The 242,929-nt window shown below is 40.0% G+C and overlaps 3 protein-coding genes across 5 annotated transcripts; all 3 read left to right on the forward strand.

The window, feature by feature from the left end:
* The first annotated feature begins 8,403 nt into the window (after positions 1–8,403).
* On the forward strand, positions 8,404–27,796 carry myd88 (MYD88 innate immune signal transduction adaptor). The gene is made up of 6 exons (XM_072259851.1): positions 8,404–8,563; positions 8,893–9,253; positions 20,948–21,034; positions 23,063–23,243; positions 25,113–25,204; positions 25,975–27,796. The coding sequence occupies exons 2-6, from the start codon at positions 8,917–8,919 to the stop codon at positions 26,127–26,129; spliced, it is 852 nt and encodes a 283-aa protein (XP_072115952.1). The 5' UTR covers positions 8,404–8,563; positions 8,893–8,916; the 3' UTR covers positions 26,130–27,796.
* Positions 27,797–47,853: 20,057 nt separating this feature from the next.
* Positions 47,854–189,932, forward strand: LOC140198807 (serine/threonine-protein kinase OSR1-like). Of its 3 annotated transcripts, XM_072259866.1 has the most exons (18): positions 47,854–48,159; positions 95,603–95,715; positions 115,278–115,386; positions 116,472–116,613; positions 126,456–126,511; positions 151,906–152,015; positions 152,567–152,668; positions 153,429–153,562; positions 156,729–156,777; positions 162,195–162,260; positions 162,507–162,629; positions 170,896–170,931; positions 173,151–173,354; positions 176,786–176,850; positions 180,811–180,863; positions 182,599–182,667; positions 183,524–183,588; positions 183,704–189,932. In XM_072259866.1, the coding sequence occupies exons 1-18, from the start codon at positions 48,090–48,092 to the stop codon at positions 183,776–183,778; spliced, it is 1,641 nt and encodes a 546-aa protein (XP_072115967.1). In that variant the 5' UTR covers positions 47,854–48,089; the 3' UTR covers positions 183,779–189,932. The 3 variants fall into 3 exon arrangements, with proteins under 3 accessions (XP_072115967.1, XP_072115976.1, XP_072115985.1); XM_072259875.1 differs by lacking the exon at positions 95,603–95,715; XM_072259884.1 differs by lacking the exons at positions 47,854–48,159; positions 95,603–95,715 and adding an exon at positions 96,626–96,717.
* Positions 189,933–202,702: 12,770 nt separating this feature from the next.
* Positions 202,703–232,751, forward strand: slc22a13b (solute carrier family 22 member 13b). Its single transcript, XM_072246698.1, is given in 11 exon segments — positions 202,703–203,080; positions 211,508–211,528; positions 211,530–211,612; positions 215,564–215,785; positions 218,584–218,704; positions 222,911–223,002; positions 224,457–224,668; positions 226,334–226,442; positions 228,823–228,863; positions 228,866–229,031; positions 232,661–232,751. Coding segments are annotated over 11 exon segments (1,536 nt in total).
* Positions 232,752–242,929: the final 10,178 nt, after the last annotated feature.

Below are 242,929 nucleotides of genomic sequence, written 5' to 3' on the forward strand. Positions count from 1 at the left end.
CAACATCGCAGACACAAAAAAATACATAAATTATGACTTAGGAGCAGAATGAGGCCATTTGGCCCATCAAGTCTACTCCACCATTTCATCATGGCTCAACCCCATTTGCCTGCCTTCTCCCTGTAACTGTTCACACCCTGACTAATCAAGAAACTATCAATCTTTGCCTTAAGTACACCCAATGACCTGGCCTCCACGGTGGCCTGTGACAATGAATTCCACAGATTCACCAGCCTCTGGCTGAAGAAATTCCTCCTCATCTCCATTCTAAATGGACGATCCTCTATTCTGAGGCTATACCCTCTGGTCCTAGACTCCCTCACCATTGGAAACATCCTCACCACATCCTGCCTCATTTTTCTAAATTCCAGCAAGTAAAGACCTAGAGACATCAATCGCTTCTCATATGATAAGCCTTTCATTTCCAGAATCATTTTTGTGAACTTCCCAGGAACCTTTTCTAATGTCAGAACATTCTTTTAAAAAAAGAGACTCAAAACTGCCTACAATACTCCAAGTAAGTCTGATTTTATTCCTTCTACCAAAGTGTAACACCATACACTCCCGACACTGTATTCCATCTGCCACTTTCTTTGCCCATTCTCCTAAGCTGTCTAAGTCCTTTTGTAGCCTCCCTTCTTCCTCAACACTACCTCCCCCTCCACCTATCTTCGTATCGTCTTCAAACATAGCCACAAAACCATAATTTCTGCCATTTAAATCATTGAAATACAATGTAAAGAGAAGCAGACCCCCGCATTGACCTCTGCAGAACACACAAATCACTGGCAGTCAACCAGAAAAAGCTCCCTTTATTCTCACTCTTTCCTCCTGCCAACCAGCCAATGCTCTAGCTATGCTTGTATCTTTTCTGTAATACCATGGGCTCTTAACAGCCTCATGTGTGCAACTTATCAAAGGCTTTCTGAAAATCTAAGTGAATTAACATCCACCAATTCTCCTTCGTCTACCCTACTTGTGCTATTCTCAAAGAATTTCAACAAATTTGTCGGGCAAGGTTTTTCCCTTAAGGAAACCATGCTGACTTCAGCCTAGTCTATTGAGTGCCTCCAGGGTACTGGTGAGGCTGTACCTGGAGTATTGTGTGCAATTCTGGTCTCATTACTTGAGGAAGGATATACTGACTTTGGAGGCAGTGCAGACGAGGTTCACCAGGTTGATTCCAGAGATGAGGGGGTTAGACTATGAGGAGAGACTGAGTCGCCTGGGACTGTACTCACTGGAATTCAGAAGAATGAGAGGAGATCTTATAGAAACATATAAAATTATGAAGGGGATAGATACGATAGAGGCAGGAAAGTTGTTTCCACTGGTAGGTGAGACTAGAACTAGAGGACATAGCCTCAAGATTCAGGGGAGTAGATTTAAGACAGAGATGAGGAGAAACTGCTTTTCCCAGAGAGTGGTGAATCTGTGGAATTCTCTGCCCAATGAAGCAGTGGAGGCTACCTCAGTAAATACATTTAAGACAAGGTTAGATAGATTTTTGCATAGTAAGTTAGTTAAGGGTTATGGGGAAAAGGCAGGTAGGTGGATATGAGTCCATGGCCAGATCAGCCATGATCTTATTGAATGGCGAACACGCTCAGCCAGCCAGATGGCCTTCTCCTGCTCCTATCTCTTATGTTCTTATGTACCTCAAAACCTCTTCCTTGATACTGGATGCTAACATATTGCTAACCACTGATGTCAGGCTAACCGGCATATAATTTCCTGTCTTTTGCCTCCCTCCCTTCCTAAAGAGTAGAATATTCACGATTTTCCAATCCCCCCAGAACCATTACAGAATTCAGTGATTCATGAAAGATCATTACTAATTTCTCCATAGGCTTTTCAGCTACTTCCTTCAGAACTTCTGGGTGCAGTCCATCTTTCCAGGTAACTTAGACCTTCTGGCTTCCCAAGCACCTTCACTCACTTCTTTCCCCTGACACGCTTGAACTTCTGGCATTCTGCAGGTGTCTTCTCAGGTGAAGTAGGATGCTAAACACTTATTCATGTTGTCTGCTATTCCCTTGTCCCACATTACTACCTCTCCAACAGTTTGATAATTACCCTTGCCTCTCATTTATACTTCATGTACCTGAAAATTTTTGGTATTCTCTTTTATATCATTGCCTACCATGCCTTCATATCACATCTTTTCTCACCATATTGCTTTCTTTCAGTTGCCTTGTATTGGTTTTCAAGTGTTTCCCAGTCCTCTAATTTCCCACAATATTTTACCATATTGTATGCCCTCTCATTTGCTTTTACGTTTTCACTTCCCATACTAACTGACGCAAACAATTTCAGCTTCTCCCTCTCAAACTGCATGGTCAATTCTATCATATTAAGATCACTGTCTTCTAAAGGTTCCTTTACCTTAAGCTCCTTAATCAAGTCTTGTTCATTACATTCCCCTCCCATGCCAGAATTTCCTTTTCCCTAGTGGGCTTAACCACATGCTACTCTAAAAATCAATCTAAGCATTCTACAAATCCCTTCTCTTGGGATACAGCATCAATGTGATTTTCCCAATTTACCGACATACTGAAATACCTCATGAATACCCCGTAACAGGTCCTGACAAAGGGTCTCGGCCCGAAACGTCGACTGTACCTCTTCCTAGAGATGCTGTCTGGCCTGCTGCATTCACCAGCAACTTTTATGCATGTTGCTTGAAATTCCAGCATCTGCAGATTTCCTCGTGTTTACTGATCTTTTTACATGGCTTTTCATTCTCCCATTGTAATTTAAAGCATTTTTGCATGGCTTTTCTGTTTCCCTTTAAAACTTGAACCCCACATCCTGGCTGCTTTTTGGAGGCCTGCATATAACTCCCATCAGGGTCTTTTTACCTAGCCGTTTCTTAACTCTACCCACAAGGATTCTGTATCTTCTGATTCTATGAACTAAGAAAATTTAGAACTAAGAACATTGCAAGAAAAATCAGAAAGAGGCCATTTAGTCTTTAATAAGATGTGATTAACATACGAGGTGATGTACTCACTGGAGTTTAGAAGAATGAGGGGGGATCTCACTGAAACCTACTGAATATTGAAAGGTCTAGATGGAGTGATCATAGAGAGGGTGTTTCCTATAGTGGGAGAGTTCATAACCAAAGAGCACTGCCTCAGAGTGAAAGAACCTACCTTTAGAAATGAGATGAGGAGGAATATCTTTAGTCAAAGCGTAGTGAAACTGTGAAATTCATTGCCAGAGCTGATTGTGGTGACAAAGTCATTTGGGATATTTAAAGTGGAAGTTGATAAGGTCTTCATTAGTCAGTGTGTCAAAGGTTACTGGGAGAGAGCAAGAGAATGAGATTGAGAGGGAAAATAAATCAGCCACAATCAAATGGTGGAGTGGACTCAATAGGCTGAATGGCAGAATTCTGCTCCTATCTCTTATGGTCTTCTGATCCAAAATGCTCTCATACTACACCAGCTTTTCTCATTGCAGATACAGTTAAACTACTTAATATTCCCTGTATATTTCAATGTCATGGCTGAATACCAAATACTTATATCATAATACTCACAGACAAAATTAGAAAACAGATATAAGCAGAGAAATTCTATTACACAATATACAGTGGATTCCAGTTAATTAAGCAATCAGTTGATCAGGGCAGCCACATATGGGACAACTCTTAAAGAAGAAAAAGAATCAAGAAAATAGCCATGATTTCCTTCATTTATTTTGGACACTATGCCGTTTAATTGGAGCTGGAGACTATTGCCAAACATTTTTAACTAGTGTCAGTCACGGTGCTCATTGTGTGGCTGTTAGAAACTACACTGTGTTTAGTGCGAATAGTTCTTAAATATAGTCAGTTGCGTGTGTTTGTGTTCAGAGTGGTAATTTTTAGTACTGATAGTTGGCAAGTAATTAACAGTAAGACAATTCAGAAAATATTTTGCTCTCTGCAGTTTCAAACATTCAGGCTTGGAGGTGCCAGAAATGGCTGACAGTGCAAATTAAATGATTTCTGTACTTCAATAAATTAGAAACTATGAAGAAGTTGAAAATATCAACAATCATCTTAAATTTTACAGTGAAGATTTGGAGGATGCAATCCTTGAAAGCACTATTTGAAGGCAGTCCACCATCTGCACTATGTATCAGCATTAATTTTGTTCATTTATAGTCAATCAAAAGAACCTGTCAGTGTATACTGAATATATTCCTCTGTTGATAACTACTGGGAACTAATACAACACTTTTTAAATAATATTGTAGTAGCTTTGGCAGAGTTCTAAGTTATTCTAAATTTCTAATTTATTCAAATTACATAATTTGTTTCTCAGTTAAATGGTAGTTTGTCTTTTCATACCTTTTTAATTACGTCCATGAAACTTGGGGCAGGCGCTCAATTGGGCTAACGTGTACTAGTCCCGAAGTGTCCCAATTAATCGGAATCTACTGTGCTTTGATGTGGACCTGTAGTAAATACAAAATGCCTGATGATGATGCAATTGAGTAAATCAAACTTAAACTGGCTCTATAGCCCCACCATTGAAAACCTAGAGTGAGTGCACATAAGAAAAAGAAGTACAGGATATTTCAAAATAATTTTTTTTAATGAAAATACAGTGACAATTATATACTTATTCCTCTTTTAATTTTTTTCTCAACTTCTTTGAGCTGGTTAAACTGAAAGAAGGTGAAATGGCACAATCTCAGGCCAGTAATTTATGATCAAGGGGCCCTAGGGCAAGTTGTAGCACAGTCAGGTGCTGACTGTTCTGCTCCAACATCATGCCCAGATCCAGAAAACCATCCATTATCTTTGTATGAGAGTAAGCTCTGAACTACAAGCCCCTGCCCAGTAGGAAGGCTTTCCTTCTTCTTCCCTGTTCCATTGTGCAGAAGATACCAAGCTTAAAAACACGTACCACCTGGCTCAAGGATAGCTTCTATACTGCTGTTATAAGACTCTTGAACAGATCTTTTGTACAATAAAGATGAACTCTTGATTTCTCAATCAATCTCAGTATGTTAGTCTAACCACTATATTCTCTGTAACACTATATTCTATATTTTGTTATTATTTTGTCTTTTGTAGTACTTTGATATACTTATAATTGGAATAAATGGTCTGTCTGGATGGCGTACAAAACAATGCTTTACACTGTACTTTAGTACATGTGACAATAGTAAACAATTACCAATTGATTGTTATGGAAATGTGTAGTACTGTATTTAGAAACATAGAAAACCTACAGCACAGTATAGGCCCTTCGGCCCACAATGCTTTGCTGAACATGTACTTACTTTAGAAATTACCTAGGGTTACCCATCGCCCTCTATTTTTCTAAGCTCCATGTACCTGTCCAGGAGTCTCTTAAAAGACCCTATCGTATCCGCCTCCACCACCGTCAACAACAGCCCTTTCCACGCACTCATCACTCTCTGCATGAAAAACCTACCCCGACATGTCCTCTGTACCTACTTCCAAGCACCTTAAAACTGTGCCCTCTCGTGCTAGCCATTTCAGCCCTGGGCAAAAGCTTCTGACTATCCATGCCATCAATACCTCTCATCATCTTATACACCTCTATCAGGTCACCTCTCATCTTCCACCACTCCAAGGAGAAAAGGCCAAGTTCACTCAACCTGTTCTCATAAGGCATGCTCCCCAATCCAGGCAACATCCTTGTAAATTTCCTCTTTAATACCCATGTTTCCATATCTTGATATTGCTCCTCCATGCAATCCACCTGGGTGGTGGGGTGGAGATACGTTTCTACTACAGAAGGTGTAAGGCACTCCTTCCCTCCTCTAACTTGCAGGTCACCCTTGGGCAAGGTGTAGCACCTGCTTAGCCCCCCTCCCCCCACTGATCATGCTTACGTGAAGCCATGGGAGCAGATGGTGGATGGTCATATGAGCAGCTGGTGCATATCACAAGTCCTGGTTATGCGATCACTGAAGCCAGGAAGACAATCTTGGAAGAATATAGATAATGGCTGGGGTCACCAGTGTTGTAAAGTTACTGCCCAGAAGAAGGCACTGGCAAATCACTTCTGTAGAAAAAATTGCCATGAACTATCATGGTCTTGGAGACCAGGATTGCTCACGTTATACAACACGGCATATAATGATGCTGCTGATGAGATCCACATATTGAAATTTGTTTGTGATCCTTTCTAGTTCATGATCATCATACTTTCAACATCTTCATCCCTCATTTGGATGGTTGTAGTTTGCTTGCCATTCCAGAGACTCCAACACTAATTAAGGCTGACACTTTAATAGAAGCAAAGACACCATATTGCACAGTAAGAAACTATTCAGAACACCAAGAAAAAGCTTCATTGTCACAGGTACCATTGTTGGGAGATTGAACTGAGACGCTCTTTGCCCTTTAGACATAGGATATCCGATAATACTATTCAAAGTAGAGTGATTGATGTTACAGGACAGTATTTTTTTTTACCAAGATCATCAAAATAACCTCTTGTAGTTATCACATTGATTTTGGAAGTACTTTGCATTGTAATATTCCCCTTTACTAGAACAATAACCACTTAATTGGCCATGACATTCTTTGGGACCATCTGAGAACATACAAGTTATTGTTTTAAATGCAAACTCTTTATTTGTCCAAATGCAATTCAGGGAAGACCTTCAAATTATATTGTTAATCTATTGGAAACCTGTAATGAAAGCTGAAAATTTATAAAATTCACAGTTTCCAGCAGCTGTGTATTTCAAATTTACTGATGGAGTAGCTTCCCAACCTTTCATCAGCAGATCTCTATTTTCATTCCATTTATCAAGTAATGTTCTTAAATATAAAAGATGCAAGTGGTTGTGAAGAACATTTCTAATAGTGAATACCTCTGCATTTTGTTTGTTCCCAATTTGCCAAACTGAAGATTATCTGTTAACCACATATTTCCTGTCAGATTGTCAAAACATTTATACTACAACGTCTCTCACTACTTTCAAAAACTTTATCTCACAGAATCTTCCCTCTATTTGTTTTCTTTAGCATATCATCTGTGTATGTGAGACATAGTACATAAGCCACAATGTGGCTTTGAAATGTTCTGAAGCATGTAGGAAGAATAAACTGATATTCTGCCACACATTAATTCTAATCTTAATCCTTTGATTACACACCCCATTGTGTACCTCTGTGGGTTTTGAACTACAGGATGACAGCCCAATTGAAAATCAAAATACTGCAGATGCTGGAGATCTGAAATAAAAACGTGAAATACTAGATGGCCAGGTATTTGTGGGAGGAAAGAAAAAACGGAGATAGCATTTCAGGACTGAACTGACAAAAGGTTTTCAACTGGTAATATTAACTCTACTTCTCTTTCCACAGCAGATCTCTAAACTGATAATAATTTCCCATTTTTAAATGAAAGTGCAAGCCTCACTCAAAACTGACAGGGGATTAACTGATCAACTGTCAAGATAAATAGGCTGTGCTTGCATACAGTCAGATTCATATTGCAAGCAAAGGATGGGGATTCTCAATGTGGTTAGGTTGAACAATCTCCTGTTTACAATGCACTTCCATCCACATGTTGACCATTTTCAAATGACAACTGGCATCAAGCAGATGCATGGTTTTGGAAGTGGTTGATTTGAAAAGATTTGAAAAGAAAAGGAAGTGGCTGATTCTTAACTCCTAATTTTTACACCTTTCCACTCTTTACATTTTCCTCTTTCATCACTCCAAATTATTTTCCAGTGTCACTTGCAGAAACATCTGAAAGATTGATTAATTCTGTTTCCTCCATGAGTTACCCGACTGTCAACCACCTTCTCCATTTAAATGGATCACAGCTAATCTACAACTCAATTCCATGGCACAGTCTTGATTTGTCACCAAGAGTTCTAAACAAACTTATGACATTTCCAGCATTTGAAGTCAATCGGAGCATGAAAATATCATCATTTTCAGGGCTCCCTCTAGGTCCCATATCATTCTGACTTACACAAAAAAACATTTCTATCGATTGCAAAATTCTGGAACTCCGCCTACCTGCACATTGAAAGTTTTCTTTTACCACTTAGCTACAGCAATTCAAGGAGATAGATCAGAGCCCCACCCTTTAAGATTAGTTGAAGATGGGCAATAAACGTCAGCTTTTACAACCAATGTCAACATATTTCTTTGAAATCCCCGATATTCTTTTGTATTAATTTAATTGTGAGAAACGTTAACTGACTTTTGAAAAGAGTAATGAATTGAAACAAGAGATCCTGCAGATACTGGAAATCTTGAGCTACAGACACAAAGTGCGTGGGAAACTCAGCAAGTCAGGCAGTATCAAATGCACATACTTTTTTTTTATTTATCTTGCAGATAATCCCAACCTTTCTCTTCTCAACTGTTGGTTGGTTATTTGTGTACCACCCTAAAGAGTTGATTTCTCGTCAGTTCCAGCACGTCACTTCCCGGAGCTGAGTGGAGACCTAGGAAGTGTCATCGGAGATTGTTTCAACATTAAAGTTTTCGCTTCCTGAAATATAAACTGGAATTATTTGCTGTTTTGTTTCCGGAGAGAAGATTTCTGTAATGGTCTTTTTGTCGGTATGTTTTATTTTCAGCGTTGATGGTTTCGAAGTTAAAAAAGAATCTTTGGTTGTTCTCTGCAACATGTATTACACACTACAGTAGATTAATATGTTCCTCTTGTATTTGTCGAGTTAACACCTTGGCGGGTCTAGAGGCGGAGATAATTTTAATCTGTTTTTAATGAAGCAAATTATTGCTTTGCATTGACGGGATGATGTTAAATATCCTCTCTTTCCCGTGAGTTCAGTATGAAGTTGGGAAAATGTGTTATCGTTATACTTTGGAGAGGATAAATAAGCGGGGCCGATTATAGAAATTATATTTTTTCCCTCTCCCCACCCCAGTGCAGAGTCCTGTGAACTCACAGGATGTTAAGTTGCACGAAGAAAGGTGAGGAAAGTGCAGACTCATCCATGCCCATTGACTTCTACTCTGTCCCTCTGAGCGCCCTGAACGTCGCGGTGAGGAAGAAGCTGGCACTCTTCCTCAATCCCAAGAGTGTAGTGGCGGCAGACTGGACGGAGCTCGCTGAGGAGATGGGTTTTCATTACCTCGAGATTAGGAACTACGACCGGTTAGAGAATCCTACCGGTAAACTGTTGGACGAATGGGGATCTAGAGAGGGTTCTTCCGTGGGCAAATTGCTGGAGCTGCTGAGGAAGATAGAGCGAGAAGATATCCTTGAAGACCTCATGATACCCATTGGTAAGCTTCTTGATCTCAAGTTTCCCCTGCATTCTTGTATATGCAGTATTATTATTTTACACCTTGGGGAGCATTTTATACTTCTTTTGCATTTTGCCTTTCAATTGCCATCCTCAACTGACAGTGGGTCTACCCTTTCAGTACTTCAAATGAAACATTAAACCAGAGTCGAATCAGCAGTAGTAGGTGAACGTAAAAGATTCCCCAATACGATTTGGAAAAAGACCCAATGGTATCTAGCTGGTTGAAGTGCAAGATGGTGCTTTGGTGAAGCTCAGTTTTCAGTGAGGAGAGCAAACAGCTGAAAAGTAAGACATTTTTCTTGAGTTGTTAAATGACAGTGGAGTTGCACACTCATCTTGTGAGTTGTGAAATCAGAGAGAAATCTCGTGACCTGGTGATTTTGTCTGCAGGGAGAGTATCCAGCTGCAGCTCCTCTCAGACTGTGTGAATTGATTGGAGCAGCAGCTGGACTCACTCTGGCAGAGATTTATAAAGATAGGAAGGTGACTATGCCAAAGGTTCTGTCAAATAGATGGGTGACAGCTAAGAGGGTGGAGAAAAGTCATGCAGGAGTCTCCTTTAGCACTTTCTCTCAAACAAGTATAAACTACTGTTTTGGATGAAGTTGCGGGAATGTCCTCTTGGGAGAAAATGACAGCAGTGGCCAGATGAGTAGCACCATGACTGGCTCTTGTGTGGCAGTCTAGGTCAAGTACTAGACAAGCAATAGTGATAGTGGTCTCAGACACAGATAAGTGATTCTGTGGCTGCGAGTGAGACTGCCAGGGCCAATAATGTTTCTGAGAAGGGACAGGTCATTCTGAAAGAGGAGGGCAAGCAGTCAGAGATCATGATCCATGATGGTGCCTATGACAAGCAGAAAGCGAGATGTGGTCCTGCAAAGAGAGGCAATAAATTAGAAAGCAGAAGCTGTCTCTGAGTTTACTGGGGCTTTGATAGAGATCTTTGTATTTTCTTTAGTGTCAGGGAAGGTCCCGAGGAATGGGGAATAGCCAGTATTGTTCCTCTGTTTAAGAAGGGCAGTAGAGACAAAACAGGGATAGCATCTACTTTCATCTGGATGAGTATAGACTTGTTAGGGAGAGTCGATGTGGTTTTGCATGGACGAGTTCATGTCTGAGAAGCTGGAATATTTTGAGGAGATGACAAGGGTGATTGATGGTATGGCAGTGGAAGTACACGTCTACGTAAATGCCTGTTAATATAGTTTTAGACAAGATCGCTCATAGTAGACTGGTCCAATAGGCTAATAGTATTCATGAAAACTTGGTAGATTGAATTCAAAATTGGCGTGGCCATAGAGACAGAAGAGATGTTGGAATGGAGTTATTTTGACTACAGATCAATAATCAGTGGTGCTGGGACCACTGATCTGGACAAAAATATATGATTTAAAAAAAAATCTTGTTGGAGTTGTGCACAATGAAGAAGATTGTCAAATGATATAGCAGGATGTTGACCAATTGGCAATATGGGCAGAGGTATGGCAAATGAAGTTTAATTTGGACAAGTGTGGGGTGTTGCACTTTGAGAACTCAAATATGAGAGTTAAGTATACAGTAAATAACAAAATCCTTAAGAGAATTGACGTAGTGAGGGATCTTAGGGAGATAGTATATAAAATTATGAGGGGTCTTTTTCCTTGTGCATAGCTTTAAGGCAGGCAGGGAGTGTAAAGGAGACTTACATGGCAATATTTTACACAATGTGGTAGGTGCCTGGTACACAATGTCGGGGCAAGTGGTGGAAGGAGACAGGATATCAGTGCTTATGAGGCATTTAGGTAGATATGTGAACTGTCATTCCACAGATGCACAGTACAGAGCATCCTAACAAATTGCATTACTACATGGTATGGGAATTGCACTGTGGCAGACAGGAAGGCTGTACAACAGGTAGTCAAAACTGCCCAATGCATCACCTGCACCAGCCTGCCCACTATTAAGGACGTAAGTGCAGAAAAGTGCTGGAAAAGGGCCAGTGGCATCTTAAAGGATCCCACCTGCCCTGCTGATAGACTGTTTGTCCCACTCCTTCAGGGAGGAGGCTGTGTAATATCCACACCAGGACCATCAGACTCAAAAACAGTTACTTTCCCCAAGTTGTAAGGCTGACCAACACCTTCACCCACTAACTCACCCCACCTCACCCCCCCACACTACCATTACTTTATTATTTCTTGTCAGTCACCTTAATGTACAAACACTCATGTGTCTAGCATTATTTTATGGATGTGCAAATAATCTATGTATGTAAGCCATATGTATTGCATTTTTATTATTATGTTCTTTATTTAATTGATTTTTTTGTGCTTCATCGGATCTGGAGTAACAGTTATTTTGCTCTCCTTTACACTTAAGTACCGGAAATGACATTAAACAATCTTGAAAACTGTGAAGGACATGAGAGACATTGGAGATCAACGTACAAAATGCGGGAGGAGCTCAGCAGGTCAGGCAGCATCAATGAAGGGAAATAAGCAATGGACATCTTAGTCCAAGTCCTGATAAAGGGTCTTAGCCCAAACATCAACTGTTTATTTTCCTTCATAGATCTTGCATGACCTGCTGAGTTCTTCTAGTATTTTGTGTGTTGAACTATCAAGGAACTGTGAGAGAGATAGACCATATGTAGTTTAAATTGTAGGAATTGTTGGCATAGACATCGTTGGCCAAACAGCCTGATCCTGCAGTGTAATACTCTATGTTCATTGCTGTTTTTTCCCAAAGAAATTTCCGTTGCATAAACCATCTGCTGTTTTTGAGATATTTCCCTGCATAAATCAAATGTTGTGTCTTCTACACAATAGTGCTTGCAGATTAAATGTGCTTCATTGATTATAAAGTAGTTTGGGGAAGAACATCTATGAATAGAGAATTTCTACTTCCTGTGCAATGTGGAGACATTGGAAATTGTGCTGAATCTGGCCATCTGTCTCTGTAGTTTCACAAAGCATCTGGTTCTTTCGCCATTCTCAGTGCAGTGTCTCAGAAACTTACGTGAAAAATTCATAGAAGTCAAATCGAGGATCTGGTGAAAGATAAATTCCTTACCCAATTGAGACAGTCTTTGATGATGTTGTATTTCCTTGTGATTAAGTTTGCTGAAGTCTTAGAATTGGAAATAAATAAAATAAAGGTAAGTCTCTTTTTAGCTCATTCACATAGTGTGGTCACCAGTGGAAGGCCGGACATTGAGGGTCTATCCCAATTTCCCTTTGAAATGAATGGATTACACTGTCATTTTAGATGGAAGTTGAGAATGAACCACATAGTTAGATCTGCAGCTACGTTCAGGCAAACCAGAGGAAGAGTAGTAGGTTTGCTTATGAGGACATGGATTTTACAGCATTCCAGTGATCGTATGGTCACCTTTTGCAATTCCAAATTTTTATTTCCAAATTTGTTTAATTACATTTTCAGTGCATTCTCCAACTGCTGTGGAAGGACTTAAGCCCAATTTATACTTCTGCGTCAAATGTACGCCGTAGGTACCGCGTACCCTACGCCATAGGGTGATGTGCACCTCCCCAAAAATGTAACTCACACGTTGCGGCGACGCAGACCACAACAACTGTGATTGGTCCGTTTGGTAGCATCACATTTCCTCCTGCACATTTCCAGTTGCTTTTCTCCGCCATGTCTGTACACTGATGCAAAATAAATGTTTGGAGACAATGAACCAATTCGTCAAATCTACCTGCTGACATCCGAAAATATTTGTAATGCATTTCTTTGTCCATGTCTCTCACAAAGAAACTCAACGGAGTGGCATAGAAACCCCACTGCCAACTAGCATTTTGGCGGGGAATTGCAGAGCAATGCAGACACAACTACGCATGCTCGCTATGGCGTAGGGCTATGCAAAAGTATAAATCAGCCCTACTGCGTAGCCCGTACGCAGAAGTATAAATCAGCCTTTAGACTATAAGACCATAAGACATAGGAGCAGAATTAGGCCATTCAGCCAATCACGACTCCTTTTCCAATCCATTATGGCTGATTCATTATCTCTCTCAACCATCTTCTCTTGCCTCCTCCCGTAACCTTTGACACCTTGACTAACCAGTAACCTATCAATATCTGCTCTAAATACACTCAATGACTTGGCCTCTACAGCCATACATGGCAATGAACTCCACAGGTTCCCTACCCTCTGGCTAGAGAAATTCCTTCTCATCTCTGTTCTAAATTGATATCCCTCCATTCTGAGGATGTGCCTTCTGGTTCTAGACTCGCCCACTATAGGGAACATCCTCTCCACATTCATTCTATCTAGACCTTTCAATATCAGATAGGTTTCAGTAAGATTCCCCCTCACTCTTCTAAGTTCCAGTGAGTATAATCTCAGAACCATCAAATGCTCCTCAAACATTAACCCTTTCATTCCTGGAAACATTCTTGTGATCCTTCTCTGGACGCCCTCCAGTGCCAGCACATCTCTTTTGTAGATTAGAGGCCCAAAACTGCACATAATACACCAATGCATTCTGGCCAATCTGTTATAAAGCCTTAGCATCACATTCTTGCTCTTGGATTCTCATCATCTTGAAATTAATGCTAACATTGCATTTACCTTCCTCACCACAGACTCAATCTGCAAGTTAACCTTTAGGGAATGCTGCACAAGGATTCCAAAGTCCCTTTGCACCTTTTGAAATTTCTCCCAGTTTAGAAAATTGTACACACCTTTAACCTTTCTAACAAAGTGCATGACAACACTCTTCCCTAAACTATATTCCATCTGCCATTTCTTTGCCATTCTCCCAATCTGTCCAAGTCCTTCTGCAAACTCCTTGCTTCCTCAACACTACCCGTGCCTCCACCTATCCTTGTATTGTCTGCAAACTTGGCCACAAAGCTATCAATTCTGTCATCCAAATGGTTGGCATATAACGTGAAAAGAGGCAATCCAAATACAGACTCCTGCAGAGTACCACGAGTCACCGGCAGTAAACCAAAATAGGCCTCCTTTATTCTGACTCTTTGCCTCCTCCAGTCAGCCAATGCTCTATCCATGCTACTAGCTTTCCTGTAATTCCATGGGCTCTTATCTTCTTAAGCAGTCTCATGTGCAGCACCTTGATAAGGGCCTTCTGAAAATCCAAGTAAACAACATCCACTGACTCTTTGTCTATCCTGCTTGTTATTTCCTCAAAGAATTCCAACAGATTTGTTAGGCAAGATTTCCACTCAGGGAAACCATGCTGACTTTGGACTACTTGATCATGAGCCTCTTAGCCCAAAATCTCATCCTTAATAATTGACTCCAACATCTTCCCAACCACTGAAGTTAGGCTAAATGGCCTATAATTTCCTTTCTTCTGTCTCCCTCCCTTCTTAAATAGTGGAGAGACACTTGCAAAGTTCTAGTCCACCAGAATCTAGTGATTATTGACAGATCATTGCTAATGCCTCCATAATCTCTTCAGCTACCTCTTTCAGATCCCTGGGGTGTAGTCCATTTGGTCCGGGACATATTTACCTTCAAACCATTCTGCTTCCCAAATATCTTCTCCTTAGTAATAGCAACTACACTCACTTCTGCCCCGTGATATTCTTGAATTTCTGACATGTTGCTTGTGTCTTCCACAGTGAAGACTGGCACAAAGTATTTACTAAATTTGTCTGCCATTTCCTTGTTCCCCATTACTACCTCTCCAGCATCATTTTCCTGCAGTCCATCCACTCTCGCCTCTCTTTTATCATTTATATATCTGAAAAATCGTTTGGTTTTCTCTTTGATATTCTTGGCTAACTTACCTTCATATTTCATCTTTTCTATCCTCATGCTTTTTTAGTTACCTTCTACTGGCTTTTAACAGCTTCCTAATATTCTAACTTCTCATTTTTTGCTATATTATATGCCCTCTTTTTTTGCTTTTATGACTTGAATGTCACTAATCTAGATGCTGGTCCACTCATTTAACTTTGATGTTAACACGGGCTACAAGAGTATGTAACATGGAACTGTTAAATTTACTGGTGTGTGTGCTTTCCTGGGGTGTAAATTATACACATCAGTGTGCTTTTGTGGACAAGATCTACTTGCACTCAAATTTCTTGCCAGTTTCATTATGTGTTATTTTTAAGAATCAGCATAGATTATGGAACCAAACCTGTACCCTATATTCCTACTTTAATGATGAATTATTTCAATTTTCTAAACAATTTATCAATTTGTCCACATTAACAACAGCAAATTTTGGACTGGACAATTTTTAATATAGCTCGTATTAATGCTGTAGATATTTTAGAGTCCTAATGACCAGTGATATGCTAAAGAGTTTGAAAGATATTTAATTTATAACTCTGCCATCTGCATTGCTATAGTTTTTGAATTGTTTATGATCCCAGAATAACCTATAAAAATCATTGTTTGACAACATAAACGTTGGAGCAATCTTTGGAATGCCTTTATTCCCTATATGAATTGAATACCACTCTCTCCGATGCCTTCGTCAGGCTGCAAGGCACAGGAGTACCACCAACTGAAATGAGGGAATTGCTTATGCATACGTCACCATCACAAATTAAAGCATATAACGGTGTAAACTCGAAATTGTTGCTTCAGGAAGTTTATAACTGAAGACTTAGCAAAAATCCTTATCTCACAGCAAAAAAAAATAAGGTAAACCCTGTGACTTATTGTAAAGCTGGTAAAAGACAGTGATGTTTACTGTTGTTCAGCAGGAGCTTTACAACTTTAGTTTTGGTACCTATTATCAAGAAAAGGAAGTGAATCTTAAAGGTGCTATTTTTAGTTTGTAATTTTACTGCAAGGCCAGTTTCCCATGGTTTTTGCATTCGATCTAATTGCTGAGTAATAACGTGCATCCTTGCTTATTCATTTACGATATTTATAATGTATTTAAAGAGAGCAAAATTTCTACTACCTAGGTCATGCTTTGCAGGACATTTCCCTTATACATGTGTATAAAGATGTAAAATAGTGGCAAGCATGTATATCTCAATACAGCAGTATACAACCTGGTATCTCTTGTGAAACGTCACTTTCCTATTGTGTTTCTTTACAATTAGTTTTCTTCACCATTGCGGTAATTCTCTATAGTCCTACAATTCTCTGAGAACTCTTCCACTGACCCTAGCATCTTGTGCCCCTCTAATTCCCATTGCCTCAATGACTGATGTCTCCCTTTACATACCTTTGTTTACAGCGGACTAGTAATTGCATTTTTGCTGGCTATGCAGAAATCATAGCTGGTGACTTTTAATAAATGAATAAAAGTAAAGAATTCCTCATTTTATGTATATTTACTTATGATAACTTTGAATACATCAGCTGGTACTGATCACATTTTTGCACAAGCTGGACCCTGTACATTCTCATCATTGTCCTGGAGCTCAATCCTCCAACAATATGATTAGGCAAGATCAGAATACCTTACTAACTGAGAGGTCTCATCTTTAATGTAAAGCTGCACTTCCATCGCCAATAAAAAGTACAGATTACATTTCGAAGTAACAGTAAGTTTCACATTTCACTTCCCTAGTTTGAGCAAACAGGATTTCAACTATCTTCCTTTCTCATATTTTTATCTGTTACCTGTTTGATAACATTTTTAAGAATACAAAGTCATAATTCAGATACACATTCCAGGTGATTAAATACAAATTCAATAGTTCTGTAATGACTTGATCTCAGTCAATTTTTAAATGTGTAGGCGGAGCAAAACAATTTCACATCTGTTTTACTCATTTTAGCTTGGGGAAATAAAAACTAAAAAAATGATTTCTCTCAGTCGATTTAAAAACTAACTCAATGCCACTTGCAATGGACAATTCCTGGATATCAGTTTTTCTAAAAATGAAAAAAATCAGCCATAAAATTTAAAAGAATACTGCAGCTTTGTGGACATCTATCATTCTTTCTCTTTCTCCTTCTCATTCTCGTTAACTATTTCTCGCTCTTTCTACTCTCATTTACTCGTTTTCTCCTTTTCCTTCTCTCTTCCATCTTCCCCATTTGAAATTTGAAGTTGGTGTTTCAAAATTCAAGAACCCTGATCCAATAATATAGCCACTGATAGCCACTCTTTCTCTAGGCACTGCTACAGCATCATTGTCAATGAAAGTTTCCTTCTAAATCAAGGAATTTTTGAATTCTTGGAATATCCTCTTTTCACCTTACTCTCTTCCTCATTGCCCACTTCTTTGTGAAGGCTATTGATTACTTTGTCTAATCACATTTCTTTGGTTTGGCATCCATTTTACCTGATTTTTACTTTGTTGAATTTCCCTGAGTGATATTTCAATAGTAGAAAAGTTGTAGAAACATACTGAGTGAGAGAAGAGTGAATTAATCCTTGTATATTATGAGATGAAATATGTTAATATACATGTAGACGAGAGAACTTGATACAAACTTTTTAGAGGAATTGCACAGCATTATGAAGAATATTTTTGAAGTATGCATTATTTTACTTTTAAACACTAAAATTAGAGAATAATGAAAACAAAAGTAGAAACTAAATCAGCCGAAAGCAATCATACATTCCATACAGTCAGAAAACAAAGGTAAATTGAACTACAGTACTGGAGTAGGTAGTGAATAGCAAGAAGATAAGATTCATTACAACTTAAGGGTGGCCAGAAATAAATAGGAACTGCTAACATTTTGAGTCTGCAGAATTACAGATTCAATTGATACCAGATCCTGAGATGACAGATTAGTAGCTAAAATCTTAAGGTATATTCATTGCAGTACCAGTAAGAAGATCCTAGGTTTGATTTCTCCTTCATCATGGATTGGTTAACTTTGGTAGGGCAAGATGAATCACTCTTATTGACCCTGGATGGCAAAGGATAGCACAATTCAAGCAGGGTTCCATCTGGTAACCATATAAGTTGAAGGTTTCAAGTGAATAGTCATAGTCATAGTCATACTTTATTGATCCCGGGGGAAATTGGTTTTCGTTACAGTTGCACCATAAATAATTAGATAGTAATAAAACCATAAATAATTAAATAGTAATATTTAAATTATGCCAGGAAATAAGTCCAGGACCAGCCTATTGGCTCAGGGTGTCTGACCCTCCAAGGGAGGAGTTGTAAAGTTTGATGGCCACAGGCAGGAATGACTGCCTATGACGCTCAGTGTTGCATCTCGGTGGAATGAGTCTCTGGCTGAATGTACTCCTGTGCCCAACCAGTCCATTGTGTAGTGGATGGGAGACATTATCCAAGATGGCATGCAACTTGGACAGCATCCTCTTTTCAGACACCACCATCAGAGAGTCCAGTTCCATCCCCACATCATAACGGGCCTTCCGAATGAGTTTGTTGATTCTGTTGGTGTCTGCTACCCTCAGCCTGCTACCCCAGCACACAACAGCAAACATGATAGCACTGGCCACCACAGACTCGTAGAACATCTTCAGCATCGTCCGACAGATGTTAAAGGACCTCAGTCTCCTCAAGAAATAGAGACGACTCTGACCCTTCTTGTAGACAGCCTCAGTGTTCTTTGACCAGTCCAGTTTATTGTCAGTTCGTATCCCCAGGTATTTTGTAATCCTCCACCATGTCCACACTGACCCCCTGGATGGGAACAGGGGTCACCGGTGCCTTAACCCTCCTCAGGTCTACCACCAGCTCCTTAGTTTTTTTCACATTAAGCTGCAGATAATTCTGCTCACACCATGTGACAAAGTTTCCTACCGTAGCCCTGCACTCAGCCTCATCTCCCTTGCTGATGCATCCAACTATGGCAGAGTCATCTGCAAACTTCTGAAGATGACAAAATTCTGTGCAGTAGTTGACTTGGTGCTTTTAATATCTGAGCTATGCCATGCTCATTCTCATTTCTGGTTGATCACCATACTGACAGACATTACTTTGGGCAATAAGGAACAGATACCTGAATGCAGAAAAAGAATTGTTGAAGCTGCCGTAGACATTAGGCCAGGATTCCTGCACTTTGTAATAGAGGGTCTTAATGTGTAGATGATATAATGAAGGTGAGACCAAACTTGGTTTTAATATTTTCCCCTACAGAAAATATTAAAACCTAGTGGCTGATTTAGGTATCACGTTTAACTTTGTCTTTGAGGCAACAGCCTCACAGTGGAATGAATGTTTACAGATTGTATGATTCCTTTTGAAATAGAACTCAAACCTAGAAACACATGATTGACAATTGATAAAACTGCTGAATGAATTCGATGGCACTTAATACTGGAATGCAGAAATTACACAAAAACTTGTTTTTACCTGAGCATTTTAATATCTTATTGGGGAATCTAGTTTGATGCAGTGGATATCTGTTACTGCTTGTTTTGTTGCACCTCCTGACAACTGAGGATTGGATATGTTGAATAGTTCACAATGGTATCAAACCTCTGCTGACTGTAGGCATTATACTACCGTTACACGTGGAGGACCTTTCAAAGATTGGCAATAATCAAGGGTCACCTTGCCCTTGGAGCTGGAGAATATTGCCAAACAAATAATGACCCGGCAAAATATGAAGGGGAGTTAGAACCGCTGTACGGTCATAAAGACAGGAGTAACATTCTGATCCCAAGTATCCTTGTAAGACCCGTAAGTAATAAGGAACTGGGTTATCCATGCCTCTTTAAATATACATGACTTTAAGGAAACCCTATGGCAAGAGATAAGGTACTTAGCAAAAGTAAAGCTAGACCTGTACCACAGAGTTAAAATGTAGTGTGGTACCCATTATCCAAAATTAATGTTCTGGAGATGGTGAATTTGAATCCCAATATAGCAATGGAAAAGGAGGTAATAGTGATAATAGAGCTGTTGGGGTATTGCAAGAGTCCAAGTGATAAACTACAGTCCATAAGCAGATGAAACCAGGCAAACTTAGCCAATTAGAACATAGAACATAGAAACCTACAGCACATTTCTGGCCCACAATGTTGTGCCGACCATGTAACCTACTCTAGGAACTGCCTAGAGTTACCCTACCGCATAGCCCACTATTTTTCTAAGCTCTGTATACCTATCTCTTAAAAGACCCTGTTCTATCTGGCTCCACCACCATTGCTGGCAGTGCATTCCATGCACCCACCTCTCTCTGTGTGAAAAACTTATCTCTGGCATCTCCTCTGTACCTGCTTCCAAGCACGTTAAAACTATGCCCCCTCGTGTTAGCCATTTCAGCTCTGGGAAAAAGCCACAATCAATGCTGTCATCATCTTATACACCTCTCATCGTCCATTGCTCCCAGGATAAAAGGCCAAGTTCACTCAACCTATTCTCATAAGGCACACTGTCCAATCCAGGCAACATCCCTGTAAATCTCCTCTGCACCCTTGCTATAGTATCCACATCTTTCCTGTAGTGAGGTGACCAGAACTGAACACAGTACTCCAAGTGGGGTCTGACCAAGATCTTGTATAGCTGTAACAATTGTGACTTACTTGTTAACTCTTAAAATATTAAAGTGTTATTCTTAAGAAAAACCCTGAAGTGTCTGAGTTTAAAAATAATTACAAAACCCTCAAACAGCTATTTTCTTTTAACTTGGAAGGGTAAATCATTTTGATCAGAGTAATATGTGAAACAAATTTGGAAGAATAAGATCACTTGGCAGAAAATTGGGTTCAAAGATAAAAGGAATTTAAGTCTAAAAATTTGTATCAGTGTTTAAGTATCATAATCCATCTTTATTTGTGTTTTACAGAAAAGTACTGCAGAGAACACCTCAATAAACCAGTTCAGGTGCCATCAGTGGATAGTAGTGGCCCAAAGAGCACATGTGGTACTTCAGGTAAGATCATTTTTCTTACAGGAGAACAAAGTAACGCTGTTAATATTTGTCACAGCGAGGATTGTTCTTCCTTCCGTTTAAAGATCTAAGCATCCAAGGATGAGTTTTAAAAATAAATATTCTTGGCTATAACCCTAATGTATGACCTTGATTGCAGCTGAGGACAGTACTATGATGCACCTGAGATAATTTCATATCTCTGGTACTGTTTGAGTGAAGTTCGTACATTCTTCCTTTGGCTGTGTTTCAACCATAGGATTGAACCAAATATATGAATCACATAGCAACATTTCTAAGACATGCCAAGTGTAGATAAAATTAGCCACTATAAATTGCACCTTACATATAGATAGGTGGTTAAAAGCTGAAGGGACTTGATGAAAAATGGGAAGAATAAATCACAGGAAAACTGAGTGGGAGAATAATATTGCTCTCTGAACCAGCAAAGACAAAATGGACTGAAATGACCGCTTTTGATGTTATGTGGAAATATAGACCTGCTTCCTAACTAAAAGCTAAATAACTATTATGAGAAAAGGTTTTGGACAATGATTAGAGAAATTTCATAATAATTACTAACTCTGTTGGGTTTATGAGATAGTGAAGAATCATTTCAAAAAGTTAATTTGTTTTAGCTTGTTTAGACAAAATTAAATCAGACTGTAAGTTATGAAGTATATTGAGGATGAACGTGAAATGATAACCTTGCTATCATGTGTATTTTATGTAATAACATGCAACTATTGGTCCAAAGCAGAGAACTAAAGCAGTGTAAACATATTTACAGAGAAACATAATGGTCTAATGCTTCAAATTTAGGATTTTATTTTCTTGGCTATAGTGATGCACCTCTGAAAATATAATACAGCTAGCTCATTTCTGCTGTCTATGTCATACATAAAACCTAAAGGTAAATTCAGTATTTCCACCTGATCAATAGGAAGCCATCTGATGAAAGGGATTCAGCTTTTTCTTTGTTTACAAAGATAGTGAGAGGTAACATAGTGTAAAATCATCTAATCAAAATAATAGGTTTTGTGTGTGGTAAAATTTCAGCTGTCCTTCATTTTAATGGTCAGCACTTACTTGAAAAAAATGGAATCTATCTGGTTTCCCAACTACTTCTTGGTAGCTGGAAGGACCCAATATTGCTGGAATTGTTGACCATAGCTAGTAATTAATCAGTTGATCCACAGCAGATGCATTGACTACAAGGGTTAGTGCATCATTGGAATACTATGTGCAGTTTTGGTCACTATACTATAGGAAGGATATGATTAAGTTACACGATACAGAAAATAATCACAAAGATGTTTGCCAGGACTGAAGGGCTTGAATACTGGATAGACTGGGACCATTTCTCTTGAAGGATGCTGAGGGGTGACCTTGTAGAGATTTATAAAATTATGAGTACCATAGGTTATGTGGAAAGTTAGTTCCACTCCCCCTGGGGTAGAGTACTCTAAAGCTAAAGGGCATAGGTTAAAGGTGAGAGGGGTAAAATTTACAAGGGAGCTGAATAAAACATATTTCATAGAGAGGGTGGCGGGTAGCTGCTAGAAGAAGTGGTAGAGATGGGTAGAATTACAACATTTAAAACATTTAGGGAGGTTTCTGGATTGGAAAGGTTGAGAAGAAAATGGGCCTGATGAAGTCAAATGGAATGAGCTCAGGAAGGCACCTAAGTCGGCATGGACAAGTTGGGCTGAAGGACCTGTATGACTGAAATGTGAAGCACAATCTATTCTGTAAATACTGGAAACCCAGAGCAACACATACAAAAGTGCTGGGGGAACTCAACAGGACAGAGAGAAACAAACAGTTGACACATCGCCAAGACCCTGCATGGGAACTTGAAAGGAAGGGGGAAGAAGCCAGAATAAGCAAGTGGGGGAGGGGAAGGAGTACAAGCTGGCAAGTGATAGGTGATATCAGGTGAGGGAAAACTACTAGCGGAGGAATTCTTTCAGAGCTGTAGGGTATGCATGTACCAGGTGATGGATTAATAAGTGCTCTTTTACCCTACAGGCGATACACCTAGACTTTTTGATGCCTTTATCTGCTATTGTCAAGCTGACATTGAGTTTGTTCATGAAATGATCAAGCAACTCGAGCAGACTGCATACAAACTTAAGCTGTGTGTATTTGATCGTGATGTGCTGCCAGGGTCATGCATCTGGACCATCTCTAGTGAGCTCATTGAGAAAAGGTATGCAGAAACTGTCAAGCAGGATTTGGGAACACAACAGGTTTTGGGGCAATGACCACATTAGCAGAGAACTTAGTGTGTCAGTAGTTTGTCATGGGGAATAAGGAGAGTCGTTCACTATGTTTCTTGAGATTGAGGCATTCAGGCCCATCTTTCCCTTATCAGATGGTCCATCGCAAATGAAATTGTTAACCAATCATTAGCAATTAGTCCCCATTTACTAGACTACAACAGATCCAGACACAAGGTCTGGATCCCAGCCTCCCAACATTTAAAACCTTAGGAAGACACATGACACCACGTCTTCCCAAGCATGCAATACCTCCTGGATATTATGTCTTCTTAGGCTTCGTACAGCATTGTTCTGAAATTAAAATATGTTGGAATCTTTTCTGATACCCTACTCAGAATTCTTATTCATAAGTATATCTTAACAACATGGCTTGGCAGGAAGCTCAAAATCAAGGAAGGTCATCTGCTAACATAATTCAGGTTCCTCTGCACAGATCATTGAGTAGCAATGAGGAGCAGAACCCAGAGTTAATATGTCTTTTTCACCCTAGTCGAATATATTCTCCCTAGATATTTCATCTTGTAAGCAATAAATGCAACAGAGTTTCAAAGATTGAAATTGGAAGCACTCAGAGTGCCTCAGCCAGAAAAGTTTGCTGAGTCATTTGTGGGATGTGATTCAAGCACTAGGAAGTCAAACTGAAATATTTTTGAATGGTGGATTGAGATCTGAAAGTACATTTCCATAACCGTGATAAATATGTTCGTTCAATTAAGAAAATGTGTTAATAATCAATATTGAGAGCTTTTTTTAGCATGGATTGATGCCAAGGATGAATACTGAAAAGATGAATTAGAATGGTCACTTACTTCCTCATTTTTGCATGTTGAAATGTTTTGATTGAATTGACTTTATTTCTTACATCCTTCACATACATGAGGAGTAAAAATCTTTATGTTACGTCTATGTCTGAATGTGCACTGTGCAAATTATAGTAATTTGTAATAAATAGTATGTATAGTAAGATGTACAACAGAAAAGTCAGTATAGCTGAGAGATACAATTGTCAGTCTGATGGCCTGTTTATGGTTGGGATGACTTGGGTCCCCAATGATCCTCCGGGTCCTTTTTATGCACCTGTCACTGCAAATGTCCTGAACTGTGGGAAGTTCACATCCACAGATGTGCTGGGCTGTCCGCACCACTCTCTGCAGAGTCCTGCGATTGAGGGAAGTACATTTCCCATATTAGGCAGTGGTACAGGCAGTCAGGATGCTCTAAATTGTGCACCTGTAGAAAGTCCTTAAGATTTGGGCACTCATGCTGAACATCTTCAACCATCTGAGGTGAAAGAGGCGCTGTTTCACCACACAGCTGGTATGTACAGACCAGTTGAGGTCCTCGGTAATATGTATGCCAAGGAACTTAAAGCCGTCACCCTCTCAACCCCAGATCCATTGACGTCAACAGGGGTTAACCTTGTCTCCATCCTACCTGTAGTCCACAACCAGCTCCTTTGTTTTGGAGACATTGAGGGAGAGGTATTTTTTTTTTTCTGACACCACTGTGTTCGGATGATGACTTCAGGGTGAGGATTGCCCTCACTTCTATTCCAGGCCATCTCATCACATTTTGCCAGTAATTATATTTTATCTGTGGACTCCAGTGATCTATAACAAATAATCTTTTTATAATTGATTACACTTGTGGGGAACTTTTCCTACTTGAAATTGACGTCAGACAGGGAAGGAAGTTAGTGGTAGTGACTAAAGTACTAAAATTAAATACTAGAGTGATATGAATTGCAGGCGTTCCACTGGAAACTTATGGGTGATCTTTTTCTTATTAATTGACAGGTGTAAAAGAATGGTGGCTGTAATTTCTGATGACTATTTGGTTAGCGACGATTGTGATTTTCAAACAAAGTTTGCTTTGAGTCTTAGTCCAGGTAAACTAACTATAAATTATATATTATCATCAACTCATTTCTTTTGTGTGCTGTGTTATTAACTTTTCCATCTTCTCTTTACGAATTTCACACCAATTCATCTTTTTCACTGGTTTGTTCAACATTTGATCTCTTGCTTCAACCTTTGAGCTTCTCAATTTTTCTCTAATTGAATACTGTTTTATTTTTTAAGAAGTGATATTTACCACAAAGTTTTTCTGTTTTTCACTTGTGAGTGCATAGGCACTCTCCTCCATTCCGTCATTGAATGATGCCTTGGGAAGCCTTTCCGATTTCCGTAGCAGTTATGGCAAAAATGCATCTTCGTGGAAGCAGTAGAGCCATGCAAACAACAAGGTGTAGCAGGGAGTAAAGCAGCTTACTAGCTACCTCCTTGGTACTCTACAGGGTATATCACTGAACCAAACCATACAGAGCTGATTCTGGATATGTGTGCTCAGCATTGAACCAATTTCAGGCAGAGATTCTGAGTGTGCTGGGACCGCTTCGTGAAGCTCCTTTGCTCTGTCTGCCCAAAAGGCGGGATTTCCCAAATTGCTACCCATTTCAATTGCTTGAGTTCCTCCGGCATTTTCAGTGTGGTGCTGGATAAAAGCTGGTTTCTGATTTGTATTTTCTGCAGACTTGCTGTAATTCAAATTCTATCCAAGGTATAGTCTTAAGTGAAGATAAGTGGAGAAGTAAGATAGTCGACTGGATGTAGCAGAGTAATTTCAAATGTAATGCATTGTTTTTCTTTGGTTCTACAGGTGCACGAGACAAACGGCTGATCCCTGTCAAATGCAAACCGATCAAGAGAGAGTTTCCCAGTATTCTCCGCCATATTACTTGCTGTGATTACACAAACCCAAATACTAAATCATGGTTCTGGAAGAGGCTTGCAGAGGCAATCGCACAGCCTTGAGAGTGCCTAGACAAGGAATGAAACCACTCAAGTTGATTGGAGTAAAAATTGTATGGGGATTCTACAATAAGATCACTCAGTGAACTATACTCAAGGACTGGCTCTGTTATATTAACTACTTTATGCTTTCTTCAGTGTTAAAATAACTGAATACCTTTCATCCAGGGGCCAGATTTAATTTAAATGAAAGGAAGTTTTGGAGCAAGTATAATAATGGTTTAGAACATGTTGCACAGGAAATGCAAACTATGAACTGCCACATGGAAACATCAAACACCATATCTATGCCTTTAAATCAAGCAACCGAAAAGCCTGTAATTAGATTAGATATTCTATTTGACCAATTGTGTTTTCACGGGCTCAAAATAGAGCACCTGCTTCTTTCTTTTACCTCTTCCAACCCATGAGAAGATAGTGGCTAGTTATTTTGTGATAACTTACATTATAAATTACTTCACAATCTAAAATGTTGGCTTTATTGGAGGTAGCCATATAGTCCCCATGGTTACTGAAAATTCAAGCAATACAGTTGCAGACAAGGTAGTACAATTGTTATTTGTTGCAAGTTCTTCAGACTTCAGGTTAAAAATTGACCTGATGTCAAATGATGATCTTCTTTCAAAGTGGCACATGTACTCCTAACTGATATTACAAATTGCATAAAGTGGCAAATAATATCCATTTAGTTTGGAATAAATACATACATTCTCTAATGATTGTATTAATAGGCTATTCTAGAGTAACAATCCAGGGAGTGAGAGTTCAAAATTTGTTTATTTTCTACAAATGCAACCAAGGGAAGACTGATAAAGCACTTAAAATTGGTTAAAAAAAAGACTTAATTAAAGTAGACATTAAACCATTTCCACTTTTCACAAGAATTCCAAGATGGGAGGCCATAAACAAAAGATATTCACTAATAATTTCAACAGTTGAATCTGTGAAATATTTTTCCACATTGCGTAATGTGTATCGTTGAGGTGTGCACTTCATTGAAGTGGAAATTACATGAACACAGGAGCTGCGAAGAGGAGGAGAAAATGTTGAATTAGTAAACGAAGAAGGGAAAGAAGAGGCTTATGTGGAAAATTTGCTGATTGGCTTGAAAATTCATTAAAAGTTAGCTTTAAGGCATTATGGAAAACCATAATGTTTTGTGGAGTATAAAATCTACCATCCTTGTTCAATGGCCTATTTGTTATACCAGTTCCAAACCATTATTGTTGATTCCAAACTGCTTTCTGAAGTGATTTATTTAACTATTCAGTTGTATCAAGCTCCTGTCAATACTTCCGAGGGCAACTAGAAATGGGGTGAAAACTACCTTCACTAATGGTGTCCATATCAGTGAATGAGAGCTTGCTATCTGACAGAGAATTTGTAGTCAATAGTTGGAACATTAATAATTTCATCTGCATTTTAGAAAATGCAATAGAAAGTAGGCTTTTTCCTTTCGACACTGTGGGTATAACTTTTAACCTGCACATTTATTTGTTCACAAGCAAGAGAAAATCTGCAGGTGCTGGAAATCCAAGCAACACACACAAAATGCTGGAGGCACTCAGCAGGCCAGGCAGCATCTATGGAAAAGAATACGGTTGATGTTATTTGTTCAATTTTTTTGCTATGGTTTTATGCATTATTAATAAAATCACTTTTTTACACAATTTTTGTTTTCCTTTTTTCGAAACACCAATAAACACTTTGCGGAAGTTTGTTTATCAATTTCTAATGATTGTTATCATAACACTGCCTTGTATAGTAAATCAAATTCACATGGAAGACATTTAAAAAAAAATTTACATATGGTTTTGTCAAAGGGAAGTTGTGTTTGTGAGGATGAATGAAAGGGGGCCAATGAAAGTACAAAACTGAATTAACAAAAGACATTCCACGAAGTGTCAGGGAGAAAAAAATATTGCACAAAGAGTTTGTGGCTTTGTGTTATAGATCATGGAACCAGGCCTTTCAGTCCAATTTCGTCCATATCAGCAATCAGCTTGTACCTTCTGCCTGCATTTGGCTTGCAGTCCTCTAAAAGTCTCCCACTTGTTACTTGTCTAAATGGCTTTAAAATTTTGTTAATTTAACTTTGTAGGTTAAGGTGGCGCTGATAAGTGGCAACTCTGCGTGCGGCTTTAATAGGAATCATCAAACATTCGAATCAGAACGACTACAGCTGAAATTCACAGTCACAAGCATGGGTATTTAAAACATCTGAAAAAACTATTGATACTTAATTGCAGTGATATCAGCGGACCCTGGAAAGGAGACTTGTGTCACGAGAGCAGTTCCCCTTTAAGAAAACAGAAGGGGGATGGCGCGCTGGTTTACAGGTACAACTGGAAATACCAAGTTCCTATACCACCACTCTTGACTCCTGCTAGTGAATGTACAGTCTCTTAAAATAAAATTGAGGACCCAAGAGCGAGATTGGTTTACCAGAGGGACATGAGGGATTGCTGTGTACTTTGCTTCATGGAATCATGGCTGTCCCCTGCCATTTCAGACACAGTGTTGTAGCCCAATGGCTTCATCATTCTGCATGAAAACAGGACCGCTCAGTCTTCCATAGGCGGAGTAGGTTTTATGATTGATGGTGCCAATGAACAACACAGCTAACGGTGACGTACTGCAGACTGTTCACAAAACTAATTCTTTAGCTACTTTCAGATATGATTCTAGTACTAAGCTGTATGCAACTAGAACCTGTGATTTACATTTTGATGGTGTGGTGTTGCACTGATTAAGCATTCTGGCACCGTACTGTCTCTGAGAGAGTTTGGTGAGGTTGAAAGCGGAGTGGGTGGCCTGGAGAAGGGGCATGAGCTAATGCTTGGTTCCATTATTTCTCTCCAAAAGAGGCGTCGAGCAAGGTTGAAGTTGACAAAGATAAGAGCAGAGGATGGGTGTGTGTTGGGTGCCGCCTGCCTGCACTTGACAGGTCTTCTTCTCCCTCTTGCTAGCTGCTGTCAGAGGGAAGTGCAGGAGTCTTGGGATCCATGCCGCAAGGACTAATTGGTGAGGCTTGTGGCTGTGGTTTGTTTTGGGGGACTTTGAGGTTCACCTTGCATGTGTTTCTGGATTCTGGTTCCTCCTTGCTTTGCTGTTTTTGATCCGAGCATTCAATGTGGACTGGGGTGCTCAGGTGAAGAATGGCTCTCTGGCCTGCAATTGGCCAGCAGCACTGTGCTGAACTGAACGAGACGGTATTATTGGACTCCTGGTTTGATAGTGTATGTGTTTTTCACCCACTTTTTGCCATTGGCACAATTTGTTCATTTTTCACGCGTTGGATGGTTGATATTTTCTTGAACGGGTACCATGGTGCTTCTTTGTTTTGTGACTGCCTGTGGGAGGATGAATCTCAAGAGTAGTATTCTGTATAATGTACTTTAAATCTTGGAAACTTTGAACCCCTTGTAGTGCACTGACATGGCAGTTCTGCTCACCCAACCTGGAACATCTGGTGGTCAAACATCCTCCTTTTTATCTGCCACAGAGTTCTCCGCCATCATCCTGGTGGCGGTATACAGTCCACCTCAGGCAAACATCAAGGAGGCACTGGAGGAACTGAGCTCCATAATCAACAGGCATGAAACAGTACACCTTGATGCCTTCCCATTCATTCCCACTTCTTGCCAGGCTAGCTTGAAGAAGTCACCGAACATCCACTAACATATCGCCTATGGACCCAGAGGAGCCAATACACTTGATCAGTGTTATATCATCATCAAAAATGCTTACCATGACATCCCATGCTAACTCTTTGGAAAGTCCAACCACCTGGCTGTACTTCTACTCCTAGCAGAGACTAAAGAACACAGCACTACTGGTGAAGACCAAGAAGGTATGGTCAAGTAAGGTGGAGGAGTGCTTACAGGACTGCTTTGAGTCAGTGAACACAAAATAATCTGCAGATACTGGGATCAAAGCAACACTCACAACACACTGGAGGAACTCAGCAGGTCAGGCAGCATCCGTGGAAACGATGAGTTGATGTTTCGGGCCGGAACCCTTTGTCAGGACTGAAGACGGAAGGGGCAGAGGCCCTATAAAGAAGGCGGGGGAGGGTTGGAAGGAGAAGTCTGGTAGGTTCAGTTGAAAAACCAGTAATTTGAAAGACAAAGGGGTGGAGGAGGGGAAGCAGCGAGGTGATAGGCAGGAAAACAATGGGTAGTAGAAGGAGACGGAACCATGAGGGAGGTGGTAGGCAGCTGGGGGAGGGGGCAGAGTGACATAGGGATAGAGGAAAGAAGGGGGAGGAAATTACCGGAAGTTGGGGAATTCTATGTTCATACCAAAGGGCTGGAGACTACCTCGATGGTATATGAGGTGTTGCTCCTCCAACCTGAGTTTAGCCTCATCATGGCAGTAGAGGAGGTCATGTATGGACATATCTGAATGGGAATGGGAAGCAGAGCTGAAGTGGGTGGCTACCGGGAGATCCTGTCTGTTTTGGCGGACGGAGCGGAGGTGCTCGACTAAGTGGTCCCCCAATCTGCATCGGGTTTCACCAATGTAGGGGAGGCTGCACCGGGAGCACCGGATGCAATAGATGACCCCAACAGACTCACAAGTGAAGTGTTGTCTCACCTGGAAGGACTGTTTGGGGCCCTGAATGGCGGCAAGAGAGGAGGTGTAGGGACAGGTGTAGCACTTACGCTTACAGGGATAAGTGCCAGGTGGGAGATCTGTGGGGAGGGACAGATGGCTGCGGAAAGCGGAGAGGGGTGGAGAAGGAACGATGTGCTTAGTGGTGGGGTCCTGTTGAAGGTGGCGGAAGTTGCAGAGGATAATGTACTGGATCCGGAGGCTGGTGCCATTCCCTATCTCAGTTCCTCCGTCTCCACGGCATCTGCTCCAAGGATGAGACTTTCTGTTCTAGGACATCTCAAATGTCCTCTTTCTTTAAGGATCGTGGTTTCCCTTCTACCGTCATCAATGATGCCCTCACCCGCATCTCCTCCATTTCCCGCACTTCAGCCCTCACCCCATCCTCCCGCCACCACAACAGGGACAGAGTACCCCTTGTCCTCACCTACCACCCCACCAGCCTCCGGATCTAGCACATTATCCTCCGCTACTTCCGGCACCTTCAACAAGACCCCACCAACTGAGGATAAGTAAGTAGCCAGAATTATTGGAAGGATATGGGAATTGATAAAGTTTACAATGTACAAATACACCATAGAGGAACATAAAACCAAGGCTGACATGAATAATAGTTCTCTTGTGTTGGACTTGTTTAGATGGTCTTTAAATGGTTTTGTGGATGAACTATTTTAATAAGTAGGTTTGACCATTGAACTGCCACATTTAATGATGCAGGCTCCACTTCATCCTCCTTTGGAATGTCTGTGGCACAGTCAAGAAGCCACAACTTTTAACTGACCAATGATAGCACTACAATGTACTCACAAGAAATTCTGCAAATACTGGAAATCCAGAGCAGCACACACAAAATGCTGGAGGAATTCAATAGATCAGGTAGCATCTATGGAACGGAGTAAAGAGTCGGCATTTCAGGCTGATGAAACATTACAACATCCCAAAGGAACCAAACTAAAAAGCTGATTATTGACTACTGGGAGAGGAAACAGGAGGCCCATGAGCCAAACCTCACCAGAGGATCAGAGGTGGAGAGGGTCAGTAACTTTAAATTCCTCGACGAAGATCTGTCCTGGAAACAGAACGTTAGTGCCATTACAATGAAGACACAGCATGCCTCTACTTTTTTAGAAGTCTGCAAAGCTTTGGCATGCCATATAAAACTTTGGTAAACTTCTATAGTTGCAGAGTGGAGAGTTTCCTGACTGGTTGCATGACAGCCTGGTATGGAAACACCAATGCCCTTTAAAAGAAAACCCTACAAAAAGTAGTGGATACAGCCTAGTCCATCACAGGCAAAACCCTCCCCACCATTGAGTACATCTATAAAGAGCGCTGTCACAAAAAAGCAGCACTGATCATCAAGGACCCCCACCTTCCAGGCCATGATCTCTTCTCGCTGCTACCACTGGGAAGGAGGTACAGGAGACACCACCACCAGCTTCAGTAACAATTTCCACCTCCAACCACCAAGTTCCTGAACCAGAGTGGATAACTTCACTCACTTCAACACTGAACTGATTCCACAAACAAGAGAAAATCTGCAGATGCTGGAAATCTGAGCAACACACACGAGTCACGCCGAAGGGTTTCGGCCTGAAATGTCGATTGTACTCTTTTCCATTTGTTCTGCTGAAGGGTTTCAGCCCGAAGTGTTGACTGTACACTTTTCCATAGATGCTGCCTGGCCTGCTGAGTTCCTCCAGCATTCTGTATGTGCTGTCCACAAACTATGGACTCACTTTTAAGGATTCTACAACTTAAGTTCTCAATATAATTTATTAATCATTTAGTTACTATTACAATTGTTTTTTTTCTTTTTGTATTTGCACAATTTGTTGCCTTCTGCACATTATTTGTTTGTCTGTCTTGGTGTGTAGTCTTTCATTGATTATTTTGTGTTTCTTTGTATCTACTGTAAAAAATTAATCTCAGGGTAGTATATGGTGACTTATATGTACTTTGATAATAAATGTATCTTGAACTTTGAACTTCAGTCTTGTATTTGGCATCCTTTCCTCAGAATTTGACACTGTGCCTCCAATAATGTTTTTGAGAAAGCTATATGGTACCTTTCAGGACACCCAAAGGATCATTAAAGTTTTTGAACATTACACTCTAATAAAGTAGAAAGAAAGGCTATTTTAGTGAAGCTCACAAGCAATGCAAAACAAACAGATAATGTAATGTTCTTGGTCTTCTTTGGAATGGTATGATGGGATAATTTACAATCTGTAGTCAGGTAATACCTTATCCAAAAGGTGGCATCTCTGCCTGTGTTCCATTACCTTGTTATTTCGGTGTTCTGGTGTCTGTCCTCAGGTCCCGGCTGTAACAACTAAATCTACAACCCTGTGACTCTCAGTACATTCCAACAACTGAGCCCTGAAAAAAAAGCAGTGGTACAACCTGAACTATTGACTTTCTTAACTCTGCATTTCTTAATTCTACTTTTCACCACCTGTCTATTTTATCCTACAGAGTCCTATAAATAAAGCTAAAAATATTGCTGAAAGTAAGTTCTCTCTGGACAGTAAAGAAATGAAACAGAGAATGCTGTGAACTCTATCGGCTCCACCAGTTGATGTGTGAGAAATAAGCATGTTAAATTTTCAAACGGACAGCCTTTGTTAAAACTGCTTTCTTTATTTTTGCTTTATTTCAAACAGCTGCCTTGATTTCTAAAAATAGCCCAAAGCCTAACTCAATACCCTAACCAATCAATATATGTTCTGAGATAACATATTAAAAGTGAAGTGATAATAACCGCAAGGTATTTGTGTGTCGTATTTCCTATGTAACTTCATAAACAATCCAGAATCTTTGAATTGTTTTTGAAATTCTAAGATCATGACAAGAGCTAGAATAAATGCACCATTTCTTAAATACGCTGCTGATTTGAAAGGTAACAACACAATTGTTTTTATTAAAGGCCTTTTAGATCAAAACCAGGAATTTGAACTACATGTTGCTTTCCCAAACTAACTCATAACTTGCACTACCAAACTGCCTACATATGACAATGAAATATATTGATGATAAAATTAGTTATTGAACATGCAAAGAACAAAGGCCTTATGGCATCAAGAAGACAGCCACAATACACAATAAAAATGTGGCACGGGGCATGGCACTGCATAGAATATATAATACACAAAGTGCATAGAACTGGCAATTGGTTCTCAAAATCTGGGCAGCAAAATTTTGATCAATAGTGGAGGTTCCTTGGAAACTATGAAAATGAAGTAGTACCAAAATGGACCCTGTTTTGCATGAGATATTACTAACGCATGAGTTTTACGGCCTGGATGTCGGGGTAGAAGGGTGGGTTGGCAAATTTGCAGATGACACAAGGGTTGGTGGTGTTGTAGATAGTGTAGAGGATTGTCAAAGATTGCAGAGAGACATTGATAGGATGCAGAAGTGGGCTGAGAAGTGGCAGATGGAGTTCAACCCGGAGAAGTGTGAGGTGGTACACTTTGGAAGGACAAATTCCAAAGTAAATGGCAGGATACTTGGTAGTGTGGAGGAGCAGAGGGATCTGGGGGTACATGTCCACAGAACCCTGTAAGTTGCCTCACAGGTGGATGGGGTAGTTAAGAAAGCTTATGGGGTGTTAGCTTTCATAAGTCGAGGGATAGAGTTTAAGAGTCGCGATGTAATGATGCAGCTCTATAAAACTCTGGTTAGGCCACACTTGGGGTATTGTGTCCAGTTCTGGTCGCCTCACTATAGGAAGGATGTGGAAGCATTGGAAAAGGTACAGAGGAGATTTACCAGGATGCTGCCTGGTTTAGAGAGTATGCATTATGACCAGAGATTAAGGGGGCTAGGGCTTTACTCTTTGAAGAGAAGGAGGTTGAGAAGAGAGATGATAGAGGTATACAAGATAATAAGAGGAATAGATAGAGTGGATAGCCAGCGCCTCTTCTCCAGGGCACCACTGCTCAATACAAGAGGAATGGCTTTAAGGTAAGGGGTGGGAAGTTCAAGGGGGATATTAGAGGAAGGTTTTTTACTCAGAGAGTGGTTGGTGCGTGGAATGCACTGCCTGAGTCGGTGGTGGAGGCAGATACACTAGTGAAACTTAAGAGACTACTGGACAGGAATATGGAGGAATTTATTTTGGGGGCTTATATGGGAGGCAGGGTTTTAGGGTCGGCACAACATTGTGGGCCAAAGGGCCTGTAATGTGCTGTACTATTCTATGTTCTATGTTCTATGAGTTAAAGTTGTTAAAGATGTTAAAGTCGCATCTGACACTGTTTTGGTGAGAATGTTAGTACTTATGACACTAAGGTAATGCGCCAAATAAATAGTTTCAGACATTACTGTGGACAAAACAGATTTTAAACCAATATTACTATTTAGCATATCAAAGTTCAAAGTAAATTTATTATCAAAGTATGTATACGTCACCTTGACGTTCATTTTCTTGCAGGCATTCACAGTAAGACAAAGAAATACAATACAATAGAATCAATGAAAATCTACACACTAACAAGCAATGTGTAAAAGAAGGCAAACTTTGCAAATTTAAAAAAAGTAAATAAATAATACTGAGAATGTGAGTTGTAGAGTCCGTAAAAGTGAGTGCATTGGTTGTGGAATCAGTTCATAGTTGAGATGAGAACCACATTGGTTCAGGAGCCTGATGGTTGAAAGGTAGTAACTATTCCTGAACTTGGTGGTGTGAGACCCAAGGTTCTTGTATGTCCTTCTCAATGGTAGCAGTGCGAAGAGAGCATGTCCTGGGTGGTGGGGGACCTTAATAATGGATGCTGTTTTCCTGTGACAGCACTCCTTGAAGACCTGCCCAATGGTATAATATTTTGGCTCATATACTGTTTTAACCTCACTGCCAAGTATGAATGCAGTAGCAGAAAAAAACTCCCACAAACATTACTGAAAGGGATCATCAATCCTTTTCAGGATAGTAGCTGATAAATTCCTTGGCGGTGTTATTATTACACAAATATTTTGTGGTTTCTAAAGTTTAGTGTGCATCCACTGAATAATGTTCCCTCTAATTTTTTTTAGAGCTGTGCAGACCAACAGCAGGAAATTTTTACAGGACCTGAAAACGGTGTGGCACATTAAATGTTTTTTTTTCATAATATGCATATGTTACTTTATACTTTATTGTCACCAAACAATTGATACTACAGCGTACAATCACCACAGCGATATTTGATTCTGCTCTTCGTGCTCCCTGGAGTGCAAATCGATAGTAAATATTAAAAATTTAAATTATAAATCATAAATAGAAAATAGAAAAGGGAAAGTAAGGTAGTGCAAAATAACCAAGAGGCAGGTCCGGATATTTGGAGGGTATGGCCCAGATCCGGGTCAGGATCCATTCAGCAATCTTATCACAGTTGGAAAGAAGCTGTTCCCAAATCTGGCCATACAAGTCTTCAAGCACCTGAGCCTTCTCCCGGAGGGAAGAGGGACAAAAAATGTGTTGGCTGGGTGGGCCATGTCCTTGATTATCCTTGATTATCCTGGCAGCACTGCTCCGACAGCATGCAGTGTAAGGTGAGTCCAAGGATGGAAGATTGGTTTGTGTGATGTGCTGTGCTGTGTTCACGATCTTCTGCAGCTTCTTCCGGTCTTGGACAGGACAACTTCCATACCAGGTTGTGATGCACCACAGAAGAATGCTTTCTACGGTGCACCTATAAAAATTAGTGAGTGTTTTAGGGGACAGGCCAAATTTCCTTAGCTTCCTCAGGAAGTAAATGTGCTGGTGGGCCTTCTTGGCAGTGGACTCTGCTTGATTGGACCAAGTCAGGTCATTTGTGATATTGACCCTGAGGAATTTAAAGCTTTTGACCTGTTCCGCTTGCGCACCACCGATGTAAATGGGGTGGTGCGGTCCGCTACTCCTTCTGAAGTCAACAAGCAATTCCTTCCTCTTGCTGACATTAAGGGATAGGTTATTGTTGTGTCATCAGCAAACTTATATATTGAGTTTGATGGAAACTTGGCTACACAATCATGAGTGTACAGTGAGTACAGCAGGGGGCTGAGTACACAGCCCCGTGGGACACCGGTGCTCAGAGTGATTGTAGAGGAGAGCTTGTCCCCTATTTTTACAGCCTGGGTCCTATCTGTGAGGAAGTTGAAGATCCAGCTGCAGATCTGGGTGCTAAGGCCCAGGTTCCTTATCTATGAATATACAGAATGAAAACTGAAAAATCACAAACTTTTGATTTGATTTATTCATTGAAGGGTAGAATTAAATACAGTACAAAGAAATTCTTTCATGTTTTGTAAACTTTTTCTTGTCTCTCTTTATTCCAGCTATGTGGCAACAAAGGTTAGGTGTGCGAGAGCATTTTATTTATTGCATGTCCACGCACCCATGCAGCTTAGAGGTAACAGTGCCACTGAAGGATATACTCCTAATTTTTAGACATGCAGAAACAAGCAACTTCTGGACTAGTGCACAGGTCAAAATTTCCCTTCAATTATGGTACAATGGGGAGACCAGGCAAAAGGCACACTGTTCAACCTGAGAGAAGGGTGGGAAGATGTCTGAGAAGGACTAACATACACCAAGATTTTATGGAACAATTTTCCTGCTAATGAGGAACAACATGTGAGTCGTTGGTGAATCTATCACCTCCTGAAGACATAATTTCCAATCAGAGAAAGGATCTTATTATCAGTGTGAGTCAAAGTGTCCATGCCTCTGAAATTTTAGTGAACTCAGGATGAAGTTGATGATACCTGTAGCATTTCATTTTGTTGTCAAATGTTTCAATGAAAACACAGCAAAGTTTTATTTTCAAAGATAGCCAGCTACATTTCATTCTTGCTTTCAAAGAGCAACAGGAGAGTGAGTATATGGTTAGGTGAGTTTTGCAGATTACAATTTTATACAGAATATCATTCATATATTTTGTGAGTTCCCTTATCAACTTTGGGATATAGAGCAACATAAAGGGGTTCAACTACCTCAATATAATCAGAATCAGGTTTAATATCAAAAACAAGAGAAAATCTGCAGATGCTGGAAATCTGAGCAACACACACAAAATATGGAGGAACTCAGCACATCAGGAAGTATTTACGGAAAAAAATACAGTCGACATTTCGGGCTGAAACCCTTCAGCAGGACTGTTTTAATATCACGGGCATATGTCAAGAAACTTGTTGTTTTGCAACAGCGGTACTTTGCAATACATAATCATAATAAATATAAATTACAATAAGAGATATATATAAAAAATAAAATTAAATATGTAGCGAAAACGTAGGAAAACATAGTGATGTAGCATTCGTACATTCATTGTTCATTCAGAAATCTGATGGCGGAGGGGAAAAAGCTGTTCCTGTAATGTTTAGTATGTGCCTTCAGGCTTCTATACCTCTTCCTTGATGGTAGCAACGAGAAGGGGGCACGTCCTGGGTGATGGGAGTCCTCAATGATGAATGCCGCCTTTTTGAGGCTCCGCCTTTTAAAGATGTCCTTGAGGTTGGAGAGGCTAGTGCCCATAATGGAGCTGGCAGAGTTTATAACTTACTGCAGCTTTCTCTGATCTTGTACAATGGCCCCTCCATACTAGACAGTGATGCAACCAGATAGAATGCTCTCCATGGTACAACTGTTGAATTGTTCAAGTGATTTTGGTGAGATACCAAACTTCCTCAAACTTCTAATGAAATATAGCCATCATCATGCCTTCTTTGTAACTGCATCAATATGTTGGACCCAGGATAAATTTTCGGAGATGTCAACACCCAGGAACTTGAAACTGCTCACCCTTTCCACTGCTGATCCCTTGATGAGGGCTGCTGTGTGTTCCCTTGACTTCACCTGCTTGAAGTCCACAATCAATTTGTTGATCTTACCGATGTTGTGTGCAAGGTGTTTGTTGTGACACCACTCAACCTGCTCATCTACTTCACTCCTGTATGCTTCCACATCACCACCTGAAATTCTGCCAACAAAAGTTGTATTATCAGCAAATTTATAGACGGTGTTTGATCTGTGACGAGCCACATAATCGTTAGTATAGACCGAGTAGGACAGGGGGGTAAGCACACATCTTTGAGGTGTGCCAGTGCTGAATGTCTGCGAGGAGGTACAGTGGACCAGGCTTTGGAGCATCTTGATTATAACTGATGGCATGATAACGTTGAATGCTCAGCAGTAATCAATAAAAGCAGCTTTGTAACCAATCATGTTGGCTTCATCCAAATGTTCCCTCCATCAGAGTTTGCAATGTGTCACACAGCAATGTACCAGACTGAACTCCAATGAATTAGATTTGCTGTGAGTCCGCCCATGGAACTGACATTGATTTGATAAAGATCAAACAAAACCTGCATTCCTCTCTGAGGTTTATGATCTCACCTCTCATATTCCCACGTTGCCTATTAGAAAGCTAGCCTTCCCTGATTACGGCTGGACCGAAAAGTTGTGGTCTGAAAAGGGCCTCCTTGATTCTCATTATGGGTCGTCCAAGGCCATCCTTCTTCTCAGAAAATGAACAGTCTGTCATTTGTCATCCTACAGCATTGACTAGGAGCATCAGAATATGCAAAAGAACGTGAGCGGCAGGCTCAGAAAAGATGCACAAGTGTGATTATTTGATATCTCTTATGCAATATGGAATACTTTAGTTTTCATTTTTTTGTTGGTTTTGGCTGCAATTCTTCCATAGTGTCCAAGTAGACAGCAATCATAAGCAACAAGAAACAAAATGTAAGTTGTGGGAAGGATAATATTACATTTAAAGGTAATGCAGTGAAAACCATTTAGTGCATTAAACATGATAGAGCAGACCATTGGTCTGTCAATAACATAACTGAACTATCTGAATCACTCAGGGAGAAGTCTGACATATTCAGCAGAGCCATAGTAATCATAATACACTATTGGACTATCAGGTCTCATGGTCTTTCCCTCCAAAGAGAAAAGCCCTAGCTCACTCAACTTTTCCTCATAAGATATGTTCTCAAATCCAGGTAGCATCCTGATACATCTCCTCTGCATCCTCTCTAAAGTTTTCACATCCTTCCTATAATGAGGCAACCAGAATTAAATACAATATTCCAAGTGTGGTCTCACCTGTCTTGTATAGAGCTGCAATATTACCTCACTGCTCTTGAACTCAATCCCACGAGTAATGAAGACCAACACACCATACACCTTCTTAACAACTCTACCAAACTGCATGGCAACTTTGAGAGATCTTGATGTGAATCCCTCAAGATCTCTCTTTTTCTACACACTGCAGAGAGTCCTGCTGTTAACCCTTCAAAGTGAATACTATAACCACTTCACAATTTCTGCCACATCCCAGCCTAGCTCTGCATCCTATCAATATCCTACTGTAACATACAACACCCTTCTACACTATCCACAACACTGCCAACCTCCACATCATTGGCAAATTTACTAACTCACCCTTCCACTTCCTTATCCCAAATCACTTACAAAAATCATAAAGAGCAGAGGTCCCAGAACAGATTCCCGTCACATAATCGTTAGTCTCAGTCATCCTTTTTTTTCCACTCATCTCCATATCTATAGACTTCCTTGGAGACCAGAAAATGTATTAATTTCGTATTCTGAATTTACTTAACAAATGGGCTTCAGTAGGCCTCGCTCAATAACTCCTCCTCTATAGTGAATCTAATTGTTAATTTATCTCTTATTGTCACCTATTGTTTGCCTTAGCTTCTTCACATAGAAACTCTTCTACCCATACAAATTGTAATCCTGTTAATTAGACCATTACTTCTTTTACTATGTTACACAGGTTATATGGAGAGACAATACTTTTCTCATAATTATTTTATTTTTCTACACTGGCATTACCTTTTTATTATTAGTATTGTAATTATTTTCTGAAGATGGCCCTAGCGAACAACGCAACCAAAAGCGACATCCTTCAGACAGTTCACGAAACTGCTTCTTTTACTTCTTCTTTCAAATATGATTCTGCTACTATTGGAACCTGTGACTTACATTTCGATGGTGTGTTTTCATGCCGATTGAGCAATCTGGCTCTTTGTTGTTTCTGAGTGTGTGGCCTAGATGACAAGAAGCCTGGATACAGGGTGCATGCTCATGATCAACTCCATTTCTTGCTGATCTCGCTGATTAAAGCGTCCAGCAAGATTGAAATCGATGAGGGTGATAGTGGAAGGTGAGTGAGTGTTCAGCGGCGTTTGCCTGAATTTGACTGAACGCTCTCACTCACTGCTGCCAGAGGAAGGTGGTTGTGTTTGACCATTCTCTCTCTCTCTCTCTCCCCCCCTTTTGCTTGATGCTATCAGAGGACAGTGCCAGAGCATTGGGTCTTGGACAGGTTTAATTGATGCAGTTTGTGGATTGGACTCTGCAGTTCATGTTACACTGTGTTTCTGGTTTCTGATTACTCCTTTTTATTGCTATTTTGTGTGATTTTGATTGGGATGGAATGGCTCTGAGGCCTGTAGTCAACGAACAACACAGCACTGAATTGAGCTGAACTAAACAGAACCATCCTAGACTGCTTCAATGGTTTGATGTTTTATATTCTGTTTTTCACTCATTTTTTTTGCCACTTGCGCAATTTGTTCTCTTTTTTCTGCATTGGGTGTTAGATGATTTCTTTGAGCAGGTTCCATGGTGGTTCTTTATTTTATGCCTGTCCGTTGGAAGATGAATCTCAGGGCTGGAAACGGCATACATACTTTGATAATAAATGTACTTTGAATCTTTGGTTTTGGAATGTCACCAGTGTAGTTAAATAGGCAATGCACACACTTTCAAGACTTCTATTATCAAAGAGATTTTATGGCTAAGCTTGGGATTAATCACATATTACTTCCTGACTAAGTTCATCATTCCTACTACTCCTTATAAACTTTGGCCCTTAAGTTTAGAGAAAATAAGAAGTCGGACATTTGACAGATCTTTTAAATTTGAGCAAATCTGGCAACCTTTTATCCAATATTTTCATTTAATTTGATTTATTTCTTTTTTTTCGAAGTTTTAGATTTGATCAGAAAGTCTTTTTTTTGGTCATATCCTCAAAATGGACTGCCCAGCCCTTTTATTTTGTTTTTTTTATATAGTGTAGTGGGATTTTTTTTCCTCATCATTTAAAACTCAATGTTTTTTTTCTTTTCTCTTCATAAACTGATAAGAGGAGAATTGCTATTTTCATTTTTTTATTATATATTTATACTAGTTTAATAACATCAATGATTTTGACAATGTCTATCTTAATCCCGGTTTATATTGTCACTGATATACATATTTGAGATAATTCTCCTCTTGATTGTATTTATGCTCCTTTTAAATCAATGAAAAGAATAAGAAAGAAACAAAGAAAGCTTTGGCCCTTCCATTTTTGGCTACAGGCTTTAAGCTAACCTACCATTTGAAGACACAATATAGTATATTATTATTTTTGAGTTATATATTATTTTTTGGTCAAAAATTTTCATGTCTTATAATCTGCCCCACAATGACCTATCATTTCTTCACATTTATTCTCTTGTACTCAGTACACTTGCTCTTAACTTGCCAAATCCCATTTGCAAACCTGTACTTGCACTAAACCGTGTAAACAGAAGATGGCACTGTAAACATTGCTTTACCTCTTATCAACCAGTATCTAACCACAATAGCACTTTGCATTACTTGACACTGTTAATGTGGGAAAATGTCCCAAAATAAAATATTTAAAATTCCGGTTGAGTTGAGTTGTTCTCTGATATTGGCAATCCATTTACAAATGTTTCATCATTATATGACGAGACATCATCAGAGCACTGTTCACTTGTGGTATGCCCTCCGAATGCTTGGCTTTTGTATACTTATCAATCAGTTGTGATGTAGGGAGGGGTTCTCATTGCTGATTAGCTGCGTGGTGAACTCTGTGCATTGTCTGGAATTGTGTCTGCATTGACTTATAAATGGGATTGCGGTCTACATGTCAGTTTATAGAATTGTTTGTGGAAAACCATGCTTCTAGGAACTCTCTTGCATGCCGCGTGCTTGCTTGCACCAGGACTCTCAATGATGCTTAATCGAATTTGTGCCCCTCTCAATCTTCATGGGTAGAGACTAAGGAGAGTTGGTCATGGCACTTTATAGCCAGTTGATGTTCCATGTGGATAGTTTTCTCCCAGTTTGGCCGATGTAATATTTACTGCAGTCCCTGCACTGGATTTTGTAGACCACATTGGTCTTGTCCAATTGCTTGGTTTGTTCTTTAGGTCTGCAGAGTACTCTCCTCAATGCTGCAGATGGTTTATGTGAGACCAAAACTTATGTTCTTGGAGCAGTCAGGCTGTCTTTTCTGAGATATTTCGAATCTATGGGACAACCCATTTGGTCGCTTCTTGGTTGGTACATTGTCTACATCGTAGGCATCTTCGTATGAAGCTATGTGGGTATTGGTTTCATGTGAATACTCCGAAGAGATGTTTCTCCTCTTCATCCTTTAGCTCCAAAGATCGAGAGTGGCACAAATTCCACTGGGCGTCAGTGAAAGGCATGGTGCAGACAAACACACGACATGCAAGAGAGTTCCTAGAAGTGTGGTTTTCCATAAACAATTCTATAAACAGACATGTAGACTGCAATCCCATTAATAAGCCAATGCGGGCAAAATTCCAGACAACACACAGGGTTTACCACACAACCAATCAGTGACAAGACCCCCTCTCTACATCATAATTGAGTTTCCATAATGATGACCAATCAACTGATTGATAAATATATAAAAGCAAAGCATTCATCTATATGAGGGGTGATTGATAAGTTTATGGCCTAAGGTAGAAGGAGTCAATTCTAGAAAACCTAGCACATTTATTTTTCAACTTAGTCCCCTCCTACATTTACACACTTAGTCCAGTGCTCGTGGAGCATACAGATCTTGGACCTCCAGAAAGTGCCCACAAAAGGGGTGATTGATAAGTTTGTGTCCTAAACTGATGATGTTTTCTGGTATGGTGATGAAACATTTACAAATGGAGAACAACTCAACCCAGCCATCAACCATCTGAGCTACACATTTTCTGAATTATTTCCATTTAAATTCATAATGTGTTTGTGGATGTCGAACCAGAGAAGAAAATGTTCTGTGGAATGACCATTAACAACTGTGAGTGGGAGAAAGAATTTAATGAGAAGTACAATAGCCAAAGGGTCAGCTGGTCATTAAGGAGAAAGAATTTAATGTAAAGTGGAATGAAGGAATGAATGGCTCATTCCACTTACAGAAATATGAACCAGCTGTGCTAGAAGGACAGTCAGCTCACATTTGTTATCCAGCATTCCAGAATCTGTAGATATTTGTAAGATGATAATCCATGTATCTACAGTGTAGATAATTGGGCTTTTTTTTGCGGAGGGGGAGGTTTAGTCTCATACTTATCTAGTTTTATTTTTATTAATGCTAATTTTCTTCTGTTTCTTATTCTCAGTGAACTCTTACAGGTCTAGTAATACTAGCAAGCTTTATACGTCTTTTCCGTGAAGGGACCATATATTCTCATTCTAAGTACCAGTCTTGTGGCAAAGTACTGTAAGTCAGCTCTAGGTCATGACAAAAAGCTGTTGAAAGCCTACCACTTTATAAGGGACAGATTTCTAAAATTATAGGTGTCGAAACGTTTAAAATTTTGCTGTATAATTTTATGTACTTTTCTCTTTTAACAACATAAAACAAAACAATAAAAATACCTTGATAATGATAAAATAATAAATTCAGGAAAATTAATGGCTGTGTAGTGTTCTCGTGCAGTGTGTTGAAACTCTGACTAAACACCAAGTTAAACCGGAGCCAATGAAGACAAAGTCATAGTAAGGTTAACCATTTACTGTTCACTCTTCCACATTAACATCGTATGGTGAAAACTGTTGATAAAAAAATACAAACATATACAGCGTCTGTTTCATTCTGGAGACCACGCACACTCTCTCCTTTTAGTGAGTGTCTCCAGCTGCCCCGATTTGCGGGCGAGGAGGTCACGTCAAACCGCCGCCGGGCCCGAGCCCACCCTGCGTTTGAAATTGAAAAGCCGACACGTGCGCCACCCGAACTGCCACTCCCTTAACAGAAACTACGTTAATATTTTTACTTCAAATACTTTCATAGGAACTTACGACGTTGCTTCTATAATGTTTCCTTATGGGTAGACACGGAGCTCTTCACGATCATGCTGCACGCATGGCACCCACCTTTACACTTTCTCCGAACCGGAGGTGATGTCATCACATGCCATGATATACCATAGACAATGAATTTACCTTTGTTAAACTGTAACTTAATTATCAACCTTCAACGTTAATTAGATAATAGTTACAAATCATTTAAAGCGTAGACCCAACAAAGTCAAATAAATGCCTTAAGGGTAACACAGGCTGCATACTTCATTTTTGAACAACATCCATATAAGTTTAGTTCTAATTTGCTGTTTCAAGTTGTGCAATTTTCTAAAACAAAACTGTCCTGTGAGGATTGTACATTTTTTTTGGAGGCTTTCTAAAACTTTGCTAAGTATGATTTTGTCATTCCATTCCATAACTGTAAACAAATTAACCTACAAAATAGGGGCTTTGGGAGAAACAGGTGGCAATCATTGGGCATTTCAGGCCACATCAGAGGTGGAAAGGTGGGTGTTGAGTGAGATGTGACCCACGGACCATATGTTATGCACCATAGATCCAGCATTACAACACTCCCTCAATGCTGCACTACCTGAAGTGTCAAACTATTTTTAAGCTTTAAATAATAATTGCAGAAAATAAGGACAGAGCCTATTTAAAATATATCCTTTCTTGAGAATTATTTGAAAATGAGTTGTTTATATATTTCTCCTCTATAAATGGACATAAGTAAACAAGTGACAGTAAGAAAAGAATCACAAGTAACAGAAGACCACAGGACATGAAAGAATATTGAGGGATCAAGAAAGAAGAGTAAAAAGAAAATTACAAAGGTAAAGATGCACTATGAACTTAAATTATTAAGGAATAATAAATACCTTAAGACCTAATCTATCAAAAAAGGAGAAGTTTAATACCTTTATTGAATAAGGACCATGCCAAGGGTAAATATCGGGAGATAGCAGACAGGTGGCGCCAGATCGTGGTGGCTTGCTGCAAGTTGGTCTTTGCAGATCCATGTTCATTACTTAGTTCTGTATTCATTACTACTATTATAATCAGGCTACTTTTTTAAAATCTAAATTATAAGCTGTAGTTGCTTCCCCTTGTACTACCTTGATGGACTGCTGTGAGGAAATGATTTGTACTTGATGTCAAGCAAACAACGTTTTCACTGTACCTCAGAACATGGAGAATAATACACCAACTCCAATTCATTATTGTACTTCATATTTCAGAATCAGATTTAGGTTTAATATCACTGGCATACATCAGGAAAGTTATTGTTTTGTGGCAGCAGTACACTGAAATACATAATAATAAAAACTATCAATGCCAACAAGAATAGTAGAGGGAGGTACAGAGGCCCAGGTTTTGGAGTTTGCTGATTAGAACTGAGGGAATGATTGTGTTGAACACTGATCAATACTCAATAAACAGTAGCCTGTCATAGGTCCTGAAGAAAGATCTCAGACTGAAATGTCGACAGTTTGTTCATTTCCATGGGTGCTGCCTGACCTGCTGAGTTCCTCCAGCATTTTGTATGGGTTGCTTTAGATTTCCAGCATCTGCAGAATTTCTTGTGTCTGCATATTACAATTGTCCATGTGATCCATGTGGAGAGCCAGTGAGATTGCATCCAATGTAGACATGTTGTGGCGATAGGCAAATTGCAGAAGGTCCAGGTCCTCGCTTAGGCAGGCGTTGATTCTGGCCACGGCCAATCTCTCAAAGCACTTCATCGCCACTGGACAATAGTCATTGAGGCAGCTCACCTTGCTCTCCTCGGGCACTGATATGATTGTTGCCCTTTTGAAGTAGGCGGGGATCTCAGACTGCAGCAATGAAAAATTAAAGATGTCCTTGAACACTCCTGCTAGTTGATTGGCACAAGTTTTCAGAGCCCTAACAGGTACACCGTCATTACCTGACACCTTGCGAGGGTTCATCCTCTTGAAAGATGTTCTGACATCAGCCTCTGAGACAAGAGCTCACAGGGTCACCAGATGTTGCAAAGATTTACACAGGTGTCCAAAGATGAGAAAATCTGCAGATGCCGGATATCCAAGCAACACACACAAAATGCTGGAGGAACTCAGCAGGCCAAGGAAAAGAGTTAACAATTGATGTTTCAGGCTGAGACGGTTTACTCTTTTCCATAGATGCTGCCTGCATTTTGTATGTGTTGTTTACACAGGTGTAGTTTTACTTCCCCTTTCAAAGTGTGTATAAAAGGTGTTGAACTCATCTGGGAAGAGGGAAAATACATCAGATGGATGACATCTGATTGAAGATGATAAATAACAGAGGATGACTTGGAAAACAGATACAGGATAAGTATTAGGCTATTCAACCCATTGAGTTTGCTTTGCCATTCAAACATCGCTTTTTTTTGACAACCACATTCTCCCAACTTCGTCCCATAACCCTCAACCACTGGCTCATGGGATGGAGGGACAAGATAAAGAAAGGCTCTGAGTAGGATAGTAATTGGGAGCAGAAGTACAGGAAATTGAACAGACACAGCTGAAAGCTCTCTCTGTTATGTATGGTGGGGGAAACCACAATTAAGGAAGGAAGGCATCGCAGGAACACTGCTGTAGAAAGTGTCATTTGAATAGAAATGATGCAGCCCAAGAAACTGGAGGAATGGATTGGAGCCCTCATAGGAAGCGGGATGGTAGGGGGAGTAGCCAAGATATCTCTGGGAGTTGTTGCTTTACAAATGGTTATTGCGTCTAGGTGGACAAATCCACGACAAAGTGGGCGAGAAAGGTTCAATTCACAATTCCGTCGCATTCACGCTCGCTAGTGCCTCCACGTGACCAGACGAAGGCAAAGCGAAAACTGCCGACGCTCCCTGACGCCACGCACGCTCTCAGCTCCGCAGTCACGACATTGATGGGCATCGTTTTATCCAATGGAGGCCGGGCAAGGGAGAGGGGCGGGAGCCCAGGGCGTCCAATGAAAGCCGGAAAAAGGAGGCGGAACCTATGCTTGTGGCCGGGAGGCATGGTAACTCGGCTGCTGGTAAAGTTTGGGGATTGGGAGTACTTGTATCTCTGAGCGAAAGAGGGAAGTGGGGGTGATCTATTAGCGCTAGGCCCGTGGCCCTTCCTTCAGCACGGAGACGAAGAGAAATAAAGGCTGGGCCACGTATTATAATAGACATAGTACACAGTGTGGTGGGAAACCCAGACGGTGTAGCTCCATTCACTGCGACAATGTCCGATGACCCTAGCTCCCTGCCCTGGTCAATCCAGAGGGAGGATTATGAGCTCAAGGAGGTCATTGGTAAGTTGTTTAATAAGCGATTTTCCTTTATGTTTGTTCATTAAAAAATGACTGACCGGTTGGGCTGTCTGAATGGGATGTAGTTGCAGACACCCGGAGCAGGCCTGCGGGCACCCTGCAGAAGTAATGTAATAAATTATTGGAAGAGGGGTTTGAAGTTGTAGCGTGTTTTTGCATTTTTATTTATACATTTTACGTGTTGTTTGAAACATTTTAATTTCTATGGGGAAATAAATCTCCAAAGAATGAAAAGAATGGCTGTGAAGAAAGGTAAAGGCCTACTGTGACTGGCCTTTTTTTGTTGTTTAATAATTTATTCGCTTGTTAAATGGAAGGGGACTATTGTAACGTGATGGGTTTGAGAATGGTTTAATAAAACCGATATTTTACTTTCATATTAAGTGTACGGTTCATACACACTGGAATAAGTGTTAAGTATCAAGCACAATAATGGTATAATGTAGTTCATCGCATTAAAATATATAAATCGCCTTTAACGAGGCGGTTGATATGCCACGTTTTTAAATCAGCTGATTAACTCTTGAAGCAGCAAATGTCTGCAAGTCAATGATCAGGCCATTTTGTGAAACGATGATGTACATATTCTGTTATATCCTGTAGGAATTAAGATGACATGCGTGCAGCATTCTTAAACTTAATTGGTTGCATTGTATTTTTAACAAGATTATTTCCTAGTGATTGCAAAGATTGCAGCGTTTATAAAAATCTGAACTACGAGTTAATTGAAGCAGTCACTTCCTTCGATTCAAACTGTATTTGTTAATGAAAAATACTTTACAACAGTACTGTTAAGGAGGTGGGGTGTTCATTCTTAAATAACTTGGCCGTCATTCCTCAGTGTTAACTTGAAAAGAATGAGGGATGTGGTGGCCTTAACTAATTGGGGTCATACTTGGCACACTGTGTTGATCTTGTCCCTGGTCATTGGGGAAATAAGCTTAATTTCATTGTTCCCAAAGATTTTTGACTGGGCTGAATTCTTATCTATATTGAAGTCATGCCAGGGGAGCATGACAAGAAATAACATTTTTGTTTCTAACATTCAGATCTTTGATTATATTGCTCAGTTATGATATGCCAGTTTATGAACTTGCTCAGCTATATTTTTATAAATTGAAATAACCAAGGTGACTAGTACTACCAAGGAGAGCAAGACTGTATGGAGGTCTAGAATTACTGTTTATACAGTAACTTACACAAATGGTCATACTGCTTCATACTCTACTGGTTCTAACATTTTCCTGTGGAGGACAATCCTGCAAATTGCCATTCTTTCACTAATAATCTTTTACCTGTGTTATTTAGCTTTTAGGTAATAGATTAGCTTTACTTCAGATATTTGAATGATGAATATACATTTTGTAATTGGTATTTAGGTTGTGTGCTGATTTTTTTTTTAGCTGTATACATGTGAAGACTAACTGCTAGCAAATGACTGTACAATGTAACATATCAAATTATAGAACTGTTAATTAAAATTCACCACTGCTTTTTATAAATACAGAATAATGGGCACCAAAATGAGTAAGTGCAAGCCAATTCACTTGGTACTTTAGCATTAATTTTCTCAGTAACAATATAAACTAATGTATGGCTATAATTTAAAGCAAGACCAACTTGCATTTGAAGTACTTTAACAGGTCTTTTAAACATCAAAGCTGTTCACATAATAATAAATTGTTTTTGAGTGTAGTGATTGTTACCTGATTCAATGCAATGATATCTTCAGCTGATGTGTTGTACAGAGACTCCTTTTATCTATTTTAGCCCTTGTATTGTTGATCTTCAATGGCGATAAGGTCTGCAGATGAAATAGCCATCATTCTCATATTCTCAGAAGAGACTGTTTTTTTGCTTTTTGACTGAGACTTATTGCTGATTATCCTTTGACCTGACTGCAATCTTTGACATAATTGACCACATTTCACCTTTTAATCTCTAAATAGTGGTTCAATTGGCTGACATTGCATTTGCCTGCTTCAGTACTTATCCATCTAGTCATTGCCAAACAAACACCAGAAAGTCAGAAGGCATGGGATCCAAGGAAGTTTGGCCAGGTGGATTCAGAATTGGCTTGCCTGCAGAAGGCAGAGGGTCGAGGTGGAGAGAGTACATTCAGATTGGAGGATTGTGACTAGTGGTGTCCCTCAAGGATCTGTTCTGGGTCCTCTACTTTTTGTGATTTTTATTAACGACCTGGATGTGGGGGTAGAAGGGTGGGTTGGCAAGTTTGCAGACGACACAAAGGTTGGTGGTGTTGTAGATAGTGTAGAGGATTGTTGAAGTTTGCAGAGAGACATTGATAGGATGCAGAAGTGGGCTGAGAAGTGGCAGATGGAGTTCAACCTGGAGAAGTGTGAGGTGGTACACTTTGGAAGGACAAACTCCAAGGCAGAGTACAAAGTAAATGGCAGGATACTTGGTGGTGTGGAGGAGCAGAGGGATCTGGGGGTACATGTCCACAGATCCCTGAAAGTTGCCTCACAGGTGGATAGGGTAGTTAAGAAAGCTTATGGGGTGTTAGCTTTCATAAGTCGAGGGATAGAGTTTAAGAGTCACGATGTAATGATGCAGCTCTATAAAACTCTGGTTAGGCCACACTTGGAGCACTGTGTACAGTTCTGGTCACCTCACTATAGGAAGGATGTGGAAGCATTGGAAAGGGTACAGAGGAGATTTACCAGGATGCTGCCTGGTTTAGAGAGTATGCATTATGATCAGAGATTAAGGGAGCTAGGGCTTTACTCTTTGGAGAGAAGAGGATGAGAGGAGACATGACAGAGGTGTACAAGATAATAAGAGGAATAGATAGAGTGGATAGCCAGTGCCTCTTCCCCAGGGCACCACTGCTCCATACAAGAGGACATGGCTTTAAGGTAAGGGGTGGGAAGTTCAAGGGGGATATTAGAGGAAGGTTTTTTACTCAGAGTGGTTGGTGTGTGGAATGCACTGCCTGAGTCGGTGGTGGAGGCAGATACACTAGTGAAGTTTAAGAGACTACTAGACAGGTATAGGAGGAATTTAACGTTGGGGGGTTGTATGGGAGGTGGGATTTGAGGATCAGCACAACATTGTGGGCTGAAGGGCCTGTACTGTGCTGTCCTATTCTATGTTCTATGTATAAGCTTCTCTTCCTGCTCCTGTATTATAACTTTTAAGGAGTCTTTTTGTATTAACCTAATTTTCCTCCCCATCCTCAAACCTGTTCTTTCCTATCTAACAATTGTCTCAAAGCTTGCCTGTGGGGATCAAGGGAACTGCAATTTATTCTAAAATTACCTGACTTCTTGAGCACCATGTAGATCAGACGAACACAACTTTTCTATTGAATAATGGGAAGGCAGCTGTTAATTTTGGTCCCTGCCAAAAAAAAACCTCTCATTAATTAAAGAGGCATCTCTCCATAGATGAAATAGTCACACTACACTGTTCACACCTTGTCATATTTGACCCCCCCCCCCCATGGGCTTAAGGCCATATATTCATGCAGCTGGCATCTGAATCTCATTCTGCTTCTTTCTATTCCTGAAACATCTCAATACTCTGCTTCTGTATTAGATAATTGGCTGCTATTCTCAACAATATTTGTTACCTCCTAGAGTTGTTAGTCTTTGCCTGAGTGCCTTTTTTATTCTATCCTGGAATAAGCTTGACAAATCAAAATAAATTAAAGGTATCCTGCCTTGGACCAGATTTTGTTCACTTTTAATATAGAGTCCTGGTTCGACAAAGTGTTTTTAATTTTGTATTTGTTTATGAATGTCTCAATGGGCTGGTTTCCTCCTGTCTCAGTAATCTCCTTCAGCCTCAATTCTGAGGAATCTAAATTCACCCTCCCCATTCTGATTTTGAGTAATCTTAATTTTATTGTTCCGTCATTGACTGCAGAGCCTTCAGCTTGCTCTGTCTTAACTTCTAGAACTCTGCTTCTCTACTTCTGCTTACTCGTATCCAAAGCCTTAATCAAAAGGATATTTATTCCTGTATTTAACACAGCTTGTTTTTCACTATATTTTTTGTTTGTGCTCTATTGTTGGTGCAGAATTGCTGCCCTGTTTACTGACTGACACCTGCCATGTTTCAAAAGCAGTGCATAGAGTAAAAAGCACTTAATAGGCCTATAATCTCTTTGGCTCACATTTGCTATAAAAACAATAATTTATTGTTACCAATGTTTGCTTATGCTAGTTTTTAACCATTCTCAACATTTATAGCATTTTTATGTGTAAAAATTTCTATTATGCAACAAAGTTCATTTAAATATTCTGACTCAGTTGGGAAATTGAGAGCAATTCTTGTGGGCAAGAATATTCTACAGAAACTTGGAGCCACCATGTTGTTTATTAAAACTCAAGTGTGCACTTATTCAAAAAAAAATGTTTTGCCACATTGAGCAGAAACCACTGCACCTGAAAGCAACAATTAAAGTAGTGGAGGATGAGGCCTTAGAGAGTGGATGAATTTGGGATTGTTGCAACAATAAACTAGCATAAATGGGCCAGGCAGAGTCATCAAAACCTCACTGGTTTCCATCTAGTAAAAACAGTCATCAGATTTGCACTAACCAATCCAATTGTATATGTTATGCAGTGCTTTCTCTTTTCTGAATTATTGAATCATTTCACTTCTGGAAGTATTTATAATTCTCTGTGGCTGAAGTATGTTGTTTATTTAAGTAAGATATACATGGCCTGATGCTGTGCCTGCCTTGGGTTTCACTGCGTAATATTGGTCTTATGATTGCATTCCTTGTCGATACTGAATGCCCTTTTGAAGCTCTTGATGTAGGCCTGCATTTCCTGAATACTATTTCCTAACAACTTACAATGCTGGACATTTATATGGCGTTAGAGTGATGTATGCAGCTATTGTCCAGCTTGTAAACTACAGGTCCTGCTTCTGAGTTTTGGATTTTTTTGGTATTAGATTAAAAAAGATCAAATGAGAGAAGAGTTTAAAATTTGGTGCAGTGTTATTCCATGATGCATTTGCCTCTGCCTGTTTCTCCAGCCCAAAGACCTTAGTAGTAGATTATTTATAATTGTCAACTGAATGACATAGGATGTCCATTTAGACTTTTCTGTTTTAATTCTATTGCAAAATCTGTTAAGTGGGACAGTTCTACAGTATGGCTTTTTTCTTAACTTATTAAGGTGCTGGAGTTGGAAAAAAATTTTATATGCTAGTACTATTCAGTAACATGATACTGTGTCAAGCTCAACTTTCTAGTAAAGATCTGCACAGGCCAATGATAATCTGAAGGGCTAGCTAATAAATGGTGACCTTGCAGGACAAACCCAAACCTGGAAAACAAATCGAAACACCTCCAATTTCATAACTGAACTCCAATCCGCTCTGCTGTAATATCTTAATGTCCCTATTTCCTAAAAAGCATGATGCTGAGAACACTGGGAAAGAAACTGAACCAGTGGCTTATAAATGTTTACAGTGAATTTCTTGTTTATTTAGTCAATAATCTAGTTTGCAAACTAAGTGCAATGCAAGAATACTGGAGGAACTCAGAACGTCAGACAATGGGTGTAGGAGTAGGCCATTCAGCCAGTACAAAAAGGTGATCTGAAAGGGTAAAGAAAAAACTGGCAGGTGGTAGATGGGTCTAGGTGATGGGGAAATGTTAGAAGCTGGAAGGTAATGGGTAGAAGTGACAAAAAGCTGAAGAAGGAGGAATCTGATAGGAGAGGACAGTGGAACATAAAGGGTGTGTGGAGCGGAACCTGTGGGAATAATGTAATGGGCGATGGATACACTGAGAGGGTGAGGAGGGGAGGGAGATGGAGTGATAGCCATTGGTGTAAGGAAGTAAAGGGGGGACAAAGAGGATTGTTTACTGGGAGTTAGAGAAGTCGATATTTGTGCTTTGATGTTGGAGATGACCAAAGTGGGATGTAAGATGCTGTTCCTGTGTCCAACATCCTCCCCTCACACTGGCGCCACTGTCAGACATGTCGGGAATGGCAGGTGGAATTAATATGGTAGACCACCGGGACATCCCAGCTGGTGTGGACAGATCAAATGTACTCGATGAAATTATCTCTCTCCCCCCCCCCCCCCCAATCTGTATTGCATCTCACTGATGTAAATCCTTGGGTGAATCTAAAATTATGTATTCATATGCTTACTTGCCCTTTTAAGTTAGTTTGTCACTTTAAATGTCTTTGAGCTGCATCCACAAAACTTCTTTGCTCTTGTAGCCACTGCAAATTATTTCCAATTATGCTACTTGTTTATTCTGTTCCTCCTAAAATATGATCAGTTCACATTGTCAGTTTTTTGTCCATTGTATGTTAGTATTCTCTTAATATGCTGCTATGCTCGTTATTACCATGTTGTCAAATTTCATATAGTTGTATATTTTAAAATTGGGCTATCAATATCCAAATGAAAGTTAACTTTTTATATAAGCAGCCCAATAATTGTACTTGGAGATCCCACAGCATACACATCGCCATGAGAGAGAGAGAAATATTATCTACAGTTGTCTCAAATGTATGTTTTATTATTAACTTTTTATTCTCATAAATCCATTATTCTGTGTTATTTGAAACCCTTTGTATCTACTTGCAGAACCTTGATTGGCAGTTTTCGTTATATCAAGTAATTCAGACAGTTGATGGGTAAATAAGTCGGTGCTGGTTTATCCTTAATAACATTTGCTTGGCCATGTAAGGATTAAGTTTGATTTTGACAGACATAAGTCATAGTTCTGCATTACAACATAGACTGACCTCTCTTTACTTGATTTCTACCATTTTTTTTCTGAACAGAACATTTGTAGTAGTGCTTCCCAAGGGTCTGTATGGACCACTTCTGTACACACCATATGGCAGTTATTTGGTTGGCTTTGTTGCCAAGTTTACAGATAATATGAAGATAAGTGGAGGGGCAGGTAGCGTTGGAAGCCAAGAGACTGCAGAGGGACTTAGCCATAGGAAAATGGGCAAAGAAATGGCAGAAGTGTAGACTATTTTCTAAACGGGGAGCGAAAATCAGAAACCAGAGCTGTAAAAGGACTTGGGAGTCCCCATGCAGGATTCCCTAAAGGTTAACTAGCAGGTTTAGTCAGTGGTAAGGAAGGCAAGTGCAATGTTTGTGTTCATTTCCAGGACCAGAATATAAAAGCAAGGATGTAATGCTGGGGCAGACCACACTTAGAATATAGAGAGCAGTTTGAGGCCCCTTATCTAAGAAAGGATGTGCTGGCATTGGAGGGTGGTCCAGAGAAAGTTCATAGGAATGATCTCAGGAAAGGTTGACATTTGAGGAGTATTTAATGGGTTTCGGCCTGTACTTGCTGAAGTTTAGAAGAATGTGGGGGGGGGGGATCTCATTGAAACCTATTGAATATTAAAAACCTAGAGTGTTGGACTTGGAATGTTTCCCTTTAGTGGGGAACGTAGGACCAGAGTGCACAGCCTCAGAATAGAAGGACGGACATCCCTTTAGGACAGAGATGAGGAGGAAGAACTTTAGCCAGAGGGTGGTGAATCTGTGGAATTCATTGCTGCAGACAGCTGTGGAGGTCAAGTCATTGTGTATACTTGAAGCAGAGATGGGTAGGTTGTTGATTAGTAAGGGTGTCAAAGGTTATGGAGTGAAGGCAGGAGATTTGGATTAAGAGGGATAATAAATCAGTCATGATCAAAAGGAAGAGCAGACTCAATGGGCCAAATGGCCTAATTCTGCTCCTGTGTTATTGTATAATTCTTCCAGTAGAACATTGAACTGTATTTTTAAAGAAAATGAATTCATTGTGCAGAAATGTAATAAGAATATCTAAATTTATTAATTTTATCTTTTGATAAAGATTATTGTGATTGGTTTAGTCGTAAATTATGAACTGGTATTTAAGTGGACAATTTGCGTTCTCTTATAAAATGAACTGACTTTTGGATTATGAGCATGATGACTATTCAGTAAAAAAAAAGATGCTGCATCATTGCAGTATAATTTTGATTGATCTTCATTAGGTTTCCTTACCTGGCTAACTGAGTCGCTCACAAGCCACTTCTGATGTACTTTTCTAAAGAAAAGCCTTAAATATACAGAATTTTTAGAAAAAGATATTCAAAGTTAATGCAGTTTTGTCCTGTTAATAGGGAAGTAGGCCCTATATGTAATCCTGGGAATATAATGTTTTGGCTAATTTTAGCAGGGTCATTCTGGGGTCTTGCAGTGGTTTTGGGAAAGGTACCCAAGTCCTCTGTTAGAAGTGGGAAGGTAAGTTGTAAAGTAGGGGATGATAATGTAAGAAATATCCCCTTGCCTAGAATGTAATTTGCATGATTTACTTGCAGAAGCAATGAAAGCAAACTATGAAGTTGCCTTTAGATAAGCCTTGTTCTGTTAGGGCATCATTTTCATTTTTTTCCAACAGCAATGGACTTCTGGCTAAATTATTCTCACTAATTTTAACAATGCAGTAGATTCTTGGGTGCAAATTCTTCAAGTTTACTAAGAAAGACACATGTTTTTGCATAATTTCCTAATTTGCTTTTTTTTGTGTAGACAATGGCTCAATGCATTTTCCAGTCATTAAGGTTACTGCAGTAAGAAAAGGCTTGATGCCAGCTTTAGGTTGAACATAATAGCATATTAATATGTTAACAAATGAGTCATGCAGAACTAGAGATTTAGAAAAGTGCAGAAAATGTAAAACCTGAGTAAGTCTTTGAGATTGTATCTTTGAAGAAAATTAATATTTCATTTTGATAACCTGTTATCAGGATGTTTGAAGTCCTTAAACTGAAGCTTTAATTGTATTTCTTCACCGATTACTTATATAATTATTTACTTATTTAGTGATGCAGCAGAGAACAGGCCATACTGGCCCTTTGAGTCATGCTGCCCCAGCAACCACCAACAAACCCAATTAACTCTTAACCTATCACGGGACAATCTACGATGATCAATCTACCCAGTGAGTCTTGTTGGACTGTGGGAGGAAACTAGAGGAAACTCTAACCCACATATTCGACAGGGAGGATGTGCAGAGACTCCTTGCAGGACAGCATTGAAGTTGAATTCCAAGCTGCAGAACACCCCAAGCTGTAATAGTATCGCCACGGTTGTCAGTCAAAAGGGGTGCTTTATCCTGAGAGACAGAATCTTCACTAGTGCAGTGGAACTACTTTTGTTAGAGTAGGTATGGGTTTTTGATCATGCTTGTTTTGACTTGAGCTTTGCAAATGTTACCACAGCTTTTGGGGCACCTGGAGATTACCTTACTGCAGAGCAACCAATCCATGACTTTCTCTTGTAGCAACTTTTTTTGTGTCATTGATCCAGTTGATTTTCTGGTCAGTGATGGCCTTTAGGATGGTATAAGTGGAGATCTGTTGATAATGCTATCGGATAACATTTGGTTCTTTTTTTCATTATTGCCCATACTTGTCATTCTACTTGCAGCGCAGCATTTCATTTTCTGAAGAGCTGTCATTAGAATTAAGTAATAATAATCTCTACTTTAGACTACTATTATGGAACAAAAATAATTGATGGAACAGTTAAAGATGGCCCAAAAATACTCCCCAGGAACTGCTGGACTAATATCCTGCAGCTCAGTTTATTAACTTAAAGGGGCTGTAAGCCATCTTTCTGTGCAAAGAATAACCACATCCATTGGAGAATTATCCCTTGATGTCTTCCATTTTATGCAACTGATCAGTGCCATGCTCACTTGAATGTAAGAATTATGAAAAAAAATTTTGAATTCAATTCCTAATTTTCTCTCAATTGTAAGTGGTGATTTTTTTACCTATAGTCTTCGAGTGAAGTGGGGTAACTGTTTGTAATGGGTCTCATCTCAAAACCAGTTATTTCTTTAAAAACTGCCTTCATTTTAAAATCTCTTGTATACATTTTAACTCTGAACTCAATGGTAACACAAGTTGCCTCCTGTAGTTGGCAGTGTCAAATATCAAGCCAAAATTTGTGAACTGAACTGATTTGCTTTGAGAGATGATAAACTGTAGCACCTAGAATTTACACATTCTTTCTCTCACTCTCCTTTTTCTCCCTCTGTCCCTCTGACTATACCTCTTGCCTATCCTCTGGGTTTCCCCCCCACTTCTCCCTGAGCCTCCTGTCCCATGATCCTCTCCTATCCCCTTTGCCAATCACCTGTCCAGCTCTTGGCTCCATCGCTCCCCCTCCTGTCTTCTATCATTTTGGATTTCCCCTTTCCCTCCCACTTTCAAATCTCTTACTAACTCTTCCTACAGTTAGTCCTGACGAAGGGTCTTGGCCTGAAATGTCGACTGTACCTCTTCCTAGAGATGCTGCCTGGCCTGCTGCGTTCACCAGCAACTTTGATGTGTGTTGCACCTAGAATCACATTTTCAAATGTTGTCATGATATCAAGAGTAATTTCGCTCACTTGTCCTCTGAAATTAAATTCTTTGATCAATGTTTGGATGAACTATAATAAGGTCTGCAACCACATGAAACTCTTAACTTAATGCATAGGTTATTGGCAATTGTCCAATGCCTCTGGAGAGCATTGTTCATGATCTCTTCTATTATCTCTATGATTGAGGAAAGTTATTGTAGGGTAATTAGTTTAAATTTGTCCTGCTTTTTACACACAGCCCATAAGCATATAAATTTTCATGTCAGGTAAATGTCAAGAAACGTTATTCTGAAACAGCTTAGCTGAAGGCACAGTTAATTACGAGGTGCAGGTCTTCTGTGCTCCATATCCTTATCTACCCATATTCTCCGCTATATTGTGTGCTGTTGCACATTTGTTGATAAGAGTGAATTGAAATGGTCGAAGGCTGCCATCCATGATGCTGTATATCTCAGCAGAAAGCTAAGATAGATTATCCACTTGGTAATTTCAAATGGCTATAACCGCAAACCCAAGAGCTTTGTCTTTAATATCTGTGTGGTGGACTCTGCCATCTTGAAGGTGGAATCAGTCATTTCCCAATACCTGCCCCCTCCCCCAAGCTATTGGCAGCTTAGTTGGCCTATTCAGCGTGGCAGGACTCCAGAGTTTTAATTTGGTCAGGTGGTTGTGGGTTCTAAGTTTCTACCTATTGCATGCTGCTTAGTTTTCATATACAGCAGTCCTATGTTGTGCAGAAAATTTAAATATATATCTGATACTGCTCCTTGCATGCCAATTTGAATTCCTCTGAGCCAATGTTAATCCCATTACTTAATTGTAGAGCCTTCCAGTGGCAGACACAAAGTCTCAACAATAGGTGGTCAAAGCTGCCCAGTGCATCACTGGCACCAGCCTTTCCGCCATCAAGGGCATAGAGGTATATACAGAAAGGTGCTGGAAAAGGGCCAGTTGTAACATCATGAATGATCCCACCCACCCTGATCATGAATTGTTTGTCCTACTCCCATAAGACATAGGAACAGAATTGGGCCATTCAGCCCATGGAATGGTGGAGCAGGCTCTCTTGGCTGATCCTAGATCCCACTCAACCCCATACACCTGCCTTCTCGTCATATCCTTTGCTGCCCTGACCAATCAGGAAACTGTCAACTTTGGCCTTGAGTATATTTAGGGAATTGGCCTCATTTGCAGTCTGACAGAGCATTCCACAGATTCACTACTTGCACTCAAATAAATTCCTGCTTCTCTCTGTTCTAAAAGATCGCCACTCAATTTTGAGGCTGTGCCCTCTAATTCTGGATACACCCACCATAGGGTGGATGTGGAGGGAATGTTTCCTATCTAGTTCTTTCAACATTCAGTAAGTCTCAAAGAGATGTTCTCCTTTCTTCTCCTCCCCCCACCCCCCGCCACATTCTTCTAAGTTCTAGTGAGTACAGGCCCAAAGCTGACAAACACTCCTCGTATGTTAAACCCTTCATTCCTGGAATCATCCCTGTGAATCTTTTCTGGACTCTCTCCAATGACAACACATCCTTTCTGAGATATGGGGCCCAGAACTGTTGACAGTACTCCAAGTGCGGCCTGACTAGTGTCTTATAAAGCCTCAGCATTATCTCCTTGCTTTTATACTCTATTGCTTTTGCCGCCTTTACCACTGACTTGCCCCATAAATTAACGTTCTGGGAGTCTTCCATGAGGACCCCTAAATCTCTCTGCACCTCTGATTTTTTTTTTTCAACTGTCTCCCCATTTAGATAATAGTCCGCACTATTGTTCCTGTTATCAAAATGCATTATCCTACAATTCCCAACACACTTCCATATGCTTTTTTTTACCCTTTCTTCCAATGTGTCTGTCCTGCTGAAATCGCATTGCTTCCTCAGCACTACCTACCCCTCCACCTATCTTCGTATCATCTGCAACATTTGCCACAAAGCCTTCAATTCCACTGTCTAAGACATTGACAAAAAAAATGTGAAAAGTAGCGGTCCCAATACTGACCCCTGAGGAACACCACTAGTCACTGGTGGCCAACCCTTTATTCCCAATTGCTGCTTCCTGCCTATCAGCCATTCCTCTATCCATGCCAGTATCTTTCCTGTAACGCCATAGGATTACATCTTGTTAAGCAGCCTCAAGTGTGGCACCTTATCAAATGTCTTCTGATCCAAGTAAGTGACATCCACTGCGTCTCCTTTGTCCAACCTGCTTGTTACTTTTTTGAAGAAAGATTTCCCTTTACAGAAGCCATGCTGACTTTGATTTCTGTTATCATCAGCCTCCATGTACTCCGAAATCTCATTCCTAATAATAGATTTCAACACTTTCCTAACCACAGATGTTAGGCTAACTAGTCTATAATTTCCTTTCTTTTACCTTCCTCCCTTAAAGAGTGGAATGACACTTGCAATCTTCCAGTCCAATCAAAGATATATTTGTTTCTTCTGTGCCTCTTATACAATTGAAAGTCACTGCTCGATACCAAGAACATCAAGTACTGCAGGGCTATCCCATCAGCTAGTTGCTCAGTAATGATGTGGCGGGACTTGTCATGAACTTTTGGATAGTGTGCAGTAAAAGTGATTGTCTTGGATATTTTTATTGTGATTGAAAGACTTGTATAAAAGGGACAGGTTGCACTTGATTCTTCAAGTACCTCATTTGTTCCTACCTGCCTATACCTGCTATGAACCTCTCTTCCTCTTTCTCTCTTCCCCCCCCCCCCCCATTACAATAGGGTCTTGTAAGAGCCACTTTGATAGAATGCCTTTGCTGGAGAACAACCTGTCCCAATCCACACTTGCTGGATCCTTTTTAATATGCCAACAAAAATTGGCCTTTCTCCAAATTAGAATCTCAACCCAAGGACAAGACATATCCTTTTCCATAATTACCTTGAAACTCATGGCATTCAAAGTGTTCCCTTATGCAAGCTTCTGTCACCTGCCCTTTCCCATTGGGTCTTCTATGTACTGATTCAGGAAACTGCCCTGGACACATTTGACAAACTCTATCCCATCTAGTCCTTTTACAGTATGGGAGACCCAGTCAATACCTACTATCACAACTTTGTTTCTTGCAACAGGCTGCAAGCTCTCTACAAACTTCTTTTAAATCTCATGTACTGTTGGGTGGTCTATAAAATAGCCCCATTAACATGGTCATACCTTTCTCATTCATCAGTTCCACCTAAAAAGTCTCACTAGCCAAGTTCTCCAGTCTGTTTTGACTGAGCATTGCTATGACATTTTCCCTGACTAGTAACATCACCCGTCTTTCTTTAGTCCCCCTTGCCCTTTCATATCTAAAACAACAGGACCCCGGAATATTGAGCTGCCTTCCTACAACCAAGTCTCAGTAATAGCAACAATATTATAATTCTATGCATTGATCCATGCCCTGAGTTTATCTGCTTTTCCTATGATGCTTGAATTGAAATATACACAGCTCAGAACAATAGTCCTACCTTGCTCAACATTTTGTTTACTGTTTTTAAGGTCTTAACAACATCTGTCTCCACAACTACTCTACTATCTGTTCTGGCACTTGGGTTCCCATCCCCCTGCAAATCTAGTTTAAATCCCCTATCCCTGTGCAGTACTAGCAAACCTTCCCACTAGGATATTAGTCCCCCTCCAGTCTAAGGGCAAGCTGTCTCTTTGGTACACGCAATGATCCAAAATCTGAAGTCCTGCTTCCTACAGCAGCTCCTTAGCACAGTGTTAAGCTGGTTATTAAACTGTATAACCATATAACAATTACAGCATTAATGTGTGGTTGAAAGATAATTACACTTGAACTTGTATTGTCAGCTCTACTAGATCTCCCCTGTGGGTGGGACAAGATATACTTGGTGATTGTGATAGAATAAAGAATATTTTTGGTAAGGTATAATTCTGAGTATAACCTTGACAAGCTGTGGAACTGTACTTCCATTTCACATTTTGTACAACTAAGTGAATTCTCGATTAGGATTTAAGGATAGTGGTTTGGAGTTGGATATAAGCCATGCCAGAAAGCGGTATCCACCGTAATAGGACATTAGTGAACCAGATGGAATTTGTGTCAAATTAAAACTCATAACCATTGAGGTTTGAACAGGGGCCTGGGTTATTCAGGCATCTGGCTTGCTATGAGGTCTATATTTGAAACATAAAAGAAGGGTGAGCTTGTTGAAACAGTTAAGGTCCTAAGGAACAATGCAAAGCTGGTGTTAAGGTGGTAGGTCAGGCACTGGACTGATGAAGGGGCTCAAACTGAAAGATTAACTGTTGATTTATCTCCATAAATGCTGCCTGACTTTGAATTCCTCCAGATTCCAGAATCTCTAGTTTGTCTCCAAGATTCTAAGGAGTTCTGACAGGATAGAAGTCAAGATGTTTTGCTTCTCGGAAAGTATTAAATGATCAGACTTTGTTTTAAGATACTATAAGGAGCTGCTCATTTAAAACCAAGGTATACAAAACTTCCTTTAGAGGGTTTTGAATCTCTGCAATACCTGCTGCTGTGAGTTATGGAGGTAGATACATTTTTGAAAGATTGAGTTATTGAGGGTCATGAGATTGGGATAAAGGAAAGAATGAAGCTACATAGATCAACCATGGTCATATTAATAATGGGGCTGGCTTGAGGGATTGGATGTATCACTCTCATTCCTATGTTCTTGGGTATTGTGTTAACTTAACTACTCTACCATCGTACCTGAGGTAGGATTATACATACTTTATTCTTAGTTCCTTGCATCTATTTAAACTTTGTTTTTATAAAGTCTTTACAGCACTTAATCACAAATGTGATCACGCTTAAAACTGCTTTTAGAAGTTTTTTATGCTGTAATTCTATAACTTTGCCTTTTTATTCGTCTGTTTCCATCTCTCATCCTGTTTCCTGTCTCCTAACTCTCCCCTTTACTTTTCCATACTGGACATTTGCTCTCCATTCTTCCTTAGTCTGTCAATCACCCACTGGCCCCAGTCTCACTGCTCCCCTTTTTATTCTGGCTCTTTTCCCCTATTTACTATTAGTCCTGCCACAGAATTTCATTTGCAACTTCAATAATTCCTTTCCCCTCAAGATGCTGCTTTACTCACCGAGTTCCTGCAGCAGATTATTGCTCTTGATTTCAGTGTCTTGAGCTTGTTGCAGTGCTACTTTTAACACTTCATCTCCTTCTAGAAGTAAAAATATTGGTTCTTGCCAGAAAAAAAGTTGTTCAAAAAATAAAGGCAACAAAGTGAAACTATCTACTTTCTCTACTAATTACTCTTCCACTTCTGAAGATTATCCTTCACCTCAAATCATTTATTGCAAAGTAAGACATGATAGTTGAAGTAGAATTCTGTAGTCATTCCTATTAATATGGCACTTGCAGTGCATTGAGGTTAACAATTACAGTGCCTTTGTGTAATCAAGTACATACAGAACTTATGCAAATAGGGTGGAACTGGTACACTAGTCCATTTATGTGTTTTAACAGCGCCACCCTAATGCTGACTAAGGAGGATTACATGAAGTATATTCCACTTGTATCAAGGTACCAGTATTCATTATTTTTACTAAGATTGCCCTCAATCTTGACTAATATAAAAACACCTGCTTTGCAGAACTTTGCATTAAGTGTCTCCATCCTTCAATTAGGTATTAGCTAAATGGTGGTTAAGGCACTTCCTTACAACACTGATTTAACAGATAATCTTTGCTAACTTTATGTAAAGTCTGCATTTTAATCATATGCCTCATTTTCCCCCCTGGGGTGAGAGATCTGCTAATGGTTAGTTTGGTTGTCCTGTAAGGACGGACTTAATCTTGCACATAACAGTATAATAGTTGGGGAGCCTTTGAGCAGAAGCTAACACCAGAAGCATTTTCTCATAGCGGGAGGGAAGAATAACCAAATCTAGTTAAAGGGTCTTGGTTCTAATATTAATTCGATTTCTCTTTCCATGGACAGTGTTTCCAGCATTTTTTCATTTTTCTTCATATGCTGTTTTGATTTTCATCCATATCTAGAATTCCCTTTAACTGAGATGTACTAGTTAAATAAATAGAAGCTGATAAATGTTAGGGTCATAATATAAAGAATCAGCTGAATACAGAAAGTTAAGAGTCCAGAAAAAGAAACAATTGTATGAAAATTCAGAGGATAATGCCAAAATCTGAAAACCTTTTATAAATGTATTACAAAAGATTAGTCAAAAGGAGAGTTGAGTAATAATCAAAAAGGAAAACTTGTGGAGGCAGAGGGTATGAAATTTAGCAATTTTCACTTAGGTGGAGAACTATTTTTAAATTTATGAAATGTAGATGTTGGCAAGGCTCAATTCGTTTCTTTGACCTCGATCTGACTAAATTACAGGGAGCGGTATAGTACTGGGACAGGCCATTCAACCCATGAAACACCACTCTTGATGCCAATTTACACTAAATGTTGCTGTTCTCTGTATCACCCATTTCCCTCCATTCCTTTCGTCTTCATGTGTCTATCCAAAAGCCTCTCAAACTCCACTGAACTACCTAATTCCACTACTACCCCAGATAACTAATTCCAGGCACCTACCACTCCACAATTTTTAAATACAGTAAAAACTTGACAACGTTTTCAAACTCCCCACTGCCACCAACCTGAAAAGCATGCCTCCTGGTGTTTGTTTCTATCCTGGGGGAAAATATTCTTTCTATATCCTATCCATACTTCTCATAATTTCAAAAACTTCTACCAGGTCTTTCTTAGCTTCTGTTCAAAGCAAAACAAACCAATTTCACTCAATCTTATAGCTCATGCCCTCTAATCCAGGTAGCATCTTAGTAAACATTTTCTGCACCTTCTCCCGTCTCAACATCCTTCCATAATTGTGCAACCAAAACTACAACCAATAGCCAGTGTTTCCACAATTGAACTTCTCACATTTGTCCAGATTAAACTCCATCTGCCCATGTCTGTAACTGAGGTGTATCCTGCTGTATTGTTTGATAGTCCTTTGCACCATCCACAACTCCTTCAATCTTGGTGTTATTTGCAAATTTTTTTATGCTGTCTGTCTTCATTTTCATCCATATTACTCATATATATCACAAAGGTCTAGTACATATCCTTGTAGAACACTACTGGTCACTGACCTCCAGACTAAACAAGGGAAGAGAAACCTTCCAATCACAAACAAGAGAAAAATCTGTAGATGCTGGAAATCAAAGCAACACACACAAAATGCTGAAAGAACTCAGCAGGCCGGCGGCATCTTTGGCAAAGAATAGTCGATTTATTTATTTTTCTTTTTTTTTTTTGTCCAAGACCCTTCAGCAGGACTGGAGGGGGGAAAAAGATAAGTCAGAGCTAAAAGGTAGGGAGAGAGGAGGGAGAAACACAAGCTGATAGGTGAAACTGAGACGGGGAGGGGTGCAATAAAGATCTGGAAAGTTGATTAGTGAAGGAGACGCAGAGCTGGAGAAAGGGGAATCTAATGGAGGATAGAAGGCTATGGAAGAAAGAATAAGGGGGAGGAGCACCGGGGGAGGCAATGGGTAGGCAAGGAAATGAGGTGAGAGAGGCAAAGAGGATGGGGAATAGTGGAGGAGATGGGGGGGCAATATCTGGAAGTTTAAGAAATCAATGTTCGTGCCATCAGGTTGTAGGCTACCCAGACGGAATATAAGGTGTTGCTCCTCCAACTTGAGTGTGGACTTAACGCGACAGTAGAGGAGGCCATGGATTGACATGTCGGAATGGGAAGTTGAATTAAAATGGGTGGCTATGAGGAGATTCTGCATTTTCTGGCAGGTGGCGTATAGGTGCTCAGCGAAGATATCTCCTAATCTACATCGGGTCTCACTGATGTACAGAAGGCCACACTGGAGCACCGGACATAGTAGATGACCCCAACAGACTCACAGGTGAAGTGTCGCTTCACCTGGAAGCACTGTTTGGGGCCCTGAATGGTAGTGAAGGAGGAGGTGTAGCACTTGTTCCACTTGCAAGGATAAGTGCCAGGAGGGAGAGCAGTGGGATGGGATGAGTAATCAAGGGAGTCACTTTGGAAGCGATCCCTGCAGAAAAAGGGGGGGGGGATTGGTGGAGATGTGTGTGGTGGTATGATCCAGTTGGAGATAGCGGAAGTTACGGAGAATTATGTGCTGGATGCGGAGGCTGTTGGGGTGGTAGGTGAGGGCAAGAGGAACCCTATCCCTGTTGATAGGATGGCGGGAGGAAGAGGTGAGAGCAGATTGCACAAAATGGAAGAGATGCAGTTGAGGGCAACATTGATGGTGAAGGAAGGGAAGCCCTTTCTTTGAAGAAGGAGGTCATGTCCTTCATTCTGGAATGAAAAGCCTCGTCCTGAGGGCAGGTGCACTGGAGACTGAGGAATTGAGAGAAGGGGATGGTGTTTTTACAAGTAACAGGGTAGGAGTCCAGGTAGGTGTGAGGGTCCATAGGTTTATAGTAGACATCAGTAGATAAGATAAGTAGATCAGGGATGGAGACAGAGATTGAGAAGAGAGAGGGAGGGAGGTGTCAGAATGGATCAGGTAAATTTGAGGACTGGATGGAAGTTGGAGACAAAATTGATGAAGTCGATGAGCTCGGCATGGGTGCAGGAAGCAGTATCAATGCACTCGTCAATGTAGCATAAGATAAGTGAGAGATGGCCACTGGTGTAGGCTTGGAACATGGTCTGTTCCACGTAGTTGACAAAAGGCAGACATAGCTGGGACCCATGTGAGTGCCTGTGGCTACATCTTTTCATAAAGGAAGTGGGTGGAGCCAAGGGAGAAATTATTAAGAGTGAGGCCAAGGTCTGGTAGACTGGGGAGAATGGTGGTGGAGGGGAACTCATTGGGTCTGGTGTCCAGAGAGAAATGGAAAGCTTTGAGACCTTCCTGGTGAGGGATGGAGGTGTATGGGGACTGAACATCCAGAGTTAAAATAGGATGATGGGGACCAGGGAAAAGATTCAGAGCATGTGAAGTGTCACGGATGTAGGTAGGAAGGGACTGAACTAGGGTAGATAAAATAGTTGAGGTATGCAGCTATGAGTTCAGTGGGGCAGAAACAAGCTGAAGCAGTGGGTCTACCTGGACAGGCAGGTTTATGGATCTTGGGAAGGAGGTTGAAATGGGGGGGGGGGGAGGTGTTGCGGGGACTGAGGTTTGTGGCAATGGATGGGAGATCCCCAGAGCTAATAAGGTCAGTGATAGCATGCAGAAACAATGGCTTGGTGCTCCTTAGTGGAGTTGAGTCCTGTTTGAGGGGTAAGTAAGAGGAGGTATCTGAGAGCTGTTGTCTGGCCTCAGCAAGGTAGAGGTCAGTACCCTAGACTACTATGGCACCTCCTTATCTGTAGGTTTGATGGTGAGGTTAGAAATGGTATGGAGGGAATGTAGAGCAGAGCATGCAGAAGAAGTGAGGGTGGTATTGGAAAGAGGAGTGTTGAAGTTCAGACAAATGATGTCCTGTTGGCAGTTGGCAATTAAAAAGATCCAGCGCAAGCAGAAGACCTGAGCGAAATGTCCAGGAAGAGGAGAGTTGAAGATGGGAGAAGGGGTCATTCGTGTGGGGTGGGGAGTCCTTGCCAAAGAAATAGTCTTGGAGACTGAGGTAATGGAAGACCAGCTCAGTGTCATGGTGTGCGCAGAACTCAGCGGTGTGGGCACAGGTCCAAAGGTGAGGACCTTACTGAGGACAATGTTCTGCTTCAGAGAAGGGATGGTGAAGACCTGCCATGGATGAGAGATGGAATCGGCTCCATCCCTTCTATGTCTTTTATGGGAGAGCCAATTCTGAATCCGAACTTGCAATTCACCCCAGATACCAAGCATCCGTCTTCTGAATCAACCTACCATGAAGACCTTGTCAACTGACTTAAAGTCCATGGCTATAATGTACACTGCCTTACTCTCTCCAAGCTCCTTTATCATTTCTTCAAAAGAAACTCATTCAAGTTTGTAAGGCATCTGATCAGCAATGCAGAAAGCCTTGTTAACTGTCCCTAAGCAGGCTATGTCTTTCCAAAAGTGCATTAATCCTTGTCTCTCAGTATCCTCTCCAATCGCTTTGCTACCACTGGAAGTTTACTGGCTTATAGTTACTCGGATTTGCTAGGTCTTTCTCAAGCAACAATTAAAAGTCAAAGATGTGATTCTGTGTGTGGTGGTTCACACACAGATCTGACCAGCTTAGTTTATCAGCTATCCTTACCTAGAAGACATCAGTGGAGCAAAATTTTATTTGGTTCAATCTAATTGTTTTATCAACTGATTCTTTCTACTTAGTTACAGGTTTAAAGAATTAAATTCCAATTTCCCTGTAACTATGATTTCAATTGATAACCCAGAGGACCCCTTCCTCTTCTTGTTATACTACGCATTTTATTGACTTTCAGATGTTCATTAGACATTGTCGTTATTCATTTATTGCATCTCAAAAAATTCAGTTAAATTTCTCGTCTACCAAAATAGTTTTTCTTTGAAGAATAAAAATTGGTGGAAGTCTGCAATTAAGGAAAAGTTGATTATGCATGTACTGACTGAGAAACTATTGTTTTTTCAAAAGGCAGGGAACTGTAAAGGGATATCTCCTAGAATTTAATAGTAAACTGGCATGGCATGTGAATCCTAATTTCAGACCATGCTGACATAGTAAGCTTGTGGAAGGTAGCAATGTCAGGTGGAAACTTGGGTAAAGTGAGCAGGAAAATACTGTTGATTTATAATAAGAAAACATAGTGATGCATTTTGGAGGAAGGATGTGGATGATATAAGAAATGATATAAAGTTGAAGTATAAATAGAAAGAAACCTGAGAGTGTACATTTTAAGGGTAGCAGTGTAATTGAAAAAAGACTAGATTTGATCACAAATCAGGCAGTGGTCTGCCTGACTTTTCATCTGAAACTTGCAAGAAAAGGAGATTGTGGTTACTCAAGCAGACTGCTATTTATTTGGCAGATTGCCTTGTTACCAAATTGTCTCAAACAAGCACCATGACTTTGAGTTTGCAGTGAAGAAAGCCTTTTGGATCTTCCATGCATGATTAGCTGATTGGGATACCAAATGCTGTCCTCATCATTGCTGCATTGGAAATCAGTTGCCCATTTCATTGGATATTGCCTTTTGCAGGAAGGACCTTGACGAGATGCAAAGGTTTAAGGGCATTGCACTGTCCCTAAGGGCACTTGTACCATTATCAATGCCACGATAGCTATCCACTAGTATTACAGAGCGAGGTATTTTCCAGGACTGACAGTAAAAAGTGGCACACTCGAGTCCAGGTACACACTGTCACCAGTATAGGGCCCTTCTGCCGTTGTGAGCAAATTGAATTGAATTGGCTTTATTTCTTACATCCTTCACATACATGAGTAAAAATCTTTGTTACATCTCCATCTAAATGTGCAATCATAGTAATTTATAATAAATATTTATAATCAATAATTTATAATAGAACAGTCAATGTAACATAGAGTACACTCAAATCAGTGTGAGTTCATCTGTTTGATGGCCTGGTGGAAGAAGCTGTCCCGGAGCCTGTTGGTCCTGGCTTATATGCTGTGGTACCATTTTCCAGATTGTAGCAGCTGGAGCAGTTTGTGGTTGGGGTGGCTTGGGTCCCCAATGATCCTTTGGGTCCTTTTTACACAGCTGTCATTGTAAATACCCTGAATAGTGGGAAGTTCACATCTACAGATGTGCTGGGCTGTCTGTACCACTCTCTGCAGAGTCCTGTGATTGAGGGAATTACAGTTCCCATACCAGGCAGTGATGCAGCTAGGCAGGATGCTCTCAATCGTGCCCTGTAGAAAGTTCTTAAGATTTCTCAACCATCTGAGGTGAAAGAGGTGCTGTTGTGCCTTTTTTTTTTTAACCACACAGCCGATAGGTACAGACCATGTGAGATCCTCAGTGGTGTTATGCCAAGGTACTTAAAGCTGTTCACCCTCTCAACCCCAGATCCATTGATGTCAATAAGTGCTACCCTGTCTCCATTCCTCTTGTAGTTCACAACCAGCTCCTTAGTTTTTGCGACATTGCGGGAGAGGTTGTTTTCTTGGCACCACTGTGTCAGGGTGATGGCTTCTTCTCTGTAGGCTGTCTCATTATTATTTGAGACTTGGCCAGTCAGTATAGTGTCGTCATCAAATATAATTAGCAGATTGGAGCAGTGGGTGGCGACATAGTCATGGATATACAGGAGGGGGCTTAGTACACAGCCCTGAGGGGCTCCTCTGTTCAGTCAGAGGGGCAGAGGTGAGGGATCCCACTTGTACCACCTACCAGCGATCTGACAGGAAATCCAGGATCTGGCTGCACAAGACAGGGTGAAGGCCGAGGTCTCTGAGCTTCTTGACAGCATGGTATTGTTTAAATGGGTACAACATGAATTGACTTTTGCATGTTAGTATTTTTTTGTCAAGGTTTTGAAATTTAAACAAAGGAGGACAATCTTGGTTTTATAAAAGACAGTATCAACTAAACTAAAAGCTATGCTAAGTTTTGATAAAATGCTGTTTAAGTGAGGGCTGAATTTTTCTTCTGAAGAATGTCAATGTGTTTGTTGATTTCGGAGATCTCTTAATGATTTCATTCAAAAGTTCCATGACATGTATTGTCAATTTCCATTCTGCCTTTGCTTTATTCATCTGAGTCTCCTCTTTCTTGGAAACATAACCAATATCCAATGTGAGTACATGAACCCCCCCATAGCTGCAACTACCCTGTTTAATATTACGATTGCAGCCTCTTCCCAGTTTTTACAATCACCGCCACAACAGGTGTGGTGCTGTCTCATTCAGTGCTATCTTTTTGTTATCGTCAACCATGGTTTTCCCTCCTCTGGGTTAACTGGGTCTCAATTGATTCTACTTTGCATCTTGTGCTTCTCTCTTCTCTCACTCTATTAGGATAGGAATCCACTTGTCCTTCTAACTCACTAACATTCACTTACAAAGATAACAAGTCCAATGTCTTATGGAAATATGAAACAGAATATTTTTCCTTCGTCTAGATGACCAAAGACAAAAGTGGTAATCTAATATTCTGTACTCAGTTAAAATGGACTAACTCATTCACTGCTAATCAAGTTAGGCCACTATGGTATTTATAACTCGGTTCCTCACTAGGCAATGAACTGATTCAAGTAGCAGGTTTGGCAGGGAGGGCCAGTTTTGTGACATTATTCAACACATTTAATACTGCCCATGAAATGGGATTCTTGCAGATTTTGTTTCAAACCATGAGGTATTTTGTACAAAATGAAATATATAAATAATCTTTTCTCCCAAGAGTTGCTCAAAACAAGACCGAAGCCACCTTTAAACAATCATGTCGTGATCTAAAATAGCTAGTTGTAATTTATACAATTAGAGAAATAATGCTCATTGATTTCTGATGCTAATGAATGCCTTTACTATGAATCCATCTGTGCAGTCATCATTGTGTTTAACAATCGCACATCCCCAAGGTTTCCCTCATCTCCTTTTAACATGGGTATGATATCTTAATTGAGCTAAGCATAATTTTATCCTTCAGTATATTATTAAAATTCTCAGCATTCAAGGCTGCATTTAGATTGTTGGCCAATTTTCTAATAGATTATTGAGTTGGGGTCATTTGCTGTGTCATCTGGTGCTTATCATGCATGTCTGGCTGTAACCTGGAGCAGATAGGGTGGAAGGGTGGTGGAGAATGGGATGTTGCCGGTAGGCAACATTTGGTTTTCCAGGGTGACCTTGTATTGCACTCCACACTACTCATCAATTGATGTTCAGGGAATATTTCGCTCATGTTTCTTCTGTTTCACATGATTGTTATGTTTCTTGAGGTAAAGGTTAGGCTTGTCCTTGCACCCAAAATAGGACGTAGCTGAGAAGAGTCTGGAGTTATCATAAATAAAAATAGGAAATACTGCAAACACTCCATGCGTCAGGCAGCCTTTGTGAAAAGGGAAATGGAGTTTGTTTCTTGTTGGTAACCGTTTATAAAACCAGTTCTGACAAACTTCTTGTTTTCTTTATATTTCAAAATTTCAGCATCCATAGTGTCTTTTGAATTTCATTTGCCAGAGCTTTCATGTCAAATAATGGGGGGGGGGGGGGGGTATGAGTTATACTATTTTAAATAAGTGGGGCCAAATAATTTTTTTTTTAATTCAAAATTCACTTCCCCAGCCCTCCTTGTGTGATTTTCCCTGATCTTAAACTTAGCCAGAGACCTCAGGAATGGTTAGAATCTCACAAGTTCATATGCCTCCCACCTCTCAATATTGTAATTCGATGGCAGGATAATGGGGGTTACCTACTGATTCAAAGGATGGGAGGTTCTGGTCCCCAGTGCGGTGATAGAAAGATGGCTGGAGATCAGCAAGCCACTCTACCAATTGGGCTAATGAATTCTATTGCTTTGCATAACATCAGGTATAATGTAACCTGCTGTGGTTGGTTATAGGATGTGTTTCTGCAAGAATTTATTCCAAAAAACTATATGAGCTCATCTTGACTACATCTGCCAATCTGTTTTTCTGGTGAATGTACATTAAAATCACCATGATTAACATCATTCTGACAAGGTTTCCTTGTTTTTAATATACTCACCTCCTACGTGTTTCAGGGAGTGTTTCACATCCACAAGTTAATACTTGTCTTTATCTCATCTCTATCCAGACCGCTTCTAAATCCTGGTATTCTGAAGTTGAATCATCCCCCCCTCTATGTGCTAAGATTTATCATTAAGTCACTCCCCATCTTTTTCCTAGCTTCTTATCCTTCCGGTATGATATACTTAATATTCCGGCTGTAATCTATGTTGTCTTGCAGCATGATCTAGTATGGAAGGATCTTTCATGTGTTGAGGTGCCTGCACCAATAATGGGAAGTGGATAGAAGAGAACTTCCAAAGTGTCAGATTGATCTGGTCAAGTTATAGGTGGCATGTCCCGTGTAATCGAGTAACAGCGACCTGCCAGAATTATAGCCAGGTTGTTTCCAGTAATCCAAAGGCCATGATGATCTGCACTTGGGGGAAGTCTGTCATACAGGGAGTTACTTGTCACTATTCGGCATGCATATGTGGAAAGAAAAGATAAGCCTTTTGTTTTTGAATGTGGAACTTGCAACTCCTGACTGTAGAAGTGAAAAGTAAACTCTGATGTGGTGGAGATCAGTAGCAGGTATTGTTATAAATATGATGATTGAGGACACGCAGTCCCCTTTTATTGTCATTTAGTAATGCATGCATTAAGAAATGATATCACGAAAACACACGACAAACCGACTTAAAAACGAACAAAAACCACATAATTACAACATATAGTTACAACAGTGCAAAGCAATACCGTAATTTGATGAGAACAGACCACGGCACAGTAAAAGTCTCAAAGTCTCTCGAAAGTCCCATCATCTCAGGCAGACGGTAAACCTCCAGCGCCGCCAACTTGCCGGTGCAGCATCTGACCACAGTCTGACTCCGAGTCCGTCCGAAAAACTCTGAGCCTCCGACCACCTCCCGACACTGAGCACCATCTCTGCCGAGCGCTTCGACCCCAGCCCTGGCAACAGGCGATACGCAAAGCCGAGGATTTGGAGCCTTCGTCTCCGGAGATTCTCGATCGCACAGTAGCAGCGGCAGCGAAGCAGGCATTTCAGAAGTTACTCCCGATATTCCTCTGCGCTTCTCACAGCTGTCTCCATGCACGGCACCCCTAGTTACACATATCGATATCATTCGGAACGGCTGAGCGTGCTGTGTCGCACTGCCATCTTCTCCTCCCTCCCTTTCCATCTTTTCCCTCCCTTTTAAAATGATCCTGCTCTTTTATTTAAAAAAAATAATCCCCTGTGGTAACATAACTTTGCAGGACACATGTCTGCAAATTTTAAACCTTGGTTTCCATGCAAGACCCTTGACTATATTTTACTTTTCTCTCCATCTTCCAATCATGCTTAGTGGTTCTTCATCCTTAAATCTAAGTTGTATCTCCTGATCTTTTCAGGGTCAAATTTTCCTGTTTACTAGTTGGGCTCACTAATCTTTTTGACCCCTAGTCTTTTTTCAACAGCAGCTTTCAGTTGGCTAAATGGTGGTTGTCCAACATGTGCGATGATGACAGGAAACCTGTGCAGAAGAACTTTTTAAAGTGGAAAAACTTGTGCAGTTCCACTCTCTTGACCTCAGACGTCTGAGTCCAGTGACATGAGCAAGCATCACAAACTGGGGTCATCTTTGGTTGCATATGATGACCATGATGTCTTCTGAGACTTGTCATGTGCCTCACTCTCCATGGAGCATTGCAGTGCTGTTTTTCTGACCGTTGGATCTCACTGTAGGTCTTATCTACCTAGTCTGCCAGAGCTGATTTTGCATGCTAGGACAAGTATGTCCCTATCTCGAAAGGGTACTCTATCTCGTGAGGCTACCCTCACCTGGTTTAGTCCACCCCCCCCCCTCCCAATTGAAGCAATGTACCAGAGTGTGGCACCTGTTGCATGCAAACAGCTACTTGGAGCCAGAGGTGAGACCTGAGTGTTCAGTGGAGACCAAAAATGAGTGAGCTGTCCCAGAATGGTTATGATCGGCCCCCTTCACCAGAGGTGCTACCCCATCCATGGACACTATATATACCCCTAAATATAGCTAAATACACCCAATTAAAGCAGTAATGATCTTTCGGATTTAAGCAGTGGCATGGTCAGTGTCTGACTATTCTGGTGCTTTGCCTCTCTTTCCATTAATTTGGGCAAAAATACAGAAGAATATGTTAAATAAATTACTATTCATACAGTTTTAAAACAATGAAACCTGTGGAAACCTCTAGTACTTTCTTTCAAAGGCCTAAAAACTGCCATCCTAAATCCGATAAATGTACATTCTGTTTTCAAACCTAAATCTGTGAACGTAGTTGCATCCTGTTGGGATTTTCTCAGTCATTTACTCCATTATTAATAGTTGCTCAATGGTAGTAAAGAGAAGAGGGCATGCCCTTGGTGATGGGGTCCTTAATGATAGACGCCACCTTTTTGAGGCATCTCCATTTTTAGGTTTCCTGGACATTCGGTAGGCTACTGCCCATGATGGAGCTGGCTAAGGTTACAGCTTTCTGCCACGTTTTTGGATCCTGTACAGTGGCCTCTCCATATCAGATAGTGATGCAACCAAGGTACGTCTCTTAAAATTTGCAAGATCTTTGACATGCCAATTCAACTCAAACACCTAATGAAATATAGCTGCTGCTGTGCCGCCTTTGTAATTACACCTGTAATGTCCTGGTTATGATTTCTGCTGCTCTGCTGTGAGATATATTTATTTCAGTTTTCTGGAAAAAGCAGTATGTTCAGCTACCAAGAGTGTTTGGCTTTGGCTAAAGGTAAGGATCCTTTTTGTCCAACTTGGGTTTATCTTGGTACATTTTGTAACTTTCTGCTCAGTGGGATGATTTAAGAGAATTAGGCAGGATCAGATTTCTGAAGGACAGCAGTCTGGTTTGGCAGTCTTTTGGCAGGAGCTGTGGAGTGGAGCACAAGGGAAGGTGCCCACAGAATGCTGCTGAAAGCAGAGACCCTTTTGTAAGAAGTGCTTTGTGCAGACAAATGGTTCAAAGGAGGAAATGCCAATCTTCCTGAGTTAGCCAGTTTGTCTGAGATGGTCTTCGTGGGAAGCTTGAACTGTGGCTGGTATCTTTTACACAGAATGTGGGTCAGAGCATGAGTAAAGCATTACATCCATCTACTACAGGAGTGAGCTCCAACATTTGTGCAGGGATTCGCATAAATGTAGTTTTATTCTCCCTTTCAAAGTGTGCATAAAAGGTATTGAGCTCATCTGGGAGTGAAACATCACTGCAATTCATGATGTTAGGTTTTGCTTTGTAGGATATAATGGCCTGCTGGCCCTGCCAGAGCTGACATGTATCCAATTCTAAAATGCCACAGATCTGCGCTCAGCAGACTATGAATCTCCTGGTTCATCCACTGCTTTTGATTTGGGTATGTCTGGTATATTTTGGAAGGAACACACTCATCCATACAGGTCTTGATGAAGTCGATAACTCTGGAAAATTCATTCAGACTCAAAACTGAAGCACTGGCTCAAAACAGGCCTGTAAGTGCAACTCCGCCTCCCTTGACCATACCTTCTTGGGCCCCGCCACTGGTGCTGCAGCCTTTCGTCTCTGCCTGTCTGACTCTGCCGTAGTTGGATGCATCAGCAAGGGAGATAAGGCTGAGTACAGGGCTACGGTAGGAGACTTTGTCACATGGTGTGAGCAGAATTATCTGCAGCTTAATGTGAAAAAGACTAAAGAGCTGGTGGTAGACCTGAGGAGGGTTAAGGCACCGGTGACCCCTGTTTCCATCCAGGGGGTCAGTGTGGACATGGTGGAGGATTACAAATACTTGGGGATACGAATTGACAATAAACTGGACTGGTCAAACAACACTGAGGCTGTCTACAAGAGGGGTCAGAGCCGCCTCTATTTCCTGAGGAGACTGAGGTCCTTTAACATCTGTCGGATGATGCTGAGGATGTTCTATGAGTCTGTGGTGGCCAGTGCTATCATGTATGCTGTTGTGTGCTGGGGCAGCAAGCTGAGGGTGGCAGACACCAACAGAATCAACAAACTCATTCGTAAGGCCAGTGATGTTGTGAGGATGGAACTGGACTCTCTGATGGTGGTGTCTGAAAAGAGGATGTTGTCCAAGTTGCATGCCATCTTGGACAATGTCTCCCATCCACTACATAATGTACTGGTTGGGCACAGGAGTACATTCAGCCAGAGACTTATTCCACCGAGATGCAGCACTGAGCGTCATAGGAAGTCATTCCTGCCTGTGGCCATCAAACTTTACAACTCCTCCCTTGGAGGGTCAGACACCCTGAGCCAATAGGCTGGTCCTGGATTTATTTCCTGGCATAATTTACATATTACTATTTAATTATTTGTGGTTTTATTACTATCTAATTATGGTGCAACTGTAACGAAAACCAATTTCCCTTGGGATCAATAAAGTATGACTATGAGAAGCACTGCCAGGTAATCGGACTTTCCAGAGTGTGGGCGTGGCATGATTCCGAATTCCACAGGTGATATTTTAGAGATAGTTGCTCAGTGGCTTCAAGCTGGCCTGCTTGAAATCCTCCACAATGATGGGGAAGGCATCAGGCTGCTTTGTTTTGTGCCTGTTGATTATGGAGCTTAGGTCCTCCAGTGCCTGATGTTGGCCTGAGGTGGAATATACATCACTACCAGGGTGATGGTAAAAGTTCACTTGACAGCTAAAAAGGGTGACATTTGACTGCTAGATATCTTGGGTCGGATGAGCAGGACTGAGACAGAGCTTCCATGTCTTTTCACCACAATGATTTAATTATGAAGCATACTCACCACCTCTGACTTTAAAAGACTGGGCTGTTCTATCTTTGGTTGAATGGTGAACCCATTGAGCTTCAGCACTGCATCCGAAATAGCATGGGGTAGCCATGTTTCAGTGAAGCAAAGTACACAGCAGTGCCTTATGTCCCTCTGGTACAGCAATCTTGCTCTGAGGTCTTCAATTTTATTTTCCAGAGACTGTACATTCACCAGAAGGATAGTCAGGAGTGGAGGTTTAAAGCTTTTTTTCCTTGAAGGGAAAACTACACTTAACATGAGTTTGCAGTCTGGGATCTGTCGATTTTGAGTATCAATAGATTTTTAAAACTACTTTAAACAGTGTTACTTATGGAAGTACCCATGGCCCTGACTGGATTTTAGCTGTAGTAGTCTGGAACAGGAATATTTGATTCCAATCAGAGTTGCAAGCGATGAGTCGCCGCTTATCGACGCCATCTGTCCAGCAGTCTGGAAACAATTTTAGTATTCTGTTGAAAGTTTCAGCTAAATGTAGGTAGTGATACCTTGAATGATGCCAGAAATGTTCATGATGCTGTTTTGTGGCTTGGATTAAAGCATTTCATCTGTTTATTTTTTTTTACATAAAACTTGAGTTAATGGCAGCTAATTTGTTTTTCAGTGGTGATGAAACACTGAGTATAAAGTTATATGTAATTGGTATTTACACTATTAGAAGTTGCTGAGGTGATGCAGCACTGCAGTGTTAATACCTCTGTTCCTGAGCATGTCTGCAACATTTGTAAAACCACAATTTAAATCAACAATGAACTAAGTGCTGCAATGGGCAAATATTGACAGCATTAAGTTCTGTCATAGGTTGGAATGGGAGCAAAGGTAAGAACTGTTTGTTCAAAGTAAATTTATTATCAAAATACATTTGTCACCATATACAACCCTGAGATTCATTTTCTTGCAGCATTCGTAATAAATACAAAAAAAGGTAGTATCAGTGAAAAACCACATATGACAAAGACAGACAAACATCCAACGTGCAAAAGAAGACAAACTAAAAAAGTTTGTACAAAAAGAAAAAACAACAATAAATATCAAGAGTATAAGTTGTAAAGTTTTTGAAAGTGAGTCCATAGGTTGTGGAACCAGTTTAATATTTGGTTGGGTAAAGTTGTCCTCTGGTTTGAGAACCTGATGGTTGAGGAGTAATAACTGGTCCTAAACCTGGTACAGTGGACCTGAGGCTCCTGTACCTCCTTCCTGATGGCAGCAGTGAGAAGAGAGCAAGGCCTGGAATGTGGGGTTCTTTGATGGATGCTGCTTTCCTGTAACAGTGTTCCTTGTAGATGTGCTCAATGGTGGGGAGGGTTTTAATCTTGATGGACTAGGCTGAATCCATTACTTTTTGTAGGCTTTTCCATTCAAGGGCATTGATGTTGCAACTCCATTGCGCATTTGTAGAAGTTTGTCAAAGTTTTGGGTAACATGCCAAATCTAAGAAAAAAAAGAAGTGCTGCCCTGTGTTCTTTGTAATGCCATGACATTTTCTGAAAACACCCTTTGCACTGTTGTAAAGATCGAATTCTTGATTTTATTGGTGATGACATGTTCATTTGTACTGTTTATTTCCTCCTGCAGCACTGGTCTATTCTCTATAAAATGTCTGAATCTTATTAATTCAGTAATTAATTTGAACATTAATTACTGTCCCATTGCCAGTAATGGAAATGCTGACAAAGTATTCATCAAGATTGGTGTGCAGCTCAACTTGAGCTCAGGGAACCATAAAGATGTGGAGAAAAAATAGACTATCTTTGAGCACTTGTTTCAATTAGGTAATTTAATCCTTGTGGATAATTTTTTTTGCATTTTATTCATATCCTGAGTATTCAGTACACGAATTGCTGAAAATTAAGTTCCGAAATTGTAAATTCTGAATTGGAAGGCTGAATTACAAGTTGGTGCATGTATTTTGTTGCCTGCTCTGACAGAACTATTTATAGGGTTGAACAGTAATTTGAGTTGCCATTAGGTTGCCATTAATCTTTTTTACATCAGCTTATCCATTGAGTTTCAAAGGATATGATTTTAATACTGAAGCAATTTGCTTGGTCAGCTAACAGACAAATTGTGCATTAGATTTGCTCCCCCTTGGCATAAGTTTTTTTTTCTCTCCCCAGCTTTGTATTTTTAATCATTATTCAAGAAAGTGTACAACATTTTAACTGAAGGTTTATTACGTATTTATAGTAGTAGCTTGGGGTATTTCATTTTTGGAAAACTTTACAAAACAATTTTAATTCTAGTTTTCATAGAGGTTGCAAAAAATAATCAAAGTTAGATGTTCTAAATGTGTATTTTTGTCTGCTTGTAATTGCCCCTGAATTGAAGAGGTGACTACCAGTGAATGACAGTTGTATATTGACCATCTAGGAAAAGATGGCAAACTTCTTAACCTGAAGAACATTTGTAAGCCTGATGATTTTTTTTTTCTGTAGTGATAACCATTACTGTTAACTTTTTATACTGATTTATTATTGTACTTAAATTTCCAAAGCAGCTGGGGAAGAATCAGCTCTTTCAGATGAGCTCTGCCGCATTGTAAAATGCTGCTGAAACTAATTAGGAAAGTCTAGTACATAAACTTCAAATTAGTGAAATTGAAATGTAAACAAACTGATCTAAAACTTGTAATTAAAATGCATTGACTTGTGATTTTGATATTGCGGTTTCCCTTATAGAATTTACAGCAAGTTTTCATTTGTTCATCAGTACTAGTTCTGACTGAAGAGCAGTCTACTCCCTTTGCCTGCGTAAAACAATTTTGCCTACCAGATTATGATGTAACAATAGATTTGTTATCAGCAGATGCAAGTTTGAAGGCTTCTGAAATTCCATGTTCAGTAGCAATTTTTGAAGCCTTCCAACTTGTTAAGATTATATTGATATGTGACTTTATGATTTTGCTTGGGTTTGTAATTGAACAAATTGGTGTATTTTTTGATTTATCATTTGTTCAGTTGGTTGTTTTCTCTTGGGGGAGCAGGTTAACCCTGTGCTCATTGATGTATTGAAAATGAAAGGTAAAAACTTTAGGTTTAACCAACAGAGCAGTGGAGGTAAAGTAATTAAATATTTTAAGGTTAAAGTTGGCAGACAGTTGAACTCTTAAATGGATGAGCATGATGTGAGAATGGAGAAAATGGTGTTGAAGCTAAGGTTAAACAGCTTAATCGCATTTAATAGAAGGGCAGGCCAAAGGCTACTGGTGCTTTGTCTTTATATTTATAAATGAAATTCATATTAAATTAAGCACTTAGAACGTCATCTAACAATTGACTATTTGGTTCTCATGACTCACTGTTTGGTTTTATTGGTCATTTAAGAATGATACTTTGGGTAGGTTGCCATAGACTGGCTTCTTCCTACCCATGGATAAGAAGCACTTGGGTGGTGTATGTGGGAGGAGCAAGTATGAAAGTTGGAAACTGCAGATAACTGTTGGCAGGGTGGTTTTGTTTTTTTGTTTTCTTTGGTACGGTATTCAATTTTTTTTTGAAATCGTTAGAAATATCCCCACAAAGTATAGTTCTAACATATCTTTGAAAAACACTGAAGTACCAATAGTGCATGGTGTGTGTACGTAGAAGCTGAGATGTATATTTTGGTTTACAGACATAAGTGTGTAAAAAATAAATAAATTACTGAACTTGTTACCTACATACAAGTTGCCTATTTCCCCCCCATTTTGATCTTAAAATAACCTTGCATGAAAAGCAAGGCATAGCAAATGGAAATGCTGCGCATGAAGTGTACAGTTGAAGTCAGAAGTTTCAATACACCTTGGCCAAATACATTTAAACTCAGTTTTTCACAATTCCTGACATTTAATCCTAAACATTCCCTGTCTTAGGTGAGTTAGGATCACCATTTTAAGAATGTGAAATGTCAGAATAATAGTAAAGAGAATGATTTATTTCAGTTTTTATTTCTTTCATCACTTTCCCAGTGGGTCAGAAGTTTACATACACTTTGTTAGTATTTGGTAGCATTGCCTTTAAATTGTTTAACTTTGTCAAATGTTTTGGGTAGCCTTCCACAAGCTTCTCACAGTAAGTTGCTGGAATTTTGTTCCATTCCTCAGACAGAACTGGTGTAACTGAGTTAGGTTTGTAGGCCTCCTTGCTCGCACACGCTTTTTCAGTGCTGCCCACAAATTTTCTATCGGATTGAGGTCAGGGCTTTGTGATGGTCACTCCAATACCTTGACTTTGTTGTCCTTAAGCAGTTTTGCCACAACTTTGGAAGTATCCTTGGGGTCATTGTCCATTTGGAAGACCCATTTGCGACCAGCTTTAACTACCTGGCTTGAGATTTTGCTTCAATATAGCCACATAATTTTCGTTCCTCATGATGCCATCTATTTTGTGAAGTGCACCAGTTCCCTCCTGCAGCAAAGCACCCCCACAACATGATGCTGCCACCCCTATGCTTCACGGTTGGGATGGTGTTCTTCGGCTTGCAAGTCTCACCCTTTTTCCTGCAAACATAATGATGGCCATTATGGCCAAACAGTTCAATTTTTGTTTCATCAGACCAGAGGACATTTCTCGAAAAAGTAAGATCTTTGTCCCCATGTGCACTTGCAAACTGTAGTCTGGCTTTTTTTTATGGCGGTTTTGGAGTAGTGGCTTCTTCCTTGCTGAGCAGCCTTTCAGGTTATGTCAATATAGGACTAGTTTTGTAAACGTAATTTTGCTGGATCAAATAACGACAGCACAAAAAGGTCATTACTTGTCTTTTCACCCGTTTATTTCTTCGAGCTCAGTCGGCGAGTCAACTTAGACCCGACATCAGGGAGAGACCCTTTCTCATCTCGGCGGTTATACGAGTTCACTGCCCGATGTCAGAATCGTCAGAAGTTATAAGGCCACCGATAGAAAAGAACAATCAGTTTGATAACCATTCCGGTCAAATCAATGGACTATTGATACAGAGAACAATCAGTTTGATAACTATTCTGGTCAAGTCAATGGACTATTGATACAAAAGCACAATCAATTTGTTAGACACTCCAGCCACCTTAATTAAAGAAAAGAATGTCCTACCTGGTTTGCTGGAGCCACAACTTAATGACAACAATAAGAACATCTGTCAAATTTGTGCTTTAATTAAGAAAGGAATGCTCTGTCTAATTTCCATCAGGTACTGCTTTTTGTCAAAATCAAAAGGTGTGAAAAGCCCAGAGACTTCTTGTGTGGATCTGGGTGAATTTTAACCCTCATCTTACTCCAAAGAAAGCAGCTGTGAGACATTATTTAAACACACTGCAGTCACAGACATAATCAGTACTGAATCCATTGTTTACAGGAATCTTGAGAATCCCCCATTCCCTTAAACTTTATCAGTTTTACTGTGGATATAGATACTTGTCTACCTGTTCCCTCCAGCATCTTCACAAGGTCCTTTGCTGTTGTTCTGGATTGATTTGTACTTTTCGTGTCAAAGTACGTTTGTCTCTGGGAGACAGAATGCGTCTCCTTCCTGCGTGGTTCCATGGTGTTTATACTTGCGTGCTATTGTTTGTACAGATGAACGTACCTTCAGGCGTTTGGAAATTGCTCCCAAGGATGAACCAGACTTGACATCATCTTCTGACCTCAATCTGATATAAAATTTGTGGGCAGGACTGAAAAAGCATGTGCAAGCAAGGAGGCCTACAAACCTGACTCAGTTACACCAGTTCTGTCTGGAGGAATGGAACAAAATTCCAGCAATTTTCTGAAGTTTGTGGAAGGCAACTCAAAACGTTTGACCCAAGTTAAACAATTTAAAGGCAATGCTACCAGATACTAATAAAGTGTATGTAAACTTCTGATCCACTGGGAGAGTGATGAAAGAAATAAAAGCTGAAATAAATTATTCTCTTTACTATCATTCCGACATTTCACATTCTTAAAATAGTGATCCTAAATGACCTAAGACAAGGGATGTTTTCTAGGATTAAATATCAGGAATTGTGAAAAACTGAGCTTAAATGTATTTGGCTAAGGTATATGTAAACTTCTGACTTCAACTGTACATCACTTAATTTAAAAATATTGATTGAGGTAACTTAGATGCTTAGTTGCAACATGCTCATGTTTTGCAATAGTTCAATTAAGTTAAAATTGTATTGTTGATGATTTTAATTTGTACTCTGTTTCTGAGGCTCCCAGTTTAAGTGTCCAACAATAATCAGCTAGCATTGGTAGATTCCAGTTGCTCTGATATAATTTCTCCATGACTGCAATTTCCTGGTGAAACCTTTCACCATGCTCATCACTGACAGCGCCAAAATTTGCAGGGAAGAAGTCTAAGTGGGAAAGCAGAAAATTAATCTTTAGTAACATGTTACACTTCATGGTTTTGTATGCTTGAAGCATGTTAATCAACCAGCTGCACATAGTTTGGTGCTTTGTAGTTGCCAAGAAAAATTTTAATAACATCCTTGAATGCCTTCCATGTGATTTTTCTCTGGTCCCACTTTGAATTGCCTGTCATTGATGACCTGTTTGATTTGTGGACCAACAAAAATTCCTGCCTTAAACTTGGGATCAGTTATTCCGGGCAACATATGACTCAAATATCAAAATCCTTTGGAACTTTGCAGCCTTTCTAAAACCTGTCCTGCCATGCAGCATCAGCTCTGCCTAAGCCTTCCTGGACAAGATAGAAAACTTTTCAACTTACATTGTGGGCAACATTTTAATTGACTTGAATTATGAATTGAAATAACAAATATAGGTGATGTAATACCCTGGTAAAGGTTTCACTGCTAACATTGCAGGGTTTTTCATGTAATGGTCTTTTTATAGGAGCAGTGTTTGGGTTATTGTTAGAGATGATGGGTGCTGAGGGATATGAGCCATCTAATCAGGACAGTAGGCTCGGGGAGCAGAGTCTTTTTGTACTTGACAGTGGTGTGAGCCTTTGTTTTTGTTCGGTGGGGGACGAAGAGAGAAGGCATCTGAGAGAATCCGGTCGTAGGATTCTATCCATTGGGACCATGATTCAATGGAGCAAGGTGTGGGAATCTATTGAGGATTGGTGAATATGACTTTTGGAAGAGTTGAGCTCCAACCTGTGCACATTTGACTGTTTAATTATAACAGGCCCTTTTTGTTTTTTTCCTTTTCTTTACTAGCCCTTTATTAAAGTTAATATTTATAAATATATTTCCTTTATATGCAGTGTGTGGTCTGTTATTTCCTGGCAACGAGGTGTAACAAGGCAGCAAATCACACAGCATTCACACAAATTGTGGTTTGGGTGGGAGAGACACTCCAATTTCACGGATTTGGCAGGACCAAAGTGTGTATTTCCCAGATGTATGTGGCTTGAGAACAGTGGGTCTTTCGGCACTGAGTTGGAAGACTGCCAGCAAGGGACAATGAGCCGTTTCCTGAGATGCCCAAGAAGAAAGGGGGTTCAGTGATTTCAATAAAATGGTGCGAGGTGCAGAAATTTCATGCTGATTTTCGTGATCAGACCAAAATCCATAAGATACAGCCAAAAGTACTTCAGAAGCAAAATCTTTGTCTAGTGTTATCAATGAATATTCAAAGTATAGCTGAAGTTTAAATTAAATGTAGAAATGGCAGAGCTCTGGTTAGTCAGTATCATAAATTTCATATCAAAAAGCTAAGGAGAGTCAGGAATTGTCGTCAATTACAATGTCTAGTACGACGCAGATATTGTGAAGCAGGTTCTTTCTATCTTCAGTGCTGAATTAGCTGTGGTTTTTTTTTGGGCATCGGTTTTGTAAAATCGTGAGCATTCTGGGCTGGTGGTAACTGAACAATCTTGCTGAATGTTGCTTTGTGGCTCAATTGCAAATGACCACCATTGAGCTTGTTGTCATAGAAAAATCTGGCTACACAGCTGTAGAGAGACATTGCTAAGGTGGAAGGATTTAAGTAGTCTATCAACATGTGGAGTTGCTGCTGCTAGTTCATAGAAAAGGCCTGTATTTAGAGGCTATTCAGGGTATGTGTCTAAACGCTGCAGTTCAATGTTGGGTAGCTTTCCCAACACATTCTCACAGGCAGCCTCCGTACATTATTTCAGTGTTTGATTCCTAAATTGAGCCATGTAGAATGGTGATCTTGTCATTTTGGCTGGAGCACCAGGTTTGACACAGCAATATGTTGACCGCATGGATGCTTGTAAACTACAGAGGCATGCCTTTGTATGTTTGAACTCCAGGACCAAGAATGCTACAATGAATTATTTCTTTAAAGGAGAGTAGTAAGTTGGGTACCGGAATATAGTCGATTCCAGTTAATTGGGTTGTCGGTTATTTGAGGAAACTACTTATTTTGTACAACTCTTGAAGAACAAAAACAAATTGAGAAGATAGCTGGAATTCCCTTTGTTTATTTAAGACAATATGCTGCTTATTTGGAGCAAAAGACATCGTACAGTTTCTAGCAGTTATCGTGTGGCTGTTACACTACACCAGGATTCCCCAATTAGTTTCCCACTAGGGCCAAATTATGTTAAGCATGCCAAGCCAAAGGCCAAAATGTCCAGGGTTTTTTTCATTGCGCCAGTAAGTTGTTTTATGGGCAGATGTTGTTGTTGCTGCTATTACCATTATTATTATTATTAGTGGTAGTAGTAATAATTTTGGCCTGGGATTCTCAAAGCCTGTGTTGTGGGTCACACAAGAAAAAAAAATGCACCGTTGAAACAAAATAAGTCCAAAACCAACCAGTTAATTATGACTCTATCACAACTGTCAGCTGTCACACTGAGAACTCATCCGGGACTTAAAACTCCCTCACTGACTCACTCACTCACTCAAAACATAGTAGTCTTCACCACTTCTCTTCCACACAGAGTTTTAGTAGTACTGCCTTTTCCACTGTTTCTGTTCTCTCATTTAATCTATTTGTTTTTAATTAAGCTATGTAGCATTTGAAGTATGAAGTGTAGCTATAAATGAAATTATCAGTATTGTTATATTATTATACCACAATAAGATTGACAAATGGACAAAAATAAATTGATTCACGCACCAATTAGTGACAGTGACGGGATGAGGCAATCCTTCTGATGTTGGGCCTGTATTCTGTTGTGGCAATCCTGAGGCACTGGCAAATTGCATTGGAGAGTCTGTTTCTGTCCTGGTTCTTGATAGAGTTCATAGAATAAAACGATAACTCACATGTGTATGTGGAGGGGAACAGTGTGAGTAGAGCATTACAATAGCTCTTGTTGTGTTTGGATTGATCCAAAAGTCACTCACCCCAGCATCCTTGTGTTGTGCTTTGAGCAAATCAGATGTTCCCATTTCCAAGACCTCCATCTGAAGAGTTGCCTCATCTATGGAAGGCACCGGCCTTTGGCCTCTGCAGTCCACTGGCCGTCAGCCGAAATAGAGAACAGCTGTCTCAGGAAGAGGAGGAAGCCACCTGAGAGTTTAGGGGAGCTTTCAAATCGTTCCCTGAAGTTTTCTGTCAGGCTCGTCACAAAATCCTTCATCACTGGATCCTTCCGCATTTCATTCTTCTCGCAATGCTCCCACAGACATGGGACGCAGCTTTTTCTGGTGGATGGAGCGTAGGTGTTGAGAGAAGCGGTCTCCCAGTCTACTTTGGGTCTTACTGGTATACATGAGGCCACACCAGGAGCACCGGATACAGTAGATGATCCCAACAGACTCCCAGGTGAAGTGTCACCTCACCTGGAAAGACTGTTTGGGGCCCTGAATGGTAGTGAGGGAGGAGGCATAGGGACAAGCGTAGCACTTATCCTTGCAAGTGGAACAATTGCCAGGAGGGATATCATTGGGGAGGGATGAATGAACAAGGGGGTCGCAAAGGGAGCGATCCCTGCAGAAAGTGGGGAGGGAAAGATGAGCTTGGTGGTAGGATCCTGTTGGAGATGGCAGAAGTTATGGAGAATTATGTGTTGGACACGGAAAGTTGTAGGGGAGGACAAGAGGAACCCTATCCCTGCTGGGGTGGCGAGGGAATGGGGTGAGGGCAGATGTGTGGCTGAGGGCAGCATTGAAGGTGTTTATTTATTTTTGTATGTACAGCTTCATAAAACCATTTTTATTTTAATATTTGGTTCTTGATTTAATTCAGTTTATCAGACACTGCAGAGAAGATGCCTGTGCATACACAGTGGGGCTAGAAAGTTTGTGACCCCTTTAGAATTTTCTGTTTCTGCATAAATGTGACCTGATGTAATCTGATCTTCAAGCAAGTCCTAAAACTAGATAAACAGAACCCAATTAAATAAATAATACACAAAACATTATACCTGCTCATTTTTTTGAGAAAAATGATCCAATATTACATGTATTTGTTGGAGAAAGTATGTGAACCTTTGCTTTCAGTAACTGGTGTGACCCCACCGCCTTGTAACTTGAGTCAATCATTTCCAGTAACTGTTGATCAGTCCTGCACATTGGCTTGGAGGAGTTTTAGGCCATTTCTCCTATAAAACTGCTTCAACTCTGATATGATAGTGGGCTTCCTTGCATGAACTTGTTGCTTCAGGTCCTTCCACAACATTTCTATAGGATTAAGATCAGGACTTTGACTCGGCTATTCCAGAATGTGAAATTTCTTCTGCTTTAGTTATTCTTTGGTCGACTGACTTGTGTGTTTAGGGTTGTTGTCTTGCTGCATGTCCCACTTTTTCTTGAGCTTCAGTTAGTGGATGGATACCCAACTTTTTCCTGTAGAATATGCTGGTACAATTCAGAAATCATAGATCCATCAATTATGGCAAGCCATCTTGATCCAGAGGCAACAAAGCAGGCCCAAACCATGACACTGCCACCACCGTGTTTCATAGATGGGATGAGGTTCTTATGCTGGAATGCAGTGTTTGCTTTTCACCAAATATAACGCTTCTCATTTAAGCCAAAAAATTATATTTTGGACTTGTCTGTTCACAGAACATCCTTCCAAGAGGCTTATGGATTATCCATGTGATCTTTAGCAAACTTTAGTTAGGTAGCAATGTTCTTGGAGGGTAGTGGCTTTTTCCTTGCAATCCTGTCATGCATGCCATTGTTGTTCAGTGTTTACCTGATGGTAGTCTGATGACACTGACATTAGCAAATGTAAAAGAGGCCTGTAGCTTCTTAAATGTTAAGCTGGAGCTCTTTGTGATCTTCTGGAATACTACACTCCTCACTCTTGGTGTGATTTTTGTTGGTCAGCTACTCCTGGGGAGAGTAACAAAGGTGTTGAATTTCTTCCATTTGTGCACTATCTGATAATGGATTGGTGGAGCCCAAACTCTCTAGAAATGGTTTTGTATCCTTTATCAGTCAACAACTTTTTTTCTCTCAGGTCCTCAGAAATCTCCTTTGATCGAGGCATTGCACAATTCCAAAAACCTGTGTGGAGAAGATCAGACTTTGATAGTGAAGACCCAGGTTTATGTTCTTTAAATAGGGCAGGTCCTCCCACACTCAACCTGATTTGTCATCCCATTGATTGAAAAACCTGACTTTAATTTCCCCTTTAAATGAATTGATAATCCTAGAGATTCACTTATCTTTTCCAAAAGTACATGTAATATTGGATCAATTTTCTCAATAAATAAAAGAACAAGTGTAATGTTTTTGTTATTTATTTAATTAGATTCTCTTCATCTAGTTTCAAGACTTGCATAAAGATCTGATCATATTTTGGGACTCTATAGTTATGGAGTTAGGTGATTCTGTGGATGCAGGAAAGAAACACAGTTGATAGTTTGCCTCCCTGGTAGCAAAAGGGAGGAGGTCCTGAAATCAGACTACAGGGAGTTAGAGAAGAAGCTGAGAAGCAGAGCCTCAAAGGTAGTCATCTCGGGATTGCTGCCTGTGCCACGCGACAGTGAGTATAGGAATAGAGTGAGCTGAAGGATAAATGCATGGCTGAGGGATTGGAGCAGGGGGCAGGGATTCAGAATTCTCAATTATTGGGACAGGCGTGACCTGTACAACAAGGATGGGTTGCACTTGAATCCGAGGGTGAACAATATCCTGGCAGGGTGGTTTGCTAAGGCTATTGGGGAGAGTTTAAACTAGAAATTGCTGAGGGGTGGGAACCGAACTGAAGAGATGGAGGAAGGGGCAGTTGGTTCACAAATAGAGAAAGCTTGTAGGCAGTGAGAGGGAGGATGGGCAGATGGTAGAGAAGGAATGTGTGCAGATTGATAGTTTGAGGTGTGTCTAATTTAATGCATGGAGTATGAACAAAGCAGATGAGCTTAGAGTGTGAATCGGTACTTGGAGCTATGATGTTGTGGCCATTACAGAGACTTGGATGGCTCAGGGGCAGGAATAGTTACTTAGCGCCAGGCTTTATATGTTTCAGAAAGGACACGGGGGGAGGGAGGTGGCGGAAAAGACGCTGGGACATGAAACTGCTGATTAGAGATAGTATCATGGCTGCAGAAAAGGAGAAAGTCGTGGAGGGGTTATCTACTGAGTCTTTGTGGGTGGAAGTTAGAAACAGGAAGAGGTCAATAACTCTACTGGGTGTGTTTTGTTTACAGACCACCCAAAAGAATAAGGGACGAATTCTGGAATGGTGAAATAATAACAGGGTTGTTGTGATGGGAGATTTTATTTTCTCCAATATTGATTGGCATCTCCCTAGAGCAAGGGGTTTAGATGGGGTGGAGTTTGTTAGATGTGTTCAGGAAGGTTTTCTGACACAATATGTAGATAAGCCTACAAGAGGAGGGGTTGTTCTTGATCTGGTATTGGGAAATGAACTTGGTCAGGTGTCAGGTCTCTTAGTGGGACAACATTTTGGAGATAGTGATGACAATTCTATCTCCTTTACCATAGCATTGGAGAGAGACAGGAACAGACAAGTTAGGAAAGTATTTAATTGGAGTAAGGGCAAATATGAAGCTATCAGGCAGGAACTTGGAAGCATAAATTGAGAGCAGATGTTCTCAGGGAAATGTATGGCAGAAATGTGGTAAATTTTCAGGGGATATTTGTGTGGCGTTCTGCATAGGTACGTTCCAATGAGACAGGGAAAGGATGGTTTACAAAAGCTGTGGAAGATCTAGTCAATAAGAGGAGCTTACGAAAGGTTTAAAAAAAAACTAGGTAATGATAGAGATCTAGAAAATTATAAGGCTAGCTGGAGGATGTGCTGGAGCTGTTGGAAAGCATCAAGTTGGATAAGTTACTGGGACCAGATGGGATATACCCCAGGCTACTGTGGGAGACGAGGGAGGAGATTGCTGAGCTTCTCGCAATGATCTTTGCACCATCAATGGGGACGGAAGAAGTTCTGGAGGATTGGTGGGTTGCAGATGTTCCCTTATTCAAGAAGGGGAGTAGAGAGAGCCCTGGAAATTATAGACCAGTGAGCCTAAATGTAGTGTATATGGATTTCAGCAAGGCATTTGATAAGGTACCCCATGCAAGACTTATTGAGAAAGTAAGGAGGCATGGGATTCAAGGGGACCTTGCTTTGTGGATCCAGAATTGGCTTGCCCACTGAAGACAAAGGGTGGTTGTAGACAGGTCCTATTCTGCTTGGAGGTCGGTGACCAGTGGAGTACCTCAGGGATCTGTTCTGGGACCCCTTCTTGGTGATTTTTTTTATATATAAACGACCTGGATGAGGAAGTGGAGGGATGGGTTAGTAAATTTGCTGATGACTTAAAGGTTGGGGCGTTGTGGATAGTGTGGAGGGCTGTCAGAGGTTACAACAGAAGATCAATAGGATGCAAAACTGGGCTGAGAAGTGGGAGATCGAGTTCAACCCAGATAAATGTGAGGTGGTTCATTTTGGTAGGTCAAATATGATGGCAGAATATAGTATTAATGGTAAGACTTTTGGCAGTGTGGAGGACCATAGGACACTCAAAGCTGCTGTGCAGGTTGACTCTGTGGTTAAGACATACAGTGTATTGGCCTTTGTCAACCGTGAGACTGAGTCCAGGAGCCGAGAGGTAATGTTACAGCTATATAGGACCCTGGGTTAGACCCCACTTGGAGTACTGTGCTCAGTTCTGGTCACTTCACTACAGAAAGGATGTGGAAACTATCGAAAGGAGATTTACAAGGATTGAAGAGCATGTCTTAGGAGAATAGGTTGAGTGAACTTGGTCTTTTCTCCTTGGAACGACAGAGAATGAGAGGTGACCTGACAGGTGTATAAAATGATGAGAGGCATTGATCACATGGATAGTCAGAAGCTTTTTCCCAAGGCTGAAATGGCTAACACGAGAGGGCACAGTTTTTAAGGTGCTTGGAAGTAGGTACGGAGGAGTTGTCAGGGGTAAGTTTTTTACGCGAAGAGTGGTGAGTGCACGGAATGGGCTGCGAGCAATGGTGGTGGAGGCGGATACAATAGGCTTTTTTAAGAGACCCTTGGATAGGTACATGGAGCTTAGAAAATTGGAGGGCTATGAGTAACCCTAGGTTATTTCTAAAGTAAGTACATGTTCAGCACAGCATTGTGGGCCGAAGGGCCTGTATTGTGCTATAGGTTTTCTATGTTTCTATATTTATGCAGAAATTGAGAAAATTCTAAAGGGTCAACAAACTTCCTAGCACCACTACATAGAACTCATGACCTCAAGGATTAGGTTGTTTTGATTTCTTAACTTTAAAAACTTACAATGTGGTTCTGTTAGACTTGATATGCATTCTCAGTAGCAAATCCATTTGTTGAGTAATAGGGCATATGCTTCCTGCTGTTTGTGGGCAATTGCCCTACTATGTCCTGCAGTTTTGAATCTTGATGCATGCATTTTATAAAGAAACAGCATGACTTAATCTTAGTCCTGCAAAAGTGACTTTACCACAGATATTAAAACTGCTGAGTAAATTCTCAAATCATAGCAAACCTAATTAATGTGTCTGCACTGCTTCATAGGTGGCGTTCTGATATTGGGTAACCACTATGTCCCCAAGTTATTTGGAGGCAAGAGAAGAGATTGCTGGGGCCTTGGCCAATATCTTTGTGTCCTCTCTAGCCACAGACAAGGTCCTGGAGTACTGGCGAGTAGCTGATGTTCCATTATTCAAGAATGGAAGCAGGGAATAATCCTAGAAAACATAGACCAGCAACTCTCATGTCAGTGGTAGGGAAGTTACTGTAAAGAATTATTTGGGATCGGATTTCTGTATTTAAAAGTCCATGGTGTAAATTAGGAGAGCCAGCGTGGATTTGTGCATGTTGCAGCTTTCTAAAGCTCTAGTTAGGTTGCATCTGGAGTACTACATTCAGTTCTGGCCACCCCATTATAAGAAGGATGTTGAGGCTTTGGAAAGGGTGCAGAAAAGGTTTACCAGGATATTGCCTGGATTCAAGGCCATATGCTATGAAGAATGGTTGGACAATCTTGGGTTGTTTTCACTGGAGCGGCAGAGACTGAAGGAGATCTGATGGGCATTGACAAATTATGAGAGGCATAGATGGAGTAGAGAGACAGTCTTTTTCCTTAGGTTGAAATGTCTCATACCAAATGGTATGAGACATTTAAGTTATGGGGAGTAATTTCACGTGAAATGTGAGGGGCAAGTTTTTTTATTTTTTAGAGTGGTGGGTACCTAAAATGTGCTTCCTGGGATGGTGGTAGAATCAGGAACATGAGAGACTTTTAAGAGACATTTAGATAGGCATTTGAATATGAGGAAAATGGAAGGACATTGTGTAGACAGAAGAGATTAGTTGTCCATTTGCATTCTAATTTGAATGGTTTGGTACAAATTGTGGGCCGAAGGGCCTGTGCTTGCACTGTACTATTCTATGTTCTTGAATAAATAATAAATATGATCTTGCTAACATTAGTCACTTCTCAAAAGGAACATAGAAAAACGAAACATAAACACTAGATTCTGCAGATGCTGGAAATCCAGAACAACACATGCAAAATGCTGGACGAACTCTGCAGATCAGGCAGGATCTTTGGAAATGAATAAACAGTTGATATTTCTGCCCACGGCCCCTCATCAGAACTGGAAAAGAAGGGGAGGGGAAGGACTACATGCTAGAAGGTGATAGGTGAAGCCAGGTGGGGAGGGGAAGGGAAATGAAGTAGGAAGCTGGGAGGTGATAGGTGCAAAAGATAAAGGTTTGGAGGAGTAATCGGATAATGGGTGATGGGAGAAATGGAAGGAGGGGCACCAGGGGATGTGATGGGCAGGAAAGAAGAGGTAAGAGAGGGGCTGGGGGCGGGGGGAATAAATTGCTGCAAATTAGAGAAATTAGTGTTTTTGTCATCAGCTTGGAGGCTACCCAGAAGGAATGAGGTGTTGCTCCTCCAAGCTGTTTCATCTACCATCCCATGAGCCTCTGCATCCAGTACATCAAGTAGGGTTGCCAACTTTCTCACTCCCAAATACGGGACACTTGCGTTTACCCTGAGAAAGACATGAAGCCTTGCGCGGGCACCTGTGTGCGCATGTATGACGTACATGTGTCTACGTGCTGATTTTTTTTCCCCTGCAAATCGGTTTTGGCTTAATCTTCCCGATTCTATTAAGTGAAGCTACACTGCACATACATTATTTCTACTTTATATAGGCTGTGTATTTGACACATCATTCCTGCTTTCACTATATGTTAGTGCTATTTTAGGTTTTATGTGTTATTTGGTATGATTTGGTAGGTTATTTCAAGTTCAACAGTGCGTGACAGGGAATGAGGAAAGGTGCAGCTGACTCGTATTGTTTCATATCACGAAATCATATGGTTTCCTTACGGCTCAGTAGCACATGCTTTGAGGCCTGGTGGTTGGGGGCTACTGTTCTAGCTGATACTACTTTTCCCTCCCCATATTTGTCTTATTCTGACATCTTTCTCCCCCCCCCCCCACTTCCTTTCCAGTGCTGATAAAGGGTCTCTGCCAGAAATGTCAACTATGCTGCCTGACTCTGTGTGTGTGTGTGTGTGTGTGTGTGTGTGTGTGTGTGTGTGTGTGTTTTTTTTCTTCTCTTTTCTGGAAATCTGAGCTAAAAGTACAGGATGATAAGTTCGTGGCCTATGGTAGAAGGAGATGAGTTATACAGCTCTTGTTACATGCATGTGTAGTTCAACAAGTGATAATGCAGAAAGTTTAAAGTTAATAATTCATTGCCTTCTACCTTCGGCTATGAAGTTATCAAACACCCCCGCTGTGGACCACTTTCTGGAGGCTCAAGACGCCATATGCTCCTCGACCGCTGGACTAAGTGTGTAAATGTAAGAGGGGACTATACGAACTTATCAATCACCCCTTAGTTTCATTTTCACTCCTGGCTGTTTCTGGCATCTCCAAGCCTGAAATCAGTTTGAATTCCCTCTCTGCTTATTTCTCGCTAACTATCAGTGACAAAAATCATTGCTTTTTGAATGCAAACACATGCAATTGCCGTTATTTTAAAAACTGATCACTAAGTACAGTGTAATGTTTAATGGCCAAGCAAGTGTATGTGGTGCTAGTTAGAAACTGTTCAGGAACAGTCTCCTATTCAGTTAAGTGGCATAATGTCCCAAAAAAATGAAGAGAAACTGGCCGGGGTTCACAATTTAGTTTTTGTTCTTTAAAAGCTGCCCCAATTTGCAATGGCCCAATTAACTGTATTTTGAAGATCTTTGGGGGCAGCTGTTAATATTTGTTGGAGGATGTTCCACGCAGAAAGATTTATAAAATAATTGTTTAGGGTATAAAATTAGTGCTTTTGTTGAAGGTGTATTCTTTTTGTTGTTATTCCAGGTAGTGGAGCCACAGCTGTGGTTCAGGCTGCCTACTGCATCCCAAAGAAGGAACGAGTTGCAATCAAACGCATCAATCTGGAAAAATGTCAGACCAGCATGGATGAACTTCTGGTAACTTAAGAGCCTTCATTCCAGAGGTTGGATGGGATGGTTGTGTTGGGACTAAAAACTATTGCATAGTTTAGAACATTTATAAATGTTACTTGTAAAATCCTAACTATTGAAAAGAAAGTTCAAAGCAAGTATTCATAGACTGTATCAAAAAAAGTAAAAGAGACTAGAAATAAATTTTCCATTGTCTAAAATAGACACAGCTTTTGTAGCTCACTACTGATCTTTCCCATTGTTATACATTTCTATTATTTTACCTTTTCAGGCTTCCATGAATTGAGATGACAAAATGAAAGGCTGAGCATGTAAATAATGAAGGATTTTTCAAGAGCGGTTTTGCTATATAGTGGATACAAAGTTAAGAAAAATGGGAATTCCAGACTTGACAAATCCAGATTTTATTTCTTTTAACTGATTTAGTCATCTATAGCATAGAAGAAATGTGCTTAAATGTAGAATGATTTCACTTTATTGCAATAAAACCTTTGAGAATTTCATATGTTGAATAGTTTGAAAACAAAATTAATATATTTTGAATCAGTTTTCCAAAAAGATGAGCATCAGAGATAACGAGGATAATTGATGCTATTTTAGCCTGGCAGTAGTAGGAGGAATGCTAGATTATTATGGAAGTAACAGTGGAACATGAAACAAGCCTTTCAACCCAGAAGGTTATGCTGAACTATTTAAGCCTGCAGATAGTCCTTCTATTCGATTATTCTTCTAGTCTCTGTATATTCATGTGCCTATCAAAATTTATGCATTTAATTTTATGAATTTCTGTTTTGGCCTCTGCCACTTCAGACTAAACAACCCAGCTCTCCTCATAGTACATGCCTTCTAATCGATCCAGTATCCTTGTAGACCTGTTCTGATCCCTCTCCATCGTCCCCATGTCCTGCCTGTAATGGAGCAACCAGAAATGAATGAAGTACTCTTGATGATGTGGCCTGACCAGAGTTTTGTACAGCTGCAACAGAACTGTGCCTGATCCTATTATTTGTAAGTGCAGGAAGTTAACATGAATTTATGAAAAGAAAATTGTTGATTAACTGCCGGAGTTTTTGAACATGTAAATGGAAGAATAAATAAGTGGGTGTTATGTCTTTGGACCTCTAGAATGCTTTTGATGAAAGTGCCAAACTGTAAGTTATTAAGCAAAGTTTTGGGCACATGTGATGAGGGTAATGTATTGATATGGATTGAGGCAATTAAGATAAGAACAAAAAGTTTAATTGGGTCATTTTTAGGTTGGGAGGCTGTGATTAATGGAATGCTTTGGGGATCAGTGACTGGACCCTAGCTGTTCACAATCTATTCAGCTGTTTGGATGAGGAGACCTAGTGTAATATATTCATAACTTGCTGAGCTTACAGTAAAAGTTATGGGGAGAATGCAAAGAGTCTTCAAAGGAATGTAGATAGCCTAGCTGAATGAGTAAAGATGTGGAAGATAGGGAAGTATGGAAAATGTGGAGTCGTCTCCTTGAATCAAGAAAATACAAAATAGAATTTGAATATAAGAGTGAAGACATGCTATTGCAATTAAATTGGGCCCTGGTGAAATGGCAGCCTCAGTATTGTGTACAGGTCCATAGAAGGATATTCATGGAATAACAAATGAAGACTGAATCTTAAGATGTCTGGAGTGTCCTATGATTAGTCTTCCACAGACTAAGGCTGTACTTGCTAGTTTTGAAGTGTAAGATTAGGAAGTCATTTTATTGAAGTTTGTGCACTTTGATTTGGAGGAATATTTTTTGCAGCAGGGTGGGCTAGATTATTTTCCGGTGAGGTGGTCTTGCTTTTTTTTTTGACGTTTGGAGATTTTTGTGTTGGGACATTCTGTTTTTTTTTATTTTATGGGGTAAGGTCTGCAAGAGCCCACAGTGCAATTTAGGAGATTTTTGGATGGGTTGTTTGCTGTGTACATGGCTAATTTATTTTGAACATGTTGAGATAAAAGAATAAATGGTCCATTTATAGATTTCCAACATTTTATTTATATTTGGAATAATCTCTCAATTTACATTTGCTCCATACTTTGGACTATTGCAGAATATAGAAATTGGTTAGGAAGATATCGCCATCTATCCTGGTCATGCTTCTTATCTTCCTGTTCCTTTTGTGACTTGGTTTTGTGGTAGTCTCATGCTTCAATCAAAGAATGGAATTTGACCCAGTTATCTTAGCTGTAAGCTTTAGGTCGTGGCTTTAAAAATTCAACAGATTGTGCTGCATTGTCTGTTCTTTGGGTGCAACATTTAATCAAGGTTTTCTTTGTTTGAGTTTATGACATTGTAAAATTGAATTTTAAGGAACAGGGATTTTTTTTTGTATTTGTTGTTTGAAAGTACCTTAATGATGAGTCAAAATATGTGATAAGCTAGCAGTAGTGTGACGATTTATCATTTACCCACAATCCCAAAATGTATGAAAATTATTGTACCATAATACTATATTGTAGTCAGTGACCGCAAAAACACAAAAATGATGAGAAAGAACAATTTCTAAAAGTGAGAGGAATCTACTGCTTTACATAGGAATACACATGTTTATGTACATGTGTTTTAAGAAAAGACTGCTTTATAGCAAAATTGATATTGCACTTCAGGGTTGAATCCACTTTATGCATAATATCTAGAAATGAGAGTAGAAAAAATAAATATGGATGGTTTATTCATTTTGCATTGTTTAATTTCTCTCTCGCACAAAAAATTTGTAAGTGCTAGGTCAAATTCTTTGTCATATGCATATATCTATCTATCTACATGTCCAATTAAAATTTTAATTGCAGTAGCATCACAGGCACATAATATATATAAACAGAATTCACAAGAAAAACATAAATTATACATTTTTTTTACAAAAAAACACTATTAGAACAAATAAGCAAAATCCATATTAGTTCAAAGTGGTCATACTGTTGCTAATCTGTAGTGATTATGGTTTTGCTGTTTGGTTCAAGAACTGAATGGTTGAAGGGAAGTAGCTGTTCTTGAATTTGGTGGTTTGGAACTTCAGACTTTTGTACCTCCTGGCTTGATAGTAGTTGTGAGAAGATGGCATGGTCCAGATGATGGGGACCGTAGATGATGTATGTTGCCTTCTTGAAGCAGCACCTCCTATAGGTACTGCTAGCGGTGGGAAAGGATGTGCCTGTGATGTACTGGGCAGGGTCCACTGTTCTCTGAAGCTGCTTGTATTCCGGCACATCCACGTTGCCATACTAGACCAGATGCTTTTAACAGTACATCTGTAGAAGTTTGTAAAGGTGAATTTCTGTAACCCAATTAGAATCAACATAGAGCTTCCTGTAGTCTAGACAGATGCTTCAATGAGTTAAAGCGTAGAGGGATATGAAATAAGTAGTCATGTGGAATTAGTATAGATAGCTGTGATGGTCAGCTTAGATAGTGGACTGAAAGGCCTTCCTCTATGCTGTGCATCTGTGACTATAAAGATGTAAACCAAACATTTGATTTAGTGGGATTGAGACCGCACTATAAAATGGAACAATGGATCTCAACTGAATCCCCATTATTCTTTGTGTCTGCAGAAGGTGATGTTAGTAGTCTGGGTGGGTGTGTGTAGTAAGGAAGGTCAACCAGAAGCTATGGCATCAAGTTGCTCACTTAATAGATTCAAGGTACCATGACTCAAGGATTTGCGGACTCTCAAGTAAATATGAGTGCACTATTTATAAGTAGGTCAGTGAACAACCCAGTTCTAAAACATCTTGTGATATCTCTGGACTGTGCTATTATTGAAACTCCTAATTTTTTTTCAGGGTTATAGGGAGTTTAGTGAAAAAATTGCCAACATGCGTTAATTCTTCCGCGCTCCATAAGTAACTCAAGGTATGATGGTTAGATCACTACTGTGAATCTTTCTGGTTTAACTTCAGCCTTATCATGACAAGTTGTCATTTCAAAAGCTACCAGCCCAGATGAGCTATGTATATTCCCCTTATTTCCTTCAACTCGAGGGGTGAGGTCATTTTCCAGATCAATATAATTTTCAAACCTTCACATAGGGGCTTTGCACAATATTTCCATCTGTTTATGGAATAGCAAGTCAGACTGGCATAGAGAAAGAAGGAAAACCTTGATTACTGTCTGTCACCTCCATTGTTGAATTTCCAAGAAGGACAGCTAATTTTGACTCAGACTGTTGCATCAACAATGGCCATGCAAAGACTGGGCTATTTGGTTGGGTATACGTCAACATTTTGAATCAACACCTGCTGAATTTCTGAGTAATATTAAAGGTGGAAAACTGGCTTTAAGAACATGAAAGTTGTTAGTCTTAAATTATCAGAATTTGTTTGCTATGTGGATGTGGTTCCTTTATGTCTGCACAATTAGATGTGATGTACTTTCTCACCCTACCTCTATGCTAGCTCCTACACCTTGAGCAACCTTGACACAGACTCTCCTTAGTCCATATCAGTACCAGTTGGCAGAATTTGCATTGGCTGCAATTTCAGCTACTTAATAAGAAAAGCTATGTGAAATCCAAAAATTCATAGGGTATGTAATGTTGCTTAGAGGAAAATTGTGTTGATATGTATTTTTTGTAATCTGTAAAGATCTTTAGAAGCTTTAGACAGGTGAAACATGAGTCAAAAAGTCAAATTGCTGGAGATAGAAATATTTCAAGCTTTAGAGATGGTACCAACTGACATGTTACCCTTGTTTGAAAAAGACTTGACATGAGCTTTTGTTTTGTAGTTTTAAAGAATTGATTGAAGTGTATTTAAATTAAGTCAAACATTTAAAATACTGGCAAAGGGAACATTTTCAAACTTGTAAAAGAGAAGATGGCCTGTTTTCAAACTTCATCATTGATAAGTCAGCATAGATTTTTGGAGTGGAGACAAATTGGGGAATAAGGTTTGAATCCGAAAGACGCTTTCTGGATGAATAAATAAAATGACTTTACTGTTTTTTTGTGATCTTGTCCTTTTGTCTTCCAATGATCACTTCTGAGGTTCAGCTTTCTGCTCTACCACTACACAATTTGAATCTGGTTTATTGTCACTGACTTAAATTGAACATGGAACAAAGAACAGTACTGCACAGTACAGGCCCTTTGGCCCACTATATTTTGCCAACCTTAGTCTAATCCTTCCCTCCCACATAACCCTCTATTTTCCTTTTATCCATGTGACTAATGAAGAGTATCTTAAATGTCCCTAATGTATCTGCCTCTACCACCACCCCATCATTCCATGCAGTTACCACTCTGTTTAAAAAAAAAAGTAACCTCTGACATCCCTCCTATACTTTCCACCAATTGCTTGAAAGTATGCCCTCTTATATTAGCTACCGACACCCTGGGAAGAAGGCGCTGACTGTCTACTCTTATCTATGCATCCTACCATTTTGTATACACATGTACCATATACTGTGAAAATTGCTGTGTTGCAGCAGATACATTATTACTAGGAGTTACAAAATAAATAAATAGTCCAAGATAAAAGGAATAATGATATAGTGCTCATGGACCATTCAAATATCTGATGGTGGAAGGGAAGAAGTGGTTCCTGAATCATTGAGTGTGAGTTTTCAGGCGCCTGTAACTCCTCCTCAATGTTAGTAACAGGAGGGCAGGTCCCAGATGGTGAATGCCATTAGTAAAGGATGTCACCTTCTTGAGGCACAACCTCCTGAAGATATCTCAGTGGTGGGGACAGTTGTGCTCATCATGGTGCTGGCTGAATCCACAGCTCCCTGCAGTCCCTTGCGATTCTGTGCAATGGAGGCTCCATACCAGTGAATGCTCTTGTAATTTATTAGCATCTCTGTAAACGTGAATTTTCTTCTTTGTTAGGAGTCAGTATTTCCCGACCAAAACAATGGATCATGAGAACATGGTTATTTTGGGGTGCTTTATGAACGAGGTTTACAGTTTTCATAGTCCCAATCAAAAATTGCTAATAGAAATTCAACTCTGCTTAACTATGTGAAAAATGTTCTATTTTTTCACTGCCCCTGAGAGACGCTGTCTCATTCTGCCCTGCAGAGCTAATGTATGGTTCGAATGACAATGAAGTTTTTTTTTGAGTCTTTGAATCTTGAATCTTAATTTTGTATAAACTCATGCACTTGTTAAATTTGAGTTTCATTTTCTAGATTCCTCCTTAATAATATCATTTATTCAGGAACACAGAATGCAAGAAAGTTTCATGCTCCTCCATGTATTTTAAACCAGTCAATTTTTTTTTAAAATTTTAATTTTTGAGCCTATTATTTCACTTTTTAAAATTTTTTTCTGACAAACTGATCTTAAAAGATTCCTTCCCTGGTCTTTGCTAATGTCATTCACTGGTATGACATTGTACCTACCTGATATTGTACTTATTTGTCCATCTGCAACCAAAGCTTTTCATTCTTGCTTCCATTCCAATACTTATAGTGTTTCTAATATGGCTGGGGTTCTGTTTATTGTCAGTGGTGAGGTGAATATCTGAGTAGAAAACATATTCATAGGCTGACTAATGAAACCATCTTGTACCTCTCCACCATCTCACTTCACCTCAGACTACTTGTCTGACACTTAGAAATGAACGAGCCTTCAGCTAAATGTTGAGAAGATCAAAAGTTCTTTGATTTCAACCACAGCTATCAATTCCAATCATCTTTGCAGCATCACTATAAATATGAACCACACTGTTAGGGTTATGGCAAAAAGGCAGGTAGGTAGAGACGAGTCGATGGTCAGATTAGCCATGATCTTACTGAATGGCGGAGTGGGTACAACGGGCCAGTTGGCCTACTCCTCCTTCAATTTCTTGTGTTCCTATGTCAGCAGCTTGGTGCCCCATTGGAATCAGAAGGTTTTAATCACACATCCACACCAATATCATATGACAATTTCCAACTACATATTACAGGTGTCCCCGGCTTTATGAAAGATCGCTTTATGCCACTTCACTTTTACAAAAGACCTACATTAGTACCTGTTTTTGCTAACCGAAAGAATCCGAAGAGGATTTTTGCTTTTACGAAAAAAGGTGCCCCACTTTAAACTTGTGTTTACCCCGAGAAAGACTGCTATGACCATGAAGCCTTGCGCGGGCATGCGTGTACGTCCCAGTTTTTTCCCTACAAATCAGTTTCTGGCCAAATCTTCCCAATTCTGATATGTGAAACTACACTGTACGTACATTATTTCTACTTTATATAGGCTGTGTATTTATCATATCATTCCTGCTTTTACTATATGTTGGTGTTAGATTTGGTTTTATGTGTTATTTGGTATGATTTGGTAGGTTATTTTTTGGGTCTGAGAACGCTCAGAAATTTTTCTCTTATAAATTAGTGGTAATTGGTTCTTCGCTTTACGCCATTTTGGCTTACGAAAGGTTCCTTAGGAACGCTCTACCTTCAGATAGCGGGGGAAACCTGTAGTCTTTTTTTTTTTGGATGAACAATGTTATGGCTCATTCATAGTCATCCAACACTCTGTTGCCCTTAATCTGTGTTGGCTTCTAGATAAACAGTGCATTTAAATGTTTTATCCACATTTTCATATATTTCCATTACATTGATCTTATTGCTGTAATTATCTCATCTTGGAACTTCCAAAGGTAATCATGCTCTATCAATAGCAAGTCTAATCAATTCAATTTGACACTTGTCTTTGTCTTTGACAAAGGTCTTTGAATTCTGAATTTCACTCATTATCCCCTACCTCTACCTCTCTCCTTTCCTTTTAAACTTAAAACTGCCTGCATTAACAGGGCCTACTATGGCTTATTCTTGTGTGGTTTAGTGTTGGAATTTATTTACTTCCTATGAGCTACCATGAGACTGGTTCCTACCTGGAAATCGTTATACAAATAGTTTGCCTTTATTGTGGGAGACACAAGGAACTGCAGATGCTGGAATCTGGAGAAACCCCGCAAGGTCCCGTACTGATACAGAGTTTCAACCCGAAGCACTAACAATTTATTTCCTTCCACAGATGCTGTATGGCCTCCTGAGCTGCTTCAGCATATTGTTATCGATATTGCTGTTAAGAGTTGGTAGGGGCAATGATATGCATTGAAGTGACCAGTGATTTTGCCAAGACCAGCAATGTCCAAGCTATGGAAGGTCAGCATGGGATACAAGTTGTAGAATCTAGTCATCAAAACTAATAAGTACACTTGATGTTAAAATGCTTCTGATTTGAAGCACTTATTAAATTGTAATTTTGATTTCATGCCCATGTTTAACGATAAAGCTTGAACCCGTTTTTCTCTCTCTACATTCAGTAAAAGAAAGAGGATCTGAAATTGAGGAAAAGGGGCAGCAATCATTAGAGAAAAAATATTATTTGATTGGATTGCACTATTGAACTAAAAAGCAAACATGATTACGCAATGTGTATGTTCAAAATGGAGGAGTGATTGTGTGTAAGAAGACTGCAATAATAGTGTTGGATTGTACTGTATAATTATTTGCCTTGTTTATTTAACTTGTGCTTGTTTATATTTATATAATTACCAGCTGGGGCACCACGGTAGTGTAGTGGTTAGCACAACGCTTTACAGTATGAGTGACCCAGGTTCAATTCCCGCAGCTGCTTGTAAGGAGCTTGTACGTTTTCCCAGTGACTGTGGGGATTTCCTCCGGGTGCTTCGGCTTCCTCCCACAGTCCAAAGATGTACTGTTAATTGGTCATTGAAAAATTATTGTGTGATTTGGCCAAGAGTGAATTAGGGGATTGCTGGGCAGCACAGTTTGAAGAGACGGAAGGGCCTATTCTGTGCTGTATCTCAATAAAATAAATCTAATTGTTCAGTGGGGTTTCTAGTGGTTACAGTTCCTCTGTATTTTTCTGGAAACTTATTGGTTTCAATGGTAGGTTTCAAATTACTTGAATGGAGGCCATCTTCTGTTAACAGTTATCTATGGAAATTCAGTGGAATTACCCTTAATTTGTTCTTTTAGTGATTTAATTTTTTTTAAAAATGGCAGTAAACAACTTTTGTGTCTCATTCTTGACTTCTGAAGAACCTCTGATCTAAAACATCAGGATCCATCCATGTAGTAATATAAACAGGAGGAGTTATTGATGTTCCACTGTGTGATCTCCAAGGATGAAGCAAATGAAGGAAAGAAAAAAGGGTAGCTGTCAAGTAATGATGCAGAATGGAATTAATGTTTGTTTTTTTTTCTGAGTAAGATTTAGTTTTTTTAGTTCTATATTACACATTTTTGATATGAGTCTACCTCAAAGCGATCCTATTCTCCAACTAATTTTCCTTGTAATCGATCTTCCTTAAATTCCTATCACTCCCCCCCTCTTCACCCAGATTCTACCACTCTTGCACACTAGAGGCAACTTACTTGACTCTTGGAGAATAGTCATAGCAAGAATGTGCAAACTCCATAGACAGCACTGGAACACCTGAGGCAGCATCTCAACTAGCTATGCTATTGGGCTTCTTCAAGATAAAAATCATTTCAGGCCTGTAATAACTGTACTTTGCACCTCCTGGAATGTGTGCTGCAGCCTATTCTTAAAACCTCTCATCCTTGCGTATGAGGACGTGTACAGAATGCCATTGATAGATCTTGACTGTAAGTATTTCATTTATTGATACAGCACGGAGTAGGCCCTTCCAGCCCTTCGAGCCACGTTACCTCAGCAACCCCCGACAACACCGATTTAATCCTAACCTAATCATGGGACAATTTACAATGATCTATTAACCTACCTGGTATGTTTTTGGACTCTGGGAGGAAACCAGAGCACCTGGAGAAAACCTATGCATTCCACATGGAAGACATACAGAGACTCCTTACAGACGGCGCTGGAATTGAACTCCGTACTCCATCTGAGTTGTAATGGAGCTGCATTAACGACTATGCTATAGTGGTGCCTATCACTATATGAAGTCCTCTTAGTAACAGCTGCAGCAGAATCCAGCAAGCTATTGTTAACTTTTGGTATGAATTTGTTGAAGGGGCTTGAACTCCAAAACCACCTGACTCATACAAGTCCTACTAATTATTTAATTGTATATTGTTTAGTTTACTATTAAGCAATATAAAATATTTATTTGCTGAATTTTTGTGGCTGAGTAGTAATATTGATGCAATTGTAGCAGTAGAATGCCACTTGCGCTTTTGTCCTTTAATATAATACCGGACTATCACAGCAGAGATCTTAAAGTGACAGCTTTAGCCTAGCAGTGTGTGATCTTATGTCAAAGAGTTATATTTGTACTCTTTGTAATAACCAAGTTAAATATCCAAAGCTGTACATTCATTTGTGTGACTGTTTCTTTTATTCTTCCATGTTTCCTAGTGATTACAATGATGAGATTGCATTGTTTCAAAGTGAACAGTTTCTATTATAATCAGACACCAAATTTGTAAATAATCCGTCCTTCAATGAGATTAGAGTTTGTTGAAATCAAAGGTACAGATTGAGACTTTTCATCCTTGTGTCTCGGCCAGCCCTAAATGCTTTTATGTTAATCCCATTTCCTGTTTTTGGCCATTAGCTCTGTAGCATTTGCTCTGATGAAGAAGCTTACTGAAAGCATTGCCTTGAGTTTTAATTTAAGATTCTGAGTGTTACTGCCTTGTTGAAATGCATTTAAATCATAAGTATTAGATTTCTGATAATTTTTCATTTGGGTGTCTGTTATCTTGGGAGTTTTTCCTCAGTTAAAAGGTTTGTATGAAAGTTAAGTTTCTTAATTTGTAGTCTTTGAGGCATTTAACCTGGTGTCAGACTGGTTAGTTTGCCTCAGCAGAAGAATAAATAGAAAGATTTCACTCTTTGCTTTCTTCCTTGATATTCCTAAATGTCTCCTGTGTATACATGATTATATCCAAGTCTATCTCTTCACCTCATGTTGATCTCTCCAGATTTTATTTTCCATCAGCTGCTTTGCTTTTCCGTAATTTTGAATAAGGTGAATTCAGCATAGAAACTAAATCTGTTTTTCCAGTTTGGTCTTCAGAATTAATCCTTGGTACCTCTCTCATCTTTACCTATACCTTCTATCTCCAAACTCCCTCCCAAGCAGCAGTCTGAGTAACTTTGCCTGAAGAGTAACAGTAGTTCAAGACACCCCCCCCCCACCCCACCCCACCACTTTCTTGACTTCAGTTAGAGACGGCCAATAACATGCGGGCCTTGTCAGAAATGCTGAGGTCCCAAACAATGAATAAGAAACCTTTCCTTTGAAAGGTTACTAAAATCCGATGATTTTGATCCCAGTGGATCAACTGTTGTCATTTTAGTGGAGATCCATTGTTCTGTACATCTTGCTGTGTGATTTAATGCTGTTATTGAAAGCCGATATCAGAATGTTCTAAATGTGTTACAGAAGTGAGTATGTGGTCAGGTTTATAATATCACCTACATGTGCTTTGTCATGATCTCTGTTCTTAAAGAAGACGTGGCATTCTTGCCTTCATTAGTTAGGACATTAAGATTAAAAGTTGGGAAATCACATTCTGGCTGAATAAAACTTGTCACTTTTTGGGGTATCGTGTTTAGTTCTGGTCCCTACACTATAGAAACAATATGAAGGATTTGGGGAGGATGCAGAAGGATTGGAGTGTATCAGCGCTAAGGAAAGATTGGGCAGGTGTGGTTAATTTTATCTGGCGCATCAGAGTTTGAAGACAACTTGATAGGATACGCCTCTGGTAATTTAATATATTTCAAACAGTCTCTTCCTCCTCCCCCGCCCCCCTGAATTGTCAAATATTAGAGGACATGAGTTTAAAGATAGGGGGTAAATTTAAAAGTAAATGAATTTTGTAAGTTATTTTTACATGGAGTAGTAGGTGATTCAACCATGCTGCTAAGGGCCGTGGACAAAACAGATATGATGGATTAATTGGTCATTGTAAATGTTCCTGTGATTAGGCTAGGATTGTTGGGCTGTGTGGCTCATTGGGCGGAAGGGCCTGTTCTGTGCTGTATCTCTATATAAATAACATTTTAAGAGACATATACAGTTACAAGAAAAAGCTTGCAAACCCTACACAATTACCTAGTTTTCTGCATTAATTACTCATAAAATGTGGTATGATCTTCATCTGAGTAACACTAATAGATAAACACAATCTGCCTAAATTAGTAACACAAACAATTATACTACTTCTTGTCAATACTGAACACACCATTTGAACAATCAGTGTAGGTTCAAAAAAACTATGTGGGGGGAGGGGGTGATGCCTTCTACAAAAGCTAGATGGAGTCAGGTGTTCCACTCAATGAGATGAGATTTGAAGTGTGAATTGTAGAGACGCCGTGCCCTATTTTTTAAAAAAAGACACACCAAGTCAGGTTTCTGACGGATTCTGCTCTTCTCAAGAAAGATCTATTTATGTGCACCATGCCTCAATCAAAACAACTTTCAGAAGATCTTAGAAGATGCATCAAGCTGGAAAAGGCTACAAACGTATTTCTAAAGACCTGCGTGTTCATCAGTCCATAGTAAGGGAAATTATCTACAAATGGAGGAAGCTCTCCTTAGGAGTAGGCATCCTGCAAAGATCACACCAAGAGCACAACGTGCAATGCTGAAGGAGGTGAAAAGGAACCCAAGGGTAACAGCAAGAGTTGCAGAAATTTCTAAAGCTTGCTAAAGTCTCTGTTCATGTGTCCCCTATTTTTTTTAAATTGAACCAAAAATAGTGTTTGTGGAAGGACATCACAAAGGATACCACTGCTCTTTTTTTTTCCAAAACAAAACATTGCTGCACATCTTTTGCACGTTTGCAAGTCCACCTGAATGTTCCACAGCCTTCTGGTGTAGGTTTTGCTGCTAAAGGAGGTTCTACTGGTTATTAAATACAATGGTTCACATACTTTTGCAGCCTGGATATTGAATGATTAAGCAATATAACAATAAAGACATGAAAAGCACAATTGTTTGTGTGTTAGTTTAGTCAGATTGTATTTCTATTATTGTGACTTGGGTGAAGATCAGACCACATTTTATAAGTAATGCAAAAACCAGGTAATTCAAAGGGTTTGCAAACTTTTTCTTGCAATTATGCACATGGACAGATAGGGAATAGAAGGATATGAATCATATTTGGGCACTTGGAAGTAGTTTTGTTTGGCAGTATTGGTCAGCGCAGACTGGTGGGCCAAAAGGCCTGTTCATGTGCTTTAGGATTGGAATCAGGTTTAATGTCACCAGCACAAGTTATGAAATTTGTTAATTTAGCAGAAATAGTACAATGCAGTACATGATATAGAAAAATAAAGTAAATCAGCTACAGTAAGTATATACCTATATTAAATTAAAAAGTGCAAAAACAAATAATAATGAAAAAAAGTGAGGTAGTGTTCATGGGTTCAATGTCCATTTAGGAATCAGATGGCAGAGGGGAAGAAGCTGCGTCTGAATAGCTGAGTACATGCTTCCATATCTCCTTTCTGACGGTAACAGAGAAGAGGGTATGCCGTGACTGATGGGGGTCCTTAATAATGGGTGCTGCCTTTTCTGAAGCACTGGACTATGTTCATATTACAGCAGCTAAACAGATTGAGTTCTTGGTCAGGAAGGAGTAAGTGAACTTGTGCTACTTGGTCTTTGTATATTGTGGTATTGGATAAATCATAAAGAAATGAAAATCTCTAATTTGTATACTTTCATAAGTAACTATCTTCATTAGGGAGAGCTATTGTAGGGAAAATCAAATGCCCACCCTACAACCCTCTTTTACTTTCTCCCTCCCGCTCCACCTCCTTAGGACAGTTACCAGTTCTTTCAGCTTGCTGATGTTAAGAGTTGAGTTGTTTTGATACCTTGGGCAAATTTTGTGATGTCCCATCTCAGCATTGTTGGCAATACAGTCTATCACAATGGAACAATCATGTCATTAATGAACTTGAAATTTGAGAAGGTGCCATGTATTTTAAAAAATCCTTTAAATAAGGCAGCTTCTCCATGTCAACACGAGGAATTCTGCAGAGCCTGGAAATTAAAGCAACGCACATCAAAGTTGCTGGTGAACGCAGCAGGCCAGGCAGCATCTCTAGGAAGAGGTACAGTCGACGTTTCAGGCCGAGACCCTTCGTCAGGACTTCGTCTAGAGATGCTGCCTGGCCTGCTGCATTCACCAGCATTTTTGATGTGTGTAGCTTCTCCATGTCAACTCATTTCCACCCCAGAGTGTATGAAGCTACATATTTTTTGTATTTTCACTCCTTAGGTGTCAGAAAAAGATGTAATTTCACCTGTAAACTTTGACTTTAACTCAGTAAATCTCACAGATATATTTCGAAGGAGTGTTGTGACACAGACTTTCATAAGGGTATATTGGGTCCTAACTTGAGCACTGCTGGTCTTGTTCCTGAATTAAATATGGCACTATCATTGCAAACGGTGTTGTTCAGTACTAGAAAGTTGGAGCGTTGGAGTTTTAAGAGGAGCCAAAAAGATTTCTTTGCTCTCCAATGTATTTAAAAATGTCAATTTATCTTGTCCTATATGTTGAAATTTGACAATTTGGTGACAAAAGAGGGGTCAAGAGACATGACAACCTCCCATCTATTCTTCACACTCAGTTCTCCGCTCATGCTTATGGATGTTTGTTTACTTCTGTTGAGCATGAGACCATTCAGCCTATTAGGATGATGATAGCTCCCAGTGTAGCCTCATTAGTTTCGTCATTTTCCCCATGGTCTTCAGCATATTTCACTGGTGTGTCTGTCGGAGCCCCTTTCTTTCTTTACACTCACCTGCAGTGTAGGGTAATTTATAGTAACCTTAATGGGGAGAATGTACAAATTCCACACAGGATTGAACCAGGTCCTTGAAGCCATAATGCAGCATTAGTAACGGTTGCATTACTGTCTTGCCCTGTGTTTTAAAGCTAACCTGCACTGTAAAATTTTGTCCCCATTGACTGCTTTTCAATTCTGCTTTTCATGCCTCCATTCACAAAATTCTGACCTGTATCCAAGTTACTTAGTCTAGCAGGTAAAAGAGTATGTTCCTTTCACCACTACTATCTTTCTTTTATGGGCAAGCCTGTTCTGAATCCAAATGGCCAATTAACCACGAATCCCCCATATATCTGTATCATATTTTGTGTGTGTTGCTTTGGATTTCCAGCATCTCAGACTTTCTCATGTTTAATAACATCATGTAAGCAACGTCCATAGCTCTTCCTTCATCAATCGCCCTTGTCACCTCATTGAAAAACTCTTGTGTAGTTAGAAAGATGTAACTTACCCTGCACAGTGCCATGCTGGCTCTCGCTAATTAGGCCATGGCTATCCAAATGCTCTTAAATCCTATCCCTAAGAATTCTCTCCAGTAACTTTTCTACCACCGACATAAGACTCACAGGTCTATAGTTTCCATGATTATCCCTGGTTCCCTTCTTGAATAATGGAACAAGATTAGCTACTTGCTAAATCTCAGGGACCTTGCATGTGGCTGGGGAGGATAAAAAAGATGCTGGTCAGGGCCCAGCAATCTCTCCTGTTGCCTCTTAATTATCTTGGGTATATCCCACAAGGCCCTGGGGACTTGCCCACCCTAACACTCTTTAAGAGACCCAACAGTACAACTTCTAACTTTCAACACCTGAGCATCTCAATATACTTAGCACTGATCTCCACAGTCCTTCTGGGTAAATATTGATGTAAAGTACTCATTAACAACCTCACCCACATCCTCAGCATCCAAACAAATGTTCCCCCCTTTGTCCTCGAGTGATCTACCCTCTCTAGTTATCCTTTTGCTATATATATCAAATGTATAGAATGCCTTGTGTTAGAAATGTATACTTTATCTTCACATCATTGAATAATTAAATTAAGTTTTTATTTCTGTTATATGGAGTTCCAAGTTTCTGTTTGAATAATTATTTGCATTCTACTTTGTTTAATTCCTGTGAATTTCAGTTTTTCAGGCTTATGTGGAAAAAAAAATTATGGTAGATTTCTATCTCCTGTTATCATGTATTTTCCAACTATTTTCAATTGCTCCCACTGCTCAGCCAGTTTTGATTGGTACTTCTAGTCTACCTCTGTTCAGTTATTGCAAGAAATCATGCCCCATTCTCTTCAGTGCTAATCTTATTTTTCTCCTATCTTCACCATGTCACCAGCCTCTTCAAAGTCTTCTGTGGCTTCACCTCATGTTCTTTGGTTCTGACTTCAGATTGAAGCACATTCTACATTAGTCAAGTCACTTTTTATTGTCATTTCAACCATAACTGCTGGTACAGTACACAGTAAAAATGAGACAATGTTTTTCAGGACCATGGTGCTACATGAACAATACAAAAACTGCACTGAACTACGTAAAACAACACAAAACTACACTAGACTACAGACCTACCCAGGACTGCATAAAGTGCACAAAATAGTGCAGGCATTACAATAAATAATAAACAAAACGATAGGCACAGTAGAGGGCAGTAGGTTGGTGTCAGTCCAGGCTCTGGGTATTGAGGAGTCTGATAGCTTGGGGGAAGAAACTGTTACATAGTCTGGTCGTGACAGCCCAAATGCTTCGGTGCCTTTTTCCAGGTGACAGGAGGGAGAAGAGTTTATATGAGGGGTGCGTGGGGTCCTTCATAATGCTGTTTGCTTTACGGATGCAGCATGTGGTGTAAATGTCTGTAATAGCGGGAAGAGAGACCCCGATCTTCTCAGCTGACCTCACTATCCGCTGCAAGGTCTTGTGATCTGAGATAGTGCAATTTCCGAACCAGGCAGTGCTGCAGCTGCTCAGGATGCTCTCAATACAACCTCTGTAGAATGTGTTGAGGATGGGGGGTGGGAGATGGACTTTTCTCAGCCTTCGCAGAAAGTAGAAACGCTGTTGGGCTTTCTTTGCTATGGAGCTGGTGTTGAGGGACTAGGTGAGATTCTCCGCCAGGTGAACACCATCGATGTTCAGCGGAGAGTGGTCGTTCCGTGTCCTCCTGAAGTCAACAACCATCTCTTGTTTTGTTCACAGAGACAGGTTGTTGGCTCTGCACCAGTCTGTTAGCCGCTGCACCACCTCTCTGTATACTGACTCATCGTTCTTGCTGATGAGACCCACCATGGTCGTGCCATTGGCGAACTTGATGATGTGGTTCGAGCTGTGTGTTGCAGCACAGTTGTGGGTCAGCAGAGTGAACAGCAGTGGACTGAGCACACAGCCCTGGGGAGCCCCTGTGCTCAGTGTGATGGTGTTGGAGATACTGCTTCCAATCCGGACTGACTGAGGTCTCCCAGTCAGGAATTCTAGGATCCATTTGCAGAGGGAGGTGTTCAGGTCCAGTCGGCTCAGCTTTCCAATCAGTTTCTGAGGAATGATTGTGTTGAATGCTGAACTGAAGTCTATGAACAGCATTCGAATGTACATGTCTTTTTTGTCCAGGTGGGTTAGGGGCAGGTGGAGAGTGATGGCAATGGCGTCATCTGTTGAAAGGTTGGGAAGGTACATGAACTGCAGGGGTCCAATGAGGTGGGCAGCAGGGTCTTGATGTGCCTCATGACGAGCCTCTTGAAGCACTTCATGATGATGGATGTGAGTGTGACAGGACGGTAGTCGTTGAGACAGGACACTGAAGGCTTCTTCGGCACGGGGACGATGGTTAAAACCCTGAATTAAGTAGTAAGCTAATATAAGATTTCCAAATATGACTTCATTCAAATAGCAAAAATAAATTACTGATCTGAAATGCAAACAAAAATTGCTGGAGATATTCAGTAGTTGCAGATGACTGTAATGAGAAGATGCAATGAATGAAATAATCATAGACAGAAGGCAAATAAAATGAGAGCTCATCTATCTCTTATCTCTATTTTTCATAATTTTATTTCTGTAAGCTGTCCACATTCTTCTTAATTCCAGTTGGTATAGTCCCTGGCTACTCAATCTCTTAACTCCAGCATGTGCTGAAGACCTACAAGTACCTAGAGGCACACCTGGATGACAGATTTGAGTGGAGCACCAACACAGGCTATACAAGAAGGACGAGAGTCGCCTCTACTTCCTGAGGAAACTGAGGTCCTTTGGAGTATACAGACCTCCTCTGCACATGTTCTACTAGTTTGTTGTCACCAGTGCAATCATCTGTGCAGTGCTGCGCTGGGGCAATGGCATCAATATGGGTGATGCCAACATGCTCAATAAACTGATTAGAAAGGGTGGTTCTGTTTTAGGATTCAAACTGGACACACTGGAGGCTGTGGTAGAACAAAGGATCCTACAGAAAATTCTGGCAATTCTGGACAATGTTTCTCACCCTCTTCATGCCACCTTAGCTGAACAGAGGAGCACTTTTAGTAATAGACTAAGATGACCGCGCTGCTCCCAAGACCACTATACGAGGTCATTCTTACCCTCTGCCATTAGGCTCTGTAACCTAATTTGTTAGTGTGGTATAGCATTGTGATAATAAATTGATAGAAGTATCCAGGCAATGATGCAGACTTGTCTGATGTTGGTCTTCGTTGAGAGTTGCTGTTGTGGACATCTTGTTTTGGATCACCACTTGCAAGCTCCCATGAAGCTAATGGATGTAGCCAACTAAATTTGATAAGAGTACTCCAGTTCATCCCAGTTGGAGTCAAAAGGTTTCTTTTTTGGGGGGGGGGGGGTGTAGAGAAAGGTCACGTGTCAGCTGGTGCTGCAGTTTACATTTTATGAAGTTGTATAACAAAGATCAAGTCCACTCTACTTCTAGATGTATGGAATTTGTACTTGAAACTTGCAACTTCAACAGCATGTTGCCTGTTTCCAAAGTGGTCTTGTTTCTTAGTAAGGTTTTGGCATTTTCAGCATCGTGTAGGCTGCTATGGATTAAAGTTAATGGTGATCATGTTAAGGACAGACTTATGGTTAAGAAATCAAAAATGTTCCTTCTAGTCCTATATAATATCGATGGTAATTTGATGGAGAATTGTTAATGGAGTTACAGAGATTTACAATGAAAAGCTATTTCAACCCATTACATACCCATGCTGTCAAATGTTTTGTAGGTTACTTTTTCTTGCTTGTTCACGGAGTGCATGTCTGCAACCATAACCCTTACACGGGTCAACTAAAATGATGCCTGACTTCTGGATTGAAGAACCATTGATAACAGCATACTTTCAATTAAATGTTACTACAATAATATTTACATTAGAGTAATGCCATGTACTCTGAATATTGGAATTGAAATAAAATGATGTATACATCAGGAAGCATCTGTATGAAGAGAAAAGCAGTAAACATTTTAATTTCATCTGCCATGCCATTTCTATCAATTTGAGAGACTGAAACTCATTTGAGTCATATCCAGTGCTTGTCTAATATTATGACAAAATTTTTCACGTGCAGATTTGAAAGTATTATCCTACAAGTGGAAATAAAGGTCAATTATTAATATTTTATTTTCAGTTTTTCAGATTAAAAAGCATTTATTGTGCAGCAACCTTTATCATTTAAACACATTTACCCCTTTTAAGCTCCCTTAAGCTTTGTGAATCTCTTGAGGTTGATGCACTTCCCATTTTATTTTTGGCAAATTGCCCCTTTTGTTAGGAAAATGCTTTTGATGACTCATGGATAGTCCTGTATTCTCTCAACAGAAAGAAATTCAAGCAATGAGCCAATGCCATCACAGGAACATTGTGTCATATTATACCTCATTTGTGGTAAAGGATGAGCTCTGGTTGGTAATGAAGTTGCTCAGTGGTGGTAAGTGTTTTTAATGTTAAAACTTGTATGTTTGGAAAGATCAAGTATCCAAATTTATTTAAAGCTGACTTGGCTTGCTTTAAATTCTGTGCCAGTCAGCTTCAATTGAACTTGGTTATGTATGGGAAGGAATCTTTTACCCACTGGTTGCGACGGTGTGGATAAATCCTCCTCAGTCTTTACACTGCACATTAAAGGCCTTTCACTTTACGTACCTGCCAGTTGAGCACATGCAGGTCAATTCTAGGTGATCTTAGTTAGATTTTAATGCTAACTAGAATCAATGAACTGTTTGTTCAGATGAATTATATTTTACCCCAAAATAAGGAAATGTAGTAAGCTTTGGTATTTTGCTATAGTTATTAAGAAATGTAAATGTGTATTCTTACTTCAGCCATTTGGCAACTAAATGGCTTAAATTTCAGTAAATTGTCTCTGGTTTACCCTTAAAAGTACAGGTAAACGCTTGTGGGTTAAATACCAGTGCACTCAATGTATCTTGCCCAGAATTCTGTTTATTTCTGCATATTATTACCACCTCCACACCTATGCCCCAAACTAGGCCATGAAGTTTTTAAAGGTAACCCCATGTGAACATGATACTGCAGTGTGTCTAAGAACAAAAAACATGAGGAAGAGATTGGCTTATTTTCTACTTTGCTGTTTTCTTTTCCTTATCTCCATGTCACCCCTAAGATACTTTGGAAGCTTTTAACTCTTTGCTCAGTCTTGTGGAGTAGGGGGCCTGAAGAAGTACTTCATTCTTACAGGCCAATTTAGTTGATTTTTAACAGTGGATCTGTAAAAAGTAAATTATTTTGCATCTAGACAAGCACACAATATCTTGGTTGCTTTTATTTTAAAATTAATGTTTTTTTCCTATTATGAAGTTGATTTGAAGTTGAATATTTTATATACAAAAGGATATGGTCAAACAAGATTAACATGCATCATTAAAACCAGATTCTAACCATCTACTAACAACGTAGAGCATTATAAAACGTGATATACGTTCGCATGTTTCAGCTACACTTGGTAAAATTTGGGTTCATTCATTTTTTTTTGCCCATTCGGTTTTGTTTCAGGATCTGTACTAGATATAATTAAACATGTGATAGCAAAGGGAGATCACAAAAATGGAGTTTTGGAGGAGACTGTCATAGCTACCATTTTGAAGGAAGTACTGGAGGGGCTTGATTATCTGCACAGGAACGGGCAGATTCATAGGTAAGAAAAGTGCGTTTTAAATATTGATTGTGAGTTTGAGCTGGAGATGCAGCTTTCCCATTTTGAATGTTTTATGTTCTTTTAGTAACAATTCTTCTGAGCCACTCAGTGATGTAACAGATTTCAGTCAGCTATTTTGTAAAACAAATCGATGATCCATGTGTACAATAATACCTATAGTGGCTATGTTGAGAGTACTTTTTTAATTTCCTTTGAGTATCACCTAAGTAAAAGTGATCTTCAGCTGTAGTTTTAAGATTTATTTGAGTGTTCTGGGAAAGCCCTACTACTATTTCAGTCCTGCTTTGAAACTCTGTCCTCATTTTTGATTATTTAGCAGAAGCTTTGGAATGCATGAATTCTAAATACATAGAAGGTAGTCAGCATAGTGTAGCTGTGATAAAATGAGGATGGCTGTGATATCTTCTACATTTGAAAACAACTGTGGTTGGAATCGAATTCCATCAATTTGTCTCATGATTCCACTACCAATTGTCGCAAGGCGATGAATACTGAAGCTTCCAATGATCTCACAAAGGCAATTCTCGAAGATAATGTCATCTCCCAGCCTGCAAGAGCTATGGTGTCCACAACTTAAGGGTTGCCATACTTAACAAGTGGAAAGAGAACTTTGGTTCTTCTGCCAAGGAGATCAAGGCTTAAAAATAATAGCAATGATTAGGAGCAGATGGTATCTGAATCAATTTTATTATCATCAACATGTGTCCTGAAATTTGTTGCTCCTACAGCAGCAATACAGTGTAGGACAAGTAAATAGTGCAAAAAAAAAGTGATTTATGTTCTTGGAACATTCAAAAATATGATGACAGAAGGGAAGAAGCAGTCACTAAAACATTTTTAGCATAGTAAAGAGAAGGCATCACCTGGATGGTGTGGTTTCTTAATGATGCTGCTGCCTTGAGGTACTGCTCCTTGAAGATGTTGATGAAGTTGAGTTACAAATCTACGGTCTTATTTTTTATTTCTGGAATCAGCCACAGAGAAGATCATCACCATCATTCTTCCCAAATGTTTCCTCCCAGTGATTGAAGAGCTGGTCCTTGAATGGCAGTATGGATTTCAGTTTGCTCCACAATGTATGCTTCTATTTCTTATGGTCTGATGGTCTTGCAGTTATGCAAGCTGTGGCACTAACCAGCAGGTCTATAATAGAACCAGTTAGTGCCCCCATTGCTCAAAATCCTTCTTGCCACATTGAGAGTGAAGTTAATGGAAAGCTGATCAACCTGTGGTGACTATACTCTTTAAGAACAATTATCACCCAAATTTCAGTTGTTGAACTGCAAAATGCAGATTCAACCTGCTCAGTACCTGAGTTCTGGTAATCATTGACTTATTCACCAATGCACACATGGATGGGCGTTGTATTCTTATCTGCAAGACAAAAATTGGCTACTAATCTGCACCACACTGTGCTCCACAAAAGGACTTGCAATGAGACCCTTATCATTGGGACAACCTCATGGCAAAGGCAAAAATCAGTTCCAAAATTCATCACTGCCTTCCAATTGGTTGATTGGAACATATGGAATTTAAAGATAAAGATCTCTCATCTTGGTTCTGACATTAATTTCCTCCTTTGTGTTTAACTTTATTTTGTATTTCTAGAAAGTTACTGTAGATTGCATTATGTAAGAAACTCTAAATGGGGTTTTTATGCCATAGACCCTTACCATTAACCAAGGAGTCTGGGGACCCCTGCTCTAAATCAAAATTGATGAAAAAGAACAATCACAAGGGGGAGACATCAATTTTTCATCTCATGAAAAAGAATAGAATAGATATTAAGTGTGGGGTGTGTGTGTTCTCTGTCTCAGAGACCTATGTCCAAACACTTGTTAAGGCGAACCCTCAAGGCATTAGGCCCTGGTGGTGTACCTGGCCAGTTACTGAAAAACTTTCCTGACCATCTGACTGGAGTACTCAGGGGCATCTTCAAACTCTCAATGGAACAGTCTGAATTTCTGACCTGTTCCTAAAGGCCATCAATTATTCTGGTGCCCAAGAAGAGCAGGGTGAGCAGCTATCACCCAGTAGCATTCACATCTACCATCATTAAATGCTTGGGGGGGTTAGATATGGCTAGAATTAACTCCCACCTGAGCAAAGAGCTGGACCCTTTGCAATTCACCCACTGCCTCAACAGGTCAACAGTTTATGCAATCTAACGGGCTCTCCAATCTTGAGCACCTAGGCAACAGCAAGACGTGTCAGGCTACTGTTGATCAGTTACCATCATTCTCTCAGTACTAATAACTACATTTCAAACCTGGAACTTCTGTACCTCCAACTGAAACTGAATCCTCGGCTTGCTTATCAGGAGGCTGCAGTCAGTCTCTCTTTCTCACTGAGTTTGAACACTGATGTATTTCAAAGATGCATATTTACCCCACTACTCTTTCCAACTCTTGACTGTTGTAAATTTAATTCCACATTTTTCCAGTGGTGGGAGAGGCTAAGACCAGAGGACACAACCTCAGAATAGGGGGGTGTCCTTTTAGAAAGGAGATGAGGAATTTCTTTAGCCAGAGAGTGGTGAATCTGTGGAATTCTTAGCCACAGGCAACTGTGGAGGCCAAGTCTGTATGTCTATTTAAGACAGAGGTTGATAAATCCTTGATTGGTCAGGGCACGAAGGGGTATGGAGAGAAGGCAGAGACTGGGGCTGAGAGAAAAAAATGGATCAGCCATGATGAAATGGTGGATGGGTCAAAATGGTCGTATCTCTTATGGAATTAACTGAGATGCACATTCTGCCAAGTTGAACTTAACCTGGTGTGATGGGGTCCATGACTAGCGAGGTGAGGCAATGATGATCTGTAGGTCATCATGCAAAGGAAACTTGATGACCTACAGGTCACCATTGCCCCACCTTGACTAATAGAAGGAAACAGACATCAGTGTATCTAGCATGTATCCTGAGCTTTGGCTTCAGAAATTTATTTCTAGTTTCTCTACCAATGCAAGTTTAAATTTGAGAAGGAGAATCAGTATGTCACAGACAAGTGTTTTTAGTGACTTTGACAAGATTCCTACTGGACTTGTAGTTTGATTAGCGACTACTTTAGAAGAAAATAGGTTAGAATTAAGTGAAGTAACCACTGGCAAAGCATTGCAGAGGAAAACAGATTAGTAATACAGTTTTGTAAAAGAGCCATTTGTATTTTTATAGACTTGACTAATGCTAACTGCATTTGCTATGTTGCTGTGCATGGGAGTGGGATAAAGAAGCTGACTGTTGGATTTCAAAAATTTGATGGTGCAGAAAATGGACCAAGGGAATAATTACTGAATCAAAACAAATGTTAGGGAGCATTTTTTAAATTGAAAAGGAGGAGGCAAAGCCTGTTTAAATATTGAGCACCTGTGCATCAGTCAAATCTACTGTAGGTGTTGGAACTAAATAGGTGAAGGACTTTGTTCGCTTATTTATTTATTTAGATGCAATATGGAACCGGCACTCTCAGCCCAACGAGCAGTGTCACTCAGCAGCCCATCTACTAAACCCGAGCCTAATCACAGGGCGATTTTACAATGACCAATTAACCTACTAACCAGTATGTCTTTGGACTGTGGGAGGAAACATAGTAATAATAGGTACTTTATTGATCCCAAGTGGGAAATTTCATTACAGCGGCAACATTTAAAAACGTACTTAGCTGTTTACAGACTTACTAATAAAATACAGAATAATAATATCTCAGACAACCCAGAGGAAACGCACACAGTCACGGGGAGACCATACATACTCCTTACAGATGGTGTGAGAATTATGCTCCAACTGTAATAGCAATGCCCTCAGTAGCATAGTTATAGTCTTGTCTCCCTTTCTCTTCACCTTTTACACCTCGGACTTCAACTACTGCATGGAGTCTTGTCATCTTCAGAAGTTGTCTGATGACTCTGCCATAGTTGGATGCATCAGCAAGGGAGATGAGGCTGAGTACAGGGCTACAGTAGGAAACTTTGTCACATGGTGTGAGCAGAATTATCTACAGCTTAATGTGAAAAAGACTAAGGAGCTGGTGGTAGACCTGAGGAGAGCTAAGGTACCGGTGACCCCTGTTTCCATCCATGGGGTCAGTGTGGACATGGTGGAGGATTACAAATACCTGGGGATACGAATTGACAATAAACTGGACTGGTCAAAGAACACTGAGGCTGTCTACAAGAAGGGTCAGAGCCGTCTCTATTTCCTGAGGAGACTGAGGTCCTTTAACATCTGCCGGATGATGCTGAGGATGTTCTACGAGTCTGTGGTGGCCAGTGCTATCATGTTTGCTGTTGTGTGCTGGGGCAGTAGGCTGAGGGTGGCAGACACCAACAGAATCAACAAACTCATTCGTAAGGCCAGTGATGTTGTGGAGATGGAACTGGACTCTCTCATGGTGGTGTCTGAAAAGAGGATGCTGTCTAAGTTGCATGCCATCTTGGTCAATGTCTCCCATCCACTACATAATGTACTGGGTGGGCACAGGAGTACATTCAGCCAGAGACTCATTCCACTGAGATGCAGCACAGAGCATCATAGGAAGTCATTCCTGCCTGTGAGCCAATAGGCTGGTCCTGGACTTATTTCCTGGCATAATTTACATATTGCTATTTAATTATTTATGGTTCTATTATTATTTATGGAGCAACTGTAACAAAAACCAATTTCCCCCGGGATTAATAAAGTATGACTATGACTATAGAATAATGGAACGCAGGTTAAAGGCCGTTGGCTCTGAGTCCATGTCAACTGTCAGGTAACTAGTTCCACCAATCTTTTCCTTCTAATTCTCCTACATTCTCATCAACTCTCTTGAATCCACCACTCATCGACACACGAGGTGCAATTGTCAGTGGTCAACTAACCTAGCAACCCTTGCATCTTTGAGGTGTGGAAGGAAACAGCGCTTGGAAGAAAACCATGCCTTTGGAATATGTAAACTCCATACTGACAGCATTGGTTATCAGATTGAAAAGGTCATTGGAGCTATGAGGCAGTAGCTCCATGAGCTAGACATTATGCTGGCCTGTGTTAATATCTCAGTTTCAGGTATCAACGCATGAATTGAATTTCTATTTTTTCCCTCTTTGTGAATGGAAGTAATCCATTATGAATTTTGGATATGTTCTGAGAACTCCTTGTTATATAGTGGTCTTCTCATTGTGCAAGATGGGCAGAGATGGAGCAAAGAAGCATATGAAAATACAGTAGAGGAAATGAACAGTCATAGTTTTGGATTGAGATCTTTCATATGGCATGGGGCATCAGAAATTTCGTAGAACAGTGCGAGAGGGTGTCACAGAAGCTGTGTCAATGAGGAGGAAAACTCCTTCAAAGTGTGTATAGCTTGAAGAGAACGCAGTGGAGGAGTAAAATGGAGACATAAGACTGCAGATGCTGGAATGTGCAACAGGAAAATACTGGAAGAACTCAGCAGGTTAGGCTACATGATTGGAGGGATAAAGGGATCTCCATCCCAAATATCAAATGTCTGTTTCTCTCCACCGATACCCTCATCTACACTCTTGCCTGTCTCCTGTTAGCATATAAAAATAATTGACAATAGTGCGCGCACACACTATTGCAGCTTTCAAGGGTAAGAAAAGCTCGGTTGTGATTGAATATAGTCAAAAGGGTAGAGACACTACATTATTGAAAATGCCTGGGTAAGTTAATGTTTTCCAAAATCAAGAATAGTTATTTCTAATCATTTGAATAATTTATTAGTCTGTAATCAGTTTGTCAAGGACTAATTCTAGAAAAAAAAGAAAAAAGTACACATTAAAAATTGTAGTATAGTGAATTCTGGTTAATTGGACACATCGGGACGGGTACATTTTGGCCCAATTAAGCGGCTGCCCCTTTTAGCTGAAACTTCATGAAAAGGTACAAAAGACAAACTAATGTTTAACTGATTAACAAACTATGTGATTAAATGAAATACAGAACAAATTACCAATACTACTACAGTACTATAAAATTGTATTAGTTCCTAATAGTTATCAATAGAGGAATTCATCCCCTATGTGCAATAATTCAAATTCATTACAGAGCGTAAGGTAAAAGAACCCTTAGGGGAAAGTGATTATAATATCGAATTCACCCTGAAATTTGAGAAGGAAAAGCTAAAGTCAGATGTATCAGTATGGAGTAAAGCTTAGAAAAATAGAGGGTGATGGGTAATCCTAGGTAATTTCTAAAGTAAGTGCATGTTTGGCACAGCATTGTGGGCCAAAGGGCCTGTATTGTGCTGTCAGTTTTCTATGTTTCTATGTAAAGGGAATTGCAGAGGCATGAGAGGGGAGTTGGCCAGAATTGTTTGGAAAAGAACACTGACAGGGATGACGGCAGAGCAGCAATGGCTGGAATTTCTGGAAGCAATTTGGAAGGCACAGGATATATACACCCCAAAGAGAAAGAAGTATTTTAAAGGAAAGATGACACAATTGTGGCTAACAAGAGAAGTCAAAGCCACCAAAAAAGCCAAAAAGAAGGCATATAATAGAGCAACAATTAGTGGGGAATTAGAGGATTAGGAAGCTTTTAAAAAAACAAAGGTAACTTTTTAAAAAAAAAGGTCATTAAGAAGGTAAAAATGGAATATGAAAGTAAGCTAGCCAATAATATTAAAGAGAATACCAAAAGTTTCTTCAGATACATAGTGTAAAGGAGAGGCAACAGTGAATATCTGGATAATAATAAGGGACAACAAAATAATGTACGAACTAAATGGGTGTTTTGCGTCAGTCTTCACCCTGGAAGACACTAGCAGTATGATGGAGTTCCAGGTGTAAGGGGGGCATCAAGTATGTGAAGTTACCATAACTAGAGACAAGGTTCTTGGGACATTGAAAGGTCCGAAGGTAGATAATCACCTGGACCAGATGGTGTACACACCAGAGTTCAGGAAGAGGTAGCTGAAGAGATCGTGGAGGCAGTAGTAATGATCTTCAAGGATCACTTGATTCTGGAATGGTTCTGGAAGACAGGAAAATTCCAAATGTCACTCCATCCTTTAAGAATGGAGAGAGGCAGAAGAATGGAAACTACAGGCTAGTTAGTCTAACCTCAGAGGTTGCAAAGATGTTGGTGTTGATTATTAAGGATGAGGTTATGGGGTACTTGGAGGCATATGATAAAATAGGCCATAGTCAGCATGGTTTCCTCAGGGAAAATCTTGCCTGATAAATCTGTTGGAATTCTTTGAAGAAGTAACAAGCAGGATAGACAAAGGAGAATTGGTTGATGTTGTGTACTTTGATTTTCAGATGGGCTTTGACAAGGTGCCAAACTTGAGGCTGCTTAACAAGCTACAAACACATGATATTACAGGAAAGATTCTAGCATGGATAAACCAGTGGCTAATTGGCAAGAGTCAAGGAGTAGGAATAAAGGGAGCCTTTAATGACTGGCTGCCGGTGATTAGTGGTGTGCCACTGTGGTCTTTGTTGGGACCATTCTTTTTACGTTTTATGTCAATGATTTGGATGATGGAATTGATGGGTTTGTTGGAAGATTTGCAGAGGATATGAAGATATGGAGGGGCAGGTAGTTTAGACCATTAAATATAGGAGCAGAAGTAGGCCTTTCAGCCCATCATGGGCTGATCCAGTTCTTTCAGTCATCCCCACTCCCCTGTCTTCTCCCCATACCCTTTGATTCCCTGGCTAATCAAGAACCTATCTATCTCTGCCTTAAATGCTTCCAATGACTTGGCCTCCATAGCCACTCGTGGCAAAAAATTCCACAGATTTACCGCCCTCTGACTCAAGTAATTTTTCCACATCTCTGTTCTAAATCAGGGGTCCCCAACATTTTTTTGCACCGCGGACCTGTTTAATATTGGCAATATTCTTGCGGACGAGCCGACAGAGGGCGGAGGTGGTGGTGTTCAAGTTCAGCAGTGTGGCTGTCATCTGAGGTCACCGACCGTGACCCCTCCGTTTCCAGATACGATCGTTTCCCTGCGCTGAACCTGGCACCTAGGCAAGGGTGGACACACACCAGGTTCCCGCCGATCGTGCCTTTCCACCCTATGCGTCTATGGCCCGGTAATTCCCACCGACTTGTGAGAGACGCACCGTTTCCTAGGGTCTTGTTACCTCGGGTGTCGTGTGTGTGTCCTGCCTTAGCGAACCTGTCCCTTTTTATCCCCCTGCTGGGGTATCGCCTGTCCATCACTTCAAACAGTTCAGGGTTCAAAGGGGGAGCTGCTCTTGACAGCTCTCTTTCTGTTACTCTCTCTCCCGTCCCTTCATTACACATCTCCAAATGCTGCTCCATTGTTTACCTTATCTCTCTCTCTCTCTCTCTCTCTCTCTCTCTCTCTCTCTCTCTCTCTCTCTCTCTCTCTCTCTCTCTCCTGAAGTCAGGTGGCAGACCAACTGCTGATTCCACTGGTGCCAGCACAGGACAGCTACATCTTAATCTATTTGTATTCTTGTCACAGCATACAGATGTAAATTCTGGAATCCTAAAGTATCAAACAGTTTCAAGCTAGAGCATCCACAAAACATTTCCTCCCACAGATACTGCTTGAGCGGTCGAGTTTCTGGAACAAGTTGTTTGTTTCTCCGCTATGTTTTGGCCCTGATCATGACCACCAAAAAACTTAAGTACTCAGACTTCTTGTATGTGCTGCTCGGATTTCCAGCATCTGCAGATTTTCTCTTGTTTATGATTTGAGTTGGATGTGATTGGGTTTGGACCATGTTTAAATTGAATACGAATAGATCTGTACTGATGGCAAGTTGGTTCTTCTCTCCTCCAACCTCCCTCTACCCCGTTCTGCCACCCCCTCAATAAGCTACAGTGGTACTTTTTCTTGGACTGTTCACATATAACTTGCTGAATACAAGCTTGACATTTTTCACCTTATTGAAATTTCCAGTAACAGTGATACAGGTTGACATTCACTAATCTGACTACCTGTAATCCAGTTCCTTTGATAATCCACACTGATTTCAAATTTTTCGCGCAACTGTAATTTCAAATTTTCCGGGCCACCGTACCAATATGCTGTGCATTGTTTTGGTTGTGCTAGATCTGTTCATGTATTGGTGCGCTTTTGTAAGCACAGACAGGCGGTTCCTGCTTTCCTGCATCTAATATCATTGCTTGAGGCACAGCCACCTGGCACTCGCCCGTTTCACCCGTCAGCGGAGGGGGAGCTGGCGTGCTGGATCAGTCCGCCTTCTCACCCAGCTGCCAGCAGTAGCGCACTACCCTCTGGCGTCGCCCGGCCAGCGCTCGGTTCTCTTCTGCCTACAGCCTCAGATCAGACGTGGTGCCCGGCTAAATTTAAGCATATTACTAAGCGGAGGAAAAGAAACTAACGAGGATTCCCTCAGTAACTGCGGGTGCAATGTAGTCTTTGGGGTAACTGCAAGTCTGTGTCTTTGTTATCACTTAGCTCACGCTTGAGTACTGGTAGTGGGTGCGCTTTATTTTTTTGCTGGTGGGGGAGGGGGGGGTGATTGTTACTCGCTGCTGCTTATGCGCGGTGGGGGGGGATCTTGGGGGTTCTAACATTCAACTGTCGTTCATTCTTTGTGGCACTCTTCTTCATAGATGGTTGCAAAGAAAAAGCATTTCAGGATGTATATTGTATACATTTCTCTGACATTAAATGAACCTTTGAATCCTTTGATATTTTAAAAGTATGATGAGGCGTTTAGCTATTGCTTAATGTGATCCTTCTGTAATTCAGCATTTTCACTAATCCGGCACTCCTCAGGTCTCAATGGTGCCGGATTATAGACGGTCGACCTGTGCTTTGTAATACTATCCCCTGATTCCTATGTATTAGCTTGTTTGTTTTATCTTGCAGAGATTTGAAGGCAGGAAACATTCTTCTTGGTGAGGAAGGCTCCGTGCAAATTGCAGGTAACTAACTGCACATCCTTCGGCTAGAAAGAGATAGAAACATTATTCTGATCATTTGATTGGCTAAAGTAATGAAAAGCTGATGTGGATAATAGAAAATTATAGAAGCAAACTGATGTGTGACATTGGGTATTAATGTCAAATTTCAGTTATTCAAATTTAAACATGTACGTTTGTCTTCTCAGATAACCTTAGCACTCCATTGTAGTGCTTTTGTTTAAGTGCATATTGTGCTACATAGACATAAAGCACACTGCAGAAAACAGATTAAAACGATATGTATATATCAATCTAGAACTTGTTCAATTTTGCCTGGGTGACAGAGTAGCATAGTAGTTAGCACAATGCTTCGCAGTATCAGTGACTGGGTTCAATTCCCACCTGTAAGGAGTTTGTGTGTTCTCCCTGTGACCATGCGGGTTTCCTCCGGTTACTCGAGTTTCCTCCCACAGTCCAAAGACATACTGGTTGGTAGGTTAATTGTTCAATGTACGTTGTCCCATGATTAGGCTAGCATTGCTGGACAGCATCGCTCAAAGGACCAATTCCACACGGTATCATAAAATAATTAAATCTCCTTCCCCAATCTTATGCGCATGCAATTTCTCTGAGATACATTGCAATAATCTTGTATTATAATTCCAGCATGAAACTCAGATGGATGATATGGAGGCTTCCCGTATATTGCTCAATAATATATCTCCTCATTGGAAGGATTGGTCTCTTCCATTTCCTGGTTTTCCTTCCAGTAACTAACCTTTAGTGTTCTTATATGACATGCATTATTTAGTATAATATTTGAGTGAAATTGTTTCAAATTTGCAATCACTACATTATATTTAAGTAGCAGTGGCAGAAATCTGCTGAAACAGCCTCTGTGGTTTTGTTTTCAATGTTTAATATGTTTTCTTAAAATTGAATAGGTTGGAACTTAGTTGATGAGATGAACTGATACTGCCAAGTAATGTATGAAAGGCAGATTGGTGTTTTTGTTCCATTACCTTGCAGTTCTTCTGAAGATTAACTCTGATCAGTATATTTTTATTAATTTTGGTGTTAAAGTACAATGGCATGTCCAATAGTGGAAGAATAGCCATCATGAATTATTAAATTAAGAGGTAAGAAAAGGAATGCAGGTTTGAAGGGGATTTGTTTAGTAGAAAACTTATTAAGAATGTTCCTTTTTTAAAGCAAAAAACTTCCGAAGTGTTAGGTTCTGTTTTTATTTTCTTTTTCAGTTTGCAAGGTTTTCTTTCTCTATTTCCTGTAATCAAGTGTTTCTGACTCCTGTTTTGTATTATCCAGTTCCATTGGGTTCTTAAATATTGTAACTACTTCATTCTCCTTCTCTCCTCTCCTCTTCTCTTCCCCATCTCCACAAACCTCAACGCCCTACTGGTTCTGTTGGCTGTAATTTTCAAGGCTGACATAATATTTCAAATACATAATGATACAGTGCAAAAGGAGTCAGAGGTGCAAAGTTATGGAGGTCTGAGTTTTTAAATTTTAATAATTAACAATGATTGGGTAGAAAACAAAGACTTGAGAATAAATGGATCTTTCTCAGGTGGCCAAGCTGTAACTAATGGAGTGCAACAGAGACTGGCACCTGGGTACCTTGTATTTGCTGTCAATCAATTAGCTGAAATTTATCAGCTATCATACTTTCAAGTTGCTAATGGTGCAAATCAAGATGGGATTGAGCATTGTAGAGGATGTAAAGAGCTTCACAGGGTTACAAAATGCTAGGTGAATGGACAAGAATGTAATGTGCAGTATAATACAAAAAATGTGAGTAATGCTGATACTCAAAGGGACCCCACATGTCTTTCCATAAAGTTAACTGAAAGCTAACATGCAGCTGAAACTAACATTTTTGGAAGTAATGTTGACCTTCATTACAAGGAGACCTCTTACTGTAGCTATATAGGACCTTGGCAACCCTCCACTTGAAATACTGTGTAGAGATTTAGTCTCATTGCTTAACCAAAAGATGGACATCATAAAGTACAACCAAGGTAAATTTGATACCAGAGGTGGTAGGTTTGTTAAATGAGGAGTGAGTGGGTGGAGATGGACTATTCTCTGGAGTTTAAAAGAGAACATCAAATTGAAATATTCATAAATCTTAGACCTAAATTGGGGCATGACTGCACAGGCATGTGGACGTCAGCCAGTGAGAACAGCGAGAAGTGTTTAAAAGGAGATGGTTATTTCTTCGGCAGTTTGATCGGAGCAAGACTGCGCAAGCGTGTGGACGTCAGTCAGTGAGAACAGCGAGAAGAGTTTAAAAGGAGACAGCCTTGTAGAGTGGGTGTCGGAGGAGCGGGTGACGGAGTAGAGGGAGACTGTAAATGTCACTTTGCTGGATCAAATAACGACAACACAAAAAGATCGTTACTTATCTTTTCACCCATTTATTTCTTCGAGCTCAGCCGGCGAGTCAACTTAGACCCGACATCAGGGAGAGAACCTTTCTCATCTCCCCAGCAGTTCTACAAGTTCACTGCCCGATGTCAGAATTGTCAGAAGTTATAAGGCCACCAATGTAAAAGAACAATCAATTTGATAACCATTCCGGTCAAGTCAATGGACTATTGATACAAAGAACAATCAATTTGTTAGACAGTCCAGCCACCTTAATTAAAGAAAAGAATGCCCTACCTGGTTTGTTGGAGCCACAACTTAATGACAAAGATAAGAACATCTGTCAAATTTATGCTTTAATTATGAGAGGAATGTTCTGTCTAATTTCCATCAGGTACTGCCTTTTGTCAAAATCAAAAGGTGTGAAAAGCCCAGAGACTTCTATGTGGATCTGGGCAAACTTTAACCCTTATCTTGCTCCAAAGAAGGCAGCTGTGAGACATTATTCAAACACACTGCAGTCACAGACATTGTCAGTACTTAATTCATTGTTTACAGGGATCTGAGAATTCCCCATTCCCTTAAACTTTATCAGACAGAGTAGGAAGGCTTTGGCTCAACAGGGCTTCAGTGATAGCGGGTTGAGGTGAGGTAGGTTGCCTGAGTAGAAAACAGGCAGGAAGTATGAGTGTGAGGCCGATTTTCTGTGCTCGGTGTCAGATGTGGGAGGTCCGGGAGACTCCCAGCCTCCCGGATAGCCGCATCTGCGCCAAGTGCGTCGAGCTGCAGCTCCTTCAGAACCGCATTAGGGAACTGGAGATACAGCTCGATGACCTTCAGCTGGTCAGGGAAAGTGAGGAAGTGACAGAGGAGCTATAGACAGGTAGTCACATCAGGGCCTGGGGAGACAGATAAGTGGATAACGGTCAGGAGAGGGAAGGGGAGGAGTCAGAAGCTAGAGAGCACCCCTGTGGCTGTACCCCTTGACAATAAGTGCTCCTGCTTAAGTACTGTTGGGGGGGGGGGGGGAGGGAGGGGGGGGCCGCCTACCTGGGGAAAGCAACAGTGGCTGCGCCTCTGGCACAGAGCCTGGCCCTGTGGCTCAGAAGGATAGGGAAAGGAAGAGTTTGGTAGCAGTGATAGGGGTCTCTATAGTTAGGGGGTCAGACAGGTGATTTTGTGGACACAGGAAAGAAGCATGGATAGTAGTTTGCCTCCCAGGTGCCAGGGTCCGGAATGTTTCTGATCGCGTCCAGGATATCCTTTAGTGGGAAGGAGAATAGCCAGAGGTCATGGTACATATTGGTACCAATGTCATAGGCAGGAAAAAGGAGGAGGTCCTGAAAGCAGACTACAGGGAGATAGGAAGGAAGTTGAAAAGTAGGACTACAAAGGTAGTAACCTCGAGATTATTGCCCTTGCCTTGCAACAGTATAGGAATAGAGTGAGGTGAAGGAAAAATGCCCGGCTGAGGGATTGGAGCAGAGGGCAGGGATTCAGATTTCTGGATCATTGGGACTTGGGGCAGGGGTGACCTGTACAAAAAGGAGGGGTTGCGCTGAGATCCCAAAAGGACCAATATCCTGGCGGGGAGGTTTGCTAAGACTGTTGGGGGAGAGTTTAAACTAGGTTTGCTGGGTGGTGGGAACTAAACTGAAGAGATGGAAGAAGAGGTGGTTGGCTCACAAATAGAGAAAGCTTGGAGACAGAGGGGTGGAGTTTGTTAGGTGTGTCCAAGAAGGTTTCTTGACACAATATATAGATAAGCCTACAAAAGGAGAGGCTGTACTTGATCTGGTATTGGCAAATGAACCTGGTCAGGTGTCAGGTCCATCAGTGGGAGAGCATTTTGGAGATGGTGATCACAACTCTATCTCCTTTACCAAGCATTGGAGAGGGATAGGAACAGACAAGTTAGGAAAGTGTTTAATTGGAGTAAGGGGAAATATGAGGCTATCAGGCAGGAACTTGGAAGCAGAAATTGGGAATGGATGTTTTCAGGGAAATGTACAGAAGAAATATGGTAAATGTTCAGGGGATATTTGCATGGAGTTCTGCATTGGTACGTTTCAATGAGACAGGGAAAGGACGGTAGGGTACAGGAACCATGGCGTACGAAGGCTGTTGTAAATCTAGTCAAGAAAAAAAGTGCTTACGAACAGTTCAAAAAGCTAGGTAATGATAGAGATCTAGAAGAGTATAAGGCTAGCAGGAAGGAGCTTAAGAAAGAAATTAGGAGAGCCAGAAGGGGCCATGAGAAGGCCTTGGTGAACAGGATTAACAAAAACCCCAAGGCATTCTACAAGTATGTGAAGAGCAGGAGGATAAGATGTGAGAGAATAGGACCAATCAAGTGTCACAGTGGAAAAGTGTATATGGAACCAGAGGAGATAGCATGAGTAAGGAGCCCAAGGATTGGAGGATAGCTAATGTTGTTTGTTATTTATGAAAAGCTCTAACAATAAACCAGGAAATTATAGGCCAGTGAGCCTAACATTAGTAGCAGGTAGGTTGTTGGAAGGTATTCTAAGGATCCAAATGTATAAGTATTTGGGTAGATGGGGACTGATCAGGGATGATCAATGTGACTTTGTGCACAGTAGGTTATGTCTATTTTCAAGGAAGTTACCCGCAAAGTTGATGAAGGCAAGGCAGTGGATGTTGACTACATGGAATTTAGTAAGGCTTTTGATAAGGAGATATATGGCAGGTTCGTCAAAAAGGTTCAGTTATTTGCCATTCAAGGTGAGGTCGGAACTTGGATTATACATGGCTTCATGGGAGAAGCCAGAGAGTGATAGAGGATTGCCTCTCTGACTGGAGCCCATGACTAGTGGTGTGCCGGAGAGATCGGTGCTGAGTCAATTGTTGTTTCTCACTATAATAAACTAGATCAGCAGATTTGCAGGTGATACCAAGATTGGGTGTGTAGTGGACAGTGAGGAAGACTATCAAAGCTTGAAGTGGCATCTGGACCATCTGGAAAATGGGCTAAAAATGGCAGATGGAATTTAATGCAGACAAATGTGAGGTTTTGCACTAGGGTAGGATATGCACAGTGAGCAGTAGGACACTGAGGAATATGGTAGAATGGAGGGATATGGGAATATAGATCCATAATTCCCGGATAGGGTTGTAAAGAATGGCCTTGGCACGTTGGCCTTCATACACAAAAGTTATTGAAGATGTTGAGAGTCCTAATTTTGAGAATTATGTGCAGTTCTGGTCACTTACCTACAGGAACAATAAGATTGAACGAATGCAGAGAAAATTTATAAGGATGTTGTCTGGACTTGAGACTCTTACGATAGGGAAATGTTAATTGGTTAGGACTTCATTCCCTACAGTGCAGGAGAATGAGAATCAGAATCAGGTTTATTATCACCGGCATGTGATGTGAAATTTGTTAACTTAGCAGCAGCAGTTCAGTGTAATACATAATCTAACAGAGAGAAAAAAATAATAAAATAAAATAAAAATAATAATAATGACTAAACAAGTAAATCAATTACATATGTTGAATAGATCTTTTAAAATATACAAAAAAAAAGTGAGAAAGTGTCCAAGGGTTCAATGTCCATTTAGGAATCGGATGGCAGAGAGGAAGAAACTGTTCCTGAATCACTGAGTGTGTGCCTTCAGGCTTCTGCACCTCCTGCCTGATGGTAACATTGAGAAAATGGCATTCCCTGGGTGCTGGAGTCCCTTTCTGAGACACTGCACCCTGAAGATGTCCTGGGTACTTTGTAGGCTAGTATCCAAGATGGAGCTACTAGATTTACAACCTTCTGCAGCTTCTTTCTGTCCTGTGCAGTAGCCCCTCCATACCAGACAGTGATGCAGCCTGTCAGAATGCTCTCCATGGTACAACTATGGAAGTTTTTGAGTGTATTTGTTGACATGCCAAAACTTTTCAAACTCCTAATAAAATATAGTCACTGTCTTGCCTTCTTTATAACTACATCGATTATGTTGGGACAGGATTAGATCCTCCGAGATGTTGACACCCAGGAACTTGAAACTGCTCACTCTCTCCACTTCTGATCCTTTTATGAGGATTCATATGTGTTCCTTTGTCTTGCCCTTCCTGAAGTCCACAATCAGCTCTTTCGTCTTACTGGCGCTGAGTACCAAGACGTTGCTGTGGCACCACTCCACTAGTTAGCATATCTCACTCCTGAACGCCCTCTCATCACCACCTGAGATTCTGCCAACAATGGTTGTATCATCAACAAATTTATAGATGGTATTTGAGCTATGCCTAGTCACACAGTCATGTGTATACAGAGAGTAGAGCAGTGGGCTAAGCACACACCCCCGAGATGCGCCGGTGTTGATCGTCAGCGAGGAGGATAAGTTATCACCAATCCGCATAGATTGTCGTCTTCCGGTTAGGAAGTTGAGGATCCAATTTGCAGAGGGAGGAACAGAGGCCCAGGTTCTGCAACTTCTCAATCAGGATTGTGGGAAATGTTGGTATTAAATACTGAGCTATATTCGATGAGCAGCATCCTGACGTAGGTGGTCCAGGTGGTCTAAAGCCGTGTCATCTCACTACAGTAAGGATGTGGATACTATAGAGAGAGTGCAGAGGAGATTTACAAGGATGTTGCCTGGATTGGAGGGCGTACCTTATGAGAATAGGCTGAGTGTACTTGGCCTTTTCTCCTTGGAGCGATGGAGGCTGACAGGTGACCTGATTAGAGGTGTATAAGATAATGAGGATCATTGATCGTGTGGATAACCAGAGGCTTTTTCCCAGGGCTGAAATGGCTAACATGGGGGGCGGGGGGGGGCATCTTTTTTAAATATTTGAAAATGGGTACCGAGGGGATGTCAGGTGTAAGTGTAAGTTTTTCACACTGACTGGTGGGTGCGTGGAATGCACTGGCAGTGGTGGAAGCGGATACAATAGGGTCTTTTAAAAGCCTCTTGGATAGGTACATGGAGCTGAGAAAAATAGGGGGTGATGCGCTGGGGAAATTCTAGGCCGTCTTTAGAGTAGGTTACATAGTCGACACAACATTATGGGCTGAAGAGCCTGTAATGTGCTGTAGATTTCTGTGTTCTCTGAAACATGGGAGGGAACTACTTCGCTTAGAGAATAATGAGACTGTGGAACTAGCTTCCAGCAGAAGTGGTGGATGCGGGTTCGATTTCAACATTTAAGATGTATTTGGATATGTACATGGATGGGAGGAGTTTGGAGGGGTATGATCCAGGTACAAGTAGATGGGACTAAGTAGATTAATAGTTCAGCACAGACGAGAGCGGCTGAAGCAGCTGTTCTGTGCTGTGGTGTTCTACGACTGAGTCAATTCTACATATTTTACTCTTTTACTTTTTACTGCCTTTTTGTATACTTTCTGCATTTAAAGGCATTAGAATGAGTTTGTCTTCAGTCACCTTTACCATCCGCTTCGTTGGTAGTGGGCTACTTATTCATCATGAACTAATTCCAGATTAAATCGATTTGATGTTCATCACCAAACATTAGCTGACGAAGAAGCAGATGAGAAGGCCATCTGGACCGTTGAGCCTGCTCCACCATTCAGTAAGATCATGGCTGATCTGACTATGGATTCATCTCCACCTACCTGCCTTTTTCCCCATAACTCTTAATTTTCTACTATGCAAAAATCTATCCAACCTTGTCGTAAATATATTTACCGAGGTTACCTCCACTGCTTCATTGGGCAGGGAATTCCACAGATTCACCACCCTCTGAGAAATGCAGTTCCTCCTCATCTCGGTCTTAAATCTACTCCTCTGAACCTTGAGGCTTTGTCCCCTAGTTCTAGTCTCACCTATCAGTGAAAACAACTCTCCTGCCTCTATATTATCTATCCCCTTCATAATTTTGTGTTTCTATAAGATCTCCACTCATGCTTCTGAATTCCAGCGAGTACGGTACCAAGCGACTCAATCTCTCCTCATAGTCTAACCTTTTAGTCTCTGGAATCAACCTGGTGAACCTCCTGTGCGTTGCCTCCAAAGTCAGTTTATCCTTTCTCAAGTAAGCAGACCAGAACTGCATGCAGTAGTCCAGGTGTGGCTTCACCAGTACCTTGTACAGTTGCAGCATAACCTCCCTACTCTTAAATCTAATCCCTTTAGCAATGAAGGCTAACATCCCACTTGCCTTTTTGATATCTTGCTGCAGCTCCAAACTAACCTTTTGTGATTCATACACAAGCACTCCCAAGTCCCTCTGCACAGCAGCATGCTACAATTTTTTACCATTTAAATAATCTGCCCTTCCATTTTTCCTTCCAAAGTGGACGACCTCACATTTACCAACATTGTATTCCATCTGCCAGACCGTAGCCCACTCATTTAACCTATCTTTATCTCTCTGCAGATTCTCTGTATCTTCTACACAATTTGCTTTTCCACTCCATTTAGTATCATCAGCAAATTTAGATACACTGCACTTGGTCCCCTCTTCTAGATTGTTAATGTATATCATGAACAGTTGCAGGCCCAGCACTGACCCCTGTGGCACAATGCTCACCACTGATTGCCAACTAGAGTAACACCCATGTATCTCAACTCTCTACTTTCTATTAGTTAACCAATCCTCTACCTATGCTAATCCACAACTCTGTGCGTCATTATCTTGTGGATAAATCTTTTATGTGGCACCTTATCGAATGCCTTCTGGAAATCCAAGTAAATAACATCCATCTGTTTCCCCCTATCCACTGCACTCGTTATATCCACAAAGAACTCTAGTAAATTTGTCAAACAGGTCCTGCCTTTGCTAAACCCATGCTGGGTTTGCCTGATACCTTGCTATTTCTTCTTTAATGATAGATTCAAGCATTTTCCCAACTACAATGTTAAGCTAACTGGCCAAAAGTTACTTGCCTTTTGCCTGCATCCTTTTTTGAACAGTGGCATGACACTCACCATCTTGCAATCTGCGAGGACCTGCCCAGAGTCCAGAGAATTTTGGTAGATTATCACCAAAGCCTCTATTATAACTTCTGTCATTTCTTTCAGTACCCTGGGATGCGTTCCATCAGGACTAGAGAACTTGTCTATCTTCAGACCTACAAGTTTGCTCAACACTACCTCTTTAGTGATAGCTATTGTGGTGAGGACCTCACCTCCCATCATTGCATCCATAACATCTCTTTGGCATGTTAGATGTGTCCTCCACCATGAAGGCTGACACAAAATAGTCATTCAACGCCTTGCCATTTCCTCATTACCCAATATCGGTACCCCCTTCTCGTCCTCCAAGGGACCTGCGTTCATTTAAGCCACATTTTTTGGCTTTATATAATTATAAACATTTTTACTATCTGACTTTATATTTTGTGCTAGTTTACTTTCATAATCCATTTTCCCCTTCTTTATTGCTCATTTAGTGGTTCTTTGTTGCTTTTTAAAGTTTTCCCAATCTTCAGTTTCCCACTACTCTTGGTGACTTTGAATGCATGAGCTTTTAGTTTGATGCCTTTATTTCCTCAGTTATCCGCCTTTTATTTCCTCAGTTATCTACGGCTGACTGTCCCCACCCTTGCTGTCCATGCTTTTAACTGAAATATACTTTTGTTGAGCACTGAAAAATCTCTTTAAAAGTCTACCACTGTGCCTCAACCGTCCCGCCATATAGCCTGTGTTCCCAGTCTACACTAGCCAAATCCTCCCTCATCCCATTGTAGCCTCCATTGTTTAGACATAATACACTGGTTTTTGATTGAACTATTGCACCTTCCATATGTATGAGAAACTTAATCATACTGTGATCACTTTCCAAGAGAATCCCGAACTACAAGATCACTAATTTTACCTGTCTCATTGCACAGGATCAAGTCTAAGATTGTCTTGCAGGTTCAGTAACATGCTGTTTAAGAAAGCCATCACAGATGCATTCTATGAAGTTCTCCTCAAGACTGCCTTGATCAACTTGATTAACTTGCACATAGATAGGGTTAAAGTCCCCCACAATAACTGCTGTTCCATTCTTACATGTCTCAGATATTTCTGTTTATTTCTTTTCCACTGAAATGTTATTATTTGGTGACCGATAAACTCCCACCAGTGATATTTTTTTTCCCCTTTACTATTCTTAATCTCTACCCAGATGGATTCAGCATTCTGCTCCTTAGATCTTGTACTGTCTCTCACTATCACCCTGATCTCATCCTTAATTAAGAGCTCTACCCACCTCCCTTACCTTCCTGCATATCCTTATGTATTACCTGATATCCTTGGATATTTAATTCCCAGTCCTCTCCACCCTGCGGCCATGTTTCTGTAATGGCCACTAGATCATACCCCTTGGTACTGATTTGGACCACAAATTCACTGACCTCATTTTGAGTACTATGGGTATTCAGATAAAGTGCTCTTACACTCATTGTGCTTTTAAAACCTTGTAATGTTTTTCCCTTTTGCTCTTGACTTTACTCGACTCTTTTTCTTTCTTATTTTTTGCTTTTTCTTTATATTTATCCACAAGGGTTACTTCTCTAATCTGTTGAACCCACTCCCCTACTATTTAGTTTAAAGCCCTTGTTATGCAATTCACTAGGATCCAGGTCCCATCACCGTTCAGGTGGAGCCCATCCCATTGGTATTAGCTCTCTCCTTCCCCAAGACTGGTGCCAATTTCCCATGAATTCAAACCCACCTCTCCCACAGCAACCCTTGAACCACACATTTAACTCTCTAATCTTCTTGACCCCATGCCAATTTGCACGTGGCTCAGGTACTGATCCAGAGATTGTCATCTTTTTGATTCTGTTTTTTTTTAATTTAGCCCTTAGCTGCTGGAATTCCCTTGGGAGAACCTCTTTGCTCAATCTACCTATGCTGTTGATACCCACATGGACCACAACAACTGGAGCTTTCCCCTCCCACTGCAAATTCCTCTGCAGGTCAGATAAGATGTCCCAAGCTCGGGCACCAGGCAGGCAAAATAGCGTCCGGCATGCTCTATCCTCGCGACAGATAACTCTTATCTTTTCCACTGACTATATTATCCCCAATTACCACTACATTTCTCTTCTCACCCTTCTCTTGAATGGCTCCCTAAACTACGGTGCCACAGTTAGGTTGCCCATCCTTCCTACGGCCCCCACTCTCATCCACACAGGGAGAAAGGATCTCAGACCTGTTGGACAAGCTCAGGGGCTGAGGCTCCTCCAGCACTGTCTCTTGGATCCCACTACCTGCCTCACTCGCAGTCACACCCTCTTGTCCCTGACCACAGGCCAGATTTGAGCAAGCTAATCTAATGGGTGTGACCACCTCCTGAAACAGAGAATCCAGGTAACTCTTTCCCTCCCTGATGTGCTGCAGTGTTTAAAACTCAGATTCCAGGTCATCAACTTTGAGGCTGAGTTCCTCTAGTAGCCAGAACTTGCTGTAGATGTGGTCACCAGGAGCCACAATGGGGTCCATCAGCTCCCACATCATGCAGCTACAGCACTCTTCTGATCCTGCAGCATCCCTACTTTATTAAATTAGCTGTAACTTAGTGACTTTTTATTCAACCACTAAGAGCAATTTGGTACATTAATTTTAGTGCGGAAAAATGTTGCCTTGCAACAGTATTCTAAGAGATTTATCATAATCTAACTTTTCATAATAGCACAAGTGCCATACTCACCATCTTAAAAGAAACCAAAAATAGTAAGAAGCAAAGTCAGCACTTTCCAGCTCTGAGTTTCTAATTATTTCTGAAGCCTACCTTTTGCACTACCATCCAGCTGTGAAAGAAAAATTCCCTTTGTAGCTTATAAAGAACTGTACTAACACTGAACTGTGATTTATACGGATTAATTAAATTTCAGGCCTCCCAGTGCAGCTGTGCTGATCACACACCAATGTGATGAGTACTATTCACATGGGATTGTTGACTGGATAAAATGGTAGATTAACCAGAATGTGATTATATGAGAACATAGAACTGAACAGTGCAGAAACAGTCTGTCCAGCCCATGATTTTGTATTGAACTACTTAAACTAGTAATTAAATACATAACAAAACTAATCCCTTTGATCTACACAATGTTCATTGTCATCTATTGTCTGCACATTCATGTGCCTATCTAAGAGCCTCTTTAGCACCTCTTTTGTATTTGCGTCTTCCACCGCCCCGGCAGCACATTCCAGCCACCCATCACTGTGTAAAGAAAAAAAGACTTGCCCTGACAACTCCTTTGAATTTTCCCCATCTCACTTTAAATGTATGCTCTCTGGTATTAGATATTTTGAACCTGCAATAAAGATAACTGCTCTCTATCTCTGCCCTCATAATCTTATAAACTTCTATCAGCTCTTCCCTCAGCTTCCATCCCTTAATGAAGAAAGACAGGCATGCAGTATACTTCTTTACCACACTGTCAACCTTTTTAGATATTTTTAGGATCTATGGGCTTGGACCACAAGGTTCTACTCTACATCAACACTGTTAAGAGTCTTAACATTAACAGTATACCATCTCTTTCGATTGATATCCCAAAATGCAACACCTGACATTTGACCGAATGAAACTGCAACTGCTGTCGACGGTTGGATTTTACATAGTACATCTGCAAAAAAAAACTGTTATTAGACATTTCCCGCTTTTGTTTTTCTCAGTGGAATTTGGATGAAACATTTAATGTTTGCTGGTAAACTCAGCATGAAAATCTGCAAATTCTGAGTATAATAAAACTGAAAATTCTGGTATTAAATGTGTCAGCTCTATTTGAAAGAAGATGGTCTTATCAGAGTTGATGGGTCTCACCAACTAATTAATTTGTGAAATAATGATGCTACATCTTTTTCAGCATTTTAAAATAGGTAAGGGATAGGCTAAAGGAATATTTGAAGAAAGCAGCTGAAATGTGATGCTGCTTCTCTTTCCAAATATGATTTTAAATTTCCTCATTTTTGTGTGTGTGTGTCATATATATCCATCCTGAATTTGCAGTGCAGTGAGAATGAGCAATAAATTTCATGAGCAGACTTTCAAAATTAGATGAAGTAATGAGAATCTCAAAGCAATTGCCTCTATTCATGATGTTTCATTATTTTAATCCAACACTCAACACTTCCTGATTCCTTGTATCCAAAATTAGTTACTCATCCCTTGCCCTTGGTTTCTTCTGTGTATTTTTTGGAATCCTTCCCAACCACAACTGGCATCGGTGGATGATGTATGAAAGCCACAGCTATTTTGGCCTTGACCTTTCATTTATCCACATATTTTTGCAGCTGCTGTCTCCATCTTTGTCCTTGCTTTTCTTCCTGCTGTAACTCCCATTCTTTGTGTCCCAGATTGTACATGGCATTTTCACACAACAAGAATAAATTAACACTTTTTTAGGCATCAAGTGAGAAAAATCTATAGTATAGAGCTTGCCTGCTGTTTGTTGGAATTTCATGTCCACTTAGAAATGACATCGCCATCAAAAGTGAAGCCAAATCTGTGTAGCCCTGGTAAATTGCTCTTAAGTGGTCCTTGAACCATTTTGACTTGAGCAAGACATGGGTATTGACATCAAGTAACCCCTCCAAATGGAAGAAATTTTAACAATAAGCAGAAAAATAGTTGAGGTTGTCATTGCTTTCTATTTCCCGTGTCATTGAATTCCGAAAGATAGCCAGCATGTATTTTTGTTTGAAGTATGGTGGCAAAAAGGAATGTTGCAAGTACATTTACCAACAGTAAATATACAGTGGCATGCAAATATTTAGGCACCCGGGTCAAAATTTCTGTTACTATGACTAGCTAAGGGAGTAAAAGATAACCTGATTTCCAAAAGGCATAAAGTTAAAGATGACATATTTCTTTAATATTTTAAGCAAGATTACTTTTCTTATTTCCATCTTCTACAGTTTCAAAATAACAAAAAAGGAAAAGGGCCCAAAACAAAAGTTTGGCACCCTACATGGTCAGTACTTAGTAACACCCCCTTTGGCAAGTATCACAGTTTATAAACGCCTTCTGTAGCTGGCTAAAAGTCGTTCAATTCTTGTTTGGGGGATTTTCGCCCATTCTTTCTTGCAAAAGGCTTCGAGTTCTGTGAGATTTTTGGGCCACCTTGCATGCACTGCTCTTTTGAGGTCTATCCAAAGATTTTTGATGGTGTTTAGGTCAAGGGACTGTGAGTGCCATGGCAAAAACCTTGAGGTAATCCTTTGTGGATTTTGAGGTGTGTTTTGGATCATTATCCTGTTGTAAAAGCCATCCTCTTTTCATCTTCAGCTTTTTTACACATGGTGTGATGTTTGCTTCCAGAATTTGCTGGTATTTAATTGAATTAATTCTTCCCTCTACCAGTGAAATGTTCCCTGTGCCACTGGGTGCAACACAAGCCCAAAGCAGGATCGATCCACCCCCGTGCTTTACAGTTGGAGAGGGGTTCTTTTCATGAAATTCCGCACCCTTTTTCCTCCAAACATACCTTTGTTCATTGTGGTGAAAAAGTTCTATTTTAACTTCATCAGTCCTCAGGACTTGTTTCCAAAATAAATCAGGCTTGTTTAGATGTTCCTTTGCAAACTTCTGACGCTGAATTTTGTGGTGAGGACGCAGGAAAGGTTTTCTTCTGATGACTCTTCCATGAAGGTCGTATTTGTGCAGGTGTCGCTGCACTGTAGAACAGTGCACCACCACTCCAGAGTCTGCTAAATCTTCCTGAAGGTCTTTTGCAGTCAAATGGATATTTTGATTTGCCTTCCTAGCAATCCTACAAGCAGTTTTCTTGGTCTTCCAGACCTCAACTTGACCTCCACCGTTCCTGTTAACTGCCATTTCTTAATTACATTTTGTACTGAGGAAATGGCTACCTGATAACGCTTTGCTATCTTCTTATAGCCTTCTCCTGCTTTGTGACCATCGTTTATTTTAATTTTCAGAATGCTAGGCAGCTGCTTAGAAGAGCCCATGGCTGCTGATTGTTGGGACAAGATTTGAGGAGTCAGGGTATTTATAAAGCTTTGAAATTTGCATCACCTGGCCTTTCCTAACGATGACTGTGAACAAGCCATAGCCCTAACAAGCTAATTAAAAGTCTGAGACCTTGGTAAACATTATCTGAGAGCTCAAATCTCTTGGGGTGCCCAAACTTTTGCATGGTGCTCCTTTTTTTTTCCACTCTAAAATTGTACAAAACAAAAATAATACACTAATCTTGCTTAAAATGTTGAAAAGAATGTTTCACCTTTAACTTTATGACATTTGGAGATCAGTTCATCTTCTACTCACTTAACTATTCACAGTAACAGAAATTTTGACCCGGGGTGCCCAAACTTTTGCATGCCACTGTATACACGTTAGGAACTGAGAAAAGCCTTTGAGGTAACAACAGACATACAGACCACTTTGTGGATTGCTTAGGTAGGGAAACAAGTACAGGCATCATGTATCCAAGAAATATTTCCCATCATAGAAAGTCAGTGAACAAAGACATTGGAAAAATGTCATTTACTGGGCTGCAGAACCATTTTCATTTAACTTCCCTTTGCCTTTTCACTTGTGTCAGTTGTTAAAAACATCTTAAAAGTAAAACATTGAAGTTAAGGGTATGTCATAAATCTCATTTATGTTTCTGTTTCTATGCCTACCTTAGGAAAAAAAATTGAAATAACATTGCAGATTTGTTCAACTAGTTTACACAATGAGAGCACTTAGAGGAATCTCGTGTGGATTGTTTTAAGTTTCACTTCCACCACATGACCTATTCGACCAATTGTCTAAAAATGGAAGTGTTAAGGACAATTTGTCAAGTTCAAACATAAAATGCTGCTTGATTATTTATATTAATACTTAAGTTAATACCATACTTTTTCATAATTGTTCAGCACAACTAGTCACTACTTTTCAAATGTAATTGTTCTTGAAGTTCAGTAGGATTTTGACCTAAGGGACTATTTTTCATGTGCTAATAGTTTGTAAAACATCCTATTTTGAAAGCTTTTAAGATGTCATACAGAGATTAATTTTGGGTGTCACTAGTTTTACGGAACAGCTGAAAAATATTTTCCTAAAAATAACTTTAGTTTTAATTATTTTATCTTGTCTAACCAGAATATCCTAATATTTATTCTATTCATTCACCAGCTCCAAAACTACTTATTAGATTGGAAGCCAATTAAGAAAATCTCTTGCACACTTTCTCTTTCTCCCCCCCCCCATTGTTTTTGTATTGTTATATATAGATGTGCTTGCACTTTCCTATACTCTGTCCCACTATCCTCCTTCCCATGGTTTGCAGGTCTCTGATACAATTCTGAAGTATAATAGCTCCTTCACAGTTACTTGTCTCTAACTAATCAGTTCCTTTCTTAGCTATATTGTAGTTAATGGAAGAGCATCATCACTTTTTCATGTTGGTGGTGAAGATTATTTAGCCATCTGATGGCTGAAGATGCGAAGATTAAAATAAGCACAAATTAGGCTTACAGTACTTCAAAATTATAACAGTAGAGGTATGGTTTCATTAAGAATGTTCAAAAATCTCCTGGATTTTGGAAAAAGTTCAGGAAAGCAGCAAGGATTAAATGCCATATTGCCACCAGAACTGTCATTAAAATTCTGGAATTCATCATTTAAGGATGTAATTCAGCGCTTTGTCTAATCTATGATTTTCACTGTTTAATGGAATAAAGCTTAACAGGATTACTATTTTCTTTAAGAATGTAAATATTCAGATAGAGGAAGATTGAACCACTGAAAGAAGTATATCTGCATTTCCAAATAACCTCTGATAAAGTACATATAAAATTAAAAGTTCTTGTGTTATGGAGATCATGTATCAGTTTGGGTAGAGAATTAAACAAATTGAAGTGGGAATGAATAGATTGTCTTCAAGAGATGAGTATTAGAGCCATCAGTTATTTACTATTATAATGTATCTAAATCATTTTATAAAATACTTGTCATCCTCATTTACTAATGCTACAAAGCTGAACAGAAAAGAGCTGCAAGGAGGAATAAGAAGCTGCAAATATATGCACGTGATGTGAATAACAAGGTGTCTGAACTTGTTCATGGTGGGAAATTCAAATTTAATATTTTGACTACTTTAAAGATGGCAGAAGACTTGAATATGGAGGGAATAATTATCCAGATGTACGGCTCATGGTCAAGTGGTTAAGGCGTTAGACTAGCGATCTGAAGGTCGTGAGCTCAATCCCCAGCCAAGGCAGCGTGTTGTGTCTTTGAGCAAGGCACTTAACCGCACACTGCTCCAGTCCACCCAGCTGAAAATGGGTACCGGCAAAATGCTGGGGGTTAATCTCACAATAGACTGGTGTCCTATTCCAGGGGTTGGGGGGGGGGGTAGTCTCGTACTCTCAGTCGCTTCACGCCACAGAAACCGGCCTGATGAGCCTATAAGGCTCAGGACAGACTTTAACTTTTAATTATCCAGATACAGCAAGCAATTAGGAACACAAATGCCACAAATCAGAATACACAGATAAAGTCATGCTGATACAGGACTTTCATGTGACTTGTTTCGGTCTCCTTATCCAAATTTATTTTGGGTTTTTAATTCTTTCTTCTCTCATCTCCCCTCTCCCATCAGGTAAGCTGCATGCACATAGCACCAGGCAGAAGGACAGCCTCTACCCTACTGCTATAAGAGTATAACAAGATGGACTTTTGAACTTTACAGTCTATTTTATGATCTTTCACCTTATTTTATACCTGCACCACACTTTCTCTGTAGCTGTTATACTTTAATTATGCATTCAGTTATTGTTTCACGTTGTACTATTATGCTGCAATGATTTGATCTCAATGAGCAACATGCACAACAAGCTTTTCACTGTACCTCAGTATGTGTGACAAAAGTTTAAAAAAACAATAATGCTTTCATTTTAAATTTAAAAATTATATGGAAAAATCACTAAATAGTGAAATGACAGTACTAGGTCTGTTTCTTTTGATGCAAGCCAGGAGCACAGAAGTAAATCTACTATGCATGGTTTGGACTGAGTGAACAGCATATCTGCAGTAAAGAGGAGCAGTGATAGACACAAGGGGCGAGTCTGGAAAGGTATGTCAATATTGTGAACAGAGACGGAAGGAGCTATGATAGTATCAGGAATGAGATTGTGTGAGAGTATAGCTGGGTCAGTAGAGAAAGCAGGGTGGTAATGGTGGGTAGAGGTCAAGGCAGTTGCTGCTTATGATCTTTATTGATTCCCTGCTATTCCTGTGAAATCATCTAATAATGCTGAACTCTGCAATAGTACTATAACTTTGTTATCAAATTATACATGCGCTTGCTGAACTAATAGAAGCTAAAATGTGTCTAGTTGGGGAGCTTGAACCAAGAAGCTATATCTTATCATTCCTATTTTAAAATGTAAACAGTGCTATTTCAATCACATTTTTGTAACTTTTCTGTTGCTGCAAGAAGACTTTAAAGCGGAAAGTACATTCTTGATCTGGGATTTTTGGGAATGTTTCCTGGGAGAAGGTACTAACCTTGAGGCTTTTGCAGTGCTGTATCTTTTCCATTTAGTGAAGACTTAAAGTAATGTCTGAATAGATCTAATGTTAATCAGATAATCAGATAGGAAGATATGGACTTTTGTCTCTCTGCCTGTGATAGTGTAACTAACCATGAAGGATCCCCTCATGATTGAGGACATGGCCTCCAAATAGAGGGGTGGACTTTTAGAACAGGGATGAGGAGGGTGAATCAGGAATTTGTTGCTATGGGTGGCTGTGGAGGCCAAGTCATTGGGTGTATTTAAGGCAGGGTCTGAGAAGTTCTTAATTAGTCAGGGCATGAAGGGATGTGGGGAAAAGGTGATTGGATCAGCCAAGATGAAATGACAGAGCAGCCTCAGTGGGCCAACTGGCCTATTTCTACTCCTATGTCTTATGATCTTGCCATAATGATGGGACTATTATTTGTTCTTCAGTCAACACTGCCTCATCAGTTGCTTACTGGAGATGGACGCCAGATTTTGGAGCTAGACTATGAAATCGAAAACGTAGGCAGCATGAAATTTTAAAAGTTTCTTGTTTGTAAATATCCAAAAAAAAGGGATCTAGGCAAGTTATATTTATTAGATAACTGTTCAAAAGACATGAAACAATTATTCAGAAGTAAATCATGGAAACATGTTACACCCTTCATTTTCCATATCAAAAAGGCTTGATCCATAACTGAAGGTTGGAAAAAAAAATTAGATATAATAGGGCTTGATAATATGAATTTGTTCAAACCAAAAAATTTATGAAATTGGAACCATATTCGTAATGTATGTTTAATTATTGGATTAACCAATTGTTTGTTTAATTTAGAAAATACAAAGGGAAGTGAAGTTCCTAAAATAGAAACCAATAAAAACCCTTGTACAGAGTATCCTTCAAGGTGTACCCATTGTGGACTTGGAGTTATATCCCAATCTTGTGTCCAAAATATTAAATATCGAATATTAATTGCCCAGTAATAGAATCTTAAATTCGGCAATGCCATTTATTTATTCAGCATTTTCATATGATGTAGTTTGACCTTTTCCGAATCCTTTTTACTAACTTAGAATATATTGTGTGCAGTTTTGGTCCCCTAATCTAAGGAAAGACATCCTTGCCATAGAGGGAGTACAAAGAAGGTTCACCAGATTGATTCCTGGGATGGCAGGACTTTCATATGATGAAAGACCGGATCGACTGGGCTCGTACTCTCTGGAATTTAGAAGATTGAGGGGGGACCTTATTGAAACATATAAAATCCTAAAGGGATTGGACAGGCTAGATGCAGGAAGATTGTTCCCGATGTTGGGGAAGTCCAGAACGAGGGGTCACAGTTTGAGGATAAAGGGGGGAAGCCTTTTAGGACCAAGATTAGGAAAAACTTCTTCACACAGAGAGTGGTGAATCTGTGGAATTCTCTGCCACAGGAAACAGTTGAGGCCAGTTCATTGGCTATATTTAAGAGGGAGTTAGATATGGCCCTTGTGGCTAAAGGGATCAGGGGGTATGGGGGGAAGGCTAGTACAGGGTTCTGAGTTGGATGATCAGCCATGATCATACTGACAGGTGGCGCAGGCTTGAAGGGCCGAATGGCCTACTCCTGCACCTATTTTCTATGTTTCTATGAATAGACGAGCAGAGTTGACGACATTAATGATTGTATTCGATCTAATATATTGGTTCAGCCTTGTTTTGTTCTGTTTATCTTTTTTAGGTTTAGTCATTAGTTGTTTTTGTTTGGGTTTTTTTCTGTTTTTTTTTGGGGGGGTGTTTTCTTTGCAATATCCTTTTTTTTCCATGATTAACTATATCAAGAGTTTAGAAAGCTATTACACTTGTACTATTTGTAGTCTTTTTTTGTAGATGTTTAATAACAATGAGGTAATTCCAATCTCTTTGTATCACTATTATTATGTTTATGAGCTTGAAAATTAATAAAAAGATTAAAAAAGAGAAAGATTTTGGAGCTAGAGATTGCAGTGGGATTGTTCCATTGATAGTGGTGTTCATGTTTTAATCAATACAGCAAACGGGGGGGGGGGGGGAGGGGGGAGGGGGGAACTCCTGTGTGGTTTAGTTAATAAATTGATGGAAGTTTTTTTTGCTTTTGTACCATAATCCTGCCTTTTTATTTTAGGGCTTGCTTTCAAATAACAGCTGTTTTTTTCGAGCATGGAAGAAATCCTTACAAATGAAACTCAAAACCTTGATGGTATGATAAGATTGATTCCAGAGATTAGGAAAAGTTGGTCAGGATATGGGATGAACTATTTAACAATAAAATAAAATTCATTAGAAAGAGGATGTTAAATATTTGGGATTTTATAGTCAAATGGTTGTGAAATGCCTAAGAACTGAAAATGTTGAATAATAGAAATTAATAAATAAATACTTCCTAATTCCTGCCACCCCCCCCCCTTTAAAAATACCAAGTCTCTGACATTAAATCAGAGTTGAAACAGGTGACTTGAGACTAGTGTGACTAGCATTCACTGACCTGCTGGATGGTTCCCACATTTTATTATGGTTTGTTTTTCTGTCTGCTGAACATGTGCCTTATTTCTCCCTGTGCTGTTTAGTCTTAATGCACCATAAAATTTATATCTTATTATTAAAATGTTGCAGTTTAGAAAAGCACTATATTCAATGACTATAGCTAAACAGGGAATAAGGCAACTAGTTTCAATATGTGTGTTTAATGCAAATACAGTTTAAAGAACTTGTGTCAAATTCTTTGAAGTGTTAATGCATTATTAACATGCAATAAAACCACAGGAATTTTATAGGAACTTATTAAACATTCATGAATTAAGTTCTTGGAATGTAAATCCATAATAACGTGTGACTTGAGAGAACTAGCATTTGAATATTGTATTTAATTAACAATGGTTTAAAAAATAAAATTGTACTATACATTAAAACATAGTACATTATAGAAATATCCGCTTTTTAGGAAGGGCAATACAGTTAATCATGAGGCAGTGAGCACTCCGTATAGCTGGGTGCAAAACTTGCAATCAAAATCCAATGTCTAATTAAACTCAGCTAATTTATATCCTCTGTTATTGTAAGTAGGATAGTACAAATCCACAGTTAGTGAAAGTATGCAATCAGGTGGATGTGTTCAGATGAGTCTTTGTATAACTGTTTGTGCTGTATTTATAGTAAACTCGGTCCATGTGTTATACTTCCTTGTTTCTATATCTGTTATGAGATTGGTGAAGGTGAAGTATGGAGTGCATTTAAATTGGTCCAATGTAGCATAATACTTTTGTCAGTAATGTAACAGTGTTTTGATGAAAAGAGCTCACGGAAAGAGCACTCTAAATGGATCTTTAAAATGAACTACAAATGTAGTTAAAAGGATGACTTTAGTAGTACTTTCAGTACTGTTTTGCTGTCTGTTCACTTCAAGGGCAATGGAATCTTGAGGATTGTAGTTTCCAGGTATCACATAGGGAGATGCCTTTCTTCCTTAGTTCAAAAAACGTATGAAAAACTTGCCATTAGAGCAAAGCTTGTTGATGAAAGACTGTTGAGCAGAGTCTGTCCCTTATTATTTTGAGATTAAGGTTAACGTATAAGGAAAAGTTGTGGAAGGTATGCTAGAATATTTACCTTTAGTGCATTTGATTTATGTTGACAATTTGGAAGGAGCACTTCAAAGAGCTTCTGAACAATTATTCTTGTCCTTTATGAATATCCTTTACTCCATCCAAAGACAAACTCCCTGGTTCAGATTTTTCATCAGCCCAGATGAACAAGGTTGAAGAGACCATATGCAAACTGAAAAGAAATAAGGCCTCAGAAGCAGATGGTATCCTTGAAGTTCTAAAATCTAGTCAAGAGGGACTTTGGTCAGATTGACAGCACTTTCTCATGATGATGTGCCAGGGAACCTCAGATGCTGTGAACCCAACAACCTAGACTTGGCCAGTTATCATTCAAAGTAGAAGAACAATTTGGATGGCATTGAGAACCTTGAATCCATTGTCAGTACACAGGGGCCCAGTGTAAATGATTATAGGAGCAACCACCCACTTCATCAAAGGCTATTTTAAAGACAGGCTGGTGCATGATTGCTGTTTTAGTACTCTCCATACCAGCCTTGCTGAGGAATTCCATGTAAGACACTTAAATGTAGGTATGGCGAGGGATCTATTGAGGGAAGTGAAGCAATAGAAAGCTTGCAATTGATATCTCTGTGGAAATTGCTTTCAGTGTCAGAACCTTTCTATACTGTGATGTAAATCATGCAGCACAATGGCTGAGATAGTAGAACCACTATCTTAGTGCAAGAAACCAGGTTCAATGCTGGGCCTTTTGTCAGTGTGGAGTTTCGCATGGTCTCCCTGTGCTGCTAGGGGTTTCCTCTGCATGCTTTTTCCTCCTCTATCTCATAAGCATGCAGATTGTTAGGTTAATTCACTATAAATTGTAATGGAGCATTACAGCATGAAAACAGGCCCTACAGCCAGGAAACAGAGTTGACCTTAAATAAAAAGTATTGTTTCACACCATAACAGTTCTATGTATTCTCCATACACAACACATTTCCCTTTGAGGGAAAACTCATTAAATATTGGCTACAATGCTATTTTTTTTCCTCCAAAATTGTTCATTTTGAGCAGTAATTGGATAAATTAAATTTTCAGCAAAGAGCTTTATTTGGTTCATGGTAATTTGAAAGAGGAAATAGAAAATGTATGGCTGATCTGCGGGATTGAAGTAAAATCTCAAATTACACAAACAGCAGCCCTGTTGAAAAACATTGGGCGAAATCTTGAGGCAGATTCCAGAAATTACTGACGTATCATCCGATATTTGAAAGAAATAAGATCTGTTTTTATAACATGAAAACAGTAAATTTGAAAGCATAGGTTAGAATACTGTCATATAAAATTACAACATGGGAAAATTTTTTTTTTAGGAGAGTTGGAAATTTGCTGTTTATGTAACTGATGCTGGGTTGTATATCTTAATGATAAAATGGGAGCTTTTGATTACATCTTAATGACTGTTGCCTTGAGATAGACTGCAATTCATTAAAATTATTTCACTTTTTGACCTTTATTTTTACCTGTCAACATATAAATAAAATGTAGAGGCATGCCTAGTTAATTTTCTCCTACAACCTGCAAGTTATAGCCTCAAAAATTGCACAATTTCACTATCTGCAAGAATAATATTACCTTAAGCATTGTTAAGGAGCAATAGTTTTCCTGTAGGATTTCTCCCAAGTTTACTATGTAATGTTTATTTTGGCCTTTTTAACTATACCATGGTTTTTTGTGTAGGACCTCATTATTTTAATTTGACCTATCAATATTGCATGCTGTTTAAGTTTCTTAAAAAAAAGCCTTAACCCTTTCATTGCTGGATTTCTAGCCTTTTTATGCATGTAGGAGTTCCCAATCTGGGGTCCATGGACTCCTCTGTTAATGATGGGGAATAGCGATGATTTGTGCTGTTATTCCTTTAAAGGTTTCCTTTCTATAACAAGTTTTCCCTTCACGTTTGTATTTGAAGGTGCTTTGTCTTGATTTTTTTAATCTATTCATGCAGTGTACTAAATTATATTATTTCCCTTTACCATTATGCTGTGTGATAACTGCATCAGATAAGAAAATGTTCCTGAATACCTAACACAACAAACAATCTGCTGGAGGAACCCAGCAGGTTAAGTAGCATCATAGGGTGAGTGGAGTGGAATGGTCCATGTTCTTGGTCAAAGCTGTGCATCAGGACTGAGCAAATTGGGGTAATAGCCTCTATAAAGAGGAGGAGGGTAAAGGCGAGACAGACTAGAGGCAATTGACAGACTGACATGGGAAGTGGGGGAGCTGGTGGTTTGGGGGGGTTGGTGTGATCAATGATGTGCAGATTAATCAGTGAGGAAAGGAAGAACATTTAGTGTTTGAAGACAAAAATTTGTTATCTCCCTTAAACTTTCCTCCACTCATCTTAAACAGATGTCCTCTGGTATTGGCCATTGCCACACTGGAAAAAAAGGTGCTGACTGTTCACTCTATCTATGCCTTCCATGATCTTACACATCTCCATTAAGTCGCTTCTCATCCAACATCAATCCAAAAAGAAGAGCCCTAGCTCACTCAACTCTTCCTCAGTAGACGCATCTGAACCAGACAGCTGCTTTTTTTTCTTATCACAGACTTTTATTTCATTCTGTATCCAGATAATTAAATGTTCCTATACTATTATTAGTTCATGCCCTTTTGAATATTTTTTCACTGTCAATCATTAATAAACTGCCAGTATTATCATATTCAACATTTAAGGCAATGTCAAAGATAATTTATCTATATTACTCTTACTGCAGAGGTGAAAAGACAAGATAGGTCGTGTGAACATATCAGGCACTCATGAGAACTTGGTTGTAGAATTGGAAGCCTGTGGTATTGGTAGTTGTGGCTGAGTGGAAATGATTTTTGTCATGCTCTTTAAACCACCAGAACAGTGAAAATGTTCATTGCAACAAAATGGCAAATTTCTGAGTTTGTTGACCAATGCCGAATTAGTGAGAAATGTTATTTTACTTGTGATTTTGCTTGATTTGTTGCAGATTTTGGTGTAAGTGCATTCCTGGCAACAGGAGGTGACATGACCAGGAATAAAGTGAGAAAGACCTTTGTTGGCACACCCTGTTGGATGGCACCTGAAGTCATGGAACAGGTGGGGCACTTGATATTCACATTAAAATACTTTGCTTGCATTGGATTCTATTCATGGGTATTTGAAACTTAATATATGAGGACTTCAAATCAATGAGCTTCTGGGAATTGCAAATGTTACGGGGCTACTTATTGAGTATTTTCTTTATACATCATGTTTATACATCCTGAATTTCATTATGTACAGTAACCTTTTATTTTATCCTATAGTTCCCTTAAGCTGCTTCTATTGAGCTCTTGGCCATTTTTAAAAATAATCATCTGCTGGAGTACCTGGGTAAAGGGCAACATCCTGGGGCTCTTAATGGCACATATGCACTTGACAGTATAATAGGAGTGAGGAAGTGAATATGAAGCTTCTACCCACCTACTCACTTTTTCATGTTAGATTTAACGTGGGTGATCAAACTAGTCCCTTTCTAGGTTTTGTGGATCAATGAGTGTACTACAGGTGATACTGAGACTGATCAAGGACCATGTTTTATGATTCTGGATGTATTGGTGTGAAATATATAATTTCAAGTTAATTGCATCCATGCTTTGCATCAACAGGTTAAAGGGTATGACTTCAAAGCAGACATTTGGAGCTTTGGAATTACAGCCATTGAACTGGCTACGGGAGCAGCTCCTTATCATAAATACCCACCAATGAAGGTAAGAGTCACTGGCAAGTCTAATAGTTGCAATTGCCCAACAATTGAAATGAAAATATGGGAAATAAAATTTTCATCCTCAAGCAAAAGTTTATCGTGCACTGCATAGCACAGAAGCAATCCATTGGATGTTTTTAACATGGAGCAAACCAAAACTCATCTCTTTTTTTTTTATTATTGTCCTTGTCAGCAATAAGGTATTTTACGCTATTTTCTTTTCCCAATTGCAATTTGGAGGAAAAAGTGGAACCCATTTGGAGAACTAACTCTCTTCAAATATGAAATCAGCATCTATTCATCAAAATAGGCACTTTGGGCCTAGACATTGATCATAGTATACCTAAGAGAAAATGATGACTTAGATCAATGTTTCACAAGTCTTCAAAATTTGTTTTCCTTGTCTGAAAATCTAAGATTGATTACCTTAGTAATGAACACTATTGGGTCCTGCTATTACTAGAATGGTAGAAGAATTAAATGGAGCTTGGTTACTTTTGTCTATCTCCATTGCTTTAGTCTGAATGCTGATTCATGCTTGGCATTAAATAGATGTCTAGAACAGTTTGTGTTCAATTATATACAATAAGTTCAGCTTGTTTTTCAGCTATTTAATGTGTTCTAGCATCTATAGTTGGAAAAATGAGCCCATTTGATCAATTGCATTAAAATTTTGCATCTTTTAAACAAATCATTTAACCATTTGCTTCAATTGAAGATGGTTTAAATTCCACAGGTTGATTTCTTATCATCTGTTTGTTCAGGTTTTAATGCTAACTCTTCAGAATGATCCCCCCTGTTTAGAGACAGGTGTGCAGGATAAGGAAATGGTCAAAAAGTATGGCAAGTCCTTTAGAAAGATGATTTCACAGTGTCTACAGAAAGATCCAGAAAAAAGGTAAAAATCAGAGTTCTGCTCTTGTTTGGTTTCTGTATTCTGCGATTGGAAGTCAGATTGCTGAATTAAGACTCTCTCAATGCTGGATAATTAACTTGTTGCAATCACAAATTGTAAACGCCTACTTATTCCACAAATCACTTTGTTAGATCAAATGAAAATGACTGTTTGTTTTTATAATGATGACCATATTTCCTATGATACTTTAAAAGAACGGATAATCAAATAAAAACTTACCTTTTAAGGTTGTCTTAAGTTTAAAATTGGCAAAATTAAGAATTGGGTTCCTTAATCCTGTCTATTTAGAGGTTATTTATTTATTTTATTTAGAGATATAGTGTGGAATAGACCCTTCGAGCTGCACTGCCCAGCAAACCCCAATTTAACCCTAACCTAATCACAGAACAATTTGCAATGAGCAATTAATCTACTAACCAGCACATCTTTGGATTGTGGGAGAAAACTGGAGAAAACCCACACATTTTACATGGAGGACATACAAACTCCTTCGAGGTCGCCAGGGTTGAACTCTGAAATCTGATGGCCTGAACTGTAATAGCATTGCACTAACCACTACACTACCGTGGAATAAAAGATTGATTTTATCCAGTGACAACACTGTACATAGAGCAAATAGAGATAATCAAAGGCAATTTGGTGCATGCTGAAAGAGTAAATAGTCATGTAGGAGGGGAGAAAGGAGAGATCCCCCTCGCCCTGATTCGGTATTTGTTCCTCAATAGAACAGCTAATTAGTATTATCTCTGCTTCTTCGGTGGTGGGGGCAGAGGAGAGGAGCAATAAATATGGCTGTACTGTTTCCTAAACAACATGGTGACTACGTTTCAAAACGACTTCAGCTGAAAAGGTGCTTTTTGTTTCCCTGGTGTCACACAATGTTGTATATACTGTATAAATGTACAAACGAGTGCTAGTTGGGGTACTTTTTACTATTAAGGACTATGATCCTTAATTAATCTCCCTTTCTAACATTAGGTACCTGTAGCCAATATCGGCACCTCCATTGTGAGCCAACTTGACACAGCTCAAGGATAATGTAAATGGGAAACTTCCATCACATACAGGAGGATTACTAAGGCACGATTAAGAAAATTGCTAAGTAAACTCAAAATGAAGTGAGAATTGCTTTTACATGATGGATCATGAAATACAGAAAGTGAAACAAGAAAATGATGGCTTTTATAAAGGAATCTGATGTATACATGAAAATAACCACTATTGCTCGCTAATGGGGAAGAGAATGGGAGTATTAGGAATTTTACAGGTTCTTTTAAAAAGTGTAACACAGGCACAATAGGCTAACTGGTTTTCTGTGCAGTGTGATTACCAGGAGTTACTTATCTACTTTGAGAATCAGCACGAAGAGTTGCAGGATTGATTGTAAATGTTGTTGATCAGGTTACGTTACATTCGGCTTCAAACTGTGCCCATATTCCCAATATTGAATCAAATTTCAAATGTGAAGTAACAATAACTCAAGGAAGTGGCACAAAGGCCTTTGATTGAATTCATTGAGCTTTGAGTATAGAGCACTTACTTTGCGATGTCAAACCCTTACATCACAAAGGCTTCAAATGGAGCACTGCTCATCTCATGTATTTGAAGGGTTTGAGTTATCTGTATACATGAACATGCTCACCAAATTATGGTAGGGTGCTGGACTGAAGATTACCGAGCCTGTTGGCCTTTACCACATTCCAGTAACGTTATGTACAAGCAGCAATAGATCACAAATTGAGTCAGGTTTTAATGTTAAAACACTATGTATTAGTATCTACTCAAAGTATAGAAAATTAAATGAAATAAACAGAGGTTAACAGTGTTATATGTGTGTGGCTCCCAAACTGTCAAGTTTAGGAACAGTTCTTAAAGTCTTAAGTTGGCAAACTAGAAAGGTCCGGTAATCCACGGAATAAGTGACGAGAGAAACTTGTAAATCCACATTAAAATGTAGAGTGGAGGCGATCACGAAGAATTCCACAGGTTCCACACTGGGAAAACAAAGTAACAGTCGCTGAAGATCTTATCCGTCGAGTTGTCCTGAAATCCACTTAGAAATATCACAAGGTAACAGTCATGGAATATTCCTTAGCACAAGTGGTTACCACATAACATACCTGAAACCATGTAAGGGTTAACAAAGGTGGTCGCCACAGGGCACTCCAACAAAATCCACATATGGATCATACGAAGTGACAGTCACAATCTGGCAAGGGAAAGTATCAGACTTTAGCCATTGTGGCAGCAAGCTCCTGCTGGCAGCTTGAGGTCCAAAGCTTCCACACTCTCTCCTTCTCTGAAAGTCCCAGCGGTCTGTTTGCAGCTTGTTATACTGATGTCATAGTCCCATCTCATCCAGGTGTTTTAAAGTGACACCCACAGTAAATGAAACTGTGGTCACGTAACAGTAGTTTTAGTGTTTTTCTGGTGTTGGGCACAGATTACTCTAGATGTTGAGCCCAGTACATAACCACAATGCAAATATAACTTTGAAAGCCCAGTGTTAATTGTCTCTGTCCTGCTTGTATTCCATTGAGTACTTTTCAAACATGCTTTCATCACTTGTATGGTGCTCCAAACCTGGGAAAAGCTAAGGCAAGTGTTTATCGCATGTATAAACAATCTAGTTTATTAATAATCACAGCAATTTGTTCATTAAGCTCATGTGATTTTAGCTGCTTTATCTCATTTCAGACGACTACTTACTTTTTATTAATCGGTCACTTTATAGTCCACTTAAAAAGCATTTCAGAACAGAAAGCTTCCTCATAGTTTTGGCTTTTTGAATATCATCCAGCCTTTAGATTATGCTATTTTATTTGATACTCTCTAAGCTTCTGTCAAACTAATCACAGTGCAATAACCAGGATGTGTGAAATGAGAAGTATATCAAGTCAAAGTGGAAATGTTGTTATTGTAATAGCATTTTAGACAGTGATTGGAAATCCATTTTTAAGTCTTCAAGTTTTAGCTGTTGTCTTGAACAAATGACTGACAGTCTACTAATCTTCCCTTGTTCTTTATCACAAATGGGTTTTCTAAACAATATTCAGTAAAATTTCAAATGATATGCCTTTGTAATCTACTAAGTTCATCTAGTCAAGAATCACTTCTTTCTTTCTTAATTAGAATTTTTTTATTGCAGACCTACAGCCGCAGAATTTTTAAAGCACAAATTTTTCCAAAAAGCAAAGGTAAGTGATTTTAAAAAAAACAGTTAAGCAATACAACTGATGCACCTGTTCAGCTGTGTTGATAATGTGCAAGTTTCATCTGTATATCACCCAGAGTATATATTGGAAACGATAACCTAAGGAAGGAATGCTTTGCTGTACCCAAAGACCTATAGGTGCACACAGTTGCAACACTTAGCAAGTAATTGTTGCTGAGCTACAGTATTCATATACATCCCAGGAGGCACTTTGTGCACATGGTGATTTGTATTCCTCTGTTCACTTATCAAATACACAACCTTCACTCAGAAGAAGAAAAAAACATTTGCATAAAGCTTTCCATTCTAAGTTACTAAAACGAGAAAATCAGCAGAATGATATCAAAAGCTAATATACAGATGGCAGTCTGGGTGGCTGTTAACTCAGATGAAGCCAACAATGGAAGACACCCTCATAAATGATTGGAAAGAAATTCCTCTGACCTGTTCTTGTTCTCATTGCCTACATAAGCAGGGTTCCAGAGATGGATGAAAATTGGAAGAGTTTTTAAAATTAACCAAGCGTTAACCATCTGCACAATTGCCTAATGGTCACATTTTGGATCGGCTTGTGCTGCAGAGCACTTAAGATTACCAATATCAAGTTGAAAAACTACATCATGCACATATCTGAGAGGAGGATATATTTAGATGGGGGAGATGTGAGTGAAGGGTTTTCAACTAAGTGAATATGCAAGTACATGGAAAAATATAACATGGGGTAAAATGTGAGTGCATCGGATGAAGGCCGGTTCTTCGCTTGCAAAAATCAGGAGGAAAGAGGAGTCCTCAGGAGCACCGGCACGGTAGTTGGTGACTGTAGAGGACAATTCTGAATCTGCAGACTCTGGAGCAGTAGGGACACGGGAACAGCTTGGGTGCAGGCACTTGGGTAGTGGGATCCTTGCTGAGTCTCCTCTTAGCATTCGCTCTTCTGGATTCCTCAAAATTCTTGGCTGCTCCGTCGATCAGCATTCTTCAACGTCTCTGTCAGAAGCCAGCTGTTGCCACTCGTTGACCTTGATATTTGCCTGAGAGAGCTGCTGCTTAAGTTGGTCTTTGTACCTCTTGTGCGGGGCACCATGATCTCTTTTGCCCTGAGAGAGTTCTCCATAGAGTACTACTTTCGGTAACTTGAAGTTGTCCGTGCGAGACACGTGGCCTGGCCAGCGGATTGCTTGAGCAGCAAAGTGGCTTCAATGCTTGGAAGTTGAACCTTCTCCGGGACCTCCACTATTGGAGACATGATCCTGTCGGCTGATACTCATGATGGAGCAGAGGCAGCACTGATGGAAGCACTCAAGCAACCAGGTGTTCTTGTGGTGCAAATCCCAGGCTTCGGAGCCATACGGCAATGTTGTAACGACTGCAGCCCTGTACACCTGGATTTTTGTGGACAGACACAGCTGATGGTTCTTCCATACAAGTTTCTGGAGGCGCCCAAAAGCATTGATGGCTCCAGCGAGTCGATTGTCAACTTACCTTATTATCATAGCGTCGTTAGAGATGATGCTTCCCAGGTAGGTGAACTGCTCAACCGTGGTGTGAAGGTGGTCGTCAGTGGTGGGGGTCCAAGGTGGGTAGTAAATGCCACGACGGGGCTTCTGATGGAGGATTATTGTTTTTGTCCAGACTGACAGTTAACCTGAATGCCCTTACAGCCTTGGTGAGCTAAGTGACTACAGCCTATAGCATGTCGAGTGTGTGTGTGAGAACAGCACAGTCGTCTGCATAAAATAGCTCAAGAATAGGCTCTTACATGGTTTTTGTTTGGGCAAGAAGGTGGCAGAGGTTGAAGATATCTTTGTCAGTGCAGAAAGGATGTAGATACTCCTGGAGGTGATCTCTTTCGCTTCTCATAGCATCATGCTGAAAAAGATGGCAAAGAGCGTTGGCGCCCAAACGCAGTCATGCTGGTTCTGATGGGGAATGGGTCAGACAGATCGCCGTTGTTTAACCTGACCACTTTGGCCTTCATGGAACTGCTGCAGGAATGGTGAGGAATTTCAGGGACAGCCAAGCTTCAATAGAATCTTCCAGTGACAATCAAGAACAACAGGGAGAAATCTGATTTCTCAAACACCAGAGGACCCTGCTGTCCACCACCAGAAAGACCTCACCAATATTCTCTTGGATGGGATCATCCCTACCATTGCCAAAGGCAACCTCAGAGTCAGTGCGGTTTCAGAGTGAACAGAGGCACATCGAGCATGATCTTTTTCTTGTGCCAGGTACAGGAGAGGTGTTGTGGTCAGAACATGGGACTATACACACCATGCATTGACCTGATAAAGCCTTTGATACAGTCAGCCATAATGAGTGCATCAACTTTGGTCTTAACATACAGCATTTTTAAAAATTACTTAAAGTGGTGAACCTTTGAGATTTTCTATCGTAAACTGCTATAGAGACTCAGTTGCTGAATATATTTATATTTTTGTGTATTAAGGGAATTGCAAAATATGGGGTTAGTGCAAGTGGTGCCGAGGTAAAAGACTTAATGCTGGAGTAGATACAAGGGTCTGAATAGCCTGCACTTTGTGCTCAGCCAATTTCAACAACTCAATGACCTGCCTCAGTGCATCAGCCCTTTTCAGTTTTTGCAAAGAGTCTTGCACAAATTCTTGGAAATTAATTTAATCCGTTGACATTGCACTGCCAGCAGAAGCATAATCACTAGGGAATACAGACAGAACATTCACAAGTTACTTTCACTTACAGGAATGTTATTTCTGGGCCTTGTGCCTCCAGCTTAATCCAGATCCAGCAACTTAGGTCAGTGTTTCACCTGAGCAAAATGAAGTAAAGCTTGATACGTTTCTACAGAAAAGTTTCAGATGAGGCTTGACGTAAGTAGTGGTGTTGTGCTGAGGAGGACTCTACTAACAAAGCTTTCAGAAATGTCATAAGAGAACGTACTTAGAAACTCCATACTGCACTAGTCCTCGACTACTTCTGCAAATGTAATTGTGCCTTGTGTTTCTGTAGCTGCCACACAAAATTCATTAAAATGCAACTGCAGATGAATAGCAAGAGCTACTTATTCTCAAGTGGCTATTGCTGCTGGCCCACTTTGCCCTATCTACTATTTGCCACAATTCCAATGTCTTATGCATGATGGTAAAAGGATCACGAGCAACACCAACCTCCCAGTTCATAAAGACATGACAAGCGTTCTGGGGAAAAATGGCTAGTATCCATGTTTTGAGTACAAAGCTTCTGTCTACTTGGAAGGAACTGTGAAACACGTCCAGAGTTGAAGTATTGGTTCCGCTTCACTCAAGGGCCATGGACAGCTTATAAAAATATAAGTGGGGCACTGACACTCTGGCCACCTGCTTTAAAAATGGGCAATACATGAGGACTCTGTTACTGAGTTCCAAACAAAAGAACACATTGTATCAGTCTGCCCTATAAGTTGTTATGTACAAAGCACCTTGTTTCCCCATTTAGGTTTTTTTTATATATAAAAGAGGCAGCAGACTAGATATTCAGCTTCTCCACAGGTGGTCCCAAACGCTGCTGCGAAACGAGGGTTGGCTATGGGGATAGCAACTCCATCCCGTGCAAAATCCGGCGCTACAGAAACTCCAAAGATCTCATCACTTAGAAAGGAAGGATCCTAGATGGGCTACACCTTGAAAGACTGAGAGACTAGCCTATGTCCCAGAAGGGGTGAATGTGCTTAAGAAGAAGACGAGATTGAAGTTTGAGGATTTTCATCCCAAAGGAAAGGAAGAATCATTTAAAAGAATCCCATTAAAGTACATACATCTGAAGGGAACCTGTGGTCATTGAGTGAAGCTCCTGGGGTCACCACTTAACATTGTTGGAAGTACCTTTGTTATACAGCAGCAGTTCAATAAGGGTCACCTCTTTCAAGGGCCTTTTTGTTTTGGCTAAAACAGGGATAGACAATTTGAGTTTGTTAGTGTTGCTCATGTCCCTAGAATTTTGTTTTGTATTCTTGGTCAACAATCCACTAATGAAATCTAGAACTGAAAATTGCACTTCTGTAGGTATGGCCTTTATCATGAAGGTCCATTTTAGGATACTGCAGAGATATAATTGATCAGTATAGAAAATGATTTTGAATTATTAAGAAAAGACTTAAAACAAAAATGAGAAAGAGAAGGAATTTATGAAAGAATTCTAGATCTGAACAGATGGAGTGGCATATGAAGGGAGAAAAGATTTGAAACTAGAGTCATCAGAACAATTTAACTAGGGAAGATTGCATTTAAATAGTGGAAGCACCATGGAGTAGGGACAGATAAGATAGCTAATATAGTGAAAAGAACTTTCCTTTATTGACAGGAATATAGAATATCAAAGTCAAGAGCAAAAAGTACATTTATACTTCAAGTTGTTATATCCTCTTTTATATACTTTTTTTTTGACTAATATACTCTAATCTTTGTTAACTTTTTGCACTTCCCGGAATGCATTAGAAAAGTTTGAAGGTTCAATGAAAGTTATTATCAAAGTACATATGTCACCATATTCAGAATCAGGTTTAATGTCAGCGGCATATGTTATGGAATTTGTTAACTTTGTGGCAGCAGTACAATGCCATACATGATAAATAAAGAAAAAAAACTTGAAATTATATAGCGGAGGGGAAGAAGCTGTTGCTGGAACACCCAAAATAGTCCTGAGATTCACTTTATTGTGAGCATACTCAGTAAATAACCTTAATAGAATCGATGAAAGACCACACCAACAGGGTGTACAACCACTGTGCAAAAGTCAACAAACTGCAAAAACAAAAAAAGTATTATAATTAATAAATAAATAAGGAATAAATATTGAGAACATGGGATGGAGTCCTTGAAAGTGAGTCCATAAGTTGTGGGAACAGTTGAATGATGGAGAGAGCGACGTTATCCCCATCAAGAGCTTTATGCTTGAGGTAATAACTGTCCTGAACCTGGTGGTGCAGGTGGTAATTTAATTATTTTTATACTATCTTTCCATTTAATAATTCAAGTGATTTCCAAATTACATGTCAAAAACTAAATATTTGCTATGAATATCACAGCTCTTGTTTCTCCAAATATGGCATGCAAATATTAAATTTGACTTGATTTTTCTTGTGCTTTCATTGGATTGAAGGTCCTGCTTTAGTACTTCCATAGGTATATTTTTGATTACGCCAAACCAGCTTGGGTCTTAATATTCATTTTTCAGGACAATTATCTTCAAAGCTTGCTATTAGCTATAAATAGAGCTTGATGCTTCTCAATTAAATATTCAATGAGAAACATTGATCAAGTAACTATAGAGATGGAATTAACAAAGCACATAGTTAACCCAATTTGATTGGCAGATAATCTCTACACTTTCAATTTGAATAGTAGTTTGTAAATGTATTAATTTCAACTCTTTAATTATTTTCAGAACAAGGAATATCTTGAAGAAAAATTGCTAGCTCGAGCACCTACTATGGCAGAAAGATCAAAAAAGGTAAACTTTATTCATTTCTATTCTCCTACAAAATGCACTTTTAAGTGCAGTCCTACAGGGGACAAAATGGAGTGAGGAGTCCAGAGGATGTGGGAAGTCTTGGAAGGAGTTACACTTTTTTTTAATTTACACTGGTATGCATCTGAATCTATTTTACTGTTAAAGCTCAAGTAAAATAGAGAGAATGAGATGATTACAATTGCATAATTACTTTTCTCTGAATGTACATAGCTTTGTGTTGAATAGGTGAGAAGGGTTCCAGGCTCCAGTGGTCGATTACACAAAACAGAAGATGGTGGCTGGGAATGGAGTGATGATGAATTGGATGTAGAGAGTGAAGAAGGAAAGGCTGCAGTTTCTCAGTTGCGGGTAGGTTTTTTAATTCAGGAGACAAAAAAGAATACGTAAACATTGAAATTGAGCTTACATGCACCACTTGCACTGGCTGCTCATTCCACACTCTCACAACCCTCGTGTTCCCCTTAACCTTTTCACCTTTCACCCTTAACCCATGACCTCTGGAAAAAGCCTGCTAGCATTTGCACTGATCCCTGCGGCACTCAACTAGTCACAAGTCTCCAGTCAGAGAGGCAACCATGTGCTACCACCCTCTGGCTTCTTCCATAAAGCCAATGTCTAATCCGATTTACCACCTCATCTTGAAGGTCAAGCAACTGAACCTGCTTGACCAACCTCTCATATGGCACCTTGTGAAATGCCTTGCAAAGTCCTTGTAGATAACATCCACTACCTTGCCTTCATCGATTTTTCCTGGTAACTTCCTCAAAAAACTCCATAAGATTGCTTGGACACAAACTACAGTGTACAGACCCATGCTGACTATCCCTAATTAATCCATGTCTATCCAAATACTCATGTATCAGTTCCTTAGAATACCTTCTAATAACTTTCCCACTACTGATGCCAGGCTCACTCACCTATAATCTCCTGGTTTATTTTTATAGCCCTTCTTAAACAATGCAACAACAGTAGCTTTTCTCCATTCTTCCAGTACCTCACCTGTCACTAAGGATCATTCAAATATCTCTGCTCGGGGCCCCTGCAATTTCTGCATATTCCTCCCACGGGGTCCAAGAGAACACCTCGTCAGGCCCTGGGGATTTATCCTCCCTAACTTGCCTCAAGATAGCAAGCACCACCTCCTCCTGTAATCTCTGTAGGGCCCATGCCCTCACTTCTGCTTTGCCTCCCTTCTATAGACTATCTCCATTCCCCTGAGTGAATGCATATGCAAAAAATCCATTAAAGATCTTCCCCATCTCTTTACGCTCTATGCATAGGTTACCATTCTGATCTTCCAGAGGATCAATTTTGTCCCTTGCAATCCTTTTACTCTTAACATACCTGTAGAATCCTTTAGGATTGGTTGCTAGGGCAACCTCATGCCGCCTTTTAGCCCTCCTTGATCTCTTGTACTCTTCGAGTACCTTATTTGTTTCTCACTAGTTAAACTTGCTATGCATCTCCTTTTTTCTTAGCCAGGACCTCAAAATCCCTTTAAAACCTAAGTTCCCTAAACCTGTTACCTTTACCTTTTATTCTTACAGGCACATTAAGTTCTGTACTCTCAACTTCACTTTTGAAATTATTTTGCAATATCGTGACACAAAGCTTCAATGTATATTGGTTACTTTGCTGCTAGCTCACAAACTATGCAACATCCAATTCCAAAGGAGCTGCTATTTCTTCCACAGAAATATTATATAATATCACTGAAACATTGAGCAAGCTTTGTTAAATCTAGTGTTAAGACTAGTTTATATCAGCTGTGTTATGTTTTCTGTAATGTGAGAACCAAAACACAGCTGTATATTTTTTTTGTGACAAACACTTTCAGTTCCTTGTCATACAACATTATTAACCATGTGCTAAAAGAGGCTACTCAGCCTTTTTTTTCTCCTGCCATTCAGCGAGGTTATGGCATATTTGACCATAATTCTGTACTCCTGACTAACTGAGAGTGGTTCACCCCCTTACGTAACAAAATGTAACCTACTTGTGCTCATAAAAATATTCAAAGACCCCCACTGCTCATTAAGAAGTCAAAAATCAAATGACCACAAGTCCAAAGTGTTGTAACCATTTGAAACTTTGTTTGCCTCATTCCTCTCTTATTTCTGAACAATGACCTTTGTTCTTGATTCTTCACAACCATCCTGTCCTGATCCCTCAGGATCTCGTGTTTCAGTTGCATACACTTTCAGTCTTCTAAACTCTATCGAATATGAGCCTAACTTATCCCAGCTTTCCTTGTAGTGCAATCTATTATTCCAGATTCCAGTTTTCAATGAATTAACATCCTTCTTTTAGAAAGACCATTATTGTACACCTAATTCAAATGTGATCTCAATGAAGCAAAATCTTGCTCATTAAATATTCCCTTGTTGTATATGATCTACCTTTACTAATTACTGTATGTCTATACAAGACTTCTGCAAATTCTCCCCACCATTAATGTGCAGTATTTCAGGAAGATGACGTTTATCACTCAGGACCTTAACATCTGGGATATGCCTTCTTCTCATTACTACCATTGAGTGTAAAATTACAGGAGTCTGAAGTTCCATAGCCATTGACTCAGGAGTAGCTTCTTCCCCTTATCAGATGTCTGAACAGTCCATACACACTACCTTGTTATTCCTTTTTTTTTGCACTATTTATTTTAGTCATTTATAGTAATATTCTCTTTGCACTGTACCACTGCCACATAACAAAACCTTTCATTTAAGTCAATGAAAATTCTGACATTTGATTACGATTACAGGTACGCATCATTATTTCTTATTTTTCATGCCAAAATGGGCAGCTTCATATTTTTGAATGTATTATAAGTAAATTTCAATTTGCCCATACATGAGCTACAAAAATAAAATGTTCATTTTACATAGCTGTAAATTGACGGCAGAGAAAATGGAGAGGTGGTTAGTGAAGAGAGCATTGAGAGTGAAATTAATGCCAGAAATGAGTGACAAATAATTTGTACTGATGTATGTGTTTCTTTCTAATAGAGGATCAGCACAGATTGTACAGTTTCAGTCTTCAGCCCTCTCTTTTTCCAGTAATCATAAAGGGTCTTGCCCCAAAATGTCAGCTGTTTATTTCCCTCCATAGATGCTGCTGGACCTGCTGAGTTCCTCCAGCATTTTGCGTTGCTTCACATTTACAACATCTGTACTGTTTCTTATAAGAATTGAGCCACTTGGCCCATTGAGTCTCTTCCACCATTCAATCACGGCTGATGTATTTTCCTTGTCAATCCAATTTATCTGCCTTCTGCCCGTAACCTTTGATGCTGTCACTAATCAAGAACCTTTCAACCTCCGCTTTAAATATACCCAATGACTTGGCCTTCCCAGCTGTCCATGCAATCAATTCACCACTCTCTGGCTAAAGAAATTCCTCCACACCTATGTCCTAAAGGGACGCCTTTCTATTCTGAGGCATTACCCTCAGGCGCCAGGCACTCTCATTATTAGAAACATCCTCTCCACATGCACTTTGTCTATACCTTTCAGTATTCAGTAGGTTTCAATGACAACCTCACTCATTCTTATAAACTCCAGTAAATTCATGCCCAGAACCATCAAATGCTCCTTGTGCATTAACCCTGATCTTTCTCATGAGTCTCCTCTGGCTACTCACCAATGCCAGCATATCTTTTTGTATAAAAGGAGCCCACAACTACTCACAATTGGCCAGTTGCTGTCTGATCAATGTCTTATAAATCCTCAGCCTTACATCCTTGGTTTAATATTCTAGTCCCTTTACGCCTTCTGAGTTTTGAATTTTGTTCCAGTTTAGAAAATAGTCTACACCTTTTACCAAACTACATGACTATGCGCTTCTCTGTGCAATATTCCATCTACCACTTCTTCGCATATTCTCCCAATCTGTCTTTCTGCAGACCCCCTCCTTTCTCAGCACTGACTTCCTGTTTTTTCATGTCATCCTCAAACTTGGCCACAAAGCCATTAATTCCATCATCCAAATCATAAACATATAAAGTGAAAGGAGGTGATCCCAAAACCAATCTCCGTAGGACACTACTAGTCACCAGCAGCCAATCAGAAAAAGTTCCCTTTACTCTAGCTCTTTACTTCTGGACGGTCAGCCACTTTTCTATTCATGCTAGTATCTTTTCTGTAAAACCATGGGCTTGTTCAGCAGTCTCGTGCAGCACCTTGTCGAAGACCTACTGAAAACCAAATAAACAACATCCACCGACTCTCCTTTGTCTATCCTGCTTGTTATTTCCACAAAGAATTACAACAGATTTGTCAGGCAAGATTTCCCCTAGAGGAAACCATGCTAACTTTGGCAGATTTTTATCACGTATCTCCCTCCAAGTACCCCAAAACCTTAATAATGGACTCCCAACATCTTCTCAACCACTGAGGTCAGGCTAGCTGGCCCTCCCTTCTTAACAGTGTCATGATTCTCGGGAGAAATGCCTCCACAATCTCTTCAGCTACCTCTTTTAGAACCCTGACGTGTGGTCCATCTGATCCAGGTGACTTGTCTACCTTCAAGCCTTTCAGCTTCCCAAGCATCTTTTTAGTAATATACATTATACTCCTGCCTCCTGACACTCAAATTTCTGGCAAGCTATTAGCGTCTTCCACAGTGAAGACTGACTCAAAATATTTATTGCGTTCATCTGCCATTTCTTTGTCACCTGTTACTTTCTCTCCAGAGTCACTTTCCAGTGGTCCAATATCCACTCTCACCTCTCTTTACTCCTTCTATATCTGAAAATAGTTTTTGAATCCTGTTTTATAGTATTGGCTAGCTTACCTTCATATTTTATCTTTTCAACCTTGTGCATTTTTTGTTGAGTTCTGTTGGTTTTTAAAAGCTTCCCAAACTTCTATCTTACTGCTAGTGGCCCCTTCCAGTGAACTTTGACCAGTTCAGATCTTGTGTTTTTGTCATCCCCTTTAGTCCATTCTTATACTGATTTTATCTTCTCAAACTGCATGGTGAATTCGGTCATATTTTGATCTCTGCCTCCTTAGGGTATCCTTGCCTTAAGCTCCCTAATCAAATCTCGTTCATTACACAGCACTCAATCCAGAATTGCCTTTCCCCTAGTGTGCTGAACTACAAGCTGCTCTTTAAAAAGGCCATCTTGTTGGCATTCTACAAATTCCCACTTGGGATCCAGCATCTACTTGCAATCTATCCGTCATCAAGGAAGTATATACAGAAAAGGGCCAGTGACATTATGAAGGATCCCACCCACAGTGCTAATGTTTGTCCCACTCCCATCAAGAGGGAGTCTACATTACATGCACGCTAGGACTACCAGACCCAGTTACTTTCCCCAAGCAGTAAGACTGATCAAAATTTCCACCCACTAACCTATCCCTTCACACCCCCAACCACCACTACTTTATCATTTCCTGTCAGCCACCTTATGTATAGACACTACTGTACCTAGCTTCATTTTATGGACATGCAGTCAATCTCTGTATGTACTTATATTTATTGTTTTTATTAATATTGAGTTCTTTATTTTACTGTGCTTTTTATGCTTCATCAGATGTGGAGTAACAAGTATTTTGTTCTCCTTTATATTTGTGTACTGGAAATGACATTAAACAATCTTGAATATTAAAATCTTGCATGACTTTCATAATATTGCCCTTTTCACTTGCCTTTTCTATCCCCCATTGTAATTTGTAACCCCCATCCTAGCTATAGTTTGGAGGTCTGTATGTAACTCTCATCAAATTTTTTAAAACCATTGCAGTTTCTTAACTCTACCCACAAGGATTCTACATCTTCTGATCCTATGTCATCTTTCTAAGGATTGATTTCATTTTTTACCAACAGAGCCACCTTAAGTTTACAGTGTTATTGAGTAAATTGGTGGACCTGTTGCAAATTTCAGATTCCTGATGTTTTTATCCTTGAGACTTAAAAGAAGTGATCAATGAGATCATTGAAACATTGGTTTTAATTTTCCAAAAATTATTTTATTTTGGGAACCCTCCATTAAGTTGAAAATTAACAAATATAACTTTCTTCAAAATGATAAGATGCAGAAAACATAACCAACAGACCAAGAAGCATAATGTTTATCATGTGGAAAATGTCAGAAGCTGTTCTGAAATTCTTAATGAAGGGAATGTGGAAGCTAATTTGGGGGGGGGGGGGGGAAGAAAATTAGGTTATTTATGGAACCAAATTATTGAAATTCTTTGAACAGGTAACATATGTTAAGGATAAAGGGGAGACATTGGATGAATTATAGCTATTAGATATAAATGAGTCTTTTTGCAAGTTGGATGTCTGTATGCAGTGGTGTGCTATATGGACTGGTGCTCAGATATCAACTTTTTACAGTTTGAGTAAGAGTATTATTGCCAAATTTTGATTACACACAAATGGTTGGGAAAGTAACTGAAGCTGATGCTATAAAGGGTTATCAGTAAATGAAGTAAGTGTGCAAAGATCTGGCAAGTGAAGTATCCTGTAAAAAATGTAAAATTGTCCACTTTCTCAAGTACCAATTTAAAGACATTACCTAAATAATGAGAGATACAAAACTTTGAGATGAGTATGTCCTAGTATATGATTCACAGATGGCTGGTGTAAAGAGATTGCAAGTAATTAAGGCTAACAGAATGGTTTTTTAAATTATCATGTGTTGCTGGGCAATTGAATATAAAAGTTGTTAAGCTTCAGTGAACATTTTTAAGAGAAGACATATTTGATGTGCAATGGATGAAAAGTTACCTTAAATTTATAGACTTGCAAAGTTGGGGTTACCATGGGATCAACCATAATATTAAATGACAGAATATATGCCAAGTGGTTGCCTTCTGCTCAGATATGTATTTGTAGGTGATGAGGATAAGAGGACTAGGAGGGAAGAGTTGGCTTAAAATATTTTTCGGGCTTCCTAATGTAGTGAAGGGCTAGAGGTTACTTAGAATTTTAGTGTGGAGTAGCACTAGGTTAGTAAAGATTGCTACCATATTCCCCTACTTTCATAGTCAAAGACCTTGCTTACACCAGACATTCTCTCTTCTCCCCACCCACCCTGTCAGGCAAAATTTCAAAAGCCTGAAAGCACTTATCACCAGGCTCAAGGACAGGTTCTATCATGCTGTTATGAGACTATTAAATTGTTCCCTAGTAGAATAATATGGACTCTTGACCTTACAATCTACCTTATTTTGATCTTGCGTCTTATTATTTTGCTGTGCTGCATTTTTTACAACTCTTTTTATTCTGCTCTCCTTTATTATTTTGTACTACCTCATGCACTGCTTTTTAATTTTTCTTATTATTGAGAAAGTGTGGAATCGGCCCTTCAAGCCATGCCATCCAGCAATCCCTGATTTAACTCTTGCCTAATTACAGGACAATTTACGTTGACCAACCAGCCTATTAGTCGGTACGTCTTTGGATTGTGAAAGAAAACTGGAGCACTCAGAGGGTAGAGAACATAAGCCCATAACACATAGCAGAATTAGACCTTTCAGCCTATCAAGTCTGCTCTGCCACTCCATCGTGGCTGATCCCGGATCCCACTTAACCCCTACACCTGCCATCTCGCCATATCCCTTGATGCCCTGGCCGATCAGGAAACCATCAACTTCCGCCTTAAATATACCCATGGACTTGGCCTCCACCGCAGTCTGTAGCAGAGCATTCCGCAGGTTCCCTACTCTCTGGCTAAAAAAAAAATCCTCCTTACCTCTGTTCTAAAGGGTCGCCCCTCAATTGTGAGGCCATGCCCTCTAGTTCTGAATATGTCCACCATAGGAAACATCCTCTTCACATTCACCTTATCTAAGTCTTTTCGAGATTCAGTAACCTACAAACTCCTTGCAGACAGCAGCAGGAAATGAGCCCAGGTCACTGGTACAGTAAAGCTTTGTGCTAACCACTTTGCTACTGTGCATGATATGATCTATATGGACAGTATACAAGACATGTTTTTCACTGTACCTTGATAAATTTGACTATACATCAATTGACCATTTTTTCAGAAGTTATCAATTTTTTGATGCTCTAAAAATAACACATTATTAGAAACAAACATGAAAGATAATGGGTGTATGTCTTAAGGACTAATATATCCACCCCATTATCGCAACCCCTTCTGGGATGATTGACACTAAATCTTAAACTTCATAGTGTCTTTTTTTTTTAATTTTTGACGGCAGAGTGCCACAACTCTGGAGCTGCTGCCGTATACTGATCTGAAAACCCAGGTTTAATCTGACGTTCACTGCTGTCTATTTGGAATTTCATGTCCTCCTTGTTACTATGTGCCATTTCCTCCATGTGCTTTGGTTTCCTACCACATCCCAAGAGCATACAGCTTGGTAGGTTAACTGGCTTTTGTAAATTGGTCTTGGTATGCAGGTGACTGACAGAATTTGGAGGAAGTTGATATGACTATGGTGGGGTGTGGTCACTTGAAATGGGATTGTTGTATGAATAATGTTAATGGATACTTGGTGGTCTGTGGAGATTTGGCACAATAGGCTTCCTTTCATGCTGTATGTTTCTGATTCGATTTCTGCAATTTTATAGTTATGTTGCAGACATTAAAATGGTACTTTACAATGATTGTTTGCTATTTTTCCTTCAACAGTCTCCCAGAGTGAAGGAGTCTCCACCGGGCCAAGAGGTGATTCTGAGTGTTTTCTCCTTTTAAATCATGGGATTTGTGTAATTTCCAAAGTGAATCACTAATTACCTGAAAAACTGCTACTTGATTTTTAATGTTGCAGTTCTACTGAATTCTATTGATGGAAAAGGATGGTCAATGAATGTCTGTTATAGCACAGCATAATTAAACGAAGTGTCGAAGATTATGATAGCTATGTGACACCTTGCTGCTATTGCGGTTTTTTTCTGGGCATCACTTTCCATGTACCTGATTGAGAGAAGTGGTTGCAGTACCAGTGACTGAGTTCAACCTAGGACTCAGATGATAATTTGGCCCACTATACCTAGAAAATATTGAGTGTGTCCCACAAAACCTCCCACAAATCAAACAGTGCAATGGATTTGTATTCCTTTTCTCAACAAAAGATTTGAAGTAGATGACTTTAGAGGTTATTGATTAATCATTGAGGAGCTATCACCACCTTGTTAATATCATGCAGTGAAATTATTTTTCTAACTAGCTTTTGTAATGTTATAGAACTCATTTTAATGTTATATGTATTTATTTTATAAAGGATTTTTGCTTAAAACAGTGAACATTAATTTTGGAACAGCAATTAGCAAAATTATTGTCCAACTACCATGGTATTATGCTTAATCGCCAATATGCAAGTTGGGAGGTTTAGTGATGAGGTACATACTGTAGTTCTCAGGCTAGTCTATGCCTTGAGTTCTGTGTCAGTGTTTGGTTATCAATGCACAAGAGTTACTGAAGTTGGGATGACAGTCCTGAAATTTGTCACAAGGCAGCATGTGCGGGTTAGACTATGACTGAGAAAATAGTGCAAACTTTAGGTTCAGCTTGAGGGGAGAAAAGTACAAGGGAAAACTGATCAAGGTAGGGAAGAGTGAAAAATGGTAAATCTAGAGTGCCAAAAAAATAAAACCAAAGATTGAAGATGGTTTCATTTTCTGCATTTAACTGTAGCCACTCTTTATCAATAAAATAGGAGGTTTTACCAACCATTAGATATGGGGGTATTAGCAAAGTACTTAAAACGTTTGCAGTGTTCAAGCACAAAAGTCACTAGATTTGAATTGACGATGTTGGAGACTTTGCTAGAAGATCTACTCCACACAAATGCAGACCCAGCAAGTCAAGTTACAAGAAGTACTCAACCATTAATCAAGGAGAAATGGAAAACTTTGGACTGATAAATGAAATGTTGGCACTGATTTGTTAAGAGCAAATCATGCATCGCTACATAAATTTTTTAATGTGATGAGTATTGTTGATAAGGGTAGAGTGGTAAATGTCTTTATTAGACTGTTTAAGAAATGACATTACCAGTTGTACAAGACATAGTTTCAAACTTTGCAAGTGTCAATGCTTATATAATTTTGACATTTTATTAGCAGTATAGTAACTGACTAGGGGGATCGAGGAAAATCAGTTAATAAGCTGATAAGTTGGCAGGGAAAAAGAGGCAATTTCAGAATCAATGTAACTTGAGTGTAGTGTACACATTCTTACCAGTCATCAGACAATTTGCAAAGGGAGATTTCATTGGAGCTAAAAGCAGCAAACAGCCTTGGCTGTACTGAGAGCAAAAGTAGGGAAGATACTTTAAGCATCTTTTAAACCTTTGTTGAGCATCACCTTGGAGAAAGGATTTTCAGAGATGCATCAGTTTAGTAACTAGAAAACGTTGCTAAATGGAAAGACTGAAGGAGCAGAACAAGTAAATACAGATCTGGTAGAGGTCTTGATTGTCTTCCTTTGTACATTAAGTGTTATCCAAGATTCTGTTTGTGTCATAACTCAAATCAAGAGAAGCTCTTTCCAGGAATAGCCAAACCAGTACCTAAAGTTTTAGTTGAAACCCCCACTTTTATACCTCAAGGCAGGAAAGGATGTAATAAAGGATAGTGTCAGCTGATTCATTGGTAACAAGTAAAGGAATTGGATCAAATGACCACAATTTACAGGACTATTGAAAATAAGAGGTCTGATTGATTAGATAGCTCTACCAAATTGTTGGAGCTGGCGTGATGGCCACAATGATAGCCTCCTGTTTGCTGATGATGATTCCAAAATGCCATTTGTGCTATCAACACCACCTAGAGGACATTTCAAATCAATGAGATTTGTGGCTTAGTGAATATATTAATGGCTTACTAAAGTGAATATAAAGTAATATGAGAATGATTCTTGTGTTTTTTTTTCCCTAATGGTAGCTTTACACGTCAGCAGAAGCACCAGGCTCAAATGTTCAAGTCCCTTTCCAAACCCCACAGGTGCTACCTCAGCCAACACCAAAAGTACCCGATGCCAATCTGGTGCCTGCTGGCCAGCCTTCAGCGTTAGCAGCCCCAACACCTGTGGCAAAACCAGACCCGGCTCAGCAAGCTCCAGCTCAGCATCAACTACCGGCATCTCAGGTATGCTACATTTTTAGAAAAGGGTGACAGCATTTTTCATAGACATGAGAAAATCTGCAGATGCTGGAAGTCCAAAGCTACACTCAAAATGCTTGAGGATCTCAGCAGGCCAGTCAGCATCTGTGCAAAAGGGTGCACAGTCAACATTTTGGGCCGAGACCCTTCATCAGAACTGGAAAGGAAGGGGAGAAGTCAGAGTAAGAAGGTGGGGGGAGGGGAGGAAGGAATACAAGGTGGCAGGTGATAGGTGAAACTGGGAGGGGGGTGACGTAAAGAGCTGGGATGTTTTTTAGTAAGAGAGCTGGAGAAAAGGGAACCTGATAGGAGAAGACAAGATCATGGAAGTAAGGAAAGGGGAGGAGCATCAGAGGGAAGTGATAGGCAGAAAAGGAGATAACATGAGAGAAGGAAACAGGAAAATGGGGGTGGTGAGGGAGGGTGAGAGGGGGGCACACAGTTAATGGAAGCTCGAGAAATCAATGTTCATGCCATCAGGCTGGAGGCTACCCAGATGGATTATATGGTGTAACTCCTCTTATCTTGAGTGTGACCTCATCGTGGCAGTAGAGGAGACCATGTACTGGCATGTCAGAATGGGAACAGGAAGTAGAATTGAAATGGGTGGTCACCAGGAGATCACGCTCTTTGTGTGGATGGAGCAAAGGTACATGACAAAGCAGTCTCCCAATCTATGCCGGGTCTCACCAGTGTACAGGAGGCCATGCCGGGAGCACTGGATAGGGTAGATGACCCCAGCAACATTTTTCATCTTTGCTTTATAAGCTTGAAAGTAAACGATATTTGATTATTTCTTGTCTAATAATTCCCAAATTACATTTTTCAATGTTAAGGAATTCCTAACTGTAATTTAAAACAATCATTACAAGAAAGTTGTACAGTTTTAAAAAAATTATAATGGCAAATGGTAGACGACTGCTCTCAATGGATGGGATATGGTTTGTCTCATGAGATTTGCCTCTTGTTGCTATCTCCAACTTTTGAACTTTATTTCAATTTGGTGTCTTTCTTGCTGAACTTTCATAGAGATATATATAAATAATTCTTCAGACTTCACATTTTAAGTTGTACATTAGTGGCAAAATATATTTAAATGGTGTTTGAGCAACAAAAGCAGTTTGTTAAGTAGGTCTCATGTTGAACTTGGTGTAGTTTAGATTCTCTGACTCTACGTTGAGGAATATACAAGTTGAAGAACTGATTCACTTTCTCTTGCAATTGAATTTTCGCTAATACTGCAAACACATACCAAAATATTTTGTACAACTTCTTATTCTTTTTGAGACCACCTCTACCTCTTGTATTTGGTCTTTAGCAAACCAGCAATGCTTTGCATATCTAGCCAATGATTCTTTGCTAAAATGGTCTCTTTAATTTGTTGAACTGTTTGCTGTTTGCTTGAGACATAGCCTTTGCTGTATAATTTCATTGCACTTTTAATGATGCCCCTCGTATAATCTTAAATTAAAATCTGTCAGGAGTGAATGAATTGGAAAATCTGTTATTTGTTCATATAAAAGGATATGCATACTGGATTAATTATAACCAACAAATTAATAACTGTAGTTTCATTGAGCCAAAGAGAAAAAGCAGTTAAATGGATTGATGATCATCCATAATCTAATTGAATGGTTTGATGTTGATTGTATGTGAAATATCAGCTGTTTATTAAAGATGGTGTGGGGCAACATGATGTGTGGCTAAACATAGCTCCAATGCCATATTCAAGTTTGATTCGGCCAGTGGCAGGAGTGTCATCAGCAAAGGTGGTGACGAATCAGCATTATAGGAGATAAGTGAAAATTTGTCTGCGTGGCTCCATAACAACAACCTCTTACTCAATGTCAGCAAGACCAAGGAGCTGATTATTGACTTGAGAAAATAGTCCTCATCAAAGAATTAGAGATGGAGAGGGTCAGCAACTTTAAATTCTTTTGTTGTTATTTTGGAGGACCTGTCCTGGGCCCAGCACTTAAGTGGAATTATGAAGGAAGCACGGTAATGCCTCTACTTCCTTAGGATTTTGTGAAGATTCGGCATGCCATCTAAAACTTTGATGCCTTCTATAGATGTATGGTGGAGAGTATATTGACTTGTGTCACAACCTAGAATGTAAACACCTTGAGTGGAAAATCCCACAAAAAGTAGTGGATGGGGTCCAGTAAATCAGGGGAAAGCCCTCCCCACCATTGAGCATACCTACATGAAACGTCATGGGAACGCAGCATCCATCATCAGGGCCGCCACCACCCAGGTCATGCTCTCTTCTTGGTGCTACCATCAAGGAGAATGTACAGGAGCCTCAGGACTCTCACTACCAGGTTCAGGAGCAGTTATTACCCCTCAACCATCGGGCTCTTGAACCTCAGGTAATAACTTCACTTGCTCATGATTGAAATGTTCACTCAACCTATGGACTCACTTTCAACTCATGTTCTCGATATTTATTGCTTTTTATTATTATTGTTTCTGTTTGTATTTGCACAGTTTGGTATCATTTGCACACTGAACACCAAAGTTGGTGCAGTTTTTCATTGATTCTGCTATGGTTATTATTCTATTATGGATTTATTGAGTATGTCTGCAAAAAATAGATCTTGGTGTTGTACATGGTACTTTAATAAATTTTGAACTTTAAATATAAAGTGTGTAGCAGCTAGCACAATGCTTTGCGGTATTAACGATCAGGGTTCAATTCCCACTGCTGTGTGTAAGGAGTTTGTATGTTCTCCCCGTGACTGCGATAGTTTCCTCCGGGTGGTCCAGTTTCCTCACATATTCCAAAAGATGTAAAAGTTAGGAAGTTATGGGCATGTTCTGTTGGCACTAAGAGCATAACAACACTTGCAAACTGCTCCTTAGCATAATCCTAGGATTGTATTGGTTATTGATGCAAATTATGCATTTCATTGTATTCTTTAATGTTTTGATATAGATGTAACAGAAGGCTAATCTATAAATCTTTAAAATTGCTTGGTTCTGGAATGTGTTCACCCTCTCTTTGAACATAAGCCATAGATGTGTATGGCTCTTGTGAAGTTTCCAAGAGAGATTCTAGTGTGGCACTTTAAGTTATTGGAGCATAACTCCATAGATGTAAATTCAGATTTCACATGGCAATTGGAGTGTTTCAGCAATTAAATCTATTTTTGTTTTAATGTTCTCAGTAATGGTCACAAAACTGCTAGATTGGCATAAAGGCACACCTGCGTTGCTAATGTGTTTCATGTAAGGAAATTTGCTGTTCTTGCCCAGTATGGCCTATTTGTGACTTCACTGCCAGACTGCCTCCTCAGTTCAGAGCAATTAGAGTGCAGTCATTGTCATAATTAACAGAAATACCCACATCTTGTAATCATTTAGAAAACAAATACTGATTTGTTTTTTTTTCTTTTCCATTGTTTTGTTTTCAGCTGGCTCCTGGTTCCACTGCTGCAGATACGCACCAAACACCCATTAGCCTTGTGTTAAGATTGCGGTAAGTGAAATCTTATATTGGCTAATGTAGTACCTAGAGCTATTATAAGTTCAAAAAGTACAATAAGGTGTCCAAAAGGTTCTGCGTCAGTGCTTTTTAAAAATTTCAGAATATTTTCTGAAGAATCCTTTTTCAATATCAATTGTGATGAGCTGGATGCATGTCTTCACCATCATCAAGATTTCCACTCTGTAGTTCCCATTGCCCATCCTTACCTCAGTCCATTTGATAATTAACTATTCCGGAGCTCCTCTGTCCAGTATGTTGTCTATTACTCCCTTTAAGTATGTGTACATCTCAACTCTGCTAACTTGCTTCCAGACTGCAGCATCCCTTTTGACCCTGTGTTTCTGACCAAATTGAGAAAGAACCTTCATCCCCAATTCCAAAATAAATAGACCATTATCTGGACAAGTGTTGGTTTTTTTGAAGAAGTTTTTAATAATCTCATCTAAATTAATTAAAATATTTTGGGAAGTTTTGTTTAAAGCCAAGAAGTGGTAAAAAGAGTGTTAAGCAACACACATCAAAGTTGCTGGTGAACGCAGCAGGCCAGGCAGCATCTCTAGGAAGAGGTGCAGTCGACGTTTCAGGCCGAGACCCTTCGTCAGGACTAACTGAAGGAAGAGTGAGTAAGGGATTTGAAAGTTGGAGGGGGAGATCCAAAATGATAGGAGAAGACAGGAGGGGGAGGGATGGAGCCAAGAGCTGGACAGGTGATTGGCAAAAGGGGATACGAGAGGATCATGGGACAGGAGGTCTGGGAAGAAAGACGGGGGGGGGGGGGGACCCAGAGGATGGGCAAGAGGTATATTCAGAGGGACAGAGGGAGAAAAAGGAGAGTGAGAGAAAGAATGTGTGCATAAAAATAAGTAACAGATGGGGTACGAGGGGGAGGTGGGGCCTAGCGGAAGTTAGAGAAGTCGATGTTCATGCCATCAGGTTGGAGGCTACCCAGATGGAATATAAGGTGTGGTTCCTCCAACCTGAGTATGGCTTCATCTTTACAGTAGAGGAGGCCGTGGATAGACATGTCAGAATGGGAATGGGTTGTGGAATTAAAATGTGTGGCCACTGGGAGATCCTGCTTTCTCTGGCGGACAGAATGTAGATGTTCAGCAAAGCGGTCTCCCAGTCTGCGTCGGGTCTCGCCAATATATAAAAGGCCACATCAGGAGCACCGGACGCAGTATATCACCCCAGTCGACTCACAGGTGAAGTGTTGCCTCACCTGGAAGGACTGTTTGGGGCCCTGAATGGTGGTAAGGGAGGAAGTGTAAGGGCCTGTGTAGCACTTGTTCCGCTTACACGGATAAGTGCCAGGAGGGAGATCAGTGGGGAGGGATGGGGGGGACGAATGGACAAGGGAGTTGTGTAGGGAGTGATCCTTGCGGAATGCAGAGAGAGGGGGGGAGGGAAAGATGTGCTTAGTGGTGGGATCCCGTTGGAGGTGGCGGAAGTTACGGAGAATAATATGTTGGACCCGGAGGCTGGTGGGGTGGTAGGTGAGGACCAGGGGAACCCTATTCCTAGTGGGGTGGCGGGAGGATGGAGTGAGAGCAGATGTACGTGAAATGAGGGAGATGCGTTTAAGAGCAGAGTTGATAGTGGAGGAAGGGAAGCCCCTTTCTTTAAAAAATGAAGACATCTCCCTCGTCCTAGAATGAAAAGCCTCATCCTGAGAGCAGATGCGGCGGAGATGGAGGAATTGCGAGAAGGGGATGGTGTTTTTGCAAGAGACAGGGTGAGAAGAGGAATAGTCCAGATAGCTGTGAGAGTCAGTAGGCTTATAGTAGACATCAGTGGATAAGCTGTCTCCAGAGACAGAGACAGAAAGATCTAGAAAGGGGAGGGAGGTGTCAGAAATGGACCAGGTAAACTTGAGGGCAGGGTGAAATTTGGAGGCAAAGTTAATGAAGTCAACGAGTTCTGCATGAAGTCAATTGGTTCTGCAGGAAGCAGCGCCAATGCAGTCGTCGATGTAGCGAAGGAAAAGTGGGGGACAGATACCATAATAGGCACGGAACATAGATTGTTCCACAAACCCAACAAAAAGGCAGGCATAGCTAGGACCCATACGGGTGCCCATAGCTACACCTTTAGTTTGGAGGAAGTGGGCGGAGCCAAAGGAGAAATTATTAAGAGTAAGGACTAATTCCGCTAGACGGAGCAGAGTGGTGGTAGAGGGGAACTGATTAGGTCTTGAATCCAAAAAGAAGCGTAGAGCTTTGAGACCTTCCTGATGGGGGATGGAAGTATATAAGGACTGGACATCCATGGTGAAAATAAAGCGGTGAGGGCCAGGGAACTTAAAATCATCGAAGAGTTTAAGAGCGTGAGAAGTGTCACGAACATAGGTCGGAAGGGATTGAACAAGGGGTGATAAAACAGTGTCGAGGTATGCAGAAATGAGTTCGGTGGGGCAGGAGCAAGCTGAGCCAATAGGTCGGCCAGGACAGGCAGGTTTGTGGATCTTGGGTAGGAGGTAGAAACGGGAAGTGCGGGGTGTGGGAACTATAAGGTTGGTAGCAGTGGATGGGAGGTCCCCTGAGCGGATAAAGTCGGTGATGGTGTGGGAGACAATGGCCTGGTGCTCCTTAGTGGGGTCACGATCGAGGGGTAAATAAGAGGAGGTATCCGCGAGTTGTCGCTGTGCCTCGGCAAGGTAGAGGTCAGTACGCCAGACTACAACAGCACCCCCCACTTATCGGCGGGTTTAATAATAAGGTTAGGATTAGTGCGGAGGGAGTGGAGAGCAGAGCGTTCGGAAGGAGTGAGGTTGGAATGGGGAGTGTTAAAGTAAGTTTTTAAAAGCTCCAATCGAATGATAACTGAGCATTGATACCATTTGGTCATGGTGAATATGCTGTCAACTCCTTTTACATGTTGTCCTGTACATCCTGATACAAAGTGATCGATGGCTACTTGCATGAATTTCATTGCATTTTTCTCTTTATTCTTTGTGTCTAACCATTTAGATAAAGCAGTCTCTGTCATCTAAATGTCTCTAACTCTAGGTGATTTTTTTTTTCTTGATTCCGTCTTTAAAATCACAACTGAGACATTTTTATTAAAGAAAATGAGTAATTCTCTTAGTACTAGTCTAGATGTTGAAAGTGATGCTACGTTAGTTTTTTTTTTAGCACAACCACAACTGTTTTAAGACAACCACACTTCACTTATAATCTATACATTATTGTAAAACTATACTTGGATAGTTGATGGAACATGGGAATGTGAGTGATTAGTAAACATTTGGAAAACTATGCATTACTGCAACACACTGCGAAGATTCCTGATATTTAATGCAAAGAAACCATTGAGACACGCTGTCTGCCCCATATTGATAAGTGTGCATTCTGCTTTGTTGGAATATGGAGAATTAAATCATTTTGATGTCTTTGCTGGGTGGAAAAATTCTTCATAACCCTTGGGGTGATGTGGCGACATGGCAGTTGCTGTTACATAGTTGCAATGTCAGCGACCCATGTTCAATATTGCCATTGTCTGTACGTTCCTCCAGGTGTCCCAGATTCCTCCCACATTACAAAAAACATACAGGTTAGGAGGTTAATTGGTCACATGGGTATAATTGGGCAGTGCAGGCTCGTTGGACCAGAAGGGCCTGTGACTGTGATATCACAAATTTAAAATTAGAATTTTAAAAAGCACTGCAAGTGCCTCCAGGCAGAAAGGGTGGAGCTCAGATCTGTCATCAGTTTTACATGACACATATTAAATACTAAGTCTCCATTCTGTGAAATGAGTGATATTACATACTTTACATGCAAAATGAATTAACTATACTCTAGAGAGAACAAGTAGTCTTTTCTGAATCCAGCGTTAAATTACGTACACCTTCCATCTAATATATATCAACCAAACCACAACTCAGCATTTGAACCGTAGCTGAAAGGTGCTTTTGTTTACCACTGCCCCCACTCTCCCTTCCACCTACAGGAACTTAAAGAAGGAGCTGAATGACATAAGATTTGAATTTACTCCAGGTAGAGGTAAGATGTTCTTTTACGTTTTTATTTTTCCTGTTCTAGCTGGAGCATGGAACCAGCTGCGTCTCAAGTTTTTTGTGGATCTGCTACAGCAGTCAAATATAGAGTAAAACTCACTATGGAGTCTTCAATCCAGACATAAACAAGTACATTGCTCTTAAGTTTTTTTTTCAGATCCTATACCATGTGAGCTCTTTGTAGCTATAAGTTTGTGTTAAATAGTGCACAAGTTTGTGTTGTCCCTGAAGTGCTAATCTAAAAATGAATAATCGGTATGCACTATTTTATTTTCATTTTCTAATCATCTTAGATTATTAAAGTTAATGCACTGTTCGTCTGCCACTGAACCTCCATAAATGCCATTGTACAGCTGAGCATTAAATTTTCAGGTTAAAGTACCTTGGCAGAATCTGTTTTTGTTCAACACCTCCATGGTTACAAGTGGAAACTGAATCGTGTGTAACTATTGAAGTTACACTGGTGTGTTTGGCCTGTGCATGATTCTTAATGTTGAAGAGATTTGGTATTTTTGTGTGAAGAAAAGTTAACTGAAGAATCACTCAGGTTTATTACAACTTTGCAAAATATGTTTAATCAGCTTCCAAATCCTTTCAGTTTTTCTCTGTAAAAAGTTAACCCAGTTTATGGTTGAATTAATGGAGTTAACTAGTAGCTGAAGCAAGCCAGTACACGCTGACCTTTCGAACAATTTATACTTTTGGTTGTAAAGGATCTACCTTCAGAATCCTGTGTTTGGGAAAAGGATGAATCATTACTTTGTCTTTAATTTCCACTCAATCCAATTTTGTGGATGAGGTAATGCTTAGTTTTAATACCATTTTTAAGAATAGTCATACTTTATTGATCCAGGGGAAATTGGTTTTTGTTACAGTTGCACTGTAAATTATTAAATAGTAATAAAACCATAAATACTTAAATAGTAATATGTAAATTATGCCAGGAAATAAGTCCAGGACCAGCCTATTGGCTCAGGGTGTCTGACCCTCCAAGGGAGGAGTTGTAAAGTTTGATGGCCACAGGCAGGAATGACTTCCTTTGACACTCTGTGCTGCATCTCGGCGGAATGAGTCTCTGCCTGAATGTACTCCTGTGCCCAACCAGTCCATTATGTAGTGGATGGGAGACATTGTCCAAGATGGCATGCAACTTGGACAGCACCCTCTTTTCAGACACCACCATCAGAGTCCATTTCCATCCCCACAACATCACTGGCCTTACGAATCCTAGTTAGAACACTTTCATCTGCTCTTCACCCCCTCAAACAAATCCAGGTCTATGTTTTCTCAAAATCATTCATGAAATATTCTCCAGTGTTACACCAACTGATCATTCATTATTTATTTAAACAGCGGGTTAGTTGACCGCTCAGGACAGCAAAGCTTTGTGTATTTCTGTCTTTGCCTGACCAGCATTTCCTGGCAAACATTGTTAGATAGGAGCAAGAAATATAATGAGTTCTTACCTCCTTTGATGTAGCTTCTGATTACCACCTTGTGCAAGTTGTTTGACCCACTTTTGAATTAAATTTGGGGTGTTTGTAAGTAGTCCATCATCTGCTTTGAGTAGGGCCTTTGAAAGAGATCATATGTTACTTTCATTTAAAGAAAATACAAAGTAGCTCAGATTGAAGAAGAATTTTGCAGTTTTGTTGGATAAGTTAAATATTGTTTGGTTTGCAATTAGTGTTTAATATGAGTGCATATATTTATTTTGACAGATACAGCAGATGGTGTTTCCCAAGAACTTGTCTCTGCAGGTCTGGTTGATGGAAGAGATGTAGTAATAGGTAACTATTGCTTGGATTATGCTATGTGATTTTGGAATTTGACATCTTACTACACTTGAATATCTCAGATACTATACTGAGTAGTGTCAAGAGCATGTCCTGTGCCACCCTGTCTTTCAAAAATTGTATTTGTGTTTTTTTTTGACTTGGATTATGGTGAAAGCCCACCACTTAAAGGATGCGTAATAAGTGCCGGCTTTGACAGCAAAGGCCATATTCCAAAATTGAACTTCAAAATAATTTTCTAATCTCTTGAATGTGTATATATAGATTCTTCTGAGTAGTGGTATGCTCAGTAACATGAGTAAGATGAAGCAATTCTCCTGCCACACTGAGTTCATTGACATGCTCATCATTAGTTTCCCTGACAAGGTGGTGGTGATGGGTTTTCTTTAAATGGCTTCTGTCCTTGTGCTAGTAATGATTCCAGGGCAGTGTTGAATAAGGAATTCCAGAATTTTAACAATGGTGCTGAAAATGTCACAAGGTCAGAAGAGCACCTTGGAAGTAATAGTATTCCTATTCTTTGTAATGGAGATCAGCAATGGAAAAAAGCTATTTCTTTCAACCAATGTTTCTCTTCAAAGAAGTTTAGCCATTTAACTTGTACTTGAGACATTGTTGGCAGTTACTTAAAGGAAAAAAGGTTGTTTGTTTTTTTTTTTGAGACAGTTTAATTATTTTTGATGCTGCTTGATATTTTCCACAAGTGCAATGTGTTTATGTCCTCAGTAAATAAAAACAAGAATTGATTCAAATTGGGTATACAGTAAGAGTTTAAATTTTCTGATTTGGATTTAAAAAGCGAAAATAAAATGCACAGATATTTAATGTGTATTTCTTTTCTAAAATTTAGTTGCTGCAAACCTACAGAAGATAGTGGATGAGCCAGCTACAAATAGATCTGTCACTTTCAAATTGGTGAGTATGGACTTCTGTACTGAAAATGAGGCATATATTTTTTCCTGTTCAATTAAATTTATGCAGACATAAAATATTATTATTATGCTAAAACATTTTTTTATTTTCCCTGCAGGCTTCTGGAGTTGAAGAATCTGATATTCCTGATGATGTTAAGCTCATAGGATTTGCACAACTTACCATTAGTTAAACCACACTACAACAGAATATAAACTTGCTGACCCCATCTGTGAATAGGTATCTCACTGGTGTTGGCCGGAGGAAACTTGTACTGCCAAAGAGTGATGATCTTTGCCTGTAGGACTCGCAACATTTGCCCTGCCTCTCCCCTGTAATGAGGAATGTACAAATAGAAGTGAACTGAGTATTTGCTTTCACTACACAAGAACAAAATAGATGCCATCGAGAGCTTTCTACAAGATTTCAGCTTGCAGATTTCCCCCATCTGAAGCTGGGTGCCTGATGAGGGCAAGCTAAAATTGCCAGTTCTCATCTACTGTTTTTCCTCTTCTATGTTTTCCCATCTCAAATAACCCCACTACCCTGGTTTCTTTTCAAAATTGCCTTATTTTTTACAGTGCTTTACTGATCAGTAAACAGAGAGGGGACTTCCCCACAGTTCTTGAAGAGATCTAGTGCATCAGATTGAGAAATTGTGTGGTTTCAGTAACTAGTCCTTGTTGATTAGCCTTTCTCTTAAAAATAAAACATAACAAAGATGAAAACAAGTATAGATTGCAATTAAGAATACAGTTCATCTGAGATTTTCTTTCCAAAGGGCTGCAGCCCAAATTGATGGGCAGCAAGTATTTTTGAGTATGCATTTATTATGCACTCAGGCTGCCAGGCACGTCACTAACTGCCTTTGATGTGATTTGAAAGTAGATTTTCTTTTTGTTTGTGTGGTAAAAGTAAGACAGAATTTAAATATAAATGTTAATGAAGATTAATTCTTTTTTCCATTTATCTAATATAAACTGTTATTGCGCAATCTGCATCCCACCTTTATAATAGTGTAAATTTAAAACTCTCCAGTCAGCTTTTTTTCTTTATTAACGCATTCCTGGTGCAATGGGAGAATTTGGTTTTGAGCATTTTCCTTCAAATTGTCTGATCTTTTAGCTCAAAGGATTTAAGTTTTACCTGTGAATATTGAAATTGTATCAGATTCTCTTGAAAGTTGAAAGCATGATTGGGTTCAAACTATGGTAGTTTTGAGTGATTTGTTGAACTTGTTACTCAGTTGGGGTCACATAATGAAAGTAATACACTATGTGCTGCATTCCGTATTAATGTGATTGGGGCTTGCACAATATATAGGTACTATCATGCTGTAAAGATCACACGCAAGCCTTTACACTTAAAATTTGCACTAATACTTTGGTATGAACCTAATTTGTTTCTCCAAATCTGGTCCATTATAGCCATCACTGAGATGTATGCAATATGTACTCCTGATGCTTGTTAGCTGCATAAAACTTTGCAGATGGTGTCTGAACAGCATTAAGATGAACTGGTTTTTTTTGGCATAATTTGAGAGTTCGTCATGCCATCCTTCACTTGTAGTGACAACAGAGTACTGTGTGCAACTAATTGTCTTTGCAGTACTAGTTACATAGGAAATTCAATGCAGATTACTTGCAGCAACAACCAGTGGTAATAAGGGTTCAAGTGGGATGGATGTGTTACCCTGATCAAGGTGTTGATGGAAATTGGCTGCCTGGTTTTGAACAGCTATAGATGGTGGTGGTTAAGACTGCAGCTGTTTGTGTGCCACAGTTGTGTTTGTCCCCCACCCTACCTCAGCAGATTTTTACAAATCCTAAGAAATTTCTATCCTGATTTCTCAAATGTGTGTATCAGTTTTTAGACCAATGTTACCATTAGGCAAAAATGTTTGTATTGAAAAAGTTTGGTAAGGCTGAGGGAAGCCTTTAACTTATTTTATCCATCTAAAAAGATCCTACAGTTTCCCCTACTTTTTTTTTTTTTTTTTTTTTTTTTTTTTTGCTGCATCATATTGCCTCAACTAATTCTAAGTTATTAACTACTATGTCTGGCAGTATTTTCTAATTGTTGGTCACACTGAAGAATTCCTTCCCGATCCTGATTTACTGATCTGACATGTGCCTCTATCCAAGTCTTGAAATTTAAATTAAGCAGCATTCTAGACAATCATTTATTTTCTTCATCCATTTGAATTGTTACTAAAAAGTCATCTTTCTTTCCTAACTGAAAAACTAGAACGAGAGAATAAAGGTATTATCCATTGGGTATGATACAGCTGCCCTCCAGTTAGCACAAGTCAGTCAACCTTGTGTAACCAAATTAAAAATCCTCATTTAAGGAAAGATTTGTGGAGGAGTAACTGGAGCCACATAATTGCATAGTTTGTTTGACTGGTGCTTTTAAAATATTGTTTAAAAGCAATTGGCTAAATAGTGGAAAGAGCTTTTAGAAAGAGACACGTACATTTTGACATTATTGAATTTGATTGAATTATTTGAACTGTAAATAAGAAAAAATTGTTTTTAGAATTATTTTAAAATCACTGAGTTCTTCATTCTTGGACCTACTGGTTTTTGAATATTTTACGGATATGAATATTTTGGCTTTGACAGGAAAGCTTTTGATTTGTCTTCCATCACATGGGAATTATAGGATCTTTCATGTGACCCAGCTACATGATTTCTAACAGCTTTTTTCTAAGTTTGTATAGACCTAGCATTGGTTATTTTATTAATATTTGCCTATTAATTGGGACTGAGGACTGCTGTTGCTAAGGCTAACTCACAAATCGGTGTATACTGATTGTAACACAAGGTGTAAAATATTGTGATCACTTTTCTTCAACATGATTGTTTTGGATTTTTTTGCATGGTTTTGCTAACTCCTTTTAATCAATAAACAGCAAAATATCTTTTGTGTGCTTAAAGTTGAGACTTCAACTATCTAATACCTGGTAACAAAATAATTGTGTACAAGAAAACGTGTTTAAAAACAATTTAATGGATTTGGGTCCTGCATTCCAATCAGAATGATATTTATTTTGCATGATATCTTAGCTATCATTTATTTGATAAAATTTGACATAACAGAATACAGCACAAGATGAAGAATGGCACTTCTGTCCAACGTTCATAAAATGTAGCTTGGTTGATGAAGCCACATTTGAATTTAAGACCCATTTTCTCTTGACCCAATTTAATAAATATCATGAATATCATTTCTTTGAAGAATCATCAAATGAGACTAGTGGCATCTTAGCTAGCAAATATCCCCCGACTTGTATTGTCAAAGCAAGTTATCTGGTCATGACCTCCTTGCTGGTTGCGAAGGATTGCTTCCTGCAAATTGGCAGCTACATTACAATAATCAGGTATGCCTCAAAAGTGTTTTGGATATGCCAGGGCTTTGTGGTTCACAATAAAAGCAAGTTCTTTTACTCAATGCAGTCAAAATTAGGTATCCCCTATACCTGATAAAGTGGTTGATGAGTATATTTTCATGGTCTTCTGCTTGTAACCCATCCACTTCAAAGTTTGATGTGTTGTATATTCAGTGATGCTTTTCTGCACACCACTGTTGTAAAGTATATTTCGTTGAGTTACTGTTGCCTTCCAGCCAGCTGGAACCAGACTGGCCAGTCTCCTCAGACCTCTTCATTTCTACTTCCATCCTCAGAAGAGAAATTGTTTACTGTATTTGTGTTTATTTGCAAGTCATGACAAAGCACACCAGTGTGTCTCTCTATAACATTTAAAAAAAAAATATTTTGCCCTGCACCTTTGAGTATATTGTGTCAAATTATGAATTATACATTTAGGTGCAAGTTGCACACTTAAATTGTCTTCATTTTTTTTCATGTTTACTGCAACTCAGACTCCATTGTAGTTCTGCATCTGTGAATTAAATGTGCAACATATCCAAGTCATTAATGTTGTGTAGAATGCCATTCGGCCCACAGTGTTGTACTGAACCATCTTAAAAAAAAGCAGCAAATCAAAAATGCCCAAACATTAATCCCTCCTACCTGCACCATGTCCATATCCCTCCATCTTCCTTACATCTATGTGCCTATCCAAACATCTCTTAAAAGCCTCTAACTTATTTGCCTCTACCACCATACCAGGCAGCATATTCTAGGCATCCACAACTGCGTTTTTAAAAAAAACAAACTTGCACCCAATATCCCTCTGGACCTACCCCCTCTCACCTTCAATGCATGCCCTTTGGTATTACACATTTCAACCCTGGGAAACAGATACTGCTATTCACTCTATTTATGCCTCTCATTATCTTGTAAACCTCCATTAGATTCCACACGCCCCCCCCCCCACCCCACTTCTGACACTCCAGAGAAGGCAACCCAAGTTTATCCAGCCTTTCCTGATAGCACATGCCCTCGAAACCAGGCAGCATCCTGCTAAACCTTTTCTGCACCCTCTCCAAAGCCTCAACATCCTTAAAGTGAGGCAACCAAAACTGTATGCAATAATCCAGATGTGTCCTAACCGATTTTATAAAGTTGCAACATAACTGCTGACTTTTGAACTCAATACCTTGACCAATAAAAACAAGCATTCCAAAAAGCTTCTGAATCACCTTATCAACCACTGTAGACACTTTCAAAGAACTATGACCTTGGATCCCAAAATCTCTCTGCTCAGCAACACTTAAGGACTGTGCCCTTACCAGTGTACTGTCTTCTTGCAACACCTCACGTCTATGTCTCAAGTTTTTGTGTAGCCCATTGGAGTACTTTTGACTTGTAGTAGTTATTATTAGGAAATACAGCAGCCAGTTTATATGCAGCGAGCTTACATAAATATAAATGCAATTATCTTTAGTGTTATAGTGAATACCAGGTTTGCACCCCACTCTGATTTTTGCCATGAGATCTTTTGCTTTCACCTAAGAGAGTAAAATGAGACCTTGGTTTAATATTCATCCATAAAAGAGAGTGGTGTAGATATTTCCACAGTACTGCACTAGTGTGCCCTACCATTCACTGTGTAAGACTTATCCTGATTGGTCCTACCAAAGTGCAATATCTCATACTTGTCTGCTTTAAATTTCATTTGTAAGCAGTGACAGCCTTCTTTGCTGTTCATTACATTGTCATCTCGGTGCCATCTGCAAATTTGCTGATCCATTTCACTACATTATCATTCAGATCATTGATACAGATGATAAACAACAACAGACACAACACCCAGCACCGATCCCTGTGGCACACCACTAGTCACAGGCCTCCAGTTAGAGAAACAACCCTCTGCTACCACTTTCTGGCTTCTCCTACGAAGCCAATGTTGAATCCAGTTTGTTACCTCCTCTTGAATGCCAAGCGACTGAACCTTTTTGACCAACTGCCCATGTTGGACTTTGTCAACTGCCTTGCTAATGTCGATGTAGACAACATCCACTGCCTTCCTTCATCCACTTTCTTGGTAACTGCCTCAAAAAACTCTGATTGGTTAGACACACACATGTCCATTCTGACTATCCAAAATCCATGTCTATCCAAATATACTTATATATCCGATCCCTTAGAATACCTTCCAATAACTTTCCCACAATTGATGTCAGACTCACTGGCCTATAATTTCCTGGTTTATGTTTCGAGCCTTTTTTTAAACAATGGAAGAGCATCTTTAAGCACAGCATATTGAACCTTGAAATGAATGGGCTACAGCAGCAGCAGACAAAGATCGATGGCCATTTTATTAGGTAAAGGAGGTACTTAATAAAGTAGCCACTAAGTGTATATCAAAACATGCAGTGAAATGTGTTATTTGCATTTATAACCAACATAGTCTGAGGATATGTTAGCAGCAGCCCACAAGTGTCGTCATACGTTCTGGCATCAACATGTTATTTATTACCCATGCAGAGCCGAACATAGCACAAGGCTTGATAAAGATATAAGCTTGTCAACATCTACTTCCAGAAATGGAGAAATAGAAAAGATTAACTTTGACATATTTCACTATGTTTTGATGTACATGTGACAAACGGTCCGAGGATGTGCTGGGGGTGGTTTTCAAGTGTCATCATGTATCCAGCGCCAGCATAGCGTGCTGCAACTTACTAACCTTTATGCAAACATTTTTTGCAATGTATTGGGAAACCAGAGCACCCAGAGGTAATGGGAAGAACATACAAACCCCTCAAACACAGTAGTGGGAATTGAACCCTAATCTGATCGCTGGCTAAAAGTGTTATGCTAAGTGCCACACTGCTGTAATTTTTGTATGACATTCTTGAATTAAGTCTAGAATTTGACTATTGCTAGAAATTTATTTCTGGAGCAAAATAAAAATAGTCTTTGTATTATCTTGAGATTTTTTAAAATCAAGCTCTTTCGTATGTTCAAAATCATTTTCCACTTTGGGTATCTATTTGATCAGAGTAAAAAGCAATATCTGAAATAGTCAAGAGCAAACAGTATCTTGGATTTCTGTGTCTACTACTGGACATGCTTCTCCTTCCTTACAAGAAAGTACAATTATTTTCCTCTCTAGTACACTCTTGAATGTAGCAAAAGATACAAAGGAAGAAATCAACAAGAAAATTGCATTAGTCTTAAACCATAATACTCTTATGAATAAACTCTTCTCTGGTTTCCAGCTGGGTACAGGTATCAATTATAACCAACTTTTCAATGACAAACTGCCATCTTCTCCAGGGATGATGTTGGGGTATGGCTCGAAGCCCAAGAAGAGTTTAATTGTCATATATGCCAGGAAAGCACTAAATCCTTTTTCATGATGTTCTTAATTTTTTGACGTTACCCATCCACATCTAAGCTTTTAAAATATGGGTTCAGAGGCACTTTTGCCATGTGAATTGAAATCATTCCAAAAGGTTCACTAATCCCACTCTTGGGTAAACAAAAATGAATGTTTTCTTTTGGGTTTATGATAAAGTTTATTTTCATAAGTGTTAGCAACACAATGTGAGAGGATGACAATGTCAACAAACTTCAGTTAACATAAATTATGCATGTGCAAACTAATAAAACTAAGTTTGAAAGAGAAGAAATTGGAGGTAATATTAAGGTTGTTTGGCATGATTCAAGAACTTGATGATAGTGAGGAAGAAGCTGTTGATAAGCCTTGAGGTGAGGGTCTTGAGGCTCCCATACCTCCTTTCTGATTGATCATGGCTGGAATCGTGAGGGCCTTAAGATAAATGTTGCCTTCCTGAGACATCACCTCTTACAGATATTCTGATTTGTGAGAAGAGTTGTATCTGAAGAAACTGGCTGAGGCCACCATTCTCCGGCCTCTTGGGTATCTGTGCTTTGGTGTTTCCATACCAGGCTGTGACATAACCTGTCAATGTTTTCCATTATACATTTGTAGAAATTTATTGTACTCTGATGACTCGTTCTGAATTTTCTTTAAATCCTTTCCGAAGATGCATTTTGAATCTATTTCCATTCCTTATTTCTTAGATCTTTCTTTGTAAGAAGGTTATCATCTGATGGAAACTTCTGTGAGATGTCTCTTGTCAATCTTAGTTCAGTTTTTAAACTCAAAATCTATAATTTGCTTTTAGGGCTAGTACTCTTAGTATCCAAGGAAACCTGGCCGCCTTAACTATACCAGTTTGATAATGTGAAGCCTCCTGAACACCAATTTCAATCAACTGATGGACATTATTGTAATTGCATATAACAATAAACAATGTGAGTAGTTGAAATGATTTTGTTTGGTGGGGTGGAATTATTTAATATTTCAGGTCAGATTTTTTTTATTTCTGAGGGATATTTGGTTTAAGTGGTGGAGGGTGAGGTTCCAGAATGAAAAGGATGGAGATTTGCATCCTATTTTCACATCTGAATAACTAGAAAAGAAGGCCTGTCAAAGAAATACAGAGATCAAGAGTTTTGCCAACTTGTTTTTTGGGCACAGGTTAGGGAAGTCAATACAGTGAGCATTTATTCATGCGATACTGAGAAACTGCTATTGGAATGGGCTGCATCTGATGTCCTAGGATCAAACTCTTGTCAGGAAAATGGAAGGATCTGGACATTGTATAGGCAGAAAGGATTAGATGAGTTGGCCATTTGATGATTAATTTATTTTGACAGACCATTGTGGATTGAAGGGTCTGCTCCTATGCTGTAATATTCTGTTATAAAATGTCAGTGAAAGGGGAGGCTAGGGTTTTAAAGTCTAATTGATTAACATCAGGAGGGGGCAGTTATTATAATCAGGAAAGTAATCAGCAAAAGGAACAGAAGGTTATCACAAATGGCAAGAAAACAAATGAAGTTGCAGACAAAGTAAAGATTGAAGATGACAAAATTAACAAAGTAAAGTTGAGTGCATAAGTATATTATGCACAGGTGCAATGAAAAACTTCCACCAGCATCAGAGACACAAAACACATGAGCTTCATTCACAAGAAAAACAAATTATTTCACAAATTTTAGACCATAAGACATAGGAGCAGAATTAGGCCATCTGGCCCATTGAGTCTGCTCCAGCATTCAATCATGGCCGATCCTTTTTTTTAAATCTCCTCCTCAACCCCAGTTCCTGGCCTTTCCCCCATAACCTTTGATGCCATGTCCAATCAAGAACCTATCAATCTCTGCCTTAAATACACTCAATGACTTGGCTTCCACAGCTGCGTGTGGCAACAAATTCCACAAATTCACCACCCTTTGGCTAAAGAAATTTTTCCGCATCTCTGTTTTGAAAGGGCACCCTTCTGTTCTGAGGATGTGCCCTCTTGTTTGAGGCTCCCACCATGGGAAATATTATTTCCATATCTACTGTCTAGGCCTTTCAACATGTGGCCTCAATGAGATCCCTCCTCATCCTTCTGAATTCCAGCGAGTACAGACTCATATCACCACTTCATTCCTGGAATTGGCCTTGTGCACCTCCTCTGGACCCTCCCCAATGCCAGCACATCTTTTCTAAGATGAGGGGCCCAAAACTCAATACTCAAGGTGAGACCTCACCAAAGTCTTATAAAGCCTCAGCATCATATTCTTGCTTTTGTATTCTAGACTTCTTGAAATGAATGCTAACATGGCATTTGCCTTCCTCACCACCGACTCAACCTGCAAGTTAACCTTCAGTATGTTCTGCACAAGGACTCCCAAGTCCCTCTGCATCTCAGATTCCTGGATTTTCTCCCTGTTTAGAAAATAGTCCACACATTTATTTCTACTACCAAAGTGCATGACCATTTTACCTGAAAGAACACAATTAGAACAGAAACGGCCCATTTTAAAGTGATCAGAGTTTCATGTTTTTTCTAAACTGTAGTGACTGAGTTTTTGCTGGCTGGTTCAATAACTGAATGGTTGAAGGAAAGTAGCTGTTCTGAAACCTGGTGTTGTGGGACTCGAGGTTTCTGTACCTTCTGCCCAATTATAGCTGTGAGAAGATGGCATAGCCTGGATGGTGAAGTTTTTTGATGAAAGATGTTGCTGCCTTGAAGCAGAGCCTCACGATACTAGTGGTGGGGAGTTGTATGCCCAGGATGTACTTTCAGAGTCCACCACTCTGCAACTACTCACACATTTAATTTGCTGTACTTACTATGATGCAACCAATCAAGGTACTTTTAACAGTACATCTGTAGAAGTCTGTGGAGTATTCAATGACAAGCCAAACCTCATAAGTCCCTGGAGATGCTAGAGTGCTTTCCTGAAAATTACATTTGTGTGCAGGTCCCAGGAACTTAAAATTTGCTGACTCTCAACTGCTGATTGTGGATTTGGAAAAGACATTTCAAAAGGGAAAGTAATGGTGGGGGTAACAAAGACAAAAACCAGAAAACTTTAAAATGGAAATAATTTTCATTCAAAAGAAGCACATTTATTAAGAATGAGAGGGGGAGCAAGCTAGCTATTGTGGGTGAGTAAACTAAGAATGGAAAATATGAAGGGCAAGGTATATATTAGATGAAGACACAAGTGAATATGAGAATGGTGATTTTTTTTAAATAAAAGACCAATTTCAATATCTCAAGGAAAATGGACCGTATTTCCAACTGTAATGACAAAGCTATTGATATACACTGACACTGAAATACAGCACAACTAATACAATCTTCATTATAAACTCCAAAAATCACTAAATCAGAACTTGAAATATTTTTGTGCTGACCTGAGAAAATTCCATTGCAGTGTTGTAGGAAGGTGCCATTTGGCCTCTTCAAGTCTCTGCTAACTGGCAACAATCTCATTCTTCTACCACTAATTATTCTTGTAATCTGTCCTCACATTCTCATAAACCACCAATAACCTACCCAAATGGATGGTCGGCACATTTTTCACACCACTGTAACTAAAGGAGACATCGGATTACATAGTGTTTAAAAGATGTGAATAGGGGCATTCACACATTCTTATGAACCGCAGTTCCTGAGGAGCTATCGGATTGCACATAATTAGGTACTTGGTAGAGTCTAATAAAAAGTCAGGTTTACGTGGACTGGTCATTGTGTGAGTGAGCAAGTGTTAGAGTTGGGAGTTGAGGCTTTGGCGAGCAGAGACGCAAGCTGTAGGCAGATTTTTTTTGTTACTTTTTCTTCCTTTTTTCCTTTCAGTTAGAGCAGCGGGAATGCCAGACAAGATAATGGAACGCTCCTCTTGTGAGATGTGGGAAGGCAGGGAGACCTCCAGTGTCTGTGAGGACTACACATACAAAAAAATGCATCCAGCTACAGCTTCAAACAGACCATATTAATGAGTTGGAGTTGGAACTGGATGAACTCCCAGTCATTCGGAAGGCTGAGTGGTTGATTGACAGGACAGACAGGGAAGTAGTCACACCCAAGTGCAACACGCATAACTGGGTGACTTAGGGAAAGGGGATAGGCACCAGTGCAGAGTACCCCTGCGACCGATCCCTTCAACAACAGGTATACCACTTTGAAGCTGTTGGGGGAGGGGTGGAGATGACTTAGCAGAGGAAAGCCAAGTGGTCAGGTCTCTGGCACTGAGTCTGACTTACCACATGGCTCAAAAGGGAAGCAGGGAGAAGAATTGAGCTGTAGTGATAGGGGATTCCTTGGTTAGAGGAACAGAAAGAATGTTCTGTGGATGAGAACAAGATGCCTCCCAAGTGCCCAGGGTCACGGATAGCTTGGATCAAGTCCACAGCTTTCTTAATTGGGAGAGTGAGCAACCAGAGGTTGTGGTCCATGTTGGTATCAATGACATGGGTAGGAGGGGAGACAAGGTCCTGCAAAGTGAGTTCATGGAGATAGGTGCTAACTTAAAGGTCAGGACCTCCAGGGTTATAATCTCAGGATTGCTACCTATGCCACGTGCTAGTGAGGTCAAAAATAGGAAGATCATACAAGTGCCTAAGGAGATGGCACAGGAGGGAGGGCTTCAGAGTTTTGGATCATTCTACTTTTTTCCAGGGAAGGTGGACCTGAACTAGAAGGGGTCTAATAGGTTTGCTAGTGCTGCATAGGGAAGAGTTGTAGGGGGTGGGAACCAGTGCCAGAACAGATAGTGGTGGGCTTGTGGAGACAGATATTGCTAAGCCTACATACAAAGTCAGAAAACAAAAGGTTGAGCATGGTGGGGCTGATGCTCTGCACTGCGTATATTTCAATGCAAGGAGTATTGTAGGAAAGGCACATGAGTTCAGAGCATGGAACAGCACCTGGAATTATGACATTGCAGCCATTAGTGAGACTTGGCTGCAGGAGGGGCAGGACTGGCAGCTCAATGTTCTGGGGTTCCGTTGTTTTAGACATGATAGAGTGGGAGGGGTTCAAGGAGGGGTGGCATTACTAGTGAGGGAAAATGTCACAGCCCTGCTCAGACAGGATAGTCTGGAGAGCTCACCTACTGAGGATTTATGGGAAGAACTGAGGAATAAAAAAGGTACAACCATGTTAATGGGATTATATTTCAACCACCCAACAGTCCACGGGATTTAGAAGAGCAAATTTGTAGAGCAAATCTGTTGCAAAAAAACATAAGGTTGTGATAGTAGGTAATTTTACCTTTCCATATACTGACTGATACTTCCATACTGTAAGGGCTGGATGGGGAATTGTTCAGGAAAGTTTCCTTTAACAGTACATAGAAGTTGCAATTAGATCATTGATATCCTATTAGGGTATGAGACAGGACAGGTGACAGAGGTTTGTGTAGGGGAACATTAAATCTAGTAATCATAATGCCATTAGTTTCAAGGTATTTATGGAAAAGGATAGGTCTGACCCTCAGTTTAAGATTCTAAATTGGAGAAAGGCCAAATTTCATGGTATCAGAAAGGATCTGGCAAGTGTGGATTGGGACAGGTTGTTTTCTGGCAAAGGTGTACTTGGTAGGTGGTAGACCTTCGAAAGTGAAATTTTGAGAGTACAGAGTTTGTATGTTCCTGTCAGAATGAAAGGCAAGGATAACAGCTTTAGAGAACCTTGGTTTTTGAGGCTGTGGTTAAGAAGAAGGAGGAGGTGAATAGCAGGTATAGGCAGACAAGAACAAATGAGGTACTTCGTATATGAAATGCAAGCAAACAGTTATGAAGGAAATCAGGAGGGCTAAAAGAAGATGTGAGGTTGCTCTAGCAGACAAGGTAAAGGAGAATCCTAAGGCCATCTACTGATATATTAAGAGCAAACTGATAGCAAGGGACATAATTGATCCACTGGAAGATTCGAATAGTAATCCATATGTGCAGCCAAAAGAGATGGGGGAGATTGTAAATATATTCTTTGCATCTGTATTTACTCAGGAGATGGACACAGAATCTATAGAAGTGAAGCAAAGCAGCATCAACCTCACTGACCCTGTACAGTTTATGGAGGAGGAGGTGTTTTCTGTCCTGAGGCAAATTAGGGTGGATAAATCCCCAGGGCCTGCCAAGTTGTTCCCTCAGACCCTATGGGAGGCAGTGCAGAAATCACTGAGACCCTAGCTGAGATATTTAAATCATCCTCAGGAACAGGTGAAGTGCCGGAGGTTTGGAGGATAGCCAATGCTGTTCCACTGGTCAAGAAAGGCTCTAAAAATGTACTGGGAAACTATAGGCTGATTATGTAAGTCAGCATGTCTTCGTGTGTGGTAGGTCAGGTCTAACCAATCTTGTATAGTTTTTTGAGGACGTTACCAGGAAAGTGGATGAAGGCAAGGTAGTGGATATTGTATACGTGGACTTCAGTAGGCATTTGACAAAATCCCAAATGGGAGGTTGGTCGAGGAGGTTCAGTCACTCGGCATTTGTGATGAGGTAATACATTGGATTGGACATTGGCTTTGCAGGAGAAGTCATAAAGTCGTAGTAGATGGTTGCCTCTCTGACTGGAGGCCTGTGACTAGTGATGCGCCGCAGGGATTGGTGCCGGGTCTGTTGTTGTTTGATAGGGATGATAATGTGGTAAACTGAATCAGCAAATTTGTGGATGGCACCAAGACTGGGAGTGTAGTGGACAGCAAGGAAGACTCCCAAAGCTCCCTGTGGGATTGGACCAGCTGGAAAAATGGGTTGAAAATGGCAATTAGAATTGAATGCAGACCAGTGAGAGGTGTTGCTCTTTGGGAGGACCAACTAGGATAGGTCTTTCACAGAGAGTGGCAGGGCACTGAGGAGTGTGGTAAAACAAAGAGATCTGGGAATACAGATCCATAATTCTTTAAAAGTGGTGTCACAGTTAGATAAGGTTGTAAAGAAAGCTTTTGGCAATTGGCCTTCATAAATCAAAGTACTGAGTACAGGAGTTGGGATGTTATGTTGTGGTTGGATAAGGCATTAGTGAGGCCTAATTCTGAGTATTCTGTGCAGCTTTGGTCACCCAACTACAGGAAAGATGTAACAAGATTGAAAGAGTGTAGTGAAAATTTCCAAGGAAGTTGCCAGGATTTGAGGACCTGAGTTACCAGGAAAGATTGATTAGCTTAGGACTTTATTTCATAGAATGTAGAAAATTGAGGGGAGATTTCATAGATGTATACAAAATCATAAGGAGTATAGATAGGGTAAATGTGAGCAAGCTTTTTCCACTGAGGTTGGGTGAGACTACAACTAGAAGTCATGGGTTAAGGGTGAAAGGTTTTAGGGGAACTTCTCTTAGTGGATGGTGAGAGTGTGGAACAAGCTGCCAGTGTAAATAGTAGATGCAGTGTTGATTTCAACTTTTAAGAGAAATTTGGATGGGTATATGGATGGGATAGATGAAGATAGATTTGGATGGGTATATGGAGGACTATGGTCTGGGTACAGATCAATAAGACTAGGCATATTAATGGTTCAACACAGACTAGATGGACCGAAGAGCATATGACTCTACAACACACTTTTGAAAATTGAGAGGAAGTCAGACCACTCATAGGAAACATGCAGCCACAGGAAGATGCTAACTTCACATAGATGGCACTGGAAATCAAAGTTGACCTGGGTGATTAGTGTTGGGAGAAACGGCTCTTTTATCTACACTAGTGTGCCACTTTTTCTTCATGATTTGTGTCAATTTATATTGGAACAATAGACAAAAACTATTACTTAGGAACCTCTCTAGCATTAGAAGTATACTAATTCTGTACATCTGAAAAGGCTAGTAGATGGTAAAGTACTAGCTTTCAGCGTTTTTCAAAATACCTCTGTCCACACTAACATGGCTATTTGGGTGAATCTCCTCTACTGGGCACGCGCAGGACACACAGAAAACAAGTGATGAGGAAACGGTATACTTAGTGCGCATTTGTCCAGTTACAGAGTGGAAAATCTTCAAAGGAATTGCTCTTGACTCTCGCGCAGGAGGACTTAAAACTAAAAAAAAACAAATGGTATGGAGATAACCGACAGGGAGTTCACAGACAGCATGACCCGGCTGACGACGAACATTGAAAAACTGACTAACTCTGTTGCATTAATAAAGCACCTTGTTAAATGCATAAAACATGTCTGCATCAGTGTTATCTTGTATTTCCATACAATGTTACATTAGGCTGTTACACATCTATTCTCATAGAAGTACTTGCATAAATAGGTAAACCACTTTCATACAAGCAAGGACAGAAAACAGGGCAAAGTGAGTATACTTATTTATTCAGTAAGCTATGGGTCAAAGTATTTGGTGAGTACATTTCTAACTCTTCTGGCTTCAGTCTCGTTTCCGTCTGTTCTGAAATTGTTAGGTTATGTGGGGGGTTGTGTTCAAGAAAACAACGAAATGCAGCGCTGTGGCCATCTGTTCCAGCACGTCATGACAGCGTTTTTAAATAGTCAAAAAAGCTCACTTTACAATTTAACTGTTATGCCGTTCACACGGACTGCGCGTTATAACAGCCGTCCGGCAGTGCTTGCGCAGTACCAAGCAGAAACAGAAAAAGCATTGTTGTTGTGGTGCTATCATGACAGCATTTTTAAATCTCTCTGTTTACCCCATCCACACTACAACACGCAACAATCGTTTTCAAATTTACACACGCAGAGTGTTTTAGAAAAGCTCCGTTTTCAGGGGATGAAAACGCTGCTTTAGTGTGGACGGAGGATCAAAATGAAGAGAAAAAGCTTCGTTTTCAAAATTATCCGGCGTAGTGTAGACATAGCCTAAGTATAATTATCATGAATGCGGAAATCTCAAACTCTCAGCCAAAGCTTACCAAGTGCATCAACATCAGACAATTCACAATGAAGTGTGAATTGTTGCAACTCTTAGCAGTAAGTTTATTGAACCTGTGTATATTTTGTTTTACTTTGTGGATTTGTTTTAATTGTATCGGACGTCCACACTATGCCGGATAATGTCAGGGACATAAACATCACTTAGCCCTTGACTAGATTAACAGTTGGCTAAACCAGCATTCAGGCTTTTTTCCCAGCTGCTTCACTGAAGGGTGAGTCGTGGCCTAACATGGTGAAGGCATTATACCATGAAAAATTCTACACCTGTGCATTGCTTTGCCATTTTGGACTGGGGTGATTTTGGAAAGAAATTTGACAACAGTTATGAAACACATGTAAAACAGTACCTACACCAAGCTCTGACCCACTGGAATTTGTACCAAGGTAGAAGCATAGACAGACGGCAGCTCAGAAGAATACAATTCAGTCATTTGAGTCCATATCAGGACTCTGCAGTGACAATATAGTAGGCTTCATTCTCCCATCCTTTTCCTGTAGCTTTTTTCTCAAGGACTTATTAAATTCACTTATGAAAACCACTGTTGATTTTGCCTGCACCACTCTTGGATTGTTTTTCTAACTTCTCACCGTAAATTGCATTTAGTAAAAAAGCTGCAGTTCTTTCCTGTTTTCATCAATGATCTTCGATCTCAGTTCTCAACCTTTTCACCAATGGAATTAGTTTCTTTTTTCAAAACTCTTTAGATTCTGGATAGTTCCTCAAGATTGGAGGGTGGCTAATGTAACCCTGCTTTTTGAAAAAGGAGGGAGAGAGAAACCAGGGAATTATAGACCAGTTAGCCTGACATCGGTGGTGGGGAAAATGTTAGGGTCAGTTATCAAAGATGTGTTAACAGCACATTTGGAAAGCGGTGAAATCATTGGACAAAGTCAGCATGAATTTGTGAAAGGAAAATTATGTCTGACGAATCTCATAGAATTTTTTGAGGATGTAACTAGTAGAGTGGATAGGGGAGAACCAGTGGATGTGGTATATTTGGATTTTCAAAAGGCTTTTGACAAGGTCCCACACAGGAGATTAGTGTGCAAACTTAAAGCACACAGTATTGGGGGTATGGTATTGATGTAGATAGAGAATTGGTTGGCAGACAGGAAGCAAAGAGTGGGAATAAACGGGACCTTTTCAGAATGGCAGGCAGTGACTAGTGGGGTACCGCAAGGCTCAGTGCTGGGACCCCAGTTGTTTACAATATATATTAATAACTTAGACGAGGGAATTAAATGCAGCATCTCCAAGTTTGCGGATGACACGAAGCTGGGCGGCAGTGTTAGCTGTGAGGAGGGTACTAAGAGGATTCAGGGTGACTTGGATAGGTTAGGTGAGTGTGCAAATTCATGGCAGATGCAATTTAACGTGGGTAAATGTGAGGTTATCCACTTTGGTGGCAAGAACAGGAAAACAGATTATTATCTGAATGGTGGTGGATTGGGAAAAGGGGAGGTGCAACGAGACCTGGGTGTCATTATACACCAGTCATTGAAAGTGGGCATGCAGGTACAGCAGGCAGTGAAAAAGGCGACGGTATGCTGGCATTCATAGCAAGAGGATTCGAGTACAGGAGTAGGGAGGTACTACTGCAGTTGTACAAGGCCTTGGTGAGACCACACCTGGGGAGCAGTTTTGCTCCCCTAATCTGAAGAAAGACATTCTTGCCATAGAGGGAGTACAAAGAAGGTTCTCCAGATTGATTCCTGGGATGGCAGGGCTTTCGTATGATGAAAGACTGGATCGACTAGGCTTGTACTCGCTGGAACTTAGAAGATTGAGGTGGGATCTTATTGAAACATATAAAGTTCTAAAGGGATTGGACAGGCTAGATGCAGGAAGATTGTTCCCGATGTTGGGGAAGTCCAGAACAATGGGTCACAGTTTGAGGATAAAGGGGAAGACTTTTAGGACCGAGATGAGGAAAAACTTCTTCACACAGAGAGTGGTGAATCTGTGGAATTCTCTGCCACAGGAAACAGTCGAGGCCAATTCATTGGCTATCTTTGAGAGGGAGTTAAATATGGCCCTTGTGGATAAGGGGGTCGGGGGTATGGAGAGAAGGTAGGTACAGGGTTCTGAGTTGGATGATCAGCCATGATCATACTGAATGGTGGTGCAGGCTCAAAGGGCCGAATGGCCTACTGCACCTATTTTCTATGTTTCTATGTTTTCCATCTGTCCTAACTGGCCTCTTACTTTAAAAGCCTTTGTGACATGCCCTCTAAATTAAAAAAGTCATTAGCGATGTGATGCACATCCCACATTCCAGGAGCTGATGCAATAAATATTTTAAAAGCATTCTGTAAAGCCTTTGCATACATCCGCACAGTGGTAACCAGAATTGGATGCAATACTTCTGGTTTAAGTGATGTTTTAATAGAATTGCATTCAGATTTCTTTATTCTACACTTATGAAAACCAGCATTCTCTTAATTTTTTCTTTAAATTGCTTTCTCGGTCTTTCTGTTTATTTCAAAGATTCATACATCCTGTACAATTTTTCCTGCACTCTCCATAGAATAGTCCCCTTTTTATTACTTGGTCTCTCTTCATTTGTCTTCCTCAAATTTATTAGTCTGCAGTTTTATACATTATGTTTAGTCTTTCAGTCTTCTGAGAATTCTATAGTCCATCACATTTTGCAAGTTATTATGTTGAATGCTCACCTCTTGCCTGCATAATGTAGCTCAAATATCGCTCACGAAGCTCATTGTCAAGGTAACTCACTTTAATGCATTCCAGTCCACCAACCCTAATATTAATTCCTTCACCCCAGCATGATGTGGCTACATTATGTACCACTTACAATACAGACAGCAATAGTGTACTTCCCTGCAGTATCTCGCAGACCTTGTCGTCCAAGGATACATGTGGCAGAGACAAAGGAATTTTTTTTCAACTGTAAATTTACCTCCAAATCACACATCTAACTTGCTGTGCAGTTTCCTCACAGATGTTGAATGTGCATCCACTGTGACTGTACGTTCACCACAAAGAACGCGGTGGCTTATGGTAGCAGATCATCATTGTTGTCTTACTGTTTGTTGCAAATAGTTAATGCATACTGACCTAGCTATAAATGTGTTTGTCCCATGAGTGATTTAAAAATAAACTTGAGATTTTAAAGTTAAATCTGATTCAAACCGTGCAACTGTTCCCTTAATATGAATTTAAGATTGAAACAAAATACTATTTAACAGTTGAATTTAATTTGCAATATCTTTGAAATTTCTAGGTCCATATTCTTTTCTCTTGTTTGCTTTAAGTAGTTCAGATGTGTCATTAGCTCATTACATTGCCCAAAAAATTTTGAATTGTACCCTGAGATGGCGATTTTCACCTCTACACATTATTGCAAAGATTAATTGTACTCAAACGCTGATTAATTGTAGACGACTGTGACTGAGCATTAATCCAGTCACTCTGCTGCAGTTCAATCTTTGCACCTTGCATTGTTTAGAAAAGATAAATTGCCAAAGAGAAAATGAGCGAGTTTGGTGAAATTCTTAACGACGTGGGAGAATTTGGAGCATTTCAAAAACATTTACTGGTATTGATATGTATCCCATACTTATTTACAGGATTCCACTTACTTGCACAGGTTTTTACTGGAGCGACTGTTCAACATCACTGTCAGGCCAACTGGATACTAAGTATCATGGATGGGTTGAGCAAAGAAGAATAATTGTTCCTTACTACCTCGAAGGAACAAGACGGGTCTTACCAAAAGTGTAAAATGTACGCGCCTCACCCAGATAAAGACATCAACTGGATTTTGTTACATGGAAACAAATCTACAATAGCATGTGAAGAAGGATGAGCTTACGACTTGTCAGAACATCCACCGACCATAGTTAAAGAGGTTTGTGTTTTTAATTATAACATACAACATTTAGTCTGCAAAAATATTTGTACATTTATATCACTGGAAGTGTTGCCATTAGCTGCACCCTTTTTCCTTTCACAGTATTTTTGAAGTGAGTTAAATGCTTTAAAATGCAATTATGATATTTTGAAGCAGAAGAATACTAAAAATCTGGTAGTGAGTTGTAAGGGAGTTGGACTAGAACATGTGAAGGCAAAGGCATGATGGCAAAAGTATCTGCTACATTGATATAATTATTAGAATACACAATACTTCAACACAAAACATCTACCTGAAACTGGAAAAATAAATATTGACAACAGTTCCTGTCAATAGTTTCCACTCTTGTAACAAAATATGGAGATACCTTAACTTCTGGTAAGATGGTGACAAGCTTGGATGCAGTGGTCTCTATGGGCCAAACAAAGGTGTTAGTGTCTTTTTTAAACATTTTGTAATGATCGCAAGAGACATTAAGAACTTCAAGTACTGCAGGTCGACCTCATCAACGAGTTGCTCGTTAGCGGAGGAGCTGGACTTGATATGGACTGCTTGCCTACTACAGAAAGGAATCAGAGTCGGTGCACGGAGGCAGTCTAACAGCAAGTGATTGTCTTGAACATTTTTCTTGTGATCGCAAGGCTCTGTTAGACGTTGGCAATGTCAGTTGTAGCACGGACTAGGCCACATGCTGCAGCGTCGCCTATTGCAGCCGCCCAGGGGAGGTGACACTGAGGGCAGTGTGGCGCAGTGTCCATACTGAATTGGGTGCTGGTCCCACCTGTGCTGCTGCTCTCCAGTGTGTGCTCGGTGGAAGACAATCTGTATTGCGTTCATCTACACACTTGTTCTTGCCGATGACATTCAAGAGATTTGGGATATATTATATATTTTTTCGTGTGACTGTATCTTTACTGCTATCTTGCAGTATATGTGCTGCATGTGCGTTGTGCTGTGTATGACTGTTGGTGCTGTGTTTTGGCTGTATTCGTGGGTGTTTATGTATGGTTGAATGGCAATTAAACTTGAGATAGATAAATAGTAATTTTGATCTAGACAGCTTCAAAAGAAGTATCCACCAGGTACCTAGGGATGGTGTGATAGAAGTGAGAATTGGTTAAAGGGGTGCAGATAGCAGTACTACTGGAAAAGCGGAGGAAATTTTAAACTAAATAGTGAGGCTGAGGGACAAAGTTGTCAAGATGTAGTAAATCAAAGAAAGACTAGGCTATTTTGTAAAGTACTACTAAATGGAACATGATAACAGGAAGGAAGAGAGAACATCCATTGAAGAGTAAGTAAATAAGGCTAGCAGTTGCAAAATAATGAAAAAATGGAATTAAAGGCTTAACATTTTCAATAAAACAATGAACTGTGAGAGCAAATACAAAATTCTGGAGGAACTCAGCAGGCCAGGCAGCATCTACGGAAAAGAGTAACACAGACCTGATGAGGTTCCTCCAGCATTTGTGTGCATTACTTTCATTTCCAGCATCCACAGATTTTCTCTTGTTTGCAAATAGAAGTAAGTCTGATCTGAATTCCATTACAGAGACATGCTAAAGGATGACATAGATTTGGAACCTAAATATTGAATAATACATGACATTTGGAGTCTTAGTACGCTGCAACACAGAAACAGGACCTTCAGCCTACCAAGGACATGCCAAACCATTAATCTGCCGAGACCTGCACCCAAATTACAGACTTTCATACAACTTCCATGCATGTACCAATCCAAATTTCTCTTAAATGTTGAAAATAAACCTGCATTCACCACTTCCACTGGCAGCTCATTCCACACTCTCAACACACTTTGAGTGAAGAAGTTTCCCCTCATTTCAACTTTCACCCTTAACCCATGACCTCTAGTTCAAGCCTCATCCAACCTCATTTGAAAATGCCTGCTTATATTTACCCCTCATAATTTTGTATACCTCTATCAGATCTCCCCTCATTCGCCTACGCTCTAGGGAATAAAGTCCGAATCTGTTCAACCTTTCCCTATAACTCAGGTCCTCAAGTCCTGGCAACATCCTTATAAATTTTCTCTGCACTCTTTCAATCTTATTGATTTCTTCCCTGAGGTTTCCATTTGCCTACTCAAGTTTAAATATCCACCACCCTCCCCACCCCGTGCAGCACTGGCAACCCTTCCCGCAGGATATTAGTCTCCTCCAATTCAGGTACAGATCCCACCTTCTCTGGAAAGGAGGCCAATGAAGCCCTCCCTGCTGCAACATCTCCTCAACCACATGTTAAACAGTAGGAAGTTCCTATTTCTGGCCTTGTTGGCACCTGGCATGGGTAGTAATCCTGAGAGCAAACCTTGGAGGTCCTGTCCTTTAATGTAGTTCTTAACTTTCTGAACTCACTTTGCAGAACCTCATCAGCCTTTCTACCCATATAATTGCTACCAATTTGGACCATGATCTCTGTTTTCTCACCCTCCCACTAAGAGTACTGTCGACTTGAATGAAACGTCCCTGACCCTGGCACCTGGGAGGCAACATAGTACCATCCGAGAAACACATTCTTCTCCACGGAACCTCCTGTCTGTTCCCCTAACCACTGAATACCCTGTCACTAGAGCTTGTCTCTTCTTTCCCTTTCCCTTCTGAGCTACAGAGCCAGACTCAGTGCCGGAGACCTGACCATGGTGGCTAGGTCATCCCCTCCCAACAGTATCCAAAGCAGTTTATTGGTTAGTGAGGGGGATGTCCACAGGGGTACTCTGCACTGTCTGCCCATTCCCTTTCCCCTCTTGATGGTCACCCAGTTACCTGTGTCCAATTCCTTAACACGTTCTGCAAGCACCTGAAGCTGGATGCACTTCTTGCAGGTGTAGTCGTCAGGAACTTTGGAGGTCTCCCTGCCTTTCCAGGTCCCACAAGAGGAGCCTTCTCCTATCCTGTCTGGTATCCCTTTGCTCTAACCGTGGAACAAGGAGCAAGAAAAGGAAGAAAGACTGCGCTGCTTGCTTCTTTTGAAATCTCTCTCCCGCTATGCACAATCCAACGTCTTCTAGGAAACTGTGGCATGCAGAGTTTAGGAAGGACAAGAAGGTTGGAAAAGGTTGGGGAGTGGATCTGCTAATTAATGATTGTCTTGGTGAGCGGCTCAAACTCAGGAAGTGAAAATATAAAAGTGACTTGGAGAGGAATAAGTAATAATAGAGTGGTTTATAGCCCCCTGTTAAATAGACCAGAGCACAAAGTAAGAAGTATTGGCAGTTTATCATAGAAGTATAGTGTGAAGCCAAACCAAGTTATCGGGCGATTGATGCTAATGAGAGAGATAAGAGAGACAATGGAGAAACGTTCAAAATGCTAATAAGAGAGGAGAGAGAGACTAACGGAAAAGAAACACAATTCAGAATATTGACAGACCGGTTGCTTTGAACCTGAACTGTTTGAAGTTTGATGGACAGGCGATACCCCAGCAGGGGGATAAAAAGAGCAGGTTCACTAGGCACACGACACACCACAACACCACGAGATAATGAGACCCTGCAAAGAGCGGTGCGCCCCCACAAGTTGGTGATAGTTTGGAGGTCCGGTTCGTGGGAACTGACCATAGAATCACAAGGTGTAAAGGTACGATCGGTGAGAACCTGGTGTGTGTGTCCGCCCTTGCCTGGGCGCCGGGTTCACCGCGGAAGAACGGTCGTATCCGGAACGGAGGGGTCACAGTCGGTGACCACAGCGGGATAGAAGACATCAAAGGTCTGCCTGAAACAAACTGCATCCCTCTCCTCTCTCCAACGGCACAACAGCGATTACTGCGAACTGTACTAAGCTGAACTGAACTCTGCGTCACTTAAGACTGATCATTTTACCCCTAGACTGCGACAGAGCTTGGTTTGATTCCTTTAACCCTAGTTCTGTGTACATGTGTGTATTATCATTGCTAACCTGTTGCATTTATATCCTTACGATTAGAGTACTGTGTTACTTATTTCTTTAATAAAACTTTATTAGTTCCTAGTAATCCAGACTCCAACGAGTGGTCTATTTCTGCTGGTTTGGCAACCCAGTTACGGGGTACGTAACAATAGCTATAATTATAGGAGATCTAATTTACATATAGACTGGAAAATTAGATTGTATGAAGTAGCCTATATAAGGAACTCCCAGTGTTTGAGATTTATAATAGTATACAACACTTTCTAGAGCCAACCAAAGTTTGAATTATATTTTGTGATGATGAAACGCCAATCTTACATTCAGCTTGAGGGAGAGAAGAATGGATCTAAGGCCAAGGCTATAAAATTATACAGGGGAAATTATGAAAGTATAAAAGTTAGGCTAGCTGAACTGAACTGAGTTGAGGGGGTGGACTGGTCAAGGTGAATAACAGATATTTATGGGGAACTTTCTTTCAGAATACACAGGCTAGATGCAAAACAGAAAATGATGAAAATACTCTGCAGGTCAGTAGAAAGAAGAAAGTTAAAATTTCAGGTGTTCTTTTCTAATCTTCCCTTTTTCCTGTCTCTTTAGCCCACCCAGACCTCTCCTTATTCTCCCTGCAAATTAAAAATATTTTTTCTCTCTGTTCCAGTTCTGAATAAAAGTCTTTGAACTGAAAAATCTACTAGTTAATTCAATAAAAAATGTATTACCTTTGTACATTTGAAAGTTGAGCAGAATGCAGAAAACTACAAGCAATAATGGTAAAAATAACATAGAAACATAGAAACATAGAAAATAGGTGCAGGAGTAGGCCATTCGGCCCTTCGAGCCTGCGCCGCCATTTATTATGATCATGGCTGATCATCCAACTCAAAACCCTGCACCAGCCTTCCCTCCATACCCCCTGATCCCCGTAGCCACAAGGGCCATATCTAACTCCTTCTTAAATATAGCCAATGAACCGGCCTCAACTGTTTCCTGTGGCAGAGAATTCCACAGATTCACCACTCTCTGTGTGAAGAAGTTTTTTCTAATCTCAGTTCTAAAAGGCTTCCCCTTTATCCTCAAACTGTGACCCCTCATTCTGGACTTCCCCAACATCGGGAACAATCTTCCTGCATCTAGCCTGTCCAATCCCTTTAGGATTTTATACGTTTCAATCAGATCCCCCCTCAATCTTCTAAATTCCAACAAGTACAAGCCTAGTTCTTCATATGAAAGTCCTGCCATCCCAGGAATCAATCTGGTGAACCTTCTTTGTACTCCCTCTATGGCAAGGATGTCTTTCCTCAGATTAGGGGACCAAAACTGCACACAATACTCCAGGTGTGGTCTCACCAAGGCCTTGTACAACTGCAGTAGTACCTCCCTGCTCCTGTACTCAAATCCTCTCGCTATAAATGCCAGCATACCATTCGCCTTTTTCACCGCCTGCTGTACCTGCATGCCCACTTTCAATGACTGGTGTATAATGACACCCAGGTCTCGTTGCACCTCCCCTTTTCCTAATCCGCCACCATTCAGATAATAATCTGTATTTTTGCCACCAAAGTGGATAACTTCACATTTATCCACATTAAATTGCATCTGCCATGAATTTGCCCACTCACCCAACCTATCCAAGTCACCCTGTATCCTCTTAGCATCCTCCTCACAGCTAACACTGCTGCCCAGCTTCGTGTCATCCGCAAACTTGGAGAAGCTGAATTTAATTCCCTCATCCAAGTCATTAATATATGTTGTAAACAACTGGGGTCCCAGCACTGAGCCTTGCGGTACCCCACTAGTCACTGCCTGCCATTCTGAAAAGGTCCCGTTTATTCCCACTCTTTGCTTCCTGTCTGCTAACCAATTCTCTATCCACATCAATACCTTACCCCCAATACCGTGTGCTTTAAGTTTGCACACTAATCTCCTGTGTGGGACCTTGTCAAAAGCCTTTTGAAAATCCAAATATACCACATCCACTGGTTCTCCCCTATCCACTCTACTAGTTACATCCTCAAAAAATTCTATGAGATCCGTCAGACATGATTTTCCTTTCACAAATCCATGCTGACTTTGTCCGATGATTTCACCGCTTTCCAAATGTGCTGTTATCACATCTTTGATAACTGACTCCAGCAGTTTCCCCACCACCAACGTTAGGCTAACCAGTCTATAATTCCTCGGTTTCTCTCTCCCTCCTTTGAAATGAAAGAAAATTAGTACAAGATAAACCGAGCCAGAGGTATTAATCATATAGTAACATTTCTATAAGCAATTAAAAAAGAAGCAAATAAAGTGTGGAAAGTAAGGCAGAGAAATTAAAATAGAAAACAAGGAGATGGCAGATGAATTACAATAAATATATTTTCATGTATCTTCACTCTCGACTATATGTGTAACATCTTGGAATAGCTGTAAATTGGGAATTGGAAGCAAGTGAGGAGAATGGTATTGCAAAAACTTGTACCCTTATGAATCCCAAGGTGTAAAAAGAAATAGCAAGTTGATGTGTTGATATAAGAGTTTTCTAAAATTCCCGAGATTTGAGGATGTCTCCATAGAATTGAGCACTGTAGCATTCAAAATACAAGACCATAAGACATAAGAACAGAATTAGGGCATTCAGTCCATTGAGTCTGCTCTGCCATTCAATCATGGCTGATTCATTATCCCTCTCAACCCAATTCTCCTGCCGTGTCCTCATAGCCTTGCTAATCAAGAATCTATCAACCTCTGCTTTAAGTGTACCCAATAACTTGGCCTCCACAGCCATCCACGGCAATGAACTCCACAGATTCGCCATCCTCTGGCTAAAGAAAATCCTCCTCATTTCCATCCTAAAGGGATGTCCTTCTATTCTGAGGATGTGGCCTCTGGTCCTCGACTTCCCCACTATAGGAAACACACTCTCCACATTCACTCTATCAAGGTATTTCAATATTCAATCGTTTCTAATGAGATGCCCCCCTCATTATTATAAACTCTAGTGATTACAGGCCCAGAGCCATCAAACACCCCTCATATGTTAACTCTTTCCTTCCTGGGATCATTCTCCTCTGGACCCTTTACAATGCCAGCACATCCTTCCTTAGATAAAGTTCCAAAACTGCTCACAAAACTTCAAAAGTGCATTCTGAACAATGCCTTATAAAACCCCAGCATTACATGCTTGCTTTTATATTCTAATCCTATACATATGGTTACTATAAATGGCGAATCACTTGCATAAAGACCCTAACATAGTGAATCAGGTGGCTGCAAACATGGTGCGCAGCTGTTCCCTTATTGCTGTCTCTCACCCTTGCATTGCCAAGCACATTTCTAGCAGCAGGACAGATCCTGCCACTACTTCTATTTAAAAGAATTATCAGCCCATTTCAGATAGTATGTTTCTACAAGTGTTTGACTGGAGTTTTTTTAATCATTGAGTTTACTAAGAGGAAATGTGGTTCTGATTTGAACTTGGGGTTTCAGCACAAGCCCAAAGACATTAACAAGCATTCTTGGAATATAATATGACTGAGAGATTGAGCAAGACATAGAGAGCAGAACAAAGTTCAAGAGGAGGAAAGGAAAAGGAAGAGAATGCCAGGATCAGTCCTTATTTCCACATGATGTTTATGGGTTAGTTCTGCTACCTTCACTCCAGCAGGAACTACCTGGTGGTTTGCCCATACATGTCACTCAGCTTCTGGGGAATGGCAGGATGGATTTGCAGGACTGCAGCAAATTCTGTCAATGGGGGAACTCGGTTTGTGATTGAGTTTCTGACTTGCAAACGTGTTTTGAGTTATGAACAGTTCACAGAAACAGACACCTGCTGACACCTGGCGATGGCCTGTATGTGAGTAGGTCCCTGGGTTTCTGGTCATTGCATCAAATCAAATGGTAGCTAATACTTACAGGGTCTATCGACTGACCCTTGTCTTGGTACACTATCCACACCCGTGTGAATACAACATTTGCCAAACTGATTATTGCTAAAACAATTCCCCTGCCTGATTTGTTTTTAAGGTCATACTTCTGTGTTTCTGTAAATTACAGATCAGGAGAGGATTAAAACAAATATCTGCCCTGGGCACATCCAAGCACTCTCCTTTGTCTATTAATAGGAGATTTGTTCAAACTTTACCCTTGCTCAAATTTTGTGCTAGTGGCCATATGTCATTTATTTACTTAATTATTATTAATATTATTTGATTTTGTTGTATTAGTAGAGTTCATCTTCTTTTGCATATTGGCTGCTCAATAGACCTTGCATGTAGTTTTTCATTGATTGTATTATAAATGCTTGCAATAAAATGAATCTTAGGGTAGTATTTGGTGACATATACAGTACATTGATAATAAATTTATTTTGAAGTTTGATTTACTTCTATACTTCCTTCCAAAGCCCATAAAAAGCTCACATGATTCAATCTTACTCATATAATTTAATATTTTTAAACACACTTAGTACTAAGATTCTCCAGAGTTTAACTATAATGACTCTTCCTTGATGTGATTATTTTTGTCCCTCCAGTTTAATTTGGTTTGTGATCACCCGCTGGCTAAGTCAATTCTCACACACTAGTACTATGGCTGACCTGTTTGCTGGAGCCTTGTTGTTCGGCCCTCTACCAGACAGGTAAGAACCAACAATTTATATGCATCTGTAAATTGGTCACTTGTAATTGGATGGAATAGTTGCTTAACTCAGAGATATGCTTCACCCTACTTTTGTTTCAGTGTAGATTTTTTTAGTTTTTTGTGCTTGGTATATGGTATTGCTTGTTGCTGCGCAGAACTCATCCACTTTGAACCTTGCAAGGCCTTTGATTAAGAGACTGCAGATGCTGCAATCTGGCATTTTGATTAAATTTGCTTTATCCCTCCCCCTCCAAGTTTCACCTATCACCTGGCGTTTCACTCTCCCCTCCCCCACCTTTCAAATCTACTCAGCTTTCTTTTTTCCAGGCCTGCTGAAGGGTCTCAGCCTGAAACATCGACTGTACTTTTTTCCATTGATGCTGCCTGGCCTGCTGAGTTCCTCCAGCATTTTGTGTGTGTTGGGAACCTTTGCATATGTGACATGGCCTGTCTGATTTCCTTCCATGTGCTGTACTTGTACCCACCTGTGCATGTCGGGTTCTTTGTACAAATAGCTCCAGGCTATAATATTGTGAGAGAGGATTCATATTAATAAAACAGTCAATTCAGTAGGATCATTGAAAATGCCAGTCAGTCCATGCCCATGCCAGTAAGTGAACTCACTGGCATTATGCAACATTGCATACATTTCATTTGTGCCTGGCCCCAGGCATTCATCTACTGAGTTATCCCTGCCTGTATCCTGTACTTGGTTCTTGAGCCCCTGTGGATACTTGCATTAATCATTCTTTCCATTTACTCCATGCAGCCATCAAAAAGAACACGCTCTCCTGTGCTTTCACCATTAATACTTGTAATTATTGTGATTCACCATGACATTCAGTCCCATCATTTCCAGAAGCCATAACTTCCTTGTCTTTGACAATGCAGGTACATTCTAACTGCCGCTACTTCAATTGCTACTGATCACTATTGAAATTAGTTACAATGCAGAGGTACTAATAGTTTAACAAGGTGGTCCTTAATGAACAGGTCAACGAAAGTGGGTCTATGTTAATAGTGCATTTCAATCTTCTCATATGGGTTTCTTCCAGCATTTTTCAACTTACTTGAAGCACAGCAAATCACAGAGGGTAGATTCCCCTCTCAGTTCTATACTTCTCCCTGCCTCAGTAATCCCTCTCTCTTCATGTGCCTTGCCCGTTGCACACTTGGGCGATCATGGCACTCCACATTGAACAATCCCTTGCAGAATCTCGCACACTTAGATCTGTTAGTTTTTTCAGTGTCCATATATTTTCTTCTTTGCCTTCCTCTACCACGTTTCCCAGGCATACTGCCTTGTAATGTAAGGCATTCTATTTCTGCCTTTCTGATGACATGGCTCAGGAATTTAAGTTTCCTCTCATTTAATGTTCTCATTAAAGATCTTTTTGTATGGGCATGTTGGAGTACTGTCTCATTAGTTACCCTATCTCTATATGATATTTTCAGCATTCTTCTAAGAAACCACATTTCTGTTGCTTCTAAGTTTCTTTGGAGTTCTGGTGTTATAGTCCACCTTTCGGATGCATACAGCAAGATTGACCAGATGTAACATTTTAGTAGCCTAAGGCTTGCTGTCATAAAATGTGTCTGTTGGTAAAAATGGGTGTCATTTTTTGGAACTTGGTTTTAGCAATGGCAATTCTTCTTTTTATTTCTACTTTACCTCTAGCATCTTATGATATAAAGCTTCCAAGGTAATTAAAGCTGGCCTTTTGTTCAATCTCTTGGTTACCGATGTACAATTGGCAGTTGGGAGTATCCTGCTGTTTTGACATTACCATACATTTGCTTTTTTTGCAGTTGATGGTTAGACCAAAATCTGCACTTGTTTGTACTACTTTGTCTAGGAGGATTTGTAGGTCTTCTGCAGCACTTGTTATTAGGGTGGTATCGTCTGCATATCTTATATTGTTGATGTTAACACCTCCAATTTTTATCCCATCTAGGTCTTCTATTTCCCTGAGAATCATTTCACGATAGATATTAAATAATTCCGGTGAGGCAACACATCCCTGTCTAACTTCTCTTTGAACTTAGTCCAACTGCTTATATTATCATCAATTTTTACCGCTGCCATTTGATTCCAATATAAATTTTGAAGCAATTGTTGAAAATCACAAGAAAATTAAGGAAGTTACTGGAATTAAGAAAACCTCCTCTACAGGATGCATAAGATCAGCAGACGGATCCATACTAACGGAGCCAGATGAAGTATGTGAAAGGTGGATTCAGTATATAGAGCAGCTTTTTGGAGATGAGAGGGGATCCCCCAGATATTAAAGACCCTAATTCTGGCCCACCTATTACCAGAGAGGAAATAACTAAAGCAATGAAAAACATGAAACATGGTAAAGCCACTGGACCTGATGGAATTTCAGTGGAAATGATACAAACCCTAGAAGATCTGGGCATAGATATTCTTTTTGAACTGTTTAATGGCATATATGAGTCTGGTGTATTGCCTGACGATCTCTTGAAATCAGTATTTATAACTCTGCCAAAAATTCCTGGAACTATTGACTGCAAAAATTATAGAACAATCAATCTTATGAGTCACATAATAAAGATTTTGTTGAGAATTGTTCTGAGTCGAATTATAAACAAGTTAAGATCAGAAACTTCTAAACTGCAATATGGATTTATTGAGAATAGAGGAACAAGGAACGCAATTTTCATACTACGAATGCTTTCAGAAAGGGCAATTGAATATCAAAATGATATTTATAAGTAATAAAGCCAACATAATCAAAGACCACAACCACTCTGGACATTACCTCTTACCCTCTTCCATTGGTCAGAAGAAGATGAAAGCATACAATGCCAAGTTCAAGGACAGCTTCTATCCTGCTGTTCCAAGACACAAATGGTTGTCTAGTACAATATGATGGACTCTTAACCTTATAGTCTTCCTTGTTATGATCTTGCACTTCATTGTTTACCTGCAGTGCACTTTCTCTGTCATTTTTACACTTTATTCTGCATTGTCATTGTTTTACCTTGCTCTACCTTAATGCACAGGGTAACTATTTGATCTGTATGAACAAGATGAGATTTTCACTGTATGCTTGTCCATAATAAACCAATATCAGTCATTTCCACAGACTTTCTCAGTGGCTGTAGTTTTTAGCATCTTAATCTGACAAGAAATTAAGATTATATAATTATCCTTCTATTTTCAGACTACTCTATTGAGATGAAATTTATTCAAATTCAACCCAAAAAGTTAGAGGGTAAAATAATTTCATTCTTACTGTTGCCCCAAATAGTAAAGGACAAGCCATAACTAAAATTTGAGAGTATCCTAATCTACATGTTTAAGCACTTTATTAAAAACTTTGCAGAATTATTTATTTAACTTTAAAAGAACTACTCTTAGGTAGACTAACAAAACACTTATCAGTGTCCTGTCTTAAATCTAATTCTCCTGCTTAATCTTTGTGATTAGTGACCAGGATATGTTTTTAATCATTCCATTCCAACCAGCTAGGACCTGACTGAATTTATTAACACTACTGTTCTCCCGTTACGAATCCCAAACATTCTGTTTACCATCACTGCCACTAGTAACTCCCACCTGATAATCGAGCAGCTTGGTTGAATTTGATACTAGAATTCAGCCCAAATGTTTTTTGAGGAAGTTACTGCAATCTACTATGCTCCTTGAGAGGTGAAACCTCTTGAGATGTCAGCCAATGGACAACACATTCAATACTTAGAAAATCGTTATGCTACAGGAAATCTGAAATTAGAGCCAAAATGCAGGGTGATTCTCAGTGTCGGTGTATTTATAGATAGAGGATCAGAATCAATGTCCCAGAACAGAATGAGCTCTGATGGAGGGTCATTGACCTGAAATACTAACACCATTTCACTCTCTGCAGGTGAGTAACTCCAGCATTTTCAATTTGCACTCAATGACTTGTTGCCATTTCTCTTATAGGTTTGGTCGACAAAGAAGTATTTTAGTCTCACTGCTTCTTCAGCTTATCACAGGAGTAGGAGCAGCATTTGTACCAAACATCAGCTTATTCATTGTTTTGCAGTTTGTTCTTGGTACTTCAGTGTCTGGCATAATGACGAACACAGTTGTTTTTGGTAGGAATGAAATTGTTATTACTCTTTCTAGCAGTATGGTGCAAGTTCCAGGTGCTGGGGGCATGAGGTGTGTAAAGTTACCATTACTAGAGAGAAGATTCTTGGGAAACTGAAATGTCTAAAGGTAGATAGGTCACCTGGATCAGATGGTGTACACATCAGAGTTCTGAAAGAGGCGGCTGAAGAGATTATGGAGGCATTAGTAATGATCTCCCAAGAATCACTAGATTCTGGAAAATTGAAAACGTCTCCAGTCTTCAAGAAAGGAGAGAGGCAGCAGAAAGGAAATTATAGGCCAGTTAGTTTGGCCTCAGTGGTTGGGAAGATGTTGGAGTCAATTATTAAGGGTTATTAATTACTCAGGATATTTGGAGATACATGATAAAGTAGGCCATAGTCAGCGTAGTTTGCTGAAGGGAAAATCTTGCCTGTCATAGCTGTTGGAATTCTTTGAAGAAATAACAAGCAGGATAGACAAAGAAGGATCAGTTGATGTTGTGTGCTTGGATTTCAGAAGGTCTTTGACAAGGTGTCACACATGAGGCTGCTTAACAAGCTACGAGCTTGGTAATGGTATTATGGGAAATATTCCAGCATGGATAATGCAGTGGCTGATTGGCAGGAGGCAAAGAGTGGGAATAAAGGACCCTGTTCAGGCTGGCTGTCAGGGACTAGTGGTGTTCCACAGGGGTCTGTGTTGGGACCAATTCTTTTTACATTATATGTCAATGATTTGGATGATGGAATTGATGGTTTTGTTGCAAAGATAGGTGGAGGGGCAGGTAGTTTTAAGAAATGGAGAGGCTACAGAAGGATTTATGCAGATTAGGAGAATGAGTAAAGAAATGGCAGATAGAATACAGTGTTTGGAAGTGTATGGTCCTGCACTTTGATAGAAGAAATTTAAATTGAGAGAAAATACAAAAAATTGAAGTGCAAAGGCACTTGGGAGTCCTTGTGCAGGATTACCTAACAGTCCCCTTGTGACTCCCTGGCTCAACCTTTCATCTCTATCAACACCCATTCCCCTTCTCACAACATCTTCCCATGGAACTGCAGCAGATATAACACTTGCTTTTACCTCTTCCCTTCCTAACGTCCAAATACCTTGTATGTGAATCAGCTAGTCACCTATTTCTAATATTCTGTACCCATTCAGTATGCTTAATGTGGTATTCACATTAAGAAACAAACTTGGTCCATATCATTGTTTTGCAGGCCACCCTTGATCAATTTTGTCTGGTATCCTCAGTTTTCAGTTGTCTTTGTCTTTAAATCTATCTATTCCATTACCAATAGTGTTGTTCCATCTCTTTTGGTCTCCACCCTTTCACAGATATTCTCTACAACTCTCCTTCCCTTCAACTTAAAATATGTTTGATTTCTAACTTATCGTAGTTCTGATGGAAGGTCATCAGCCTGAAATGATAACTTTGTTTCTTCCTCTCCCCCTCCCCTTCCCACTCCCATCCCATATTTTTAAATGTCTCTATCAGTTTTTCACTTATCTATAGCAAAATACATCATTCTGTTCCATCTTATCTGACCCCTGTACTCTGAGTTTCAGCATTGTTAAAGACAAATTGTGCTTGACACAATGGTTACCTTAACAAAAGAAATCAGAGGAGGCTAATTAAAGCAATGTAGGTGGTGTCATTTACATGAACTTTCAGAAGCCCTTTTGATAAAATTCCAAAATGAATGATGAGCAAAAGTGAGAACAGGGATATTGAAGGGTCAACTGTAGCATAGACAGCAATTTTACTTAAAGGCTGAAAGTAGAGGTAAATAATAGTTTTCTTTTTTTCGGAGTGGAGAATGAAGAGACAATGGTATTATCCAGGGATCTTCATAGAGTTTTAAGTCATAGTTAAGATTATTGGGAAGCGTGCAAGGTAATCAAAACCAAGTTTAAAAAATAGCTTTCCTTTAAAGAGCAAAAATATTTCACCAGGCTTTCAAAGTAAAATCTAAAGACTGATTCCTCTAGGTTCGGAGGTTACTTAGTCGATACCTCAGTACTTATTGTCTTGGTCATATTGGCAGATTGCAGTAATCTCTACTTTAACCCCACAACCTTCATTGATAAAAGTTGCTGATGAACGCAGCAGGCCAGGCAGCATCTATTAGAAGAGGTACAGTCGACGTTTAGGGCCGAGACTCTTCGTCAGGACTAACTGAAAGAAGAGCTAGTAAGAGATTTGAAAGTGGGAGGGGGAGGGGGAGATTCAAAATGATAGGAGAAGACAGGAGGGGGAGGGATGGAGCCAAGAGCTGTATAGTTAATTGACAAAAGGGATATGAGAGGATCATGGGACAGGAAGCCTAGGGAGAAAGAAAAGGGGGAGGGGGAGAAAAAACCCAGAGGATGAACAAGGGGTATAGTGAGAAGGACAGAGGGAGAAAAAGGAGAGAAAGAAAAAGAATGTGTGTATATAAATAAATAACGGATGGGGTACGAGGGGGAGATGGGGCATTAGCGAAAGTTTGAGAAGTCAATGGCGGACAGAGTGTAGGTGTTCAGCGAAACGATCTCCCAGTCTGGTAGGTGCAATGTATTTGTTCTGTACATTATCTGTCTGATTCCTGTTTAACACAATGTAAGTTTGTGGGCAAATGTTCATTTTCTGCAAGGTTTAAACACTAATCTGTTACAGAATATTCTTTGTAGGAAACCCTATTTCTGTCTTAACTAGTCATCATGCATCGCCTCATGAACTCGTACTCTTAAACCAATGTCAATGTGTATTTTTTTTAAGAATGTTTACAATGTTGGTCATCTAAGCTTAAAATAGGCTTATACAGTACTTAACAAATATGTACTGTTTGCCACTCAATCACTTAAATTTAATGATATCCCCTTAGGTTGCTTCCAGAGTCTGCAAGATGGCTTATAATGAAAGGACAAAAAGAAGCAGCCAATGGGTATCTTCGGAGAACAGCAATAATGAACAGAAGGGCAATAAATGAATCATTAATTGACAAGGTAAATGTCATGGGAGTGTAAAGATAAATAACTTCTTTGAGTTGTGAAGATAATGCTCAATTGAAAGCTAATATTAAGTAATTTAATAAATAAACATGCTTTTCATTGCATCACACAACATAAGCACAATTTTTCATCTATATAGTATGAATGGCAAATCAAAGCTTAAAGCAAAGATATTAAAACATTATATTGATATTGCTCTCCAAATAGGCCTGAATATTAAAATTCTTACCTTGGTCTGAAAATGCCTTTATAATCTCATCTCTACCTACCTCTGCAATCTCCCCCAACCCTATGACCCTCTGAGAAAGATTTGCTTCAGATTTTAAGCTTTTTATGTGTCAGGCATTAATGGGCCAGCTTTTGATTCTTCAGGTACCATGGCCCAAACTCTGCAATTTTCTCAATAGAACTTATACCCTTTACAATCCTTTTCTTCATTGAAATACATTCTTCAGGCATAGTGTAACCTTAAGCCTGGTGTCAAATTTGTTCCAGGAGTTTGTGTTGGAACCATTCTTGTTTAACATTTAAATTAATAAATGTGAATATACAAGGCTTGGTTAGGAGGATTTCAAATGACATTAAAATAGATGCTATTATAGACAAGAATGAAGATTATCAAAAATTTCAGGCTGATTTTGATCAGTTACAGTAGGTAGTTGGTCTGTTCAATTCAGATAAATACAAGGTGTTATATTTTGGGAAGTCCAACTGGTGTGGGACTATCACAGTGAATGATAGGGCCTTGCGGAATGTTGTAGAACACAGGAGCCTAGGAGTACGGCTACATGGTTAGCTGTAAGTAGAATTACAGATAGACAGGATGGTGAAGAAAATGTTTGGCATGTTGGCCTTAAACAGTCAGGGAACTGAGTATAGTAGTTGGGAAATTGTGTTTCACTTGTACAAGGCATTGGTAAGGCCACATTTGGAGTATTATGTACAGCTTTGGTCACCCTGTTACAGGAAAGATGTCATCTATGTACAGAGTGAAAAGAAAATTTACATGAATATTGCAAAGATTTGAGGGTCTGAGTTATAGGGAGAGGTCGGGTAGGCTCAGACTTTATTCCTTGGACTGTAGGAGGTAAGAGACTGAGGAGTGACCTTGTAGAGGGGTACAAAGAGCATCAATAAATAGGATGAATGCACGCAATTATTTTCCCAGGGAAAGGGATCAAAAACTAGACAACATAGTTTGAGGTGAGGGGAAAGATTTAAAAGGGACCCAAGGGCAACTTCTTCATGTAGAGGGTGGTGGATTTATGAATGGAACTGCTAGAGGAAGAGGTAGAATAAGTTAAAATAACATTTAAGTTCCCCCCCACCCCCCTTTTCCTTCTCCCTGGGCCTCCTGTCCCATGATCCTCTCATATCCCTTTTGCCAATCACCTGACAGCTCTTGGCTCCATCCTTCCCCCTCCTGTCTTCTCCTATCATTTTGGATCTCCCTCTCCCCCTCCCCCTCCCACTTTCAAATCTCTTGCTAACTCTTCCTTCAGTTAGTCCTGACCAAGAGTCTTGGCCCGAAACGTTGACTGTACCTCTTCCTAGAGATGCTGCCTGGCCTGCTGCGTTCACCAGCAACTTTGATGTGTGTTGCTTGAATTTCCAGCATCTGCAGAATTCCTCGTATTTACATTAACATTTAAGCAATATTTAGATTGGCACATAGATGGGAGAGGTTTAGAGGAGGGGTTGCCAACCATTTTTATGCCATGGACCAATACCATTAAGCAAGGAGTCTGAGGAGCCCAGGTTGAGAACCCCTGCTTTACAGGGTTGAGGGCCAAATGTGGCAGCTGAGTCTAGCTTAGATAGGCTTCTATCAGCATGGATGAGTTTACGACCACGTAGAACCCCCACCATCCGCCAATAAGTCAGTGAATCAGACTTGAGCATACCTTGTTAACAATGTACAATAAGTTCTTGCAATCGTAAGAAAAGTGACTAAGACGATCACTTGCTCTTAGACTGCGCACCTCCTTTGTGCCCCGAGGCCTCTCTGAGGCCTCTCTCTGTGCCAGCAGCACTATTCACACAGGTTCAGCAACTTCAGTTTCATGCCAATGAGTAACTCGCTGATGGGGTATTTTCTGGCATTCAGTGATTATGATTTGCAAGCTGACTGTGCAGCCATTGACAGCAAGTAAAAGACACGGTCTTAAGTTAACATTTTAACCATTTTATAAAATGCACTGTTAGGACTGGAACATAAAAATAAGCTGCCTTAATGACTGTTGTCCAGTAGCACTCACATCTATGGGGATGAAATTCTCTGAGAGGTTGTTCATGACCAGAATCAACTCTGCCTCAGCTGCAGTTTGCCATGATAGGTTTACGGCAGACGCAATCTCAAAAGCTCTTCACACATCTTTAGATCACCTGGACAATTAAAACACCTATGTCAGGATGCTGTTCGTTGACTAAAACACAGCATTTTAACACCGTCATTCCTACAGTCCTGATCGATAAGCTACAGAACCTGGGCCGCTATACCTCCCTCTGCAATTGGATCCTCGACTTCCTAACTGGAAGACCACAGTCTGTGTGGGTTGGTAATAATATCACCTCCTCACTAATGATCAACTCTGGCATACCTCAGGGATGTGTGCTTAGCCCACTGCTCTGCTTGACCCTATACCCATGACTTTGTGACTTAGCATAGCTCAAATGCTATCTATAAATTTGCTGATGATACAACCATTGTTGGAAGAATCTCAGATGGAGACTAGAGGACGTACAGGAGTGAGATATACCAGTTAGTTGAGTGATGTCATAGCAACAACCTGGCACTCAACGTCAGTAAGACCAGAGAGCTGACTGTGGACTTCAGGAAGGGTAAGATGAGTGAACATGAACCAATCCTCAGAGAGATCAGAAGTGGACAGAGTGAGTAACCTCAAGTTTCTGGGTATCAAGATCTCTGAGGATCCAACCTGTTCCCAGCATATCGATGCAGCTATAAAGAAGGCAAGACAATGGCTATATCTCATTAGGAGCTTGAAAAGATTTGGTTTGTTACCTAAACACTCAACTTCCACAGACTTCTGACAGGCTGCATTATTCTCTGATGTGGTGGTGGGGAGCTACTGCACAGGATTGAAAGAAGCTACAGAAAGTTGTAAAATTAGCCATCTCCATCATGGGTACTGGCCTCTGTAGTATCCAAGATATTTTCAAAGAGCGGTGCCTCAGAAAGGCGGTGTCCATCGTTAAGGACCCTCATCAGTAAGGACATGCCCTCTTGTCACTGTTACCATCAGGAAGGAGGTACAGAAGCCTGAAGGCACACACTCAGCAACTTAGGAACAGCTGCTTCCCCTCTGTCATCCAATTCCTAAATGGCCACTGAATCCATAAACACTACTTCACTTCTATTATTTCTGTTTTTGCACTATTTTAAATTTAACTATTTAATATGCATTTGTACAGTATACTTACTGTAATTGATTTACATATTTTCCCTATATTATCATGCATTGCATTGTACTACCGCTGCTAAGTTAAGAAATTTCACGACAAATACCAGTGATATTAAGCCTGATTCTGATTCTAAATATGAGATTAAGGAAGAGGGTGAAACCATTATTACTATACCCTGCATCACTAAATAGCTCTCAAAATAAATTCAGAATTGTTAACATATTACAGTGTCTCTAATGGTTTATGTGAACATTATCAAACAGATTTGACAGCAGCCTTAAGGTTATCTGTATGCCTATAGATGATGCAAATATTTCTGCAAGAATTTCCACAATTACTTTCCTGGTCAGGTTCTGGGAATTTATCCTCCTTAATCTGCCAATACGAATCTATGGTCAACTACAAACGTAATTTACCTCAGTATCTTAGCTTCCATGATTTTCTCCTGAATAAAAACTGATGAAAAATATTCAGTAGTATTCTCACACATCTCCAGTGGCTCCATACATAGACAGAATGACCTTTAAGGGAGGTACTCTCTCCCTGGATGTCCTTTTACTCAATATATCTATAGCATCTGAATGGATTTTCCTTAAACTTATTTGCCAGATCCATTTCATTGCTCTCTTTATGCCCTCTTGATTCCCCTCTTAAATGTACTCCTACTATTTTTGATTTCCAATTGGAGTAGATGTATTTGTTTCAACGCCGGCATGCCAGGTATTTTGAATTCACTGATTCTGTTTACCTAATACTTCTACATTTACATTCAAGGTCACTGTGAAAGAAATCATGCAGGTCATGTTCTGGGATCCTTTCAGGATATCAAGTCTGAGAAGAGTTACATTAGTTTTGACCTTCATTTGGTAATATTGGATTTTTAATTAATAAACTTTATATTTCATAATGCTGGGTAACAGAAATGTCCCCATCCTGTGCAGTTATTTGGGGAAGTTACAAACAAAGACTATGGTTTATAACCCAAAATATTTGGAAAATTGGTAAAACATTTTTTAAATGTCCCCAAAACTGAAAATGAATTTAATCCAGTGTATGTGGTGTTTCTGACCTTTTACCAGGTCTCATTGCACCTGTCATGAAAATTGACCAGTTACTGTCCATTGTGGGTCACCCTTGCAACCCCAACATTATTTTCATAATAATGCCACTTGTATGCAATGCTCTTTTTGGGCCATCACAAGAAAATTTGGATTACATTGTGTGAGGGTCTGAAGGTTTTTTGTTGAGTAGTTTGGAACAACAATGATTTTAATTAAGGTAAGTTAAATAGTTTGGTAATATCCTTGGAAAATCCTCATCTCATCAGATCCACTTCTTTAGGATCTCTGACCAGCACTCGAACTTGATGTGTGATCCCCTAACTCTTTCACATGCTGCCACTCCCTCTTCCACCCTCCTACCCTCACATCAAATGCCACTTTTGATCTTCTCCTCTCAGAATGTGCTTTAACCTTCCCCCAATGGAAAAAGACCATCAATTTCTCTCCCCCCCCAAACCCCATTTTACCCAACACAAGGCTAAGCTGAACTTTCCCCCAAATCCCAATATGATTACTGGGCTAGTCCTCTCCATTGTAACACCACACTGCAGAAGAGCAATTTCTTCCTCCTGCCTCTTATCGTCACAAGAAACCTGCCATATCCCTTCCTTCGTCAGCTTAAGAAGAATGCTTATTCCTTCCTTTTAAAGTGCAAAATTGTCAACGCACAGAAGAAAGTAGGCATAGTCATTCAAAACATTACCTACCCCTCTTTTAACCATCTCCGGTGAACTATCCTTCAGAGTTCTCAAAGCCAAAGAACTCCAGAGTTTTATCAATTTCTGTAGCAAGAAATTCCTTTAGACATAAGTTTTAAATGACGGCCCCTTATAGCATTTGCTTCATGTCAAGTATCCAACATCTCAATATCTACCCTGTCATCATGTCCCCCTAGTTTCTGATGTTTCAAAAATGTCATCTCTCATTCTTCTAAACTCCAAACAAGTGTAACTTGTTTTCAAACCATTCATGATAGGAGATTGTTCTCACCCTAGGAATTAGCCTAGTGAATTCCTTCTGGCCTCCAATGATTCAGAAAAATCCTTTCTTAAACAATGGGACCAAAATGTTGTTATTTTTGTATATATGTGTATAGTTTTATCAATACGGAAAGTGAGCTGCAGTAAGGAAACAGATCCAGGATTTCATTGCTGATTTGCATATTATGTGATTTGTTTTATTGCAGTAGCAATACAATACAAAGACATTAAAAAATTACTAAGTTACAAAATGATCACATTTCTTTCCTGGTATCACAGGTCTGTAAACAGCTTTGTGTATTATGGATTATGCTTCAGTGTTGGAAGTTTTGGCAAGGACATTTACCTAACAAACTTTATCTTTGGATTAGTGGAAATCCTCCGTGTTTCTTGCATCTGGTTCTTGGCGAGATTTGGTCGGAAAAAATGTCAAGGATGTTTCCTGTTGCTTGGTGGTGTTACATGCCTCCTCATACTGACTTTTCCAGAAGGTAGGAGTGAAGTAAATGAGTGATAGAGCAGTCAGGATCCCATCATTTGTATCCAGGATGGTCCTGTCATTTACACCATTCCTCTGCTGTCTATTGAAATGAACCGTACAGTTAGTTCCACTCACTCTGTCTTTTCCCAAAGTCACACAACTGCTTCCTTTGATTCCTTTAAAAAAGTATTACTGGCTCTGTTTCCACACTATTTGGGCAACGTAATCCATGACTTTGAAACCATCCAGCTTAATAGTTTTACTGATTTATCATGAGTATAATAGAATGCGAGGGTGGAAGCTAACAGAAACACTCATAGAATCCTAGCAATGTATAACTTGGTTCATTCTCTCAATGCTGGCTGAAAACCGGCTATTAATGTCAATCCTGCTTCTTCACTCTCAGACTGTAGCTTTGCCATTTGTGGGTTTTGGGTGCTTATTTGATAGCTTATAAATGTATTGAAATTTTTGTTCCAGAGAGTGCGATCTTTCACCACTCCTTTGTGAAATGATCTTTTCTCTTCTAATCCTTCTGTGAACTTAGGTCTGCGTCTCCTAGATATTATGCTCTCTACATTGGGGAATAATTCCTTTCTCTTTGGCCTATCCAGTTCTCTCACAATTTCCCTCAGTTTCATATATTTTTATTGTAACTAAACTTATTCAGTCAAAAATCCGCAAATCTTCTCTAAGCCCCCTCTTGTAACATCACATTCTTTCAGTGGTCAGACTTGTATGTGGTAATTTAGTTGTAATGTATCTAGTATGTTAAATGAGTTAAAATGATTTATGTATAGAAGAGTGGGTGAAATCTAGCAAAGACATTTAAAATAATCTCTATATAAAATAATAATTGAGGAAATATGGTTCTTAATTGATATCTAGTGCATTTGCAGTTGCTTTTAACCCAACTGCACAAATCTAAGGTAGTCGCATGAGAAAGTACTGGTTTCTCTAATTAAAAGAGATCCGTATAGGTTGAAAGTGTAAGTTACTAAGCTCCATGAGGGGAGAATAATGCTGAATATTTTATGCACTCTACACAAGTGGGAGTGAGATTAGTACTACATAACCTGAAATCTGGGAGATTGGAAACATGGCTCCAGGAAAACATCCATGCACCATTAATCTACAGACTATGACACTCAGTGACTTGGGCTACATTATCATTTTTAATATTTTTGTAACTATATATTTTTCTGCTATCATAATTATATGTGATACTTGCGTATGTGATACTTGCGATGTGTGCTGTGTGTGATTGTGGGTACTGTGTTTTGCACCTTGGCCCCAGAGGAACACTGTTTCATTTGTATGGTTGACTGGCAATTAAACTTGAACTTGAACTGGGAATAGGAGACCAGGGGCCAGAGTAAACTAAACAGTAAAGCAGATTTTGAAATGTGCACGTTTCTCAGGGTGTGAGTGATGTTATCATCCAAAACATTCACTTTCCTTTCACTATCAGGTTTGTCATTTCAAATTCAGTCTTTTTTTCAGTGTAAAGGAGCAACTTTGCTTTCGTGGCCCAGAAATCTCAGTCACAGTGACCATAAGTGGGCTATCAGAAAAATATCAGGCGCAGCTTTTGGAGAACTAATTAAAACGGATTCCTTGCAAACCAGAGCGTGTTCAAGCATAACCCTGCTGTGGTGTCTGTTTGCTGTTTCAGGAATGGCTCTGGAAGTCACGGTGCTTGCTGTCCTTGCAAAATTGTCAATCTCATGCTCCTTCTCAGTAACTTTTGTTTATTCTACTGAGTTATTCCCGACTGTGATCAGGTATGATGGATTAGAAAAAGTATGTATTGAGCTGTGTGAAATCTCACTATTTTTATACTGGAATGTTTCATCCATCTGTTCAACTGTATATCAAGCATTCGGAGATCAGGCACAGAATTTGTGAAATGTAGACAGCAATTTGCAGCAACTTGCCTCAGTCACATTCTGGTTGTGCAGTTTGTATGATCCCTCTATTACTTATAATACAGGATTGATAATGAAGATGAGTTCATAGCCCACCATGACGTTTTGTATTTAATGTCAAGTCGTGAAGTAAAAAACTGTTATCAGAAAAAGTGACCACAAAGTGTTAAAAACCCACCATGTGCACAAATAACCCCAAGGGTACAAATATACCTCCCTTCACATGAAATGGTCTGTGCTGAACATGAAACTACATGCATACCAAAATGGCTGACTGTTAATTAATCTCTAAAGGGGTTAACTAAACAACTGACTTCTGTCACTACTTTTTCTTGGCAAATAGCAGACGATAATAAATTTCAGGAGCTGTGGATCAGTATCTTCACTGTAAATAAACAAAAAATAGATTCTGAGAAAGTGAAAATGCCATAAGGCCAGATAGCTTTCTGTTGCAAGAGAAATAAAATTAATGTTTCATCGGTCTATTTTGAAAGGTCATTAACTGGAAAATGTAATTGTTTTTCATCCCACAAATTTTACAATTCCTTAGACTTTCATTGCCTAAAGTTCTGGCACTTTCAACAAATACACCCAAAAACTTCTACACTTGTACTGTGGAGAGCATTCTGGCAGGCTGTATCAGTGTCTGGTATGGAGGGACTACTGCACAGGACCGAAAGAAGCTGCAGACGATTGTAAATCTAGTCAGCTCCATCTTAGTTACTAGCCTACAAAGTACCCAGAACACCTTCAGGGAGCGGTGTCTCAGAAAGGCAGCGTCCAATATTAAGGACCTCCAGCACCCAGAGCATGCCCTTTTCTCACTGTTACCATCAGGTAGGAGGTACAGAAGCCTAAAGGCACACACTCAGCGATTCAGGAACAGCTTCTTCCCCTCTGCCATCCGATTCCTAAATGGAGATTGAATCTTTGGACATTTCCTCACTTTTTATAATATGTAGTATTTCCGTTTCGCACTTTTAAAAATCTATTCAATATACATAATTGATTTACTTGTTTATTTATTATTTTTATTTTGTTTATTATTATTTTTTCTCTGCTAGATTATGTATTGTATTGAAATCCTGCTGCTGTTAACAAATTTCACATCATACACTGGTGATAGTAAACCTGATTCTGACTTCCTTATGAGTATACTATTAAAATGGCATTTTATGTCTCAGAACCCCGAGTGCTAATGGGTGGCAAATCATGGGCAATGTAAGGAATAAAGGAATTGTGTAAGAAGGTGGATTTAAGATGAGCAAGTCCTGAAGGCTTGAATGACCTAATCCTTCTATTTATTATATTTCTCTTTCATATTGAAGCTTATTAACTGCTTATTTTTACCAATATGTGAGCAAATATTTTTTTAACTCCCACTTGCTTTACTTCACCTTACTATTCACGATTTGCATTTCGAGATATTCCACTGAATTTAGAATCACAATGAAACCTACACTCAGTGACCACTTTATGAGGTGCACCTGTACACTTGTTCATTAATGCAAATATCTAATCAGCCAGTCAGGTGGCAGAAACCCAATGCCTAGGAGGTTCAGCTGTTGTTCAGACCAAACAGCAGATTGGGGAAGAAACGTGATCTAAGTGACTTTGACTGTGCAATCATTGTTGCTATCAGATGGGGTGGTTTAAATTTCTCAGTAACTGCCGATCACCTGGTGCGAAAAACAAAAAAAAATAAATCCAGTGATTAGCAGTACTATGGGAGAAAATGTCAATGAGAGAGGTCAGAAGAGAATGGCCAGACAGGTTCAAGCTGACTGGAAGGTGACAGAAACTCAACTAACCATGTGTTACAACAATGGTGTGCAGGAGAGCATCTCTGAATGCACAACACATCCAACATTGAAGTGGACAGGCCACAGCAGCAGAAGATCACGAACATATAGTCAGTAGCCACTTTATTAGATGCAGGAGGTACCTAATAAAATAGCCACTGAGTGTACTTTCACATTTTATTTATTCTTTGCAACCTGTGAAATCAGTGATCAAGTAATGAAACAACAGATGTAGAAGAATAAACAGTTAAGTATTTAAACTCCAAATTTCCAAAGAGAATAAACTGTTTATGTTGCATGGTCTCATTTTAACTGACACCTATGATGATAGAAAAAAATTCTTTAAAAATGATTGTCAGCCATAAAAATGAACAGTGTATGAGAAAAAGATTGTATTGCTGACAAGTTTATAGCTCCTTCTTTTGCTGACGCAGGCAGAGTGGCATTGGTTTGGTGTCCATATTTGCTCGGTTAGGAGCACGATTGTTCCCTTGATTATGATTTTGGAACAGGACTATCCAGGTATCTCCTTGATCTTATTTGGAATCACATCCATAATCACCAGTGCCCTGAGCCTCCTGCTGCCTGAAACTGCCAACAAAGAATTGCCGGATCACACTAGACAACTTGGAAATGTTAAGAAGTTAGTACTGTTTTAATTAAGCTATGAGCTTGGCCCCATTTGGTCACAGTTTAATATTCCAACCCAGCATTTAGGATCAGTAAGAAGGGAAAAAAGAATCTGAAATTACATAGTGCTCTTACAAATCTTGGGAAGGTTCAAAAATTGTTTTATTTATTAAGTGCCTCTAAAATATCATTTTTTGTGTCTACATGAGATGACTAACACTGGTCTTGGTTGAATGTTCTATTCAAAAGAAAACAGTCGACAGGTATTGACCTCCCAGAATATTGTACTGCATTGAATTATAATGAGAATCAGCAATGGCTAAACCACATCTGACTGTAGCATGGTCATCTTGATCTATTCATTTTTTTTTTGTCAAGAATATGAGATACTAGTCTGCTTTATCTTTCTCTTCAGTGGAAGTTCCATTTTGGAATATAAGAGGTTCTAAGATAATACATCATTTCAGGACCAGAATCCCCTCCAGTCAGGGATTGTTCCTTCTTGCCAACAGCCATCACCAATGAAAACAGATTAATTGGTGACCAAATTCATCCACAATTGAGATTAATTGTTGATTGGCAGTAAGTGAGGAAGTAGCTGGAGTCCACAGCTGATGTACAAGGAGTCCTCTTGAAACACACCTCAAATCAAATCCCATTTCTTGGCCCAAAACATCAACTGTACTTCTTTCCATAGATGCTGTCTGGCCTGCTGAGTCCCTCCAGCATTTTGTGTGTGTTGCTTGGATTTCCAGCATCTGCAGATTCTCTCGTTTCCCATTTCTCCTTCCCATTTTTGAGCCTCAAGTCCCAACTTTTCTTTCTGTGTTCTCCAATCACGATCAACCTTGTTGTCCAAATCCCAATATCTCACTCTCAGTCCCAACCCTTCTTGCTACCGCACAAGCTCAATCAAGCTGCTAATCTCAAAGGTACAAAGATACAATTTAATGTCAGAGAAATGTATACAATATACATCCTGGAATGCTTTTTCTTCACAACCATTCCACGAAAACAGAAGTGTGCCCCAGAGAATGAATGACAGACAAATGTTAAAAGCCCAAAGTACCCCCCCAGCTCCCCCCTTTCTGTGCAAAAGCGGCAGCAAGCAACAATCTCCCCTCCCCCACAAAACAAAAAAAAGTGCATCAGCGCCCGCCAGCAAACACTCAAGCGTGAGCAAAGCAACAGTAAAGACGCAGACTTGTAGTTACCCCAAGGACTACATTGTTCACCTGGCATTCGACATACCACAGGCTCTCTCTCTCCCTAATACTTAGGCCGAGCCTTTGCCATGCCAAACAGCCAGTCATGAAACCCCGAGAACGGGTCCCATTCCCGCAAAGAACCGTAGTCAGCGTGTAATTCCAGGTCAGGGTCTTCAAACAAACCATGAAAGGGAAAAGTAAAGATATTAAAGATGGAAATAGAGCTGTTTCTGAAGATGCAAACAAAGGAGCCGCCGTTTAGCACCATCATTACTCGATCCACCTTCACGTGCCTCTGGAGCTCATCTGCAGAAAGGAGAATGAATTAGCCTTGCTTCAAATCAAGATATCCAACTCCCAGTCTCTTGAATTGGTCATTTACTTACTGCTGCAGTGCCTTTCTAGCGCACCCGTGAATTACAATTTTTGGCTCTGCTACAATTAGATGCTAAACTAAATCCATTAAAGAATGTTTGGCAGGTGAATATAAGAGAACTTCCTCATTTGGATAGAAAATTTTCTTTACAAAGGAAGCTGTGATGTCAGGTTTGACTTCCCCAAGTTATAATTATTATTTATCAGTCTGGTGTGTAGGGGCTGAATTTGTACTCTGGACTATTATACCAATTTTGAGAACTTTGATTTTCAGTGAAATATATTTGCATATCATGAATTGCAAGTTCTGCAATAAGCCAGCACTATTGCACTGTGTTTAAAAATATAAAGACTAAAGATTTTGCATTACAACAGTTTTCTTGATATGTGTTCAATTTGATTAAGATAGCTGAAAATTATTATAAATATTGTTATAGCAATATTTTAATCCATTGCTTATAAGTAACCTTACTTTAAATTACCAAAACAGTTTGAAAGCTTAGTGGAAAAGCCTGTTCCTTGGGAAAAAAAAATTAATAATATGACAGTCAAAAGCTTTTAAAACATTTTATTAGTATCCTTGTTCCGCTCCCACACAAAAAAACAAATTTAACTTTTAAAACTAAAGGTGTGCAAAGTTTATTGCAGTAGTTGAAGCTACCAATGGTGATGCATTCATGCCTTAGGATTATACCGATTTTGTGGGTAATGCTGATCTCTAACAAAGACTGGAAAAGCTTGATTTGTATTTGAAATACTTTCCCTTAAATCTCTGTATGATGTTGATTTAAAGTAAATTACACGAAGCAAAAAAATAATCAATAGTAGTTCCGGGGTCATTTTTTTTTCCATTACTTTCTTTTTGGAACAAAAATGTTATTAGTGAGTGAAGGAATGGTTTCCAAAAGGTAATTAGGATCTATCATCATGAAGATTGATGATCTGACCAGATTATCACAAAAATATGTGTATTGCTAATAATCTCAAAGCTCCTAAAATGGGTGGGGCAGGTTGTGTTGAGAAAGCAGAGAGTCTGCAGAAGAATTTGGACAGATTAGAAGAATGGGTAAAGAAGTGGCAGATGGAATACAGTATAGGGAAGTGTATGGTCATACACTTTAGTAGAAAGAATAAAGGCGTAGACTATTTTCTAAATGGGGAATGAGTTCAGAAATCAGGGGTACAAAGGAGCTTGGGAGTCCTTGTGCAAGATTCCCTAAAGATTAGCTTGCAGGAAAAATCAGTAGTAAGGAAGATAAATGCAATGTAGGCATTCATTTGAAAAGGACTATAATATAAAAGCAAAGATATAATCCTTAGGTTTTATAAGGCATTTGGAGTACTGTAAGCAGTTTTGGGCAACTTATCTGAGGAAGGATGTGTTGACATTGGAGAAAGTCCAAAGTAGGTTTATGAAAATGATCCCAGGAATGAAAGGGTTAATTGACGAGGAGCGTTAGATGGTCTTGGGCCTGTATTCACTAGAATTTAGAAGAATGAGGGGGCAATCACATTGAAACCTGTTTGAATATTGAAAGACCCAGTTAGAGGGGACATGGAAAAATGTTTGAAATAGTGCGAGAGTGTAGGACCAGAGGACACAGCCTCAAATTAGAAGGACATTTCTTTTAAACAGTGATGAGGAGGAAGTTCCTGAGCCAGAGTGGTTAATCTGTGGAATTCATTGCCACTGATGGCTCTGCAGGTGAAGTCATTGGGTATATTTAAAGCAGAGATTGATCGGTTCTTGATTTCTAAGGTTGTCAAAGATTACAGGAAGACACCAGGAAAATAGGGTTGAGAGGGTTAATATGAGCCATGATTGATGGGGATGAGTGGCCTAATTCTACTCCTATGTCTTATGGTGTTATGGTCTAAGCACATATTTACATTAAGATGTTTATTTTACTGGAGTCACATGCCACATACTGTCTTTTTCCAATCATTAAGGTTATCAGAGGAGATCTTTAACCTTAGAATGCAAACTTCTCTTTAGATCACCTTTAATCTGTTAATGTCCTTGTTATGCAGTTGATTAACTGCTTTACGTTGTCTCTAGGGAAGTGAATGGCAAAAGTGAGGTAGAAAATGCATGCCATCAGTCTGCAGCAGATGCTGAAGGAAACTTCACTATGAGCACACGAATGTGATGCTACATGATTTTAAAGAATGGCCTGAATTTGAGCAACATTGACTGCAACCTCTTCAGAACTAAACTGCATTTTAACTTTTAGCTCCTGTTCATTTGCAGGAAACAATATGTCAATTTGTCAAAAGAAAAATTGGGTCAGAAATTGGCTTTAAAAAGATTATTGAGTAATTCTGTATTAGTAATTTGAACACAGGATGAGTCATCAGAGCCTAGTACAATGAGTCAGAGGAATTCTTTATTTTATGTGACTGAAATTAGCCAATGCGTGATATATGTATGATGGTGTACTTTCCTTTGTTTTTAAGGTAACTAATACTGTAGATATTCATGAAATGTATTGGAAAGTATCCACAAGATTTCATAAACATAATAATGATAGGAGTCCACCTGTGGGATCTCAAGTAGAACATATATTTGTCACAGTGCTTTACCTAATGCATGGAAACATAATTGCATAAAATAGACGTAATGGTAGACTTGTCTTGAAGGAAGAGATTAAAAAAGGAAATGACATAACAATCTTAAATTCTTGTTTCATTTTCATTGTATTTCCTTACATTCTCCTTGCATGCGTGAGTGGGCCAGTGAAGGAGTAGAGCTTTGAGGCTTTGACTCGAGAGGCTTCGACGAGAAGAGGCGGAGGACAAGCTAGCTGGCAGTTAGTTTTTACAATGTCTCCTGAGACGGCGATGTGCCTCTCCTGTGAGATGTGGCAGTCTTGGGGGAACGCCCCTCTCCCGCAGAGTCACATCTGCCAGAAGTGCATACGGCTGGGCGATCTGGAAGACCGTGTAAGGAATCTGGAGCAGCAGCTGGATGACCTTTGACTCATAAGGGAGAATGAGGCAGTCATAGATGAGAGCTACAGGGAGGTAGTCACACCTAGGCTGTCGGAAGCAGGTTGTTGGGTGACAGTCAGAGGGGGGAAAGCGAAGGTGAGCAGACAGGTAGTGCAGAGCACCCCTTTAGCCTTTCCCCTGAATAATAAGTTTACCATCCTGGATACTGTTGGCAGGGACAACCGACCAGGTGTGAGCAACGGTGGCAGGGCCTCTGGCACTGAGTCTGACCCTGTGGTGCAGAAGGGTGGGGCAGAGAAGAGGAGAGCTCTCGTCATTGGAGACTCGATAGTCAGGGGAGCAGTCAGGAGATTTTGTGGACGTGAGAAGGATACCCGCATGGTTTGGTGCCTCCCGGGTGCCAGGGTCCGGGCTGTCTCTGACCGGGTGCACGACAACCTGGTACGAGAGGGAAAGCAACCAGAAGTCATGGTACATGTTGGGACCAACGACATAGGCAGGAAGAGGGATGAGGTCCTGAAGTGTGAGTTTCGGGAATTAGGCAGAAGTCTGAAGAACAGGACCTCAAGGGTGATGTTCTCAGGATTGCTGCCAGTGCTACGTGACAGAGATGGTAAAAATTGGAGGAGATGGCAATTGAATGCGTGGCTGAGGAGTTGGTGCAGGGAGCAGGGTTTTAGATTTTTGAATCATTGGGATTTCTTCTGGGGAAGGTGGGACCTGTACAGATTGGATGAGTTGCACCTGAACTCGAGGGGGAGCAATATCCTTGCAGGTAGGTTTGCTAGCATGGTTCGGGAGGGTTTAAACTAATTTGCGAGGGGGATGGGACCCAGAGCGATAGAGCAGTGAAAGAACTGCATGGAGTAAGGCCAGATCTAACATACAGAGAGGCTTTGAGGAAAGAGAAGCAGAATAAACGGTGTAAAGACAGTAAGGTAGAAGGGCCGAAATGTGTGTACCTCAATGCAAGAAGCATCAGGAACAAAGGTGATGAACTGAGAGCTTGGATACATACATGGAATTATGATGTAGTGGCCATTACAGAGACTTGGCTGGCACCAGGGCAGGAATGGATTCTCAATATTCCTGGATTTCAGTGCTTTAAAAGGGATAGAGAGGGCGGAAAAAGGGGAGGAAGGGTGGCATTACTGGTCAGGGATACTATTACAGCTACAGAAAGGGTGGGTAATGTAGCAGGATCCTCTTTTGAGTCAATATGGGTGGAAGTCAGGAACAGGAAGGGAGCAGTTACTCTACTGGGGGTATTCTATAGGCCCCCTGGTAGCAGCAGAGATACAGAGGAGCAGATTGGGAGGCAGATTTTGGAAAGGTGCAAAAATAACAGGGTTGTTATCATGGGTGACTTTAACCTCCCTAATATTGATTGGCACCTGATTAGTTCCAAGGGTTTAGATGGGGCAGAATTTGTTAAGTGTGTCCAAGGTGGATTCCTGTCACAGTATGTGGACAGGCCGACCAGGGGGAATGCCATGCTAGATCTAGTACTAGATAATGAACCGGGTCAGGTCACAGCTCTCTCAGTGGGTGAGCACCTGGGGGACAGTGACCATCGCTCCTTAATTATAATTATCATGGAAAAGGATAGAATCAAAGAGGACAGGAAAATTTTTAATTGGGGAAAGGCAAATTATGAGGCTATAAGGCTAGAACTTGCAGGTGTGAATTGGGATGATGTTTTTGCAGGGAAATGTACTATGGACATGTGGTCGATGTTTAGAGATCTCTTGCGGGATGTAAGGGATAAATTTGTCCCGGTGAGGAAGATAAAGAATGGTAGGGTGAAGGAACCATGGGTGACAAGTGAGGTGGAAAATCTAGTCAGGAGGAAGAAGGCAGCATACATGAGGTTTAGGAAGCAAGGGTCAGATGGGTCTATTGAGGAATATAGGGAAGCAAGAAAGGAGCTTAAGAAGGGGCTGAGAAGAGCAAGAAGGGGGCATGAGAAGGCCTTGGCGAGTAGGGTAAAGGAAAACCCCAAGGCATTCTTCAATTATGTGAAGAAAAAAAGGATGACAGGAGTGAAGGTAGGACTGATTAGAGATAAAGGTGGGAAGATGAGCCTGGAGGCTGTGGAAGTGAGCGAGGTCCTCAATGAATACTTCTCTTCGGTATTCACCAATGAGAGGGAACTTGATGATGATGAGGACAATATGAGTGAGGTTGATGTTCTGGAGCATGTTGATATTAAGGGAGAGGAGGTGTTGGAGTTGTTAAAATACATTAGGACAGATAAGTCCCCAGGGCCTGACGGAATATTCCCTAGGCTGCTCCACGAGGTGAGAGAAGAGATTGCTGAACCCCTGGCTAGGATCTTTATGTCCTCGTTGTCCACGGGAATGGTACCGGAGGATTGGAGGGAGGCGAATGTTGTCCCCTTGTTCAAAAAAGGTAGTAGGGATAGTCCGGGTAATTATAGACCAGTGAGCCTTACGTCTGTGGTGGGAAAACTGTTGGAAAAGATTCTTAGAAATAGGATCTATCGGCATTTAGAGAATTATGGTCTGATCAGGGACAGTCAGCATGGCTTTGTGAAGGGCAGATCGTGTCTAACAAGCCTGATAGAGTTCTTTGAGAGGTGACCAGGCATATAGATAAGGGTAGTGCAGTACATGTGATCTACATGGATTTTAGTAAGGCATCTGACAAGGTTCCACATGGTAGGCTTATTCAGAAAGTTAGAAGGCATGGGATCCAGGCAAGTTTGGTCAGCTGGATTCAGAACTGGCTTGCCTGCAGAAGGCAGAGGGTGGTGGTGGAGGGAGTATATTCAGATTGGAGGATTGTGACTAGTGGTGTCCCACAAGGATCTGTTCTGGGACCTCTACTTTTTGTGATTTTTATTAACGACCTGGATGTGGGGGTAGAAGGGTGGATTGGCAAGTTTGCAGATGACACAAAGGTTGGTGGTGTTGTAGATAGTGTAGAGGATTGTCAAAGATTGCAAAGAGACATTGATAGGATGCAGAAGTGGGCTGAGAAGTGGCAGATGGAGTTCAACCTGGAGAAGTGTGAGGTGGTACACTTTGGAAAGACAAACTCCAAGGCAGAGTACAAAGTAAATGGCAGGATACTTGGTCGTGTGGAGGAACAGAGGGATCTCGGGGTACGTGTCCACAGATCCCTGAAAGTTGCCTCACAGGTGGATAGGGTAGTTAAGAAAGCTTATGGGGTGTTAGCTTTCATAAGTCGAGGGATAGAGTTTAAGAGATGCGATGTAATGATGCAGCTCTATAAAACTCTGATTAGGCCACACTTGGAGTACTGTGTCCAGTTCTGGTCACCTCACTCTAGGAAGGATGTGGAAGCATTGGAAAGGGTACAGAGGAGATTTACCAGGATGCTGCCTGGTTTAGAAAGTATGCATTATGATCAGAGATTAAGGGAGCTAGGGCTTTACTCTTTGGAGAGAAGGAGGATGAGGGGAGACATGATAGAGGTGTACAAGATAATAAGAGGAATAGATAGAGTGGATAGCCAGCGCCTCTTCCCCAGGGCACCATTGCTCAATACAAGAGGACATGGCTTTAAGGTAAGGGGTGGGAAGTTCAAGGGGGATATTAGAGGAAGGTTTTTTACTCAGAGAGTGGTTGGTGTGTGGAATACACTGCCTGAGTCAGTGGTGGAGGCAGATACACTAGTGAAATTTAAGAGACTACTAGGCAGGTATATGGAGGAATCTAAGGTGGGGGCTTATATGGGAGGCAGGGTTTGAGGGTCGGCACAACATTGTGGGCCAAAGGGCCTGTACTGTGCTGTACTATTCTATGTTCTATGTTCTATTATTGTCGCTGTGTCACAAAGTTTCACAAAGTTTCCCTAAAAGGAGATGATGGAAAATAATGTAAGTGTTTTAATCTATTACTTTTCACAAATGTCCATGCCTAATTTGACCTTTTAAAGGTTTATAAAAATTATGATGGGCATAAATAGGGTAGATGGTCAGAACCTTTTAAAACAGAGATTCTGAGAATTTTTTTTTAGCCACAGTGTGGTGAATTTGTGGAATTTGTTGCTACATGCAGCTTTGGAGAGGCCAGGTCATTGGCTGTATTTAAGGCAGAGATTGATAGGTTCTTGATTGGACATGGCATCAAAGGTTACAGGGAGAAGGCAGGGAACTGGGGTTGAGGAGAAGGGGAAAAAAAAGGGATCAGCCATGATTGAATGATGGAACAGACTTGCTGGGCCAGATGGCCTAATTCTGTTCCTTATGTCTTATGGTCTAACTCAGGCTGAGGAAAACAAATATTATTCATCTTTCTAATTAGAACTCATCGTATTCCAGGTTACTCTGGTAAGAATTTTGTCTTCAGTAACTTTAGGTTAAAGTATTTCCTTTATTTTCTTGTACTGTGAGCACAGAAGGTAACAGTTTTGCCTGACCTGCAAGGGAAGGGGAATTATATTTCTGGATTGGGGCAAGGCCCTCCTTTAGAACATAATGGAGATGGTGCTGTTGTTCATTGACTTGAACTAATTCTGAAGGTTCTGTTGGAGATATGACTCTTTTTTTTTGTTCTTGTTCAATTCTGCCATTCCTTGAAGAGGATTGTTTGCATTTTCAGTCTTTAGAGTTGATTTCTTGAATATCGTTTTGTTGTTTGAAACAAGTTAACAACTTGAATTTTTTTACTTTCTTGAGGATTTCGTATGTTTCTTCTAGTTAAATCTATCATTGTCCTCCCACATCAGAAGAATTATTTATGTTGTTGAGATCCAATGCATTACATTTTGTTTTAATTCTAGAACGTTAAAAGGCTCTTACAAATTTTCAAAGAATAAAATCTGAATTTCATAATGTCAATAACCCTAACCAAAAAAAAAAGTTATAAAAATTCTTCTGGTTAATTGGGACAATTGGGACTAGTACATTTTGGCCCAATTAGGCAGTTACCCCATTTAGCTGAAGTTTCATGAAAATAACTAAAAAGGAATAAGAAAGATAAGCTGCTATTTAACTGAGTAACAAATTATGTATTTAAATGAAATACAGAAAAAAATAGAACACTGGCAACACTCCTACAGTAATATAAAACTATTAGCTGCTAACATTTATTGATAGAGGAATTCATGCAGTGTATGCTGCCATGTTCGCTTGATTGACTGTAAATGAACAAGATCAGTACTAACGCATAATGCAGATAATCAATCTATTACGTAATCCATTGCTTTCTTTGAACTGGATAATGTCGCATGTTTGTAGTGAGGGGAGCCATGTCACAATAAAAAAAAATAGTCTGTTTCATTGGCTTGTAGATATCTGCCCAACATTTTGAAGCAAGTTGGGGAGTTTTGTAGATTTCCATGTTTCAACACTGCACTATCTTTCTTGCCATGTGCTTTCTTGAATTTACTGTGGTGCCAACATTTTCACCTAGACTGCCAACCTTTAAAATCTTCTTGATCATCTTCTTAGCTAGCTCCTCTGACTTGTTTTGTTTTGATATTGGAACACACATACACTCAGCCCATCTAGCGACAATAGAAAACCAGTAATTGATGTCCTCTTCAACATTTGGATTCCTACCTTCAAATTTTCGTTTTTGTGATGTTCCATGTTATTGTTCATGTAATGTCCGTCCATCCATCCTGCACTTTATCTTGCAGATGTATCAAGCATGCAATTGTAGATTTCAGCACTCGTGCACCCTCTGCCAGCTGACGATGAGAGGTGTTAGGTGAATGGCTTTTAATTTGGTCCAGTAAGGTAATTTTTTTCAGCTACTCATCTATATCATCTATATCAACAACGATCTTTGTCATCAGTATCAATGATCTGGATGATAATGTGGTTAAATGGATCAACAAATTTATGGATGCCACCAGTATTGGGGGTGTAGTGGACAGTGAGGAAGACTATCATGGCTTGCAGCAGAATCTGGACCAGCTGGAAAAATGGGCAAAAAAGGGCAGATGGAATTTCATGCAGTCAAGTGCGAAGTATTGCACACCCCCAGTAGGTCTTACACAGTGAATGATAGGGTACCGAGGAGTGCGGTAGAGCAAAGGGATCTAGGGATGCAGGTGCATAACTTATTGAAAGTGGCATCATAGACTGATAAGAGTTATAAAGAAAGCTTTTGGCACATTGGCCTTCATAAATCGAAGTATTGCGTACAGGAGATGGGATGTTATGATGATGTTGTTTAAGACACTGGTGAGGCCTAATTTAAGCTACTGGTGCAGTTTTTGTCACCTACCTACAGGAAAGATGTATGTAAATAAGGCTGAAAGAGTACACAGAAAATTTACAAGGATGTTGCTGGGTCTGGAGGAGCTGAGCTGTATTAAACGATTGGATAGGTTAGGACTTTATTCCTTGGAACGTAGATGATTGAGAGGAGATGTAATAGAGATATACAAAATTATGAGGGGTATAATAATGTAGGTCGCATCCGGAATTTTTCCGGGTAGCGAACAACTTCCTCCCATGCTGTTCTGACGTAGTTGAAATTCGGGTACGAGGCAAGTTACAGCACTAGTTTGCCATTGCCTTCTGCCGGGTGAGCTTTTTTTTTCAAAGAGATCACCAGCTTTTAACCCTACACGGATGGAAAGCCGGGTTTGAACTTTGGAACCTCCGCCCCGCAGTCCAGCACTGATGCCACTATGCCACCAGCCGTATGAGGGGTATAGATAGGGTAAATGCAAGCTCTCAGGGTCATGAGAGTGTGGAATGAGCTGGCTGCACAAGCAGTGCTTGTGAGCTTGATTTCAACATTTAAAAGACATTTGGATAAATACATGGATGGTAAGGGTATGAAGGGCTATGGTCCTGGTACAGGTCGGTGAGGGTAGGCAATTTAAATAGTTCAGCATGGACAAGATGGGCCAAAGAGCCTGTTTCTGTGCTGTACTTTTCTATGACTCTGGTGTCAAATCCTTTCATGTGCTTTCAAGGGTCTGAAAATTTTTTAAAGTCAAAATAAAAAAACAAAATTATCAAAAAGCTCTGCTTTTGGAATCAGTGTCCATCACCCTAAATGGAAAACTTAACACAAATTTACACAACTGACACTATTTAACAACTGTTTGCTCCAAGCACAGTGTAGTGTCTAATGGCCACACAAGTGCATGTGAATGATGCTAGTTTGAAACTGTACAATGACAGTTATCTATCCCAATTAAGCAGCATAGTGTCCCAAATAAACAAAAGGAATCCCAGATATTTTCTTGATAATTGTTTTGTTTTTTAGGAGTTGTACCAAATAAGCAGTTGTCCTGAATAACCAGTGACCCAATTAACTGGAATCCACTGTACCTTTATTTTGTGCATTTCACTATAGACTAGTGATCATATGGTCAGTGGCATCATTCAACTTAAACATCTCCTTTAGCTCCATAAGTCTTGGGTGTTTGTTTTCATTCTGATCTCCAGATGGTTTGTCTGCAATGCATTTCATATTTTGTATGTTTGAACAGTCTCTTTTTGTGAGTCGATGTTCTTCCTTCTTTCCTCTTGCCCAAGTGAACTGATTTAAATATTTGTGCAGTTCTGTACATGAATGAAGTTATTCCGAATCAGAAGATTTGAGGGGTGGCAGATTCCTCTTGTCTGAGCTGCTGTGGGGGAGGGGGGGTGGGGTGTTTAATAATCTCCTGATGATTTCTGAAGAAGGCCATCTAATGCTGAGCTTTGCTGTGCCAGATTTGCTTCTCAGGCTCAGAAAATTTACCCATAACTTCCAAATTGTCATGCTTGGCATTAGACATAAGGTCTAATTCTCCTTTTGCAGTTTCTAAGTTATCACTTACCTGAGTTTGTAGATAACTTTCTTCTTGGCTGCAATCTCAAAGATTAGTATCTGTTGATAGCAAAAGTTCTTCACAAAGATTAAGGTCAAAGGTTTCAGTGTAATTGTGTTTATCATAGTGAACCCTGCAATAGAATTCATCCTGTACTGGCACAAAATTAAGGAGGCTGTAAACCAGTGGTTCCCAACCTGCTATGGACCCCTACCATTAATCAAGGGCTCCATGGACCCCAGGTTGGAATAGAAAAACATCCTACATTACAACAAAGAAAGTAAAGTGTTAGGTGCTGTCGTGTTAATTAAATAAAAGCTCATTAAATTTAACTTTGGGAGTCAGAGCTATTGGTTCTATCCTGGCCTGTTGTGGTTTAAGGATAATTCTAGCTGGAAGCTCAAATAACATGTAATCAAATTTTATTCTTCATCACTTTCAGTGGGGATTAAAATTGGCCTGAGTAAAAAACTGGCAGCTGACTGAACTGTTCCTACTAAGATTAAAATAGAGCTGGAACATCTAATATGATTGAATTTGAGATGTGTAAAGAAGACATTAGGTATCTGCAGATAGTTGGTGGAGGTGGCAGCAGTTGTAGAGGACTTGTCATTGGCATCCACATGCAGTGGACGAGGAAGAAATAGCCACTAGTCATTGTGCAGGGCAGGGGCATGAGAAAGAATTTATCTTTTTATTTAAATGGAAAACTACCATTTTACTACCTGTGTGCCATTGACTGTTAGATAATATGTGTGTGCCATATGTTCCATCAATGGAGACATAGAGAGACTGCAGGTGTAGGAATCTGGAACAACACAATCTGCTGAAATGCTGCTCCACCCTCTGAGTTTTTCTAGCCAATTAGGTGATGTATCATTGGATTTGTGACACTTTCACAAGTCCTTTCAAAAGGACGTTATTGCTTTAAGAAATATTTAGCACACAATCAGATATTTTCTTGTGATCCTACAGGGTTAGAAATGGGGAGCTTATGAAATTTTTATTAAAATCAAGGTATTTCTATTGGAAAGATTTGAAATTAGATAAATGAAGTAATATTGGAGGTTAATGGTAAAATCAATGCTACTTTTAAAAACACTCGCCTCAACTTGAGCCCACAGTGCTTGCAACAGAAGCAAGAAAAGTTTGTCTGTGGCCACGCATTCCATGTGATAAACTGGACCTTGACGTGCAGCACAGAATTCCCGACTTGGAGACTGGAACTAATACAAGACCTTTGTCAAAAGCATACACTGAGTGACCACTACCCTTCAAACTACCGAAGAATATGACTGCTTTCCACATCTCATAAAGTGATCCTTGACTCAAGATAAACCCATGAGGAAGGATCACCTTTTCAGCTTGGTGAAGGACTGGAGCAGATTTGAGGAGCAGCATATTCCTCTTGTCTGACCTGCTGTAGTAGAGGGGGTGGGGTGTTTAGTAATCTCCTGATGATTTCTGAAGAAGGCCATCTAATGCTGAGCTTTGCCCTGCCAGATTTGCTTCTCAGGCTCAGAAAACTTGCCCATGGCATGGCACCTGATGATGATGATGAAGGACTGGAAAATATGCTGATGTACAAAGCTGTCACTTACTGTTC

This window comes from Mobula birostris, chromosome 1 (assembly GCF_030028105.1).
Source record: "Mobula birostris isolate sMobBir1 chromosome 1, sMobBir1.hap1, whole genome shotgun sequence".
NCBI lineage: Eukaryota > Metazoa > Chordata > Chondrichthyes > Myliobatiformes > Myliobatidae > Mobula > Mobula birostris.

Coding starts and splice junctions, on each gene's coding strand:
- myd88 (XM_072259851.1), top strand. CDS start 8,917: ATGTTAAGTTGCACGAAGAAAGGTGAGGAAAGTGCAGACTCATCCATG. Junction 21,035..23,062: donor GAGCACATGTGGTACTTCAG/GTAAGATCATTT, acceptor TTTACCCTACAG/GCGATACACCTAGACTTTTT. Junction 23,244..25,112: donor AGTGAGCTCATTGAGAAAAG/GTATGCAGAAAC, acceptor ATTAATTGACAG/GTGTAAAAGAATGGTGGCTG.
- LOC140198807 (XM_072259866.1), top strand. CDS start 48,090: ATGTCCGATGACCCTAGCTCCCTGCCCTGGTCAATCCAGAGGGAGGAT. Junction 153,563..156,728: donor CAGAAAGATCCAGAAAAAAG/GTAAAAATCAGA, acceptor TTTTTATTGCAG/ACCTACAGCCGCAGAATTTT. Junction 182,668..183,523: donor TGGAAGAGATGTAGTAATAG/GTAACTATTGCT, acceptor TCTAAAATTTAG/TTGCTGCAAACCTACAGAAG.